We start from the raw sequence: 227757 nt of genomic DNA, 5'->3' as shown, positions 1-227757 counted from the left end.
TTTTGATAATTATAAAAACTGTAATTATTATTTTGTACAATACTGTTATTTCTGAATCCACTTTCAAAACTTGCATGTGTATCAGATTCTGCTTCTGGCTCTTTAATTTCAACGTTGGTTCAAAGATATACAGTGTAAGTTAAAGACATCATTAAATCAAATAAATTTATAATTTTGGTATTTTTTGTTTGTTCAACACATACTGTGTACTTGTCATGAAGCAAATAAAGTGAGCATTCAAACAATTCTCTATTGCTAAATTAGACTGTATGCCCTTTGTATATATTGACAGTCCAAAGCTTGAGGTTATTTGCTGTTTTGCCCTCCTGACCGTAGGTGAAACAACTGGAAGTTATCACACCAGCACGTACACGGCAACATCTCCCACTAATGTTGTGATCCTGTGCTAGTAGGAAGCAATCATGGCATTCATTTTTCTTTTATTTAATTCTATTTGTTGTTTTTTTTCAGTTTTGTTTTCTGACAGGCTTTTTATTTTGGTTGTATACCTCAAACTTTCTTGATAACCTTTAAGATGCAAGGATGTTATGCCCTGTATATACCTTGGTTAAGCAATTAAGTTTATATATTTTGGGTGGGGATTTTTTTAAAGAGAGAAATACGTAACTGCTAGACATCCACTGTTCAAATCCTTCTGTGAATGCAATGAGAAGCCCTTTAGGTGACCCATTTTTGTAACTAAAATGAGAAAATGGTTTAATGTGCTTTTTATAGTTCATTTAAATATTAAAACTGGATTTTAAACAACGGTGAAGTGAATGTCTCAATTGTTTGTGTAAAATGACTTTGGAGTAGATTACCTACTGTACATGTCAAATGCTTTAAATCAAAGATGTGTTAATTCAACTAAAGACTCTGGGCTGGTGCAATTCCATCTCTCTTGAAACCAATAAAGTACCATCTTACAATAATTTCTTTTCATTTTTAGTATATGAATGGAAACTTCAATAAAGTGTCTCCTTTTGTTTGTCCCAGGAGGGATTGAAAAAAAAAGAAGATCTGCTTATGTAAGTGTTCCAAAATTTGGTGGATGTGACACTGAGAAGGATTAGCTTGTGACTTGAAACACACACACACACACGCACACACAAACACAAAAACACATACATTCACTTTATCTCCAGTGGATTTTTTCATTCAGAGAGGGAAACATCAAGAGTTTTACAATACAGAGAGAATGTAAAGTCTCCCATAAGGACAATAGGGATTATAGCGCAGTAATCTTAGCATGCATGTCTTACAAAGCTGCATGTTATGGCAAATGTGAATTGTTTTTTGTCACAAAAACCTTTTATATCAAACCTGAATTACTTTTGTGTGGGTTGAGCTTTTGGGGGATTCTCCTTTCCGATCCTGAAATTACCTGTAAGCATTTTCATAGTTAAAAACTTCTCTGGATGAGAAGATTCCAATTCATATGAAATTTTAAATGCATGACAATTTTATGTGACTTTGTTGGATAAAGAGGGGTGTCGACTGCAACAAATCACAGGAGTGTTGGTGTGACTCACGGCTGGTTTTCACATAAGAAATCCATATTGTGGTTGCCTTACAAAAATTCAGTAGCATTTGCTCCAACGTAACAGTATCGAAATTGAATATTGAAAATGACACTTAAAGGAATACTTTGATATTTTGGGAAGTAGGCTTATTTGCTAGATAAGAAGATAGCAAAGGTAACACAATTTTCCAAAATCTGTGTGTCAGACTAGCTGGTATTCATGCTAAGCTAACCTGATAGGCTGCAGCAACTTCATATTATATATGACACAAACACAAGAGTTGCATCCACAGACATAAAAACAGATACTTCATTGGCTGCTGCTGTATGTTTCCACTATACGTCTGCACGTCCAGCATACTGATTGACAGTGTCTGGTAAACACTGGTAAACAACTTTAACTTGCTTCATTCTGAACCGATTTTCACAAAATTATTTTTTTTATAAACATGAGAAATCAAGCATGATACTAGTTACTTGTTGGATTAAAATTCAGTTACTGGGGGCAGATCTAATCACCTATGTGCCTAAACATAAGTCTTCTGAATAGCTACAACTTCCAGTGGGACCTCCAGGCTCCCATCTATGAACAGGCAACATCAAGTGTCAATTATTTAGAATTTGAGCTTTTGTTAATTTATCCAAAAATGTAGATTTCTATATCTATTAAATTGTTATAAAGCTGCCCAGTGGCTTGTTATTGTATTATTATTAAATCAAATCCTCAATAAAAAACACAAGACAATTTTTGTTCTCTTCACATAAGAGAAAAACATCCAGTCAGTATGTAGTGTATACATAAAATAATAATACAACACTGCATACAATGTATTGCATCAATGTTTGAGGTCAATGTTCAGATATATCTGAACAGTGCAGTTATATGTAAATAATTGAGGTCTAGTGCAACTAGTCTTGGACAAACTCAGTTCCTCTTCATCTCACACTTCTTGTTTCTCAAGCTGCCACTGTGCAATTGTAGCGTGTGAAGTTTGGCCATATGGTTCTGCCTTAAGTTGTGAAAGTTGCTGACAACTAAAGACGAAGTACGCAAAAGTGATGACTGTCAAAACTGTCCTGAGTTCCAATAATACACCAAGCATCAAGATTGAACACATCCTCTGAAGCTATGTCGGACCGGACCGTGTGGTTGACAAGAGAAATGCTGCATTGATGAGCCGATGATGAAATGTTTGTGGTTTGTGGGGAGCAGATCACCTTGACAGTACCTACAGATCGAATCATCCATTGCCCTACTAGGTCAATAGGTGGTCACTTTGAAAAAAAAAAACAGACACCAAACTGTTTCCACACACTTCCTATAAGAGCTTCTTCATCACCTGTCAAACAACAAATCCTCCTTCATACACCAGTGCACTCTCGGTCACACCCCCAAAGTGAGTTGACAATAACTGTGGTCCAGTATCACACTGCAGAAGTCTTAAATGGAGAGGGGGCAGAGTCAGAGTCATCAGCCGACACTACAGATGAAATGTCCACAGCAGACCCCAGAGAAACCCCACAGTGGACCATTAGACGTCAGAAAGCGTTTTTGAACCGAACTGAACTCAGATTGTTGTTCCACCCACCTGTGATTTGTACATGAAGTGACATTATAGATCTGTATTGTATCATATAATAAAAAACGTTCCCTTATCTCTCTTAATAGCATGGTATTATGTATCCAAAATGTTATTACTATCTGATGCCCTGGAATTGAACAGGAGCTCTAAATGGCCCTGGCTGGATGTGCAGACTGTGATTGGAGCAGCGCTGCAATCATCAAGGTTAAGGTGTCGATGATAATGATGGAGCCGGTCACGGGTAAGTACATTTAAAAAATTGAAAGTAAATCAAATTAAAATGGTTAAAATTGGCAGTCGTCATTACCTAAGCCTAATCGCTCCATTTCACTATGAGCGTGTAAACAGAACACATTCGACTGTCGCATGAGACAGCAGAAATGACATTTGCTGTCATTTGTCTATTAACTCTATATGAAACAGGACAATTAGGTTAGAATATTGTAATGTGAAAATGTGATTGTGATTATAACTATATATAGAAAACAGGATTTTGGGGGGAAAAAATATCCATGCTCACAACAATGTTTTGATACTGACCAAAAAATCGTGCTACAGCAAAAGTTTAACTAGAGACATTTTGATGAACTTCTTAAACACTTCAGCTTCATATGATACCCACACATACATCTGGTTTCAATCGCCTCAGATTTTTCTAGGGATGGAAAAAGATAAAAGGCAACAATAACAAGACCAGATGGGAACATCAAACAAACTGAGCGTCAAATTTTATTGAATATAGTACTGAACACTGCACAGCAAAAACTTTAAAGAGCAAGTAATATTAAACATATATATATACCTTAAGGCCAATGAGAGACAGGGGTCCAAATGTTAGTACAGTTATATAAATATTAAGGTTTTTTTAAATGAATACATTTGCTGATATTGCAAATGAAAAATCAGCAGCATATACCTAAAGCTTACTCAAGCTGTAAACACTTCTATTAAGCCCCTGTACCCTAATCCACTTGTATATATCATCTTTCAATGGACTACTTGCAGAAACTCTACAATGCTACTATAGGGCACATCATTAGTGACATTACACATATTATATTGACTCAGTAAATTATGATACAAGACAATATTAGGAACATCTAAAAGCAATGTTTACTTTAAATATCATGTTTAGTGGTAATTCCAGTTATGATAGAGATCATGTGTATGCTCATCTTTCCGATCAGTTCCCACCATATATGAACACTTTACCACAAAGAACATTATGATCTTATGATTTGAAAACACACTAAGATGTTCAGATGATCTGGAAAGGATGCAACAACTGAATCACACACACAATTTGCTCAGTTCTGTCAAAATCATCTGCTTTGAAATGACCGTTACAGGGACCTGTAGTATCATTAGGCTGAAAATCCTTCTGTCTGACAGCTATGGCTCAAACTGTCCTTAGTCCAGCATCTTTGACAAAAGCAAGACCATCTCACAATTACCCCCAGCATGTAAATATGGCTTAATAGATACAATAAGATACAATAAAGTTGCCATTTACTTGTAAAAAGTAATCCTGCAATGCATGTATTCCTCTGTCTGTAAAGCGAAATGCAGCACATGCCTCATGACTGTTGAGCCCTCCAACATGACGACCACACAAATCTTGAACATGGTATATACCTTTTTTATATCCGTGGCTCATTTATCTTTTTATCTAACTCTTGACCAAAAGAGAAGTAAGTAGATTTCTAAATATGTCAACCAATTGCTGAAGTTCTCATCTCCACCTCTTTATCTTTAACATTTAATTTAATTTATCCTAAACAGGTCCAAATGTCTAATTCTGATTCTAATACAACTGTGTGGACTATTTAAAGCAGCTCACTACGATCCTGCAAGTCTTCTTCTCGCCTTGAAATTTAAGGCAGAAACATAGGTGTAATTAATATTCCTTCAGCTTTTTCCTCCTTGTAACAAATGTAAGTGATGTCCTGTGTCACTTCAAAGGATTGACCACCGCTGAACCTTTATTTTCTCCTGGAAGAGTGTAAAAGAAATCCACATTATAACAACTGACAAGTCTATCCTGAACAGGAAAAAAAATGGACTTATTTTCTTTTTATCTTACTTTCTTTTGAGTGGGGGTCTTTGTAGAGAGGCGACCAAAGAGAATACTCATGTGGAACCGCACGTGCAAAGAAAACAATCAAGAAATGCTCCCCATGGCTTCAGGGGAAAATTCAGCTCCACACACTCATGTTACTTTCAACTTACTTTTGAATCCTTTAACAAATACAGTTTGTCTCGGAAGATTACTTGCATCCTTAATGGGTCTTTTTACATATTCAAGACACACAGACTATTTAAATGAAGCAATCAAACTTACTTGGGTTGTTATGAAAGATCATAGTAATAATCTTCTACATTATCATATAAATAAGTGTCAGTTTTGCTGTTCATGATCACTGAATGACAAAACACGATTGCGATGTAAAGTATATTCACTTTGTAAACACTTTGTGGTGGGTTGTTCACAAGGAAAACCCTCAGGCTCACAGGAAGTGATGTTTTGTGTTTGTGTTTTCGGTTTATTTATAGTATGAAGATGAAGACCTGACAATGAAAATTCATGCTAACAGAGAATCCACTGAAAAAGACACCAAAGCACTGTTTGATTGACAGATTTTTTCATGAGAAGGGTGATGCAGCAATGCCACAATGACGGCTTGTTGGCAACAAAAAGGAAGTGTGCTACTTGAAAGATACTCAATTAAACATCAAATGGCAAAACCTTAACTTCAAGTGTTTTTTTTAATCAATCAAGGTCCAATCACTCAAGGTTTTTTTTTTCTCTTCAACTGTAGATTTAATTCTTACATTTATTATCTCACATCCCTGATGTGCCTTAATAGCTGTCTTACAGATCAAAGTGACCAAGAGGGTTAGTCAAGATTTACCACTGTAGCACTTTTATGCACATTTTCATAGTTTTCAAGCTCTTGCACTGACTTTATTGAACACTGTTATACTGACTCTAACCAGTTTTTCTGGGTGAGTGTAAATTATGTATATAATTGCAAGGACATCTTTCCAAGGGCCCATTTCAGTTTTCAGGAACTCTCCAAGTTTCCCCAACACAGAGGAGAAAAACAACATAGGGGGCTGACCAAACTGCACCTGAGTTCTTCTGATCAGAGGACCCTGAGGATCACACAGGGACCTTGCAGCTGCAGTAAGCAATCCTCCATTTGGACCCACGAAGGAACAATCAAACACACCTTAAATCACTTTGAGCTACTGTAAGAGGTCTTTTCAGTCATGATTGTGATATGGTTCTCAGGATGGCCATCACTTTGTTACAGTATTCGATGAATTGCTATTCAATACAGACATCCATGGTCCCCAGAAGATGATTTTTACTAAATCCAACAGGGAAATATCTCAGTGTCCACTTAAGATAGACATCAAATCATGCATAGAAAATCATGATTCATGAGAGTATCCTACTGACTTTTCTTTTGTCATGATCTATATTAAGGAACAGGAAGTCACTGACCTCAATTCCAGGTGCTACTTGGACAGTGGGGACTATCCTCAGTGCAGCAAGTGCATGGTCCTTGTCTGTCCTTAGAGTACCGAGGTGCAGAGTCAGTTGGATTCTGCCACTGTTCTCAGCACACAGTTTCTCAAGGAGGACACGGTGGTGTTGTTGCTTCTCAAGGAAACCAAGAGTTCAGAGCTGAAGAAACAGCATGCTGGTCATGCTCCTACAGAAGCACTACAGAGGGATTGCTGAAGTCCATTTGGGAACTGACTGACACCTCAGGTTTACGCTTGATCAACCCTGAGAACATGAAAACGTGTGTGGGAGGTACAACTGAAGCAACTGACATGCATCTAAGATCCACCTGGTATTGAACTGTACACCAAACTCTTTTCAGGATCCAAAAAAAAAGGAGACAAGGTTCTGGATGTCTTCAGATGCTACAGAGGGTTGTCTTCTGTGAAAGTTTTCAACTCCACAAGGACACCTTTATCAGGTTCGTAGAAATTATATATTTTTAGCACAATTCATACTCTTTACAAGCCTGATACTGAGTTATAGTCATAACATCATTTTCTACTGTCTCAAGTTTCTCAGAGAAGATTAAACATGTAGGGAAATGAGTATTAAATTCAACTTAACTAACTACTTTAAATAATCTCAGACATCGTTTTGTTTTTTGTTTTCAAAGATGGAGTCATAATGCAAATAAAAATGTACATGCTTGAGGGTGGATCTAGATGGAAAATGAACCAACCCCTTAACACACTCAACACATATTTTTTTTCCCGCATTAATTATGACAGATGAGCATATTGCTGTTGAGTATTGCTGGCTGGCTGGGTCCCCAACATCACAGTGAACTTGGCATCATTCTGCCAGACCCGTAGGTCGAAGTTCAGGATGAGGAGTGTCTTCATGTCACGATAAGTGATCCAGCTGACATTCTCAGTGAGAGCCCACCTGAAGCCCCCCAGTGTGATAACGACCTGGACATTTCAGTTCTTTTCTCCATGGTGACTCACACTCACACACGTCTGTCACTGAAATTCTACAAGTTATTGATTTGCACATGCTATGAATGAGCTGTTTCATTGTTAATAGTCTCAATGTGTCTGTTTGTGTTGCATACTTATACACCAATACATTTTTAATAGTCTCAATTTGTCTGTGTTGCATATTAAATTTTGTACCGAGGTAATGTTATATTCCAAGGATATTTTTTCTCATGACTTTTTCCTCTCTCGCAAATTCCAGTAAACCAGTTTTGATGCAATTGGTGACTTTCACAGTCCTGTCAGTCTAGCCAAAAGTGTACTTAGGGAAGACAATTCCTCTAGTGGACCCAGCATGTCATCCCAGGTATTGTGACTGATGACTTATCATTCTGTGGCGCTGCGCTGCTTGCAACCCAGATTATGTACTACTTATTACAAATGGCACTTATGAATACTAGTATGTGGATGACTGTTTCACATGTCTAAGTTGTCTGTATGTAACATGCAGAATGATATATGCGAAATGGTGAGAATCAAGTATATTGTATCATATTTTTCAATAGTTTTTTGTTCATTTTTCAGGATAGGGTTAGGGTTGGGGTTAGGGTTAGGGTTATAGTTAGGGTTAGAGAGCTTCCAGGAAACAATGGCTCTGCACCTGGTCAACAAACAGCTGAAAGGTGAACTGACCTATTGTGGATTGACATGTTACGTAATTCGCATGTATTCATTTGAGTCATGTCGTTCCGTATGCCCTCACAACGTATTAGTAACAGATTCAGACAGGCGGACTGCTATAAATATTCAAATTGGGAAGTGGGTTATACTGTAGTTTATGATTCATACAATACCCCTCCAATCAAATTAGCAGACTGGAACTGTCTGTTGTATAATACTGATTACATTGTCTTTTTTTCTTCACAGGCTATTTATGATCCATGGCCAGGCTGCATAGAGATCTGATTCCAACAGAATTTCAGGCGTTTGAAGGAGTATCAGCATGGAAGAAATAGGTCATAACACTGCAAATGTAAAACCTTAACCACTTTACAATCCATTGTATAAACACCATCACAGTGTCTTCTTGGTGAGATGATATTTTGCCTACATATTTCTTTAACTTGAGAAATATACCACCCTTGTCTAAGTGACACTACCCTTCAGCCTTGTAACATCAGTACAATATATCACCCTCCCCAACAGCAGCAACATCATCATCAGATCAGTCATCAGTCTACTTGAGTTGTCACCGAGAACGGAGACAGCGAAAGGCCGCACTTGATTGTCTGGGGGCAGAGAACCCGATCAGTAATGAAACCTATAATATCATGACACAAAACAAGCAGTGAAAATATTGGATTAGACACCAATAGAATGGCACCATTGTAAAATTCAGAAAGAAGTTGAATTTATGAAGTGTTGAGATGAATCACATTTATAAAATTGATTTTAAAGTGTGTGAATGGCCTTGCCTCAGAACTAGTCAGTCAAATGATTTTAAAATATAATAGCAAAGCAGCCACTGCAAGGACAGCAATAAGTGGAGACTGCTAACCAGCAAAACATAAAACATCAGTCAGTCCTCTTTAACCATAGATTTGGAATAAAAACATTAAGTCATTTTAAAGCTTTCAATACTACGGTATTTAAAGGCTTTTTATTTTAAAATATAACAATGCCTACTTGTATCGTCCCTGTCAAATTAATTACCACATGAATAAAAATAACTGTCTATGCAGCTTGACTTTTAGATAGAGTTAATAATACAACAATTTCAGAGCTGTTAATTGTGCAGGTTTCAGTGCTTTTGATCATAAAATCACATAAATACTTAACAAGCTGCACTACTCTGGTTTTTGATACAATTGTGGCTTACTGTACTGACAGTCATTGCTGAAAAATCCTACTTTTACCATATCCTACCAAGTCTGGAGTGACTCAAACTATTTCTCTATGATGTTAATACCATTTCAGTATTTTAATGTCACCTTTTCAAGGGGTAATTTTGGCCATTTGCAATTAACGATAAAGAGAGGCTGAAAAAAAGCCTAAATGTCAGCAGCAAATACACAAAGCCTGTAGCGTTTAATGTTGGAGGTTGATGGCTTACTGAGTCACACCAGGAAAGCATATTGGAAAATTAATTAAATGTTTTGTATTACTCAATTACCATAATTCTGTTTTGATGTAGAATGAGAGTAATGTTCTTCATGATGTTCCACAAATAAATGCAATTTAGTTAAAAGGGCTTTAATTGAATATATTTTGAAGTCTGTGAAATGTCAGAAAAGTCACAATAGAGGGCTCTGATCAGCCAACAGCAGCAGACCAGCTGAGTGGAGGCTTTCAAGCTCAAATGCAAACTAAATTGTGTGGTGGCAGTCCAGACCCAAATGTATTGTGCTGCTGGCCAGAGCTTGTTTGAAAATGCCAGGACAAAGGTGGATTTTTGATTTAACACAATAGCTTTTAATATCTGTGGACCCCCTATGTTGCTTGAACTATAGCTGACAACAGTCCTTTACATTTTGTAATATATCTGGGCAATAATGTACAGTACTATATGCCTCTCGCTGTATTCAATCAATCAATCAATCTTTATTTGTATAGCGCCAAATCACAACAAAGTTATCTCAAGGCACTTTACACATAGAGCAGGTTCTAAACCGTACTCTTCAAGTTTTAATTTATAAAGAGACCCAACATTCCCACATGAGCAAGCATTTAGCGACAATGGCAAGAAAAAACTCCCTTTTAACAGGAAGAAACCTCAGGCAGAACCAGGCTCAAAGTGGGCGGCCATCTGCCTCGACCGGTTGGGGTAGAGGGGAGAGAGAGGAAGAATAGGAGAGAGAGAGAAGCACATAGAAAATAAACATTGAAGCTAGAAGGTCCGGGACTGGAATCTGTCATCCGGACGTCTACAGGCCCAGATTGCCTGTGAGATGAGAAAGCACAGACAACTCCGGGGAAGAAGTGTAGGTTACTGAATGCATTAATAGTACATGAATGTTATTGGATATAGATGGATGGATATAGAGAGAGAGAGAGGAGGAAAGAGGAGCTCAGTGCATCGTGGAGGTAGGAGTCCCCCGGCAGTCTAAGCCTATAGCAGCATAAACTAGGAGCTTGCTAACTATAAGCTCTATCAAAAAGGAAAGTTTTAAGCCTACTCTTAAAAGTAGAGAGGGTGTCTGCCCTCCGGACCGAATCTGGGAGATGGTTCCACAGGAGAGGAGCCTGATAACTGAAGGCTCTGCCTCCCATTCTACTTTTAGAGATACTAGGTACCACAAGTAGGCCTGCGTTCTGGGAGCGCAGTGTTCTGGTAGGTACATAAGGTACTATGAGCTCTTTAAGGTATGATGGAGCCTGACCAGTAAGAGCTTTAAAAGTGAGGAAAAGGATTTTAAATTCTATTCTTGATTTTATGGGAAGCCAATGCAGTGAAGCTAAAATAGGAGTAATGTGATCTCTCTTTCTAGTTTTTGTCAGAACGCGTGCAGCTGCATTCTGGACCAGTTGGAGAGTCTTTAGAGACTTGTTAGGGCAGCCTGATAATAATGAATTACAATAATCCAGCCTAGAAGTAACAAATGCATGGATTAGTTTTTCAGCATCATTTTGAGACAGAATATGTCTGATTTTTGAAATGTTACGCAGATGAAAATAGGCAGGTATTAAATTTCAAATCATCAATATACAGTATACACTTCAAAGATTGATTCCTCTTCACATATATACAGCAGGGATCATCTCTACATGACAGATGGGTTATCACCAGATGTACACTTCATTTTTACTATTCCTATATAACTCACCAACCCAAAGCAGTACATTAAGCATGCAGGCAAATTGCTCAGTCAGCATAAATAGGGATTGAGTGGCAATCACTTTAGAGCGTGATCCTGGCTCCCAGCTCCATGCAGTCCTTGGAGGGGAACCTGTGAAATCTGCTCAATTCACTGACTGGCTGGGAAAACACAAGGGAACGATCTCGGCTCCATCCACTCCGTCTCCATCACAACCACACTGTGAAAACTTTGTGTGCGGATGGAATATGCTCAAAGCTATTTTTGTGATTCAGTTAATTAGCAACCTCCTCATTCAGGTTCTGTCAAGGCCTCCTGTTCAGTCATGTACGAGAGCAGCTCTAATCAGGCAACTGAAGAGCAGAACTTGCAGTTATTTATACGCTTTTTCTAAAAAAGTAAATATAAAAAAATAAAACTTTGAAAAGATTCTGAACAAGTTTGGAAAGCAAGTTCGAAAACTCCTGCTAAGAGGGGACAAAAATGGGGAGCAGAAGTGAAAAGTATTGTTATTCATGTTGAAACTCTCATCACATTCTGGGGGCATCGGCAGCAAAACAGTGGATAAAAATCTGTCAAACACAAAGGTATTTGGGATTTTCAAGGATTTACGTGGATAAGCAATTTTGCAAAAACTATTTCTCCCTCTCCGTAAATCAGCTACCTGATATAAAACAGGCTCCTGTTTTTTAAATGGGAATGAAATCCTTGAAATACAAAGAAGCCTCAGCTAAACACAAATGATCCTCTGAAGAACGGTAAAATATAGACGTTTATGAAGTATACTCCCTACTGTCTGACTGTAAAGTCGAATAATTTGTTTCATTTAGGTTTATTTGGTGTTCTATGTAACTTTACCAAAATCTATCTTTACTTTCATTGGAGAATAAAAACAGGAGACACAATCATGGACAGTTTCTTTTCTAAATTACGATCCATTAATCCTGTTCATTTGATGTCATGTTCAGCAGTTCTTTTTCCTGTTTCATGTCCTATTCTGCGCTGTGCTGTGTGCATGTAATCATCCAGCTCTGAGACCATAGCAAATAAGTGAGGGATTAACTAAAACAAAGGATTTTATTTAACAGAGATTGATTAGGTTAACAAATGCAACAAAACATGTTGTGAGTGAGAAGATTGATACCTCTCTCACATTTGTCCATTAACTATGAAGCAACAGCCAGGATTCATTGGCTTGGCTTAGCAGAAAGGCTTAACGGAGGAGAGACAGCTTGCCTGGCTTTGTCCAGACTAAAAAAAAACAGTCACCTACCAATACCTCTCAAAAGCCAAAGTATAAAACTGACAGGTTTTAATTATATGCCTGTCTATTTCTTAGTTTCTGCTGACAAAACCTCTCGTAAAACCACAACTTGTCATTTCAGACTTGTAGATTGGATTAAACAAAGGTGAAATAATATGTTAATTTGGTAGCTTTAGAGCCCAAGATGTTTTGACTTTCAGACAGAGTCAAGCTAGCTGTAAAATGATTCCTTTAAGAAGAAAGCCAAAACCATACTATTACACTAACAGTATACAATAAAGGTTTCCTGACTGGTAATGATTGGTATCATCTCTACCTGAGGTACATCATTAAGTAGTAATATTAATATTCCTGTGTGTGTTTAATAATAATCAGGTGATAGATAGTGGCTGTCAGTATAGTGACATGTAACAGTTTCCTGAATCCATTGAGTAGAGTCCAGGCATCAGTCACTCCCAGAACATCCTTGGAGAAAACCTTGGACTGCTATTAATGATTCAGTGGACAAAATGACACTCCTGTGGTTGCCCTGAACCGTTACCTGGTGTATACATTCCCGTTCTGTGTTTGCCTTTCAAAATCCTCAAGTGGACTTTAAAGGCCACATTTAAAAGGGGAGATAAAGAAGCGGAGTGAGTGATCAGAGAGGCAAACGAAGTGATTGTGAGCGAGCCCTAAGGCACATGCCAAGGCTCCCCTCGTTAGAAAACCTGAGAGACTGTCAACAGCTGATCCACTGGGACCCATAAAAAAAAAGAAAGCTCACCCCAATGCAATCAAAGACATGCTCTCATTTAAATAAGTTCAGATGAACCCCCTCTGAGCACTTTCCCATCCTGTGCACGAGGTATCGTAGCAGCGCGTGGCAATGAATCCCGAACAGGACAATAGGCTCTCTGACCTCCCTACCAATAAATTCTAGTGCATCTCCCGAGAGGTAGTGAGCCAGCTCGCTCTTAAATAGCAGGTAAGGGACAAGCGTGAAGATTGTGTTTACTAGCCAAGGACAACGGAGGCAAACCTCATAGGGCGAGGAAGACAGCACAGGATATATTTTGGCAGCTCCTGTTAAAACATTTAACAAGTAGGCTTTTCAGAAGCCATTTCATTCCTTGAAGGTGTAAGGGTAGATCTCAGGAAAGTGAAAGTACAGGCAGAAGAAGGGGCAACACGTCTCTATCTTTATACTTAATAATATTGGAATTAAGCGAGGCAAATGTGACTATGAAGAATATCATACTATATGTATCTTTAATAATATAACCTTCAAATAATTATTTTAATAATAACTAAGAATTAAAAATATGCTTTGATTTAATTGGTACCTGGGTAGTGTAGCTGCATGTTATTGAGTGAAGGTTTTTAAGGACTTTGAAGCAGACCTTGCCTGTCTCAGTGTGAGTGGTTATACATTTGAGTCAGTCAATTATTAATTAAATGAAAACGCTGTGGTTAGTTGGTTCAGTAATTACCACTGTATGTGTGTGTTTTGCCTCGCCTCAAACACTAATATTCCATTTATTTTTTGTTGCTCTCCGAGTTTTGTTTCACGGTATTGGGTAAGATAAAGCCAGGATTTAATTAGGAAATATTTAATGAGCAGTGAAAGTTAATTCTTTGTGTTTTGGTGACAACAGTTATTCATACTTACCCGTACAAAAAAAAAACCCACTGTCTATAACCATGCTACTTAACATGTTATTCCCACATTCTCATACCGACATTATCTCTTTCAGCTGTTTACGGATAACTTCACATTTCAGCACAAGTGAGTTCTTTTATTTGCAGTTCTTATCATTAATTTCAGTTTTCACAACACACAATTACCTTGACTGGAAAAAAAAAACCATGAACATGACAAGAAAATTACATCCACTGTTTCCCCCTTAAAAGATCCTCTCTTGTCACAGTTAGGAGATGTTTCCCCCCCTCTGAGACAAGTTAAAAAGAATGTTCTATACAAGGTCACACCTATCGACCTGCCACTGATGGATTTGATATTTAGCCCACATCTCCTCTACAGCCTTATTCACATCACGGACATTTGAAGACCTGTCACACTCACAGGGTAAAAAAAAAAAATTCTGCCTCAAAGATTGGCATTTTCATTTGGAAATTAACTATACGGCACCAAAGTGCTGTCGTCGTTTTGGTGGTCTCACTTTATGTCCATACCCTTTTATTCTTCACTACATTTGAGAAATGATTCTGGCTTCTCATCAGTAGTTTCTTTTTTTTCTTTATGAAATTGTGTGGTGTTTCTGGGAGCATGTATAGTCTCAGCTTTCTTTAAGATGCATAGAATAGTGTAACCAAGCATCCTGTGTTCACCTAACTGTATAAATCTAATAAGGAAACAATAAATGGGATGATGGGTTCAAACAATTTAAACAATTGTGACAAAAATGGGGATTTATTTATCTCATAGAGGTATTGTGCCTATATTTAGTGGATCGTATCATGTTAGATAATCTGCAAATCTCCAATTCAAGATGAGACCAAGCTGATTTTAGCCTAGCTGATTGCACAACTGTGAATCACTGCAACCACAAGAGGTCCTTGAACATAGTCAGAAATGTGCACAAAAAATGTTATGCTGATGGATCCAGGACCAGTAGTATGTGAGATTAGCTCAACAAAGATACACACACACACACACACACACACACACACACACACACACACACACACACACACACACACACACACACACACAGACACACACACACACACACACACACCCAACAAAACATATGATGTCCTTCCAGATAATTAACTCTACTTTATTTCATTGCAACTTCACTTTGCAGTTTCAAAACTAGTCTAAATTCACTTGACTGGCATTCAACATCCATAGTTTTACACAAAAAATGTCAGTGCTGGCATCAGACTTAGTTAGAGGCAATTGTTGTGCACTTCTATTTGACCAGGCAATGGAATACTTATGTGAGCTAAATCCCTTATTTGAGCTGAAAATTGATTATGTCACACATCAATGGTCTAATCCTTTGAGTTGAAAAAGCCCTCCAAGGCAGCACAGTCTAGTCAGTATCCCCATGCTGCCTGGTTGTACATTAGGTCCTAATGTATATGCTGTTATATGCAGTCTACAGTTTCTATTGTGAGGGAGTTCAGGTGCCTGCATGCCATTGTCCCCTATGATTTAGCTGGTGATACTGTGATAGAAACAATTCCTCTATGCGGTTGTTTTTCTCATTTGAGTGCATAATTAAATGACATGATGTAATCTAATCTGTTATCCTCATTCAGCCTCACTCCCTCACATAACAAGTCATTTATCCAGAACACAGCACTTGTGTTTATGTGACAAGAGAAAACTCTGCTTTGAATTTAGAGGACATTAACATGCTGGAATATGGAATTGTTGTTCCTCCCCTCACGTTCCAGGAGTGTCTCCTCGCATTTTATATCCATTCAAACTTCAAAAGCAAGGACAGTAAGCCTCTTCACACAATGTGAATTTCATTTAACAGCCTCATCACCTCAGCACGTTGATTAAAGACTGTTGTAAAGAGCGGCAGAGCTCACTACTTCACACTGTAACAGTATTTATTGACATTAAATTCTAGTAAATGAAGACTGCAGACAGGAGTAGACAGTATTTCTGCATTCGAAATTGAAAAACTAGCGAGGCCATTTCTGAGACTGGAAAACACTCAGCGAGAGAGTTGAGCTGAAAGCCTCAGCCTTAGAGAGATAAATTGACTCTTATTGAGCATTTGACCATAAGCCACCCAGGCTGACATTTTAATGACATGTTTCAGGGGTAATTTTACATCTGTGTGACTTGGTCAAAAGGGGTGCACCCCCTATCTCCTCAAAGTGTTTGACAGAATGAGCTGACCCTTACCTGTAACACACACACACACACACATAATCAGAGAGTGTTAGAAACCACACAGACCAATCACATGAACCAATCACACAGACCAATCACACGCTTAGAAAACACACGGACCAATCAAACGCTTAGAAACCACACGGACCAATTACAGGCTTAGAAAACACACGGACCAATCACACGCTTAGAAACCACACAGACAAATCACACGCTTAGAAAACACACGGACCAATCAAACGCTTAGAAACCACACGGACCAATCACAGGCTTAGAAAACACACGGACCAATCACAGGCTTAGAAAACACACGGACCAATCACACGCTTAGAAACCACACGGACTAATCACACGCTTAGAAACCACACGGACCAATCACACGATTAGAAAACACACGGACCAATCACAGGCTTAGAAAACACACGGACCAATCACACGCTTAGAAAACACACGGACCAATCACACGATTAGAAAACAGACGGACCAATCACAGGCTTAGAAAACACATGGTCCAATCACACGCTTAGAAAACACACAGACCAATCAAACGCCTAGAAACCACACGGGCCAATTACAGGCTTAGAAAACACACGGACCAATCACACGCTTAGAAACCACACGGACTAATCACACGCTTAGAAACCACACAGACCAATCACACGATTAGAAAACACACGGACCAATCACAGGCTTAGAAAACACACGGACCAATCACACGCTTAGAAAACACACGGACCAATCACACGATTAGAAAACACACGGACCAATCACAGGCTTAGAAAACACACGGACCAATCACACGCTTAGAAAACACACGGACCAATCAAACGCTTAGAAACCACACGGACCAATTACAGGCTTAGAAAACACACGGACCAATCACAGGCTTAGAAAACACACGGACCAATCACACGCTTAAAAACCACACAGACTAATCACACGCTTAGAAACCACACAGACCAATCACACGATTAGAAAACACACGGACCAATCACAGGCTTAGAAAACACACGGACCAATCACACGCTTAGAAAACACACGGACCAATCACACGCTTAGAAACCACACAGACCAATCACACGAACCAATCACACAGACCAATCACACGCTTAGAAAACATCACACGAACCAATCACACAGACCAATCACACGCTTAGAAAACTGTGTCTGCCTTGAGATAATGAAGAGATGACAAGTACTGCAAGCTCTATCCTCCAATATTGAGTTTGCATTGTATGCATGCTGGAGCAGTATGAAAAGGAGGAGAGACATGGTGGGAAAACACAGGGAAGATGATGAGTCAGAGTACTAAACTGCAGTGAAGGGCAGGACAGCGGTAAGGGGAGGGGCGGGGAGGTGGAAGGGCCAGCGGACCCTGACTGCACAAACAAAACAAGATTCATTTCACTTCTCTGAGGCTTTTATTCAATTTTCCCTCTGCAGCATTATAGACATGCAATTGAGCGTTAGCTAAGACCCACTTTAGTCAAACTTTCTGTTCTTGCACAAAACATGAGCTGTTTCCAATAGTTACAGGGTCAGATTTACAGTTCAAAATTCATTCATAATTTTCAAAAACAACGGCTCCTTGATTTTAGACGCTGTTACACAAAAGCAGGCTTTTCATTTCTAGCTATGTTTCATTTTGCCAGCTGAACAGACCGCTTGAAAGCAGATTTTATTAGCTGTATCTACAGTTAAGCTAGCATTAGCTTCATGAGTTGGCTTAAAACACTGTCCCTGGCTGACTTTTAATGTGTTCTGCTGAGTCATTTTAGTCCTATAGTCCCATGCCAAAAGTAAGAAAACAGCAGTATTGCAGTGTAGAGCTAATTAGTCCTTAAGTATGATGACAAAGAATGTATTTTTTTCTATATTTAATGTTAGCTAACACTCTGATATAGCATCTATTGCTAGCTGTGACACTTAGGGAAATATTACACAGTGGATATGCTAGCTGTGAACTGAGTTTTTTTGTTTAATGTATGACAGCCTTCAAAGTAATGTAACGTTATGGATAGCCAGGCATGCTAACGTTTACAGAGCAGACAGACATACTGTTTAATCCATTACTTTCGTAGTTTGACAGAGTACGAAAAGAAACAATCCAAACTTGGAATATCGCTCTTACTACAGTCCCATGTACACTGGATCACATGTGGAGATATTCAAAGATTGAGAAGCCAGTTACTAAACTATGATTGGTGGTGCTAATCCTTTATATTTAAACTGTAATGTTTTAAAATTCCATTGTTTTCTTTATATTCCTTGTTAGAAAAAAACACACATAGATTTCATGAAAACATGGAAACAGCACATCTGCCTACTCAGAATAACACAAAGTTATACAATTCAGTTGTTGCTGCTGCTGCTTTGCGAGTTAAAGAGCATAAAGTTAAGAAATTAAAAAACATTTTCTTCAGTAAAAGCACTATACAGCACTGTCGGAGCAAATATTCAGCAAATTATCATATTTATCAGAGTAGAATACCCACTGGAGATGAGATTTTTGATTAAAATGAAGAGAAGTTGTTAATAACAATTTGATGTTCACCTTGTTGGCCTTACCAACAGATCTCCATATGAAGATGGAAATCATAAACCTGCCCTAAAACACCTACTTGAATTGTAATTGAGGCACCAAACCTTAAATAACCCTAGGTGTTCAACCAAGGATAATCAGTATATTCCTGGCGTCAGTTTGTGATTAGATGTTTTAATTTACTCCGTCGTTGTAGCCTCTTTCTACTTCAGTTTATTATTTCCTATGTTTTCCCAGAAGGACTTTCAACAATCCCCAGAAAATAGGTCTCAACTTGTTGCATCTAGCTTTTGATTAAAAATGTGGGTGGAGAGGGGTGGTGGTGGCAGCGACACAAGAAAATGAGGATTTCTATACGTATGAAATGGTGATTAACCTCAGTACCTTTACTGCATTCAGAAGTTCCTGAAGATGGTTGAGGTGACAGATTGCATGGTACATTACATTAAATGAAACCATTATATTGTACACTTGTGTTAGACTATATTAGACGATTTTGACTTCAATGATAGCAAGTTGCCTGCAATGTAATGTTAATATCCTCATTTACATGTTCAGTATCATAATGATACCCTGTTGTTCTTTCTATTTTGTACAAATGTCTAAAGAAGAAATCAAAGACAGAAAGGAATGAAGGAACAGAGGGAGAAAAGCACTCAAAATGCGAAACATATCTCTTACTGATGCTTTTTCAGACATACCTGAAGAAAAACACATTTTTAAAGTTTTTTTCATTTAAACGTTAAAAGTGCTGCCAGTGAGTCAGTTCGTTAGTCATGAGTGGGTGTCATTGAAGGCCAAAAGTAGCTTGAGTGCAAAAATGTTCACACTTTTTTTAAAAATCTGAAGTGTTGCTGAACCTTAGTATACTCGAGCATTCTTGATTTAGCATTTGGTTCAGCATGGCCAAGCTGACATTTCCCCAAGTCATCTCAGTCATGCAAGAAGGTAAGTAACAATAAGATAAGTGACCCGAAATGAAAACACACCAGGAAAGAAAGAGGATTGAAGTAAGACAACCCTCTTACATGTCTCACTACAAGCCTTTAGTCACCTTTGTCTCACATTATTTTGGAGGCTTAGTGGTGAAGTTGAATTGTATTGATATGTGAATCTAAGAGCACGGTGGTGGCAGAGAGATGATAGTGGATACCTCTAACTTGACAACATATAGTATCTGTGGCTGCAAATCCAGTAAAACAAAACAAGCAAACACAGAAATGCCGCACATTGCAAAAAAAACAAATGTATTACATCTCCCAGAAATGCACCTTATGCCCCAGGCTCTCATCTACGTCAGACCCCCACCCGACACGCTTATCCCCTTTTATGGGGATCATATTGATGAGGTCATCTCAGGTTGGCTGGCTGAGTATGCATCATGCAAATTTCCGTGTATGGACACTAGGATGAGAGGTTAAACCCACAGAGCCCTGTTTGAAGGCTCTGTTTGTCTTCATAAAACTTGAATTTGAATGTAGGTACAGTCTTATACAGCTAATATCCAAAAACAACAATGTCACCATAGCATGTGACAAAGCTGTAGTCATTAATTGATGGATAATTATTTAAGCAACTCTGATTCAATTGATCATCATACTGATTATATGTCATGTGATGTATATATTTTCAACAGCAATTTCTATGCATTCTATTGCTGCACAGATCTTAATTTCAAAGAAATCCAGAGGGGGGAATACTGAATTTCCTCCCAGACACATATTCAAATTCATTACAGTAGCTTAAAGCACAAAGGAGAAAGGCTTGTTTGGTCCTCAGTTAATTGCTCTAACCCTTTGGCTAAATTAGCATAATCTTGTAAGTGCCAGATGCAAAGGGTGGTTGCATTAAATTCCCTAGTCAGATCACAACTTGGCCAGTACTTTCTTAGTTATCAATTGTGACTAATAAGCAAAGGCATATTTCATTGTGCTGGATAATAAAGAGATCTATATTTGGTTCAAACAAAGGAGGAGTCATACTCCAGAGGCCACTCAACCTTCAGCATTCAAGAGGCAATTATATTAGAGCTAATTGGTGTACTGTACATTGTAATTAGAGGTGCACATTGGGATCAATGTGTTATTGTTGTTGAAAGTTCTTGAGCTTTATTTGAAGAATATTTCATATCCAACAGGGATCATAAATGATAACAATAGACTTGCTTCTCTAAAGTTGAGTCAGTGAAATCAGCAAGTTAGCTGATGAAAGTAAGGCTCTGGCAAAATATCCAATAAAGACAGACTAGATTATACCATGAAATGTTTTTTAAAATGCAGAGTCATTATCTTTTCAGTTTCACATAAAATGCGTTGAGGCGAAAGTCCCTCATTCATAGGATCATCCTCCATTTTTGAGTAGTCAATCAAATCAAAGGTAAGTGGGCAGAAAGATGGTACTCTCATCATGTAAGGGGTGATACATATTTAAAAAGTAGGACATTTCTCCTGATGAATTATTGATGATTGACAATCTGTTTTGTTCTATGGAAACCATTGACGTACATGTCTGAACAGTTGTGGCTCACTGTTAGTTCTCAAACTGACTTTCTCATCATCACATGACACATGTTCTGTGAGAAAGGACAAGGGTTTTTTATAATGAATTCCAGCAATGCAATATAAGACAAACATGCGTCACTATACATATACGTATATATATGCAATATATGATAGCTACAAATACAGATACATAGCACCTGTGGTCTTCCTTGTCCTTGTCCTCATCCTTCTCTTGTGCCTTTTTTCTCACCTGGCAGTCTTTCATAGAGGTCATTCAGGGATGAAATGAGTTGCTCAGTGTTTTATGGCCCAGTTGATGCATTTCTTTCTCTATTTTGTAGCAGAAGTAGCAAATTGCAGTCATTTACAGTAACTTTTTGTCATGTTAGGTTTTGAACATAGAGTAAATGTAACAGCTTTAAAATAGTGTGTAAGCTTGTGCAAAAATGGACTGTAAATACACTTTTTGTGCTGGTTGAGTCTTAATCAGAAAACAATTTGTGAAGTTTGAGAGATGTAGTCTTTGCAATTAAAGTAATTAATGACTGAAGTAATCATCGTGGCAATTAAAAGTTATCCACAGTTTAGTTCACATCGACTGCTGTTGTGCTGACTGAAGAGTTTCGAAAAGTGAAGTCACTATTTAGATCTGACAGCTGTAACAAAAAACAACAACTTTAAAATATGATTCGTAATTGGAAAGCTGTTTAATCAGTGAATAACGGCCTTTTTTAGAGTTCAATTCAAAGATCCAAGGGCTTTTTAGACCTACAAGTTCTGCAGAATGACAAAATAAAACCCTCACACTAAATGTGCTGTTTCTTCTCCTGTATTTTTTCCATGCCACCAAATACCACTTGATGTTGCTGAGCAACTAATGCCAGAAAAGAGAAAAGAGAAAAGGAGAGAATGGAAAAGGAATAACACAGCAGAGGGAATGACAGAGAAAGGACGGTACAGCGCTACAGCAATGAGATGAGCAAAAGGGGCTGAAAGGCAATTCTGGAACAAACTGCTAAAGAGACACAAAGGAGAACACGAGGAGAATCGAAGCAGAGTTACCTGCAATGGCATCATTTTAATATAAATTGGTTATTGGTGTGTCATGCTGTCAAATTTTGACATGAAAAGCATCCATATGTTTTTATAGGAGCTATGGACAGCAGTCAGTCAGTCTTTTATGTTAGAAGAAAAAAAGTGAGGCTCAAGAAACTGGAATATTTCAATTTAAATGAAATAGGACATACAGAACATGCATACAGTATCATAAACTATAGTGTGACGACCTCTGGCGTCATCTGGGGGTTTGATCTTGATATTAATCTGCATCTCTCATTGTTCTGCAGGTGTTTGTTAGTAAAACCTGGAATACCTGAGGGTCCGTGCTGCTTCCAGGTGATTTAAGTCTGGCTGCAGCAGGCAGCTCTTTCACTCTCTCACTTTCTTCTGACTGCTGGCGGCTGCTGCTGCTGCTGCTATTTGCAGCTATCTGCTCTCCCTTCCTGTTACCTGCTTTGGTTTGGTTTGGTTTAGTAATGTAAGATCAGATATACTTTTTTTATGTTGCCTTAGTTATTTGTGGTGCTTTCATGGACCCTTCAACACCAAAACAAACACACACACTCCCTCCACTCATGCAACACATACCCCTAACTGATCCACATCCCATCCATCCAAATAAATAGATTCATCATTTATTGTTCCAATCATTTATTGGTTGGTTAGTATTCATTTACTTACAGTGTGGAGATCATTCTGTGTCTGTGCATGTATGTGTGTGTGTGCGCGTGTGTGTGGTGTATGTCTAGTGTCAGTGGTGAGACGCTGTGCCTCTGTCATGGTGAGTGCCAGTATGATGTCTACGTGATGACTCCAGGTCTAATACGGGAGCCTGTGCTCCAGTTTCATGTAGACTTTCTTCTGAGGTTTGTGTTTTGTTCCATGATTGTGATGTGATGTGTTCGTCCATGGCATATTAGTTGGGCATGTGGAGGAAAATTGCTTCTTGCCCTTTTTGCCTGGAGTGTAGAAGTACTCCTTTACAAAACATCCATTCAACCAGGATATGTTGTCCCCTATTGGGATATTACCATGCTTCAACTCATAGCAGAGGGACTCTTGGGCCACCCAAGTGCAAACCTCAAATTCAACCATCTCGCAGTCCAAGTGCCCCTCTGGTGCTTTTCTGGTCACCTCAAATGCCCCCCTGGTTTTCACAAGTGCTGCTCTGATGCGACCTTTTGCTAAAAGCTTGTACTTCTTACTTCTTCATCTGAAGGGTTGCCATTAAGGGACTCATGTTTACTTTCTGCCATACCATCTCATGGAACATGTCTCTTCTACCAAAAAGGTCAACCTCACTGTTTGCGTGTATCCCTCTGTATGTGCGCATGTGTTTCTTGTATGTGAGAACAATATTCAGCCAATCAGAATTCAATCTAGGAACTATTATATCACACATGCACACCCCTCAAACCCAGATGGGGCTCTTTTTTATATTTTGGCTCATGCCCTCTAGAGACTCTGTTCTCACCAATGTTTTTAAGTGTGATTCTTTATTAGACACTTTTTCACTGTCAAAATATATTGCCAGGGTGTTTTTTTCTTCTTCTTTAAGTTGTCATGGACGTCTTCAGGCAGTCTGTCTGTGTCTCTCTGGCACGGAGAATACCCAGAAGGCCTGCTGCTTTCATATAGGCTGGGAAAGTTCTTTTTTTTCACCTGTGTGACTATGAGATTTAGTTGTTTATTATTATTTTTAGAGGGGGGATTTAGGCACACTGTGTACTGTATGAGGAAGGTATTGCACAGCGAGAACTGTTTGAAGTGAATAGATTATTGTAGGTATTTTCCAGGCTGTTTACAAAAGTATACGGCTTTGTCAGAAAAGGATCGTGTCTACGGGGTTTTGGCAGAGTTTGCTCCGTGTTTCCTGTTTGTAAAAGTGAGTTTGTATCTTAATAATGCTCGGATGAGAAGTGATCTTATTGTGGCGGGGCTTTGGTGGAATTTTGAGGTATTGATTTTTTTTTTTGTGGCTTTGTTGAGGATTTGGATCAGTGGATGAGTGTTGCTTATTGCTCTAGCTCTTTGTTGGTGGCTATCCAAGTGATGTCTTTCAGTTTCTCTGTTATCTTTGCTGTCTCATGTTTTGTAGTTGTCTGTGTTTTCTTTGAAATGTACAACTTTTTGAAAGAACAGGGCGCCTAATTGCCCCGAACAATACAGAAAGTCAAGTCAATTAGGTCAATCAAGCCAATTAAGCTTCTTACTCGCACAATCAAACTACACACGCCTTTGCACGAGGTACGTTGTCACAACCTTTGTGGTGTTATGTGTAATACTGTGTGAAGGACAATAAATAATATGACTTTGCAGCTTTGTTAAAATTTCAGATTAGAAAAAAAATCCTTCCAGTGTGTTTGGGAGGATTTTTCCAACATTTCCTGTAAACCTGCAACGAAACCTGCCTTAATGAGCACCTAAAAGATTTCACTGATGCTGCTTTTAGTCATGAGTATGACAGAGTCACAGGAGGCTCTAATGCTTCTGCAGCTCTGCCATAAAATAACAACAGATACATAGAATTTATTGTAGTGTCAGTCTGTGTTTTGTTTGTGAGCCATTATGTTGCTCTGCCTAAGCAGCTTTTCAGTAACTATGGCTTTGCTTTGGAGCATCTGCTGCGTGAAGGCGAGGTTAGACGCCTCACCTTGAACAACCTAAACATAGATGAATCCATTTTAAAAAAAACACAGTGAACACCAGTGTTTTTATATTTGCTCAGGTTGTCTGTGTGCTTCTTCAAAACCTCTGGATGCTTTACAGATACCATCTACCTGAGGATATATAGTATGTAAAGATGTTGTGACAGCTGTTGGATGTAAAGGTAAGAAAGGTAAGAAAGGCCAGATAAAGGTTATGTTGAAAACATATTTGGACTACTGATTTGAACTCTACAGCATTTACTTTTTAAATAAATAATAAAAAACCTCAAAATGTAGATATGAAACACATTTGGACTGTTTTCTGACTGTTTCTCATACTTGGCAAAACATACAAAATGAAGTGAGAACAATCCAAATCCTGCTTCCATTCAACTTTGTGTTTTCTTCTTAGTTATGGACTCAAAAGATGATACATTAAAGAGTCAATCCTTTGGACCAAAGAGAATACTGTGTAGTGTTGGCAAATGTTGTTTACCAAGACTGTGACTGACTACCTCATGACACATCCCTACTCCCCAGACTACTCATTAGATACCCTCTGAGCAAATTAATGCAGATGGACATGCACATGCCACATGTCACACGCACACTCACACTCACACACATATGCATATCCCTCAGTGATGCATTAACCTTTAACCACCAGCTCACTTCAGATCATCTGGTACACAGACACACGCAAACATTTCAAGACACAGAAACGGTTGTCGTATTATACACTGTTTGTTTATATAATTGATACACCAACATCTTGGCTCTGTCATTTTATATCTACAGTCTGTCTTTGATACTTCTGAAATAGGCTGATAGCTCTCAAGGGCATCCAAAAAGAGGTAGACGAGAAGAAAAGAGCAAAATGAATAGCTCTGTCCATTCAATGGCCTCTAATGGAGTGGTAAATAATGCAGATATGCTATATAGGCATACACTAACAACATTACACATGACAAACAGCAGAGCGTGCAGTTCACAAACATAATCTACTGAAAGAAGAAATAAGCCCATTGGTCTTCTTCACTAGAAGGTCTATTTAGTTTTAATTACTCCAACTAAACCGTTTGAACTAGCTCTATTAAAATACGCTGCATTAAGACTCCATTATACTGGTGTGAATAGTCATTGCATCACTCCCGGATTGTTTCTTTCCCCTAATTCTCTTTATGGATTGGATTTAATTCCTTTTATCATTTCACCCAAAAACTAGAGGTCACACTTATCTAATTAACATGCAAACAAGCCCATTCCCTTTTAAGTGTCAAAGTCTCCCCTTTAAACAAATGGCTTTGTACAGCTCATTGGTAAGCAGTGCTTAAAGTGGCGTATTGAATAGCAGATCCATACCCTGTTGCTTTAAACTATGACAGGATATTTTTTTCTGTCTGCTATGGAGGGAACACTGTGTTGCAGCCTGAACACAGCACACCAGGTGAAACAGCAGACTGCTCAAAATAACAGAAACACTGTGTGGAATCACAGCCATGCCTGAAAGTCACCTCATGTATTTATAAAAAGGTAGAATGTGAGGAGCCAAAAACAATGAAATCCTGCAAATGAAAGCATTCAGAAACAGTGTTTTACCCCCACTTCCCTCCTCCATCCACTGGTTGTTAAAGGGTACAAGTTGTGCATCTAATTATGGATTTTACTGGAAAAAGGTTCCCTGACTTATGTGGCTCTTACATTTCACAGACTAACAGATTATACTACGAGTAAGGCTGATTACCTCTTCAGTCTGCTATTCCCAGACCAGCTTCTGGTGTTTGCAAAACATGCATCCACTGGACAGCTAAATTGGACCATAGAACTTTTCAATGTTGGTCGGTCACCACTTGGGTCCAGACTGAATTATGACATCAATTATACAATAGATTGCCATGACATTTTGTATGGACATTCATGGTCCCCTGAGTGACCCCCGGTCCTCTCCTCTGGCGCCACCATGAGGTTGACATTTGCGTTTTTAGTGAGATGTCTCTATTGGTATGGATCACCATGAAATTTGGCACACACATTCATAACCACATCAGGATGAATTGTAACTTGGTGATCCCTTAAAGCAGTTGAAATCAATATTTTCATAATAACAATGTATCATAAGACAGATAGTAGTAATGAACCTACAGAGAATTATCCCTCCACTCTGCAGCTCCACACAGCTTTATGGAGCTTCATAATGAGTTTCAGCTCTATGTTGAGCTATCCAACCTGCAACTTTACTGTTCTGGTTCACTCTCATGGCGTCTTTTTCAGACCCAGCATGCAGCTGTTTTCAGATGGAAACACTCTAAAAAACCTGCTGCTCAGCACTAAACAGCCAACAGACATACTTAGCAACTGTCTCAGGAACACAGTGGAACATTTATCACCGAAGAGCCAACTATTTCCCTCAGGAGTTGGTAGAGATCAAAACCAGAGTGGTAAAAAAAAAAAGTGAATATTGGACTTACATTCATCAGGGGGACAGAAACACAACTCAATGAATGCTAATGTTGCTCCATTACCTCTGGATTTGTAAATGTGTATTTCATCCATTTTTCTTCATCTGTTATTATACATTTATTACTTTAGTGTATTTTGAGTGGTTCCTTGACTTTAAGCAAAGAGTCAACATTACCAGCAAGGAAAAAAAGCCAAACTATGTTGACCTTTTAACTGAGAATGCTTTGCCTTTTGAAGGATGTGTCACTGAAAATGAGAACGCAGACCTATAGGTTAACAGAAAGTGAGGAATGTTTAGCTGCTGTAATGAAAACACACAATATACAAGCAGATTCAGAGCTTTGAAAATAGATGGTACACAAGCTCTCAGACTGAATCTTCTGAACCGCTTGTTGTCTAGTCTGCTCAACAAAATCATAAATAAAGGAATGAGTCAGCTATCAGTAAATGGGGAAGGCGACTGAGGGTCAAAAGTCCATGAAAGCAAATGAAAACAAACTGAAGAGAAAATGCACACATGGAAAATAAGAGGAAGATACAGACTGTATGAGAGGGGAGACTCTTCTTAAGGACAACAGACGATACCCCCCTCTCCCCACCTCCCCTCCCAGAGCAAAATATCAGAAAGCAGATGGCCAGATTATCAAGACTTCAACTGAGTTCAGCTGCCTCTCATGACATTGTGCTGCTGCTTTTTTCCAGAGAAGGCATCGTCACACTAGCCTGCACCGGCATGTCATCTCCCCCACTGCTGCTCCACTGATGAATAGTTTCATGAATATCTCAGGTATCAGATATTCATGAAACTATATGAAGGTAGCCACAGATCAGTGCAGAACCCGCCCGTTGACCTTGTAAATGAAAAAAACCCTCTCAGCTCAAGCTCTGAGGGGTCGTAAAGAACCAGGCTCCCTCGATTTCTTCCTCTCACCTCCCTGAAGAAAAAAAGAAGCTTTATTCTTTTGATCAGTTATGGGTTTGTATTGTTGTGAAGCCCCCCCCCACCCATCTTATGACCATGAAGAATGAGGAAAATGGTTCCTGGATCGTGAGATGCGTAGCTAGAACATAGGAAGGAAACCTGCTCTGAATCTCAGTCAGCACAATCCCAACAGCATATTACCAAAAATATATATATACTGTTTTGCATTATTATTATAATTTATGTCTACTTATATGGAAAATAAATGTCAAACTGTCACAGGAAAGTCACTTCAGAGGCACACACATTATTCTTTTTTCATTGCAGTCTTGTGTGATAATAAGAGGAGTGGGCACTAAAGATCAAAGCCTTTTTTCATGCTTTTTTTACCTTTATGAGAAAAATTGACACAATCCAAAGGTGACTCGAAGGACACCAAAAACCTAATAACCTGATACATTCACTATCACTGCATTAGCAATAGATAGATAGATAGATAGATAGATAGATAGATAGATAGATAGATAGATAGATAGATAGATAGATAGATAGATAGATAGATAGCCACTGTAACCCATCAAGTGATGTCAGAGCCTTGGTGCGCCTCCCCTGCAGTCTCCTGGAACTGAAATATTTGAATATGTTCACCTCACTCAAAACTTTTCTCCTCGGCTCTGTCATCAGTCGGAGCAACGAGGAGTAGTGGGTGTGATGCCGGTGAGCGTGTGGTCGTTGTGCCTCCGTCGGAGCGCTCTCTCTGCCGTTTGACAGCAGTAAGAAGGTGAAAACTGGACAGGAGCAGCTACTTGTTAAAGGACTGTACCTTGGGGAAAAGTGGCAGCCCGGAGACTGTCAGCATGCGGGTCCTGTTGAGCGTCCTGTACCCGGTCCTTTCCCTCACCATCTTCGGATTATATCCATCCATGGTGAGTTTCGTTTTTACATATTATCTTCTACAAGGTTCCAGGGTGTTGTTTTGTATTAAGTGCTTCATGTTGCTGTGATTACACCCCAATATTAAATTAAACTCGAGGTCTTGGGGACATGCTCCGGTACGTGCCGCTCTCTTTAAAGAGGTTGTCTTGCCAAACTTCATTTAAAAGTCACACCATTTAATATTTCCTTACATTACAGCAGAAATATAACCCAAATCAAACAAGATTTAAGGACGTTTTAAAAACCTGCAGGAAGCTCCACATCGGTGCAGATTCAACGCACTTAAAACTGCATTTGTTATAATTACAGTGAATTTAAACTTTAAATAATCCGGATTCTTGCAGACCTCCACAGCGATGAACTGAAACGAGAATCAATTCCAATCATAAGCTACTTAGTAGATTGTGAATAACGAATTCAGTTTTATCGGAAATTGTTTCCCCCTCCTTATATCCAAGAAATCATTAAATTGCCACATGTTTAATGCAGATTTGTGTGCCACAATCATCGTAGAAATAAACAGAAAGTCCTGCTGCAGTTATGCAGTCAGCACAACAGCGAAAGCAGCATCTTACTTTCCTCTAACAGCATTATAATTGTCTGGAGCATAAGTGGCTTTGTGCTAAAACACAGTCATTTCCTTTGTGACTAATCACTTTTCTATTATTCGCCCATCTTGGTCACTTGTGGATCCTCTCTGGTTTGTAAACTAAATGGATTATAATGTAATTGTGAAAGCAAGCATTAGACGACATTATGCGTATTTAAGCACAGGCTATTGATTGTTTTTTGTCTATTAGATGATTATGCTTGAGACTCAAGAATGCTTCCATATAAGCTGGGTGAAAGCAGGAACGTGTCCCTGTAACATAACTTCTTCACCCTCCTTCAATGATTTTTTATATATGTTTAATACAGCAAATATCATTTAAGTTGTGTGCTGAGAGTTAAAACTGACAACTCCGTTTATGATGAATGGATAAATCAATGCTCAGGGCTCCAGGTCTTCTGGTGTTGAGGGTGTGGAGCTGTCCAGTCTGTGGTGCTGAAACTTCACCTCACCAGCTCTCTGGCTGTGCAGTAAACCACAGAGAAAAAACACAATATAGATCCATCCACTTTCAGCTTTCTAAATGTTTGCTGTGTTAATGGTTGAGATCCTTGTTTCATCATCATGCCAAAACAAAGTAATCAATTACTCAATAGATAGAAAATTGTCCATCAGCTCATCTTAATGTAATATATGAAGTCTACTCGGAGGTGCTGCTTTATTGTTTCATATGATTTCATTTTGTCTTTTTTGTTGCCACAGTTTTTGACAAGTGGGAATACAAGACTTCACTTTCCACTGAAAAACAAATTAATAATTACCCAACAATTCATCTCCGGTCTACAGGTTTTTGACTTTGTGTGTGTGTGTGTGTGTGTGTGTGTGTGTGTGTGTGTGTGTGTGTGTGTGTGTGTGTGTGTGTGTGTGTGTGTGTGTGTGTGTGCGTGTGCCCGCTCTCTGTCATTCTCTTCATATTTTACAAAGGTGTTTCTGCCATGTTACCTCTGAGAACTATTACTCAGTTCAGCTTCTATCTTTCATCTGCTTGCGATTAAATCAATGAATACTCTTCTGCCATTGAGGAATATGAGATAATGCCGGAACAGGAGCTGCATGCAAATTACTAACACTGCCGCAAAGGTCTTTCTGCTTCAGTGTTAAAAAAGACTATCCGAAAAGGCAAACCTTTTTATGGTATTACACTAAACTGGAAATGATTAAGCTGTCACTCACTGGCTGTCAGACCTTGTACACAAGGCTTTATTCACAGATGTGTTCATTCTAGCAAAGCGTAGCAGCCTCTAAACCTCTAGGCATTCAAGTTATGTTGTTATGTGTTCATGCTGCCTTTTTGTTTTTCTCCCGACAGATTCAGGTTAGCAACTTTAAAATAATTAATCTTGGGTGAACTGGTTAAAGCTGTGGCTAATGTTATGGATTTTCTCTCTTTTCTGATATGATCCTGTTTGGCAGTTATTACCTCTGCAGTGTACACAACCGATCCCTAAGGAGCCTTTGTGAGAAAATGAAATATTTGCATAGTGTAGTTTTCCCTTATGGTCCGTGCCAGCCGGGTAATTACACAGTGGCTGCTAACGGCACTGTGTTGCTCTCATCATGATCAAAATGATGAGTGGAATTTGTGTTTTATGATTACACATTATATCCTGCACCTGGAGGACATATCGATTGGAGGAGAAAGAGAGACTTAATAGACTTCAGGAGTCTGACGTCAGACTGGTGCCAGAATTCAATCGCCCACTTAAAATTCAATAGACAGTCGTCACAACTTATGGCTCTAATTTTGTCGAAAAATCAATTGTGAGATTTTTATAAAGTTATCTATTTAACAATCAGTTATTTATGTATGTATTTATATTTGTGCCAAATAGTGCCTTGTTATGGTTAAGATTACACATTGCAGTACTGCTCCCTGGGATCTGTAGTAATCTGGTCAGTGAAAGTAAAGAGATGCAGAATCTTGTGCTTTTTCTTCGAGTTCATTATAGACCTTAATTCTGCTTCATGTGTTTTGCACCCTGGTGTATAAACAAATGATGTGCATGGCTGCTCTGGACAAAACTAAAGCAACTGTGAATAATGTGAATGTTCATGAGGAGTCTCTCTTGGGGATTTAGTTACAACACCGGTGGGATGGAGCATTTGTGTAGGCACCTGCCCTCCGTGTTAGCCATTGTGAGTAGGTGGAAGGCAAGCATACACACGCCAACATGTGCTCACGCTCACACACAATCCCTAACCCACTTGTGATGTTAATCTCAATCTTGACAAGTTTTCAACCTCGGCTTTTGTTGAAATGCTTAAGGCCATACAATCAGACTTTGATCACTCTTTAACAATGTGAGCTGATACAGTATTCCTTCCCTATTGCAAAGGTCTGGGAAAATCCTGCTGAGAAAATGCTACATCCAACCAATTGATTTGACACCTTGTTGATCATTAATGATATGAAACATAGTGCGGAAAGGCATTCTTTGAAGTTATCTTGTATTACAGAGCTGAAGGGGTCTTCCGCCACGCTTGTCTCGCTTATTTTAAAATCCTTTTTCAGCTCACATTAGCATTTATGTGACTGATACGCTCAGGCTTGGTAGGGAAATTTGTCTGGCACAGATGCCATATTAAAAGATGAGAGCTTCTGTCGGCACACACCTACACATGCACACAACCATTTAGCGAAGGGGAAAAAAGGAAGAAAAAAAAAAACGCTGGAGGTTTCATATTTCACATCCCTGTTTCCACCACGGGCCAAATTAGAGATGACACCCTCTAACTATGTGTCAACATGAACAAAGCAAACACAACGCCACAAGACTGCCAGCACTGGCCATTAGTTGTGACGCTGCATGTTTAATGTGGGAAGCAGGGAGGGGGTTGTCAGAGCTTATGGACTGGATATAAAGAAAGCAGGTCCACTGATGATGGATGTGAATGGTTTCTACTAGCAGCAGGGTATATATAAAGTGATTTCTGCTCGGACATAGAGAGATGTTAGACTGTTTGAGCCTGTGTGAGGCTGTAATGAGTTTTCTGTCACTTTCTTTGAATGTGTGGTTTAGGATGTGTCTATTGTTAGCCTAGGTATGCTAGGTAGGCACACATTGGGGGAAAATGTCAGTTGAGCTTATGCTTGTCAAGCAAGTGAAGCCATCCTGTTGATTGGTAATAAGATATCTAAGTACTGGCAGTGACAGAGATAACCACACAGTCAACACTCAACCATTTTCTGTTCTTTCATTGCTCTACTTTGCCATTTTCTGGCTTCCAGTCCGTACAATTCATCCCGCAAAGTGATACTTCATGAGGTGCCATGTTTAATCTTAATAATGTGTAATTAAGGAATGCTTAACTTTGCTGTCTTTTTTTATATGTGATGATTATGACTCTTTTAAAGTGACTTTCCCTTGTTTTGAGCTTTTTTTCCTCTCCCTCGGGTGAATGAAGCTTAGTTAATAATAGTCTAAGCATAATTACAGGAGTTGAGACATGATGTTGAAACTACCGGGGGCATAGTTACGGCCCTCTCCCTCTGTTCTCCTTATGATTACTATAATTACAGCCCAAGCGGTCTCCATATCAGACACATATCACTGGATGAGAGCTGAAAGGCTAGACTTGAGAGGAATGGAAGACAGTTGTGGTCTCAATAAATTTATAATATAGTCAGTCAACCAGAGAAATGATTATGGGCCATGCTTGTTAATTTCTTACTAGCCAAGATAAAATGTAATATAACTTATTAAGTAGCTTTAAACAGAGAGGTGATTTGGATTGATGCTGAGTTTGATACATCTTACTCAAAACTTAAATTGAGTTTAAGAAAGGTATGCCATAAAACTTGTTTAACAGTGACTGGGAATGTCTATTTTGGTTTCTGTTTTAGTGTATTTTCATTTTTGGCCATGAAGAACTGACCAGTTGACAGTATATTAAGTCCCACTGCCCTGAGTTACTGTTGCTTTTCCTCTCAAGTTTTCTGTTTTTGTGTGCTTGTCGTGCAATGGAACCTTCTATCTGGATAAGATAGACACAAACAGGCATCTCATGCATAGCCGAAACTTGTCAATTTCGCTCAATGTAATAACAACAATGATTTATCATTTGTATTTAGTTTGTTATTTAAGCTAACCATAGCTGGCTTACTTTTAAATGTTTCCTGACTCATTTTAAAACAGTAATCTTGTAAAGTGGGTCTTAAATATGCCGTTGACAGCTACATAATGATATCATGCTAAAAGACTGACGTTAAATGAGGTTAATGTTCATGCTTAGCTCACTTCATTTGAATTTTAAAATAACAAGAGTTGTCTTTGGCAAATGTGACATTATCTCAGGTAATGTTGGCTGTGGCTGCCAGAGTGCTAACTTCCCCACATCAATATAGCATGAAAAACTGCTATTGTCTCCCTAAACTTAGAAATGGCTTCCATGCAGCAGGGAAATACTGCACAGTGGATGTCCAATGTAGTTATTATTCTTTTCCAAAGTCAAAGGTAACATAATCAGTTGTCTTGTTTTATGTGACCCACAGACAAACCTAAATATATTAATTTTAGCATTATGTAACAAATAACCTGAAATCATCACATTTGAGAAGCTAACGCTCATTTTTGGTAATTGTCCTTAAAAACATGGCTAAAATGACTATTATAATATTAAAATAGTATGGATAATCGACTAACTGTTACAACTCTAATCTGGTTAGTTAACAATGTGCAACTTGACTAACAATGTGCAACTTGACTGAGTAAGCTAGTTCGCCAGACATGCTAACAATTTTAGCTTAAGTTTGGGCAGATAAATGCACTGTTTAATACATTTCCGGATTTGGAGAGGCTAAAAAAAAAAACAGTATTACTTTTACTATGCACACCACTTGTGGATATGTAAAATATGGTCTTTTAAAGATTTCCAGTGCGGCTACTATACAATATCTGTAATAATTCACATGTACAACAGAAAATATGACCAGTTTCTTCAGCCTTAAGAAAACCTGCAGTCACAGAAAACTCAAAGTCCATAGACTAGTTAGCTAGCTAACTACTTAACATTTACCTTACACGCTCATATATCCTAGTTTTATCAGCATACATACTTTATTAGAAGCAAAGTTCAGACACATGCTCTAGAAGATGCTGAAATTAATTTTCAGAAACAGAAAATCACTAACTAAAGCAGAAGTGTATGAGTTAAGTTTAAGGAGTGTAATATTACATCAAAGAGTGTCCTGGAATGCACTGAACATACTAATGCAATGATATCTCAGAGTTCAAAGCAGTTTTCTGATTGTTTTTTCCCCAAGTGCATCCTAGAATTGAAATGATTCCCTATTGCCCTGCTGATATTAAACCAGTGTGGACACACGCATCCTTAAATTATGTATAATCTTATTTTCCGCAAATTTTCCTGCTTTTACATCAGAATGGAAGCTGAAGTGAAGAGCCTTTGCTGCAGATTTAACGTCCCAGCACACCGGCACATCTGTGGAACATAATTAGAAGGAGAACTTTCAAAGGTTGCTTTAAAGAGCAAGAAATAATCAGGTGAACTGCCTTTGTTGTAGCATTTTGTAAGATGTGGCCATGTCTGCGGAATCTGTGACATTAATATGGCAGGAATGTCCTTTTCTCACTGTTGGGAGTTTCTAATGCAATACTAATGAGCAGTCTCTTACTTTAAAAACACTTAACCTGAAAAGAAGACGTGTGCAAGTAGAGGACACAGATGTGATGTAGGTATCAATTAAGGAAGGTTCTTATCCTGGAAGATTGCAAAAAAAATCCCATGAAAGTAATGTTTAAACGGAACATCTTATAAAATACATCCAGTCTTTTCATCTTATGTTTGAAAATGTAGCTACATCGATTTATTCAAATTCTGGTGTGTGTACATTGTGGACACTTATGTATATTCTGACAAGGAATAGAAGTACAAAGATGCCCACATTGACTTTCCTTATTTCAACCTGACTTATTCAGCGTACCGAGAAATAACTTCACGTTGGCACACTGTCACAGCTGCTTAGTATTCTGCTTGCGTATGCATGTGCCATTCAGTGTGGCCTGGAGCTGTCCACTGGCTTTACTTCACTGATAATGTTTGATGACTGCTTCATTATCATCCTCCGTGGTACTCATGACTGACATGTCGTCTTGCTCAGTCAGAAGACTCATTGAAGCGAGCCCTAGAGAAGAAGCGTGAGGGTGTGAACCAGATAATGTTGCACCTCATTCAGAAACTGTCTAGGGCAGAATGTGCCGAGCTCCTGCAGAATTATCCATTCAATCTTCTCTTTGCTGGGGTCAGAAAAGGCAAAAAGGTGGCACGCCTCTAGGAAATTAATCTCCCTGTAAGCCTTTCAAAAAAGACAGCTTTTTCTTTCTCTTTTGCTGTGTCTTTTTTCCAGCCCCCCGCCCTTTTTTTGCCTCCATAGTATGCAGCATCTCTTTGTGAGTCTCTTACTGGAACCATTTTTGGTCTCACAATCATCGTTGCCAGGATTGCTGTTGCTGCCGTCTTCAGGAGTGTTACCATTTGTCACTGTTGTCTTAGATGTCCGCATCAGTCTGCTTACAAAGCTGGCTGCACATGCGAGTTCATCTTCCCCTGCCATTAGAGCTAAAATGTTAACTCGTTTATGCAGTATGATCATCAGTTACAGTACTGACATGCGCATTCCACTTCACTTGCCTCCAATACCCTGGTGGCTTTTTGTTTGGACAGGTTGATAGATGACTGGATAGATAGCATCTGTTTAGGTCTCTGTCTAGTGGCAGGCAGGACGGCAGCACTATTATGATATCAGATTCAGTTTTTTTGGCATCACTGGCACCTGGATTTGTATTTAAATTTATATAATACAATACAAAGCCAATTTTAACCTGTGCATAAAAGTTTGACACAAATCAAAGTAGACATGGGACTAACATGTTTTTATCCTGTGTGATAAAAGCTTTAAATAGCTAAATAGAGCAGAATCAACACTAAGCAAAGCTGAAAATCAGTTAAATTACTTAATTGCCAATTCAGATTTTTTTGCAATTTAACACACATATTTAACACTTAAAAATGAATGGAAAAGATGCAGATGCTGTATTTCATCACCCCGAATAAATAAATGTCAAATATGAGTAATGTTGGAGGGAATGTGGAGAAACCTATGCAAACTTCACTCACATATTCTGGTCATGTGAAATGTTAAATTCACACAGGGAACCGAAATATAATCTATTTTGAACATTTCTTCCAGATTTTGTTATGTTCGTCTTCTCAGGTGTGATAAATCCTGAAATAATTCCCCACAAGGACAAATATTTACTCTGAACACTTTGAGTAAGCTCTTTGAACGTAATAACAAAACAAAACAAAAACTGGAGGAAGAGGGGAAGCCCAAGCATAGATAAATGGAAATAATTAGTCGAGCAGATTAAAAATGCAGAGAAAATGACTTATAAACTCCGAGGTAATATCAAACGGTTGGAAACGAGATGAGATAAATGGATAGGCTTTGTAAAGTGAGAACATGGAGGAAATGGTTCCATGAATACAGATATTTATAGGTGGGTGGATGTATATTAATGTGATGATATGTTGTAGATACACATGCCTACACTGACACTTGTTAGGTATAAGCACATATAACACATTTGCCTGTCTTTTCAGATACATAGATGCTGTCTGGCCTCACTGTACTGACAATATTATTAATTGTATAACTTTATCTTTTTCTTCCTTTGGTTAATCATGATTATATTCTTGATGGTTAGTTCACCATTGCACATAATACAGCATGATTAGATTGGGGCTGTGAATATAGTATGGACAGTGAGCTTAAATAATGTCTCAATAAAGTCTTAAAAAGAAAAATTAGTGGCAAGTTGTAAATGCTCTGGTGAAATCTGAGAAATATGAATTTATTTCTATTCTGTCATCTTATGCAGTATCTCCATCCTCTTGAGATGTTGCCACTTGATACATTGCCAACTGAGACTGAACTTCATACACTCAATATGCCATATGTTACACTCCAGTTGCAGTATAGCAATGATGGCTGCGTACAATTAAACAATGTGTGTCCATTTGTTGCTTCTCTGCAGCTTCATCTGATGCTGTTGAGGGAACTGGTTACCTCTCCTGCTATTTACTGTATCCAGGCTCTTTTTCCCCCCTTTTTTTTCTATAATAGATCGATTTCTTCCACTGCCACTGACAATCTTTTAATTTTTTATCAGGAGCATCTCACCTGTGGTATCCTTCTGGGGAATTCCTAACACTGCCAGACTCATACTGCTGCAGGGTAGCAAATGGAATCAGTCATCGTGGGACTGGCAAAAGAAATTAGATCAAGAGACCGAGGCTATACACAGCGGGATGGAGATTAGTTTACGGTGCAGGCAGTCAGCTACAGTATATGGACTTGCTGTGAGTCTTGGCAGCGGTCACAACAGATTCACTTAGGCGCTGAACAGAATCATTCCTTTGCAAAAATCTGAAGAGTTCTGCATGAGAGGAGCAAAGTGCAGCAAAACATCTTTTCTCAAGTGCAAGTTAATGTAAAAAATAGTCTTAAGTGTAGTACAGCAAGAATATCATAAAGCAAGGAGAGGAGACAAGGGTCTTTTTGTAGGAGTAAAACAGCTCTACTAAATAATATGCATAAAAAAAGTAAAGCATGAAGCAACACAACCTTTAATATTCCTCTACTTCCAACACTGTTTGCAGAACCGTGATCATAAATTGCTCAGCGCCACGGGTGAGAGAGAAGGAAGTGATTCGGATCTGATGACAGCAGCTAGCTCTCCCCGACATTATTCACCGACTCAATCTTAACCATATTAACTTATCATTTTCACTCCATTATCAACCCCTAATTCTTTCCGTCATCCGCACAAAAAGAGGTTGATGAGGACGAAGTTAATGGTAAGTGTGTAGTAGCCAAGGTAAAATGCATGTTGATGACAGAATAACAAACAGAAAAGGGATTCAATTAGGTGTGTAATTGGCAGGATACCTGTCTGCTGTGAAGAGCATGAATCATATCTTCCACAGGGAGGAATTCATTATCATTATTGTTTACGCTTTGTAGGTACGCTGTTGACTTTACATGTTTTTACTGAGAGATCCATGATTAGAAAAGCCAATCTTTTTCTTGTACAGCATGCCAGCTGTGTGCAAACAAAGTTGTCCAGACAAAAATAAGAGAGACAACCGTGGTGACGGGCAATTTCCCATGGAAGTCAAACAAACAACAGGACGTAAAACAATATGTTTTTGACAAATGACAAGACAAAAATGTGTTTTTCTTCTCTGCGAGCTTAAGATGATGATGATTTGGGATATAACAACTAGTCCGCGGCCAATCGTGGTCCAACATGCACCTTACTCAAGTAGTGTGATATGAATACTTGTGTACGAGTTAAAGGATAAGTTCAAATTTCTTAAAATAGGAGTAAATAATCACTATAATCACCCCTCCTGTGTAAAGGATGAGGGGGGAAATCCACAGTCCTATGTAAAAATGCAATCCAAAATTCAGCTGAAGTCAATATGAGGCTTCATCAGTTTGAGTTAGACAAATCAAAGGGGGGTATTTTCTAAAGGTAAAGACTATTTCAGTAGAACATTTCCTCTTTGTGTTATCATCACTCCACCACATTTCAGCAAGGACACTCCAGAGAATCAGAAAGGAGTAAATCTTTTAATAAAAAAGACTAAGTTTGGAAGATACCCTCCTGACTGCTGAAGCCTCTTATTAGCCTCAGTTAAACTTTGGAATGTAGTACATATTTTTGCACAGAGCAAAAAAATGTGTCTCCCATCACATACACTGGAACTGCATTAGAGAGGAATGTCTCACAGCCAGTATTATTACAATGACCACTAACTGTTTTTTTCACCACTGTTTTAATAAAATGTGAACATGCCTATAAACTTTTGAAACGAAAATGATTTGCATATTGATTCAGGATTGTTTCCATCAGGGTGAAAGTGGAGAAGTAATTTTAATAATTTTGAAAAAGGTAATTGGACTTTTTGTGGATAAACCATATCAGACACAAATTATTATTCCTGTCGGAGTTGTTATATGTCGACAACTCCACACTTATAACACTGTCTGTGTATATCTGGAGTGGATCTTTAACTATTTTCTATAACTATTTTGTAAGTAAATATTTAGTTAATGTGACATCTTTAGCAAATATTTAGATCCACTTACAGAAGTCTAACATACATGGAAGAAAACACAACTCCACCAATGTCTCATAAGATGATATATCATAATTGACTTAAAGAGTGTATTGGTTCTGTCCTATTGGTTTTCCAGACAGTTTTACAAGTAAATTGAGCTAGCTAGCAGTTTTATGGGACTGGTCAATAAAGGCTACCTACAGGCATTTCATACATACAGGTTTTAAGAAGCACCTGATAAAAAATATCGGCCTCTTAGCTTTATTAGACTACCTCAATAACTTACAATGAACAAAACAGTGAATGTGTGACTGGCAAAATAATATTACAGGTAACTACATCATTGTCATGCATCAAACGGTGCATTTCATGACAGATTATGTTAATATACTTCCATTCCATGCCTGTCATCTAGATATTACTTGTGGGCCGGATGACAGATACAGTCGTAATATACAGTACTGTTAATGTCACTCTTGGCTTCACTGAAGCATTGAAACTTTGAAGTCTAATTCACAGTTTAATCAGGTTGCCTCATAAAAGTCTGGCATTAATAGGGAATAGAAGAGAGACTGACCTTGTGTGCAGCGATAAAAGTAATAAAGTAATGATCATTCATTATGAGAGGATACTGCGCTGTCTGATAATCTTTGAGTCAGTTATTTTAGATTTTTCAATAATAAAGGGTGAGTTTTAGATAACCCTGTTGGATGTTTTAGCTGGACACAATAACATGAACACTTGTATAATATGATCCCAATAATGTGATGAATCCAGCCTGTTAGAAGATTATAATTTTACATTGTCGTTGCTAATGGTAATAGAGGGGATGAGGAAATGTCTATGGTTATTCTGTAGGCCATAACATGTGATATTACTGCATCACACTGTGTGTAAGGTATTCTTATTGGTGTCTTTGCTTTTACAATATAGAGCAGAGAATAATGTCTAAGCATAAAACAGCTATTCAAATGAGTCCAACTTAACACAATTATAGAAGATGACGTTTGATATTTAAAGGTAAAAGAATAAGGAAGTGAGACTTAATTCATTGTTGAAGGAAGTCTTAATTGATATAATGTCAATAGTGTAATTAGATAACATTATATTTTACAGTTGATCATGATGTTGTATCCACCAGCTGTAAAGAGCAGGAAACAGAATGATTAAATCATAGAAAGTATTTAGGAACCTTACAAAAAGGCAGTATCATAAATATGGGAAACACAACAAGGTTAAATCAATATAATCAGTAACAGTAGCAGGTTATGTCATCTTTTGAAAATACAACATTCAACATTGAACCCCTACCTAAAAGTGGGAGTTGTGTGTTGAGTGAGAGCAGATGGGAAATGACTGCAAATCATCCAAACCTTATCCAGAATATATTGTCGATATGTAACAAGTGATTTTTATTTATTTAAATGTAGTAATGTCTTAATGCATTCAGCCGAATGTCTGTGTCTCAGTAAAATGTCTGAATGCTGATTTTGAGAAAGTAGAATTTTAATGAAGTTTAATCGTAATGCTGATTGTGCTAGTGCTATTTTTTATATTCATATCAAAGAATAAGACCTGAGGGGATTATATACAGTGTTTTGCTGATGTTTTCTTCTTACTACTGTAAACATATTGAGCACTGGCACAAAATATTGTCTGCTGGCTTTATTTCAAAAATATCGATGACTGCTGCATTCTACTTTTCAAAAAGCCATGAGTCAAACCCTAGCAAAGGGAGGCTCTGAGATTAAGAATAAAAACTATAGAGGACACATATGTATTGGCAAGTGGTTATACTGTATGTTTGTGTTAGTGTATATTGTTTGTGACCACTCATGCATTTGTGTGTGTGTGTGTGTGTGTGTGTGTGTGTGTGTGTGTGTGTGTGTGTGTGTGTGTGTGTGTGTGTGTGTGTGTGTGTGTGTGTGTGTGTGTGATGCCTGTGTAGAGAGCAACACTCTGCTGGGCGGCTGGGGAGAGCTCTGAGCTGCTGGATGCTGTTTTGTGAGGATGATTAATGGCTAGACTTTGGCGCGCAGCTCTGTGAAACCACTGTAGCCTTGGAGCCTGATTTTCTTCCATCTATCGTGGTGAGAGATAAAATAAAAACAACATTGAAAAATTTGTCTTCGACTCATCAACAACACATTTTCACGAGCAATGCGCAACCGTTATTAAACCGCACAAGGAAAAAAAACATGTTACTCCTCGAGTTCGATACAGTCGTAGCTTCTAATTAAATAAGCATCTCGGCCAGTGTTTGTGGAGAATTAGTTACACTCTTTTATGTTTGTGCTATTACAGCGTCACGTCTCAGACACAGAATGACACATCAAGCCAGTCCATTCACCCTCAGAGACAAATTGCTGGACTTGAGTAGCAATCATCATATCAGTCTCATTTACTGTAACATGGGTCCATCATTTTTAATCAATAAGCCAGCATCAGTGAGATTGGCTTTTCTGTCAATTACAGTACAACCCTATTTTTTTTTTTACTTTCTTTTTTTTTCTCCTCCACATCCTTCATTTTGTCTTCAGTACACGTTGGTGCCCTCCTTGTTTATCGCTCACCTCATCTTTTTTCACGTGCTGTCTTTGTGCTTCTCCGTGACAGCGTGTCTTGCTGGATGCCTACTCCTCTTCCCCTATCTCCCTAATTGACAGTCAAGTCCTCGTTCTTGTTCGTTGTCGGCATTGTCCTCTTTTCTTTATTTCTTTCTTTCTTTTTTTTTTTTTCAGTTACTGTTTACCTACATAACTATCTCTCTGTCTCGTCTCTTCTGTCTCTTCAAAACAAGAAGATAAAAAAAAACCCTTCCAAATTTACATCCTTTTCTTTTGATATGCAACTTGGATTATAGTGGATGACAAAGTTTATCAGTGGAGGACTTGGTGGAAAAGTACATAAATATTTATGTGAATACAAAAGCGTCTTCGGGCTTGTTTGTCTGTGTTGTTTGATTGAAGTGTCAGCTAAATCTCTCTATTGCTAGCGAGTGCATGGCCACAGGTCCTATGAATAATTGAGAAAAGTATTTGATGTTTCTCAAAGTTCATGTCTTCAGTTTTCAAAGTTCTATAACACTTATTTCTAAGTGTATTTTGTTGTGGCAGTGGAGAGTACTTGAATCAGACTGGCCCGTGTGCTATTTTTAGATAACCCCACTGTTCATACATAGTGCCATAGTAGTACTGTAGTAATGCAGCTTAAATAAAAGCTTTAACAATATAGTGCTGATAGAACCTTTAAAATGTTATTTCAATTGAAAGACTATATTGCCCTAAAATATGAATAACCATAACTTCAATTTTGAGTCCAACCCATGCTCCAAGCAGAGTGATGGAAAGCTGTGAGTTACAGTAATGAATGACTGAATATGATGTAAGCTACTGTCCAGATCATGATGTGTTTGTGTGATACCTAGTGTATGAGAAATTTCCTTTTAAAAGATGAACAACAACTCACATAACAGTTGTTTTACAAATGTGGAATGACACAAGTAAAATAACGGCATATACTTGAACTGTTTATATTATTCTTGTTTTTATTAAAAATGTCTGATAATGGCCTTGTTAATATGTAATTCAAACATATTGCCTTTTCTCTTAATAAGTCTTAATTAAAAAATATTACATTTGCATTTTTAATTTCATCAAATGTTTATCACAACAGTATGAACAGTGAACTTCATAAGACAATTTAACAGTATAACAGTTTTAGAAAATTGCACATTTCATCACCTGTATTAATAACATTTTTTTTTTAATTCATGTCACAGTTGTGGCAGATATAGTGCTCTAACCCCTCAGTACATGGTTTGGACTGGTGCAGTGAGAATAACACTGACTGCACCCACACTTGGTGAAAATGAGCTGAATATCTCCCCACACACAAGACATTCCTCATCCTTGTCCTGGGAAACTGTGGGTGCAGTGTTTTGATCAGAGAACAGCTTGCTGTAACACACACACTGTGATTGCATTGGTGGCGGGACCAAAGAATCAGCTGTTACTGACAGTTAAACCTGACTTGCTTCTATGCTGAAAAACTTTGACATGGCAGGATGTTTTAAAGCAATGATCATGAATACGACACATGAAACAATGAACACTTGTCATTCAAAAAATTGACTGCTTGAGTGACTTTACTTACTGTGGTTAGAAACAGCTATTTAAAAGTATGATGTATCCACATGATTTTTCAAGGTTCTGGTAAGCATTGTGTGCTGTATGTGCTGATGCAGTTAGACATATCAGACTTGTATAGGCTTGGAGAAAATCATCCTTTCATCCTGTGTTATTTTCATACTGGCTTACCCCTACCAGAGATATTGCCTTTTACAATGCTAAGTGCAGAGCCACCACCTGTTATAAATCTGTGGGCAGAAGAGCTGTAATCCTCTAGGCATTTTCAAGTGGTGGCAGCCACATACCTATAAATTATGTCTATAATCCAGACCCGAGAGAAGGTTTGACTGCTCTACCTTCTGCCTGAAAAAGTCTTCTTTCTGCGTAACTTAAGTTTCATCTTCAACATATAAAATGTATTTACAAGTGCTCGGAAAGAGAATTTGTGAACAACCCAAATGTTTGTAATACGGGGATTATCTCCGTAAAGTCTTGACTAATGTACTATTCTGGGGATGTGACTAATTGGTGTGTTCAGCCATAGTAAAAAACAGGGGATTTATCTGTGTTCAGTTTCAGATGGAAGTTTAAAAACATCAAAACAAGCAAGGCAAAAATTAAGGCATTTGCATAGTTTTAATACTCATTTTAGAATATCCATCACATATGCTACAGATCATTGCTGAAATATTACTAATGTAGGCACGAAAACAAAGTGGACCCAACACTGAACCTTGGGGTACTCCTTTGTCACATTTATTATTATCATCAAAGGTGAAATTCTTCAATTATTGTTTGGTACAAGTGAAAGTGTATAGCTACATGTCTGCTGCCATGTCATTGTTGCTACCTTTAGAATTACTTCAGCTTTCCAAACAGAACCAGTGTCACATTAATATGAAATCTATAATTTTACCACACATAATCTAAGTTGCATATCTGTCTAACCATAGTGTACTTGTGTTTGTACTTGCAGACTATCGGCCCAAAGGAGGGCTGGCAGGTGTACAGCTCAGCCCAGGATGCTGATGGGCGCTGTATCTGCACAGTAGTGGCACCAGAACAGAGCCTGTGCTCCAGAGATGCCAAGAGCAGACAGCTTCGCCAGCTACTAGAGAAGGTAAGCATATGTAAAGGGGAGTACCACCTCAGTGCTGTATTTATTCTATGCACACACACACACACACACACACACACACACACACACACACACACACACACACACACACACACACACACACACACACACACACACACACACACACACACTCTCTTCTGTAAAAGATGGGAATGATGAAGGAAAAAAAATCCTACAAGATTTATTGTTATTTTCAAAGAGTAATACTCCCAATACTCTAATAGATATTTTATCATCTGTATTTAACACATGTACACTGCTGCTATACTTTGCCACGTTTGTTCTTCTTTGATAATAACCAGCTACATATCCAGGCACACACAGTCGCAACAGGGAGTACTCATCAAAGTTCTTTTTAATTAAATGAAGTAAAAGGAAGGAAGGAAAGAAGGGAATGCATTATCTCTATACTTCTCATGCTTAACACTAAAAATGCTATAATATACTATTTCATACATGGGTCAATGACGTGCCTATGACATGTTCAGTCTAACTGCATTTGTTTCAGTTAGAAAAAGGTTTAAATTGATTTTAAAAAATACCATATATATGTAGTACCTTTCCTTTATATGAAATCACTTTAACTTTTCAAAAACCACAAGTTATTAGTAATTTTTCTGTTATTTAAAGTGACAAAACATCATGTGGTGCGACCAATAAAACCAATAACTGTATTAAATTCAGAGTAAAATATCACTTTTAATATTAATCACTGATACAGTATGCTTAACTGAATTGTATTTTTACATTTTTTCAATCATTTTTAAGCAACTTACAGGAAAAATAAGTCTTACATACATTTAAGAAGGCAACTGTGACATAATAGAACATAAATATGAGATTATTATTTACAAAAACTTAAAGGACATGCAAATAATTTGTTTCGAAACACTTAAATTCATTTATTTTAAGATAGATCACGGTCGCACCACATGACTTTTTTAAGGTCAGTTCTAATTCATCGAGATGGAAAAACACATAAAACACCTAATTTACTATTTTAATATGTATTTATGTGTACTCAACCTTTCTTAATGTTTGAATTACTGCAATAGATATTCCCATATTTATTATTTTTAAATAAATCCTTATACAGTACGTCATTGACCCACATACTATACTCTACTACTTACTTTATTCAGTGTTAGTCACCTTTCCTGTTTCCTGAATTTAACAACTATATAATGTTTCAATTATAAAAAGTTATAATCATAAGATGAATTAAAGTTGAAGATCTTTGCATGTTATAATTTATGTAAACAGTATAGATAGTATGGATAAAGCTCAGCAGATGCCTCACAAAAAAATATAGTGCTTTGTGGTTCTGTTTGAGGTGACCATTTATCATAGCTTGTTTCATTCTAGGTGCAGAACATGTCCCAGTCCATTGAGGTGCTGAACCTGCGAACTCAGAGGGATTTCCAATATGTCATGAAGATGGAGAACCAGATGAAAGGCCTGCGGACCAAATTCAGACAGATTGAGGATGACAGGAAATCCATCATGGCCAGAAACTTTCAGGTACTCTACAGGGCCGTTTAATCATAGTTCAGTTAAATCAAATGTGTCCAATCTATTCAGTTTTTATTTATTCATCATAATTGTTCTTGCAATTTTTACATTATATTTCAAGAGGGAGAGCCACAGGACACAGAAACTTGGTACCCACTTTGGACTAATATTTCATTTAGTTATTCTGCAGGGTACATTTTTTGGAAAAGTTAGAGAATAACTCACAAAGTACTGTGTCAGTAGTATTTCCTCAAGATCGTGATGAGAAACTGTAAAGCCTCTTTTGCTTAATGCTGAAATCAGAGAAAATACTATCTCCAGTCTTCTTTGACTTTTACACAGCCAGTAATCATGCACTGAATCCTTTTAGAACCAGAACTTCCGAGTCTTGTGCCATCACTGTGGGTAGTGGCATTTCTATTGTGCGTGTATTGTGAATATTCAGCTAATTTGTACAAGTTTGACAGTCACATCTAACTGGTTAACAGCTCACTTCACCTTTATATGGAGAACCTCTGGATAGGGCATGCCTGAGTATGTTGTCAAGCCAGGAGAACATGTAACCTACACTACAGTAATTCAGAGAGCGCTTACATCTTTGGTTGGTTCAGAGGCTGTTTTTGCTGCTGTAATTTCCCTGTGTGGATTGCATTGGACAGCTGTTATGGGAGTAGAAATATCTTTTGTGTAGCAAGTTGATTTGGAAAAATAACTGTATGGAGCAACCACTGGCATGGCAGGGACATCAGAAAAAAGCCATGTTTAATATAAAGGTTGAAATAACAAATCTTACTATCACATGAACACTGTACAATTGAAATACAGTAATAGATTCACATTTTGGGGGAACGGACCCTTTATTAGTTGATTTGATAAGTGTTTGATACATGGTCGATCCAGAAATGACTTGTCACAAGTTGAAGGAGTTCTAACATAAATGCATGGAGGGATGATGAATGGTTCATTAGTTCATGGTTGGCTAATGGTTCCATTAGGTGCTTCATACTGCACACACTCCATCAGTCAGCCTGTTTTCTCATGAAGAATAATACTAGTCATGTACTATATCATGAAACTGAATATGCTATCATACATGAGTATAATTACAAATTATCAGTGGTCCAGTTTCGCCAGTGCTTGAATGTATTCTTTTGATAGCAAATACTTGACATTTATATGACATTTACTAAGGCATGATGTTCTCCTCTGTCAAACAAATTGTAGTTTCGTCTGTTCCTTGCCATCATACCTGTCCACATTTTTCTACTTTTCTCTGTTTTTCCATTTCTGTTGCTGTCACTGTCTCTTCTGCAGGAGCTTAAGGACAAGATGGACGAGCTGAAGCCATTGATTCCCGTGCTAGAACAGTACAAGATGGATGCTGCGCTCATTTCCCACTTCAAGGAGGAGATCAGGAATCTGTCGGCAGTGCTGACAGGCATCCAGGAGGAACTCGGCGCCTATGATTATGATGAGCTCTATCAAAGAGTCCTGAGACTGGACAGCAGGCTCCGTAGCTGTATGGGCAAACTAAGTGAGTGGGGAAAAAATAGTGCTGGCAAAACAAATGCATTTGCATGACATATCATTGTCATAGCAACAGTATTTTTGTTCTCAAAGTATACCTCAAAGTTTATTTTCGGTTTCAGAGAAAAATAACCATAGAAGAAATGTAAATTGTTAATGCATAGCCTGATTTCCTTGTGTTATGAAGTGTCATAAACTAGTACATTCTGTGTTCATTCCAGGGCACCTACTGTAGATACAGCAGGGTACTTTTAGAAACTTACTTTCAATAGCTGGAAAACGGCTGCTCTTTCATTTGACATCTTATAGCAAAATGTGTTGAACCGCGGTGTGATTTCACCTTGATCTCATGCCAGTGATGAAAAGTAGCAACGTAGTTTCTGCTGTTTGGGATTGTTTTGGCGTTATGACTGCATTCTGCTTTTTCAAACAGAAAAATGTTCTCACATGTTCTAAAGAAGGCCACTGAAAGTGATGTAGTGTATTTGATTTCATTATATTTCATTATGGGCAAAGAAAGAAGCTGATTGTAGCCTTGATAGCTACAATCACAGCTTCAACTAAGCTGGAAGGCGCCTTTAAGGCTATCCATGATTCAACTGACCACTTAGAATGACATTTTTCTTTACAGAGGCTATGTAAGACCACAAATGGATGACATGATGATATTTTCAAGTATTATGAAGTACCATAAATGGGTAAAGTAGGTGGTAGATGTTGCGGCACACTTTTGTACAGCTTATACAAAATATTCTTTTGCTGTTACATTTTGCACCACACACTCTTTTTCTAATTGTGCATAAATCTCATCTGTTGTACCAAATACTAAGTTGAACATTTTTGATCAAACAGGAGTTCTGTATACATAAATAGCTTGATACATTTTTAGGTTTTTGAGTGCTTTAAAAGCAATAATATGTGCTTGAAAGCAGAGTTGCTTTTAACTACAAACAGCATTTGCACTATTATGCTTGAAGTTAAATAAAGCAGCTCGCTGACAGTGCTATCTTAGTAGGCTATGCACAGAGGGCACACTCTCTGGTGGCACAGGCATGAAATTGGCTTGAGAAATCTAGTTAGAGACAAAAACCACCACAGCACATCTTATCACTGCATTTCTGTATTAACAGCGTGTGGGAAATTAATGAAAATCACTGGACCTGTTACAATAAAGACATCTGGAACCCGGTTTGGCGCATGGATGACTGATCCTTTAGCATCAACCAGAAACAACAGGGTGAGTTATGAAGATGGGGAATTGCTTTCTGAGGGCTGTGTACTATATATGTGTTGTGTTTTCACAGTAGAACTAAAAACAGTACTGTTTTCTGTTTTTTTTTGAGTGGGTTTAGATTTTTAGCAAATTACAATGTGAAGTAGAGATGTTGATGGATTTCTCATTCTAAAAACTCCAGTTGCTTTTTTATAGAATCATATAATTAATTGTTTAAAGGTTAGATTAGATTATGTTTATTATTAATGGGTGACATGTTTATCAGGCTTCTCACTCTGTTTTCTCTGATGTAGGTTTGGTATATGGACAGTTATACCAACAGCAAGATTGTACGTGAGTTCAAGACAATGGATGACTTTGTGGCAGGAGTGGTTTCTCGAACCTATAACCTCCCATTCAAATGGGAGGGAACCAATCACATTGTCTACAATGGATCGCTTTACTACAACAAGTATCAGAGCAACATTATCGTCAAATACAGCTTCGAGACAGGCACCGTGTTGGCCCAGCGAGCTTTGGAGTTTGCCGGCTTCCACAACATGTACCCATACACATGGGGAGGGTACTCCGATATCGATATCATGGCTGACGAACTGGGAATGTGGGTCGTGTATGCAACCAATCAAAACGCTGGAAATGTCGTCATCTCCCAGATTGATCCTGACACCCTCCAGGTGCTGAAGACTTGGAACACCGAATACTCCAAAAGGAACGCAGGCGAATCATTCATAATCTGCGGGACGCTCTATATCACTAACTCTCACCTGTCAGGAGCGAAGGTTTACTATTCATACTCTACGAAGACGTCATCTTACGAGTACATAGACATTCCTTTCCACAACCAGTACTTTCATATCTCCATGCTTGACTACAACCCCAGAGAGCGAGCGCTGTATGCCTGGAATAACGGACACCAGGTAATATTCAATGTCACCCTCTTTCACGTCATAAAAACAGATGATGACTCTTAGACATCATATTACTTTTCCAACTACAACTACAGCACCATCATTTGTGATACAAGGACTTCCTAATTAACCATGTTTTGTTTTGTGAATAATGGACGATGGTATCTTTACTTGCCATTACTTGAACTTTTCTAATTTGTGGCTCTGGATTATTGGCTGAATTGAGCATGGACACCAATGACTTGATACTTTACTGGAAAACATGTTTGACATTTTTTACACTTTTCCATTGCTGCTGATCAGACGTGTATGCCTTATTTGCTGTGTGTTGGGTCAACCAGCCAAAGATTCTTGATAGCTTCTGCATGAATGTCTACATTTCGTCTGCAGTGAATTCCTATAATATAGCTGTGTTTTTGTTGCAAATCTGTTTTGCTTACAATGTTTGCATTTTTGTCTATTTAAAATCTACCTAAAAGTATTTAAAACCTTAAAGGCAACCTCTCCTGCATATTTGCCACCATGTAAAGCTAGTTGATTATAAAGTGTAGCCATTCTTTTAAAGATGGGCCTGTAAAATATTGTTGTTATGTATGTCTCTGTGGAAGAAGAACTTTGTATTTTTTTTATAAAAAAACAAACAAACAAACACAAAAAAACATGGGAGAATATCTGTACATTTTCATTAAAATTAAAATATTGTACATTTCATTAAAAATGTCTTTGGCTGATATAATTGACATCTGCCATGATCTGATGAAGAGCATTAGCTGTCTTGTTTGTTTTTTGCTTGACTGAAGTATGTACATAACATATGGCCCCTTTCTTTATATTTATTAAAACAAGAGCATAGATGAATGCTGATATCAGTAACTGATGATGGTGATGACGGTGTTGTATGTCTCAAAAAGGTAGGGATTTTCATGCACTCAACACGAAGCTTTCTGATGGCTTGAGAGTCATCCTTTGGCATTTCAATCAGCGTGAAGTGGCAATGAACTGCTAGGATGATTCACTGCATTCACTATAATTTCCTTCCCCTCAACATCGTGTCTCTATCTTCAATAACAAGGAGACTTTTGCTTTATGGCACCTGATGGTGAGTTCTGAATATGTCACAGCACGGTCTATCTTTTTTATGGGTAAACACGCAGTCACAAATTCAAGCACATATACTAGAACATGCCTGATGCTAAGTACATTTGCATGCAGGCTCATAAACAAACACTGACACGCTTGGAGGTGGAGTGTAAATCTGCTAATTTCATCATCCTCCATCAGCAATCACAGACAACTGCAGTATCAGTAACATGGCCTCATACAATGACCTTCAATTGAAATTAACCATAAAGTCGTATTTCCTACCGATAGAATTACATGAACTAAGAAGAGCAGTGATCAAGAACAAATGTCTAGAGACTAAAGGTAATTAAAAAAAATTACAATATAGCTCTCGAATTTGCTTTTCTTTCATTAGAACAATGTTTTTCATAACAATGTGACTGGATTTTTAATCAACCCCTGCTGTTTCCCCCCATTTATTGACTCCCAAACCAGGGATCAAGGCTACAAGTGTCTCTTAGTTAAAGGACACGCATCTCCATTGTATCCCCCAACTAAGCCACTACCACCAGTAACAACAATACAAAAAGAAAAAAGAAGAAACTTCCCATCAGCAGGTCTTTATTAAATCAAAAATGGCTCATGCAGAGAACTCGATTATCATTGATCTTCCCACTCTTCCTCCCTGTGCACAGCACGTTGCTTGTTGAATGGTTGGCTGGTTATTCTTAGAGATAGGAGCATTAGATCAAAGTCTGCATGTTTGACCACACGCATCTTTATCTGCGCTCAGCGGCTGTCACTGGATACACAGCGCAGGCTGGATGCGCTCCAGTGGTTACTATTATCAGACAGACAATATCAGAACAGGCTTGACTTGGCTTCAGGCTGTTGGACTCACCTGTGATGTGTTTTTGATTGGGCTCATTTGGATTCTTTTAGGGTCAGAAACTGAATGCATAAAGGAGCTGTGCCAAGCTGGAAACAGGCAAACACAATGGTGGAAATTGGTCAGCATTTGGATTTTAGTCAAATAAGTGATTTCAGAGTAAAAATCTAACCCAACAGTAAATAAATTGAAATGCCAGTAGATCTAATGCAAGCTGAAGAGACCTGGGCTCACCCTCAAAATCCCTGATTTTTCAATGGCCACATAAAGCACATTCTCAAAATCCAATAAGGATTGGTTGATGCACCTATTAAGGCAGCCTACTTAAGAGAAAAATTCTTTCTCTGTAGTGAAACATATCAAGAAATGGTAACATGGTGAAAAAATGGTGATAATTTATATGCATACTGTATAATAATGATGGCACAATAACACTCTGCTCTCATGTCATGATTCCAGCTGCCCTCCATTGAACTGGTAAACAGAGATGGCATACTCATTTGGGAGATATCAGACAGTAAAGTTGTACATAATAATATGCATGTATGCTAGTGTATTGTGGCCACTTTGAAATGCAATGATCACAGGGACCCATGTTTAGGGTTCACCTTAGATAACCTTTATAAAAATAGCTAAACATGAAGCTGGGTGTGACTATCTCCATTAAAATTCTCCTACATGTATTAAAGTATAGAGCATACAGAAGGTCTATAAAAACAATTCTCATTACAAATGCACATTACAAAGTCTATTTATTCATCTACAACATGCATGTAGCACATATGAAAACTAAATTTACATTAGGCTCACATTTGACATTCTCTATATAAATATTGATTTCCTTTTAATATACTACATTCCCTATACAATACATTCTCACCAGTAAAGGGCTTGTTTTATTATTCATGTTCTTCATGTGTTCTCTGTTGCTCTCTTCTAGTCGTGTGAAGGATTTGTGAAGTCCCAGTCGAACACATTCAGTGCCATTAAAAGAGCCTTGTGATGTATTTTAGCAGAGAGGATCAGTTGGGATTTTGCTGTGGTTCCTTTTCATTGATCCAGAGTTGGCTTTGCCGGGCTGCTGCACACTATTCCATTTCAGCTAAATTAATGGAAGTTCCCAAGAAAAGTAATTTTGTTCACATGCTGTAATGACTGGGTGATACCTGTCAATAATCCTACTGAGCTCATAACTGATTTCAAATTCACCTCATCCTGGATTAGACCTACGAACCCTGGTGCTTCGAAACTTCTCCCGTCAATTCCCTGTAAAACTTTTATCTTGGAGATCTCCCACTCAGATGCTTCATTTTTCTACATTTATTTAGTTTTCTGTGTCATCTGCCCAGATTTAATTGCTCAGGGCCCCATGACGTATGCCAATTCCCTCAGAAGCTGGGACTCGACAGCGACTGTGTGCTGCAGTTTTGTGAGACTGTAATTTCCTTCAAGTCAAGAAAAGCAGGCAGGAAACACCTGCCAAAACTAGTTTATGTTCATGTTTCGAAACGCAACTTCTATTTTGGCTGACACATCAACGAAGACTAAAGTTTCTTTGATAAATTCTAACTGTATTGTGAAATTCCCACCCTGCATCTCCCCAAAGCCCTGATGTAATATAGGTTTTATGAGATACATCCACAACCTCTTCAGCAAAGTGAGAGTTTAGATGCCATCGTTCAGTCCAAATAAAATGCAAATTTTTGTCTTGTGGATTGCTCTCCCTTCCTGTCACTAGATCTCTCACGCTCTTCCTCACTCTCTATTGTGTAACTTTCATTCGCTATGAAAATTACCCAACATGGGAGTAAGGACCTCACAGCATTGTTGGCTGCTGTAGTAGATAATTATCATATCACCCGAGTAAAAGTTGTGTCTCGCAATGTGACATGCCTTGACGTGCCTTGTGATGGAGTGGTATCATTATCCGTAGCTGGGAAAGAGCAAAGAGGTGGAAAACTGGAGAAATTATCATATTACATTGATTATTTCCCCTTAGCCATTAAGGTATGCCTGAAAGTGTTTTTCCACAGGATGCAGTACTGATTTTGTTTAATGATAGAAAGGCCAAAAAGGCTGATTTCAATTAAATACTTTTAAAAAATCTTTCACTTCTTGCATTTTTACAATGATAGCACTGCAGTGGTTATATAACTGTCACACTCTCCACATATATTAAGATTAACCATACATAAGGTAAATCTTGATAACTTTGAAGGATTACATCCTCCTTTACGAGTTAAAAAAAAAAATCTGCCATTCAGGATTCCCTGAAATGTGTCATTTTAACATGTCACTGGCAGTTTCAATACAACTTTGCAACCAAGAGCAATCCAATACAACCTCTCTGCCATAAATTCTACTTTTACAAAGTGCATTTTCAATTTGTGTTGATATAGTGAGAAGGATGTGATATAATGTTAAATAACAATGGTGATGTATTTTAATGGAGTGGACAAAATATTTGAAACACTATTCCATATAATGCAGTGGGATGACCACCTTTCTGACAATGTCAACAAAGACTGAAAATGTATAAGCTTTGTAAATGTTGAATTTATGGCAGAACTGTTGTGTTAGATTGAAAAGATTGGGTGTAGATATCAATACAGTCCATGTTTAGGGCAAATCTAAAACACACCACTCCCATAAAGGGTGCATGTAAATGTTACTAATTTACAAAAATGAATGTAATTATCCTAATTGACTTGAATTTAAAAAAAAAAAAATAGATTTCCAACAGAGAAAGGTAAAGCCAGACTTCTCATTTCTAGCCAGCAACCATCAAGTTTCCTGCCAACTGTTGCTGGCATGTTCAACTGTTGCTAGTTAGCCAATTAAGCTAACGTTAGTTTCATTCCATCAATGATTATCAAGAAGACATGGAAACAAGAAATAAATATTGCTCTTGTATTGCAGTTAAAGTAGAATTTAGTTAATCCTAGTATTATAAAATTATTAAGGATATATGTATGATTAGACTGTTATTTATTTTAACATAAATCTGATGCTCCAGCTCAAATATTTGTTCCTATTTTGGAACAGTATGAGCTTTTAATGTTCAAAGAGAAGGCCGTTTAGCATCAAAGTGTTATGCTGAAAGGTTTGTGAAAACACAACGCTTGGTGACAATGGCTGTGATTACTAGCAGGTATATTTCTCAAAGTCCAATGAAGAGCAAGAGAAGCATGCTAACGTTACGCTAAACTTTGACTGCATCCAGGACAGACTCTGTACAGTCATAATACTACCGTGGATGTGCTTGTCATAAACGGTTGTTTTATTTTGTTTTACATAACCTGAAACTCAACTGCTATAATCTTGTTAATCATGTGGTCCTTGCTTGCTGCTGTAGGTAGTAAGTTAATTAGGTGGACATGCTAACTAATGCAGCTTATCTTACCTATTGAGGAGATAAACACACAATTGAATTCTTAATTTTTGCTGTAGTGTACTGTGTTTTGCTTTTTTTTTTTTTTTTTTTTTCTTCTTTTTTTAAAAATATGGAGCAGTTGTCCTTGGCTTGGGGTGAGAGTTGTTTCAAATTTGGAATTATATTAATAAAACCGTTATGTAGCCTATGGTAGTATATAAATGAGATCTTACAACACATCAAAATATGATTTGGATAATTTAATGGGCTTAAACAATGTTAAACCAGAGGGTTGCTATCCTCAATACTCAAAAGTCCATCTTCAAAGTATAACAATTGCATTGAAGTACAACCAATTTGGATGAATGAAATGGCCTCACAACTACAAAACAAAATAAAAACCTATAAGTAGGAATTGCAAGAAAGTTTCACAGCAACAGAGATTCAGAGCATCACTGTAACCATAGTAACTCAGTCTCATTTCTACCTGTGTGGAGAAGAGAGGGAGAGACACTGTGCTGCTGCCAGAAGAGCTGCTAAATGAGATTACTCTGAGCCACATGCATGGAATAAATGACAATATAATAGATCTTTTCCCCTTGATGGTCTGAATAACTTGCTGCCTCACGTTGCTGCTGTTGTGCTTTGCTGCTCTGTCTTGTCTGCCCAATGCGCTGTCAGTGTCTTCGTTTGGCGCTGAGACGTTATCAGTTATGAATTTGTTTTCCACTACATGAGAAAAAAGATGTATGGCATGAGAGCATGTGAAAAGGGTCAAATGCGTTAGACCTGGCAGCCCTGCCTATGCACATCACTTTGGGATGTGCAGAAATCCAAATCTTGACAGGCCTAATTACAGTTGCAACTCTATGATTGGATAATCACTATTTGGGGCAATGGGTTTAACATGATCCCCAAAGTATATTACCCAGACTACTGACCCATGCTAAACCTCATCCTGTTCAGTATCTTTTTCAGTGATTCTGTGAATCTTTGTTCCATGCATTGTAATTCCTAATCTGTTAATATTTGGCAATATTTGTGAATAAGACATGAAGATATATAAATATGACCATGGCTGTGACACAGTCTTTTATCCACAAGTCCTTCGGGAGTGATGCATTGTGCCTAAAAGGGCACATGAATGTTTATGTTGGTCTTGAAAGTACAGCCATAAGGTCACAGGAGATGAATCCGTTGACTCTTATTTTATTATCCTTTGCTCTGAAGATTAATGAACAAGCTTGTTTTGAACCCACAATTAGCTCAATGTTTCGCTTTATAAAGTTTTAATATTTTTTCAGGCAAGAAAGCAACCATGTAGACTCCCATATGTGGTCAGTTTATCCAAATAACGCCTATTTGGAAAATTGCACCGATGTTGCTGGAGCAGCCAGCTGCTGCTGCATATGCTGGCTCGGGAGACATCAGCTGGGCATTATCAGCTGTTATAACAAGAACTACTGCACTGGGTTGCACCAGCTATGTGAAAGCTGGCATGAACTACTTGGCATCATAGCACATCATAGTAAGCTGGACCAATATTGAAATATCATATCAATAAATTAGGTCTCTACTGAATAACTGTGTTTCAATGGCATGCAATTAATGAAAAAAATGATGCTGTGTGGAAGAAAAACTGTTTTAAAATTAGTTAGTTCTGTGATATTTTATGATCATGCTGCCCCCTATTTGTTTGGCTCAAGTGGCACATTTTTACACATTATACCTTTAATGCCATTAATGTTTCAAACACATTTGCAGGGCTGCCAACTGTCATGCATTTAGAGTGAGACTTACACAACTGACACAGATTTCACAATCTTACAACACACATGCCTTTTTTCAGGCTAACTTTTGTCTTCTCCTCCTTGTGATTTTTAAGCAAAGGAACAGCTGTGTTGCAAGGTTAAGACAGCATATATTCTACTGAAGAACTGTGATTTCTCTGTCATGCTTTTTACATGTGAGCATGTGCAGGCATAAAAGACTGCAGACGGAGAAGGAAACAGCAGAGCATCTGAATGAAAGCGGGGATTATTACACGAAGAGATGCAGACTCGTATTTAAAATAATTCCATCTGAAGCTAACACAAAGCAGTCTGTAGAAGTATAAATAAGTTGGTTTCCAGGGCTGAACATTGAAATATTTGTTAATTCGGGCACATTCCCGTTGTTAGGAAAAGCTTTACTATGTCTCTCTGTGCTGTCAGTCTGCTCTGACACAAAAACACAAACAAAAAGTCAGAAAGCAGAATCTTCTCTCACTAATACATTTAGGAGAAGTCTGATTCTTGCTGCGTGTACACAATCATTCACAATAACCAGGTTACTACAGTTACTGTCAGGGTTTCCAGGTCTGTATGCCAAAAGCAGCCTAATACCAGAACTTACAATATGCCTCTACCAATCCATATACACTGCTATAGACTGAGTTGGGATTACAGCACATTGTGTGTGTGTGTGTGTGTTTGTATTTTTATTTATAGATATTATTCATGTAATTTGCATGCAAAATAGCTCTACCCAACCAACAGACAAAAAAATTCACCCTGCAGCAACACTTCATCGGTAGCCCAGCTCAGCCCAACTCAACCGTGGACCTGGCAACCCCAGTGAATGTAAACACACTGACTGTAAGCTAATGCTGAATTACACGTTTTAAGCTCGACCACATCTGGCTGTCATTTATTCTTTATTCAGATTGAGTGGCTGCAGTTTGTCAGAGATCAGCTAAACTTGGTCTGTATTAAGATGATCATTTATTCAGACTTTTATTTGGATAGACACGAGACACTAAAGTGGAGAGTGTTGGACAATGGGAGCAACTTGGTGAGGAGAATAGATATTTGTTATCCTGTGTTATGAAGAAAAATATGTGTAATTTATGGAGTTTATGTGAAAAATGCCACCCAATAAACACAGATAAGCACAAAGAAAAAAAGCCTTACGAAAAATGTGTTGAGTGGATCAATTTACCATTATTAATGCTCATTTTATTATGTACAACAATAAGTACTTGTAAAGCCCCCCCATGGGAACAAATGTTACTCCAAGCTGAGGTTGGCAAAAATTGGCAGCCCTGCATTTGGTTCTGGATGCCAAGTACAATTTAAAAAGCTCACTCAGTGCAAAAAAGCAGTTTGCTTTTCTCTGATTTTCCTTTTCTATTTTTCTTTTGTGCAGCCTTTAAAAACGTATTTAAAATAAAAATGAATGAAAGCAGTTACAGTTGCTTGAATGGTTGAATGTGGAGCTCTATTAAGAGGGCTCTGGTGATACACCGCTGAAGAAACCAAGCAACAAGGTGGGACATGTTTTTTACCTTTCATCATTTTTCCTCTCTCCGCTTTGAGAGGACAGAAGGTATCCAAGCGTAACCAAAACAAAAGTAATTGAAACTCATATCAGCACCAAGGTTCCATTTTCATTTTATGTTGCAAAGTCCAGGTCGTGTGCTGATTTCCATATAAATCATAGACAAACTTTGTTATTTTGCTTTTGTGGTAGGCCTACACTGAGGTTGTCACTGTTATTTGTATTTTCCGTGTAAGGATTGAACTGATACATGAGAAGTGATGGTGTGTGCTTGCACTGATGGGAAAAGGAAATTTGTCAGGAAAGCTTGAATTGACCTGTTGAAATAACTGTAATTAAGGCTTTCCTGTTGGACAGTTTGATCACTGACAGAGACACTATGTTGAATAGGGTTGTGAAAAGTACAGCTGTCTTATATTTTTTGTTATAATAACTATGGTGGTGTAAACAAATAACTGACTCGTTACCTGCAAAAAAATTATATTAATTGAAAAAGTCGAAGAAATATCATTTAACACAGAAATACATGTCAGATAACACAGAAGCAGGTCCATGCTGGGTAAATGCAGAAGAGCAAAGCCGACCGTTCTTGCACTGCCATTTCAATGTCACGATTGTCATTACGCAGGTGTCCAGTGAGTGCTGATGGCTTGTAATGTATTTCATTAAAGTTATAACTGCTGTGGAGCCGTCACTGACAGGGAAATCAGAGTTCACCTGATCTGAGAGCCTGTCCCTCAGCCCACATCAATAAACCCACAGATCAGACCAGCATGGGGAATGAGTGTGTTTACCTGGCTCCTTATCACAACCGCCTACGGAAAACAAGAGTTTCTGCTAGCCCGATGTGTGTAAACACCATAGGTATAACAACACACTGCAGCAAACAAAGACTTTTGTGCTGATTAGATGAGGCAGACAATAAACAGAAACAGTGCCATATTTGCTTTGCTTATGGACCAATGCTAGCAGCTATATGTAGACACTAATGGAAATGGCTTTTTAAACTAATTTTAATGGTATTTGTTGAAAATGTCATGACCACATCCAAACCCTAATCCTACAGTCATTTCTTCTATTTTTAAAATTGTTTTCTTCTGTTGTTAATATTTACAAAAATGGAAAGATGTTAACTTTGACACCCAATGATAGTCACATTTGCAGCAGTTGGTTTCCTAGAATACCCATTACTTGCAGTCCCCACAACATTTAATGCTTTACCTGCAAACATGAACAAATTAAAATATGAGTGGGGTGACATGAAAACTGCATTTACTTTAAATCTACAGTAACTGATTTTAATTACTCAGGGCCAGCAGAAACAGCACTGACACCATCTTCAAAAGTTTAGATCGCACACATTTTCTTTCTTTATAAATCCAACAGATATGGAGCAACATTAGTGTTATTTGGCCACCTGATGAATGTCAGTACAATATTCACTTCTCCTTTTTTGCTCTGCTTTGGTTTCCTCCAACTCCTGAAGGAAATATATCTGATATATCTGGCTTTAAAGCTTTCTCACCAAAAACAGCTGCTTGCTGCTTCTTGACATTTGGTGAAAGTGAACCAAAACAGTAAAGTTGCAGACGGTAAAACCAAACAGTGTGTTGAAAGATACGCTAAAGCACCTTAAAGCTGAGGGCCAGTTCAAAATGTAGTAATAAGGTACATTAAACATAATCATTTGATCCCATGCTATTGTAAAAATATGAAGTACTGCAGTTTTAAGATACAAGAGAGGCTGGTATTTTAAAATACAACCATCTAATGTAATAAAGAAAGGTTGAACCAGGAGGGTCTCCCGACCACAATAAATAACAGATTATTACCCATATTAAACTCTGATAAAGGTTATGGATCATTCTTTACCAGGAGGCGACATATCAAAACTTATGAGTGAAATCCAAACTCCCTCCTAATGTTTAACACTAGAGAACCATGACTCAAAGCTATGGTAAACAAGATATTTAACTGATTTTGAACAGGGTAAAAGTTCAATAATGCTAAAATAATAACTCTTTTGAGGTTGTTGTTGTTATCAGTTATGAAGCTCAGCTAATCTTTAGTCTCAGAAAATATCTGTACACGCTTTCATAATTCCCTCCTCGGGGCAGCTCCAGATATTTCCTCTTCATTGCATCACTTGTTCAATCGTTGTTCTTCAGTTTTTCCCTTTGGAATACAGGTAGACAAATATTAATCCCGCTGTCCGAAGAAATAACATAAATTCATAATGAATTATTGTCATTTGGTGTTGCCTGTCTAATGGACAAATCACTTCATGCATGTGTTGTTTTATTAGCTTTTGTGACCTCACCTGTTGTCACCCCCGCTCAGGTGATGAACGGCTTTCATATGAGGTTAGTGCCAAAGCAAGATATACTGCAGGTGATGCCAGAGCTGAAGGAAGGAAGGAAATTAATTAACAAAAACAGGCATGGACACAGACCCAAGTAAGCACGAACAGTAACCACAGTCCCTGGTGACAACAAAAAGACGTATCAAAGCTTCCTTTGTTTGCTTTTGTAGAACAATGAGTTTCATTTATGCCTATGTGGGACTTGTCTCGTTTGAAGAACAGCAAAGCTAACAGCTGCATAGTTTTACTGATTGCCTGCTTCATGTGCTGTTCTTTTCTCCTAAAGCATGATATTGTTAGTTTAACAGTATGAATCAAAGCAATTGGTACGAACTGAGGAGTGAATCGCTTAGTACACAAAGCCATCTGAGTGCCTTTGTGGAAAAAGTTAAGGGGAGGTTTGCTGAATCATTTAGGGCCCCCGGTTAAATACTTTTTTTTTTTTTTTAAAGACATCGCTTAATGAGATGTATCTAGGGATTCAACGGTCATGGTATTATTTTCCTACAATTCAATCCCGTAAAAAATGAGCGGCTGTCGTTACCAACATTGATTTATTCCCACAGGTGTGCATTAGTTTCAGAGCCAGTGCCTTTTCATGGCAAGCTGCCAGAGATTAACTACGGCACATCAGTATGCTTGGTAGAGACCTCCTCACAGGATTCTTCTTACTTTGCTGTCTCAGCTATGGCTCCGCTTTTGTTACATTCATTTCTATCAGATTTATAGAAGGGTAAGCCTGCAGTCAATGTCACTGTTACTTATTGTAGCTTAACTTTGTCTATCATAGAGTTGAAACTTCATCTGTAGAGCCACATCCAAAAAGGAATTACAGGTGGAACATGAGTGGTAAAGTATTGGAGGATTTACGTCTTTTTCTGTTATTCTACGTGTGGAGTTCTGTGTGTGTGTGTGTGTGTGTGTGTGTGTGTGCATGTGTGCGTTGCAGAGGTTAGTCACATTAAGACATTCACAGATTAATTCAGGTAAACTGCTATGCAGGGGCCGACTTCAACCCACATATCAAATCAGCACGTTATGAGTTGTGTGCCAGGGGACTTTTAAAATGCTGTTGCATAGTGTATCAAGAAAAATTCAATTATAACTGACTAATTGAAAGCAGTGCAAAGAATGATTGAAATATATTCATTTGTCAAAGAATGCACACACAAAGTAAAGAGGTTTGAAGAGAGTCTGTGGTTATTAGGTAAATTATTATTTTAACGGAAGCCAGCACAGAATTATGTCTCGGTGGAGTTGAGATGCTGTTGGTGGTAAAACATTTGAAAATTGCAAAGGGATTTATTTGTATTTTTTCAACCCTGGTTAGCCTGCGTATAGGTTTCAGTACAACAACTCAGCATTTAGAAGTATCTGCATACAGTAGCTCTCCTGAAGGACTTTAACTTCCCCTTCACCTTAATAGTTCCCAAGGTATGGTATAGCTGGAGATTGTATCCGAGCATTTAAATTAGAAAGTGACGGCTCGAAGGCTTTAATGTTGGCCTGTCTTCACTCTCACAGACAAGATGCTCTTTGGCAGTCGGGATATGCCGCAGCGTGATTGACACTCAAATCGTCTCCGCTGACGGTACTCGGGTTATTGGACCACCTTCAAGGGCGCGTAAAAACAACAGGGAATTGGGGCTGAAATTAATACCAGTGTTGAGGCAAGAAAAAAATAACTTAACATACAACATGGTAGCTCAGGAGAGGATTAAAAATAACAAATAGCTTAATAATTTATTACAGTTACGCTAATTAGAATTTCTCCTGGTACTCTGGAGAAATTAATCCTGTCTGAAAGAGTCTTCGAGTTTGGTTAATGTTTGTTGGATGTAGTAAATAAACTCTGTTTGAGGACTTCAAGAAAATTTTACTGTGTTATCATGTATTATACTCCATAAATGCACCATGACGATGAAAATATACTTGATTAAAAGTACAAGCTAGTTCAGACAGCCTGTTAACTTAGTCAGTTTTAACTCTAAAAGTCACTAATTCATTCATGAATATGATTTATTTTGTCCATTAAGGCTTTTATCTTACCTGAGGCTCATTCTGAGTGAATGTCCTTTGATTTTACAGTTCAGCCACTTTATAATTATTTTACATATTATCATGACAAGATGAAATACACACAACATGTATACCAAACTGTCACATTCCAATAACTGATGGAAACAGTCTAAATAAAAAGAATACATATGATGAAAACCTGAAGACAACTGAGAAAAAAGTAGGAAATAAAGTAGAGAGCAAGAAAAAGAGTTTTACTGTTGAGTTATTGAAAGAAAAGAAACTTTATGGAGCTTAGCTCATCAGAAAAGCCCTACAACTGTATTTGAAATAGCTGAGAGACATGAATTCTTCAGCAGTGAGACAGCAATGATCCTCTGTCTCCCTCTTAGAGGGATGGTGAGAAGGAGAGAAAGAGAGCAGTCTGGAAACTGGGACATTTAGTGTCTGCGGTTGCAAGTGTGAAATAATGAATTTAGACAGAATATTAATTGAGCGGATAGAATAGTTTTATTATTTTACACTGAATAGAAAACACACCTTACACACAAGATTTAGAGGATGGATCCATTACAAAATATTGCAAGTGTAAATGGAAGTGCTAAATACATTAAAGATTTAGATTGGGAATTTGGTAAAAGCCTAAAAACATCTATATCATCATATTTGTTACATAAACTGTATCAAAATTCTCATGTTTATGTGCTTATGCTTCCAATGTTTTAAAAAAAAAAAATGTGTCTATGCTATAAACTGAGCAATAGCCCACACTAGAGTAATTTAGCCATTGGATTACAAAGTATGGCAGTGCAGAAGAGCAGTGGATGAGTTCAGCAACCTTGTGGCTGCTCTTTATCACACCCGTAATAACTGAGAAGAGAGTAATTCCATTGATAATGAAATCTGACTCAATATATTCACCGCCCTACTTGTCATTCTGCACACACTCGGCTCAGTGTGTCACTTTTTAGAGTAAATTAATCATTCCAGCTGTTATTTACATCCGGTATGTCCACAGCTGTATCAGCCAAATTATCACTATAAATCTCTCTAATTCTGGAGTCTGTCCACTTTTTATATTTGATAGACGTGTGTGGATTTAACCTGATCAAAACTTTGAGTCTGGAGATGTTTTCGCTGTTGTTTCTTCACAGATAAAAAAGCCAACTGTATTGATACACGACTTTAAAAGACTTTAATGAGCCTATTCTTTCCATGAAATATCCCTGATGATTAAGCACACAACTAAACGAGCTTACCGAAACACTATAAATGCAAATTTGTGTGGCTGAAATGCAAATACTGTTCTATTTGCATGGAAAAAGCCATATCCTGAGTCATTTCTTCCTTAATTGGAAGGGAGTTCTCACATTGTTTCTCTTCTAATTGATAGGAACCAAAAGGTAGAACTGGTGAACACAAAAGGACATCTCACACCTTCTACGACTTATTGGTTTCACATGATTAAAGACTGTTGCTATACTGTTCCAGACCTGGACTTCCAGGTTTCATTTGCAGCTTCTGTGTTACTGAGTACACCTTATTCTTTTACATGCATTTGATAAATATTCAGCAGCAGATTTACATACATTCAATTTAAGCCTGCAATCTGTGTGTAATTAGCGCCAGATTTACAAAAGCAGCAGCCAATTTCTTCATCAGCGACTGGGACTGCCCTCTGGCCATGTTCTCTAGGAGCCTGGACCAAGAAAAATGACCCTATAGGTCATACATTCAGTCACAAAAAATGTCATGCAGTTCTAGTGGCCAGAATAATTATGATGCAGAGAAATTACGCCGTTTAGAAACAGGTGGGTTGTTCGGATATCTAGAAAGTTAGATGGCAAAAAGTGGACATAGCAGCAGGAGACTGCTGTTTGCTCCTTGTTTCAAATCGGGACTGTGGTTTTTGTGCCTAAACCTGACAAGACCTTAACCACAGCACTTGACACATCATTATTCTTTAACAGTGATTTGTAACAGTTTCGGAAAGCTACATATTACGCTCCAATGGGTCGTTCTGGAGGGCAGGTACAAACAACCTATGTGGTTGTTTAATTTGGAGGGCTTGTTGTTCTCTAATGAGGGAGAACTCAAAAGGTGCATATTAGCGCTGGGATTTGTCTGAGATTAGGAATGTCAGAAATGATAATGTAGTAAAGTTCTGTAGGGATACTGATTAGTGAAATAATGAGATTCCTAAACAAAACAAAAAGGCAACAGGAGCCAGGAAGCAAAAAACTAAATGAAAAGTAGATGGATACATGGATACTTTTCTCCATCAGTATTGGATATACAGAGTGACCTGATGGCATCCAGTGCTAATTCTTCAAAGCAGCGATATCCCACAGCGTTGTTGAAAGCTTTAAATTCCAGCCAAAATCTATCAATCACCTGAGAAGTTTGTTGACACTGCATTTCTCCACCAGCTCTATAAGCTGTCAGCGGTGTGTAAGGAAACAGTCTCCCCGTGTCCTCTGTCTACAACGAAAGAAAGCACTTGTCCGCAGTTTTAATTTCCATTTGAACAAGGTGAACAAAGTGCATATAAAGGCTATTTGATTTGTTCTTGTACATCTTACCCACTATCCCCGATAAATACCGATGATTAACATTCACTGCACGGCTGACGTGCAGTCTAGTGAATCCTCTTGAACCAGAACTCTATCAATTCAGTCTGCCAACACTTACCGTCAGCCAGAGCGTGGTGGTGGACAGCCGCTGTTATTAACATTCACACAGGTGTTCCCATGACACAGAACAATGACACATGGCACAGAAGTTCTGAGGGCAATATATTTCATTAAAAAACACACAGAATAACAGTCCAAACAAACCCCTAGTTGCACCAAATTATCTGCTGATGCCACCATCAAAAACCTGATGATGATGCCAGTGGAAGAAGTTGTCTGACTTTTAGCCAACTTCACCAAAAATGAGTACATCAAAGATGACATATTATGCACATTTCCAGGTCTATATTTTAATTGCGGGGCTCCACTGGTACATCTCTGGATGACTTAACAGTTCCAAAATCATCTTCTTTATCTCAAACTGACCTTTTATGCAGCCTTTTGGTTCAGCCTCTGTCTGACAGCTCCTTTCTTTTTAAGATGAACCCACTCTGTTCTGACTGGCCATCATCTGGAAGTTGTCCCAGACAAACGATAGAAGTCCAATTTAGCTTCTTTTCTCTGTTCTTTACCCAAAATATAAACCTTACAAGTATATCTCTACATGTATGAGCCAAAAAGCTACAGAACAACAGCCATTTATGGGCTATGCATGAATGATCTGAAGTCAGTTCGATGGGGAAGTAGAGGAAACTTTGCAAATGAAGCATTAAGTGCAGGTTGAACCCCCCTTGCTTTAGAATTGACCTCAAACTGTGTAACTTCGACAAAAACATCTAAGAATCACACAGAGAAAAATAGGAAATCTTTTAAATTTCCTATTTTTAATTGCTTATTTGATTGGAGTCATCTTTCTGCCAGTCATTTTAGCTCAAGTTTGGTCTCCACCAAAATCTGAGGGGAAAATCTGTCTATTTAAATGCTAAATGCACCACTGTGTTTACCAGCTAGTCGATACCTTGGTCTCTCTGATATTTGGAGCTTGGCGAGTAGCATTTAGTGAGTTTTTCTGACAACAGCTGTCTTCCATGGCTGAAAACAACACTATGAGAACTGTGACAGTGAACCAAAACAGTAAAGTTACAGGCCATAAAACTAAAAGATGCTATAAAGAGGAACTGCAGAGGTGGGTGTTAATTCTCTCTAGGTGAATTGTCCTCTTTTTTTTATTTAGGTAGTCATGTGCTCCATTGTTAATACAGAAATACTGATTAAAGCCATTTTAACCAAGAAAAGATTAAAGTTTCAATGGCACATGAAACATTTTGATCGGGTGAATCGAGGAAGCTAGAAGCCCTAATTAAAATCCCCTCATTGTAAGGGTATGTTTTGGTCTTATGATAGTCCTCTCATCTACATTCTGGCTTTCGCTTCACAAACCCCTTAAATATTGTCCCCCTTTGGTGCTGCATTCACTCTCTAGCCTGCGGTCTTCTGTCTGCTCCTCCCACATGCAGACCCAGGGAAACTTTTCCATTCATTTGTTATGTTCAAGGTCCAAACTATGACTACAAATTTGATTTAAGTGTGCCTTTTTACAAAACCACAAATACATAAAATGCATTCATGTCTGGTGTAAAAGCTTTGACCACCAGGGTCACTGCATTACAGCGGAGCAGCTGGGAAGTCTTCTCTACAATATGTAACTACAAACCTGACCTTTTTGTGTTGAGGATAGGGAAGAACAAATATTTCAGTGTCTGTACTTCATCTGTTTTTTTCCAGCATTATTAAAGTGTATCCACAGTGTGTCCAGTGACCCTGACACGCCCATTTCATGCAACAATCCTGCAGCTGGTGTACAGGAAAACATCCAATTTAAACGCTCTGTATTAAATTCTAACAAATGCATGTCTGTATATTATGTGGTGGTAGACAATAACCTGCTCTGAGGTGTATAACTCATTGCAGCATCGGGAAGGAGGGTAAAGTTGGAGTTGGAATAGTTTCAGAGACCTAATTTGCATTCATGTGTGCAACAGCAACAAGCCATGGTTTACCAAAGAGCTCAGGCAAGGGAGACACATTGAGGGAGCTCACAAGGCAGAAAAAAAGAGAGGAATACAGAACAGCAGGAGGGAAAAAATCAACTCAACGAGGAAATAAGAATATAAGGACATGTTGGACAGGCACTTCTCTTCCAGACTCAGGCCACAGGCTCTACCTGCAGGCCTCGCTTTGAGGAAGCAATTAGTCCAGTTTTGTCTGTATGATACCATTTCCACATCATGCATGGCTCATGGCTGTCTGTATTTTCTGGCATTAATATTACATTCACTCCTTCAATTAAACAGAGGAAAACTGTTTTGACTGTAAGTGCGTGCACACATATGATCGTGACGGGTTAAAAAGAGAGTAGGATGTATGAACTTGGATCTGAATGTAGGATGTCACAGCTAAATGGTACTTTGTTCCACATGCTCGGACACACAAAAATATTTAATAGTGCATTGCGCCACACATTAAAAAAAACAATGTCACAGATTGTTACTGTTTGTTTCTGTCTGCTAATGGGCTCATGTGCACACACGATGATGAGGCAAGGACAAAGTGGGAGTCATTATCACGTGTCCTTCTGCCTCCTGTCACATCACTGGAATTTGCAAGTATCAAAATTAAGTTATTACACATGGGATGTTCTCTCCTTTTTGACTTTTTGTCTTAAACATGTAGCTTGTGCTATTAAATATCACATGCTGATATATATTTTAGTCAAGTAAATGTCATTTTAGTCATCAGTTTAGTGCAGTCAAGTGCATAGCACAGGCCCAAAGTGTGTTCCAACTTGCTTTTGATCATTTTCTAGCCGCCAAGCGACAATTCAGCAGCCGTACCGATGAAAACTTAGACTGGATTTAGAGGACTACACTGAATAATCAGCAAGTATAGTAAGGCTATAAAACTATTGCACTCCATGCCACAGAGTTATGACTGTTACGTGAGGGAGGCAAACAGATGAGAGTGGATCTGCAGCAAGAGTGTCTCCCAGGAGGGAACTGATGCCCTTGTGTGGGTAGAGAGTGAACGTAAGACACTTTGAAAGAAATTATCCACAGAGGAGATAACACTTTTGGTTACTGTGTGACTTTGGTTCTAGAAGAAGGATTACAAATCATAGGAAACTTGGTGAGATTTGGCAAAGGCAGTTTGGCAATGTAGGAGATTCTGACATCTGTCTCCACAATCCCAGTGTGCATCATTGCACATCCTGACTGTTTTACATAAACAACATAGCCAAGATCGAAAAGAGAGCATATGCTGTGTATAATTGTCTGGGATTACCCTCATTATAGTAGATGGAATTTCAAGGACTGCTGGGTGTTTCTACTATTAGAAGAGATTTGAAGTGGCAAAATGATACCTATAGCACTGGGGGTGTATGGTATTCATTCATGCCTGTCCACACAAAGCTACCTCACTCCTGGACAGACACAATGGGCTATACTGCTGTGGCCCACACTTCTTTACTCTCACCTTTGTCCCCGTCTCATTTCCCCTCCCACTCTGCATTGGCACAGGACAACCCAATTGTGATGATGCTGGGTCAGAGGAAAGAAAGAGGCAGAGCTGAATAGAGATTCATTCGGCAGTACACTGGCAATACACAATACAGCTAGCTTTGCTTTAAAATAAACAACCTTTGACCACATTCTGTCAACATATCTGCTTCAAGACATCCACCGCCCCTTTTTTCTCTAGTCACTTTCCATGGACTTTCCAACTTTCCGACTGGCTGGACGCATTATGTCAGGATGCACACTGATGAGTCCATCTACAACTGAGGGGTGGGCCTGGAGGAATCGTGACAGACTTTGGCTTTAAGGAAAAATCCCCCCTCTGAGTCTCTCGCGCTGGTATAGATCACCACTCTGAGATCTTCAATGCATTCCAGGATTGGTTTTGTGATGAAGTGTTGTAATTTACTTCTCGGTGTAGTCTCATTTTTGCTCAACCGAACCTCGTCTACTCCCATTTCAGTTCCTGATTTTCTATATTCTCTAAAATCACTTTTTGGGTGTTCGTGATAGAGAGTGGTGCAGTAAAGGTTTTGTCTGTATGAAAGTGAGATTGAGGGGAGAAAAATGCCACGGCGCTGTAGCCCATTTGTTCAAATTACAAAAACAGCTGTCGACAAGTATTTTGCTTTTTTTTTTTACAGATAGCACTTCCACAAAGATGCAATCCATGACTGCACAGTTTATACATACACATCACGTTATGCATCAGGCTGCCGGGGCTTTAGATGAGCATGTTTTTTTTTACTATCCCCGAACCTTTCTGACAGAGGAAAAAATCAATAATCATCAGGAAATGTAATTAATTTAATTCCCAACTACCACCAACCCTTGCTGCCGCCTGTGTGTGGATGTAGTAGGGACTGAGGGAGTCGGCGGGGCTGGGTAACATCCTCTTGTAAGTTCAGTCCATCTGCAGCCCTCTTTCTCTGGGGTGCTGTAGTGTTTGTGCTCATGTCCTCACCTGCACCGTGGCATAAACACATGCTGCTTCTGCTTCATGTTGTCTGTCGAGCTCACACAGCAGTAACATCAAAACACCAAAAAGGTATTAATAAAAGTCCCGCTGGCAATGGTGCTGCCCCTAAATTTGAGGACGACTGGTTTATTGAATAATGTGGCTAAGCAAACCCTCACTACATATCTGTGATATCTACTGCTGGTACATTCTGACATTATTATTTGCCAGAGAATGTGGCTAAGCTAATGTTACTGCATATATGACACGAGTTAAAGGATATGGGATACTTTAGAAGTTGGTGATGTGGTTTTGAGAAAAGGGAGGTGGTTGAAACAGCTGATATTCCAGCTGATATTAAGTGGTTAAACAAATGTTTCAATTCAATCTACTATCAGGCTGCTTATTTATTGTATTAGTACTATACAAAGTGTAAAACATTACAGCAGTCAAATAAATATGTTAAAGCAGAATAAAAAAAGAACACTGGTGCCATAGATTGAGAACGCAGTGGTCATACAATGCAGTAAAATAGATTATTTAGGCAGTAGTGGTCCAGGCAGAAAAGCAGGGACTACTACCCCAAAAAAAAACAGCTGACCAGAGCCACAGATGATCCGGGCTTAACCCCAAACCTTGGTAAGCCTTAGAAACACCTCTGATGTTATCACCCTTTCATCCACATGAAAAAAATGCCATTTCTTTTTCTCTTTTCTTCAACATTCTGATGCACAATGAGCATACAAATATGAAAACAGCTATCAGGGGTAGGGGGAATGACATTTTTTCCATTAAAGTAGCAATTACCTAACAGTAGAGGACTCTGCATGGACCTGCACTTTGAGAGATGGCCTTTCTTGTGTTGAGATTATGTTATTAATTGCAAAACTTCAGTGCAAAAAGTGACTCCAAAAAGAAATATATATTTGATTCTGAAAGCCATAACCTTACTGTTTATGTTTTAGATACCTCAAACTCTTTGCTACTGTATTGCTCAAAGCCTGTTATCCTCAATGAGGTCAGAAAAGTTAGAAATCTATATACTTGTGGAGCTAATCTCGTTTTTAGGTGGGTTGGGATATTAAAATCTTTTATCTTTGATCTACACAAGTACTCTGACAAAATCTATTCATTTTAGGCGTCTCTTTTATGCACCATTTATCCTAAATCTGTCACAGCACCTCAATACCACATCCTTGACACAGTTTTCCTTACATTCCACTCCCTCTACTTTTAAGCAGCACATTTTGTCTGCATCCTACTCCATGTGAGACTTGTTTTTCTGCTCCACCAGGTGTTTCAGTGTTGTATAAGTGTCCTCCAATGTGTGGCACCAATTAAGTAGGTTGATTTGCTTTTGGGGCCATTGTGCTTGGTGAGTAGAAGTGTTCCTGACTGATGCGGAAATATGAGTGGGTTTATCAGCGCTTTGAACATTGTGATGCAAGTTTGATCGTTTAAGATCGGTGCATGAAATGCCTGCTGCAACCTCCATGATAATCACAGGCTTATAAAAATTCACAACCCACTGTAAAAAACAAGACAGAAGAGTGATATAGAGCAGGGGTAAACTTAATGTCACATCTAATAACTTTATAACAAATCATCTCAACACACATAAACTCTTTTCTCTGTGTGTATCTCACCGACAGCCGAGTCTCTCTGTGTGTCCGAATGCATGGATTTAATTGGCTGATTAGTGTCACGGAAAAAGGTTCACTATACACAGTGGTCTGTGACTTTCTAAGGGCCAATCCAATTTTACTGTAATAACTGAAGAAGCTAAAATAGAAACTCCTGGACAAAATTTAACAATCCTCAATATAAATAAACATGGATTGTTTTTACCCTTTTTACAAATGAACTTTCTGTTTTAAGGGAGTTTGAACCTTTTGTAGGTAACCTCTGATTGGCAGTGAGGGTGTGCCTCTGTTGAGGCTTGACTTTTTAAGTTAGGTCTTGGCTGAAGACCAATGTTGATGAGGTTCTCTCAGTCCAAGCACACTGAGAGTCCATACCACCATATCCTTATCACCTTTGGTTGATCACAATCTTTTCTACAGTAAATCATTTTTAAAAAGCACAGGCAGAACTTGCAACAAAATAGCATAAAATAGCTGCAACCTTTCCACCTGCCATTCTTTCCTTTGCTGCTATTCACACACCATTTATCTAGCAGCCCTGTGGATAGAAGCATTGCCCTGTAGCCTGAGGGTTCCCGGTGTAATCTTGCAACAATCAATGTGCATCGACAAACATGTGTCCTGAGCAAGTATCCCTGAGCAAGCAGCTGACCCACTACCTGATCTCACATTGTAAGTCGCCTTGGGGTTTGCAACAGTTTCAGTTGAGTTTTAACTTTACAGTCGTCCTGAGCTATATGACTGATAGTCCCTGTCTGCAACATTCAGTGATGTTCTAAAATATGAAATAGCGATACTGCCATGATTTTAAATTATGGATTACTTTTAAAGAATTAATTAGAGGAGATTCTTTTTTGCTTTTGATAGTCGAGAAAGAAAGGTGCAAAGCCGGACTCATACTGTGATATGCGCCGCAGGAAACTGAGCCACACCAGCATAGTACAGAACAAAGACTCCTGCACCACCTTACATCCAGCCTACACCAAACATACTTTTCATTGTATGCTTTGTACATTAACCAGGAAACCGCCTAATATTGACTTTAAGTTGCACAGTGAAAGAGTTTACCTGCAGGCAGAGGGAGCAGAGGTCTTAATTAACACAACTAAAGGGCCGTGACAGTAAACAAGTGAGCCCACACACACATTGCTCCAGGCCATTTATCAAGGAATTATATGTAAACACTGTATTATCTCTCTAGCTTACTCCTCTTTCACCCATCCCCTCAGTCTGGCTCCCTCTGCCTATCCATTAGTCTTCCGCTATCTGTTTTGTTAGCATGCACATGGCATTTAGGAAAGTATCGGAAATAAATATATAGTGTGGTGCGTATTTGTATTATTGACCTGCTGGAGTAAAGATCACATCACAATGCTGGTGGCTGAGCAATGAGTGGCAAGGAAGCATGTGGTCAGAAGCAAGGGACAGGGTTAAAACTAACAGTCAATAGAGGCAGCATGTGCGTTATCTGAAAGCGCCACCCGCCTCCCTTCAATGGGATTCCACTTCTCCCAGATCATTATGGAGCATGATGGGGAAGTAAGGCTTCGCTGCATAAGACCATCTATATGCTGTGGATTCAAATGACAGAGAGATTCTCAGGCGGCAGTGACATTTTTAAGGGTCAACCATAAAAGACGAGGAACATCTGAGATGGAGAAAAATCATTACTTTCCTGGTTTACGTCTGCTTATCATGCTCAGACAACGTAGGCTTGGTAAGAAAGAGAAACATATGCAGTGGGGGTGGCATGGGGGGTTATTTTCTTGTGTTTTCATGCACATCAGGTACTGAAGCTGGAACTCAAATATCATCTCATCATTCCCCAGCTAAAGTAAATTACACCCTTAAACTAAAACTCCTATGCTGCCAGAACAGGAAAATAAATCTGGTGCATGCTGATACATCTGACTGGAAGGAAACCAATCACACTAAAGACGCTGTGCTATTAGTAAATCAACTCAATATAATACTGACGAGATTATTGAAATGAAATGTTAGAAAAATTGTACCTCATGGAAATCAAAGTGTAGGACTGTTGGTCATAGAACAGGCAGCTTTAATATAAGTCACCTAAACATAACAGAGCATGTAGATTTTACACATAAACTCTCCCTACTGACTTCAAAGAGTCAGCCTCTTGTCTTCCAAGCTAATAAATCACCTATAACAAGCCTGGCCCATCCACACTATATACTTCCAAGCTAAAAGCATGAGAAAAATAAGAAAGAGCTTTTTTTCTGAGGCAGGCTTGGCTTTGCCTTTAGGCTACGCTTTGTCTTTGCCTCCTGCTTTCCCACATCTGACAATCCTCAGGGGTTGGTGTGCATAAAAAAGTGAATAACTGATTGAACTTATAGCGTACTGCTATGCTTACAGTCTCTCTGACAGACACTCACATACAACAGCTGGGTGAGAAACAGCGGGCTAGTTCTATTTGCGATAAAACATAAAAAAGGATACAGTTATAATGGCATGCCACTACAGAGTATTGTATCATTATGTATTCAGTCTGCTCCATTCCCTATCGGCAGCAACTCCAAGCAGAATGGCAGATTGGACGTGGCAGTATATGCAACCTATTTCTCACTTCACCTTTCTCATTAGCTGTCCATAGTACTGCAGGAGTTTTTGCTAAAAACACTGGGGAGAAGTGTTCATTTGTAGGTCCCATGTTAGCTGCTACTCTGCTTAGTGGCTCAGTTTGAAAATTCATTTGAAATGATAGTTCAACCATAGGTTCCTCTCACAGCTGTATAACAATCACTTTTGGGAAAGACATGGATCATTTAGCCCCAGGCTAGGTCACCTCCATGCTATATACATGAAGCTTTAATCCAACTTCACTGGGAGAACAGTAGCCTTCAGGTCACCTTTACTGTCAGAATCTCTTTATCGCTGGTATAATGTTGAGAGGGTTTTTGGTTTGATGAGACATCAAAGCACATGAAGTTTAAATAATTCAAGTATTTTCATAATCATGTTTAGAAGTTGGGAGTAGGTGCTAAAAATCTGTTGTGAAACATGAGCTGCTTTGGGCTCCGCAGAATGTTAGATGGGCGGTGAGTACATTTTTAATGACTCCCTCCAGTGCTGCCATTATCCAAAGCAAGAATCACAAACAGGCTTGTGTCAATTGTAGAATCTCTTAAGACTGTCTGTCTGTAAAAAATTGGACATTACAAATCATTTTGCTGATTAGAATTGGTTGATTTAATCATGTAGATTTTACATAACATGCTGGAAATTATATCATTGGATTTATTGTTTATACTTTACAATGTTCAAAGCAAAGAGGCATAAAAATAGAGGTGAGACAGATGATGCCTGATTACAGAATGATTTAATTATCCTATAGGATGACACGTGTGGTGTGTGAAAATGTAGAAGTTTTCAACCCATTATTCTAGTTTGGTCCCTGATGAAGGCGTAAGTAGAAACACTGGGCTTTGAATAATAGAGTAAATTGCTCACCTCACTGCTCTTACACGTGAACCAGTTGCTAATTTGTTAGCATTTCAATTTGTGAAAACAAATTAAGGGAGAATCTTTGTAATCCACATTCACAAGAGACAGTATTTCAAATAAATGGTCAAAATGGGAGCAGAATAGTCAAGCTCCAAAAACAACTCAATGGAGTCTCTCGTTAGACCCTCCCTTCTTCCAAAAGGCTCACTTCTTTCAAACCCCACACTTACACAGGCTTATAACTTTGGAAAAGTTGAAAGCTCTATTGTAAAATCACCACAGTTTCAAGGTTGGCACCCAAGATTAATGTCACCTGTTCAGGATTAACCTTTGACCTTTTGGATATAAAATGTCATTACTTTATCATAACCCCAACCCTAACCCATAATTAGTGCACAAGTATTTGAGGTATGGCCACAAAATTCTGACCACTTCATCCTTGAGTTAAAAATGACATTTGAGCCAAATGTGAAGAAATTCCCTCAAGGTGTTTCTGAGATATCACTTTTAAGAGAATGGAACAAACATACAAATGGACAGACAACAAGAAAACATGTCTCCATGCTGGTGACAGCCATGACCGACGACAGCCATGGCTGTCACCGGCATGGAGGCATAAAAAACCCTGACACGTGGACTCCATAGATGTGTCCCAATCCAGAGGCTGCATACTTCCAAGGAAGCAGTCTACAAAGGCAAGTCCTTTGTAGACTGCTCGGTTCGGCCTTTCGTGGTCTATAAAGGCATGTCCTTTGTAGACCACGAACCGAGCATACTTAGATAAGATAGTCTGGTCTACAAAGGAATTCCTATTTGCAACCCACCCATACCCTTGTGTCATGAAGCGCTGCTCCTATCACCTAGCAACCTCAGCTTCAGCTGACAATCGGAACAAAGCTAGTACGAATGTAGCAAGACATTTTAGTTTTTTGTTTGTTTGTTTTCTTTTACTGTTCATTAGAGGAAATAGAGATGCTTCACCGCTGATGCATGATATATCTCAGGCTGACGCGACCATGGACAGGTACATTAAGATAGGTTATGTTGTATGCTGTCTACTTATAGCCAACAGTAATGTTGACATTAGCTAGTTAACAACGGTTTATATGGTTGTCAGTTAATTTTGACAATTTTGATATTGGTCATTAATCCGTTAAAACAAGTTGAGTTGGATGGAAGAATGGATCTAAATTCTCCACACTGAATATTTAGCTATTGTTTATTTAATAGTTTTTCTTCTTCTTTTCCTAAACCCAATCCTCCTGTACTACAGGAATTCTATCATATATCAAAATCCTATGGACACACTATAGCCAGAGGTAAATTACCACAGAGCTGCACAGATCAGTTCATCATATCATTTTCTCCCTAGATATTGACCAACTGATCGTCTCAGAAATTGGGCTGCTAATCTCACTTTGCCAGGGGCTCCTCACATCACCGTAAAAGGATCAAATTTCCAAACGGGTTATTTGGGTAAACTGACCACATGTTGGGCATTCTGGGATACTTGGCTGTCCCTGACAATCCAGCTGTTGGATCCTCCAAATTCAGGAAAAGAAGGCTGCATTTCTCAACTGCATTTGAAAGACCTTTTGAAATGGGACAGCCTTGTTGCACCACTGTAATGCGTTTGGTCTTTAAATGCAACCTTTGAAGGATGCATCCCCTGAATTTGGACACTGCTCATACTCTATGTTAAAAAAAGAGAAAGCAGAGAGATTCATATAGTGCTGTTATCGCCTGATACTTAGACATGTTGACCAAGGTTAATAATACCTATCCATTGTGAGAAACAACTATGAGCACTTAACTCTGCTAACCCATTTCCTCGAGTATCAGAGGAGCCAGAGGGGAGACATTTTTCTTTTAAAGTCTTGTCTTTATTGTGCAGGGTTATTCTGAAGCTGTTGTTTTAGTCAATTGATTTACAACAGCCATGACAGCTGTGTCAATTACTCCATATTTGTCCACATTATGATTAAATGACCTTCCTAACCTCAGTCACAGTAGAACAAAAACTGACAGAAGCAATGCATTTTTCAACAGCTTAAGGATACCACGATCAGCTGTACTGTAGTAGAGCTCTTGGTAAATCATGTATTACCTTCAATGAAAGCCGCCCCTACACCAATCTGCAGGGTTTAATATTCATAACCATGACCAGAAGACGAGTGTCAAACGTTTTGACAATGTGTCAAGTTCAAGAACCTAGTATGAGGAACCCCTCATCCCATAGAGGTATCATTGTCCTTTCATCTGCTAAAAAAAGTCAGCAGTGTGTCTGTGCTGTGAGCATGCAGCCTCCTGAATAAACCATGGACGAGTCTGAGTGTGGACATTTTTTTTGTCATGGGTAATGTAGCAACACAGCTCCTAACACTACCGCTAGTGGAGGTAATGCAGTGAATTTATAATTAGTTAGTGACAATTATAATTATACTGGACCAGAATCAGAGGATACCAGAATCAGACAGGAGGTAGAAAAAGCTTTTTGCAATATTCCCTGACCACAAAAAAAGAGCTATGACCTGGTACCTTTGTATTTTTTGAAAACAAACAAATCTAAAATAAAAAGCAATAGATTCAGTATATACGGTTCAGTTTCAGTTCAGCAACAAATACATTTTTTTCACTTTCTTTGATTTTGACTTTTCTATCTGACTGGGTGCACCCTAACAGAGGTATTTTCAGAATCTTAATTCCCAATATTTGGATCTAACTTTAGGTAGCTAGTAGTATTAAAAACAATATCCAGTTAAGTATTATCACTTTACAGCTCACTTTAACCTCACACCAGTGATGGTTACAACTCAGTCCTTCCACAGTCTGTGTTGTTTTGAATGTCATCCAGATGTGCCGTTTGTCTTGTTTTATAGTAGCATTTCTGTGCGCACATTTTTGAAGATAAGTTGTTAATTGATCCCTTGTACATATTTGTGAAAAACCTACATTGTAACTCAAGCAAAGCCCATGATTTCTGGCTTAAAAAGATCAGTTATATTGCTAGATAATGCCACTTGTTTTTTGTGGTAAAATAGATTAAGAAATTTGACTCAATTTACACATTACATTACAAGTTTAAAGTCAGGATACCATTGTTACAGCAGTGGTAATGGGCCTACTATACACAATCCTAATCTAACTGGAGGAAAAACAACCACCACAGAGGGAGAATACAAATGAAGTATAGGAAGAAAAAAATGAGGCATTCACATCTTTACTTCGCCTTTAATATGAAAGGCTCAATAGAACCAGTGAAGAAAGGAAGACGGATTCAAAGACCTTCAATCATCCCAGAAGGACGAAATATAATAAAATAATTTTTTTTTAAAAAGATAAGAATCACAGGAAAGATAAATTAATAATTCCAGGTTGAAAGCATCTTCTCATGTTATTTTTATTTTTATTTTTAACATCAAAGCTGGTGTTAATAAATGCACTCAGTGTTAAAAATCAACCCTTAAGAATGTTTTCTTGATCAAAACATCTTCTGATTACATTTAATGGCTTCCACTCATTTTATGTGTACATCTGTTATATCTCAGCATAAAAAAAACAAAGTGGCTCGAGCCAAAAACAGTTTCAGCCAAACAAAATGTTCAGGACTCAGGAGTACAGATTGGGGGGGGGGGGCACATTTGATTGGCTGTTGAGCTCTAATAGTCGGAATCGTGGGTTCCAACTTAAAGACCACAGTTCAAACCAAAGTCTTCACCATGGTTCAAACGCTGCATTGAACACATTTGGATATTGAACTTTGGCTTTGACAGTGATACGTTTATATCCAAGAGTAAATATGAACTGCAGGCAAAGGGCTGAAAGAGCAGAGAAAAACATGGTTGAAATAGGGGTGTTATTACTGTCAAGCAATCTGCAGAGGTTGGAAGCTTCCCTGCTAATTTTAAGCTTGAAGTAAATGCAAAAAATTATAATCACAGTGGGGAAACATATGACTTAAGTGACTTTCAACAGCTTTTCATACACAGAGCTTGTAATTGCCATAGATAATATACTGGACATAACATAGCAGGGAAAGAAAGAGAATCAGGCGCAATGTCACCTCACAAGTAGTCTCGTGGATTAGTTTTGGATCAGCTCGGAGAAACTGAATGGTTAAGGGGTGGGGAAATCCAAGTGTGGGTATGCTGTCAGTCCCTGCTATCAGTATTCGCCCCACGGTCAACGGTCTAGTTCACTCTAAAGAAAAAAACTGAAATAAAAATAGTTATGTTAGTGTGCTATCACTTCACAGCATCACAAATCTAAAGAGAGTAACACTTAAGAGGAGTAGAGAAGAAAGGGAACAAAAAGGGGTTTCATTGTTTCTGGGTGCTTCTCAATTGCTTCTGCAATCCCTAAGGTTTTTAACCCATCCACTAGCCTGACAGAGCAGAAGTATTAAACTCAAAAAATACAGTCAGTGTTTCTTTTCAGAAGTCAACAGCCAAGCAAGATTCCCACCACTTACACAAATTCCACCTCGTCTTATACACACTATTGACTATTGTGATAATGGGACATGACATGTCTCCTTTTGTCCTGATTAGCTGGATGTTACAGGTATGTTTTTATTTCTACTATTGAGCTTTGGCCACTGAGATATCAGACTTTTGTTTGATTAGATTCAATTCATCAGACTTACCTGAGATACTGGAAAAATATCAAACTGGTAGACCCCGATACTGGAAATTTGTCGGTGACGACTCACTGGTTATTGAATTGCACCAAAAGTGCAAATAGAATGCTTTAAAATTAGGCTAGTGAAACAACAAGGAGAACACATCAACATTCATAACACAGTCCAATGAGAAAGGGAGACAGACACATCAGGATGACAAGGAGAATGACAGTTAAACAACAGAGAGGACGACATGCCATAACAACACAGTGGACTGGGAACGAGGCAGTCCAACAAGACAACAGAAGTACAGTTTAAAGTTGCATTGGGAAACAAATGTTTTGTCAGATGAGAAATCGACATTGTTTTATCACACGTTCAGTTGAGATAGTCAACGCACATGTTGATACAGTTTGGTAAAATGGAACCTCATATTTAGCAGCAGGTCCTGTTGCTACAGTGTCATCCAGTGCCTGACTAGTATCCTGCCTAGCCTGCCTATGATGCTATGGACTTGCGGTCTGGTTGCTTAAGGCAGTTAACTCTTTGTGACCTTGGTTACACTAGGGACTGCAGTGCTGAATCAATCCCCCCAGGCTTGGAACAGCCTCAGGCCGTTATATGGGGAGCTCTTGCTGATAACTGCACTCCAGCAACTTAAATCAGATGCCCAGATTAGCCTTTAAAATGGTGTGTAGGGCTAGTTTCAGCTAAACTGTACATAGGGAAGGGATAACAATTAGCATGCTAATGACTGCTGTCTGATCGTGCATCACTTTTTAAATACTCATGTTGGCATTCTCAAACCTCAGCTGAACTCATAAAGCTCTTCTGTCGGTCAGCTCCCCCAAGCATTTTCAAAGCTGTATTGCAGTGAGTATACTCCAAGCAAGATTTTTGGATTTTCCAAAGATATAATAGTGCCTTAATTGCATGTTGACGTTTTGGGAAAGTGTGATGAAATTCTAAGCAATCTTAAGAGCAGTCTTATGCATGTTCATAAATTGTGGTGGATAGTTCGTCTGCTGGCTTTTTTTTTTTTCAATCAAAAGTATTTTTGAAGTTTAATGAGGGCGCCAGGGAAACCATTTTAATGCAGCAATGGAGATCAAATGAGAAATAGGAGATAAGTTAAGAGCTCAACATCATACAGGGGCGGTTACAGAGATGCACAAGTTACAGGGACAACACTGCAACAAAAAGGTTTTATTACACAAGTGCCATTGCAGGGCAGAGCTAAAAGCATCTCAAAGGCTCCATACACAGAAATAACAACTTAACAGACTGTTAGTTTCTTTCAACCAAAATAAAACTTTTTCCCTTGAAAACACATAGCATCTGGGTGTGCAGGTGGTCGAGTGGTTAAGAGCACATGCCATATACGCAACGGACCCGGTTCGAGTCCAGGCCGGCGGACCTTTTCTGCATGTCACACCCATATATAAATATATATATATATATATATATATATATATATATATATATATATATATATATATATATATTTATATATATATATTATATATGTATATAAAATGGACGTAACATCCGTGACGTCACCCATTGGTTTGTGGACTGCTGCTTGGACGCGAATAGTATCGGATCTGAGCAGCGACATCTATAAAATTTCCAGTGCATGCCGGGTAAAAAAAAAACACGGATTCTACTTATATGGGCATCAGGAGGCGCATTAGGCGCCCTCCTGATGAACCAGGACCTGTCAATCACGACGTAGCCACGCCCTAATGCATACCCTGCTTTATCGTCAAATATAAAATCAGGGAGGCCAACATTTCACAAATGAACATCATACTGCATTGAAGAAGGCTTTAAACTAGCGATTGAGACCATAAACACATTTTGAAAACGTTTACTGAGGTTAGAAATCAAGTGAGAAGTTGGTGAATTCTCCATTGACTTGTATAGAGACGGAAGTCCTTTTGACAGCAAAACGGTCGCCCCCTGGTGGCCTTTTGATAGAATGCAGTTTTAAGTTACTTCCGCGTTGGCATCATTTCAGAGGACTGGAACTCCCCGCCTGGTCACACCCCCCTCACTCTGCCGTAATTTCCTGTCTCTACTGTCAAATAAAGGTGTCTATGCCAGAAAAAATCTTTTAAAAAAAAGAAAACACATAGCATCTCTTACTCCTAGTACTGTCATGGTATTTTAGTGAGACTCACAGAGAGCTCCTAATAGTGAAGCTGCAATGGTTGTTTCCCGTTTTCCTGTTTCTAGATATTTTTGTGCACTTTATCTGGCATGACAAAATGTTGCAGAGCAGCATTCAATTAATTAATATCAGTTTACAGTGTCCTTATGTGCACCAGTGGGATGAGTTCTCAAAAAGTGTCAGATCACAATTGCATCACCACATTTCTATAATTTAAAGATCCCCTCCAGACCTATATTAATGTTATGCTAATGTTACCAATATTATGCTTGGTATGAGCAGTAATGTGTGTCTGATAAGGTTTTTAAATGGCATCAAACTCTTTTCTCTCATTAAAAATCTGATCATCTATGAATATGCAAATATATTTGTTTTCAAAGGTTAACTGCTGGACAGATGTTTCCACTGTAAAATGTATTCTCAGTGTTTGTGCATTAGAGGCCTCAAGTTTCTACATCACACTTGTTTAAGTTTGATACTGGACCACTATTTGGTTTCAAACTAGTTGCGATGTCGCAAATCCTGCTCAAAGGCCCACCATTCAAAATGGGATTTTCAGTGAGTAGAGAGAAACTTTCCACTTTCAGCAGATCATCACAAATCATTCTGCACAGTGAAGCTCAACCATTCTTTTCTTCTTTTTTTTAATGTTTGAATTGGGTGGGATTCGATCCGGATGTTAAATCTGACGTCACGACGCATGACGAAAATTATATTTCCGGGTCCAAGGGCATCGATTGGTAAACAATAACTACAACAATGGCGGAACCTGTGAACCTTTTTACAATCACCTCTTATTTTAGCGACATGTCTGTGAGAGTGAAAAAGGGACTGAATTTGTACAATCCAAATAGAGTACAGAGTGTAGCTGTTCTTCCTGGTGGTTTAATTAAGGGCACTGTCAAGGCATCCATGAAAAAGAAGCCGTTGAGAATCAGGCAGTTAGGTTCATCTCCTGCAAATGCCCTATCGGCAAAGACAAGTGCCATCACATGGCTGCCTTGTTAATATGGGTGGAGAAAAATGTATCCCGCACCGATGTTGAGTGTCTCTGGAAGAAGGCGAAGGCACCGAAAACGGACAACATTGTCGCCAAGAGAGTGTCTGAGATGACACCATCCTCAACACGGGTGAGTATTTATTAAGTAAATGATCATGATTATTATATGATTGCATGGTTTAGATATTATTCTTAAGGCTATGCCATTGTATTATGTGAATATCAATTATGGGAATAAAACAGTGTTAACATGCTACTGCAGCAGGTGTACTGCAAAAACAATCATCAACATGGCATTGAAGACCATGAATATTTCTAAAGGGAGCATTCTGGGCACATGTCACAAAGTAGAAGCTTTTCCTGATTTGGCTGCGTGACCGAATGCTCCAACATTGAAACTGGCAGGATAGTGGCCATTAAGGTCAATAAACCCCACCCCGATGTTGTGCGACAAACAAGAGAGGAGATTGCCATTCTAAACAGCCTCCAATGTCTGGATCCAGACACCTGTAACATTGTGAGGTGGAATGGTTTTTTCTTCAATAGAGACTACGTTTGCCTCGATTTTGAGCTACTGGATCAAAGTTTACACAACTTTATGGTAGACAGACAACACAAGGGACTTTCCCTTCGAGAGATGAGTCCAGTGATTCATCAGCTAGCAACAGCCTTATCTCATCTGAGGTCCATGAGTATTATACACGCGGACCTCAAACCAGAAAATATAATGGTCGTGAACCGACAGCAGCGACCACTTAAAGTAAAAACAATTGACTTTGGACTCGCCCGTAACGTATCTGCCGCTAAGCCTGGTCTAATTTTGCAAACCATCTGGTACAGAGCACCAGAAATAATGCTACATATACCTTTCAACGAAGCCATCGACATGTGGTCTCTCGGACTCGTCGCTGTAGAGCTAGCTACAGGCCACCCGCTGTACCCTGGTAAAACGGACTATGAAATGCTAAATTTGATCATGCAGACCCAAGGACAGCCAGAAGACCGCATGCTAGATCGTGGATGGAGAACAGATTACTACTTCCACAAGCAGCCCAACAATCAACGCATGTGGGCATTCAAAACACCAGAAGAGTTCAGCTACGAGACAGGAATCTACCCCAGAGAAACCAGACGGTTCACGGTCAGTTCTCTCGATAACTTTGAGCAGATCATGGTTACAAACCTGGACCTCAGAGAGACCAGCATTTATTAGTGGACCTGATAAAGAGGATGCTCAATCTAGACCAAGATCTTCGCATTAAACCACAGGAAGTTCTGCAGCACCCTCTTTATAATTGCATTTATCAGAGCTTCAACCCACCCCACATCTCAGTTGACATGACAGACGTTGAGGATGAGGAGCCCACAGTCACTTGGCTGCCTTCCTCAATTCAGACTTCAGAACCAGGTAACTGTCACATCGCAGGGCAAGGATTGTAACTGCCTCCCCTGCTCAAGAACCTGCCGTGACAGAATATGAGCCTGCCAAAATGGAGAAGAACAACATGGAAGAATCTGACGTCCAGCCATATACAGATCCTGGGAATGACAGCTGGTTAAGAGCAGTTTGAAATCCGCTTCGTAACCATGTCTCTTAACAGGTGCCATTTTGGGGTCCTTATACACACACTGTAATATTACCGGTATGTTGAAGCACAGTACGTATTACTCCGTGAGGCTCCCAACTACATTAGCCGTAATGCTCCGCTAATCCATCAAGCGGTGTGGCTCCGTATCTTACCAAAGTCGTACTAAAACATTTTGACAGATTTTTGAGCGCTGTGTACCACATAAAATCTGTTCGAGGTCAGTAAGCACAACCAGAATTAATACATAAGGGCACCGGATTATATTTTTGAGAAAATATAATGATTTTAAGCGTGCCTTATAGCCCGAAAAATACGGTATTTATAATTCTAATGGCCTGTGGGAAGAAACTGTTGTTTTAATGGAGCAATATCTCTTGCCAGAAGGCAGAAAGTCCATTGACAAATATTGTGCTATTGTGGGTATTTACTGAATTAATACAAAAACCTTTATTAACTGAAGGAAATTCTATTTTTACCTGCAGCTAATCATGATGTTTTCCAGTCTGCAGGGACTGGATCTGAAGACCGCACAGTCAGTGGCACAGGACACCTGCGTCTAATGTGCAGTCCATAAGGACCTCCTCAACATGTTCATTTGACGTCATTCAAAACGTCAACAGACTCCAGGCACCATCAAGGACAGGTGTCCTGTTAGGGTCAGTCCTTAACCGACCAATTAGCATACATTAGCAGAATGCTAGTGCTTTATGGGCTAAACCATCTCCCTTATAAGAAAAACTAAAGGGCATTAGTATTTTTTCATTTCAATTCTGATATATAATCAATACTATATTTGAAAAAACTAAAATAAATGTGGGCCTTTTTTGTCTAGGAGTAGCTCTAAATAATTATTTTCTCCATTTAGCTCCATTCACTCAAGTTCATTGACTACCTTGCAAGTGCCCTCTAGGTGAATTAAGGCCAATTCCGGTACAATATTATTAATAGGAAGTGAACAGGCTCTCCGTAGAAGAGCTCTGGCACTACTTTCTGCTGACAATACCACAAGGCAGTATTCCGCTTTTTATTATTTTATTTTATGAGTTAGTTGATGTCCAAAAACTTGATTTGCTGGTCACTATTATATAGGGAGTAGTGAAAGAGTGGATAAGGGAGTGATCAGTTTCCAAAAAATAAATGTAATTTAAATAAACAAACGTTTACAGATCAAGTTACATATAAATATGAGGTTACTTTGACAACAAGTAAAGTTTTTGCCTGCATTTCATTTGAGAATATCAGCATCGACTCCCCAAGCTGCTGTTTTGAGGAATACTGCTGCCCACCCTCATATATCTCCCTTTTCAGGATGCTCCACAGGTGCTAAATAGGGTTGAGGTCAGGGGATGAGGTGGCCACACCGTAGTTTTTTATAGCTTTATACCCATAGCAACCAAGCAGTCAATGGTATTTTTTGCAGCATGGGATGGTGCTCTGTCCTGTTTAAAAACAATTTTCTTCCATAAGGCACGATTCTTCTTTTATACCATGGCAGGAAATGGTCGGTAAGGAACTCCATATATTTTGAGGAGGTCATTTAACACCCTGACGGACCCTAAAGGGACCTACTATTTCACTTCCCAATATTCCAGCCCAAACATCACCCTGCCAACTCCCTGCTGATATTGCAGACTTGTTGGAACAGGGTGGCCATTGACCATCTATACAGAACCCCATCAATCTGGACCTTCTATGTAGCACGGCATTCTATAGTGCCCTTTTAAGATCTTTCTTTCTCTTTATTTTGCATGAGAACTGAGACTTGCTTAATAATGAGGAACAACCTCTTTAAGTTTCTTTTTAATTAAAGTCACCTGGCAAACTAATTAACACACCTAATATTGATGTAGTTATCTAAAAAGATAAGACAAATTTAGAACAGAGTTTAGTTGACAATGGTAGAGTGAAAATAAGGCTTATGTGCTTTCATGTGTGCTGGCCAATGCAGTCTTCGTGAAATAGCCACGAAAATGTATCTATAGATTTGTGTAAATGGACACGAATTTTCCATTTTTTTCGTGACACACAGTACAACTTTCAAACTACTGTATTTCAAATGGCAGTATCTTCTGTGCCTACATAAAGTGGACTTTGCTGAATGAAGCAATGAATGTCTGGAGCTACGCGAATGACGCGACAGCCAATCAGCGGCGAGTATCTCCCGACGTCACATTCGTGACGGCGGGCACATACGTTTGCACACAAACGTTGAGGAGAAACTCATCGTGGCGGTTTGTGGGCACCCGGTCCTGTATGACACGGCAGCTGTATTTTACCAGGATCGGTATAAGAAGGAGGAGGCAATGGGCCAAAGTGGGAGCAGAGGTGGGACTCGCTGGTAAGTTCTGAGACTATACGTGGTACATGTAAAAACTGTTTCAATTTCAGTAGGCAATAGACCCATTTCTTTATGTATTGTTTCTGTTACATTTGTTTCCATTACATTTCAAATTATATGTACCCCTATTGTAGAATAATTTTGGATCATAAAATAATAATTTCTCTTTTATAGATCAATCCTTGAGTGACAGCGAGGGCACAGCTCCTGCTGCTGCTTCTCCTGCTGCCGCTGCTCCTGCCGCTCCTGCCAGTGGTATGTACTGTACAAAAGTTGAAATCAAAATAGAAGATTAACCTATACAAACTAAATCACTGAATGAATGTTGTGATTTTGATTTCATACAGGTGCATGGACAAGGAAGAGGAAGAGAGGGAAGGAGATGGATGTCGGGGAGAAAGAGAGGGAAAGTTTAATTCAGAGCCCGCTCATAAAGAGTCTTCAGAGGGCACCTGACACCACCACCACCACCTGCCTGGAGAGAAGAGGCACATTTCTTAAGCAGTCTGGCTCCTTCCCTCCATAGGCTGCCACCCCAGCAAAGGGAATATATCAAATTTCAAATTCATAAATTAATTTATGAAGCAACCCCATTTAATTTAAATTTGGAACATTTGGAAACTTTTGAGTACAAATATATTTTATTTTATTGACTTAATATTTCTCATGTCATTCTTTCACATATATTCTTTCAAGTGCAATGAGAGATTGAAGTGTAGACTGGCCAGTTTTCTAAATGAAGGTTAAAGTAAAGAAAAGAAAGTTTAATGGTATAATATCAGATATATTGCAGGATTATTGCTCAATGGTTGTATTTGGGTGGCTCTTAAAAGAGCCGTTTTTGGGGTGCTTGCGCATTAGATGTTCGGTTGCCACGGGACCACTCCCCCTGATGGCCTCTCTTGCAGATTTGTTTGCGCCAACTCTTCCCAGACCTGGCAGTGGCTCCACCTCACTCCCTGCGATGCTCCCCCTAACTCCAGGTGTCTGGGCTGTCGTCCGCAGGAAGTTGTGAAGAAGGCAGGTCGCCTTCACACACTTCTCTGCGACTTCCGGGTGCACCTCAAGGACACGGTGGTACATCCTCCATTGAGACGCAAGGATGCCAAAGGTATTTTCCACCACCAACCGGGCCCGGGACAGACGGTAATTGAAAATCCTCTTGTCTCTGGGGAGGATGTGTCCAGGGAATGGCCTCATGAGGTTTCTCCTGAGTGGAAAGGCCTCATCAGCAACAAAACAGTGAGGCTGAGGTCCTCGGTGCTCAGCTGCTGGTAGTGGCTGGTCAGCAGGCAAGTGGAGGGTTCCAGCGTGAAGTGCCTGTCCAAAGGCAGAGTTGGCCAGGATACCTCCATCGCTGGTTCTCCCGTAGCCCCCAACATCAATTACTCTGAAACAGTAATTGGCATCGACAACTGCCAAGAGAACAATTGAGAATGTTCCCTTGTAGTTGAAGAACTGTGATCCAGAGTTGGGGGGGGGGCCTTCAACACCACATGCTTCCCATCCAGAGCACCAAAGCAGAGAGGGAAATTCCACCTCTCCTGAAACTGCTCTGCGATGGACCTCCACTTCTCTGTGGTGGGCACGGCCATAAACTCCTCGACCAGGCAGTCCCAAATTGCAGTGACCACATCAGGAACAATTGCAGACACCGTTGAAATGCCCACACGAAAGCTGTTCGCGATGCTCCTGTAGGAGTCTCCTGTAGCCAGGAACCTGCAACATAGGATAGATGAAGGGTCAGGCTTAAGCTTTCTTGAAAACCTTAAAAAAAAACCAGCCTATAGCATTTCAATAAAAATAAAAATAACTCCAAACATTTATCCATTCTGCATTTAAACTTAAATTAGAAAATTGCAAGGTTTGTGGTAAAAATATGTCCATGTATGTTATGTTAAAAATTCTCTGCAATCACATTATGAAATAAGAACCATATTCAAATCTTAAAAAGGAAAAGTGTTGATATCTGGCAAGAAAGGTGAATAATATTTTTTCTCTCCCCTTTCTGATAACCATTGACTTACAAGTAAACAGACTACATACTTTTATTTGACTGAAGAAAAAAAAGTTTATAGCTTGATATGCACAATGTATGTTTCATTATCTGTACAGTCAGTTAAGTTAGCAGTATGAGGTTACCTATGCTATATATTTTTTACATATTCATTTTGCAGTAGGCTAATTAGTAGACGAATTTTGAAACCGCAACTCACCTCAGACAGATGGACAGGCGCTCCGCAGCTGGGATGGAGCGCCTGTAGTTGGTGTCCAGGCGGGAGATCCTGGCACCGACCCGAGCTAACAGGTCCTCGAACTGGGCTCCAGTCAGCCTGAGGTACCGCTGGAACCGGTTGTCATCCAGGCGGAGCTCCTGGAGGAGACGGTTAAATTCACCCAGCTCAGTGCGTCTCCGGAGGATGTCGTGAACCCAGACACGACGGCGGGTGGTTTTCCGGCGCTTCTGGATCTTGTAGAGCAGGTACAGTGCAGCAACAGTAGTTATTTCAGCCATGGTTGACGTGAAAAGAGAGCGGGTTGAGAAATGAGCGGGCAAACGTTTGCCCATGCGCCGTTTTTTCTTTCGTGCGACAAGCACGAATGAAGCGATGATCCAAAAAGCGATAGAAGCGTTTCAAGCGATTTTTTCCGCATCAGACGCTTTTGGTCTGAACGCCGCTTTAGTCGGGACAAGCAAAAAAAAAAAAAATCCATAACAACGCTTGTGGTATTTTTTATGTTGCCATGACAATGAAGGTTGCCTAACTTTAAGGACGTAACGTTAGTAACTTCATCATTTAAGTGATCATTTTAACCCAAACCATGATCTTGGTGGGTGGTGCAGACTCAAAAGATATTTCCAATTGAAGTACATTAGTTTGAAAGTGGTGTTGAGTGTCACGAAAAAAATTAAAAGTTTGTGTCCATGTACATGGATGAATAAATTACATTTCGTGATTCAGATGGGAGTGGTTTGAGTGATCAGATCACAATGAGCCTTGGAGGTTGTTTACTTTTGTATTTAGCACTGTGCACTTTTGATGTGATTACCTGAGATGCATGTTCATGCCGGGTGTAAACAGGGTGTAAAGGAATTTGGAGAGGTGATCACAGGTTAGGTTTTATATTAATGGATCAGATTGGTATTGATAATTAGCTAACAGATCAGTTTGTGTTGAACTTTGCAAGATTGGGTTAGGACTGTGCTGGACTCAAATAGCTACCTTACATGTTTAAAGTGACTCTTACCTTTCTTGCATTTCACACAGCACTTTGAAAAAACTTGAACAGCAACAACTCCCTTCCCCTCCACGAACGCGCACTAAAATAGTTTTCTGATATAATTTTCTTTTTCCCCGTGGGAGTGGCTGGAGGTGGAAGCCGTGGCCCTCTTTTGTCGGCCATTGTCAGTCACTACTGTCTGTTTACGGCTATCTCCGTGGATCATGGATGTATTATAATGCCGTGGATCCACAACAAGACTCTCTTCCGGGTGGAAGATTACGTAATGCCGAAGGGGAAAACAGGCAGGTTGCTCGGCCAATCATATCATTCGGACCGAATGATATGATTGGTCAGAGTTTTCACAGAATATTATGAGAATGGAATAATGATTAGTTTCTATGCCTGGTGGATCTCTCTAACATTTTAGAGTGCCATTACCTTATTTATCGCATTTTAACCTAAACAAAAAAAATTGTAAAAATGTAACAAAGGTAAGGGTAGCTTTAAACCTGGGTAGTGTACACACCCAAGCCTAAACACAACCCCAGCTGCATTTCATTCCTGGGGTCATCCTTATGTTCCCATAGCCCAATGTTCCCTCAAGGATTTTCTACCAAATTAGGTCTATGTTCCCTCAGGGCTACATTCTCATAGCACAGTTGGGAGAGAATGGGGAAGAGCGTTGTGATGTCACAGTGACCTTGACCTTTGACCACCAAAATATAACCAGTTCACCGTTCAGTCCCAGAGGACGTTGGTACCAAATTTGAAGCAATTCTGTCAAAAGTGTTTCTGAGATATCACGCTAATGAGAATGGGTGGGATGGTGTACAGTACATACTGTAGACAGCTGCAATTCTTTATTTTATTATTAAACTGAGGAAACAGGGCTGTGGGAACATAGACACGCTGACACAGTTGATAGATTTGCAATTTTCCAAGACTTGTGGCCTAGAAAAAATGCAGGAATATAGAGGTATGTCCTTAAAGTGTGATTTTATAGTCTTTTGCCGTGTTATTTTGACACGTATCACATGATCTTAACAGCAGTTTTAAATGTATTAGTATTTTGTGGTGATATTGTACACATACACACACACAGCCATATTGGGTGTACTGTATGGTTGGATGGTTGTGATGGATTACCTATCCAAAGCTAGTTGATTTTCTTTGGATACTGAAATTAACTGACACTAGTGGCAATCTCGTAGGTACAGATCAATCTTTAAACGTATGCATGCATGCGTTGGAAAATGGTTGACAGCAATGTAAAGTGTATGCACTTGGCAGTTAATGGGCCAAAACATGCAAAACCACTGATCCATTATTAGTGAAAACAACAACACCACAGTATCAGAGTTTGCTGATATTTCTATTAAACCTTTGATCAACAGTATTATTTGACTGAAATATAGAAAACATTCAGATGATCATTTTCTCACTTCGGTATATAATATAGCTCACCATGATGATGCCGTTCTAGAGGCTTTCACTTCCTGCAGCATTAGAAACATCCTTTTGGAAAATTTCAAATGGCACCGGATGCAAGTGAGACTGACAAACAGCCATTGGATATGCATTCCAGATTTCAACAAAGGGATTACAAAAATAAGCTCCTTCAGGGAGCTTATAGAGAGGCAGTATCACTTTACTGCAAAGACTTGCTCATAGGAACACAAGAGAGTCTAAACCCACATAAGCCCACTGTGTGAGACGGTGGTGTAAAATGGTTTAGAAAAATCAAAGACATGATCAAAAAAGAAATGGGTGACCGTACTATCTGACCTTAGTCCACGCGCTGCCCACATCCCCTTCTTTTCCTTCTGATGTGCTCCAGTGTCCAAGGATGAATTGGTGCAGACTTCTGCAAGCTAAAATGAACATGACTTGAAAACACTGTTTTGATGTACAGTGCTTACAATGTTACATTTTAAAAAGTATTTACCATGCAGTGTGTGTCCTTTTTTCTCACACTTTTCTCTTTGGACTCGAGATTGTCACATAATGATGGGGAGAACATATCAGAGAAAAAGAACTGCCCGGTTAATTTTGTGAAGTCCTTTCACTGAAAAGTTAATTATAGATTATATAACAAAAAAGGAAGATCATGTCAATTTGGTAGCTTCCTCCATTAAAAGGCTGCTGTTCATCAGCCAACTGTAAGAGTCAACTATAGCTCTATGATTGACTACTATAATATAGTGAGCCACAATCCTGGTGGATGGAATAGTTGTACAAATGGAGCATTTTCTAATATGCTACATCTATTGGCAGTAATTCTGGTGTAACAACGTTGTAATTAAGGTCCATTTAGGTTTAGACATTAAAAAAACCCACTCATGTAGGATTAGGGAAAGATCATGGTGTGGGTTAAAGATATTTCCTTAAAGTTATGCAACCTTATGGCAAAAGGACACACCTTAACAATCAAATTTATTGAGCGAAAAGAGCTCTCCTGCAGCTAGTTTCACTTTTTGCCATCTATCCATCAACCCAACCCTCAGCCTACTCCTAATATGGAAATTTGTCACATTAAATATAGATGTCATCTGGACTGTGTATTGTATACTGCGCATGACGGTGTAAATGTAACTATTGGCTGAAATGTTCAACATATACTGTTCACTCAAGTAAAGTACCAATGCAGCAATGTAAAAATACTCCATTACAAGTAAAAGTCCTGCATGAAATATCCTACTCCTAACAACAGTGGTTTGGTCCCCCTTTGACTGATATATAATTATATATGACATCATTAGATTATTAATACTGAAGCATCAGTGTGTAAGCAGCATGTTACTGTTGTAGCTGCTGGGGGTGGAGCTAGTTTCAACTACTACTACTTCATATACAGTCCAGTGGTTCCCAACCTAGGGGTCAGGCCCCTCCAAAGGGTCACAAGATAAATCCTAGTGGTCGTCAGATTATTAATGAAAAGAAGAATAAACAAAGTTCTGATATGCATACCTATTTTTAGCTTTTCTCTATTTTAAAGTGTTCTCAAAATATTAAATCAGTTGAACATGTATTGCAATGAAATCATGTGGGAAGAACAATTTGGTGGAGCTTTTAACAACTCATAGATGTCTGAAATGTGACCCTGACTACACAATGCTTTTTATAAAACATCAAAAGCCTGAAAGTCACTGTTTCAATGTTGTAAACAATGTGTTGTAATTTAAAAGCTTGATATATTATCCATTGTGTCAGATCTTCATCTGAAAAGTTACTAAAGCTGTAAAATAAATGTAGTTGAGTAGAAAGTACAATATTTTCCTTTCCAAGTTGTGCCTTATAGTACCTAGATGACAGTATAGTAAATTTATATAGCAAAGACCTGCGTTTATTTGCAGCAGACATATCATGGCTGAATGCATACCACCATTGTGGGGTCACAGAGGGAGCCATCTGTTCAGCCAGCCTTTAATTTTCCTCCCAATGTTTTAGCTGACACACACACACACACACACACACACACATAGCAGCTACAAACTATCACCATGTGGCACTATTTATGGTATTTTTGCTCACTTTGGAATTACAACACAAAACACACTAGGTTACTTGAAAAATAATAATTAATTAATTAATTAATGATACTAATAAAGAAAATCAGTGAGAGGTATTATGCAGATTTGAAGATGTGCCACTCGCTGTAGGACTACACAGCTGACTGGCAGCTACTTGGCAGGGGAGTAGCAATGGGACGTGCCATCTCACCTATCCTATTCACAGCTGCTTTTGAGGTCATTTTGATTGGCGTGAGGACAATGTCCAGAGGAGTGCGCAACAGTCCAGGGCAACAGTTTCCGCCCCTGTGTTGTTTCTTGGATGACGTCACAAGTCTGCTGCAGACAGCTGCATGCACAGCATGGCTCCTCAAGAGATTTTAATAACTGCTGTCCTGGGCCAGGACAAAATTAAAGCCTGCCAATTCCCACAGCCTCTGAATCCAGAAATGTAGCCAAGTAGACATAGCCTCTTTTTAAGTGTCAGGGCAGAGAATCCCAGTTCTCACAGAGCAACCAATCAGAAGCCTGGGCAATGAAGATCTCATAGACAAGCACATGGCTGTTCATCACAGAAATAACAAACAACTGTCGCAAAACTGAATGCCAAACCCAACAACTAAATACGGAAGTGGCTTGGACTTTTGGAATGTCGCTCCAATGTGTGGAAGGAGTGCGTTAGAGCTGCCACTTAAGAACAAGTGACCAACTGGTCAGAAAACGCTGGTACTAAGATACAGACAGAGAGAGCATGAAAGGCAGAAGACTGTTTGGACAATGCTCTGTCTAGATTAACGCACCAACAACTCATCGGAAGAGCCCAATGTACAACATCACTTGCAGGATGGCTCCCAGCTGAAGACCCTTGCAGCTGTTATTCAGGCACCGGGCAGAGGTGCAACAAGCAGAAATTCTTAACAGGTAATAACATCAACCTGTCACCAAACTGATAAATATTAGTATTATAGTTGTTTATACTGTTTATGTTTGTGAGTCAAGAATAAAACTTTATTTTCTTGCTAACCACTTTATTCTATGCTTTCTCTTTTCTTTCTCGCTAACATATCTTCGAGGCTTTGTTTCCACACACAAAACTAATTACTAGTTAACATCAAGCAGTAATGCTGAAAACTTCTCAAGTTGGAAATTCTCCAGTGAGAAAATGTTTCAGCGATATTTTTTTAATTTTATTTTCACCAAGTTCAGCATTCTCTATCTTTTTTCCTCCAATTGTCTCTTTGCTGTTTTTTAGTCTTCCACTTTAATCTCCTCTGGGCACAATTATCGATTTTTATCTCTAATTTGTCTTTTGTTTTTTTTTCTTGAAATACTTTGTCCTTGTTCTATCTTTTATCCTCTCACCGCCATTGTGTTTCTCCTCTAATGGAATTCTGAAGTTATCCATTAAGGTGCTCTTGTTTTTCAGGTTCTTATCTGATGTCTATGGCTGCCTCTTTCCCTTCATATGTGCTTCACTCTTCCAAATCTGCCTCCATGTGTGGCTTGTCATTTTCTTTCAGCTATCCGTTACCTTTCTTTTTGCTTGACGTAGCGCACAGGTTCTAGTCTCTGAACATCCTGTGGCAGTGGCTCTCACTCTCCTATGTCTGTCTTCGCTGTTCCACTTTCCTGCTCCTCTGATTCTGACCTTTAGCACACACTGCTGGATATTACCCTGAAGGTCATTTCTATTTCCTCATTTTGACTGAGGGTCTCTACTTGCAGTTTAAAACCATGATTTTCTACCAGGTGGCTTTTAGTTAACAAGGCAGTCAGAGGAGTGTAACATGTCATTGCCTGCCAACATGCACGGTAAGCCCATGTAGGTCAAGGTCTTGGATTCAATTTTTAACCTCAAACCCCGCAGAGAATTCTGAGGTATTGGCTGTACACCTCTGTTGTTAACGGTGACAGAAAAAAATGTAAATGATTTCTACATTTGGTTTCTGTTTTTCACTCAGTTTTTTGTTACATTTTATATAATGTTATTCAGCTTCTTGTCGATATCCTTGACATCTTCTCCATCCTCCTCCATACAGTAACACATCCCATTGTCATTACATAGCACATATGTATACAAGAATATATTCATGACCATGTTGGTTATTCAGAAAGTGAATTTCATAAATGTAATAGTTGCAGATGTGTTGATTTGTTCAAACTCCTGTTTAAGTTGATATAGGCAGCCACGAACCACTGATTTACTTTTAATAAATATCTAAAGTAAGTCATAGAACTGCTACATTTATAAATTCCTGTTAGAGTAGTTGTCTTATAAAGTCAGTTTTGATAACAGTGATACCAGAGATTCATGAACAAGCAAATTAAAAACAGTTTTCCTCATTTAAGTATTTAAATAAACTATGTATCCATTCTAGAGGTCACATTAGCACTCGTTTAGCAGTCAAAGTTGAGCTAATTAGTCGGTTAATTCATTTTGGTTCAATATGCTAATAGTTGAAAAGATTGATGCTGCTCTCACATTCGGATGCTAAATATGAAGGTATAGCCAAAAGCTGGTTTGTTTAAATTGCATTAAAATGTTAAAATATGAATTTAAAAGCTGATAAAGTTACAGCTACTGTAGGAGCCTGTTAGCTTAGCACAAAAGCTGGAAACAGGGGAAAACAGCTAACCTGACTCTGTCTAAAGGTAACAAAATCAGCCTACCAGCACCTCTAAAGCTCACTAATACAAGATATAATGTGTTAGTGTGCTGTATGGATATGCTGGTATGCTGATTATTTTTTACCATTGCAGCCAGACTAGCTGTTCCCAGTCTTTTTGCTAAGCTAAGCTAACCGACTACTGGCAGTAGCTTCATATTTCATACACAGACATGACCATCTCTGCCAAGTCTGAGACTTACGAGTGACAATTTTCACACACTCATGCCCACACATCTGTTTCTCACACAGTGATAAACAAATTTATAACCGGTGACGTCGCAGTGAAAACAGGACACTGACAGCGCACAGACGGAGAAGACAGAGCAGCACAGCGAAACAACAGCAGCAAGTTATTCAGACCATCAATACAGAAAGCAACAAATAAACACCAATCTATTATATTGTAATTTATTCTGTGCATGCTGCTCAGAGTAATCTCAGTCAGCGGCTCTTCTGGCAGCAGCACAGCATCCCTCCCTCTCTCGCCATGCGCACACAAGCAGGAGAGAGCGTGAGTTACTATGGTAACGGGGACGCTCTGAGTTTCTGATGCGGCTCGTTTCATTCATCCTGATTGTTTGTACTTTGATGCAATTGTTAGAATTTAAAGATGGCCTTGTGAGGATTGAGAATAGCAACCCCTCAGGTTTAACATTATTTAACCAGGCTTAATTATCCAAATGTCACAAATCTGCTGAAGTCAAAACTCCACAGCAAGACAGTGAATAAGCCTTTTTATTTAACCTTTAAATACCGTTCAGGGTCAAATTTGACCCGTTTTTACATTTAACAGCTGTGAAAACACCCTATACACATTTCCTCTAGGTGGAATTTTCCCAATGTGACCCTGAATATACAAAAATTTAGATAAAACGCATCATCTTTTAACATTTTTGTGGAGCTGATACACATTTTCGTGTATGAAAATGTCCAAATTTAACTTTTTAATACAAAATTTAAAAATCACCATTCAAACATGTTGCTGTATTCTTTATATTCTATAAAATGTTCTCCTAGGTCATAAAATAGTTACTTTGAATGTATTTTTTTCCATACAATGACTGATGGGAAAAATGTGAATTGGTGTAGAGACCGATTATGAGTCAGAATATGAACAGTACGTGAGGGTTAACTATTCCTTTCAAGTTAAGACAAGGTAAGACTCACTAAAGAGCTTTCATCACCCACCAAACCAAGAAACAAATCCATATGTGTGAAGCACAAGAGACTGACCCTTCGGTAGACCTGCATTATAGTGATGGAATAACTAAATCTTAACACATGGATCCCTGAGACTACATCTTATCTAATACAGGTCTGAGGTCTGATGTCTATCAATATGGGGGTCCTTGACACTAAAAAGGCTCAGAACCAATGCTATAAAGCAACAGTTGGTAGCTAAGACTGATCACACAAACCAAACCACATGATCTCCAAAAAATGCCAAAGAATAATAACGGCCTTTGTACAATATAAGAAGCAATATTTGAAGATGTCAGTGGTGGGGGGGGGGGGGGGGTTCAGCTGGTTGGGGAAAGGCTCTTCCACAGTTGGGGGGCTGCAATAAAACTTTTACAGTGGCTGCCACCATAACTGACTGCTTTACCATCTGTCTGGCCAATGAAGATGACATTACGAGAGTTAGACTAATGAAAACAATGATGTGTGAGGTTGCGGTGACACATCGTAATATGTTGACTGATTACTTGGCATCTCTTCCGCAGCAATGGTAATATCTTTTCCCTGTAGCATTGACAAGGCAACAAAAAGCAGCGATGGCACCCCCTCCTCATGAGAGCCTCGTATCGGCAGTTAATGTGGCGAAACATTTACTTCATCTTTGTTGCGATGAAGTCTTCAGTGTTGTTAACACCAGATATTATTGTGGCAGCCTCTTTTGTTTACACTCAGCAGACTTATAGATGAGGCCAGTGGATGATCATGTTTATATTAGAGTGTAACTTTTTTATTTTGTATGTATGATGGAGCAACTATTAAAAATGTAATCATAAAGAATGCATAGAGCGTGAGTAAGCAAACTCCACTTTTGAATAAGTTGTGCATTAAAAGTTAGGTTATTGATATCAAGAGTAACACTTGCGGTAGTGGTTGCAAAAACACATTCTTATAAATATTTGACATTTTTCCACTGAATCCATTGGTGTGATTATTAGATAAAGTCAGATTAGCTCAGATTCTTCATGTTTGTACTCCGCAAGATGCAGTAATTATGGGGGATTTTTTTACCACCTTTTGGCTAAATTTGAATTGATTTGCTCGGAATTAGATGGTTGGATCAGGCTACCTCAAACATGTTAATCAGTAATATGTTTTGCAGCCTGAGCAAAAATCAATCAATCTGACATTGTACTGTGGAGAATGACTAACCTGGCAGTCTGGAGTGTGCTATTGTCCCTGCAAATGGATTTTCATTAAGGTCATTTCACAGAATTCTCATTATTTCTTTTTAACAACCCATTAGTTTTCTCGGGATTAAAACGAAAGGTTGTTTTTTTGCCTTGAAAGGTACATTAGCGTAACCAGTTCTTTGTAGTATCCTCTCACTTCATTTTGTTCTTCGCTGATGAAGTGTGGGAGAAAAATTCTCAACAGCAGCATTTGTGTGCTATGAAGTGAAAAAATAAGAAGAGGGACAAAAAAAAAAAACGAACCAATCAATACTTGTCTGTGTGCTGTCTTTTAATAAGTACGCAGGCTCATTTGGTTCAGTAAACCCAAATAGCAGTCATACAATCATAGCATGGCAACCGCAGCTAGGCATTGGGAGGACTGCCAAGCTTTGGATTTTTTGCGTGCGACTGTAATCAAACAGTTTGGATCATGGTGTATTTCTTTTTCTTCCTTTTTCAAAACCAAAAAAATAAGAGCAAAGGTGTAAGATATGACTTAAACCAAGGGTGGAGTGGCTATCAGGACTACACAGAAGTTGCTTGGTGGCTTGCAAGTGTATCTCTACATAGGTTTTATGGAGCCTTAGTCAAGGGGTGAGTTTTAATCCTGCTCCACAGCTGGCTTTAACTCTTCTGTAAACAGCAAAAACATGATTTGCAGTTTGAGGATGGGCACGACACTTGATTAATTGCCTGAATGCTCTGCTGTCAAATGATCAGACATTGGCATGTCACACATGTCATGGCAGATATTTTAGTTGGCTGTTTGAGCAGTTCCACAGTGCTTTTTCCCGCATGGCTGCTGTCAAAAGATCTGTTATAAACTGTTGGGAGCCTGTGTTAATATTCTTGGAGTAGTATTTGACATGTTGTGGCTAAAACTGTAGTCTTGTCTTGAGACCGAGGTGTGCGTTTTGGGGACTTTTAACTTTTGCCTTTATTGTATAGTTGACAGTGAAGTGACAGTCAGAAAACGAGGCGACAGAGATGGGTATGAAATGCTACAAATGCCCTTGGCTGGGATCAAATCAGGGATGTTGCAGTTATGCGGCATGTGCAGTAACCATTTGGTTACGGGGGCACTCCGAGACTGAGCTTATACTGAGCTTATACTAAGCTTTATTAGACTGTGACTGGACAAAACCAACAGAGGGTTCCATGTTTATGTGTAGTGTAAGCAAGCTTATCATGACAATGTACTTACTTAAGAGCATGCATGCATTCTGCAAAGGTGAGGCTACATTAAAAATACCAATATGTGGATTGTTTAATTTGTTCAGTATTGTAGTTTTATCAGTGGCGTTTTGCAAAGTAACACATGGCTCATCTATCAAAATAAAGGCTTTTATTCTTGTGTAGGCTTATGTGTTCTTGAACTTATTCATTGCACTGAATTGAGAGTGTCTAATGAAAAGCCAAGGCATCATATCTTTTCCTCTATATTGTTAAACATTATTTTGTTCCTGTAATCCATTTCCCCATTGCAAATGATAGCCTACCTTTGGATATTGTTATAAATGATTTTGAATGCCACCTTCGTAAAGGATAAATAATCATCATCATCATCATCATCATAATGTATTGCATTTATATAGCACGTTTCATCACACAAAGCTTTTAACGTCTGGATGTGCAATCTACCAAAATATGTAACCCCCTCTATGATGCACAGATGATGCCTAACCATCAAGTGTTTTCTTTTGTAAATCAGATCATGCCTAATGCCCTTATTAAATATGGATACATTTCTTCTTTCCTAGTAAAGGTTATAGAGGGTCACGCTCTCTCAAACTGCTATATTTTCATAAAGATTTGTTTTATTGAAAGATGCACATTAACAGAGCAATTGCTACAATATGTAATATGCTACATGATACATGAACATTTCCATTTATGCATGAAAAAATAGATTTAAAAAAGGGAAAAGGAAAAAATGCACAAAAATATACAGATACACACAAATGTTCTTGGAGAAAAATTATACATCAGCTTATACCTGTACATAAAACAAATTATACACAATGTCGATAGTGATAATGACATAATATATTACTAATAGTAAACCTAAACTGCCATAGTGATAATGTATCAAAACAGTGACTATATAATAATACGGAAAAAAAAACATGACAAATTAACATGACAAAACATAAAATAAATAAAAACAAAAACAACTCTCTCAAGGCACATATGCACATAAGGAGCAAATGAACTGGACATACACAGGCATGGAAGCAGCAGAGATACAGCATCAAGCTCTCAAATTGTATTTTCAACCTGCCAAGAAACATCTCCCTCTATAGTGCTCAGATTTTGTCCATACAGTGGAACAAGCCGGACAAATTAAATCCTTTTCTGTTGGTGGGCCTTGAACACACATATGGTGCAACCACTGCAAACAAATGTCACACTGACTCAGGAAAACAAAGAATTTGGGTTTAAAATAAATTGTCTTCAGTAAGCTGCACATTTTCATTCTTGTGATATTGATGTTATCTTTTTAATATTTTTCACGTGGAGCTAAATTAATAGTAAAATGTTATCCTTGGTAAAATACAAGAATCCAACATAGCTCTACAAGATCATTCTTTGTATCTTTATAACAGAAATTTTATATTTATAAATCACAAGTCAAGTCAGTCTCATGCTCCTCTTCTCCATAGAAGTGACTTGTGTCTGTCAGGTCCTGTAGCTGGTGGGCCTACTGGTTGTGGTGATGATGATGGTGGAGCAACCACTCAAGCTTTCCATTACTTTTTAACAGCCTAGTGTAGCATTCTGGCTATGTTCTCTATAATAAGCTTCAGTTGGTTTATGTTAATTTGACAGAATATTGCTCCATTCTCATCCCCGAGTTCAGAGCTATTACTCTGGATTGCCGTGATAATAAACCATCCTAAAAAGCTGGTTTTCCAATTCCCCCTCCCCCTTCTCTGCTGGCTCATTGTGTCCTATCTCTAAACTTTGTCCTCGACTTTGAAATCTGATGTTTTGTCACTTAACTTTATTTCGTCCCTTGTTTTTTCTTGTCCCTTGACAAGATTGTCTTTGACAAGTTCCATTAGCTCCTGTTGTCGCTGAATCCTGTCCAAATCTTCTTGTCCTACTACGTCCTCCCCAGTGTCAAGCTTTGAACAAAAATACATTATTTACTATTAGAATTAAAACCTGAAGGTGATCATAAGGGAAAATGGTTTGAAGAAATGTACTTTATTAAATATACAGTAAAATAAGACTGTCAGAACCAAAATAAGTTGATATCTGAACTGAAACATAATAATAAAAAAAAGATATTTGTGAAAGTAATATTTAATATATCAACAACATGTAGACAATTTCTGCAAAGGACTGAAGTATTTGCAGCATTAATAAATTCTTTCCCCTGGTCAGTGAGACTCTTCTGGGGGATTCAAACTGATGGACGAATTTAATTATGCATTGTGTCACTTCCTTTGCCGCCTTTGACGTCAAAGTGTAATTTTGTGAAATAGTCAATCATCACACAAATGTATTCATGACCATTCTGGGTTTCCATCAGTTTCCCAGTTTCCTGATTAGATCCATCCCCACCAATTCAAATGGCTGAGAACCCTTATATGGTAAAAGATGTTTCCATTTAAAAAAAAAAATCTCATTAAGTTTCGAAACAATCTAAATATTCTGTGATATAAAAAGCATTCACAGCATCTTTTCTACAACTTTTGTTAAATCAAGCACATATTATCACCTGGTCACATCTAACCAATAGCAGGGTGACACACCACCATTGTCAGCCTATCATATTGCAGCTGTCTCTTTAAATAGGTTTTCTCCCTCTCTGCTTTAGTGCTTTCTTGATGCTGTTTCGTGCGACCCACCACCTCCCCATCACCACCCAGTCTTCAGATTCATCAGTGCATTACTTCATCAACCTCATCAGCCCAATCAGTCTCAGCAGAAGTCATCAGCCACCACCACCAGTGACTGGACTCAAGGGGGGGATCTATTTTGCTGCTGATCATGACTAAAGTCCTGATTGAAATGAGACAATTTTTTTTTTTAAACAGAAATCTTACCTTCAATGTCCTACAGAAGAGCTTTTCCTCAAAGAAGGAATTTCTCTCATTTCGTGAAATTTGCTGGATATTTGCTTGCACTTTCAATTTATACTGCTCATAATCCCTCAGATCCATTCTCTTCCGGTGTTCTAGTTATTAGCCAGATCAAATTAGCCAATTCCTCTGTAATGCTGACGGTACGTTTATTGACTCACAACCTTAACCCTAACCCCTGACCTCACCTAATGTGCATTATTGACGACAGAGTGGGGCACAGACAAGGACACTTATGGACCCCAAAATCTGGATTGTTGGAGGGGGATACGTATACTGGCAGACAATAATTTGGACTGCAAGAATGTGTATACCCCTATAACTTTTGCTAGGAAAGAGTAAAGTTCTCCATACTCACTAAGGTTTTTCTGTCGGTCAGGTAGATGTAACTGAGGTAAGTGTGTGTGTGTGTTAAAATGAGTGATCTTGACTTAACGGTGTCAAACGTATTTGAATGAACAAATTCCTTGCAAATTTTTAAATCAGTGTTTGGATCTAGCTTTTGAACAGTAACATTGAATGACTAAGTAATTGACTATGTGCTACATTGTAAAAATTGTCAAATTTTAGAAGGAAAAAGATAATATACCGTTAGTTTTTCCATAGACATTCCCAATTCAGCACAATTAATATAGTTCATTAACATAGGGAAGAAGAAGAATTTAGGTGAGCAAAGTGTTACTTTGCCAAACCTCATTGATAAAATACTAAATACTAAAATTAAATCATCCATATGTTGCTAATTTACATTTTTTTGCATAGGTGAAATCAAAGCATAGTGTTAACACAACATAGAAGATTAATAAAAAAGAACTTCTCAGCTTAACATGTCCTGTTAACTAGCTCAATGTCAATAGTTTAACAGTTAACCCACTATTATTTTAAGGCCAAAGAGTGTTTCATGCTATATTATTTTGCAAGGTTACATTGAAATAAGCCCTGCTCATGACTTGCAAATCCACTGTGTAGTACTGTAGTATTCACAGTACGTGTGGGAGCTCGTCCTGAGTGCTGCTATATCAGGCTGTAATTAGCGGCTCTGTTGGATTTGGAGGTCAACCCCAGCCAAACCTAATATTCAATCAGTATACTTTTAAGGCTGATTTATGTTTCTACGTTGGGTACGCCTTCCCCTGACGTGCACCTCCCCAGAAATGTAACTACGCGTCGAGGCAACGCAGACAAGCAAGGGCTGTGATTGGTTTGCTTGGTTTGAAAAAAATCTTCTAGTCAAGTAAATCTCATTACACTTAAAATAAGACTCATCATCAAAAAAGTCACTTGTTTTTAAACAACCTTCACTTGTTTCAAGCACATTTTCACTTGAAATAAGTAGTTCAATCTGCTGTGGAGCAAGTTTTTTTAAATACTTGTAATAGGAAAAAAATAAGAAGTGGCCACCTGGGAAGGGCACGCAGAACTTCGAAAGGTGCACGACGCCGTCGGGGCACCGGCGTAGTTACGGCGTGGAGGTTACGTAGAAGCATAAAAGCTAATGCTTAATTTGCTAGCAGGCTACATCAGATCAAATCTGCTTGTAATCATGTGATACAATCAACAGGGAGCGGAAATGAGAGGCCTGTGTTTGTCTACCTCTGTTTGAAATCAAAGACCTGTTGTTTCATAAATGATTATGAGTATGAAATCTGCCACCATCCACCACTGTAAACTGCCTGTGCAGAGTGTAAACGGCAAGCTTGAAAGCAATTCAATTGTTGGTACAAACATATGATGTCACGCGTGATGAGTGTAATGTGATGACCTCAACCTAATTTAAACAGCACAACCTAAATTATAGTGGAAACATTTTACCTCCGTATTCACATCTACCACTAATTCAGCCAAACAACATTGTTTCATCCTTGACTGTATACATACAAATAGTTACATATCACTGTCCTTGTTAAAAAAAAAAAAAAAACACTTAAAAAAAACCCAACATAACTATCGCCTTTTTTGGGGGGGTCATAAAACAAGGCATAGTGTTGATTAAGCATTATTCTTTATTGGTGGACTTTTACCATCCACTGTTTTTTATATTATTTACTTGTAATGTGTGTAATGATAGAGGGATTTAATTACTGTGTTGATTATCCGCCAGGAATAATTATTTCATCTATCAAAATCTGATCAAATTCAGAAACTCGCAGCAGAACTACAGACCGCTACTGTTTGCTTTATTGTAACTTCACATAAAGAACAGGTAGACAGAACCGTTTCCCTCATGAGGCATATATCCCCACATAAAAACCACACTCTGTGATTAAGAATTAAAGAGATCCCTGTTTTATCCAGTGACTGATCCTGCAGGGTACCTGTAATGCCAGTGCCAGGTCACTATCTCCCCCTACTGGAGAAATACTATTTACACTGAAGGACACAACCCAATAATGTGCAGTGGACCATTTTAGAGTAATATAGTTTCTATATTGTAGATTAGTTTATAGATTGCAATTTGCTGCAGGCACACTGCAAAGTGTGAAGAGGTTGAATTGTTGGACTATAAAATGAATTAATAAATTACTCTAAGCACACACTAGATTTAATTCAAAGCTACAGCTGGTTTATTTGTATTCCAGTCCATACCTCTGTAACCCTTGAAGCACTGGCATAAGAGGCTCACATGGTGATCAGGTGGGAGAACTGCTGCAAGGTTGTCCAACCTGTCTTTCTATGAAAGGAAATAGGCTGACTGCAATAAAGTGTATTGACTACTGATTGGTGATGATTTGTCAGTGATTCCTGAGAGAAAAATCTAAACTTGTAGGATAATATGCAATACAGTATTAAATGGATGTCTTCATGAGCCCTTGCGGAATAAATAAAAAAGCATGTGTGTGTATTTCCAAGTAGTCATATCATATATGTAAACATGAATGCACGCACGTCTCATACACAGTGTTTTCTTCATTTTTCTCCACAACACAGTGTCTCCATCACTTTAACTCCAAACTGCAGGGGTTCACAGCTGTGCACTTTGTATAGACAGGACCACAGGATCATATCTCTGCAGGGACCGAACACCATCACACCCCCTCACCCTGCAGTGTGCCCATTGCATTAGCTATAGCCTCCGGCCCCTTTCCATCGAATTTGCACATCTCAACACCAGACTGTGGGTTGCTCATTTATAAGCCCAACAACGACCACAAGTTTTTTAAAAAGCCCCCACATGACAACGAGCTGTCATCCTCAGAGGTTAGACAGTGATGCACACTGATGGAAAAGTCAATAATGACCCTCCAGACCTGCGGGCGACATTCTCTGGCTCTGATGTAGACTCAAACTTTTGATCATGAAAGGCAACTACCATTACTAAGCTTTAAAGTGCAAAGAAACATCATGACTGGGCTACACAAACTTTCCCCTGAAACTTTTTCCTCATACATATTAAATACCATGGAATTATTAAAGACCACTCATTCAATAGGCAAAACATGACCAAAAGCAGAGGGATGAGATCTCAGATACTTTTATTATAAAGGTGAATTCATTTATGTCTTGAAGGTAACCCAAAATGAACTAATTAATTTCTTAATTCAGTGGCTGAATCTATACAGTAGACTAGAATACAGTAGCAGATAATACTCATCGTTGACATCACTCAGAGGCACTGGCAACACTGACCAGTAGAGGACAGTCTCACCCCACATGGAGAAGGCCTGTGGGGACATTTCACAGTGGGGGAGTATCCAGTATGAAATGTATAATGGAACACATTCAGCTTTTAATAATAAATAAGTTGTAGTTTTGGAAAATAGTTGTTCACTGACATGTGGATTGCCTGCATGAATAAAAAAAGAAGCAGCATTTGTCATCACTTGTGTTATCAGTCACTTAAAAAAACGATTGCATACTGCAGTCATTAAACAGACTTTTACAAAGGTTGTGTATCTTTTTTTTCTGTGCATGTTTCAAACTAGTGCACAGATTCCAGTTAAGCAAAGAACACTCAGCACTCTTCTAGTGATCTTCCCATTAGATTTGAGTACTATGATACTTGCTAATCAGGCTAATCAATTTCCATATTCCTTGTCATGGATAGAAAAGTTGGTCATGGGGAAATTGGTGACCCCAAGTGAGGCAAAAGATCAACTGCATACCACTGCAAAGACTGAACCATAGTAAGTCAGAATCAACACTCCTGTGGCTGTTCAGGTGTAAGTCTCCTGTGTGAGTCAATATACAGTTTCTAATTACAGGGTATTTAAAGAACCAGTGTGTAAGATTTAGTGGTGAGATTGCAGACTGTAACCAACTGAATAACCCCCCCCCCCCCCCCCCTTTCCTCATCCAAGCATGTAGGAGGACCTATGGTGGCTGGGAAACTTTCACAAAATGCAAAAGGTCCTGTCTAGAGCAAGGATTTGGTTTGTCCATTCTGGGCTACTGTAGAAACACGGCAGTGCAACATGGGGTGCTCCATGGAAGAGTACCCGCTCCTTATGTAGATATAAAGTGCTCATTCTAAGGTAAGAAAAACACAATTATTAGTAGTATTAGTATTATTATTTAAACACGCATTAAAAAATTATTCATGCTTATTATATTCCAACATTTCTGTTAATTGATCCCCCTAAATCTTTAATAGTACAGTTCCTTTTACACTTGCTTAAAAGCAAAGTCTTCCACTTTATTGGATTAATAATGTTTTCATTATAGATACTCTCATTTCAATTAAGCATAACAACAAAATTAAGGATGTATAGTGCATAATATTACCCTAGAATACAGATAGCTAATCTCAAAGGCATTTTCCACTTATTAAAGCACTTCAGAGCTACATTTAACTAGTAGAAAGATATCTTTTAAACGCCTTTCAGTGTACCATTTATTCAGTGGCAGCTCGTGACTCAAAAAATTGGGGAGGACAGGAAAAAGTGTCATGTTATTTTACACTATTTAGCTACTCACCTCTATTTGCTGATGTTCAAGTGATGTTATGTTCTTATGTTTAAATGCAGATTTAAATCTAGAGGGGCAGGTGCTCGAAATTAAAAAGGGGTTCATGGAAAACACCAACATAATTTATAGCATAACCTGTTGAATTATAGCAACCCATTCAAACATGATATAATATGGAACCTCTGCATCATACTATATCATTATCTCCCCACCCAATGAAATTGAAGGGGCGAACAATTTTACATGTTGTTCAGTGCTGTACAGAAAGACTGAACTCTAAAAACATTCACAAACCTAAAAGTGAATTATCACATCAAAAAGTATTAATGTGTGTATCACATTCACAATTTACACATGCTTACCTATGTGCACAACATTCAAAAATAGCCTTCAAAGCTAGTTACTTTTAGTATTTAAAAAGTCTTAATTGACTTACTTTAAGCTTATTACTCAATATACGGCTCACCTTAAAACAAACAATGAAGAAATTCTCACAAGCAAGCAGCCAGACCTCCTTCACTCTCATTCACAAATCACACAACATCAACAGGTGACTGAACAACCACTCAATTAAAAACTGTATAAACTCCAAGTGAATCAGACTCGTAAAGCACATTATATCATCTCTCCGCTGCATTCTTGTTAAGGACATAAATTCACACAGAAGCCACAGAGAAACATTGAACCATTAGAAAAGAAATTAGAGGCCAATGAGACAGAGAGAGAAAGAAGCTGTATCTGACTCAGGTTATCTTCTTTCTTTCACGGAGATGAAGTACCCATGTGGTAACGTCCCACTGCATTTGTGGCTGTTGGTCATCTTGTTTGCTTGTTAACAGAACTTGGTGCTGATTAACCAGTCTGATATCATTAGCAACAATGACAAACAAGCTTACTCTTCAGTTGTTTCATTTAAATGATGTCGTTAGCTTTCAACCATATCACTTTTTGGCACTAGCAGATGAGTCAGTCAACTGCTCATATTCATTTCTATATAGTTAGACTAGTTAGTAAATTACAGACTGTTCAAATGCTTGCTGTCTAGCTTGGTTTATGTTTTCCTTAGGTCTGGTCCAGCTTTGTTTGTAAGAGCCCCCCCCCCCCCCCTTCACCACAAATTGAAAAATCCCCTCAGGTAGCAAAATGGCAGCATGAATACATGTCCAACTTGATTTTCATTGTCTGCATCCATTTTTTGAAGGGGACAAGTGGAGAAAACACAGCTGAGCAAGCATATGTGTGAGACTAGAGGTAAAAGCAGCCTAAAAAAGAAAACCTGGCTAGGCAGGCAAAGAAAACACAAAATACATCTTGGAGACATTTCTCAACAAGACTGTGCATGACAGGTGAAATAAAATGTTGTCTCCTACACTTAACTGCTTCAGACATTCACAACTCAGACAATTATTTGTGTTTACCCATATATAAGGTCTAAATGCATCTAATATGAAACCTTTTGACCATAGTGTGACTCAATAATAATGGCAGTGTAAACATAATATGTTTAGACACTAAAATGTTGTTTCATTGTAATGATCTTTAAAGATATTGTGGGTGACTTTGCAGTAAGTTTCAGATATGCATAAAGCTGGTGCAATTGTATAATGCAGCATAACAGGCTATAGTACACCAACTCCTCTTATTTCATTCAGTACAAGTGAAACACTGAAAAAGCAATTACTCCTTGATGTATAGATATTGCATCAAGCAGCAAGCTTAATAAGCAGCTTTCCTCATGGATACAAACCATTTACTGCTACAACATTCATTATAAAACCTGCTAAAAAACAGACTGACACAATCAATCGGTAAACAAAGTTAGCTTTCCAGGTAAAAAACATGAGCACAGCTATAAAGCCACACAGAAGGATATCGTTGGAAAGAATGTGAAGTGATGCATCCAGAGTTACATAAACCTCAGCAGGCTTTCTCCCATTGCTCTCAGATAAGTTTATAAGAAACCATAAAGTAGAAACTTGAAATATGTGGGTGTGCCAGAAAGCACTGGTTAATAGAAAATACATTTCATGAACTGCTGAGCACTGTGACTGAAGAACACTGTTATAGAGTTCAAGGCATCAACCCCATCATTGCTTTATTAAACTCTAATAGTCAGTTTAACATTACATTTAAAGAACACCTTCACCTGAACACCACTTACATTTTAAACAATTTCTCATATTCTTTTATAAACTACACACTTAAATGAACTGTCTTTAACCTTCATATTTATGGAATACAGTCTGACCCCAGTAGTTCAACCTCTACATGAGGGGGATATTTTGGTGCTCAGTCCACCCTTGGTGGGTTCATCTTCTGCTGACACAACTAAGCACCACAGCTGAAGGCAAAGGTGCTTCATGTTATAACACTTGCCTGGCATTTGCTTGAATACATTACTAGAATTTTTATAGGTTTCATGTTGTATGTTTCAGTTTTCAGTTTTTAGCATTTTTCACAAGAGAATTCAGTGTATAATAATAATAATGTATTTGATGTATTTTTGTATTTATTGGGGTTGCTTTCTTTGTTGTTCCTGTTATTTGTACAGCTCCTTGCAATGGCCCCGTTTCTCAAAAGCCTGTTTATCATCTTGTTCAGTTTATTATCCTTGATATCCGTCTATTCTTGTGTTGTTCAGCTGTCTCAATCTCAGGTGGGCATCTGCTTATTCGAGCCAAACCTTGCTCTGCCAAGTGATTTCTCCAAAGATACCTTGGCAGAAAGGAGATCCAGGGGAAAGCAGGAGGGAGACCATGTGCAGAGTTTCTGGAGTGCCTCTGGTGATACTGTGTCCCATCTCTGAGAGGAGAGAGATAGAGTGAGTGAGGGAGAGAGAGAGTGTGTATGTGTGTGTGTGTGTGTGAGAGAGAGAGAGAGACAGAGAGAGAGAGAGAGAGAGAGAGAGAGAGAGAGAGAGAGAGAGAGAGAGAGAAGGAGGCTGGGAAAAAATAAAGGGTCAGTCCAGGGTTTGTCCTCGAATGGAGAGGAACTACTTCTGCATGTATGTGAGGAATGAGTGTGTGTGTTGTGTTTGCTTAAATTGATGTTTAAGGTCATTTTTTTCAGCTTGTGCAGAGGACATATTAATAATAAGCCACCGCCATGAGCCGGACCACCTTCTTTGAGGTAAGTCGAAATGCACAGTATTAAGGTTAAGTGCCACAGAATGGATTAACTGAGACTTTTAATTTCCACTTTCTGATAGAGGTTTTTAATAAAATAAACTTTTTTAATAAGGCCTCATCTGAGCATGAGCCTCTCTTAGAGAACTATTTAGAAAAAGTAAAGTAGAATTTGGGAAGTCATGTTAATAATTTCTTCATTATTTTAATGATTTTGATTCTTCAAACTATCTTAAGAAACTTGGCAAATACTGTGACATCTGGCTCGGAGCCCCATTTAATGCAAAAAACCAGGATGACCTATTTGATTAGACGTGATAAACTACCACGTGTTGACACATCTCATCAGTCATTCTCATTGCAAGATACTTGAAGTGCTCAAGTGTCACTCTGACTTTAGAGTAACAATTTTGGTCAGCAGCCTTAAAGAGTTAGACAGACACAATCACGGTTTGCTGAAATCCAAAAATAGAGAAATTTAAAGTGTCTGGAGAGCATATGAAGTCCAAGTTTATGTGTCAGATTTAGAGTAAACAGGATCATGATTTTTCTCGCTTCTAGTCTTGTCTCACAGGGCCTGATGAGCACTATTGAAGGGGGTGGACAAGTAATTTGCTGTAAGTGCAGCAGGCCTATGAACTTGTGCTAATTTACAACATGCTCTGGGAAGTGTGCCATGTCCTCAGTAGCCTACAGTAGCTGTTACATAAAAGCTGTGAGACAAATTAGCAAATATTTAGATGGGTTCATGAAAAAGGTACATTTTCTAGCTTGAAGGGGAATTTGTGTTGCAAAGTCAAAGTCAAAGTGATTATTATATTTACAAGCGAGTGACAAACCTTAACTAAAAATAATGTACTTTAATTTAGTGTTAAAATTCATTCTGAGCAAACTCTTGATCTTGATAAAAAGAGATGTGTTTTTGTTGTTTTTTGGTGTAAAAATGTACAACTTTAAAGGAGTACATGTTTTGGGAAATACACTTCCTCACTCTCTTGCTGAGAGTTGATGAAAACAAGCATATTTGTGCGGTAAATAAGCTAACACTAGCACTTTTAGCTTAGTTTAGCATAAAAGCTGTTAACTGAGGGGAACGGCTAGCCTGGTGCTGTTGCAAGGTGGCTAAAATCCCCAGTCAACACATCTAAAGCTCACTAATCAACTAGTTGTGTCTTTATTTATTTTGTACAACAACTGAAGTGTAAAAAAAAAAAAAGCAGCTATGTGCCACCCTGTTTCTGGTGCTGTTGGCAGACTTTGTTACTTTCCGACGGAGCCAGGCTAGCCTCTGTTTTCGGTCTTTTTGCTCGGCTAAGCTAAATTAAGCTAATTGGCTGATGGCTATAGCCTCATATCGAACAGGCTTGAAAGTGGTATTGATCTTCTCATCTCTGTGAAAAAGTTTTCCCAAAAAGTCGAACCCTATTCCTTAAACCTCAGAACATGTTACACGTTTTTTGAACGGGCAAAAATATAGGCTAGTGAGGGCTTAGCACCCTTCTTTGCACTTGAAAAAGGTTTGATAAAATGATAAAATAGCCATAAGCTACTTTAGAGTCAAGGGAAGCTGATCGAGGGATTTTGAAGAGTATTCTGGGACCGATGCTTTGGAAAATTTAGGGCAGGCTGTCAACTGGCAGCATGCAAAGAGTCAGCTGAGTGCTTCATTGATTAGGCTACTTTCCTTGATTGAAAGAGAAATTCTGTCCACTGTGAAAGCAAGAGGAAAGATGGTAAACGCTGGGCAGCCATATGCAGCTAATAATATGCTCAGTGTTTGAAGTAATGGTCCTGTGGTTCAAGATCACCCATTACATTCATCAGCTTTCACATTAAGTGGAGCTATTATGGCTAAGAGACTTCTTCAGTTGTTATCCATTACAATATTTGGATTGATTGATATAGTGAAAATGACCAACCAGATAACCTTTCATGTCAAACTCAAGAGTTAAAAAAACACTGCATATACCACTGAAAATGATATTCATACCATGAAAAACCACCCCTCACACAGACACACACACAAACACACAGACAGACAGACACACACACACACAACACACCACAAGCACACACATGGCCTGTCTGACCTGTGTTGTCAGCAGTGCCCTGATATCCCACGTGGGGACAAAGGTGTCTGATTATCAGATTTACAAGGGCACGGCACAAACGAGCGCACACTGTTTTACTTCACACAGCCCTAATGACACCCTCGATGCTCTTCGTGAACATGCAAATGCAACAGCATGAGCTCCGAGAATGCAGTCGGGAAGGTTAGCAGATGGAAAGCAAAAACAAACCATCTCCCAGGATGCCTTTTACTGAGCTGTCAGCATGTCCTGTGCTCAGATCCTGTAATGCATGAGCACACAATGAAAAAACATTGACAAGATTAAATAGACTACTCATATTTTATACCAGGAACTGGGAAGTTGAAGTTTGAAGAAATGTAATTTTGCCTTCAGGAGAATGTCATTCAATACATTCATTTGACACAAAGAGGACAATTAACTGTTATTTATTTTAAATTACAATCTCTTCTGGAAAGTCTGGAAAGAAAGATTAAACGATTTACAAAACTTGTGTTTTTTGCAGTACAAACAGCAGATGGTATATGTGTTGAGTTTTCTCTCTCTCTCTCTCTCTCCTTCTCTCTCTCTCTCTCTCTCTCTCTCTCTCTCTCTCTCTCTCTCTCTCTCTCTCTCTCTCTCTCATTCTCATTCTCTCTTTCTCGACTGTGCACTCAGCAAATCTTTAGGTATCCATTAGCGGGTTATTACACTGTCCAGTGAGGGAACCAATTTAGCTAGGACAGCTCTGCTGAGCAGCACAGTTTCAGGGCAAATTGTGGACCGCCACCCACCATCCTCCTCGCATATGCTGTACATCACCACTGACATGGTCTAATTAAGATGAAAAAGACGTGTGCAAGAGACCAGCAGGACAACACGTTGGCTTTTTTCTCCCGGCCTCATTATTCAGATTGAGAGTAACCGTACTCGATCAGCATCAGCTGTGTTTCATTTTCATTGGTATATTTCTGGTTGGATCATAGAAAACTACATAATCATACTGCTGTGAAGATTGATTGAAGATTTGTTGGACAATGTTATCATGCAGCCATCAGTTTTCTTTCCAGTCATCTCATATTTTATTTAAAGGGGCTGCGATTTGATTTGATGTTTTTAAAATTGAGACCACGTTTCCTATGAGCCTCTTGCTTGCTCTTGCAACAGAGATAAGAACCAGAAAATATATATTTAAACACTATTAGAAAGTACATGCAGTTTCAAGTTTACAACCTTTGACATTCTTCCAGTTGAGTGATAATGGATTGGGACAACCTTTAAAACTTACTATAAGAGTGATGTGAGCTTTTACTGCCTGTGGTTTTGTTGCTGAAGAGGCATGCACAGTAGAGGCCGACATCAAATTTTTGGCTAATATATACATACTGTACTTATTGTGTTTTCTGCAGGTGGAGGTCCTTGATGCTAGGACCAGGGAGCAACTCTGTTTTTTAGATAAGGTGTGTACTTGCATATCTCAATGATCCCGAGGTTATAGCAACACTAGACTATTTGACACACAAAGCACTGTCAACATTTCCACTGTTTCATTCTTCCATTCAGGTGGACCCTTACTCTACTATAGGAGATATCAAGAGCCTTTTTCACAAATCATGTGAGTGTGCAATGGTTTAGTGTTATCTTTGATAGCAAAATCAAGATGTCTTGTATAATACTCTGGTGTACTTGAAGCTGCAGGTTCAATGAATTTAGTTCTAATAATATATTTTTGTACTATTGCAGATTTCCTGCAATCTAAAACTTAAAGTTATATGGTTCTCAGATAGAAATGATGATTAATACACTAATAAATGAATAATCCGACAGCACGTCATATTTCATCCCTTACTCACAGAGATGTGAAATGTTACCAAATGTTTCCCAAGCCTGAGGCCGTCAGCATCTATCAGAGCAGCAAAGCTCAACATTATTCCATTGTGATCAATTATTTTTAGGCCTGAGGCCAAAATGTGTTTGTGCAATGCTATCTCTGCCCAACCTTGTGCGCACGCGTGTGTGTGTGTGTGTGTGTTTGATCTACTCAGATCCTCACTGGTATCCAGCAAGGCAGGCACTGAAGCTCGATCCCAGTAAGTAATCATGTTGTGATTACTAACTTTATGTGTATGTGTTAGTGTTTAATAAACAACAGTAAAGCTGTGTAAGGAGATGCGGCTCTAAATTGCTGTGGATGGTAACTGTTTACTGTTCAAAATGTGAACTTCATTACCCACAAATACTTTGAAACAATATGTAAGGATTTATGGTAGTCCCAGTGGCCTGAGAAGTCTCAACTGCTTGAAGGAGGAGGACCTGCTTGTTTCATCAAAATTTTCTTCATTCAAAAAGCATTTTATACCACATTTTATATATTGTCAAGTTAAATAATAATGGGTCAACTCAGCTTGTGAGGAAGCACCTTACATCCAGCTCTTCATTCAGTCCATGCAGTGATAGTGTGTTAATGTATGTATCCAAACAGTTTCAAAAGCAGTAGATCTAGATTACCACATCACTTATTGCAATGTACTTTCTCAATGTTTTTGGAGCAAAAAAAAGAAAATGTTTTGCTACAGGAGAAGTTAGGAAGTTAGGTCCTGTCTCCAAATAGCACTTTTGTATACTAAGGCCACATGGGCATTTAAGGATGTAAACAACCCCACTGTTGGCACAAGTAATGCGTCTCTTTACATTAAAAGTCTTTCGTAAACAGCTGTGTGTGAACTCTTTAGTGCAGGTTGTGTTATTAGTGCCTGAATAACAAGATTTCGGGTTCATGGACTAAAAAAAAAATGTCTTGAAGATTTTTGTTCCTCTTGTATATGGCCCAGCTTAGTTCACCAGTGCAGCATTCAAAGAATCCACATTCATAATGTCAAGTACATCAATTAATAGACATGCATTTCCAGCAAAGCTTCTGGAATAACTGAAAAATGATGCAGATGCATTTAGAGTGCAGGGTTATTGTTTTCACCAAGCTAACATTAAAACCTGTTATATCTGCTTATATCTGATATATCTGATAGGCACTTTACTAAGCACATTACTTGATGCACCTGCAGCCTTGTGGCATTTGTGTCAGGTGAATGTGAGACACTTAATCTCCAAGGCTTCTCTTTGATCCACCGTAGGTTGGATTGAACCTCATTTTTATGTCTCTTTGGAAAAACGTTGCTGCCAAATGAATAAATGTAAATGAAAATGCATATTGCAAAACCTTGACGTGATAAACGGGGGAATGAAATAGGAGATTTTGAAATCAAATCACTGCCATTGCACAGTTTGACCTAGAATGTTAAACAACATTTACAATTACCTTCACTCTGGAGGTGAATGAAAGCCATGAACAGCCCACCACGTCTTTACAAAGCCACCATCACTGTGGAAACCATTGGCGTGCACCATTTTCCCATTCATTTTAGCCAAACTAGAAACTGCAAAGACCACTACACAGTATTTGTATTACAGCATATGATGTTGCAGGGCTTTTGTTTTGAATGGACTTTGTGTCTGATTACTTAAAAGCTTGGGGTAGATATTTGGTTAAAAGGTATCTGGGCCAGTTCCCCTTGAGGATATTCTAAAAATGTCATTTAATTAGTACAGTGTGTTATCTGTGGCTGTGACCCTGTGAGTTTTCAGGTAGAGAGAATATGTGCTAAAAATCCGACATGCATTAAAAAGCCAAACAGTTAATTTCAGGATTGATTTCAAGGTTTTACTCATTACTTTTAAAGTCTAAAGAAGATTGATAGTGCTTTTGCTCTCAGGGTCCCAAAATCCCAGAACAGCCTTGCTGTTGAAATTCATCTTCCAACCTCAATGACTTCTTTTCAATTACTATTTAAAACAGATTTTTATAAACTTGATTCTCTGCATTAACTTTAACTTTAAATTTGCAAATATGAATTATTCTTTTTTCCTATTTTTCAGAGGGGAAATCACTCAGAGACAATGACATCTTACAGAATCTACCTGTTGGGACCACCGCCACCATGTACTTTAGAGATCTTGGTCCACAGTTAGGTTGGACTATGGTAAGAAGAAGGGCACAATCAGAGACTACTGATACAATCATATATTCAAGGAGGCTGAAAAAATTGGGGATGTCTAGCTGCCTATATGCTATACATTGTTAATTCAACTTTTTTGTAGTGCTTTAAGAAAAAAAAACACGTTTTTCTGCTCCTTTGTTTACAGGTGTTTCTGGCGGAGTACATTGGGCCTCTTCTTACCTACCTCCTGTTTTATTTCCGGGTTCCGTACATATATTCACACAGATATGCCTTTACCTCCAGTCCCCATCCTGTTGTAACGTAAGTGGGAAAAATAAACCTCAACTACAGCACAGACTATGGGTTTAAACCTGCGTTCAGACTTGATGCAAGTTTACTGCCATGAATGAACCACGTTTAAAGGACCAGTGTGTAGAATTTAGTGGCATCTAGTGGTGAGGTTGCAGATAGCGACCAAATAAATACCCCTATTTATGAATATAATATTCCATTTCTGCCAAGACCATTTCATTAGATGCCACTAAATTGGACACACCAGACTTTCAAAGTCATAGTGAAGTGTGAATGTAAATCTGAAATCAGTAGTGATGTAGTCATTGGTTATATATTACAGTATAGCTGGGTCCGGCTGTAGGAGGACATTTAATGGTCATTCCCTTCCACCAAGAAACATCAAGTTAAAATGCTGTTTTAAAATTAAAACAGGAAAAGTATCATATTCACAGAAAATTACACTTTGCTTGCTGAATCCCGAAGTTGCTGCCGTGACCAATTTGGTATCACAAGAATCATTAAAATTTCATCTTTTCTAATCTCAAATTCAAACTGACAGTCATTTCTTTTTATGTATTTGTACTTGTGACCCCATCCCTGCTCTCGTCTCTGTCTCTCAGATTAGCCTGTGCCTGTCACACCTTCCACTATATGAAGAGGTTGATAGAGACTATCTTTGTGCATCGTTTCGCCCACGGGACCATGCCTCTCAGGACGATAGTCAGGGTGAGGCTACCCTTGAAAAGAAGAACTTCTTAATATATACACCTCTTTTTAAATGAGTGGCTTCTATTCACCTGTCCCATGCCAGCTGCTGTGGTTCTGATTTTAGCCCAAGAATTGGGGAAAGACTTCTAATACAAAATACTGTTTCCAGTACAGTGTCTAGTTGATGAGAAGTAGTTCAGAAATATACCTTATACAACATCTTTCTTTACATATCCTGCCCCTGTAATTACAGAATAATTTAAAATCCAGACGAATGTTCAGTTTATTATAACACCAGCTGTGCTATAACTGAACCTCCAGAGTTCACATCAACATGTTTTAATATTTTAACCACCAGATTTATTGTATGAAATGATATAAACAATTGTGTTTTGGGTCCTTTTATTTTCACATATTCATAGAGTTTTATTTATTGTGTCCTCTCTCAGAATTGTGCCTATTATTGGGGTTTCTCAGCTTGGTTGGCCTACTACATCAACCACCCTCTTTATACACCTCCATGTGAGTACATACACACACATGCACACACACACACAAGCTTTTTCTCTGTATTTCCTGTAACTTATGATGCTGGACTATGTCTCTTCACAGCTTATGGAGACCTGCAAGTGAACTATGCATTAGTCCTATTTATGGTACGTATGCTGATATTCATTTGGATGTGACATTAATTCAGTGTACATACAGTATTGCATATGACAGGGTGTGTTTCTGCTCCAGATGTGTGAGCTGGGTAATTTCTCCATTCACTTGACTCTGAATAATCTCAGAGGAGAAGGTGAGTTGAACATGGTACAACATAAATCTGCTTAAACATAGAAGTTGAAGAAGGAATATACCAAGTTTTGATTGAGACTGTCCATCATTCACTTGCTCCAAGTTGATCATTTAGTGCTCCATGATACCACTGTGATCCACACTGGAAGCATGGATGATATGAGTGTCTATATTGTCATCATCAAGAGAAGTACTAAATGTTTTATCACCTTAATGAACTACTTTTTCTTTCTGATCTCACCACTGTTCCTCAGGATACAGGAGCAGAAGGTTCCCCATGCCAACTAAGAACCCCTTCACATGGCTGTTTTTATTCGTATCCTGTCCAAACTACACGTATGAGGTAAAACAGGATATTTATACTAATGCATCATCGTAATAAATATCATCCATGCTTGTGTATTTACCTCTTTGTCGGCCTGTATATTTGACACACACTATAGGTTGGAGCTTGGGTGAGTTTTTCTATCATGACCCAGTGTCTGCCAGGTGTGTACGTTACCGTTTTGTCACGTAAATCCACTTAGTACACCAGTCATTTTCTATCAAAAACTGCATGGTCCAATGTTTGTATGTTTTGTCTTGCAGTGGCCTTCTACACACTATTGGTGTTCATTCAAATGACCATCTGGGCCAAAGGGAAGCACAGAACCTACAGCAGGGAGTTCAAAGACTACCCCAGCCTCCGGATGGCAATAATACCTCTGATTCTCTGACAGTGGTTGAGAGATGGACTATTGCAGCATACACGGGTGTCTATTTACCCCAGATGAGTGTTTTTCACTTAACAAAGAGGTTTCCAACACTATGCAAGTTTCTGTACTATCAATGAATGACCTGAAAGGGGGGGGGAAATGGAAGCAATAATTTCATGGCAATATACTGTAGCACTTAAAAAATGGTGAGAACATTTTAATAGCCTGTTCAGTTTCATCACTGGGTTTAAATTTCTTCCTTGGAATTTGATTTGACTTTGTGATCTACTATATTATTAATGAGATTATAAATCTTCATTGCTGCCACATTACATGGGTTATACATAATCATTGGATTTATTTGGAATTTTGGCTTCTTCAGGATGGCATGTCAGCATTTTAGCAACCCATATTCAAACCAGTCAGTAGAGGTCAATGCAAAATGGCTTATTAGGCTAAATGTTGTATTACTTCCTTTTGATGATGAATGCTCGCAGCACTAATTAGGTTTTTAGGTTAAGTGAACGTAAATAAACCATACCCATCACAGTTAAGTGCCTGTGGAAGCAAACCAACAGACTCAAAATGTCATGGCATCCGTTTAAGAGTGCAACATCACTTTTATGTAAGCTCTCAGGAGGAATGCTGATCAAAGCAGACATTTAATTATCTTAATACTAAGGTTCTCTGCTGTATGGCCTGGATGTTTTTCTTCAACAAAAAAAAAGAGAAAAGAACACTGTAGAAGTGTGATCTCTGACCTTTACTGTCTAATCTCAGGTTTTATTATTAAACTGTTAAAAACTGTTTTCTATCAAAGTGAATGTAAGTAATCTCAAGTCAGGCAGTATGTCTTAAGGAAAAAATGTGACTTTATTTGACATGATGCTCCTCTCAGAAACATCACTTTTATAACATTTTGTCATCAGGTGCCGGTGCAATACAGTACACACAGTTCAACAGAATCGCACATATGATAAAGCGCAAAGGACAAACAACATAAGTGGCAAAAAAAATATTACATGGTATGGAAGTGAATTTCATAGCAGCAAGAGGATTTTGTAACAATTATAAGCTGTATTGCACTGGCGGATTTTTTTTTTTTTTTTTTCTTTTAGCAGATTGCCATCATCCGGGTAAAAAAATGTGATGCTTCAATTACTGCTGCATCAATAAAGTGCTAACACTATGCTTCTCAGAGTGCTTATTTGTCATATATCTAAAAAAAGGCAAAAAAAAGAGAAACTTACTTGGCATCTGAAGCAGATACACTGGACCAATGCTTTCATCATCAATCTCCTATTACAAACTGATATTGTAATCTTTCAACATATCATCACTCAAAGTCATGGTCCTCGTCATGAATCTAAAGCTTGCAAGGCCTATAGGTGAGCAGAACATAGCAGGCACATACCATAAATGCTGCACCCTTTCCAGATTTAAAGCCCACTAACCCTGTTTACCAGAAAAGCAACGCTGAACATGTGCAGTATTGCCACATGTCAAATCATCAAACAGGACATCAGTAATGTATCATTTAAGGGGCTGCCTCGTTCACAGGCTGCATTTCAAGGCCTAATCTGACATGATGGATCAACAAGGGCTGCCCCATTCCAAAGGCTCCTCCACATCTGGATGACAAATGTAGACTTGTATCCCAAAATTGAGCATCTGGCCAGGCGCGGTTCTGACTGTAAGTTTTCAGCCCGCATTCTACAAACACGGCGGCCCCTGAAATGAAAACTGTCAACTGTCTCCCAGTTGAGGTCCTTCAGGAAAGTTCACTTCCCCAAACTCTTAATGGGTACAGCATCAATATATCGCTGCGCCCCGGCAGCTTTCGGATGTAACACAATATTGTCGTCCTCTCTTGACTGCTGCTTGGCAAAATTCACAAACACCTAAAGGGACACAGAAACATCAAGATGAACATAAAATGAAGACAGACTAGCAGAATTATTAGTCAAATAGTATTGCTGTGTTTTCCTATGCTCATTTACCTGGTCAAGAGTGGTCTGTGACACTGAGTAGTCCTCTATATTGAGCTTCTCTTTGTTAGCCAGGACCATCTGAAAGATCCTAGCCAGGGAGGAGGAGGAGATCTTGTACTGGAGGGTGTTGTAGTGTTTCTCCCTCTGAATGCAGCCAGGGAAGGTGCTCTCCATGAAAGCTTCAGCCAGGTTCAGATCTGGGGCACAACCGGGTTTAGCTGCCCTGATCTTCATGGTCACCACGTAGCCATCACCATATCTACATTCACACCAAAGTAAAATCCAAGGTTAGCATATTCATAGATAATGCTTTGCGCCAAGGACTTTTGGTGTAAAAGAAAAAAATATTGTAATTTCAGCAATACTGGATAAAGCAAAAAGACCAACTTGTATTTGAGATGCTGAATGGTTCCCAAACACTTAAAGGATCCATTAACCATAATGGCTAAGCGGGTGCACAGAGCCTCACATTCCTCCATACTGTGAAGAGAGAGATACATCATCTGAATTAGATCCTGTGCTGATAAATCTGCACAAATGCACAGACACATGCACATACACCTGATGGCTTACCTGTGTGAGGTGAGGACCACAGCTCGTCTGTCCTGAATAACACTCATGATGGAGTTCCAGAGGAAGCGTCTGGAGAGAGGGTCCATGCCCGTAGTCGGTTCATCCTGAAGAGTGATGACAAACACAGAAACATCTAGCATCTTGTCTACTAACCAGGCTTATTCAACTGTGATCCAAGCTCTAATCCAAACCCAGTACTGTTGATAGTGTTGGCCTTACCAGCAACACCAGAGCAGGGCAGCCTATCATGGCGATGGCTGTGGAGAGTTTCCTCTTGTTCCCCCCGCTGTAGGTCCCAGCACTTTGGCCTGCATACTCTGACAGACCCAACTTCTGGATGGCCCACTCTGCTACCTGTGCAAGAAGACGATAAACCCCTCATGTTACAATTAAGTCAAACTTCAGTAGCTGCAGATGAAGCTTCAAACTTGATACAAGAACAAAATTGTTTGTAGATCAAAAGGTTTGTACACCAGAAGCATGGAATAGGTCAAAGTTTCTACCTCCTACATGTATCATTTTTTATTATTTTACCGCCTACTATTGCCAGATCCAGTTTCTAATGACTGTATCTGTTTCCTGTCATGGCCAAAGCTCGGTCTCACCCTGCTGATCTCAGCCTCTGGGACTCCACGGAGGCGGGCGTATAGGTGTAGATGTTCTCTGCCTGTCAGCAGCTCATCTATAGCGTCAAACTGTGGGCAGTATCCCATGTTCTGGTGGACGTCTAGGATGTTGGTTAAAATGCTGCAAGGAGATAAAGTAAAAATGAATATCTATATATCTATATTATTAAAATATATATATATTATCTTTCAACCCTCAGATTTTATGTTACTTCCTATATGTATGACTTTATATTACAAACCTGTGACCAGCAACCGAGGCCTCTCCTGAGGTGACATCAATGTCCCCGGTCAACATCTTAAACGTGGTGGTCTTTCCTGCTCCATTAACACCCAGAAGACCAAAACACTGCCGAGGATCAAGAGGCAAATAAGATATATGAGCTACAAAATGATCAGAATGTTTCCTGTAAATCTGTACATGTTTGACTATACGAACCTCTCCAGGTGCTACTCCAATGCAGATTCGGTTCACTGCAGGGATTATCGTTCCTGTGTATGTCTGGCAAAAAAAAAGATGAGAACAAAATAAGAACAAAGTCAATTCACGATCAGCATTTTGATTATTATTAAAAAACAAACAAAGTGAATTATGAGCTGCAGTATCACATTTGAAATTCACATAATTTTGTGAAGAAAAATGACTCACCTTGGACAGGTCCCTTATGCATAAAATATCATTTGTTTTTCCATTTTTGCAGATTCGCTCTCTTTCCTCAGCTACATCCATATCCTCGTCCAAAATAGGAGGCTTTGGGCAATTTGATATCCTGCCAATGAAAAAACAGGCAATGAGCTAAACAGCAAATCATCTTTGAATCAGTCGATGTAGCAGTCACATCGTATTATCAGACATGTCACTTTTTTCTTGTACAAAATCCTTACTGGAACAAATCTGGCATCCTAATTCAAGCTCTAGCGCGCTTACCAGTGATCCATAAAGAAGCGATACTGGAAGAGAATGTTGAGGATGAAATAAACAAATCCCTCAACAGCCATGCAGAAGAGGTTCTTCCCAACAAAGTTCCAGTCATAGGGGTCTGGGCTGTAGTCCTCACCTGAGGAATAACAATGAGTCAATGAGGCTGGAAAACTTATGATTGTTGGCTGTGTTTCTGTGCCAGTGTTAAAGCTTTGGTCATTTTCCATATTTTGCCATTTTCTACCTCTGATAAATTCTTGCACACCACTATTGGAGAATTTGTTGTATAGCTTTTGGGGCACATGGGGTTTAAAGGTTATGTTACTAAAGGGCAACTTTGGGCCTTGATGGCAACAGTTAGGCATCAGGTTTCTAATGCAGGCGACGACACCACATTCATTCAGGGTGTTGAGACAGTGGCTGACAGTTGGAGGCTTTGGTCGCTACAAGTATTCGCTTGCTGGACTGCAAAGTGTATGAGCATGCGTGTGTTTAATGATTACCAAAGCGAGCGTAGATATCAGTCACAGCCTGGTTCATAGCCATGTCGATGAGGCCTCGACCCAGGCAGTAATGGGGGAAGATGAGCAGAATGGTCTTCAACAGCTGGTTAAACCTGTACAAAGCCTAGACAGAAATCCAATAAATTAGTGTGAGATTGAGGATGTGTGGAAGACGCATTAAAAGAAACAAGCCAATAGGTCTTACTGAGGTGCCCTCAAAAAGGTCCAGGATGAAGGTGATGGCGCTGCTGTTGATGCCAATGAAAAGGTTGATGCATGACAAAGATACGTAGGCTGTGCTGGGGATGCTGTATAAATATGACATGGGGTACATCATGGGAGTAACAGACCAGCTGAGAGAGAAAGAGAGAGACATAAAGAAATGCATCAGTAAAGCACAATGAGAGTCAGAATCTGATGACAGGCACAGACTTTGTAGAGGTGGCTGTCAATTAGGATTAAGTATTTAGCCTTTTTATTTAGTTTGATTGTAGATCTAGACTATCAATAATATCATCAATAAATCATTTCCACCTTAATTTGGACACAAAACACCACAAACAAACATTATGATTTCCAGGACGATTGGTGTCCATTTGTTTCTGTACTGCATTTTTCCTTTGTGTTTTATAAAATTTTCAAGATAGAATTAAATGACATCAATTAAACTTTGAAAAAGCATGGACTACAGCATTCTGAGGGGTTATAAATCAGAATATGAATCAAAATAGCACGTACCACAACAACAAAAATACAGGGTGCAAATAATGTGTGTACAGTATGTACAGAAGTTTGCATATGTACTGTGAAACGAGATATTGTGTAGAATACATTGACATTCCTGACACACGGGGACTTGGCTGGGTGTGTCATCAGCTGGTGTGAGCTATGCAGTAAACTTAACCCACAGGAGTGTAACGACAATCTGGTGATGACAGTAGTTCACATTTAGACTGACTAATGAGAAATATCTGCTACTGGAGGAATCTCTGCCCATGTGTCCTGTTAGACAGTAGTCAAAACTGAGCAATTTATCATTGTGGAATGAGAGTGAAAAGGAAAAAACTCTAAGAGTTTAAGTCCCATTTATCAAGTTGTACCCTGTTTTTAAAAAGCAGAAAGTTGGTGGGGAATCAATTCATTAATTTGGCTTTACGTTCCCTTTTGACAGAGAGGTAATGAGGAAGATTTGTTCTTGGTTAGTCAATATTTCACAAAAATGTTGACCCTGCAAAACAAATACTATGAAGTTAATAAGCTTCTAACAGATGCAAAAGGTGCAGCTTATATACTGACTTCTAATGAATGTAAAAGGTTTACTGGTGGACATAAATGTGAAAATACTGAATATTGGGACAAATGATCAACTTCTGGCTTTGTCATTTCAGAAGTGATAATAACCATTTTACAACAGTCCAGCTGTAGTAGTGCTATGGTGATTTTAGATATCTCATTTTCCCCACATTTTGTAATGCTGTTGAGAACAGACCACACAAATGCAGTTGAAATTTTAAAAAGGCAAAAACCTACCCGTAAAGCATAAGTAGAGCAATAAGTGGTTGGAGGTTGGTCGGTGAGGTGTAGCACTTCTTATCAAAAAACATGAAGATTTTCACCACCATCGCAGCACTGATGGAGTAATTCACCTGGAGAAAGAACACAGTCACATTAGATACCAGTGTCTACCAAACAATTTCATAATCAAAGGTTTTCTTTATCCTGGTTGTTCTCATGAGCATCATACAAACATTATCACTGACATTTGACAGGCATTCACATAGTATCAGAGGGGTCACTGTACCATGTCCCAGAGAAAGTTGGCCATCCAGTAAACCAGCGGACTGACACCACTGACAAACTGCAGATGTTTGGCCTGGGTGACCCTCTCTTGGATGAGATAGAGGACGAAGCTGGCTGGGACGAAGGACATGGCGAAGATGACACAGATGGCCACCACTGCATCCACTGAGGTGGTCAAGCTGAGGAAATGAGAGGAACATATTTAGATGCAATATCAGGAGTAAATGTTAAAATATCTAAAATGAATATTTCGGTGTTAGTCTTTGCTAGAGGTGTATTATAGAACAAATATGTGGCGTCACAAATCGATGCTCTCTACCAGTACAGGAGGATCTAAAGGGAGATTGTGTAGTGTAGTGTAAGAAGCACTTATAAATCCCAGTTCTGCCTCTTATAAAGTCCACCTTACTCTTTTATGAACACAAATAAGGTTTCAGACCTTGAGATGTAACAGGAAAAGCAGTATCTTGCTGTCTAGCCATTGTTCACTCACACAGTGACTTCAGACAGCTGCTCTTTGGTGAGGTTCAGAGGATGGTTGATGGCAGTGATTCCATACTCATCCAGGTTAGCTCCTTTGGGCAGGTTTGCACGGAGGATGGCGTTGTTGGCCACGTTCATGAAAGACACCATGGCATGCCAGCCTTTATTGTTGTACCACACCTGTGCAAAAAGAGTAAATGATATACTTTGACTATTTCCTAAAAAATTATATAAAAATTATTTTCCCCCCCTTGTACTTCTGGTATAGGTTTGGGAACAGATGGCAAACAATGTACATTCTTTTATCTGGTATTCATAATGAGTATTGGTTTTAAAATACGTCTTGGGACATGTAGACAGTGCTAAATACATCAAGATGCATTGTGATCCAATTACTCCAACCACTCGCTGAGGTGGTCTAGGACGTATTTGACCATATATGCTTCTAGTTTAACCCTCCAGTTGTCCTCGAGTCAAGGAAGGAAGGAAGGGAAGATGGAAGGAAGGAAGGAAGGAAGGAAGGAAGGAAGGAAGGAAGGAAGGAAGGAAGGAAGTATGGAAGGGAGGAAGAAAGAAGGAAAGGAGGGAGGAAGGAAGAAAGGGAAGGAAGAAAAGGAGGGAGGAAGGAAGGAAGGAAGGAAGGAAGGATGAAGGAAAGAAGGAAGAGAATAAGGTAGGAGGGAGGGAGTGAGGGAGGGAGGTAGGGAGGGAGGGAGGAAAGAAAGAAGGAACAAGGAAAGAAAGAAGGGAGGAAGGTAGGGGGGAGGAAAGAAAGAGAGAAGGAGGGAGGGAGGAAAGAAGGAAGGGAGGAAGGAAGGAGGGAAGAAAAGAAGGTATGAAGGAAGGAAAGAAAGGAAGGAAGGAAGGAAGGAGGGAGGGAGGAAAGAAAGAAAGAAGGAACAGTCAAAACAGATGGGGGCAATTTGACCCGGGAGGACGACAGGAAGGTTAAATGTTAATTCGTCCGATTCATCCCTGACAAGAATGTAATAACTGAATGTGAGGACCTTTGACCTTCTATCAGACATAACAGGCAGTCGGCACAAGTGTGGACAGCGATGTGTCTCGGCTGTCCACTTGTGTTCTCATCATCAAAACGCATTTTAAAACCAAGCGTAAACAGCCTCCTCGATCACAGTGGTGAAGGTTTCATTTGGTTGGTGAGCTTTTCTTGTACTTGCCTTGACATTGTTCTGCGTCTCCATGTACTTGAGGAATATCCCGATGTCCTTCAGCATTTGTTTGCTGTTTTCGCCCTGCAATCCAAAAAATCAAAAGACCCTTACAAAAGAAATCAGCAAAGAGCCATACACACACAAACCGAGATAAAAGAAGACACACATAAGCAATCGTTGACTTTTAAAGCCGTACCCCAGTAACGTTGAGCAGTTGTCCCAGCTGAGCAGCGACATCCTGGACGGTTTTTGGCTGCAGCTCTAAAACAGGAAGCTGTCCTCCCACTGATATACCTCCATACCTGAACACCACAGAGAAAACCCTGCTGACTTCTGCAAAGCTTTACATGTATTATGAAATGCATGTAATATTCCTCTTTTAATCTAAATGTAGTCTGACACTGAAGCAGTTGGATGCAAATGTGAAGTTACCTTTGTTCATTCACCCAATATTTGCTCTTCAGGCTGAAAAGAGATCACACAGAGAACATGAATTCATTCTCATATCAGAAGAAATTTGAATTTGAATGAGTTTTGTTATCTTTTCAACATTGCGGTATAGTTTTCATTTAGTACAAAGAATAAAATACCTGGTTCTAATGAGGCTTGGGTATGTTTTCACCAGGTAGTCAGAGATGTTTCTGCCTGTTAGATCCATGAGGACATCTCCTGTTGACTGGATCCTCTGATGCACAAATAACACACATTTTATTTTAGACACTGGACATATATGTGCTTTTGAGTTCAGAAGTAATTGTGAATTAATGCATGTACAATATATGTTAAAAGGGATCTAGTAGTGTAAGGAGGAATGTTTATTTGTGTGAGTACATACTGTCCTAACCACCCACCTGTGGAGGTGGCAGGCCTCCAGCTCCCTCAGGGCACTCAGGCAGCATGGTGAGCTTCTTGGCTGTGCTGCACTGACAGTCTGGAGACGGTCTAAGGGAGTTCCACTCTGGGCCTGCCAGTGCTTCTATCAGGGCGGGGTTAACCAGAGGCATCTCCCACTCTGTGGTGATGTTGTTACATGGGAAATCTCTACCAGTGGGAGAAAATGACCCATGTAGTCAAGTGTATCTGTGTCAGTTATAAGTCTGGGGGGGGGAAAACAGCAGCAAAACTGTGAAGGCTACTCACTCCAGCGGTTCATCCACCATGCAGCGAGTCCCAAAGCCAGGATTGTCCAGCAACACCTTACCGAAGTATCTCATCTGAGCATCCATTGGACGCTCATTACTGCCAAAATAATAAAAAACAAAATCACTGACATCAGAAACTTTCAAGTCATACATATTTTATTTAGAGACATTTAGAAATTCAATTAGAAAGTCTTGTGACCGCTAAAAGCAGTTAGATGATCTTGTATCCATTATGCTCACCTGAAGAATGTGTACTGTCTCCCATACATCCAGGGAGTGAGGGTCAGACTTGGGTACTCTCCAAAAGGTGGAACGATCAGAGTGAATGTCAGCACCACGAAAACAAAACTGGCTGGTAACACGATCTACCAGAGACAGAGACATAACTACCATTTAAAAACCACACAAAACATGCAGCACCCCAATGAGGATCTTCAGTCATCAACTCTGATTCAAACAGCCAAAAAATTAATATAAGAATATGACTGACACATCGACTAAAGCTGATCGTGATACTAAATTATTACCTGGGCGAAGAAGTCTTTGCAGGAGCGTGTGGCGTGATGCAGCCTCTTGATCAGCAGAGCAAAGAACTGTTTGAGGGTCAGACATAGGCCTTTGATCTGGTAGGATCCTTTGCCTGTACCTTCTGGGTCACAAGGGGTCTGGCCATTAGCTCCGTCTGTCTCTGGAAAACAGAGCTTACGTCAAACACAGTTCGACTTGTGCATGTAATGTCAGAGTTATATGAAAGAGGCCAGCCAGCAAGCAGCGCATTTTTAGCCTTCTGTTGACGTTCAGTCACACAAAAAAAGCTTTATGTGTTTACCAGCATTGCTCTACAAGCCTTCAAGCCTTTAGACATATGATGCAGCATTTTTTTGTATGTGTTGCTGATGATAGCTGCAGATCAAAATGTATACTCAAGCTGTTCACTAGGTAGAAAGCCCAAGCTGAAGCCCTTCGGCAAATCGCTGCTGTCAGGAAAAATCTCTTTTAAATGCTTTCTCTAACTTTTTTTTTTTTTTAATAATAAAAAAAAGAAAAGTTGAATAGGTTTAGTCTTAAAAGGCTAATGCAAGTCTTTCAGCATTCTTATGTTTTCTCCACAACAGCAGCAACTGTCCAGAGCTGTAAACCGAAAGCCAGCGTCACCTTTGGGTGCTTCCACATCAATCGCCACTCTGTTCAATCCACAGAAACTAGCTCGAGAAATCTTCTGCAATGATTTCTTGTCTGGGAGAGGTAGACAATGGGTTACAAAGGATAGAGTTCACATGACAAGGAGGAGATGGACAAAAGAGTGCTACAAAAGACACAAACTACACAACCGAGACACACCACAAATCAATAAGAAGAGGAAAAAGAAGGCGCCACCAAAAGTTTGTGCTGTTTTTCTTTTCTTTTACCTTGAATACATTTCCTGTTGGACCCATCCGCAGTGACTTTTAGGAAAATCTGAAAGACAAAAACACAATATGCTCTTTGTGAACAAAGCGAGGGAACGAAACCTAATCACTGTGAAGGTGAAAGTCAGGGAGTGAGTATGTGACAGATGGCCTCTATAAAACTCCTCTGCTTGTTTGTACTTGCTATCAAGTTACTGTATAGCAATGAAAATGAAAACATCATTTGCACTTCAATAACTAAGAATCTTCTTTACTCAGAGGGCAGTGTATGTCAGTTTGATCTATTGTCTCATTTTTTTCAAGATCAGGAACCTTAATGTATATTTGCAAATATAAATTACTTTTTAGACTTTCCTAATAAATCACAACTACATGTATTTATTCCTATTGCACCAAAAAGACAGGAAATACCAGCATCTTTCCACCCACCTCTTCCAGCGATGTGTCAGACACACCGAAGCTGCTGAGGCCGATGTCTACGAGGGTTTCCTCCAGCTCCCTGAAGAGACTAGCATAGGCCCTGGGCTGGAAGTCACGATTGGGCAGCAGGTAGGTCAGCTCTTGGCCAATCGCCTCGATCAGACGAGCCTGAGGCACGTGATGGTGGACAAGGGCTGTGATTCTTTCCATGTTACCTGGAGATTAGAAATATGGGTTGATTTTGCTTCATCATATTCCAGATAACGTTCAATTGTATCATTTATTTAGAGAATGACAATGTGTTTGGGATAACACACTGATCTCTACTATTAAATCTTACCATCCATCTGCCTGTCTGTGGGCTGGCTCTCCTCCTGACCCGCTTTAAACTTTGAACATTTTGAACATGTGCAGGAGCAATCTTCTGTGCAGTCACAGCTGGCCTGCAGGACAAATATTACCAAAAACCATCATTTATTTTAACATTTTGATATAATTTATCTCTCCTGCATGCATTTCGGTTTCCCTTCAGTCAAACAGAGGAAAGCATCATATTAGTCTGATGTTAAGTGCATTTCATTAAAAAATTGGTTGTGGTTGGTGGATTTGATGGAGTTAACTGTTAAAGATATTTGATTAGATTCTACCAAACAGTTAGTACATTTTGACAGTATTTTATCAAAATGTGTAATTTATTTCCAAAATTAATTTTTCATTAAAAGCGAAAGCACACAAACATGCAGTTCATCTCTGGTTTCATAAGTTCCCACCTTAGTGTCATGTTTCATCCGTCGCACTAGAGTGAGGTAGAAACCAGCGCCGAAACAGTTCTTGAGGAAGATGGGGGAACCGCAGCAGTAGAGGCGGCCCTGAGAGATGATAGCCACTCGGTCACTCAGCAGGTCGGCCTCGTCCATGTGGTGGGTGGACATAATCACAGTGCGCCCTGCAACAGAGGACAGAGTGGGACAGTGAGGAAGAGTGACAGACAGGAAGAAAATATGAACTATGAACTGTGATTTTTACATCATAATAATAATAATAATAAGCAGGTATAAGTGTAATAAATAATAATCAAATCCAACATTTAAAAGAAGTGCAGTAGTGTATCAGTGTGTGTATCAGCAGCAAATGGTTGCAGTGTTCTTGGATGAAAATAGTTAATAAGGGATTTAGCAATGTAGCTTGGTACTAGCCCATTAAGGGCTCTATAAGGAGTAGGACCTAATGTCAATTCTAAATGATACAGGAAGCCAGTGCAGAGCAGCTTAAACTGGATTAATGTGTTCTCTCCTCTTGGTTCTGTAATAGCAGCAGATTTTTGAAGACCTGAAAGTCTTTGTGGTTTTTGTTGTTGTTGTTTTTTTTGTCTTTTTTTAAAGAAAATATATAAAACATATCTAAAATACTGTTATGTGTAAAAAATAAGGCATAAAAAAATCAATTTTTAGTGTAGAATCGGAAGCAGTTGCTCTTTAAATATTAAGAAAACCAGACAGTCTGTTTCTGCATTCACAGCAGCTTGAATGCATTATGTTCCACAGTTTGCTGAGTATCAGCTTTACTAGAAGAACTACTGTATCAGACTTGCTGTCTTCAGTTGCATTAACGATGAAATGTTTTGTGCAGGGAGCAATTTGAATTATTTGTTGCCTGAATTGACAAAACAGTCAGGTCTGTTCATCATCTAACTTCTGCATATCATGTGCACAAACAACACTGCTTCTTTATTTATAATGATGTTAATCTAAGATCTATTCTAACTGTGTCATGGGAAAGGCTCAAGTAATAGAAAACAATTGTTTTACTTGATAATGAAACTTGGTTGGAGCATTGTGCATTCTTAGGTCTAATACATTGTAGTCCCACACATTTGGAGTGTATAAGAAATATATTTCTATGTTAAATGGTTGGTTAATGTGACAAATAATTAAGTAGAAATGAAAATAAAATGCAAATCAGGAAAGACAAATTTAATTTAAAATAGGGAGCAATTAATGAGTTTTTCATTACACATTTTAATGCATCATAAGTGCATTACTGTAAGTGCATAATGATTACAATTAGTAGAGTGTATTTTGGCTGTGATGCAGAACAATTACACAGAAATATGAAACTGTAATTTGACTGATGATAATGAAAATCATTAAACAGTCAAAAATGATCTGTGTACACAATGAGCTGATCGGCGTTTGTACCCCCTTTCTAACCAGCAGGGGTCAGTGTTACCTACCTGCACGGTATTTGAGCAGCAGGTCCCAAATGGAGCGTCTGGAGTAAGGGTCCACCCCTGAGGTGGGCTCATCCAGGATCACCACCTTAGCCCCACCAACAAAAGCCAACGCAACAGACAACTTCCTCTGCATTCCCCCTGGAGAAGAACACCATAAAGTTCTAATGATGCACATATTAGTAGGTGTGTGTGTATGTGTAGGTGTGTAGTTTGACAGTGAGCATTAACCTGAGAGATTCTGGGTCATTTCATCTCTCTTGTGGGGTAGACCCAGATCCTGCAGCATGTTCTCCACCTCCTCCTCGGCCTCTGCTATTGGTCGGCCTTTCAGCAGGGAGTAGAAGAGGATATGCTCCGCTACAGTCATACTGAGAGAGAACAAAAAAAGAGAGGAACGCAGTAACCCAATTAGACCTATAAAATGTACAAGCTTTACACATATTATCACGGTGAATATGTAATTGTGTAAAATCCTTTATACAGCCTCAAACACTACACTATGTTTTTGATCATAATATCTTTAATATGTGAAAGTTACACACTGCTGAAAAAGGATGTTGTGTTGAGGGCACATTCCCAGAGACAGTCGGATGGTGTCCATGTCTGTGCGGATGTCTTTGCCATAAATGGTAGCTGTGCCTGAGGTTGGGGGGAACATACCAGTCAAGATAGACCTGTGGGAGAGAGCCAGAGAAAGAAATAAGAGGAGTCAAATATGTTGTTCAGTTGGAGGGAATATGACTTTTTTTTCTCTTTTTCTTTTTTTTTACATGTTCAGCATTCATCATGTAGATGTGCAAGCGCATTTGCATGTGACAGTATCTGCGTGACATACATAGTGGTTGTCTTCCCAGCTCCATTGTGGCCCAGAAAGGCAGTAATCTGGCTCTCGTAGAAGCTGAGGCTGAGGCCATCCACGGCCGGGCTGGAGCTGCTTCCAAAAATCTTGACCAGGTCCTTGATACAGACACCCTCCACCAGGTCGTCTGGCTCTGCCTCAAAGAATGACTGCCCTGCAAAGTCAACACAATCACATACAGTATATGTTAGTATAATATTGCTCGTGTACTGTTTCTTCTGTGCATTTAATAGTATGGCAGAGATCGAAATATTTCTGTCAATGTTGAGTCATCCTTGCGATGTGTACGTACACAACTACTGGCTCATTCTGTACAAAGAAACAAAGGCATAATAAAATCCACCACAGAAAGCGTGAGATCAGGGGACTGGAATGTAAAGAAAACAGTTTCCATGAATTATTAACTAAGCATGGAAGTGAGAAGGTTAGTGTGTGTGTGTGTGTGTGTGTGTGTGTGTGTGTGTGTGTGTGTGTGTGTGTGTGTGTGTGTGTGTGTGTGTGTGTGTGTGTGTGTGTGTGTGTGTGTGTGTGTGTGCTTGTATATGCCAGCAAGTGCAAATACACACAAGGGCATTGAGTTCCCACACAATAAACCGGATTGGTAGAGAGGCAGAGAGAGAGTTAAGGGCAGGAGAGAAAGATACTTTCAATCCTGAATGGAGATCAACTGTTTGCTTGGAGACTTCAGCACAGGTCCAGATGTTCTTCAGACATCAGAAGCTGTTGCTGTAATTTGTGATGATTTAATGTGATGTACAACCTTTAAATCCTAATGAAAGACATCAGAATGTAACAATAAAAAAACAAACCATCGTTCTCCTCGTTCCCCAGCCTCTCGCGTTGATCCTGGTGTTCACACGTAGACGTCTCTTCCAGAGTCTTTGGTTTCTCCTGGTTTCCCTCCTCATTTTGGTTTTCCCCGCCATTTTTCTTCTGCTGCTCTCCTTGCTCTTTGTTTACCAGGTTATCAAAGCCTTTTTTATGCAACTCCTTGTTGTCTTTAGAGAAAAAGAAAAAAGAACTTACTATATAATACACCTCAGGCTAAGAGTGGTGTGTGATAAGTCACCAAATATCAAAGTTTCTTGCTATTTTAGAAACAGCAATCACATGTGTATGTTTTTGCACATTACATAAATGGTAAGTCTTAAGCTTACCAGAAGCTGGAGCCACAGTGTTGAGCCAATAACATGGCAGGAGGGGGAAATAAAAAGGTCGACTTATTCCATACTGTCCTGTGATGGAAAGAGGGGGGAAAAAATGTCATCAATTATCATTCAAAATCTATCTCACATACATGATCTGTAAATAATATGCCAGTTGTTCTTTATGCCATAAAGTTCTGAATAAAGTCATATTTTCTCTGTAACACACTGACCAGGGAAGACGTTGTCCAGGTACCAGGCCAGCACAGCGTAGAGTACAGTGTCCAGGGCCATCATGCAGATGGAAGTGAGAAAGGAGAACTCGTCCCCCTCCAGAGGACTGGTCTGGATGTTGTCCCACTGCAGACCCAGACCCTGCTCTTCATACCGTGACAGGTACTCCGTCCCAAAGCCAAACGCCACTTGGGACAGCAAACTCTGAGGGAGGAGAAGGCATGAGAGGTTTACTAATTTCACTAACTCTCTTTAAAATAAAATATATCTGCAGGTTTTTTTTGCTACTTATTCCTTTGTCTGTCTATGTTGTGTCTAAACTTGTATTCTTATATTTATTCTATATTGTTGGAGGGGGGAGATGTTGAGATGCGACACCCACTGCCAGGATCTTCATGTCTTTGGTGATGCGGTCCTGCCAGGTGAAGCAGAAGATGTGCGGGAGGTAAAGGGTGAAGTAAACGATGCCGCAGCAGGCTGCTGCCAGGTTGGCCTGGTTGAAGAAGACGCTGAGGAGGAAGCACTGCATGATGGTGGCCGTGGTGAAGGTGAGCAGAAAGAGGAAGAGGATGAAGGGGTTGCTGTAGTTCAATACCCTCCCTCCCTGCAGGCCGGAGATGGAGAGAAACATGCGGGGAAATGTTTACAAGTTCGGTGAATTTAATAAATACCAACAGCATAGAAATACCAAACAAAACATGCCCTCATACAAATGCTTCTTTTTTTAAAGGATTTGGAAGAGGGAAGTGAAAGAAAAACACTGATTTGATTGCTTTGGAGCAAGCTGCCATGGATACACTTAATAAATTCATGATTGATAATAAAACATAGGAAGTATATCATGTATCTAGATAGCTTACATACATTTTTACAATCAAATAGCACCAATCTACAGTAGAACTTAACAGATGTTGATAACTGTTTCCCAAAGCCCAAAGTGATGTTCTTCAAATGTCTTATTTTGTCCCAACCAACAATCCACAACCTAAAGATATTTAGTTAATTATCATAGAAGACCCAGAAGATATCAATATTTTTTATTTATACTTCATATCAAAGAGAAAAATGTGCTTAAAGTGACTCAAATGATGAATATATTATCAAATACAGCTGCTAATTTAACAGTACTTACCCAAACTTTTTTTTAAATTATTTGGGTCATTTCGGTATAAAAACGTTGTTTTACACAAAAGCTCCACTAGAGGTCACAACAGCCTGCCGTAATATGTGAGCTCAGCTGCTGGATGAATACATGACAAGGACCTCTGACTTCTACAGGGTACAATTGTTAATCATTGACAAGCCCATTCCTGCAAAGTTGACATTATTCCCATGATGTCATGGCATTCACAGTTATTTCATTAATGATTTACAAGCATGCAATCAGTGAGGCCACTATCATTAATTCAGTGTTTGAGGAACAAAATCTCACAATGCTTTGCAGTAAAGCTGGTGAAATGTTGATATTTATATCCAGAGGTAAACATGATTAGAAACATGAATGAAATGAAAAATTAATTATTAAGACTCATTAGGTGGATTAGATGTCTCTAGTAAAAAGTGTGATTGTAGTAATAAAATGAATAGTAAAAAATGTCACCTGCCTTAACCTAAATCTATGTATGTAAGCGTGAGACAAATTTCACATTCACATTTCAGTAAATGTTTCCTCACCATGATGATGACGGTGAGGAGAGCGGTGCTGGTGCCCATCATGAGGAAGCTGTCAATGAACCAGGTGGACCAGATGACATTGTTAGCGACCCCCATGGCCTTCAGGGACTCTTTAAGTCGGAGCTCCTTCTCTAGAACAATACTTTTGACGATCATGGACACAGAGTAGACCCAGGCCAGTACCATGAAGATGGGAAAACAGCGATTCAGTGTCAGCATGAAGCTGAGTAGAGAAGAGAGAAGCAGATGAGATGTTGAAGATAAAAAAGTAAGTCAGTTAGTGTAGTTGTCATACAAAAGGTGGTGTACAGTTAGGATTCTTTTATGTATGTAAAGTGTCATAGAAGTTATTAGAGTACGATTGAAAACTAAGAATTATCAAATCCTAATGAGATTAACGGAGAATAATTAAAATCCTCCCCTACATTTCTGGATCTCATCAGTTTATGGTTACTGATCACTGATCACAGCTGTGTCTGCCTATATGTGTGTGTTTCACTCACAGGTCATCCACATAACAAGGGTAGGGCATCTGCTGTAGGTAAACACCCAAAGGCCACTCCATTCCTGTGTGTGTCTTGATGATCCCATGTTCTATTATGTCCTGGAGGTACGCAAAGCCTCCCCAAACATAGCGGAGGTCATCCATAGGATCAGCTCTGGGGCCAGGGTCCCAATACCTGAGCAAAACACACATACTTAGTCTCTAAGTTCATCATCATTGCACTAAAACCCATCACTGTGCTGGTCTTTGATTCTAACCTGTCTTTGACCTTATTGGTGCGCTCCACTGCATCAATATCCATACGGATCTTGAACTTTACATGAGGCGGGACGTGGGTGGTCCAGGGAAACATATTTACGAAGACAAGACCAGCCCAGAGCTTGCTGTCCTCCAGCAGGTCCAGGGCCCGAAAAGTGACGCTGTCCTCGTTAGGCAGAGCTTCAAATTTATCCAGGACCACACACTGGAGGAGAGAGGGGGGACAACGCAGGGACTGCTCTTAGACCAGGGTAAGTCCTGAGTGTCAGAGCAGCATCATACAAACACCATTTTGCAGGTAGAGTATATTGGACTGCATCATTTAAGAGTTTGGTGATTAGCCTACTTGAATTTCACATATAGCATGGTATAATTGTTCTATAGAGGTAAATAATACAGAGATCTAATGTCCTGCAGTGTTCAAATAGGTTAATAGTTCTAACTGCTAATGTACTGCTAATTAATCCGATTTAAAAGAGAAGAAGACCGTGAAATGCCTTCTTTTTAATACTTTGGTCTGGCTGAACAATGAGTCCGTATACAGATGCCAGTGTTGGTGCGAGTCACTATGATCCACACTCTGCATCCACATTTCCAGTGACCCTTCACCAGTGGCTGTCTATTCCCCGCAAACTGTGTCTGATATAGCCATTCACTGTAGGCAAATGCAAATAGGGAGGGCCACAATCCAAAAGAACACAGTCCAAAACAACTATTTACCCCTGAGATCTCATGCACACATACCCTTCCCAATTTAAATTACACACACAAACACACAATTTGCTGGCAAACACAGACACGCATTCAAAAATACATGCATATATGCATTCCCAGGCACAAAGTACATTAAACATGCACAACAAGTTAGTCAGATTTCAAAGACCATCCCTTAATCTGCCAAAGCATTCACCTACTAATACTGCGCCCAATGTGTGGCGTGATACGCATGCATGCCACCAACATGCAGCCAAGCAGCCTTCAAGCCCACGGTCATTGTTGCTGCTTGATAAAGGATGGTGGACGGAGTGACAGCTGTATCTAATCGGCCTCAGTCGTTCCCACTCTCCCTGTCACACTCAAGTGCTGTAAGCTTCAACTAGGACAAAAACAAAGAGCACCAACCATCCACCGAGCTCTGCCCCCAGGTGCCCCTCGTGTCACCCCCTAGTGCGATAGGCCTCTCATCCCGATTAGCCTCCACAGCCAAAGGGGTGATTTGAACTTTGTTTCAAATGCATTGGCCCACTTAAATGTGGAGGGTCCTCACAAGAGAAGGTTCATGATGTTTTGGGGTTGTTTTTTTGTTTTATGTTTTTTACTCCCCACTCCATCAAGCAGTAAACAAAAGAGACTTGACAGCTAGTCTGTTGCTTTGGCTCTCGCCCACCTGGGTGGATTTCCACGTCTCTGGACAGGAGACAAATTAAAGGGCCCAAACACAGCTTATCTAAATGCTCACATCACGTCAAGGGCGTTATTGACCAGGACAACCAGAGTATTGAGATCAACATGTGACAGGACCTGCACACAATTGCATTATTTCATGAATAGGCTTGTCCTTTAACTTGACATTTCAGGTGAAGCAAAATGTGAAGACACAGCCTGCATTCTTAAAGTCAGAGTCCAACGAGAGAAAAGGTAAAAAAGATACCAAAAAAGACCCTGACACCTTTTTTTCATCTGGAAATGTGGAGCCCCCTTTTGACTAGTCAGTATAATTCTGCACGCTAATACACATCTAGTCAGTGGAATTTGAAAGGCAAATAAGTTTCACCTCCACCCGGGAGAAGGACGTGCTAAAAGGCGATACTTTAATGCTTCTAATCTACAGTACACTGGACAAACAAAACCTCGATGGCCACTCACGTCTCCATATTGGTTGAGCATCCGAATGACCCGGTCTGTGAGGTGGAAGATGTCTCGCCAGTCAAAGTTAGGCAGGTCAGCTGGACGGTCCTCTGGTGGGCCGTTGTAAAGGAAGTTGAGGATGTGTTCGGAGGAGAACGGCGCCTCCTCTAGACTCCTGTCAATGAAATCCATCACTGATGGATTGAAGATAGTATCCTGAAACAAAAAAGGAAATAGGGGAATATCCTTTATTTAGCCTGTTATTTTTTTGTGGGGTTTTTTCCCCATCAAGAGCAAGAGGGCGTTGCTGAGACACCAGTATACAAACAGTAAAACATCCACAACAAGTACACAAAGAAGAAAAAGGAAAGGAAATAGTTGCAGACAGTGAGATACATAAAAAGAGAAGGATAGATGGGAAAAGGAAAGACATGGGGCATATTTTGGTAAGATAATGTTCTTATATTCGAGCAGGAAACTTTGTGAACTTCTGAGACCTCAGCGGAAAAATGCCAGTAGGGAAAAGATCAGGTTGAAATAACAACAACATCGTTAATCACCTCATTCAGAACCAAAAAAAGGCTGGCATTGGATGTCAGCTGCATGCCAACAAGAAGGCAGGTAATCATCTTTATACTGATGACACTACACTGTTGTCCTACCCGGATCATCTTGATTTGGATTCCATCTTGGAAGAAAGCCCAGATCTGTGGAGCCACTTCCTCCCAGGCCTTCCCCATCATCCTCAGCCTCGCCAGCACCTCAAATGTAGTGTTTGCCTAAAGGAAAGATGGAAATGTGTGTGCGTGTGTGTCAAGATAAGAAGGACAGGAAATCATTCTCCAAAATAAACATGCACACACACACACAACTATCCTCACAAATTCCCACATCTGCACACATCTGCAAATACACACATTTTGCATACATGTGTAGAAGAAATTAGCATGTTGGGGAGAACATGGTGTCAACGCGTGCACATGTGTACACAACACTCAGAGAGTCAAATACACACAATGTCACAGTTCTCCTAATCTCCCGCTACATACCATTCCCACATTAAACTCCCTGCGAAAACAGGCTTTGCAAAGACAACACACACATTCTCACACAAAGAATTCCCGCGGGCCCTGTTCAGATAACCAGCAACTGTGCAACAAATGCACTGTGTGCCAAATCGTCAAATATTTACTGCACGCTTATCGTTAAAACCCTGGATGTGTGTGGGTACAGTGCTTTGTGTGGCGAATACCAAAGGCTGGCTATTTCAGTATTCAGTCATGTGCAGTGGGGGATGAAAGCGCTCAAGAGTACACCCAATTAAACGCCTTCCTCTTGTGTGTGTCTGATTTTGGGTGACAATGGGGACAATGGAGCCGGGGTGACAATGGAGGCCGTTGGTGACAACTGGCCGAATGCATTCAGCCTGCCCAGTGAATCCCAGTCAGGTTCCCACAAGTGAGCGCTTCCTCATTCCCCAGGGCAGTTTAAAACAGCAGGCAAAAGTAGGAGGAGGGTTGGCGGGAGGGGGGTCCTTAAGGTAATTTCTTCAGTGAGGGATCTCGTAAATGCCGATACTGCAGATATGTGATGTTCTGCATAGGGCTGAAACTAACAATATTTCCATTACTGATTAATCTGCTGATTATTTTCACAATTAGGCAATCAATTGTTTAGTCTATAAAATGATCTGAAATGTTAAAAATATAGAAAATTGTCATTTAAGAAAAGGAAAAACAGCAAATCTTCAAATTTGAGAAGCCGAAACCATCAAATATTGCTTGAAAAATGACTGAAACGATAAATTGATAATGAAAATAGTTGCTGATTAATTTCCTGATAACTGATTAATTGACTAATCTCTGCAGCTTCAGCTCTGTGCATAACTTAGCATATTCCTACATCTGCTGTAGTAAATCTAATCTTGCAATGAAACGAGACCTTGTACTTAAGCTCCACAAGTACTAACAACTAAACTTTATGAAACACTTAAGCTGCATGTTTGTCTCTATGTACGCTTTTGGTAAACACTTGAAGTGGTCTGCAAATAGTTTCAAGGCAACGCTTCCTGCTGAGCTAAACATGCGATGCCTGAATAAATATGACCTCATCTACAATATGTTTATAGACAAGGATCACTGCTGCAGTCATCAAGATGGGGAAGTCAATGAGTACAAGATGCATGCAGTCTTATAAATGAATGATATATGATTTAGCATAATTGATTTGTGGCAATGGTAGGGTCCAACTTCCAGAGTAAAATCCACTACTACACAATTTATGTAAGAGTAAGAGCAGTCATATAGTTACATAAGTTAAGATGTTGGATAGCAATATAAGAAGGGATTTGAATCGTTTCAGTTATCTTTGTTTTCACAGTGTTGTGCTTTTAATCTGGCCTGTGTAGACTTTAAGACTTCTATGTTGATCCAGTTTCTGTTGAGCCACTTAAAAGAGTAGTGAGAGCAGGATGCAGATTAGAACGTAACGTATAGCTGTGTGTGCAGCTTTACGTTACACAAGAGAGCAACAACATATATTTAAATGCATGTTGCTTCACGTGGAGTTTCTTATGAAATAAACCAGACAGAGTAGAGAACATGACAACAAGGAGCCCGTAGAGGCCATGTTACTGCTATTATAGTAAAGTAATGGATTAACCTCTTTGGTCATTACTTTCTTAGTGCAATTAAGATCCCAATCTGGGGGAAGAGGAAAACAAAGAGGGCATTAAAGGTCAAGGAAGAGGAAACAAGAGTGAGTGTCTGTCTTTGTGTGTGATCACACGTCTTTAAGGGCAGACTCTGGTGCTTACATAAGCCTGAAAAGGCCATGGCGCCAGTAGACTGTGTGGTAGTCACCGCAGCCGATCAGCTTGTGTTCTTCCATTGCAACCAAGCGATCCATGACTGCTGCCCCCCTGAAGGCCTTTGACCAACACGTATCTACATCTAGATACAAAGGCCTGGACATGACATGAGGAAAACTGATCCCCTTTTGAAGGAAAATGCATTGTTCCCTGTAGCGTGCCTGTCCACTCCAAAGAAAACCGGAGATGTGGATGTCATCGAGTAAAGCAATGTGGTAATCTGTGAAATCTTCTTTATTTGGATCTATTCTGTATGATCTCTGAGCATATATAGGTTCCACTGTTTTCTTTGTCATTTCAGTTTTCCTGCTATTTATTTATTTATTCCAAATAACCTACAAAACTGAAATGACTTTGCCTACCAAAATGATTCATCCAGCGTTACTCATGGAACTGATTTGAACTACCTTAAATGTATTAAACCAGAGATGTCTATTACATAAATGACCATGTGGCTGCAGGTTTTCATACCAACCAAGCAGGAGCACACCAGGTTTGACTTATTTAATCAACTGATCTCAGCCTTCAGATAGTTGATTGGTGGAATCCTGTGTTCCTGATTGATTGGAAAAAAAACCTACAGGCACACGGCCCTTTATGGATTAAATTATACAACTAAACAATGCATTGGATAAGTGCAATCACCAACTGATTAATGAGGCTTACATTTTGTATGATCTGTCTGACAGCAGGTGAGTCCGGGGAATAGAGGATCTTTCCCATCAGCATTGGTTTGACGGAGTTCCACACAATCCTGGTGGCAGGGTGGGACTCCAGTTCTCTCATCAGATCATTGCAGAAAGGAGCTGAAGGGCAAGGTTATATTTTATATACTGCATACACACTGTTGCAAAATGAGACAAGTAGAATACATACTCCAGACAACACTGTTAGTTTTCCTGTCAAAGAGGCATGCTAGAATCCTGCAACCAATTACAGGAGAATAACTGGAGCGTATTCCATATATTACAAAAACTGTATAAATTGTTTTCGTGATCATCCAGCATGTACCAAATCAAGTAAAGATTGAATGAAACATGTAGGAAATTTTTCATTAATAAACCGAACGAACTGCAATAATACAACCAGCTAATCGCCCTGAACTAATGAATTCAGAGAAAGGGGGGAAAAATTGCTTCTATTTGTCATGAGCCAAAAAGAATAAGCCAAAAAATTCTTGAGGGATAACCGCATGATGCAACTGGACACAAATGTGCCAAATGGTTCTTTTTGGCATTTGCACCAAATTTCTTGGGCTGCTCTATAATATCAGTTGCTGACTTTCTGAGTAATAGCTTTAGAAAAACTTCTCAGAAACATAATGTCAGTCAATACTTCATCATTTTTGTTTGTTATGCATGCCGTCCAAAACAGACTGCACCCTGTGTTACCTGATACGTTCTACTCACTGGTGCTGTTATCGTATGTGTAGTGGACCTGTGCCCTGCCGCTGCTGATGCCCAGGAAGGCTTTGTAGTTGTTGTCCTCGTACCAATTAAAGGAGGTGACTCTAGAGAAAGCTCCTTCAGTGTAGCCGCATACCAGGCTGGAGGCAGCGGCCATCACCTGTCTGAAGGACAGATTATCCTGGAAGAGGGGGGTCATGACCTGGAGGAGCTCCTTGGAACTATTCCTCTGGAACAACTGTGGGGCGGATAAGATAACACAAGTAAAACAAAGCTGAAGTGAAAACAGAAAGGATTCCAGCTTTTAGATGTATCATAACAGTAATTATTTTGGGTGTGTGTGTGTCTGTGACTGGCAGAGGGAATTCTTCCACTTGTGTAATCAGTAGACTACTGTATCAACAAAAATAAATCAGGTTGATTGATTAAAAAGTCAAAAATCCTCATTTTAATCAACAGCATCTCCCGAAACAAACAATTTACTGTATGATGGCCATAACAAAGAGATTCCAGTTTAGACCTACAAAAGAGGAATAGGAGTCTTTTTATTTCTAATCTGTTTGACAGTCTACCTACCTGTTGTCTCTGTCAAGTGAAAATAATGTGTCTGGGATATCTGATATGTTTAAGTGTTTGATTAATTGGGGGATTATTCCCTGTAATCCTTCGTGAGTATAAAAAAATCTCCTACTTCTTAAGCTAAATAAACCACGGATCTGAAAAATAACATTGAACACGGGGCTGTTTTTCTTAGCTTATAAGAAGCGGATGTTTTGGAAAGACTGCAATGCTCTGACACCTTAAAATATGTTAATATTTGTTTCTTCTAGCAAATCTTCATCCAGAGGGAACCTGTGATTTGATATCGAGGTGGGCCATGATTGAGTGGTTTTCTGTCTCGACTGTGTGTGGTATTGCCAGAGACAAGAGTCTCGCCAACAGGACGTGACATTGTCAGCCATTCTAAGGGTTCCATGGAAACATCCACAATAAACACGTACACCGAATGTTCACAATACAGGTGCACCACTAATGTTGACTGAACCAAGCAATAACACAGTTCAAGTGGAAATTATGGTTAAACTGAAATGAATGAGAATATGCGTATTTTATGTCAGTAAGAGAAAGACACACACATAACTAACAAATCATTTATCACCACTGATGTTTCACTTTTTCCATTAACCTTCACGTCTGGAGGCTTCACCTGCTCTTTCCGCCTCTGTGCTGTTTCCATCGGAACGGTCCCAAAATGATGATGTATCTGTTTTTGAGGCGAAAGGAGCCTGTTCTGGATTTAGCTTTCCTCATACGCACTAGATGATATCCCCCTACTGTCTGTGTTTACGTAAAAACTCAGGCGAGAGGAAGCAACTGTTTCCTGACATCTAAAAATAGCAGGCGGTGAACTTTTGAATGGAGCTGGACTGGAGCCGTGCCTCACCTCTCGCATTTTGTCCGAGGAGGAGGAGACGACCCGTACCCAGAAGTTAATGTCGATGCCTTCGGAGCGATTGTCCAGCACACTAGGAAGCTAGAGAGAAACACAAAGGCATTATTTAAATATGAATATTAAAACATATTTTTCTCCCTTAAGAGAAAACATAACTGCTGATTAGTCTCTCAAAATTAAAACCATATTTCCCATGAACCCAGTTTCTTCCTGACATAGAGGCTTTTAATGGCATCACTTAGTTTGTTTTGAATAGCAAGAAGGATAAGAACTGATCGTGTCTCATGATAACAGCCAATATGCAATCTGGCCAAGCAACATAATATCAAGTTAAAGTATCCAGATTGATTCTGATGATAAACAGCTGTTATAAACAGTGAGGGAATCAGGTGACATAAACACCTTTTAGTGCACCGCAGAGAAATATACCTATACAAATTGCCAATACAAATACGTGCTTCCCCCCACAGCAGGGCCTTATAACTGCTGAGCACTGCTTTCTCTTGAGGGTTTACTGGTTTGCTCGGAGATCTTCCAGCCAGCTCACAACACAATAGGCTAAAGGTTCAGGAAGCAGCACGAGGCCAAGACAGAGAACTGCCAGAGGAGACATCCTTCCTCTGACATTTCTGTCTATCTCAGTGTGTGTGTGTGTGTGTGTGTGAGTGTGTGTGTGTGTGTGTGTGTGTGTGTGTGTGTGTGTGTGTGTGTGTGTATGTGTGAGAGAGACGGAGAGAGTGTGTCAAGTCCAGTGGAGAAACTACAGAGCTCCCAATGATGTGTATAGACTAACTTTTTGCAGCACAGACAGACAGTAAGGCAGACACATGGCCCTGTCCCGTGTGATTGCGCCTGGATTGAAGATGAGGCAAAGAGCGGCCTTTGTCGCCTTCAGTCTCATTGTGGGCCGTGTTTACTCTCGGTGCCTTGTGATTACTGAAGAGAGGAGTGTCTCTTCGCTAAGCTAATTAGAGAAAGAGGGCAAGTCTGCCTGCTCAGCTAATGCGTACGACTGATTCTAAAGTTCTCTACTCCACTCCTACTCATACCTACTTGATGTTGACAGAGCTGCAGCCCACTCTTAATTTAGTCTCAGATAAATATGGTAAGGCCTCGCTCAAAGGCCTTCCAATGTCAATTCAGATTTTAGAAATCATTGTGTGTGTGTGTGTGTGTGTGTGTGTGTGTGTGTGTGTGTGTGTGTGTGTGTGTGTGTGTGTGTGTGTGTGTGTGTGTGTGTGTGTGTGTGTGTGTGTGTTTGGAGTTTAAAATGTAGCCTCTAGTTTGTGTGTTGTATTCAGATAAATCTGATTGTTATTTGTATTTCTAAGATGAGGAGAATATATTTAGTCTAAATTTAATCTAAAGTTGTGGAAAAAATAAATAAAATCAGTTTCCTTTTACACACCGGGAGTTATAGATTGTTTTTTCAGCCCCGATACACTGATTGTAAAGAAAGTTGATGGTTGCTTATTTACAATATATCAAATTAAACCCTTTCTCTACAGCATGTATTAGTCATGAATGCCAATAACAGTCACTGCAGGGTAATATAATTACTACCATTGTTCCACCCTTTGAAAAGAAGTGACAGTTGAAAAATATCTCAAGAATAAACAACTGTGTTTTAAATGAATAGGGAGTGATGTAATGTAAGTAAGTTTATTTACACAGACAATGAAGGCATATTACATTTCCCTGAAAAGTATTTGTTGCAACCTATGAGTCAGAGGTGTCATAAAACATACTAACAGCCGTTTATTTGTTGTTTCTGCTGACTTGTGCGATCTTGTCAAGTTTTGATCCACATGCGAATGAGCGCAAACTGCTAATGTGAAGAAAGACACGAGTTGAAACCAGGTGCTAAAAAACAGAAGGCACGAAATAAGAGGAACATCTGTGTGGTGCTGAGCGGAATCTGTGTGGTGATGCAATGATGAGTCTCACCTGGAGCCACTGCATCACTGTGTACGTCTTGAAAATGGCTTTTTGGTCTGTGTTTTGTACAGCCAAGGTAAAATAAATTGTTAAACTGTTGTAACATTTTAATTTATAGGAGTCGGCTTTATTTTCACGGATCAGTTATACAATTTGAAAAAAATCCCTTCATTAAATTAACATGCCAGCTGCATTAATGTCATTAATTAATGACACACACTGTGGCTAAAGGTTTCCAGTCACATGACATTACTTGATAACTATTTTACAAGTGCCACATCCTGCCAAACCCTTTATTGCTATATGTCATCTTAATCTCAGCTCATTCAGCCTGCAGTTGGCACAGCTGTGTCTGACTGAGCGCTTTAAGATCGATGCAACTAAATGAATAAACATGGCAACCTCCCAAATGGGACTCATCCAACCACAACTCTATAACTCTTCCAAATGCAAATGTGTGCATGTAACTCATTTATAATGATGGTTCTATAAGCGTTACGCTGTCAGGAGTCAAATGGGTGGAATTGTGGAGAAAGGGCCACCAATATAATTATGGCAGAATAGGGTTTTTTTTTAATGGTAAACCATTAGATGAGATCACAATCCATTTATACTATCATTCTTATCAATCTAAATTACAGGATGAACCAACACTGACCAGCCGGAGGAGCTTGAAAAAGTCGACATTGGCGTAGAATTTGTCCTCGATGATCTGCAGCCGCTGTGGGGTAAGGATGCAGATGGCGCTGCGAACAGCATAGAGTCCTCGGCGGCTGGGGAAAATGAGGAATCGCTCGAGAAGGTGCAGTTGGCAGGCGATGTCTTTTAAATGTAACTGTGGGACCCCAAAGGCAAACTGTAAAAACAAAAGTGGACAGGAGATGTACATACAGTTGGTTAGAGTGACTTCAAAACAGAATCTCAGGCTGAATCTAAATGGAGAACACTGCAACTCAAGCAATACACACTTCAAAATATACTTTATATTTTGTGTGTATCATGTACATTTGTAATACTCTAGCTATGGAAAGAAAGTACTGTGATGCATACAGCATTTTTTAAATCAAACGTCAAACAGCTGCTCATTAATTATATTTTTTATTGATTATTAAGTTTCATATCTGTCTGATTGTATTGTTTGTTTAAGGTTGTTTGGTCAAAGAGTGAGGAGTGTATTACTATTTTCTCCATTTGTGCAAATTAGCTGTTGAGCTAACCTTGGCACATTTACATTGATGTTGTTAAAATGTCAATGTTTATTAATGTGAATTCTCCCCTATAAATAGAGAAATAAAAAAATGTCACTGTCATAATGTATATTGTGCTTCTACTCTAACATCTGGCTTGTATATTATCATTTGATTTTTAAGTGGAAACTCCAAACAGCCCATAGATGAGATTGTATTTGTGCATAAGTAGACATGTCCAGCTTGAACGTCCTTGTGAACTCAAGTATAAAAAGTTGCTGCACCTGCCTGCTGGTTAGCCACACGGGAGCTAGCAATTATTCAGGGAATGTTTGAAACCACCGGACAAACAGGAGGGTTTCTGCGCGCTTAAAGCAATGCAGTGTGTCTGAATAAAGGGGAATGCATGCATGTATGTGTTTACCTGTGTGCAAATTACCAAAGGAAGATTTCCTCCAGGTGTTTTTCAGGCCAAATTAAACTTTTGACTGGTGCTGTATATCCATCATACTGCATGTTAGCTCCTTCAATGCCTAAATGTCAAAATGAATGTGGTATTGATTTGTTTATGTTAAAGTGATACAGAGTGTACCCACCTTTGTCCCATTCAACCCTTTTTGTGTGTTTATGCACCTGTGTGAGTGTCTGTGTACCTGTTCAGGCCTGATTTGGGCATTGACTAATTGATACACCACAGACTCTGGCAAAGGAACGTCTCTCAGCAGGTATGATGTCAGAGTTTCATCGTCTTTTAGGATAGTCTCCACCTTCACTCCTCGGCCTGCACAGAGAGAGAAAAGCAGTTCATGTGAGTGAAAAGTCACAGACTGATCCAGTTAGAGCAATAATAGACCACCCCGGTCACCAAAATTTCAATTTACCTGACCTCTTGTTTTCTGAGCTCGGCAAAAGCACACTCTACCATGCTTAATTATTTAGTTGTATAGCAATGTGTTGCAGAGGTTGATGAAAATGCAGTGCCTATCGGGATGTGATTTATTAAGTCAAGCACTGGATAAATTGGAAAAATACAGATTCTTAGTGGCACATATTTTCAACAAGTTGTGACATATCTACTGTATTAAGAGGACAGCATTGTAGAATGAAGACACTCCACCTCTGTACTATGTCATTATTTCCTGTGGCATGTCTGTGCTTGAATATTTTGCTTTGATAAGCAACATGATGGTGTGGCCTCACTCCAGGTTCAGCCCTAGATTAAACTGCCTTGGGAAGACATTCTCATGGCAGCATTAATGTCTTGGTAATGCACTATAGACAAAGTAGAACAAAAGTAAGGTAATAATAATCATGAAATAAACTAAGTATTATATTTATTTAAGTTTAATTTAAAATTAAAATTAAAATTATGTTTACAGAATGGAGTCATCTCAGTGTTTGGTTTTACAGCCAATATGTACATGTGCAAGCTAGGCATCCAACCTTATAATGCTAAATTATAAAATAGTTTAACATTTTGGGAAAAATGCTAATGAGAAGATTGATACCACTCTCCTAAACTGTAGTATGTCTGTCAAATTCAAGGTTACAGCCAGCTGCTAGTTAGCTTAGCTTCGCACAAAGCCTGAAAACTTTGGAAACAGCTAGCCTGGCAACTGCTCCTGGCTGAAACATAATGCAGCACGTAACCTTGGTAAAACATTCAGTTGTAATTTTTACACCATATTTTTCTACAAATTAAATGAACAAGATTAAACTTCCAGTCATTGAGTTAAGCTAAGCTAATTAGCTGTAGCCTCACATTTTACAGACAGACAGTCAGGAAAGTCCGGAAGAGCATTAGGACCACGGAGTAATATATTAATTCTAAATCTCTGAGAAAAAAAGTCAAAATTTCCGAGAAAAAAGTCAGAAATGTAGGCTACCAGGAAGAACCAGGTCATTCAGAGCTGGAGCTGACAGACTTCGTGTCCTGGCATAGTGCTGCTGAAATGGAGGATTTAATTAAATGTTACTTCGAGATTGGATTATCTAACAAAGAGATCCTTGCAGTCTTAGCACAGAATCACAGTATTGTGATTTCTATTCGGACCTTGAAGAGGCGGTGTCGTGAACTTGGACTGTGTAGGAGGCGAAATCAGTCGGACATAGACAATGTGATAGCCTTCGTGCAGGAGGAACTGCATGGGAATGGACAGATGCAGGGGTATCGTTGGCTACACCTACGAGCTATCCAGAGGGGGTTTGTGGTGTCTCAAAGGACTATAAGGCTGATACTCAGGGCACTTGATCCTCGTGGGGTGGAATTTTCTTGAAAAGTTTGACTTTTTTCTCGAAAATTTTGACTTTTTTTCTCAGAGATTTAGAATTAATATATTACTCCGTGGCCCTAATGCTCTTCCGTAGGAAAGTGGCATCACAAGCAAATTAGTATATTTCCATAGACTGTATATACGATGGACGTAACATCCATGACGTCACCCATTGGTTTGTGGACTGCTGCTTGGAAGCGAATAGTTTCGGATCTGGGCAGCGCCATCTTGAACATTTCCGGTGCATGCTGGGAAAAATAAAAACACGGATTCTACTTATATGGGCATCAGGAGGAGCATGAGGCGCCCTCCTGAACCTGTGAACCAATCAACCTATCAATCACAACGTAGCCACGCCCTAATACATACCCTGCTTTATCGTCAAATATAAAATCAGGGAGGCCAACATTTCACAAATGAACATCAATACTGCATTGAAGAAGGCTTTAAACTAGCGATTGAGACCATAAACACATTTTGAAAACGTTTACTGAGGTTAGAAATCAAGTGAGAAGTTGGTGAATTCTCCATTGACTTGTAGAGAGACGGAAGTCCTTTTGACACCAAAACGGTCGCTCCCTGGTGGCCTTTTGATAGAATGCAGTTTTAAGTTACTTCCGCGTTGGCATCATTTCAGAGGACCAGAACTCCCCGCCTGTATATTTCCCTAAATTTAGAATACGTTACTTTAAGGATATCCATCATGATGCTATCACTGGCCATCAGTCAACAAGCTATATTACTATGGGATATACACATGATGGACCCATGGACACAGATGCACGCACACAGTAATGGGACAAGAACACACATAGCTACAACTTGCTCATAATTAAGGATCCCTGGAGATGAAATACACCCACTCAGACACTTGCCATTTTCTGTTTCATATGACTAGTCATGAGGAGTACATTTCATCAATTACATAACTTGGTTCTCATCATGATTCAATTTTCCTTCCCGGGGCTCATGGGAACTTGAGCCGTGGTGGAATGTGGATCTGTATCTCTGTTAGCTCAGTTAGTCCATTTCCATATTTCTCCATGAGAGCAGCAGCATGAAGAGTGGCCAGACATAACCATCCACAGGCTGGAATGCACTTAGTTTCATCCCACTCCCATCACAAAGATTTATTTTGCCAGCAGGGTAGCACAGTGTGTATGCAGCTTATATGTGCATGTATACAGTAGGCCTATATGTTGATATGAATAGAGTATTGTTAGCATGGTGTCCCTTGAGAGATGGGACCAGTGGTTTTTGATCTCTCAGGGGGAATGTGAATTGCTTTCCCACCAAATAAACACGCATGGTAGAGAAACAAAAAGCAGCTTACGTTACGGGCCTTTCTTAAACCCATGTGATGTAATCCTGTTACATATACAGATATGCAGACCGGCTGATGGGAAAACATGTGTTGTATGAAGTAGTCTGTGAATTCACAACAAGATGAAGCCACTTTGTTGGATGCCTGGTTCGTTTACTTGCTGGTTGTGGTTTCAATTACTATTAAATCTGCAGCAAAAAGAAGACTCATCCTTCTCTCATGATCAACTCACGAAAACCTTATATGTTTCATGATATCTTTATAAAGTACAAGAGCAACAACTGTGACAGTACTGGGAAACAAAATCATATGCATGTTCGCAATAAGGACACATCATATAACTTCAGAGAGATAACCATTAGGCTACAGGTTTTAAACATGATTCCCAAATCATTAGATCAACCTGACTGATCTTGGTTGACAATGTTTTTGCAATATGTTGATGAAGGCACTGACCTGAAACCTGTTGAGGACGAGTCCGCAAGGTATCCATGAAGTTGCTCATGGAATTTAGTTCCCTCCAGAGGCGTTCAAGCTCTAAGAACTCCGGGTCACTAAAAAGAAGCTCCTGAGCATCCGAATAGAAGCGAGCCAATCTGAGGAGTTCAATAACAGATTACACACATTTAGTCTTGTTTTTTACTACAAACATATTCAGTGACATGAAGGCACAGATTAATATCATATACTGTATATTTACATGTGAATGCATGCACACACTAGGGTTTGGAACCAACAAACAGTACGTCACCATTAATCAAGAGTCAGTTAAACATATTCTTTTTGATTTCTTTGCATAATCCTGCCCTTTCATCTCAGAACAAATGTTTCCTAGGAATTCAACACCTCTAGCCTTAAAAATGAGCTCCCGCTATCAGCCCAGGGTGCTGCTCACATGGAGTTGTTGTAGTTGGACACCAAGCCGGGGGATTCGCCACGGGTGGGGTACTGGAAACATGGGTTGTTGGCATTACAGAAGATTCCCTGGATCCATGGCAAGACTCCTGTGGAGGGCATGGCCTTGTTGGGGAAGTGGCCTGAGGTAGAGGAGATGTTGTTGGCTTTCAGTGCTTAAACAGGTCATTAATCAACATTTATGAATAGGACGCCATGAACAACAGAGGATACTGTACTTCTGTCTCTGTGGATGGAACGGCTGGTGGTATTTTCTGATAAAGAGTTCTTTGCTTACATTCATGTTGACGGTAGAGTGGGTTCACTCTTCTTAGCCACACCAGTCCCATGAACAAAATAACAGGCCACATGATCTCCATGAAGAAACGCACCTGGTTGGAAAGTTTAAATACACAACAGGAACTTTCTAAATATGCATTTTATTCTAAATGGTGTTTGAATGCAGTGAATGACTTACATGTTTACCAGAGGTTAATGTATGTCTTTGGGGTATGAAACAGTGCAAAAAGTAAACTCCTCAGTATACAAGCTGGCGCGATAGTCAAATAATGCCACAGCGCTGTGTTCACACTACTGATTGTACTGTACTATACATTACAATTAATTTAACATTATACCGATTCAATAATGGAAAGTATGCTATAAGACATGATGTCTTAGTCCCATGATCAACCTTAACCGAACATGCTGTAGGTCAGTAATTTCTTAGTATCTGGCCCATCAAAGTCTGCAACTCTGCAAATCTCAGCTGCAATAATTACAGACACTTTAAAAATGATTCATTAACTTATTTTTGAAGTTACTTTTATTGATGTTGTGCAGATAGTAAAGCCCTCTAATGCTAATTTTTGGTTTTCAATATTTAGAGAAAATGACTTGACATAAATTGACAGTATGCCTTTTTAAAAAAGGAGATAATAACTGAGAAGAAAAACTGATTTTGCTATCATATAAGAAGCAATTACCACCAACCGAAACTCTCAAATTAAGGCAGCAGTGGAGTACTTCTTTGATGGAATATTTTACAATGCATTATGCAAATTTAAATGACAGTAAATTGCCTTTAAAGTAAAGACGGTGGTATCATAGGCATAGAATGACATTTTGGCAACCAGCACCCCTCACAGGGATAAATGTAGTGTGTAAATGATGGATGAGAGGATTTTACCCTCTGCCTCCTGCGGATGGTCCAGTTCTTCCACAGCAGGAGTCTGACCTGCGTTCCTGCCCCCATGGCTCCTCCTTTTCACCCCTCCAGGGGCTGGCACCAGCCTACAAGCCTGTATTCAACCAGTCCACAATACTCTTATGAACTACATAAAGCCACCGCATACTTTACAAAATCATTAATTAACTGTTGAAATAATTTGCTTTAAATTTAGCAGACGACCACCTGTGTGCATCACAGAGGCGGCCGTCCATTCATCCAGTGAGTGCTCCGGGTGAAGTCTTGCAATAGCTCTCTAATGGGGTTAATGAGCTCAAGACACTTCACATGATCAGCGTAACTATTATAGACCTTTCCACTATCTATAAACATGCTTTCAGTACTTTTCATGGTTATTTCTACCAGCAAAAAACTTGAATATGGTCCATTCCTTGTGCCTGTAGCAAAATTACCTTTACAACTACAGAACAATTTTAAGGCTACAACATGACTGATTATATATACTAAAGACTACATTTCAAAACATAGTTGTTGTCCGGTGTAGCATATCACTTACCTCAGTGGAAAAATTGCACTGAAGATCGATACCAAATGAATACAGCATAAGACCACATATTGTACCGAGAGCTCCTTGGGGTTGCAAACACAGCTAGTTTCCAGACCTTGTGAATAGTTAAGCAGATTGATTTAATCTCCTTTCTCAGTGCTCGGAGACCGCTAACCCCTCTCATCCATTTGTGGAGGCCTACATGACCTAACCACCTGGCCTCTGTTAGATATAATCCTACCACTGTTATAATCCTTCCTCTATTAAAGAATAAGTATGTACATTTTCATTAACAAGAGCTAAAGTTCTCTAAAACATTCACAGGCCATCACTGCCTGATAAAAGCCAAAATCAGATTACTGTGTTAAATGGATCAAGCTTTTTTTCCTAAACAAGAGGTGCACATTGCATAACTCCTAGAATCACTCTCCTCTGTTAAATTAAGTTGTTGCAGGTTTGAAACATTTGCAGGAAACAAGAAAACAGACCATCGTGGTTGGAAGTTGTCAGATATATTTTAATAAGTTACAAAAGGGTGTTCGTTTTCATGTACCTGTTTTTTTACATTGAACTTTTTAACATTCTGTCAACCGTGTAGATTACCATGAAAAACAGATACCATTTAAATAAATGATGCGCTTCCTATTACTTACAAAGAACCTGTAAGGTTTAGGTTATTAATAAAACTACTTCAGTTGTAAAAAGAAAAAAAAAACAGCTTTGGCTATCAAGAAATGTAAATGGTATATTAAAATAAGAAAGATAATGCCATGATTGAATCCAATGGCATCTCTAAAAGCTTTTCAGATCAGTGTAAGTTGACACCATACATGTTCAAAAGTATAAAAACAAGTGGATGTATACCCTTTGCAACTGGTGCTTCATAGCATTGCCGAATGCCAATACAGATACCCAGTACAGCATGTGACAGAAGTCATTACATTGCTTTATACACAAGTTATTAGCAAAATGATTAATTATAGCCTAAGTGTAACAGTTTAAAACATTCTGACTCACAGTAGGTAGAAACACAACTCAGAAAAGATTTGTGGAAGAGTATTGATGTCAGATAAGTGCACCAAACTTGTTTTTATTTCAGTGTTGTGGCTACATGCACTATTGTAACGATTCAAATATAGCTTTTTGGTATATAAACATACATAGATAGTAAGTCTGTAAGAACGCTATACAAAATATTCAAACAAAATGTAATTGCACAGTTTCAAAAAAGAATTATAAATATTCCGACCTGGTGTGTATTGAGCAAGTGATTGGTAAATGAAATATTGGTGAATCGTGTTAAAAAATATACAGTATTTCAAGTGCATCCTGTTTGTCTTTTGAGGACCAAAGATTCATTACTTCTCCACACAGTGCCCACAAATCATACATCTAGTCCTTTTCTTTACAGAGTCAATGCAGATGTTTCTTTTTCTTTCTCTAATAGAAAATATGGCACATTCGATCACTGTGTCTTTGATCCGTGAAGACATTATGGGCGTTAGAGGATCACACGAAATGAGCCTCTCTATGTTCTACCTCTTGGAGGCGTCTGGGCCTTAGTCTCTGGTACACTGGTTTGGCCCGGTTTGGGCCCAGTTCCTCAGGGCTAGGGCTGGGAGACTGAGACATTGCCGCCTGCTCGGCCTCAATGTCCTCCTCAAGAGGCTCGTCTACAGACACTTCTATCTCAAGACCCAACTCCTCATCCTCTTCCTCATCATCCTCTTCCTCCTCCTCCTCCTCTTCCTCCTCCTCTTCCTCCTCATCTTCTTCCTCAGCACTGTTGGTTAACACACAGTTCTGCAGCGCTTTGGTTTTGCTCCCTGATGGGGGCTTGTAGAAAGTTCCTGGGGGAGGCTGGAGAGTCCTGGGGGCCCTGAAAGCTGTTGTGACAGGGTTGTACTTTGTTACATTGTCCTCCCTTCTCAAATTCCTGCTGGGTCGCACTGCGACAGTATAAGGTCTGTTGGGGTAGATGGAACTTATAGAGCCCCCAGAAGTTCCAAGGAAGTTTGTTGATACCGGCAGAGAAGCTGATAAGTTGCTGGCATCCACTGCTGTTTCTGTGGACATACTGGACACAATTCTAACAGTCCTCGAAGTAACATCGTGGTGCTTGTACTGCTTGTCCCAAGTTCTGCGCAACGTCTGGGTGTCAATAAATGTACTCCGGTAATGTGTCCCTGCACGCAATTTTGTTTTCTCACTTTCGTCCACCTCTTCGATGGACTGGCTGCAACCACCTCCTTTCCTGTCATCTTCATCAATGCTGTTCCGGCTGTTATTCTCGTCCACTTGGCCTCGGTTTAGGATCTGCTCGGCTGGCATGCTAACCGGCCGCAAGAGTTTGCGAGGATGTCGAAGCTGCACCCTGGTGATGGTGATTTGTTGAGAGCGACAGAGCCCTCGCTCGCCAGGTTTCGGACCCTCAGTGACACTCGATGACAAAACCCCATTGAAGGCCTCTGAATCCGCATCGTCAGCTTCAGATAGAGAGAGGAACAATGTGTTAAACATAAACATATTGACAAGTGTTAATTAAGTTAAGTGTGTACTTATGAAACTGTTATTCTGAGACAATATCAAGCAGAAATGACTGTATTTCTGGATTATGAATAATAGCTTGTAAAAATACTGACCAGGTTCAAAGTCACTTCCATCAAGGCTTGGTGTAGTCTCCTGAACCTCCGCCAACAAATGGGAGGAGGGAATTATTGAGGAATGCCTCTTATACACCTTAGAGCTCTGCTGTAATGGTAGAATGGACAAGGAGAGAAAAAACAGCATCAATGTACCGTTTTATGTTCAACGAGAATCCCACAACTGTACAATATTAACTAAATCTATTTTTAGTATGAAAACAAGCAGCACACAAGAAGGAACCAAATTTGAAGTAATTTCCTGTTATGCTTTCGCCTTACCTCCTTAATGTCTCCCAGCGACTTGGAGTGCCTGCTCAGCTGCCGCTCCTTCTCCTGGGGGGTGAGGCGGTGGTGGCTATCAACCTCGCTGGGTGAGGTGCTGCCAAGGGGACTGAGTGGGGTGTCAAAGATCATCTCGTAGTGTCTGATGAGGAGCTCCACGATGAGTGCCTGATAGGGGTAATCCACCAGAGAGGAAAGGGATACTTCGGCATCTGCCTGTCTCGGCTTGATCAGTGTTGGGCCAAAGATGATACCCAAGTTGCTCGCTGTCATCTTATTCTCCTCTGATTGCTCTGTCACCCTAGGGAGGAAGGAAAAGGAGTGAAAAAATTAATACTAATATGATCACTTGTGATCTGTTTAAAGCCATAATTTCTCTACTGAATGCTTCATTGAGTTTCTGACTAAGAATAAGATTGACATCCCTACTTGCTGCTGTGAAAATGAATTACATACTGAGCAAAAGCAGTAGTGCCTACCGGTGCAGATGCTCTATGAGGAACTGCAGTGTTTTGTAATGAGCAAGTGGAAGCTGCCTCAGCAGGTCCTTGATCTTGAAGAGGGCCCGGTTGAGCTCCACACTGACTTGGGATGGGGTCACTAGGGTGGGATTGAGCCGAAAGGCCTCCAGTTCCTCAATGATGATGCTCTGGCTTTCCTTGGCCAAACCGATAAAGTCATTATAGTAGCGGAACAGGATGAGGGGCTCTGGAAGCTGCAAAGGAAAGTGTGGAGGGAAAAAAACGAGTAAGCAAAACAAATCAAACAAAGAAGCTAATAATAAACAGAGAACCAAAATACATAAGTAAATACACAAGTGGGACAGAATTAGAAAAGAGATAAGCAATTATGGGACAAGAGGTAGGATATATGTTCCAAAAATAAACAAGGACAAATACCACTGCTGTGGTTTTGTTCTGCAGAATACAATTTTAACCACATCATGTCCTTTTGCTGACTTTGTACAGATGTCTAAACACTGTAAGCTGTCTTGCTATGTTGTTAACAACAGCAGCCTACCTGTCTCAAGTAGAGTTTGAGTACGTTGCTGATGTCATGGGGGTAAAGCTCAGAAAGCTCCACCAGGTCCTTGCCATTCTCAAACGCTTGGCACAACTTCTCTACCCGAGACTTGGCGCCATTCACACGGTAGATCCCCTTCACAGCACAAAAACAAAATGCATTCAACACAGGAAAATTAGATGCATTTTCAGGATTGCTATGGTGAATGTGGGTAAGCACATGTAAGAATGTGGGTGTTTTATAGCAAATGCCTTATTTATTTCTATCAAACATCCATCTGGTAGAAGTAATTCAATTTTACTGGTTTAACAAGAATAAGTTTATGGTTAAAAAAGCTGCACGTCTTTTATATTTGACTGAAAATACCTTAATGTTGAGCGCTCTGTTCTCAATTTCGGATGTACACTTCCGTATGATGAAGGGGATGCTGTCCTGGCTGTTCTTAGCTGCCTGCGTGAAGTCGATGCCAAAGAGGTGCAGCTTCCCCTGGAGCTTCTTATGGCCACATTGGATGGCCAGGGTTTCCAGACACTTCTTATGGCAGGCTAACGAACACTGCACACATGACACATTTGGCATCTCAGTTATAAAGTTCAACATTTTTCAAAAGGATAAAGTCAGCACCATAATGTCACACAACCAATCAAAGCAATTTAAAAAATGCATAAACATAAAGTAACATAAATTTGCGCAATTGCAGCACAATAAGTGACCCTACAAATGCATGTTTATTTGGACGACCTAAGAGAAGAAAATAACCCATGACCCAATTTAAATCTCTAGTGAAGGCTGCATGTTTTTTAACAGCCCCAGTAACAAATGTAACACACATAAAGTTTTAATAGACTATTTAATAATGAAACCTAATTGATTCAAGGCTTTGAGATTATTAAGGGACCCATAGACACTCTGTTTCTACATCTCTCCTACTAAACCCATTCAAACCATTAAATCCAGCTGGTTCAGGCTTTTTACAGCTCGGGCACAAAAATATGCACTCACAAAAGAAGCTTTTTTGTTAACTACCCCTTGAATTGACACAAAAAAGCCAACAAATAAAGCTTCACCTCTTGTAGCCCCTTGAACCAGTTCCATGGAACGACTCCAGCACACTGCAGAGTCGCATTCTTGTGTCAGTTGCTTGTCAATGCGTCTAACAGCGTACATAACCAATTTATAAAAAAATGTTTCCATTAAACATTTTTTTATTGTCTTGTTCTGTGTATAGCGTCTAATAAATATGGAAAGAAACTGGATTTAAAATAAACAGAGGGGGCACATGGGTGATGGAGGGGACTCCTCAGAAGTTGAACAAAAGGTCCTCAGTTTCCACTGCCCACTCCCCCAGCTGAGACCAGTTGGTGGATTTGGTCTCTGAGGAGAGCTTGTGGCCAGTTTCAACTTTTCCCTTTATTCAAATATTTTGATGAGGGGAGAGGTGGTCTCTCGCTTTTGTTTTTGTTTGATTTCTGCTCACCATGAGTGATAAAGAGGCCATTGTGAAACTTTGGCAATGCTCATCTTGGAATTTGTAATACTCTAAATGCTGTGGGCACACTGCTTTTTACTGAAGCTCCAAATAGAAGGTCATGGTTGTGCTCCATTTTCATTCCATTAGATCTAAAATAAATGATTAAAAAAAAGAGAGAAAGAAAAGAAACCAAGGTTACCTCCTCGCACTCTGCTCCGTGAAACACCACCAGGCCATCACACTCTCGGCACTTTGAGGGCGCTCGAAGTTTTCTCAGCTTGTGGGTTTGAGCGGCCTTGGACATCTGCGTGTTTCTAAAGGGACCTGGAGAGCTGGCTGTCTCTATTACCATCTCATTTAAACCTGCACAGTGAAGGTAGAGTATGAATAAGAATGTATTCTCAATGAACTTCTTAGGAGAAATACGCAGAGTAAATAAATTGGCACTTTAAGAACTTGTCAGAACAGACAATATACAGTATAAACAGAGCAGGAGACACACATGGTTTCATAAAGCGTGGTGTAAAATATGCAACTCACCATTATCAGAAGGCGAGGGAGGCTCTCTGTCATCTAGGTCATCAGCAGACGACATGGTGCCAGTGGAGGGGGTTCTGGGTAATCTCCTCTTGAAGTCTCCTGAACAGTAAGGAAGCACACACCAGTAAGTCCACATCTCCACACTCACACCAAGCTTGTCAATTACTGAGCCCTGGTCTCAGAATTTAATGCACCTAATAAAAAAGGGGTGGTCCACTTCATGTTGCTGATACTTAAATTCACAGTGATTCACACCTACATTGAATGATCAATGATTTCTAATAGGCTCCATTTTTAATTTTCTGATGAGCCCGTTTAAAGAGGCTCATCAGGATCAGACTCTGGAGGGTGGGTGATGGGTTGGGTGTGGCGGCTGCAGGTATTTTCATACAATTGGAATTAACATGATCACCATTTTGATTTTTTGCTAATAATGCAATTACAACCTTCAATCCTCCATCAGCCAGAGACTGACACTGTTCAGTGCAAAATGTGACATGGGAGATGACACATTCTTATACTGAAACTTGTGCAAAATAGATTTCAGTCAGACAAGTAAATATTCAATAGTATGTGTACTGTATCCCTTTAGGCTGCAACAGATCCGTTTTCATTGTGATATTGTAATCAGTGAAAAAGGCACACATGCTGCAGTTTGAAGTGTCAAATTTAAAAGGTCACCTGACAATAAGAGCACATTGCGAAAAGGTCTTATGTTACAATAACTGACGCTCACAATTCCCCTCTGCAAACATTCAGAGGAGGCTTCCACTCCCTGATTTAGGACTTTTAATCACATCTATAGAGGAACACTGTGACACATAAGCTGTAACACAGCAACAGAGGAAACAAAGCAACAACCTCCACCAAAGCAACACATCTTACGTGTGTATGTTGTAAACTAACACAGCTGCATAACACTCAACAAAGAGGCACCACTGTCAGTGGTTGCTAAACGCCTTGATTCTCAGATAACATGGCAACAATGATGGATGAACATCAGGTTCAAAAATGTTTGGAGGCCCTGGGGGCACTTAAACACTGAGGAATGCACCTCCGGTCTATCATCTCTACAGGGTGGTTGCTTTATCAATGACATCAGACTGATACACCTGAAATTCAGAGCTAGGTGTGTAGCAAGCGGGGGGACCCAGGTTGGCCTGACTTTCTTGGCTAAACGGGAAAAGCTTTACAGGAAGTGAGCTTGTTTGTTATTTTACATGATAGCACACGTGTGACAACTTGCAAAGACTCATGTAGAAGTTGAACATTACAGTTGTCAGATAACTATCATCTTAATTAGTTATTAAGTTACAAACTTGAATACCCATTGATTATTTTAAAGTAGCCTATTACAACAACGTGTATTAAAAGCTTTTCTGAGTCAATAATCTGGACACTGGTATGACTTTTAATCAATGAACAAAAAACATTTTCCTATATGAAAAACCCTTGGAATATAAATTCAGGAGATACTTAACATACGTCTGTTTTTTCGTCATGTGTTATTCGCTGTAAATTATTTGTAAGAAAGCTAAATTTGAAAGCTCAACAAACTCTTGTCTCTACCTGGGCTTGCAGTGGGCGAGTCCATTGAGCGAGACTCGCTGCTCCCTCCAGCACTTTCAGAGTCGCTGCACATCCCTCCACCCTGGCTGGCTGAGGGCCAGGGACGAAACGGGCCCTGAATCCGAAGTGCTGGATATAAACAAATGACATCCGTAAAATATCAATGTTACTGAAACCTCTGTTTCCAATAGTAGTTTATTTAATCTCATAGGTTACTTAATGGCCCTTGAAATTAATCTCTGTGTTTAATGATCCTGTCATCTGACTACAGGCACTGCAGGGCTTTATGAGGATTTCCTATTTCATCTGTCAGTTGAATCTCTGAAACAACACACACACACACACACACACACACACACAACATCCAATCAACCGGCAAGAGTAAAATGGCCAATTCATACTCATTAACATTTGGTATTGTTGTCCTGTAGAGCTTACTACTGCCATGTAATCACATGACTGGGACTAGAAGTTTTGAGCCACTGTTGCACCTATTAGCCCAATGCTGCCTGAAAGGATCTGGGCTGATCCAAATGAATACATACAGTACCAGTCATGCTTCCTTATTCAAGTTATTCATTTGAATGAGGAAGCATTTACCTAATAACTAGTCAGAGTCAATATCGTGGTTGATTGTGTTTGATCACTTCCTTGACCAAAACATTTGAAAAGGTACTCGGTCAAAAATCAGCAGTTCAAATGAAAATCTTTGTACCTTGGATGTCAGTGCTACTGTTGGAGTGCCTTTCCGCAACCTTGGCATGTTGGGCATTGATGGGACTGTCCATGTCATCCGCACCTAGGAGGTCAGAGGTCACGGACGCCTGTGACAGATTACTGTGGGATGAGTGGCTGCCACTTAGTGAGCGCTTGTTGAGAGGCATTCTGTAGAGGAAAAGTATGGAAAATGTGAAAATAATGACATTTTTTGGTCCTGAAGTCAAAGAGGCTCTTGAAGTTTGAGTAATATGCATTTTTAAAAGGTTGAAACACAGATACCAAAGCTTTGGGAATACTGATGCCCAATATTTTGGACATTTTTTAAATATCTTTGAATCTGTAACACTTTAAAGATGGAAAGCATTTAAAAATCTTGTAGAATTGTATTATGAGCAGGTTACTAAATCCCAGTCCAACAGCAGTTAATTTCATTATGGCAGGATGAAGGAGTCTTTCAGAAATTACATTATTGATGGTGATGAGTAAAATCATACCATCAAAGTGTAGTGTGAAGCTGGATCCATATCAAATTTCAGACTATAATACAAAATATAATAATTGGGCAGTTTGATAAAACCTCAGAAAACTACACAAACACCATGAGTGAGCTTTGTTAAAATATTCTTTGTTGTCAGGGGATATACTAATCATAATATATTTTAGTCAAGTGAAGTTAATTTTGTTACACATTCTTCCATCCATAGACTATTGATTCAAATAAGGAAAAACTTTAAGTTTAAAAGCACAAATCCTCAATCTATCTTATTTTTCTCTGATTTATGCAATGATAAACTAAACAGAAACTGGCAGTTAAATGAGCAATAATACAGCCAGAATCATGTCTAACTTTCACACATTAAATTTAGGTGAATATCTGCAATTCCTACAGTACGCTGCAGTATTTGCATTTCCATCAGACCCTGAATAATCATGAAATCATGACATCAGCCCCACCTTACTATTAAAGTGAGCACTTATTCTGATGATTAAATGATTAAAACATTTTGATCTTGGCTTGCGAATGGCTGACAAACGAGCCATTAAAAAATAATGCTAAGTCCTCCTGAGTATCCTATTGTATCTCCCAATATACAATATGTAGGTTAGCGGCTATATTTAAACATACATGTGTCTATGTTACATTTCCTCTGTCCCAAGCTGGATTCTTTTGATCAGGGAGATCAGAGTTGGCGGGGTGGGGAGTAGAGGGAGAAAATTAACTGAGAACAAAGCACTCCCTTATATCCATGTCTGGGGTCCGGTCTGTGTGTGTGTGTGTGTGTGTGTGTGTGTGTGTGTGTGTGTGTGTGTGTGTGTGTGTGTGTGTGTGTGTGTGTGTGTGTGAGTGTGCGCGTGTGTGACCGCAAACCTGTGTCAACAAAATTCTCTCAAAAGGAAACTAACTTTTTTTTTTTAAACCGAAGCTTTGATTGAAAAAATTAAAAAAAAGAGGCTGGTACTAAAAATAAAATAATGTGCATTTAGTGTGAAAACTACTAAAGGTCACTTTTAAAAGAGGTTTAGTGAAATTGATGATAAGCCCCAGCTCGTCTCTCTTGTGACCGCAGTCTTTTCCGCAGGAAGCTCTGACCAACCCAATTGTTTTGCACTTACCAAAACAAGCTCTCTCACTCACACAACCACCCGACCTTTCACCAACACAGCACCACAGAGTATAATACTGCACTTACTTCACTTCATAGGATTTACAAACTATTGTTTATCCTTATTCAACATACATATTCCCACAGAATCCTATGAGCCAGATTTACATGTTGATATAGAAATCATCTAGACTGTAATCTTCCACTAGAATAGTCATTTCTTAACATTTAAATTGTGGCTGATAATGTCAAATGAATTAAACTACTCAGAAGCAATAGTAAACTAACTTTGCCTAGCACTGTGACCCCTTCCCAGAAATTCCCCAATGCAGCTGTCTTAGAAAAATAACTCATTTCCTTGATAAGATCTGAGAATGTAAACATAAACACTGATAACTAAGGAAGCTGACATAGTTAAATCTCGTATAGTTCCCTTAATGTTAAGCACTTTAGTGATATTCCAATAAGTTTCATGAGCTGTAGATTTACAGTAAGAAACAATCCGTGTGATATAGGTTGTGTTTGATTAACCTATGTCTATATTTTTCAGATTTTTCATAAAGATAAGGAAGTTCATAAATATTCTTTATCAAGTATCTGTTTTCTTTTGAGCTCTATTTGTGATTACGTAAAACACCCATGTTTTCAATTTTTTTGTCAGTAGTGAAAAAAAATCTGTGTGTCACTTGACTGTTAGTTTAATGGATGTCTTTAGTGATCACATGGTGGCAGTGTGTCGATGTCTCACCCTGTGTTTGGTGAGACAGCTGAATCAAACGAGTGGGACTCCAGGCGAGGTGCGTCTGTGGGTAAACTCCTGACAAAGTCGATGTATCGCTGGCCCGGATCGTAAAGCTTGGCATTTTCACACTGGCTCTGGTGGTTGACGGGGAGAGACACCACCTGGGCTTGCTGTAGCTGGAACCAATTGACTGTCACCTGAAACAAGGGGGAAAAAACAACATTATTCTGTTGCCCTGTCTCCACACATTTCCCCGTAAGATTACAGTGACAGTGCACTAACACTAACTTAGCAAGACACTGGAGGCTTTAGTTCAGCATGAGACAGGTGGGTCAATAGCTTTTAACTATATTCTGGTGCTACTGCATAAGGCTGTCCAAGATGTAGTACTTCATTTAATTTGGTCTGAGCTTTAAATAAAAATTTACAGCACAAAAAAACTGAACTTACAGCCTTGAGGGTGAGGTCACACTGGGAGACCATCTCTCGCAGCTGAGTGATGATCTCACTCTTGGTGTTGACCAGATCGACTCTCTTCTCCCCGACATCAATCTGACAAGCTTTGCAGTGCTCCCTGGCTTCCTCAGCCTGCCAACAGATGAAGATGACAGATGCATTCATCACACTTCTCAATCAATCAATTGCTTACCGATAAAAGAGGCTATTTGTCTTCCCTCAGTTTCCTATGTTGATTTATTTGTCGTTAAAAAATGAAAGCTGAGGGCTGATAGTGTAAGTTGCTTATAGCAGTTTTGTTTCTGAAAAAGAAGTTTAAAAAGTGACCCTATATGATGGATTAAGGGTCCATAGGAATCTATAATGTGCCACAATGTAAAGTGTCACAGGCCCAACAGAGAAGGTGCTGTACCTTCTGCAGGGCCTCCTCCTCCAGCCTGCGTCTTTTCTCTAGCTGTTTGACAGCCGCTGCTCCCCCTCCTCCTCCAATCTGCTCCTCCTCCAGGCGGCTGGTGGACACTTTGGCCTTTTCATACTCCTCCTGCCGCTGAGCCTGCAGCAGCCGAGCCTTCTTCAGAGCACTGTCTGCCTCATGCTGGAAATAAACACATATTATTTTCACACACAGGCAGACAGATGTAAATTTTACGCCACACATACTGTACACACGGGCAAATATGTGCAAACTGTATAAAAACACGACAAAATGATTTTCTGTATACTAGGATTTATAGGGCACCTTCTGAACTTTCAAGGGCTTTTTGTGGAGTAAGCACCCATTATTGTCTGACACAGATGTTAGTAAAACACCTCTACTCATTGTATGCATTTGTGTGTGTTTCTCTATGGCGGTCAACTCACCATTTTCTTTTGTTCTCTCTGCCACTGTTCCTTGACCTCTTTTCGTAGTTTGTCCAGCTCATTCTTTCTAGCTAGGAGAGGCTGGAAAAAAAAAACACACACACACAGTCAGTAAGTCGTTATCTATGTACCATTATCAAAACAAAACAAAATTTAGAAAAGAAACACTTGGTTTGTGAGATTACCTGTATAAATTTGTTGCTTTGGAGTACTGCTGCAGTGTGAAGTACCAGCTGGCTGTATTCAATGTCATTTTTGAAAGCAGTCATGTAGATCTCTCGGAAAGGCATGAATTCCTTGAATGAGGAGGTGAAAGTCTTAATGTCAACCCTCAATAGCGAGGATGTGTCAGCAAAATTATGATGACAAATCAAATTAGTTGCAACTGTGTGCACAAAATCTAGTCACCTGTTGACTTGCAAGCGTCTTGGCAGATTCTGCCATCTTGGCGTAACTCTTTGCACACTCGATATCTGCAAATGGAACACACATACAATTCACAACAAGAGTTCATTAAGTGATCTATAGCTCAACAGGCCTGAACATTTTCATATTTGGGTTCAAATATTTGCAGGTTGTTAAAGAACCTTTCATTTTGCATTAACGGTTACATCTTTCTTAAATACAAGGCTTAAAAATAACTGTTTAAGCATTTTCTGTGTAAATTATACACAGTGTTAAACCATGAGACAAATCTATAAAATGTAATCAGTAAATGAAGTATTAACCATAGTGGATGTGTTATACAAACAGGATGTCTATTTGCCTGATAACACATATACTGTACAACTTGACTGAGTGCTTTGTGTCACTGTGTTGACTGGCTGAATGAATAAGTATTAGACTGAAACCATTCATTAACCAGAATTCTGAACAAAAGTTCTCACACTGCAGACTCAACCTTGAGCCTGGATAAGACTTTATTGTTATAAGTCCGGCTCAGGTGACCGAATAAAACTCTCAGGAAATTGGCCCCAATTATTTACCACATTTGTGCCCTCAATAGGACCTAATATGTAGAATATAGCCGTCAAAGACTTAAGATTTAAACTACTTTCAGCCACCATGTGCTGCCTTGAGCTATATTTAAGACCAAATGAACCAAAAAAGCTGAAAAAATATTTCCCAATGAACAGAACTATCTGAGACTATAAAGGGAATATGAATATGATTTTATTTTTTGTCCAGAGGGTTTGTCCTTGATATGTCTGAAAGTGGGCCTTTGAGCAGGTATAATGTAATAAAAAGTAAGTAAAACTGAAAACTGCCAGTTTGATTTCATGGGGTCATTTTATATTAAAACTTATATGCTTAGAAGTAGCAGGTATCAGTCAATATCACATCATTATCATCATCATCATTGTTTTAATATGTCATGCCAAAGAAAACCTTTACAATAAGACAAACTTTACAGTAGTATTTACGATGTTGATTTTAAGACCCACAACTTGTATGACATGTGCATGAAAACCTGTCATAAAACTTCCCTGAGAAGACTACCCAGTCTTAAATATGACTTAAGTAGTTAAGTGCTTAAGTTAAGTACATGGTCCATGATGCCAACATATGACAGCACGTGACAGGTGCTACTTAACTGCTGCCTCCCAACATGTCAGAAATACTCCACACCACAGCTCCCAACTCTGCCCTAACTCACCCATACTGAGACGCTTCTCCACCCATGCCAGCAGCTCTTTGGTGTACTTGGACCAGGCCTTGGCATAGAGCAGCGCAGACTCCACCCCACTGTCCTGCCGCTGTAGTGTCCTGTCCACCTCTTCCACTCGAACCGGCGGAGATGGCCCTATGATAATCACAGGAATCCGACAAGGGAGGTCGTAAAAGATTGGTTTAACCATAACCGCCATGACATCCAAAACACCTCTCACCACTGCTGAACATGCTACAAATAAAACATCTGTGATTGTGAGTCAGCATGAAAAGCCCACACTGACCTTGGTTGAGTGTGATATTGGCTAATACCATTTGAAGATAATTAATGCTGACATGACTGCTGCATGGATTAATAAGTGTTCATCAAGACTTGAGAGCTAGTAGTGCTATTACCCAAGATAACCCCACAGACACTGCTCTGACCCAACACAAACAAGCCTCATAACCTAGAGCAATAAAGCAGCAACAGTAGCTAAAGCTTGTTTCCAACAAATTTGCCAGGATTAGTTTCTCCCCACACTCTGATAGAGCAGCACCAGAGCACAGTAGCTGTGTGTTATGGAGATCTGTCTTACCTGGCGGATCATCTTTCTCGGGACCGGATCCTCCAGATTCCACTGAGAGGTTCTCAAAAGACTGAAAAACAGACAGATGAAAAAAAAAAAAAAATCAACAATGGGGAGGATGAATTTCCTACTCAAGGCACGGTACGCTCTGCTGACATGCTTCAAACAAGCCTTATCAGAACCCCGACTTCCTCTAGAGAGCATTTATAAAACCAGAGGCCGTGTCAGGAAAGTGCGTCAACCTGCAAAGCACTTACTTAACCCCTCTGAACTGATCAAGGTAATTTTTCATATCTTTTGCTTGACATTTCAGGGGCAGTAGGCCACATCCTGCTGTTCATGGTAAAGTGAAATACAGTGTAAAACATCTAATACCTCATTTGTGCTGAATAAATTAGACCATTTATTTGTGGTGGATGGATAGAGCAATAGAATATAAATACTGCACTTGTCTTACCCTGCTTCTTTTAGTTAGGGGGAGCCCCAACACTGATCCATTCTCTACATCTCCCATAAGGAAGTCAGACACTCTGAAGGAAAACGGAAACAGAAAACAGCAAACTGGGTTGAGAAAGAGTGACATTTATCAGAGAGAGAGAGAGATAGAGAGAGTTCAGGGGTTTATTAAAAATAACTCAGTTAACTCTAGTGATCATACTTACACATTGCCAAAGGTGAACGCCAATGTGTCAATAGCAGTGTAGATCTCTCCGAAAAGCTTCTGTTTGTTCTCTTCGTTCACCTCCTTGAAGTTCACCCCTGTCAAAATGGTTATGGAGGAGGGTTGAGTCAAGTTTTTGTAAAAAAAAATCCCTGCATACTTAAGATATCCTGTACTGGCACCACTTATCCTACTGTGTTTAAGTCACGAATCACGCTGTATGATTCATCATCCTCTACATGGAGTATGGCGTCACTGAAAATCTCTTTTGAGTCATTCAGTATCCCATGAGTAATCCCATGAGAGCTTGGGAACTTTTCATTTAATATCAAACAAGATTCAACTAGTTTACATGTGTAGATATTATAAAATCGAAACATCAGGGTAGTGAAGTCCCTCAGGGCCATCCAAAAACAACTTTTTACCTTAAATCAGAAAAGATAAGCAAGCGGTGTATATATTTGGCTGTAATCTGGAAAGGCAGTAGTTTCCTGCTGTAAGTCTAAACACAGTGATGATTGAGGACAGAATAGGGGAAAAACACCAGTGTAAATACGGCTGTAATCAGTCTTGACAATAAACTTCCTGTCCTGACTGAGCAGAGAGAAAATAAACTAGGAAAGAGATGCTCAGAAAATAAGACCAAACACCAAGCAATAAATCAGTGATGTCACAGACCATTCTGCTGCCTCCATGATTTCCTGAGTCTTTCCTTTCCATTTGAACAATGCGATTTCTAGAGTTCAAAGACTCAAGCTAAGAAGACATATTAATTAGAAAACCCACTTTCTCCACCTGTTTTCTTTTCTTCGAGTTTATCCAATGAAATTTATGGATGAACCGTGAGCAGGAAACAGCCCAAAATATTTGTTGAATTAATCTTTTCTGAAATCTGTAAAGAAGACTCAAACAAAATCCACACTTACAATTTTGGCTCTTTTACTCTTAACCAAAGTCAGTCCCTTGAAAGTTTAAAAGCAACCATCTACCAATGGCTACCAAATACTGAAATGCTTCCTACGTAGTTACTGAATCCAGGTTTTTAGGAAGGAGTTCTCCAAATGGGAGAACTACCAATTACCTACCTCAAAACAACCTTTTCTTCAGCAATGCTCCTGTCCAATAGAATGACTGGTAACCACTACTTTGATGGGTGATTGAGATACGATTTTTCAGTCCAGACAACTTAAACTTGCAACCGCACAAGTTATTTCCTTGGAGGGTCCAGTAATATGTTCTTCTATCCAACAAAAGAAGTAATGAAAAAGAAATAAATCCAGCGCAAAATGTATTCTCCCCGACTCAGGCAGTGGAAATTTGATGGTTCTGTCACAACAGTGAAAGAAAATGGGATTTTGATGTGGCCCAATATCCAGGGGGCCTCGGGAGCCTCTGTCAGCCCAGACCAGCTAGCTACCACCATTCAAAGCACGCCACTCTCTTTTGCTGTTACATCTCCTCCTCTTCTGTCCAACCCCTACCCCCAACAGGACATCCTGAGGCTTGCTGGAATACAATGCCAGTGCTCGCTCAGGCCCCAACCAGTGGTCCAAACGTGGAAGTTACATCATCGGGAAAAAATGGTATTGTTTCACTGGAAAAGCACAACACTTTCGAAACCCTCATCAGCTGCAAAGTCCTACGCAGAATTCAGGGATGGGAGGAACTTTTCTTCCAATAAAAACTAATACAAAGGCATAGCAAGGCATGCGAGTGGATATTAAGCTTATCACTTATGGTAGATCTTCCATCTACCAAGTGACAAAACGCTATGAGCAACTATTTCATTTAAACACTTATACGTGGATGATGAAGCAAAGATACAATACAAACTCCAGTGGAAAATATCATAAAAATTGACTCATTTATACAATCATACAGTACAGTTTTAATCTTTTTTCTAACAGGAAAATTCATAATAAAAATAACCTCCTGGTCAAATGACAGAGCTCCATAAATAGTAGCACAAGAAGAATTGAAATCTTAACGATGTGTAACCTCAACAACTGTTTTGGTCATGAAAAATATTGGTACAAGGGTACAGCTGATATCACCATGTCACTGTGAGGGGGGCAACAAGTGAGCAATTCTGGCCACCTAGTGGCAGAAAAGACGTCATAGCATGCTACCCTGCACATACTTATCAAAGGCCACAATACATACTAAACCTCTTATATTACTATTGATCATAGGCAACACTTGTGTCCTTAAATCAGTCACTATTAATAGTAGATTCTTAAGATTTGTTTTCATATATTAATGTAGTTGCATTAATAGCCTGAATTAAAAAGGTGTCTATGGAACAACTATTAAGTCGTCAAATATAATGCTTCATTATTAAAAACGTCTCTGTCTGTCTGTCTCTCTTGTGCATCAACATGTTTGAATACAACACAAGTAGTCAAGTAACCACATGAAAGACAGAACTTGCATGCACCTAATAATTGTTTATGGCACACACATGCATGCACACATCCAAGTGTGTGTAGACTCATTCCAAATATTTCAGTGAAGGTAAGCTACATTCATATGCAGAGCCTTTTCAGGCTTCGTACGATCCACCATGTCACCATTCCTTATCAAGCGAATGCTTTTCAAAAAGCTATGGCCCCTCTTTGCAATGCAAATTGAAACGAGGTATACTCAGGGGATTCTTGTGTGGTGGCCAAGTTAAGAATTGACCTGCATGCCAGATCATAATCTCAGAGAATGGGAGATTGAATAGGATTCCTCAGTCTAGTTCCCTCTGGACTGGCAGACAAAGCACAAAGGACACCCTGCTTCTCCCTGCCTCTTGAATCAGGTATCTGACTCCCAAATATTATTTTCTTACTCTCTGTATGGGGTTTAAAACACACGCTGTTGCATTCTAATCACATGAATGACTTCTGAAGAGCTGCATTGCTTTGAAGCTGTAAGAAAACTCCTCAGAAACATTCCCCAGGAAGTTCTTTCAACTGTTTTTAAGACTTGGAAAGACAGTGTGAGAGAAAGGACATAGTAGTAGTGAGCATCCAGGAGAGAAAACTGTCAAGGAAGAAAGGGGGGATTAGATAAGCAGAGACAGAAAACAGACCAAGGGAAGAGTGGAGGAGTGGCTGGGTTTTTACAGGAAAGCTGACTTATATGTTGGTCATCACAACCCACCTTTGACCGTGGCGATGACGGTTCCAGCTGTACTGAGAATGTCTACTGAGTTGAGGCTCTGGTGTTTGTTGATGATGGCTTTCAGGACACGCAGCAGCTCTCCGAGGCGCTCGTGAACCGCATGATGGAGGCAGTCCTGGTGCTCTGCAAAATTAAAAAGACACTTTTATTATAGCAATTACTATAATGTATACTAAACTTCAATCATGATGCTTTGATTCCTTGATTTTGTGGTCGCTTGCTTAGTTTAATTGCAATACAAACAACAAATAACAAATAACTTTTAGACAAGGCAATTAAACTATTTTATAACTTATTGGCTTTAATCATAATGGTGTATTGGAATTTTCGACAATTTCTCTTACCCCCAGTCGACCATTCAACTTTACAGCATTGGTAAAGGCTTTCAAAATGTCATCAAACATCCCTTAAACCAAGTGTCTACTGGATAGGAAAATACTGTCTTCAGTGTTTTCAAGTGTATACTAATAAATACTGTATTTCACCCTTCATTTTCACTATCAGGCACTGGGATCTCATTCATAGCTTTCACATTATCCATTCACCTTGTTAACCTTTGACCAATAAGATAAGAGGTCTGTCATTCCAGTGTGCCTCTGCCACAATGATGACAAGTCAAAATGCAAACTAGCCATGTTGCTCTAAAAATGACACGTTTTCAATTTGCTATCACGTGGTATGAATTGGGTCTGCAGTCTGAAAAAATCCTTTGATTATGTAACTTGCTGCATTTCCAGACTGAGACTTGTTAACGATTTATCATGTGCAGTAAATCCTGAGAAGATTAAACCTAGAACCCAGCTATTTAAAAATCCCCCAGCTTCAAAATTAATGGTGCAACCTCATTGGTAACAGGATTACTACATGACATTCCAGTTTTGTCAGTCTAAAGGGTGACCATGGCAGTCATGTCAGAATACTGCCATTGATTCACAGCAGTTCTGGTCCACACTGAAGCAGTCAATGGTCTGTCTAGGAAACTGGAAAACTGTAAAGCAGGGGATGACAGAAAGTTTGCACACGACTTAGCAAACCTACACAGGGAAATAAAATGGTGCTAACCTGAAAGCCAAGTGCATAAACAAACATGACCCAATGTGCTCTTTCAGCAATTAGCTGTTAGCTAGTCAGTTAACCAAAGAAAACCTGGTATCTCAGGTATGTGGTCCTGTGTATGAGATGTGACTTTACTAACAGTGAGTCACCACCATATACAAGAGTAAAAAGGACCGCTGCTATTCAGTAACCTTAATTATGTGCTCTTGGCATGGTTGAGGAGTGAGGTCATGAATGAGAAAATGAAAATAAGTGCATGAATTAAGTTTAAGGCGTTTTTACTACCTATTGGGAACTTACTGAGCACTACAGGGTAGAATGACGGAGCTTTGACTCAGCTAGAGTGGGTGGCTTTCACAAAAATGACTGATACAAGGGAGAAATGGGGAGGAAAAGACACACACACACACACACACACACACACACACACACACACACACACACACACACACACACACACACACACACACACACACACACACACACACACACACACACACACACACACACACACACACACAATTGGCATTGTAACCAAAACATGCTGCGGTCCCAGGCTGCAATTACACTAAATAACAAAGGAGATGGTGTGACAGGTTGTTTGCTTGTCATGTTTTCAATGTGATCATCTTGCTCACACGTATAAATGGCTTTATTTTTCTCCTTACAACTTCCCAGTAAAAAAACAAAAAAACAACAAAAAAACAAAACAAAACAAATACACACACACCCAAACACACACAGAATGGATAGGGGCCGTCAAAGCCACATTTTGTGCTGACGATCACCCCTGGATTACCCCTTCATGGAGAGGGGGATCAGAAAGACTTTAGCTGTCTCCCATTTTTTCTTTTATTCGTTAGCCCTCTTTTTTGGAGTGGGACAAATAGTGCCGCCAGCGAGGCTATTAATGGTGGGTCTGTGTGGCCGCCATGACAATGCTAGCTGAGGCCTGACCCGGAAATCCAGCCAACTGACCAGTAGGTGACAAGTTCACATGGACTAACAGGTCACAACATCACAACAAAAACCAAACAACCAGTAAAAAGCATTGAAAATGAGACAAAGAAGACAAAACATGCTATAGAGGAACACAATTGTGTTCTCTGTATGTTTCAACCTTTATTATAGGAGTCTGACAGCCCCTGTTTTACCCTGAATAAATGAGATATGACAGTCACAATGTGACAATTGGACTTTGTCACTTTACTGATAACTGCAATGCAGCCAATCAGCATGCTCAACAAATGGCCACTGAACATAAACCCAAAGACTGGGATTGGGATTGGGATGGGATTGGAAAATAGCACTGCAAGGTGGTCAAGAGGAGATTTCAAGTGAACAAGTACTTCCAAAATATCCAATAGGACATGAGCAAATGAACTAGGTAAACAGATTGTTCAAAAACACAAAATGAGCTACTTACACTGTTGCCAATATTATTACATAACACAAGCAGAAATCCCGGACTGTTCCACGACAACATTAACAACTCCATGCCAACATGCCCTGTTGCTTCTAGCTTCTCCACAGGACCTGGAGAGTCCTATCCTTCTCCATAGCAACCGTTTTCATCCATCTTCATCAGATGTCACACACAGCTCCTTACAGCGCATAAAACCTGGTGGTTTTTTGATGACAACAGCCTCTTCTCCTTTTGTTTTAGCTGCCCAACTCCCCACAAGGCAGGAAAAGAGCCAGTGGTGTGCTTCTGGCACAACCACACATCTAACTGAGACTTAATACTCCCACACAATCAATATACATGGATGTGCAGAGAAGTTCACTTGCTTTGTTAGTAGACTGGATTATTATTATTTTTTTATTACTATGAATAAAAGAGAAAAAATGGCAACATTATGGTGGTATGACATATTACAGTACTCTTGTATTCGGTTTCTTTCACAAACCTTTGAATAGTGTGTTTTTCTGGCTCTATATAGCAGAAAAATTGAATGGAGGTCTGCTTTGAAAAAGAAAAGCATTTTATGTACATTATTTTGAAGTTAATACAATAAATTAATAATAAATGAATATATTAAATAAATATGAATTAATAAACATTAGAAAAAATCTCTATTAAAATGTTAGTTTTTTTAAAACAATTTCCATTTTTTCAGTTTTTGCCTACAGTCAAACAGAAATGTCTTCCCAAAGACCTTATCTCTCACAACCCTATATGGGGACCCCAACCCGCAATAATTTGATAAGGGTCACAGTTCACAACGAGCTGCTTCAACCCTTAAGCCCTTAATTGGTCCTGGTCAGTTTAGATCCCATTTATGGACATTATCCTTTGAATGACAAAATACACACAATGGCCTAAATCATCCCCACACAGGCTATACACCTCATTCATCGACCGGGTAACTGAATCCTGAGTCCTAGAGGCATCAAGCTTGGGCAAGCTAAAGGTTTATTATAGACTACCCTAAACCATGAATGCCCACGAGACAGAGGGTCTTCCTTTGCAAAGCTCCATGGGCTTCAATCTTCAATGGCGGTTGTGTGGCCTATTGGACCATCCTAAATGGAGGCTAATTAGCAAGACATTATGGTTGCGTCCACCAGCCCAGCAGGACACAGAATAATGTACAGAGACTGATTATTTAACCCCACAACTGCCATTCTGGGCGAGACAAGAGAGGAAGACTCGTTCCCACCGGGGAGGGCCTACCAAAGGAACATCGGACTGGTGCATTTTGTTTCAGTGTTGTCATTTTTTAAGATGAGAAGAAAAGTCTAGAGAGGAAAATTCGGTAGAAAAAAGTTGCAAGGACAGATGTTTCAACTTGCAAATATTTGCTCAAGGAAAAAGACAAACAAGCTGCTGGGAAGATCATTGTGTTTTCCCCAGGGAAGACCACAAAGTTTGAGTGCCGAAAACTCACTATTGTCCCTGGGGCCACTAGCAAACAGTGGGACAGGTCGCCTCATGGGCCTGCCACATGAAGCATTTATGGAACAATAAATCACAACGGCAGCTTTTCACTTTTCACGGGAGAGAAGGATTGGAGTATGTGTGTGTGTCTTTGTCCATGTGTGATGGTTAAGGGTGGGAGGATTGTAGGGAGTGATAGGGGAGGAGTTTTGGTGGGTATGGGAGGAAGGAGAAAAAAAGAGGAAGGGGGTTGTGTGTTATTTGGGGTAGTACTCTCCCTTGGGATTTGTCCCAAATTTACCCCTGCACCCCACATCTCTGCTTTAGCGGGGGTTATGAGAGAAGGAGAGAGTGAGAGACATTCCTGGGCATAATAAGCCCTGGTGAATGAAGGCTACAGGGGGATCAGACTCTGATCCTGATGAGAAGGAGGCCGCGGATCAGGAGCTGCTCACAGGCTGCCAGCAACACATTGCCAGGTTTTTACTTCATTAGCGTCATGGAAACCCAACATTCCAGCCTCTTGTTTGGGAGTGGGGACGGGAGTTGCGGGAGCGAGGGGTGGAGGGGGATCCATAATGAAAACATTGTCGGATCATTCACCATTGAGATGACACCTCAATACCCAAACAATCTGCCTCTCATGTCACGGACTAACAAATATAAAAACATAAGCCTAGGGGCTCCTAATTGTCAATATTTTGCCCGAAGGACCCGATATAGAAAGATCATCACTACTGTTGATTTATTATTGAATTTCTTCCTCTGTAAGCTGTATGTTCTGGGGGCAAATCATGGTGGGCATGAAACCTGCAGTCATAATATTTTCTTGCTTGGACCGTACTCCTTAATTTGTGACATTCCCCTACACCCCCTTACACTCAGATCACTATTTTATTTTTTAGAAATAATGTCCATGGTACCCCACCCCAACAAGCGCCTAACCAAATCTAATGTTCACCTGCAGGGTTGATGCCATGGTCAAATTTGGCTATTAATGTACCTGTAAACTTCCAGTTACAGGTGTGTTATGGATGGTTACAGGTCCTGTAACCTTCCATAACACACAGCAAAGTAGTGTTGCATTCACTGATGTCATCCAATACATGTTCAAACAGATTCAATGAGAGCTTGTTCCATTCTTTCTTGTAATACGTGCAATACCCAAAAGTTGTGCAAGGCAAATGTTATCAGGGACACGTCAGGAATGTACAGACACATATTTAACATTTATAAGTTCACTGGGTTTTTTTTGCATTAAGTTTGATAGTTGTGACACTCAAATAAACCTGACAGGCAGATGGAAATTGAGATAAGAACACAATTAAGAAGGTGGGAGGTCTTTGTGGAGTCAATATATTTGAAATGCAAAGGGCAATTTATGTGAAAAAATTGGTGATACTTAATTTCTGTCATGCCAAGCCATTAATGCAAAAAAAAAAAAAAAAAAAGATTCTGATGCTTTTTCTTGACGTGTAGCATAGGGGAACTCTCACTTTTGGGACTTAGCATCAATGGCATGACTTTTTGAATCACAAAACTTCCACTAGGGCTTGACACAATATGACTTGGCAACATTCCTTTCGCTGTGACCCTAGCTATGCTCAGTCATGCATCGCAAATCATGGGAGCAATGTATTATTTATGCTTCACAACATTTGAGAGAACGGAGGGGTGCTTATTGCCACAAAGCAAGTGTGAAATCACTAAACATGTCACAACTGGGTCTGCAGAGGTCCGATCAAATGGAAGCAGCTCATGGTAAAGGGGGCTAAATAGGATGTTGGACAGGCTAGCCATGACTAATGTCAATCAAAACCTCTAAAAGTGTCCTATTGAGTCAGACCACAGCTGGACATTCCAGCTACTCACCCACTAAATAACCAACTAGGACTCTGTTGTGACGGTTGTTTCAAAGAAATTGTGCATTCATCAAAAGGCTATGGTATAGCTAGGTTTCAAGGGGATCCTTTGAAACTCACCCGGTTTTCAAAAGATAAAGCAACCAAATGTGGGCCTTATAATCAATCACTTTGTGACTCAATAACCTCGGATTTGTTCAAATGGATTCTTCTTTAATTGGCTGGGGTGAAGTGCCACATTCTTTCACAATTCCCTCTCACCAGTGTCATATCTTCAAAGGGGTATTCATGCCAAAAGCTAAAAATGCCCTATAATTTCAATCCAAATTTGAACTATTTGCTTGAATATAAGGGGGTCTTGCAAAATGAGTCCACTTAACCTTTAACACTTGGGCAGGGTCACTGCAATGGGTGGCCCATACATCTCTGATATCCCCCTCCCTGACATACTTCCTGTGGCCAGTGGCCCTGGTCCACCTCTGTCGACAGACCACCAGCGGCCCACTCTACGGATTAGCAGATTACATGCAGCTGGTAAAAGGCAGGGGAACTTTGCCTTCGTGGACTTCTATGCTTATACTGAGACATTCCCTGTTGCTTCACCTTTGAAGCTCTTTTTCTCATGACTGCATGCACAAAGAGCTGGCGTTTAAAAAAGAGCCCTAGGCTAGACACACAGCACCTTCCACCTAAGTGGGGGGCTTTTATGTTCCCACTCTGCAGGCTACTGCCTTTGTCAAGCTTGTTAGCTGTTAGCTCATGATAGCAAAAGAGAATGAAAAATTATTCTCAATGAAGGCTGAAGATAGGAAATGCCAGACATTAGTCTTGACTAATAGAACACAAGATATAACCACATATCTTGTGTTCTATTAGTCCAGCACTCCAGTAATAAAGATCCAATGAGATATTGACAATTGTCCTAAACTGTCCAAGGGTGAACTGGCAAAATGTTCCAAGATCTCATTCCAGTCAACAGACATGTTTACCCTTGGATATTTCTCTTTTTAGTTCTTAGCATATAAATGAGATACCCAGTGTGGAGTGAAGAATTTGTTTTTGCCCTTCTTTCATTTCTCTTTGGAGCTGTCTATCACAGTGAGGAAAGAGACCTTTCTCTCTAGATATCCCCCCACATCACCACCGCCTACTGTTGATGCAAAGCTCTGAAGGCTGGCATTCCAACTATGCTTTCTTTAAGAGAAACTGCAAATCCCCCTACCGTGCAATCTCTAGCTGGCAGCCAAGCTGGTCAGGCATTAGCCTGAAGAGACTACAGTTGCTTCCCAAACTGTGTAGACTACTGTAGGCAAAGGAGCATCAGCAGGAGAGGGGGGGGGGGGGTATCTGTCCAACAAGTGCAAAGATGGGCCCCTTTAGTACACCTGTCAAGAACTAGGAGGTGAGGGGCTAAGTTTGGGGGGCAAACTCAGTATGGAGAACAAGAGGACACTGTTTAGCTTTACTTGCATCCTAATCCTAAGAGAATGGGCTTTGTGCAGGAAGCTTGCAAAACACAGTAACTCTCATCACTGTTAAGGCTTTTAATAAAGTAAACTGTACTAAAATCATTTTTCTAATACCAAGCGCCTGTTAACTTGCATTATTTTATGCAACTTTTTCAAAATTGTAATTATTTATATAACTATTATTAATGGTAATAAAGGGCATTTTGAACAAATATATCTATTATTTGAAGAATATGTTCAATTTGGGAGTTAAAGAAAAACATCTCAAGAGTTAAAGATAAACAAGGGCCCTCTGTGAGCACAAAGCACTGTTTTGTTTCCTACCATGGTTACAATTAACAGCTTGAGCAGACACAGGCTTTGCAAGGGGATGAAGGTATTTTGGGCTGTGGAGGCAATACAGATCTCCACCTGCCTTCTTGTCAAAGGTACAACATATTTTAAGCCAAGGGGCCTCATGCATGACTGGGCCCCAACTCTATTCATTGCTAGTTATGAAATATGTAGATTTAGAGACTTCAGTCCCAGTAATAGGTGCGATGAAAAGACAGCATTTTTTCTCAGAAGGCATTGTCAGTTTGAAGAAGCAGATAGAAGAGATGCAGATATTGTTGCTTGTGCGCTGTTTGCTGTGGCAAGTTCAATCACACCTCAATAGGTCCACTTTCTTCCTTTGCCCTTGTACACCCCAATGGGACCTAATTTGAGTCACACAAGACAGGACAGAGCCCAATTGATCCTGGCTATGCTTCACGCTCAGTCTGTTTACCTCCACATCAAACAGGTCCTCAGTTCTTTTCACTGAGCACAGCAACTGAGCTCCTAGATGTACTGAATGTTGCACACAAAGACAAAGGCTGGTTATCCTTCTCTCTCCCATCAGTTTCATTGAACTGTACACAGCATGGGGCTGACCCAGTCACATGCGAGCATGCCCTAAGGTTGACTATAGCAGAAAAACAAGGCCAATTATGTTGGATATAGCCCCTTCTACTCAGCAAATTACAAAAACGAATGATGCAGACAAAAAACCAATAGTTAGAGAATTAGTGAGGATTTAAAACCTGTTTGCCAAAGTCTCAATCAAGAACAGCTAATAGGGAGGCTGGGATATCTGCACCATACCATGAGTAACAACCATCAGAGTATGTGCTGCGAGAAGTGACAAGGTTTGTTTTCAGCATGACAAGAACAGAATGGTCAAAGCCATTACTTAGCTTGATGACGTGTTGGAACTGAAATAAGCACCTCTCACCTGCAACACCTAACCAGTTCACCGTGGCTGATTCTTCTTCTTCACAAATCCTCACGAAGTCGACACACCATATTTGAACAAGTTACAGTGGATTTATCACTCATGAGATACGCTCTCATTCACTAGATATGCTTTTGCATGACAAAAGTCAAAGTTGGGGCAAGAGATCAGTTTAGTCCATGTTCCCCGATAGGGATTTGCAAAAAAAAAACAATAATGGGTTTGGCTTTGTTTTCAGAGCCATGCATTATTTATCATCTAATTGATGTCCATAAAAACCTGTATCTACTTCTATGATTTTGTTAAATTTATGATTCACATATTTCACAATAGCTAATTTATTTGTGGTGTTGTCACACGTGACAATTTTATGAGCTTTTGATGACACATTATTAATTACAAAACATAGTCAAAAGCAATTAAAGAGATTGCAAATCAAATGACTGCATTTATAGATTAATTAGTTGCATCATACATGCTGTTTATAAGTGTGGGATGTCAAATGAATGCTGCCATGCCTAATTCTAGATTACTTTAATCCAACGCAGGGATAGAAGCCACAGATTCAGGGGTTACTTAAGCTTAATCAGAGGATAAACCTGCCTTTATTTCAAAGCTTTAATCCAAGAAGAATGAGGGGAGGTCTTCTGTTCACACAAGCAAATGGGCGTTGGTTTAATGTGCCATCTCTGTTCTGAGTAATATGTAATATGTCAAAACAACTCTTTTGACTTAACAGAGAGAAGGCTCCATATACCGAGTTCCTACGGTACAGTCCTTCATCTGAGCCCACGACCCTCGGCTGCTCATGTGTAGTGTGGGAATCCTGGAGCTTTATCGAAGTGTGTGGCAGACATTGACAGACTCCTGGAACAAAGCTGCCCCTGCAAAAACTGCGCCCATAACCATAAATCTTTTCCAGAGGGTAGGAAGGAGAGAGACACACAGAGAGGTCGCTCCCTTGGGCTCCAACTTGAAAACAACTTACAAATCTTCAAGTGCAGTCGGGCACTTAAACTTGATAAGTTAGCAGGGCTTCGCCACCTGTATACAGCGTGCCATCGTTGCATGCATTGTGCATTGGAAGATAAATGTTCAGCCCATGGTGCTCTGTACGTCATTCCATGTCGTGTTTTCTAAGGCCGGGGGGAATAAATGGACATACCATATGTCACAAAACTCTGCACTTAAATCCCGTGGGGGGGGGGTAAGAATCCAAAGATCTAACTCTAGCACTGCATGAACTGATGCTAATGCTAAAACAATAGCTGTGCTTTTCGACAAGGATCACCCAAATCAATTAAGGTAATGTAATAAATCCTGCTAGGCAGCTTAAGTAGCAAGATAAGTGTACAGTGTGATTAAATCAAGAACTGTGGAAAATTTAATTTAGGGTGTCCCAAAAGCATGAATGTAACTTGATCTTCAAGAGAGACGACTTTGAAGTAATGAAGGCTTGTTGTCTTTTGCTTAGGATAATTTACAGTGGCTTTAAATAAGGACAAAGTAAGAGACCCATAAAAGGACCTTTTTGGAGCAAGAAGAAGCTTGTACAAGCTTTCAAGCTGATCCCAGACCCAGTGGGAAAGGCTGTCTAAACAGAGCGTAGTTACAGCCATTAAGAAAGTCTGGAATGGTTAGTGAAAAGCCCAAGTAGGGCTAATTTTAGGCTGGTATTTCACAAGGGGTGATTTAGAATACAAAATCACTAAAATAGCATTTAGGCTTTCTCTGAGGACCCAGAGCAGAGTGACTTTCCCACAAAGCTTCAGCATCATGGCAGAATACTTACAAGGCTTCCACAAAACAAAAAAGAGAGAGAAAAAGGCGTCTTTACAGTGCGTTTTAACTAAATGCACAAACATGTGGCAAAAAGAGTTCAAATGCAATGCAAACATTCTATTAATATTTTTGGCACACTGCCACAATATTGTTACTCACCAAGCAGTCAGGTGCATTGCTGTTTATTATTGTACTCAACACCATTTTTAGTAGGTTCCTGTTAATCATTACAACGCAGAACCACACACTCACAGTTAAAAGAGAGCCTCGAAAAACCCATAATGATTAACCGAGGACACTTAATGACTCAGTGATGACTCACAAAAAACATACAGCTGACATAAGAAGGGAAGACATATGAGTCATACATCAATGCTGACCAATTAAAATGGACCAATGATGATAGAGTGTGACGAAACCTTGCTTTGATGTATTCTAAATACAAAGCGATGCCTCCTAGAACAGATGAGTGAGTGGCAATATTTGAAAGCTGGTGAGGTTTCATTGGCAGGATGTCCCAGAGACACTTTGTCAGCGAGCTGTAATGGACCTGAAGCTTGACGATGATGTGCTACACTGAAAATTAACACTGAACAGACACAAAAGACTTTACTCAAATAACCTAATAACCAAATACGTGATTTACAACAAATGAACGTCACACTTTGTCAGTCTGTTTCGTCACTGCTGATTTAGAGAACATAAAGCAACGAGTGGGTGTTTGCTCTGTAAGAACATACAGTACGTGAGACAGACAGGGAAAGTAGGAGTGGTGGCAGGGGGGTTAAACCAGTGTTGCTATGTATGCAGATTTGACTTAACTTTAAGAAATCTAAAAGACAGGTGTCATTTGGAGTTGTTGTCTTTTTTAGTCAACAATGAAAAATACTCAGGCAGCTATAAGTGTGTGGACACTCTACTTTTTCCAGGTGGCATATTGATGCAAAGGCATATTGCACATAGACTGTCAGGTGCTGAATAAAGGCTGCCCGATTTGACACATGGACAGGTAGGCTGCTACAGGTGTACTGAAAAGGGAACAAGCTATTAACCAGAAAAACCCAACAAGAATTCTCACCTCTGACCTAAAAGACTAAAAGAACAGTCTTCTTTAATTCCAATACAGCCTGATCCAGACACTTAAAATTTTGATAACAGTTCAGATTACACTGAGGGGAAAGTACACTGAGTGAATGCTCACTGGTGCAGTTTTTATTCTTAAGCAGCTGACACGCAAAATGGGCTATCATTCTGCTCGACAGAGCCAGGACATGAAAACACTGATGACACACCTGTCCTTGTCAGACAATCAGCCACAAGAATGCATCCTCAAAAAAACAGACCAAGTGATCTTCTGCAGAGCTTTCTGAAAAACAATCAGCGGATTCAAAACTAGCTTGGCGTCTGTTGTTTTCTCAATGAAGACACGCTAGAACCAAATGTTTGTTACGCTAATCGTATGATGGAGAGCTTCAGAGGCCCTATTCACCATCAAACACAAAGGCCACGGAGACCACCTCCACAGCTCATATGGTCTCCAAACGTCCTCTGTGACCCCATTGAGGACCAACCTCAAAATAATAATCCCCTCCAATTACTGACATGTCCTTCACAAGTGGGCACTGGACAAGGTCGTGACCTTAAAAAAAGGAAAGTAAATATGTGTCACACGATGGAGCCAACAGGTCCTCAATGCTGACCTGACAACAATGGAGGCACGTAAACAATTTCTTCTCAGGCACTAGTAAAAAACAAGTTCAGCCATGCGTGCGTCATTGACTGCACCCACAGCTGAACAGCAAGCACGCAATAATTACCATTTAAGGCTGATGTACATCGCTAGAAAAATAAAAAAACATTCTTAATGGAACTGGCTAAAGAAACTCCCTCTGGGATTAATCCCACAGGCCACAGCTATTTTTGACTTGGGAAAGTATCATTTCTGCAGAAGCTGCCAGTTAGCAGCAGCATGCTAGTCTGGGGATGCCTCCTGGAACAATGGGTGTCAGACTCACATCGTTGACTGTGAATGCAGGCACTGTTGCAGAGGCTACAGGGCCCTAAAGCTGAATATCACTCTGCGTGGTAAAAAAGGGTTCCCTTCGGTTTCAGTGAGTGGCCAGGGTAATGAGAGGTTTGAACTATTGTGATGCACTGCAGAGACAATATGGCCATAAATTAGAGGGGGATTTAAATCACATCCAATCACAGCACAAGTCAGCGACTCCCAACAATCTGTTAGCACGCTCTGCTACAGCCCTGGAGCGCTAAACCTCAACAATGACACTTTGGACGACGATTGCGAACCATCCTGACGTGACCAGCTAAACAAAAGATGACTTCCTTGATTCCTGTGTCGAAAGAATGACACATGGTCAAATTTAATAGCCTTTCCTTCTTCTAATGATCAGTGGGATAACCAGTCAGAGGCCCATAGTTATAAGACACCTTTTCAGACAAGGTGATTAAACATGCCCTTTTTTTTGCTGGAGTTTGTAATGACTGTGAGGCACAATGGTCTCTTTGCTACTTTCCTCAATAGTAAACAGGTCTGTTTTCTACATCAGCAAACAACCCAGTTTCCCAAAGCTGCCTTTTCCTGTATTTAGCTCAAATAAACTCTCTGATGGGAATACCCTGCTTGACAATCACGTGTTGGCATCTCACAGACTGAATTTGCATAATTGAGCCTGCACTTACTGGAACTGATAATTGTGTGCAACTACATTAGCGCCACAATTCAGTCACAGTCACTGAGTTCTATTCTTTGGCAATTGCTTTTTTAAAAAAGGTCCATTTAAAGTTTGATGTTCGAGAGGTACTACTCACAGTCTGTGCAATTATGTTTTATTAGAGGACCCAGATTATAAACCACTTTCTTAATGACTAGCAGGAAGCACCCAATGTCTAGAATGACAGCTATGCACCCTTGTTACATACCAAAAAACCTGGGTGTTGATCACCATTAATCTGCTATTAACCCAAACCAAAACGACATAGCATGTGATGATTTACTGCTTTGATCTGTAGCATGCTGGCCGGTCACTGAAAAGTCTCTCAAGCTTGAAAAGTGCCTGATGCGAGTCCTGCTCTCTGTCCAGCTGGGTCAAGCACCTTTACTGACCTCTCCAGACGAACAAAAAAAAAGAAGAAAAAAAGGCTGGGATTCCCTTTTCCAGAATTTGGGTGTCATGGTATGCCACTAATGGCGGGGATAAAGGCATGGCTGCCTCACCTCATATTTTCTAGCCCTTCCTTAACATATCTGGGGATTAACAAATCTGGGTTTGATCCAAAAGTCAACGTCGAACATACCAATGAAAGAATGTTATTACCACCCACACAAATATACACATTTACACACATACAGACAGCAGTAGGTCTCAACCCTGTCTCTACATTTCCTTACGGTTTGAAAACAGGTCATTTCATCACTGATGAAGGAAAGCCTCTTAATTAATGGCTCAGTGAGTGTTTTACTGTGTCCAAAAAGCGTGGGCGTCAAAAGATCCCACTGGAATGCTGCTGTTGTTTAATGTGGCCACAGTGTACTTGGAAAGAGAAAGTGCAACAAAATATAAAAAAGAAGATTATCACAGATCTGAATACTTTCTTTTGACCATTTTCTGCTAATTTCTTACTGTAATCATTTGTTTGACTGTTGCATTGTGTGATTTTGTGTTTTTTTACTTTACAGAACAAAGCACAGAGGGCAAAAACCAATGTAAGAGACAGATAAGGCCGGTTGACCGACCGCTCAGCCAAGGCCAGAGGTGGGACAAAACAGGTAGATAGGCCTGCGACTGTGTACATTGTGGTGAAAGCAACAGTGTGTACACAAGAGTTGACTGGCAGCTACATTCCGTTATAAATCCCTTTGGCTGCGCTGACACTATTACGCTGTTTTTTTCTCGCTACACTGCTACACTTTAAAAGGGAAGAACATGTCCTGTCAATGAGCCAAAATACAATAATCCCAGTGCAGATGAATCACCGTTTAACTGCATTGCTGTGTTCGTGTCATTACAAGCAACAGAAACACGATAACATCTCATTACTATTGGGCGGAAGCTTCCGCACTGTTGTAACTTATTGAAAAGCACCTATCCATCAACAGTGGACGAATGTTGAGGTAACAAATCATTGACAGGTTACCCCAAAAGACACTTCTGAAAAAAAGCAGCAGATATTGCTCAAGTTATTCGCATTGTGAATATAATATGATTCATTAGGGATTGTAATAGCATGTCTCTTTATGTGGGTGGGTTAACAACGGAAATTCTCATTATCAGTACCTCAAAAAAGTCTTGTTTGGTTTTAAAGGGTATGTTATGCTGTCTACTTATTGTCCTCAGTTCAAAAAAGACACTAAAACAGCTAAAAGCTACAAATAAACACTAATGTCCAAACTGTCTTTAATGACAGTGTTTCTCTCTGAACATACCTTTGGAGTTGAAAACTTCTTTGAGTTGCAGAAGCACATCAGCAAACTTGCGCACATCGCTGACCAGCTGCATGATGTAGTTGGGATCTGAGGCGGGGATATCAGGGCTGTCGGAGCTCACCGATCCACTTTTGGAGGCTCTGCCGGGCACCCAGGGGCCCAAGCCAGCAGGGCCCGCTAAACCCAAACCAGAGCCAGAGCCAGAGAGTCTGGAGATACCTAGAGAGAGTTTGGTTCCACTTCCACTGGTGCTGCTGCTGCCACTGCCACTACCGCCACCGCCACCACCACCACCACCTCCTGATCCTCCACCAGTACTCTGCCGCAGCATGGCAGCAAGCATGCTTTCACAGTCCAGTGGCCCTTAGGCCTGGTGCCTGTTGTCCTGTGGTTCAGTTCGGTTCTCAGACCCAACACTGTGCTTCAACAGGGATGAAGAACACTGCAGAGGAGAAGGAAGACAAACAATACTGAATGCAATAACACAACATGCCTGACTGTTTCACAGATGGGATTCAGCAAGACATAAACTCCAGCAACAAGTCTAACTGGACTTCTCTTCATCCCGCTTTGATTCAGAACACTGTAGTGCATCGCTGCCATTTGTTTACACACATCTTAGACATGAGATGCTGTATTTTCTCTGAATTTGACGATAAAGCATCTGCAAGGAGTTTGAATGGCTTTATCGTCCGAAGATGTCTGTAGCTGGACAGCTCCTCAACAACTGCTGTTCTGAACAAGGTGTGGGGTGATTTCATCAGGCTGGTGCTGTAGTGCTGAATAAGACTCAGTACTCTTGATCTTAATACAGTCATAACCCAAAGTACAAACCACAACATAAATCTGAGATAAAACAGTTGAACACCAAACAGAGTGGAAACCTGAACCAGTTACACCACAGTATGTATGTTCAGCTGTGAATTAAGTGCAACACCTCACATGAAAACAAGACATTAAGCTTTGTCATAAATAAATAGATGAAATAACAGATTTTACACCTATAAATATTCCTCTCTCTGTTTCTTACACGTTTGTTGTTACTACATGTACATGTTCTGCACTTTCATAATTTAATTTTAAACACTTCAACAGGTAGTAAAAAACAACACGACACGTTTTTTGCTTATCACTACATAATATACGACGAGTTGAACCTTTTTAAAGACCCTGGGACCGTTCAACTCGACCGGTAAATTTAGCATCGATAAATCTACCAAGTAACACTTTTTTTTTTTTATAAAACTGACTTTTTAAAACGATAACAAAACGAAAAAACTCTTAAACTTCTCAACTTTAAATATCAGACATGCTTCGTACATTTAGGCTAATAGCCTATGTGGCGAAATGTTGTGTTTAAAAAGATTTTAGTACTTTATTTCCAGAGTAGGAGTTTGTGAGTAAACAAAGCGGCGTTTTTACACTACATGAGTTAGCTTGGATTTTAATGATAAACAGAGACCGTCACTTATAACTATTATACCGACTATAACTGTCTTCAACATGCCGGGAAACATGATTTATTCACATCCAACTGATTTGAGCTATTCTCAAGCAAAGGTTCCAAGTTATCAGACAAAAATACACACCAGCCGCTGAATCCTGAAACATTGCTGCCGAAGGAAATCCTGATTCGGACAAAAAATGACCGACAGCCAGTCTTAAGAGAGACAAATTAATCCACAAACGCTGCGGTGTCCTTATCTTTCTGAGTCCCGAAACCCCTCACTGAGTCCGGCGCAGCTCCGCCGTGTTGAACCGCCTCCTCTTTCCATGTGATGTTGGCTGTAACTTGTGATTGGTGTGTGTGTGTGTGTGTGTGTGTGTGTGTGTGTGTGTGTGTGTGTGTGTGTGTGTGTGTGTGTGTGTGTGTGTGTGTGTGTGTGTGTATGTGCGTTACCTTATTGGGACTTTTTTGGTATAAACACCAACCTTGTGGGGACCATTGGTAGCTTATAGGGACCAAAGCCAAAGGTAGGGTTGGGTTATCATCACCAATGAATGAGGACAATACAACGTCTTAAAAATCTCTCTCTCTCTCTCTCTCTCTCTCTCTCTCTCTCTCTCTCTCTCTCTCTCTCTCTCTCTCTCTCTCTCTCTCTCTCTCTCTCTCTCTCTCTCTCTCTCTCTCTCTCCCTCTCTCTCTCTCAGGGACACACAACATGATTTAAGACCAGTTGATGGGGGACGCCCTGTACAACTGGGGACATAAGCTATGTCTATATTAAAAACTGGCTATGGATAGATTTAGGTTTAGGTTTATGCAAGCCGTGGTTATAGTTAGGGTAGGGTGAATCCCTTGGAAATGAATATAAGTCTATTTAAATACCACACAGATAACTTAATGTATTATGTGTGTTTTGTGAGTGTGTTGGTAATTTTGTGAGTCCTTTAACAACAAAGTGTGTGAGTGTGACCCTTTGGTCACACCTGTCAACATAAATCCCCAAGATAGTAATTGGTAATATGTTAGCTGACTATGACCAATCAAGATTAGTTGTACCTAAAAAAAAAAAAAAAATTACAATCCTCATATTCTCATATCATCCTATGTTATTTTATATATTCTAAAAAAAAAAACAGTCATGATTTAAAAACTGTGTCAAAATGCATAATCCTGTTTTTAAATAAAGCATGTCATAAAAATAAAAAACCCAGAGCATTTTCTGTGTATGCTAAACAAAACAGCTTATTCTGAACGTATATCTCTTCACTTTTAATATTATTCTGACAAGTTTGACTTTATCTGACTAGCCTGAAATCTGTGAAATATCTTGAATACCACATAGTTAAAAGATAACGGATTGATAAAGGTTCAATAAATAACATAAAGGAGCCTGATTAGAACTTTATCGTGCACAAAAAGCACACAGACACGTTGCACTATACTGCTGCAGAGGCAGCAGACAGTTTATTGCGTTAGCCTGGGTTGTAAATCCCTACAGTTTATATAGAGAGGCCTACATGAATAGCAAGTCTGTTGTGCAGCCACATTCAGTTTGCACTGCTCTGCAACCTGCATATTTTTTTCTTAGAGCAGGAAACTTTTGGCCATGGGTACATTCCCCCTGAGAAAAACACAGCACTCTCAATGTTTTGTTTGGTCTGTCTGGGAGCTGCCTTTGACCAGACACAGTCACCTCCTGATGGTCAATGATTTATAATGTCATCAAAGGAGTCAATACCCAGACAATAAGTAGGTATCAAAATGTAACAATACTGAAATTCTGTTTTAAATAATAAATACGAAATACACTATTATTTTTGTTTTTTATTTTATAATTGTTCACTGTTTAGATCTATGTATACATACAGGAAAACCTCTCAGTTCTAACAGGAATGGAAATTAACTGTATGAGGGTACCTTTCACTTTTATAATGCAGCACTTGGATGAGTAATATTGTTTTGCCCGCATAGGATTTTCCACAGAGACAAAGCATCAGGAGCTATATCCTAATGTATAAGGGTAGCTTCACCACAACAAATCAAAACACCAGATTGGTGTTTTCTCAAATCTTTCAAATTGATTAAGAATACTTTGCCTGTAATATCTGGTCTGTTTGTAAAGTATGCTTATATTTTCAATTATGATTTGTTTAAGATACAAAAAATATTGATTATAACTCAAACTATTGAAAAAAAACTTGTGAATATATACCTTCATACCCTCCAGAAATGGTTGGGATATTGAGGCTTTTCAATCACTGAAAATGGATTTGGGACAGGTAACGCAGTGCACGTGGCTGACATCTGCTGGTGAATTTGTGCAATGTGCAGTCAAATGAGGTTGATGCCGCATCTGTGAATCTCATTATCATACAATAAATGAGCTAGGCCCATTATAATTTAATGATGAAAATAGAAACACATAGAGGATACAGATGTTTTTTACTTTGGTCATTATAGGGTTTAAGGATAGAAGATTGTGAACCACTCAAAAACAATACTTACAAGCTCATTCCAACACAGTAACCTGACAGCACTGATATGAATAAATACTTTACAAAACATGACATTCATTTTTGTGGGTAAAGTACAAAACAACACCCAATCTAAGTTTAGTGAGGATTAAATACTACAAGGAGGGTTAGATCCCTGCATTACACAGGAGACAAAAGTGATCAAAGTTGTTGGGAGTTAGAGACTGCATATCATTCAGGATCTTCTCTGACTGTCTGATTTCATGTCAGGATACATGTACTTTAAACTATATGCTCTATATCTGCATTATGTGTAAGTAAGATTATAGGATAAATTACATGTGCTATGGAGATTTTATATAAATATATATACACATAACATAGCCATCAAGTAACTAACTGAAATTAAACAAAAAAAGACAACCACCAAAGTTATTGTTAAACAGTTACATTTAAGTGGTTATGAATTAATTAAGTTGACTGGTTTTTAATGTTGGTTATTCCTTCAGTATAGGTCATCATCAGAAGTGGAGCAGCAGAGACACAAATTGACTCTGAGCACTTCAGAGTTCAGACATGTGACTAACCAGGTTGCAGACACTTTGTGGGTGAGTAATAAGATACCTCAGCCAGGATCCCTGGTGTCGATGCAATACAGCCTCCTGTTGTGTCTGGTGAGGAACACTGCAGGCTGATCTGTGGCTCAGCAATCTCTGTGGTCTTGGTATTCATTGTCGAACAGGAGTCGACACTGGAGGACAGCCAAAGTCAGCAAATCACCTGAAGTTCACACTCAGTCGCAGCTACTCACGTTACATCTGAACACGCAACTTACCTGCTGTCCGTTAGCTGGTTAGCACAGAAAAAAGAATGCTGCAGCATCTCAGCAGGTTTGATGCACTCATGTGCATCTAGTTGCAGCATCTTCTTCACCAGCTCTGTCAGGTTTTGCAGCTCCTTTTGCTCTTCCATGTCTCCTGACATCAGCTGAGCAGCCACTTGCTTGATGTCATCCAAAGAGCTAAACATGAAGAATCTGGTCTCCTCATAGTGGTAGCCTGTCTGAGCAGCAATCTCCTCAGGACACTACAAAGAGACTGCATTCAAGTTAGGAGATAGAGACAGATTTATAGACAGAGAAACATATAGATCAGTAGATGTGGTGGAGTGATGGTACCTTAAATCTCCAGTGTTGCTCACTGGTTTTGTGGAAGAAACTTGTGCGTCTTGTGCAAGGAAAACAACAGAATAATGTTAGTATATATGTGTTAAAACTAAAATCAGTTTTTAACCTTCTTAACAATAGTTTTTCCTGTGAAACGTCACTGAGAATGTTGGCTTTTTTCCATCCACCATCTGAGAGCTGCCTTTTCCTGTTGGCCATTAGAGATACAATGTCAGAACATTTACAGGTATATGACAAGTTTTCTCCTGTTGCACTTAGCAGTACCACAGAGTCTGGCCACAGGGCTTAGACCCAGCAGCAGATGTGCGGCAGGCAATACCGAAATCTATTAGTTTTACATTCAATGGCTGCTGATGTTGGTCCACTATCATAATATTTTCTGTCTTTATATCAGCATGTATGACTCCAACTGTTTCCAGATGAGGTCATGCTCTGGTTAACCACACACATAAATACACATTCTTGTAAGGACAGAGTCCACTTTGATCCATAAGAATTAATTTGCCGTTAAAATTTAAGTTTAATAAAAATTTGGTTAAAAAAGTTTATGTGTTGAATAATTCTTCATCAGTACAATGGCATGAGAACAACAAAGATGGAATTCCAACCTGGTGAACAACTGGCCGTAACTCCTTCATGGGAAAAAGTTACACCTTTGTTCTAAGAAGTCAAACAAACTCTGGTCCAAAAGTTCAAATTCTAAACAAATGTGCCTTTAATGGATGCAAGAGCCACTTCCATTTTATGATATTACATTTATCTGGATCTAACGTCTGAAGGCTCTTCAGGATAGCCAGCTGTGGGAGTTTGATTTTTACTGTTCACACTGAAAACAGGTCCAATTTTAGTGATGCAGAGCTGTACCTCTTCCTGGGCCTGATGAAAGCAAGCAACATAGCCAAAGCCACCTTCAGCAAGAATTGTCTGGATCCTGGGAGTGGAGCCCAGCAGGGTGTCTGTGAATATCCAAAAGTCATCAGTGGGAAACAAAGGTAGCAGAGAGTATGAGCATTTGAAGACAACAAAAGTCACAACCCCATTTGATGTGTTATTTTTCTGCCTGTTTGTGCATCCCTGTACATAACAAAGGCCTTGAGAACGTATAGTGTCTATATAAAAGTATATAAATAGTAGAAAAGTATATTGGTATATAAACAGTTTGAATGAATTTAAAAATAAAACTTTTCAGGCATGTTTCTGTATAATTTCCCACTTGTACATGTAAATGTTGGTAAATTTAAGATTAATAATACGTTTGAATACAGGGGGGTCAAAGTTATTTCAGGTCAAGGGCCACATACAGCCCAATTTGATCTCAAGATGGCGGGAACAGTAAAACCATTGCATAACAACTTCTAAATAAATAAAAAAAACCTCTTGAATGTTTCCCTTTTTTACAGTAAAGAAGTACAAGTACATTCTTAAACCATCACATTTAATGATCCACCCATTTACTGTACATTTCAACAGATGATGAACACCCTGAAGTCCAACATTATATCTCAATTTTTTGATATTCAGTGTGCAGTTTACACTGTGTGGGAAACATTCAAGAAGTTTTTTTTAAATGTAGAAATTGTTATGCAATAGTTATACTGGTCTGGCCCTCTTGAGATCAAATTGGGCTGTACGTGGCCCTTGGCCTGAAATAACTTTGACACCCCTGTTCTATTGTAACTTCTATCTCAGTGAGCAAAATTAACAACCCAGATACAGTTACAGGGGTGTAAAAGTGAATAAAATGATAACAGTTACAATTATATGTGTACACTCCTGTTAACATTTAACAGCTAACATAAAAACATTCACATCTAAAACTGAAAATACAGGTTGTAGTTACACACTGTGAACACTGGAAGGCAGTGTTACCTAATGATTAAATGCTCTCACCTCAGAGTAATTGTCACAAGGACCAGGACCATGGATGTACTATAAGAAGTTTAAATGATTAATTATCAAATTATTGTGTTGTATGATGTGACAATGCTGTGGTTAAGGTCTGGATAGGCTTAGGCACAAAAACTCTTGGTTCGTGTACAGAAATAACATGGTTTGGATTAAAATGATCAATTCTGTGAGAGTTTTGCAAATCTAGGGTTACCATCTAGACACTGAGTCTATCTGGGCTGAGGGATGAGTATTTTGCATGATTGGAGTGGGGAGCTGGTAATGCATCTGTGAAAATATCTGTGAGATTGGACCTGTTAAACCTTGTGGCCTGTTGGAACTGTCAGGTAATTGGAAAATCTATGTGTAGATCTGGAGTTACTTAAGATTAAGAATAGTAATAAGACTATACTATATAAAAGTACTATACTATAAAAGATTATATAATACTAGATTTATATGGACAGAAACTATAGATAAATATAGATGATAGATTGATCAAAGGATGTAACAGGGTCTGCAGCTGCTATGCCCATTTACCAAGTGGAAATTAACAAAAGAACATCAGATCAGTCTACTTGCCATGCTGATGGCATTATAGTGTATTTAACAGGTTAGCTGCAGCAAAATATTCATATTTATTGATTCTGTGTTGGCCCTGCAAGCATGAAGACAGGTTCAGCCAGTGTTCAGCAGGACCTGCTTAATGATATCTTTTTTATTGCCTCAAGAATAGTTAGGCATGGGTAAATTGTTCCTTTCATGTGTATTCATAGGAACAAAATGGAAAGAGCAAGTAACAATAAGCAGGCTGAGAGGCGGGCACAGTAACCGTAACAGTACACTTTATAGCACACGCAAACTTCCAACAGATCTTTGAGATCAATGCAATGAAGCTGAGACAGTTGAGCATTTCCCTATAACACGAAATGTACACATGAAGGGTATGAAATTATGATACAACTGTGGAAAATAATAGGATAAAAGTATACTTGAATGTGGAGGCAAGAAATGAGTGTATTACCACTTTAAAATGTATGAACACAGAGGGAGAATGAAACCTGTAGCCTATCAGCAGGAAAAACAGATTCTCAAAAAGAGAAGAAAAGGAAACCTGAAGGTGGCAGTAAGGCAACATCATGGATGTCATCTGTAAACGTAAAAACTAATAGAAGAAGTGTGAGCCATGCAAATATTTTTTTCCTAGGACGGTAGACTACCCTACCTCCGATTGGTTTATCCTGATGTTCTTGCTCTAATTCTAACCAATCCCGCTCCTGATGCCTACACCTAACCAACCCAACCAAGGAAGGCAGCGAGTATTAGCCAATCAGAAATAGAGTAGGGTGGGATATGACTTCACCATCCTAGGAACAAAAATATCTTGAAGGATGACTTGACGGCATTGGTTAGTTGAGATTGAATGATTGAGCGCAAGTGTGCAGGGAGGAAGTTCAGAGCAGCTTTCCCCTGGCTGTGTATGTTGTTGTTAGAGAAAGTAACGCTTGTGATGCTAATGTTACTTTAGGGTCACTGCTGCAGGTATGTCTTCTTCCGGAGGAATTCAAGGGCTTCTTCTGAAACTTCACGAATTTCTCTCAGATGAAGACAGTCGAGCTGCAGCTCTGAAATGTCATGATATAGTCGGTGACTTGGCACAGGAATGCATGCTGACACCGACTGAGAATGAACTCGGTAAGACAAAGCAGTATATCAAAAACTCTGACGGGAGTGCACCGACGTCGCGCCAAAGTCCATTCACAAATCTGCCACTTTAATGTTAATACAGCTGCTGTTGTTTACGAGCGTTAAACACCTTGTAGGATAAGCTGCTCTTTGAATGGTTATAAGCCACTTATCAATTCGTCCTGCAGAAATTAGACAGATAACATACCTACCTTTGTTTAAATCGTATCATGCCAGCGTCTTCCGCCAAAACTCAGCATGGTGGGCGGTAACTAATGACAGGGAGACAACAATAAAAACAACACGTGACTGTCCACCATTCAATTAAAAGCCTCTGTTATTAACCTTAATCCTACTGACTGGGGTCCCTGCAGACCTCAGAGGTTTACTTTTTGTCAGATCTCACAAGTGTTTTATTCTATCGTGCCAATTATTTATAACTAAGTCACTCCTAATGACTTCATATCATTGTTTTGTGTTTTAATTAGTGCTTTTTATAATTATTAATGTATTGTTGGGGCCCGGGGAGAAGCCAGTCAAAAGCACATAATTCTACAGCTTTAATAGGTGGAACTATTTATTGAGTTCCCTGATCTAGGTCTGATCATTTTCTGTTTAGTAATTAGTAATGCATGAAAGTGTTGTTGCTATCATGATATAATGTTCAGTAATGGAGGCTTTGAAAATGCACAGATGTAATAGTTCTTACCTGAAATTCAGTGGTGTTCTTATAGTGCAGACTTGTGATGCACATCGTGTACGAAATACTCAATAACAAATATTAACATGTCCACTTTGCATCTTCATCTCAAAGCTTTACAGACATCCTTATTGTTCTCAAAAGACTATGGACTGCTAATTTTCCTTAGAAAGTCTCTCTCATCAGATGACGTAAGTATTAAACAACATCACGTAAACATGAATGTGGCAAACTGAAAAGTTGTTATGTTGACGGAAATACTCTCCTGTATATATTTTCCAGCTTCGTGACACCCGAGTTGAGATCTTGGGGTTTCTGGAGAAGTTTTTGGACAAAGTTTCTCCAAAACTCAAAGGTTGGGAGAAAACTTACGCCATTGACATAAGAGTAAGTTCTCCATGTATGTGTTTTCTTATACTCAGTAAAGACCTGACAGACGTTGATTGTTTGTAGAGACTCCAGGCATGAAGAAGTATCACCGTGACAGCAGTAAAAAGCAAAGAACAGATTATAACACCTAATGATGCTACAGGTATTCAAAGTAATGTTATTGAGTGTCTGACTGAAATTGAAATGGACATTAAAGTAGCGTCTGTGTCTAAATTAGTCGGATTCAATGGCTGTCCACATCATTTATTACAATTAGAGTGGACAAATTCATGATGATGTTTCTTCTTTCCATTCTCTTTGCAGGACACATGCATGGCCGTGTATTCAAAGGATAAAATAGCCAAATGTAGGACTCAGGTGCTGGACCTTCTTATTAAGGTTGGTTTCTGCTGGGATATGGTGTTTTTTCTTAAACATGAGTCTGCTGTGCAAGGCGACAAGCATGAATTACTGATTCCTATGATAATGTAAGAGTCTGTTTGATATGTATGAATATGGATTTTTATGATATATCAGGATTACAAATATTTGATGTATGACTGTTGCTCATGCTGGTTATCCATTATCCTTATGAAATGTTCTCAATAGGTTCTCCAAACAACAAAGGCTTCCACTGTGGTGGCAGACTTCAAAATCTGTGACATATTCAACAGATTTTACGGAGAGCTTTGTCAGAAGAGCAAACTTCCGGATTCAGGTAAGTGTTCCTTTAATGCCGTGAATCAGGGTTCGTAAGGAGAATTATTTTATTCAGGCAATAAAAAATAACAGAAGAATTTTGGGGGGTTTTTGTGTTACTTTTGCAACAGTCCTTGGCAAAATCTATGAGCTGCTGGGAGTGCTCGCAGAGGTCCACCCCAGCGAGATGGTCAACAACTCAGACAAACTCTACAAAGCCTACCTAGGGGAGCTAAAAGAACAGGTATGTTTTACACATGATTTAGTGCTGACGTAGGAAAAATTAAGACAAAATTATGATCTATTGTGTGTGATGCAGGTTTCTGATTGCGTCATTCATTCACTTAAGGCAGATATTTTTGATGGAAGAAATCACATTTGCTTTCATGTGACTGTTTTCATTCAGTCTTATTGGTGACATTTGCAGTTTGACAGTTTAATAGCAGCGATACAGTGTTTGTGTGGAGAGAACATGCGCTCCAACTTCTTAACTAATGAGCTGGTTGTAACACAGCAACAAAGTTTATTTACATACATATGGTGGGGGAAAAATGCTATAATTGTAATAATCATTCTGAGTTTAATGGTAGATAACATTTTGGGATGCACTTTCTGAAATTGTTGCGATCAGTTTCTTCTTGCAGTAGAAAAAACACACCATCTTTCGGATGTTTAGGGATTTAAAATGCAAGTCAAATTTATTTAACGTCAATATGCATCTTTTGACATATTCACAGGTTTTCTGTCTTTGAAAATTGAAGGGCAGTTTTTGATTTCCTCAATCTGATATGTTCAGAGATGTTGGTGCTCTGTTACTATCATGTGATCGCCGTAATAGATTTTACAGTTGTGTTCTTTAATGTTTTTATTTTAGATGACCTCTTCAACAAAGGAGCCGAAACTTTTTGTAGTTGCCGGATGTTTGAGAGGAATCACTGCTCTGATGGTCAACTTCACTAAAACTATGGAAGAAGGTGGGAGCTTGTGTGTGTCATCTGACTGTATTTTTGTAACATCTGTTTATTCCATTTATTAAGCCTTTTACAACAACAAAAATCAATTGTGTTTCTGAGGGTGTATAACTAGTGTGTGTTTCTGAAATGCAGACCCAGTGACATCCAAGGACATTTTTCAGTATGCCCTGAAGGCAATAAGTCCGCAGGTAAATCGAATTTCACTGTGTAACTGTATATGTGTGACAAATACCTTTTATTTAAAATCCAGGTGGAAACTGATATTAAAAAAAACATACTTGAAAGTGCATAAGTTCTCTTAATATTGTAGAAGCCGAACAATAAATCTTATGTAATTTTTTCTGTGTAATATATTGCCTGAAATTGCTTATTTTTCCATTTTCTTGTAGATGGAAATGAGTCGCTATGCTGTCACATATGGTGAGGCTTCCTGTTTTTAACAGCAGAATGAATTAGAAACTTCCTAAAGACTAATATCTCTTTGACTCTGTTTCTCGAACAGCTGGGCTCAGATTATTGGGCAGACATGCATCCCAGTTCAGCAGCTGCCTTATGGACCACTACAGAGCTTTGTTTGATGTCATGTCTAAGCTGTGTGGACACATCAATGGCGAGATGAAGAAGACAAGTTACTACGCACTCGAGTCCTTCCTCAAACAGGTAAACACTCTGCAGAAGACACAAATACATAAGAGATGCAGACAACCAGACGGACGGGTTAGCTCTGTTAATAACAAACTTCCTTTGATACACTCCTCTTTATTTTTGGATCAACTCCAGGCTGTTTGTCATAATGCCTAATGCCACTGATGTATTTTTATGATCATTTTCAGGTTGCAATGCTTGTGGCGGAAAATGTTGAGGAGCACAAAAACAAGCTGAAGTTCTTCATGCAGAAGTTTTGCAGCATCATTAAGACTATGGACTCAACATACAAGGAGCTATCCATCGCCATACGAGGATATGGATTCTTTGCAGCTGTATGTTTATTGCCTTGTTTGCTTTCTTGGTTTTAAAATCCAAAAGCTACAAGCATTTAAAAACCATTTATGCACGTGCACAAATATTAAGTCATATTTGGTTTCCTTTGTCAATCTATTGGTCAATCTTGAATGTAATCTTTCAATTTTTTCTTTTCATGTACAATTTAGATGTTTTAATCTATTATCTCTTCATGCAAAATGTTTTTTTTCCTCTGTAGCCATGCAAGAAAGTTTGCCCACAGGACGTGGACTTGATGTACACAGAGCTGATTCAGCGGTGTAAACAGATGTACCTGACTGAGTCTGATAGTGAGGACGACAGCTTCTACCAGCTGCCCAGCTTCCTTGACTCTATAGCCAGTGTCTTGATTCACCTGGACAAGGTAACCGTTAGTTACAGTTGTTTATTCACTTTGTAAAACTGTAAAATATTAAAACCATGAATCAACCTGAGAAACTTGAGACTGATTCCTCTTGTGTCACCCTAATACCTTTTCATATCGTAACCTCTGCTTTGTATCCATGATTGCAGATTCCAGAGGTGTATACTCCACTGCTTGAGCGTCTCCTCGTGGTACAGATCGACACCTTTCCTCAGTACAGTGAGAGAGTGCAGAGCGCTTGTTGCAGGTCCATCCTTAAGGTGCTGGTAGCAATTGCCTCTAAAGGACCTGTACTGTGGAGTTTCATCAGCTCTGTGGGTACGTTGGTCTTTAGGATGATTCCAAATGGTCAAGATACTTTACGCCACTTCTTTTTTTTCATCTGAAATGAAATGGTGTCCAAGAAAATAGCAAACTTGAATTTAGTGGTCAAGAAGGTGATCTCTCTATGCAGGCCTCAGCTAAAACATCCACTTCTGCTTCTTTTTTCAGTGCACCAGGGATTGATTCGTGTCTGTTCAAAACCCCTCATGCTCTCAGAGGTCAGATGGACGTATTTATAATGGGATTCACAAACATGTAAAGCCTTTTTTTTATTGTGCTGATAGAATAAAGGGAACTCACACTAACATTTGTTTTTTTTCTCAGGACAAAAATGATCCAGAGGCCTCCCAAATTCGTGTTGGAAAGTGGAAAATTCCTTCTAGTCAGAACTACCTCGCTCTCTACAAAAGCTTGCTAGACTGTGATCAGCTGAAGGTACAGTTATGTTTTAGTAAAAATGTGTAGTATTAAACTCATAATAATTCAATAATCTAATATTCAGAATACCACCAGTATGTCTAAATTCAGCTGTTATAAGATTTGTAATTGCCAGTCCATTATTTCATGAGAGACTGTTTGTGGGTAGAACATCTGATATGTGAAACCCTTTAAATTATTACATTTGCGTCCTCCTCCACAGGATTCAGGATTTTTGGACGGAGCTTTTGAGAGCCAGAACGCCTCGCTCGTGTCTTTGAGTCGTCTCCTTTACGACGAGCTGGTGAAATCGATTCTCCGTATTGTGGAAAAACTGGACTTGTCTGTGCAGAAAATCACTCCAGGAGAGGAGGTGAGGTGTCACTCTCAGGTCGCGCTTCTGTACACTATCTGACATGTTTGTGAACAAGACATATTGATATTATTTCAGTCATTATGATCATGCCATAAACACCTATCCTTACTTTTTTGACAGTGAGTAAAAATTCTTTTGGATGGTGTGAAAATGTTAAAGTTTTACCGGCATCAGACGAAACACACTTCACTCTGTTGCACTCTGATTCATGACACCTTCCTCCTTGTCTGTCAGGCTCCGGAGGACGTGGCCCATGTCCTGCCTTCCTCTGACCCCACAGCCCATCTTTTGCCTAATAAGATCAAAGACTTCACAGCCTTTATCAATCTGGTTGACTTCTGCAGGTAATGGATATTCCTCCCAGATGACAGAATATGAACAAAGCTGTGTAAGATGCTTCACATACAGTATATGACACTGTTTGTCCTTCTAGTGATGAGCTGGTTTAGTAAGTCAAATCTCAAGTTTGGCAGGTTGACACTTAATTTACTGCCATCAACATCACAGCATTTCAATGGTCTTGAAAAGAAATTCAACTTGCAGACTTCTGAATTGTCATAGTGTATCTTATTTAAAGCAGTGTCATAGGTGAACACTGTTTCTCTATTTTTCTTCCTCTGCAGTGAGTTGTTGCTGACTAAACACGTGGAGTATTTTCAGTCTTGGATATACCCCCTAAGCCATGAACTTATCCTCCACTCTATAAGAAATCCACTTGTCAGTGGCTTTTACAAGCTGCTCTCTGTCACCATGAAAATTGCCAAAAGAATCAAGTACTACCAGGTAATATATCCACTAGTACAAAGCATTGTTTTTCTCTGTCATCCACTTGTTTGTCTGTTTTTTTTTTTTGCATTCCTCACATTGAATATATTACAGAAATGATAAAAATCTGTTTTTCAACAGGGAGTTGGCCTGAGAAGTTCCGCTCTCCCTCAGAGTGACACAGTGAAAAGTGCTTGTTTTGCCCTGTTCTCAAAGTTTGGAAAAGAGGTATCTTCTCCTTACAATATTTCCTGGGAATGTCATTAACTTGAATACTGAGAAAAATGAACAAAACTGATGTGAGTGACATGTGCTTTCCCACTAGGTGTGTGTGAGAATGAAGCAGTACAAAGATGAGCTGCTGGCCTCCTGCCTGACATTTGTCCTCTCGCTGCACCACAACATAGTAGCTCTGGACATCAAGGCGTACTGTCCTGCTCTCGAGGTGGGTTTCTTCCATTTGTGGCCCAGATGAAAATAGTCTAATGCAAAACGTTATATGCAGATGTACTATAGTTGGTTTAGTGCAGTGGTTCCCAACAAAGGTTACTTTTACTTTAAGGGGATGCTTGTGCAGTTGCCAGTGGTTAAGTGGAAGGATTGTGCAGAATCTCAAATTATTACAGTCAACATATTGAGTCAGCTATAACATCTGAACACCATGTTGTGACTAGGAGTGTGTGAAATATATTAAGAGCAAAGAAGCAAATACAAACAGTTAACCAAAAGAATGGATAAACATTTTAAATAGCTAAAATTAATGGTTAAATGGTTGGAATAGTTAGCTAAAAACAATGGTTAAATGGTTGAAATAGTTAGCTAAAAACAATGGATAAATGGTTGAAATAGTTAGCTTAAAGTAATGGAAAACTGTCAAAATAGCTCAAATTAATGGATGAATGGTTAAAATGGATAAAAAGTAATGGATAAACAGTTGAAATAGCTAAAAGTAAAATAGTTAGCTAAAAACAATGGCTCAACAGTTGAAACTAGCTATAACTAAAAGTAATGGATAAATACAAACTTAACTAAACCAGCCTTTAATACTGACTGTTAATTGTATGAAAAAAATATATTGTATGTCCACAGTTATATCCACTTGTATATCATTAATAGTTCCATAACTATTAATGGAACTAGTTGGACTAATGGAACTATTAATAGTTGGGAACCACTGATTTAGTTTGACATTTTAAGCCATTTGTGTGTTTTTGTGTGAATTGGGCGTTTAGGCGGCTCTGAAGTTAGGTCTGAGCCACGTTCCTTTGGCCAACGCAGCTCTCGACGCTCTCGAGGACTGGTCCTCCAACATCCCTGTTGAGACTATGCAGCCCTGCTACAAGAACATCCTTCCTCTTCTGGATGGATACCTGAAAACCACCACCAATGACAGTAAGCCTGGAATGGTGTCAGTTAACATTAAATTATGAATAGGTTTGGTTTAGTTAACAGAGATATCATAGCATTAACAGAAAGTCTAATTCAGTTGTTTTTGACTCTAGACAAAGACGAGAGCAGCTGGGAGGTGATGTCTTCCATATCTTCAAGAAATGACAGAGGATACAGCCGAGTGATGACGAGGCTCTTGAAGCAATCCAAGCAGCTTGTGATGGTAATGAATGGGTTACTGAGAAAGTTTATTACTGCTTTGATAATTTATCAATAATGTATTGTGCCTCTTTTGTTTTTTATTCTTTTGCCGTAACAGGCCTACTTGAGGGGATTTTGTGTTGTTTTCTACTCTTACATACAGCTCTAATCATCTGACATTAAAAGATGATACTGGCATTATTTTATATTTTTCTTACTGTCACCAAATCTCAAGAAAAGACCAAAACCAACAATACATTAGTCACATTGGTCATTTTATGGGACTTGTGACAATATGAAAAAAAAAAAAGTATTTCTATTAAGCCTTACCCTGTAGTAAAGTATTATGTACCACTTATAGTGACTCCATTAAAGGTAGTGGAATCAGAGAAAAACACAAGTTATTTTACAATCACAATTTAGTTACTGTAATCAAGATCAATGCACTGTACACTGCATTATATGGAGCGGGGATAGTTTTACTCGTTAGCACACTAAAGTACTTTATCTGAATGCAGGAAGATGCTCCTCTTGTCATGGTGAGGCTCAGGGTGGTGAAGTTGCTCGGACACCTGGGAGGAAAGCTGAACAGAAACCTTGTAACAAGTGAGGATTCACACAGACCAACCAACCTGTCATCTCGTTCTGTTTCACACATTTGTTTTACACATTTTGGCAAATTTGATCCCAACAAAACGTAGAAAAGTTAGCTGTTTTTGTTGATCATGAGCGTCTGTTTTGTCCTTTAGTGGTCTCATCAGAGGACATGATGAAGACATTTGTTGCCTGGGACTCTGAGAAAAGGCTCAGCTTTGCAGTACCATTCAGCGATATGAAGCCAGTCGTCTACCTCGACCCATTCCTGCCTCGCATCAGTCAGCTGGCTCTGTCCACAAGTGACAGACAAACCAAAGTACGTCCCCTAACATCACAGAATTTCCTTCATCAGTTCACAAAGTTGATTTGAAATTGTGTTGCTAATTCATAAAAAAACAAATAACTATAATAATTCACTGATGCAGATAGCAGCTTGTGAGCTGCTCCACAGCTCGGTGGTCTACATGATTGGGAAGAGCGCTCAGATGGTGGAGGGGGAGAACAGTTTACCGCCTATGTACAAGCTGCACAAGAGGCTGTTTCCTGTGCTGTTGCGTCTGGCTTGTGATGTCGATCAGGTATGTGCACACCCACAAGATTGTCACTCCAGATATGGCGAGCACCAAGCATGAAACATACTTAAATATCATTGGATTTGGAAGGAGGAAATCAGGGAATATTTGTTGTTTTACAGTTTTAGAAGTTAGTTTAAGACTTTAGAAGGATGTAGTTTCTTTTCCTGTAGGATAATTCCTTACCTCTTGACAAATTATAGACAAACTAAGAGGAAAGAATATTTATTTGCCCATGGTTAATCTTTAGAAGTGCTTATGTGGAAGGTGTGTGATGAATTTGAATTTCTTTGACAGGTAACCAGACAGCTCTTTGAACCGCTGGTTATGCAGCTGATTCACTGGTTCACAAACAACAAGAAATTTGAGAGCCAAGACACAGTAGCTGTTCTCGAGGCCATTCTGGTAAGTATTCATATTATATGACGCTTTAGCCCAAGTGAAACTATGCACATAAATTAGTGTAAACCTCACACAGGACAACGCCAGGCAAGCTCAGCCAGACTGTAATGGAGATCACTGATCCTCGTCTTATATGTGTTTTTCCTCTTCAGGACGGCGTGGTGGATCCCATGGACAGCACTCTCCGAGACTTCTGCGGCCGCTGCATCGAAGAGTTTGTGAAATGGTCAATCAAACAAACTACGCCGAAGCAGCAAGAGAAGAGCCCTACTAACATGAAGTCATTGTTCAAGCGCATCTACAGCTTGGCTCTCCACCCCAATGGGTTCAAAAGACTTGGTGCTGCTTTAGCATTCAATAGTATCTACAGACTATTCAGGTGTCTTATTTTTGCTCCTTTTCTGCAGACCCAAACTTTTGATCTTTAGGGTTCGTCTAGTTTGGTTTACGATGTCTTCTTATCTTTGCAGGGAGGAAAATTCCTTGGTGGAACAGTTTGTCTTTGAAGTGCTCGTCATATTTGTAGAAAGTCTGGCTCTTGCACACTCAGATGAGCGATCGATGGGTAATTGTTCCTCCATCTCAATGATTCTGCTTATACCAGTATTTATTCAGTTCATTTTAATGTAAAATTTAATTTACATCCTCAGGTTCATTGCAGCAGTGTCGCAGTTCCATTGATCATCTGAAAAGAATCATCAAATACAAGGCCCCTACTCTCAATCAGCACAATGCCAAGAGACGCATCCCACGGTCGGTACTTTGTCTAAATGAATCTAAGACCTTCTAATTCACTTGTATAAATAAATATATACATTTTCATTCTCATTTTTTCCTTCTTTCTCTTCTATCAGGGGATTTCCACCTGATACAAAACTATGTCTGTCAGACGTGGTTTTGTGGCTTTTAGAACAATGTGGCCGACCTCAAACTGAGTGTCGCCACAAATGCATGGAACTCTTCTACGAGTTTATTCCTCTCCTCCCAGGTGGGTACTCATACTAAGTGCTTTTCTTATTTTTACATCAATAATGTAGAAATTGCCAAAAGCTATTAACTTGACTTCTGCTACTCTGAAATGACTTTTGTTATACATTTGAATTAACTCCTTGATATGTTTGACTGAACTTAGAAAAAAAGTCTCCAGCTCAGTGGTTGGAGGGCGTGCTGACGGTTCATGGCATGGATTACCTGATCTCACGGTTTGAGGGTGGAGGTCTCCTCTCCCAGACCACTCTCAAGGATCTGATGGGCTCTTTTAGTGTTAGAGCCACCCTACAATGGATGGACCTACTGCTGGCTGCCCTGGACTGCTACAATACTTTCATTAACTTACACATAATCAAGCCTCATCACATGCTTAGTAAGTTGGAGTTAGCCCTTTTCCTATATGTAACATGAAAGCTACTCTGGCATTGTGTTGGCTCTGCAGTGATCTCAGTAAATACATTTTTTCCTTTATTTTTCAGGCTCCAAAGACAAGTCAAGCTTTCTGAAAGCCACAAGTTTCTTTTTGACCGAGCTGGCGACTCAAGAACTGGCAGCAGCAGAGAGCTGTTTTCCTCTTGGTGAGAAGACCTCTCACTTCAGCCCAAGAGAGGTGGAGCAGTACAACTACAACAAGTGCACCATCATTGTCCGACTGCTGGAGTTTGCCACCATGATTCTTGTCAAAGGAGACCAGGAGTATTGGAAGGTATCACTGAATTACAAGGAAACACTCAGTCATTTATCTTTCATTGAATAGGTTTTTTTTCTCACTATTTCCTTACTTTATTCACAGCTTCTGGAACAAGATATCTTCAGCTTGGTCTTTTTTGAGCTCACAGCGATGGTGGTGTGTGAGCCCTCCTGTGTAGGTTTCAACATGGCAGATGTGGAGGTAATGAAGAACCTACCAGAAGTGTGTGTTCCTTTGCTCAAGGCCCTGCTCGCCTCGCCTTACTGCTCTCGTCTCGAAAGCAGCTTGCGGACAAGAATTTCACGCAAAAGGTTAGCTGATCATTTTTGAGTAATTTCCTTTTGAACAGAATGAATGAAGAATGAAGGGTTACAACTCTAGAAAGACATCAGCTTCAGGTCAGTCTTAGCCTCTACAACCAATCATCCATTCCTCCCATCTGCACGATGTAAAGTGTCCTGTGCTCTTGAGAAAAAAACGAAAATAGAAAACATGCATTGAGCTAACAGACCTGAATAGAATGCTGCCCAAGAGGATAATCATAAATATAGTCATGAAATGCCAAAAACTAGATAGCAGATCAGTTGTAACAAATCAACATGAGGCATTACTTCTGCTTCTGTTCTCGGCCATAGTGATTAAGCATGTGATTTTCATTATGAACACCACTTGACTGTTTTATTCATTCATTTATTTATTACTGTAATGACCCCTCTAGTGTAGAGGAGCTGTGTGCTGTGGACCTCTACCATTCTGGCACCATGAGCCGCCACGACCAGATGGAAATGGTTCTGTCCTCCTGTAAGCAGATCCACAAAGCCGGCTTCCTCAGCTCCATTCTGCAGAGCCAGGTATTTGGTCTGGGTTAGATTACAACATTAACTCATAGTTAGTCTAATACACTGGAAAAATATAGTGTGCATTATGGACTGATAATGTTTATTGGTGTATTGGATGTTTTCTTTAAAGTGCTTAATAGTATTTATTGCATATTCTCCTGTAGTTACCACAATTTCTTTTGTGTTTTTGTCTTTCTTGTCTTGATAAAGGATGCAGCTTACACCACATCCCTTGGGTCCCGACTTCTAATGACAGTGTATAAGGGTATAGCACCTGGTGAGGACAGGAAGGCACTTCCATCCTTGGACATAAATACCAAGAGGCTAGCAGATGACCTGCTTCAGCTCGCCTTTTCTCTCAGTCAACAGGTCAGTGCTACCTTCCTTTAGATTAAGCATGACACAGTCAGATGAAATTGAAAATACGTTAATACATCACTCTGTAAAAACATACAATACAGAATTAAACATGTATATAGTACAATTTGTTTCACCACATGTTGCTTCCTGATGTACGCTGTTGTTTTCTCTGCAGAGTGAGCAGCTGGTGGACTTGTTGTTGAACACCATCATGCTTTCTGTACCAATATCTGGAAGTCACAGCAATAAATTCCTGAGCTTCTCACATGGCGAGTACTTCTACAGCCTCTTCCAAGTGACCATCAACACTGAGCTGCTTAGAAGTCTGGACACCACAGTGCCACGCCTCATGAAAGCCTCGTCTCTTAACCCCAGCATGGTAGCTGCTTCTGTCATCTGCTCTCACTCCTCTCTCTCTCACATTTATAAATTCATTTGAGAACATGTTTTTGTACAACATTTGTTATAAAGTGAAGATGCTCTCAGGCCTGATGTGAGCCTACACACTGGGTTTCGATGTCTTAAGTAAACTGTCAATAGGAAAATTTGTGTGAAATGGAGATTTGTTTTTTTTTTCACTGTTGAATGGTTCATCAGGTGAGTGTGTTGCTGAATGGCATGATGGACCACAGCTTCAGAGAGCGCTCTGTGAGGAAGACTCAGGGTCAACAGCTGGTTAAAGAAGTGCTAAGAAGATGGGACAGTCTGCAGTCGTGGTGGGAAGGACAGTCTTGCACTCCGGAGAGCAAAACTGCCACTCTCCTGTTGCTCTCCAAGCTTCTGCAGGTATTTAAGTTCAAGCGACTGCTGCATGCCACCTAGCAAAATGAGGTGTTTGTGTCATTGGGGGAAAAAATGCAATTCAGTGCTTACCTTTCAGTTTATCTAATATGATCTAAAATGATGGACGTTTTCCCACTCTTATCAGATCGACTCCTCTGTCTGCTCCGATATCACCCACGAAGCCTTCAGACAGGTGTTTTCCACTTTCACCATGCTACTGGTCGACATGAATCTGCCACTGAATCTCAAGGTAACGGCACAGTCAGCGTAGTGGATTAATTCACACGACCGCACAATCTTTACTTTTCCTGTTTGAGCTGCTTATTGAAGTGACTGGTTCTTCTCACCCGTGTAGAGTCAGGCACTGTTGGTGTTGCCCTTCTTCACCACTCTCCCAGAGGAGCCACTGGCGGAGCTTCAGACAGCCCTCGACACCCTGGTAGCCTCCCACTTCCCCATGCAGTCAGATGAGTTTGCTAAGGGCTCCCTTCACCGCAACAACTATATGGACTGTATCCGAAAGGTAAAGTCAGTGTCACAGTTTTGACATGCAGATAGGTTCTGCTGCAGTTTGGATGAAGTGTACGCTGTGATTAGGGGAATACGTGTTTTTGCCTTTTAGTCAAAATTTATTGTCCCCAACTGGGATAATTGAAATTTCTTGTGTGGCAAGTGGATGTTTTAATCCAAACATCAAATAGGTATTCTAATGCTAGCATATCACATAGGTTTATCTAGCAATAAGTGCTTGAGACGTTGAGATTTTGGACAATAACAACAAACGTTTCTGTCTTTTAGTTACTGGATGCTCTAGAGCTTTCTCAAAGCCCACTTCTGCTCAAGCTGCTGGTGGGGATTCTGTGTCGAGACAGGAAACACATCATGGAGGAGCAATTTCAAACCTGCTTCCAAAGAATTGCCAAGCGGTAAGTAAAGCCTTCACAACCATGTGCAGGAGAAAAATACCTCACCCTCAAAGTTTCTTTATTTCATACTTGAGTTTAGTTTTAGCTGTTTAGAATGGAGGGGTTACACATTTATGAAGAACAGTTGTAGATACATGTGTACTTTAGAAAATGATACTACATTAGAATATTAATTTCACATAGATTAATAGAAACAAACCTCATGTTCATTACACTCTTAAATGAGCTGACATACATCATGAATGTATTGTCTCAGTGTTTAACCCAAGCATGTAGCGGCCAGTTTTGTTACTTTTAACTGTGTATTATAAACAGTAAATAGTGTAATTTACTGTATTGGAATATAATTGTGTAACTGGAGCTGCAGGAAGAGAAATAATCAGTTAAACTGTAATTTAACATAAGTTGAAATGCAAATACTAATATTTTACTAATTGCATTTATCATGTCCTCTGTGTCTGTTTGTCAATGTCTGATTAGGTCCAGCAATGAGCGGCAGCTACAGCTGCTGTGTGCAGTGTATAGAGAGATCCAGCAGGGCGACGTACCCATGAGCTCCATGCTGCAGGCCATAATGGAGAGAGTTCTGCTGACTCTCGCCTCTCACTGTGGCACCATGGCCCTGATTGACTTCTTCGTGGCAAATGTCTCAGACATAATAGCTCTGCTGCTCAGTCGCTTCACTAAGGTTTGCTTCCTGGATTATACCTTGTTCTCATTAGTTTGGTATATTTAGCTTTTAGTCAGACATTTGTCTATAACATATCATTTTTTTGTACACCAAAAACCAGTGTTATTTACAACAGAGATGATCACTGGAAATGTATTTATCAATTTCAGTCTAGTGATTCATCCTTCGAGATCCAGTTGCAGAAGAAGAATGGCTGCTACAAGCTGATGGAGCTCCTGTATTCTCGGCTTCCCAAAGAAGAGGTTTATTCTAAGGAATCCCGCATCAACCAGGCCTACTGTGGTTCAGACAGAACAGAGGGGAATGAGCTATCCAAGACGTTGATCAAGTAGGACTCCTCAACACTTATTCTCTATTTTCCCCTGAATGAATTGTGTATATTAACCTTATTTATGTTCTATTTATCATTTCAATTAGGTCATGTTTTGAAGCATTCACTGAGATTATGGCTGGTGAGACTCAGCTCCTTGAACTCAGGAGACATTATCACTGTGCTGCGTACAACTGTGCCATCGCTGTCATCAGCTGCAGCTTCAACGAACCCAAATTCTACCAAGGCTTCCTCTTCAGTGAGAAACCAGAGAAGGTACAGAGTGGCTTGTATAAATACATCTAACTCACTCCTGTGCATCAGTCATTGTCGTACAATGCAGGAAAATTAATGACACAGCTTTCTTGACTTCTTTAATGGCTTTCATGTTGTCTTTGAGTTTTTTCAGTAACTGGAAAACCTAAAAAGACTTCACTGACTGTTTCTTTCTTTGTGTAGAATCAGTTCATTCTGGAAAATATCATCGATGTCACAAGGACCTACAATTTTCCGATTGAAATTGAGGTATGATTTTTTTACTTGAGAGTATAATTTCAGTTTTAGTTGTGGTTTATTCATTATTTTCCATCAATGTAGGTCCCGCTTGAGAGAAAGAAGAAATACATCATGATCCGAAAAGAAATGAACGAGGAGAATGGAGGTATTTGTCTGAGGCACTCTGTCCCTAGTCCAAATTGTACCGTGTTGATGTCTACTTGTGACATTTGTGTTGTTGTTTTTCCGTAGAAGCACCGATGTACCTGTCCTCTCAGTCATACATGGCTGACAGCAGTCTGAGCGAAGAGATGAGTCAGTTTGATTTCTCCACCGGAGTCCAGAGTTTTTCCTTCAGCTCCCAAAACCCTGAAGGACAAAGACGCACCATAGCAAAAAGGGTTAGTCGTGTGATCTCTTCCTACTGTAGAAAGCTGCACTGAGCTTCCTGACTAATGATTTGCATTTTTAAAAATAGATTATAATCTGTTTTTAATGAGTTTGTTGGTATGTTTGGACGTATAGGAGACAGAGGAGACAAACCCTTCTCAGGATGCAATGGTGGATCTAGAAATGGATGAGCTAAATCAGCATGAATGCATGACAACCATGACTGCTCTTATTGGACACATGCAAAGGAGCAACATAACCCCCAAAATTGAGCAGGTCAGTCTTACTGAGGAACAGCAAAGCAAAAACAGTTTTGACTATCCTTTCTATCTATTTGGTTATTTTATATTTCCTTTATGTTTTATATATGTGACACTTCAAAAATAAGCCCGTACATGCATAGCCTATCATAAAATATGTTTACATCAAATAAATTAAAGTGACTTTCTTATGTAATATTTATCATATTATCATCAATAAATATATTTTTTAATGAAACAGGGAAATGTGCCCAGTGAACTTCCTCCATGGATGAAATTTCTACATGGAAAACTGTCGAATCCAGCCACACCTCTGAATATTAGACTCTTCATCTCAAAGCTCATCATCAACACAGAGGAGGTAAACGTCTGTCTATACAAATGTACTCAAACACTGTCTTTGAAAATAAGTAAATGTGACGATACTCTATCTTTGTGCATGTGAGACTTCATACTGTCTTGCTCTCATGTTTCCTTTTTGTTTGTGGATTTAATCTTTGTCGTTGCATCTTTCCAGGTTTTTCGGCCTTATGCCAAACACTGGCTGGGCCCGCTCCTGCAGCTCGTCGTCTCTGGAAACAACGGAGGGGAGGGGATTCATTTCATGGTGGTGGATATTGTGGTCACTGTGCTCTCTTGGACAAGCCTGGCCAGTCCAAAGGTCGCTAATGCTCACATTTCAATATAAATGTCAATAAAAATCATTATCACGTCACATTTTATCTCATAACCTGTGCATACATCAACATTTGTAATATGTTTATTGTAAAAAAAAAAAAAATTCCAATATATGGCACAAAATCAGCTAATTCATTGAATTTTGGATGGGAATTGCGGCCAGTTTCAGGTGTGCAAGAATATCATTAAGTTAAAAAAAATTACATTCAAATTTAAACTGATGTTAAAACACTGTGGGAGTATCTCCAGATATTTTTTTGCCTTAGCTATTGTTGTAAAATGACTATAGTGAGCACTAGTTGACTATCATTGATAGCAGTATTTTTTGTCTCAGGGTAACACCAGAGATGAAGTGCTCGCCAACCGGCTGTTGGAGTTCCTGATGAGGCACAGCTTCCACTCCAAGAGAGCTGTTTTCCGCCACAACCTGGAGATCATTCGCACTCTGGTGGAGTGCTGGAAAGACTGTCTGCATGTGCCTTACAGGTATCACCTGCACACTGTACACTGAACATTAGATATATGTGCCACAAGCTGTAGTTCAGTAGAATTGCAGGTCTGTGTTGTCTTGAGGACTGTTCAGCAGCACAAGTGCAGGTCTTTACACCTTCAAGTTTAAATGCTCTACCTGGAGGAGAAATGCCCTGTGGAAATAGGCTTTAGTTGTAATTATGGCTATGCTTGAAGCGGACATCTACAAAACTTTCTTTGGTTAACTTTTCCCTCCTTCCTTTTTTCTAGTCCCAACTGCACACAAAGTTAACACATGGATTTGTCTATTGTATTTCTTAGCTGATGTCTTCACTTAAGATTAGATTTTTTTGTCTTGCTTTTAAGACTTTCTTTCCATCCAGTGTAAAATATATAATATTTAGATTAAACCCAGACATGAGCAGAATTAAGTTGTTCTCATGTCTGTCATATAAGTTACAAAAAACATGAAGAATGTGAAGCCAGGCCTGTGTTTTATTTAATTTTCTTGTTTTCTGAGGTTTTTATTGTGTTGTTTTTTTCCCCCCTTGTAGCCTGATATACGAGCGGTTTTGCGGCACCGACTCAAACAGCAAAGACAATTCTGTTGGACTTCAGCTGCTGGGAATCATTCTGGCCAACAACCTCCCTGCTTACGATGCCTCATGTGGAATTGAATATGACAGGTAAAATGTATAGTTTAACTGTGTCACCTGACAGCTTTATTGCTTGAAACCACAATTTCATTTGTTAAAATAAATGTTATATTTGATGTAGGAAGCTGCATTTATGGTTTCTTTTTAAAAGTGTGTACATGTGTGCTAGAGCTCACATACTGACATCTTGCCAAGTATCTTCTAATCATTCAAATCATATGTACATGGTGTGTATTTTCAGGTACATCCAGTCTCTCACCAACAACGTTTCCTTTGTGAGGTATAAAGACGTCTACTCAGCCGCTGCTGAGATCATCGGCCTCATCCTGAAGAGCATGACTGAAATGGACAACGTATGAGACTTATCCCAGTTTGGTTGTATTATGTTTTTGTCTGTAGGGAGATTAAAGCAGCGGAAAAATTTGCACATTGAAAATAATATTAGAATTAAGTTGACATTTAGGTAAAGTCAGTTGATTTATGTCGTCATCTTTATCATAAGAGTGTCACCCATAACGCTTTTTTATTTTTATTTCTTGTCTCAGCGTCATCAAGAACTTCTCACTCTTGCTGCAACTAAGATAACAAACCTGAAGAAAAAAGACATGGATGATAAATTCATCATTTGCGTGAACAAAGTGTCAAAACACTTTCCTCCATTTATTGACGGGTGAGTTTACACTTGTGCTTTATTTATATTATTTTCCCCTGTAATGTAAGTAATTGTTGTCAGTAGGATGAATTCCCTCAGTCCTGACCCTGATAATGAACATATTTTTAAACCTGTCTAAATGTCTGAGTCTACCTGAATAACTGCAACTTTACTTTAAATGTTCCAGGTTTGTCAATCACTTGTTCTACCTCCTGCCAAAGCTTCACGGCCTGTTAAAGACTCATTGTTTGGAATGCGTGCTGAGCCGAGCGGATGTCATCCCCGACATCTTTCTGCAACTTCAGACTAAAGGCTTCATGCAGATGATGAGTCACAGGTAAGTCCTAACGCTTCTCTTCTCCATCAGTCATTCCCACATCAATTACTCTACTTTAATTACCCCAAACAAATGAAACAATCACTGAAAGACTGACAAAACCCTCCAGCCTATAGTATAGTGATACAAGATATTATAAGAGATTTGACATTGAGGGCTTTTTTGTGCACTCAGGGATGAAGTGAGACAGAGACTGTGTCTGGATATCATCCACAAGATTATTGTCCGCCTGAGTCCAGCTGAGCTTCAGGAGCTGCTGGGAGCCGTGATAGCTTTTGTCTCCCATCCTTCACCAGCGTGCAGAGAGAGGATGTACGACATCCTCATGTGGATCCAGGACAACTACAGGTATGTTCCATGCAGCAAATGGTGTGAAAGGTGTTGAAAATGGATCACAATTACATTTATATAGTTTTTAAGGGTCACGAGCCGACATTATTCATGTACTATGGCAGGTTTACTGTTGCTTGCAGTCGACTGATTCTTCTCTGTTGTGAACTTATCTGCTACACTGTTATTTTCTCCAGTGATGAAGAAAGCATGAAAGACAGCACCTCCCTGGAGGTTTTTAATGCAGCTAAAGAAACACTACTTCAGGGACTGTCTGAAGAAAACCAAGGCCTGCAGTAAGCACCAACTGTTCCTCCCTCCTCCTGTTTTTACACATTTAACTTCTTTTTCTTATTAATTAATAGAAGTTACATGAGCATGGTAGTTTGTGGTTCACGCTCACTTACAGCATTTCTCTGTCTAGAAAATGAGGAAGTTCATTTAAATGTAAAAATGATCAATAATGTTGTGTAATGTGTTTTATTATATTTTATTTTAGCGCCTGAGCATATTTTCCTTATTTCACACTTTGTCTTCCTTTTTTATGATGCTTTCTCATGTTGTGCAGTGTATTCCCAACAATTCATCTGTTTTAACTGACAAAACCGTCTCTTTCTATTATGATTTCAGGCTTTATGTTCGTAACTTCTGGAGTCAGGAGACTCGCCTTCCAACCGCGACCCTCGAGCGAATGTTAACGGTGCTGCGTTCACTGTATTCCTGTCAAATAGAAAGGTGTTTCTTAAGCTTGGCTACCAACCTGCTGCTGGAAATGACCAGCCAGAGTCCTGACTTCAAACGGGACATGTTTGAGTATCCACTGTCAGAGTGCACCTTCCAGGTCTGTGCCACTTTTTTAATAATTGTTTCAAAGATTTAAAGTTGAAGGTTTTTGTCGGTGTGTGTCATGTTAATTGTTGATCATTATTTCTCCACTCTATAGGACTATGTGATTGATTCCAACTGGCGCTTCAGGAGTACAGTGATGACGCCGATGTTTGTGGAAACCCAAAGCTCTCAAGGCCCGGAGAGTGTGGCGGCGTCCCAGTCTGGAACCATGAAGGGGAAGCTGAGAGCCACTCAGACTTCACTACAGTTCACCCAAACCCAAGCAGCAGGTATAATAATAAAGATGGAAGCAGCATATTACAGTAAAGTGGTATAAATCAAATGATACCATATTTTCCACATAGTAAATGTATTCCTATTGAAATGTAATGTTAGTATAACTATTTTAATCTAATTTTACTTCCACTGGCCAAACTCTATGGGGAAAAAAGTAATTTTTTGTATTGTAATAATAGCTGAGACTGTATATTTTCCCAGGTCGACGCACATCATATAACTGGATGACCGGCAGCAGTGTGGACACACTAGCTGAGTACACACCCGGCTCCGAATCTCTGTCTTCACTGATGGTGTTCGATAAGAAAGCAGAGAGGCAAGCGACGGCGAGGAGACCGGTAGGAGAAGGTTTTGGTCTGAGGCGCCTCACAGCATCAACAGATGAGGTGGACAGTCGCACTAGAGGTTAGTCTCTGAGACAGACAAAAAAACGCCCTCCTACTCCACACATTATCTTGAATCTGGCCAGTTTTTTACTGTAAAAGTCACATTTTGTTCTATCAAGACATTACACTTGTGTTAATGTGAGTATCTATTGTGTCTTTATATCAACAGCAGAAAATGAGCAACGTAATAACATCCTGAGACTGAGACGCAGGTTTCTCAAGGACCAGGAGAAAGTCAGCTTTGGTTTTGCACGAAAAGAAGTCCAAAAACAAAGGCAGATGAAGGTATAAAACATGCAGGGATTCAACCAGCGGTCCTACAAACTAATATGCTGATGATATTTTTATGCTTAAATGCTGGATGGCAGCACAGACCTTTGGAGATGAATTGAGTTTACTGATACTAACTCCCTCAGTGATTCCTTTTGGTGTCCAACAGGAGCAAAAAGCTGATCAAAGGCTGCGAAAGGAGGCTCAGGTGACTCTGTATCGTAACTACAGAGTGGGAGACTTTCCAGACATCCAAATCCCATACAGTAACCTCATCACCCCCCTTCAAGCACTAGCACAGGTAAACACTGCCACTTCACGTTGTAAATATCTAATATCCAGAAAACAAAAGCTTTGATTGCACTTAATGGATTTTTCTATGCATGTCCTCCCTCTAGAGAGACCCGATTTTAGCCAAGCAGCTGTTCAGCTCCCTGTTCGCTGGTATTCTCCAAGAAATGACAAAACACGGACAAAAAGGAGAGAGCGCCAGGGTTAAAGAGGAGCTGCGGTGCAACATGAATACATTCCTGAGCAAGACTACACTCTGCTTTCCACCGTTTATAGCATGTGTGCAGGTAGGTTACATACATGATACGTTAATATTCCAGTTGGCATGCTCTGAAGTGTACTCTGTTTCATGGGTTGACGATACTCTGTTCTTTATTCTGTGCATACACTCACAGAGCACTTTATTAGGAACACCTGTGCAATTTGATTTAATCGAACACAACAGCTCAGCCATAAATTCTACTTTTACAAAGTTTTATTTGTATAAAGCACATTTCAACAGCAAGGCAATTCAAAGTGCTTTCCATAAAACTTAAAATGTATCAAGACAAGATATAAAAGCAACACGTGGCAAAATAAAAGACTTTTTAACTTGATTAAAAGTGTTAAATTAGAAATTAAATTAAGCTAAAATAGAATAAGAGAGATAAAACATGAGAATAAAGAGTTACAGATATTAACCCTAAAATTGTGATTTAACAAAAAGCAGTCACAAACAGAAAAATCTCCAGCTGTAAATCAAAAGAACTGATATTTAGAGCAGACCTGCCGTCTTCTGAGAGTTTGTTTCAGATATGTGGAGCATAAATCTAATACTCTGCTGCTGCTGTGTTAAGGACATGTGTTACCAGAATAAGGAGCTGCTGCAGATCGATCCCTCAGCCATCAGCAACACTTGCCTCATGAGTCTCCAACAGCCGTCGGGCATCCTGCTGCTGGAAGAGGGCTTACTGCATGCTGCAGGCGGCGTCCAGGATGAACCTCCTGCCAAACGCTCACGAGGACGCAAAGAAATCCCCCCGGACACCAAAAAATGGATCCACCTTGCAAGGTATTAAAAGGTTGTTTCCCTTCATAGTGGTTCTATCTATTCTGTGTAGCTGAATGTTGGGACTGAGTAATATCAGGCAAGTTTAGAGTTTAGAGTTGATCAGCTTTGTCTATTTTATATTTAGTATATCAAAAGTGAGTGTGCTCTTTGTGTTTCTGCTCTTCAGGCTTTACAGATCTTTAGAGGATTATGACGTCGTTCGCGGCATCTTCGGTGGTAAAGTTGGGACCAAGTCGATCACCTGTGCCGCTCTGCAATCTGAAGCCAGCACTGACTTTGCTGAAGCTGTGAAGCTGTACAATGAGGTAGGCACGTTATTTTCTCCAGTGACAGTAGAAGCTGATGGTTGAATCTTATTATACATGTCAGTACATTTATTGTAAATGTACAACATCAGAATGCATGTCATTGCACATTGATTGGTAGAGTTTTACCAGATTATAAACAGTGTGTATAGCACTATAGTGTAAAAGCACATACTGACTTCCACACTGACAGGCTCTGAACACTGAGGTTTGGAGTGATGGTGAGCCAACTGACTCTGAGAAGGATTTCTGGGAAATAGCTGCTATGGAGGCCTACGGTCATCTGAGTGAGTGGAAGTCTCTTCAGTACTGTTCCACTGTGTACATCGATGAAAAGTCCCCACCTGACCTCGAAAAGATGTGGTTAGAACCTCTTTACCAGGTAATTAAACTGACATTTTACAATATATCCTAGTCATAATAAATAAATAAACTTTATGTATAGATCTATTTATAAAATCCATGTTCCAAAGTGCGTCACAAGGCAGCAAAATACACAAATCATAAAATAACTCTTGTTGAACATGTAGTGATTTCTTGAAATGCACAAAATGAAGTGAAATATTCAGATATTTGAAATGGCGTATGTACTGTAGATGCATGCACATCAGTTTTAAAGCACTTCTCATGTGAGTCTTTTGCCTTTGCTCCAGGACATGTACCTGCAGCACATGATCCGCAGCATGTTGAAGCAGCTGCAGCTGGGTGAGAGGGATCAAACTCTCCTCAGCTTCGTCGACAAAGCCATGAGGGTGGAGGAGCGCAAAAAGCTGCTGGAAAGTCATTACAGCCAAGAGCTCAGCTTGCTGTACATCCTGCAGGAGGACTACGACCGCGCCAAGTACTACACCCACTACGCCATGCAGCTGTTCATGCAGGTCTGTAGTCACACCTTTTTCCATCTATCACCTGCAGTATTTAAGATCGGCAATATCATAATAACTTGAAAGGGAATTATACTGATGTTTGGAGTAAACTAAATCTCTTTGCCTCATGCAGAATTACTCCAGTGTGGATACGCTGCTGACTCAAAGTCGCCTGACCATCCTGCAGTCAGTTCAGGCCTTGACTGAAATCCAGGACTTCCTGTTGTTCATTAAAGGAGAGGGTGAGTGAAGATACTGTCTACTTTTTGAAAGGTTAAAGGATGTAAATTATAAATTATCCATGCTAGTTGTTAGCAGCTCCACCAAAAAGACATTTCCCCTTTGAATGTCTCACATGGTTTAATTTCAATAAATGTTATATATATGAATGAATTAATAATTCACCAAAAATCAAAGATCAGAGAAAGAGTCAATCAACTGAAAACCAATATGTGAATCAGAACTCATATTTTTCTTTAATCATCTAACTGTACCAGACAGACTAGCTAAATGTATATGAAGTAGTTCAAACTGGTTCCATCTCTTAAATTAGTGTTTGAAAGGTTGATATAAATGATGTATATTTTTAGCTAAAACAAAAAGATAGATTGGCCCGGACAGATGTTAAATAATGTGAACATTTTGAACACTTCTGCCAATTATGAACTTATTGTCCCTACAGACATTGTACCACTATACATATATATTTCACTGCAAATTGCTTTTGATCTTTTTAAATAAAGCAAAATCTTTGTCACCTTCTCAAAATTACCTCATTTCATTGTGTGTTTTCCTTAGTTTCTATGACGTCCCTGAAGCGGCTCATCAGATTATGGACTGAGCGGTATCCTGATGCTAAAGTAGATCCAGTAAACGTGTGGGATGATATCATTACAACTCGGTAAGAGAAAAAGGAGATTTTTTGGCATTACACTTACAAATCTGTTAAATTATCAGATAACAAAATATGACACAGCTTCAAATTTGATTTATTGGTTTCAGATGTTTCTTCCTGGACAAGATCAGGGAAAAGCTTAGAGGCAACGCTCCCAGTGACAGTATGGAGGTGGACGGTGCAGAGGATCCAGCAGGTGACATCGACGCATTAGTAAATGACTGCAAGTTCAACATGAAGCTGCACATGGCTGATAGCGCACGGAAGCAGGTGAAGAAACTTAGCTGAAGTAACTTCTTTTTTTTGTTGTGCTGTCACATGATAACCACCAACTAACCTCAGACCACCGATGTTGTTTTCAGAACAACTTTTCTGTTGCCACCAAGCTGCTGAAGGAACTTCACAAAGACGCCAAAACAAACAGAGGCTGGCTCCGGCGCTGGGTCCACAGCTTTAGCTGCTACAACCATAAACGCAGCCAGACTCAGGGTCCTGTGGAGCAAATCAATGTTATGCTGAAGACTATTCCACTTCTGGGTAAGTAGGGGGGGGGAGTTTCACGTTACTTGAAAGGCGCACCCTTACTTGAAAAGCAGTTTGACTTTTTATTCCCAGGAATGTAAAAATTTACAATAATTGAAATCAACCTTTCAAACTATGAAAAGGATGATTCTGACATCACTAAAGTTTTTCCACTTTTTAAGCTTGTTAAAGGTAGTGAGAGCAAATTTAAATGAGTTGGATTAGTTTTATAGCTTCAGATAATTTTCTATCAAGTTTAAGAAACCACATGTATTTTGAATATTAGCCAATAAATATGCTTTACCCAAGAATTTCAATCAGTGGCTGCAGTTATGAGCGTACATCACCCTGTACAACATTGGTGAAAAGTCACAAAGTGGTCAAATCCAATGATTGATATCTGTGACAACGCATTTGACAAACTGACAAATACCAGCCTGTATTCCTTTATTTCATTGTCAGAGATCAGCTGATACAACAGAGATGTTTGCCTCACAAAAGAGGTGCTTGTCTACAGAAATCATGAGCAAATAAACGTTAACCATTAAGAGCATGCTAACCCAAAATGGGACTGAGCAAACATTTCAACTTTCATTTGTACCTACACATCCACATTTGGAACCACGGTTTGGTGTATTTAAATAAATGTAGTGATAACAAATTAAGAAGTAGAACTTTGTGACTGTGACTTCAGCATGTTAAGATTTTACATTTCAGCTCTTTTTGTTCTTCAGATGATCTTCAGGCTGACTGTGAGAGTGCCACAGCTAAAGTATTCAGATACCAAAAGATACTCCAGGGTACATCTTTCAACATCCTGGCCACAGCTGTAGGCAGAAGCCCCTCGGTCCTGGGAACTATAGGAGCTGAGAAAGCAGAGAGAGTTGTAAAGCTGTCCGGTGCTGCTTGGCCCACTCAAAATGAAAAGGTACCCACTTATATTATCTTCAAATTCATTCAATTAAATGTGTGTACAGTCTGAGTAAGTCACTAAAATCTGTTTACCCTGTAGGAAGTGGAAGTGGGGCTGCAGTTACAAGCGTTGAAGTTACTGTGTGATGCTACCAGGAAGGCTGATGAGGAGATTCAGTCTTACACTCAGGAATGTGTGGAAACCAGCAGCATCATAGACACGTACATGGCTTTAGCTAACTTCTGTGACAAGCGATTACGAGAGGAGGAGCAGAATGACACTGGTGAGTAATGACAGCAGTTAAATCAGTGAATTAGAGTTCAGTGTGTTCCCTCAGACAGTCATTTCCACTGTTTGTGTTTTGTGTTTTTTAACAGACAACCAATTCCCTGACCTGCTGGCACTACCCATTCATGTGGTGGGGACCATGTTGAAAGCACTGAAGATGAACTCGGAGGAAGCTCGCCTCAAGTTCCCACGTCTGCTACAGATCATTGAGTTGTACCCCTCTGAGACGCTGGACCTCATGACCAGAGAGGTTGGTGTTAAAATCAGGAATGTAGTGGAGGGCAACAACACACACAAGCTTATTTTAAACGTTTTTCCTGATAAACAGTGACACGCTCTCGTATCTCTGTGTGTGCAGATGACCTCAGTTCCCTGCTGGATGCTGATTGGTTGGATCAGTCAAATGGTCGCCCTTTTGGACAAGCCAGAAGCCGTGGCAGTGCAGCACTGCATCGGGCAGATAGCAGAGTGCTACCCTCAAGCGCTGGTTTACGCTCTAATGATCAGCAGCGAGAGTTACCAGTTTGAGGACTCGGCTACAGGACACCAGCAGCGGGAATTTGTCAGCAGGTAAACTGCCTAATGTTTGTGTCTGGAGAGGAAAAACATTTACAATCATTTCAGCTGGATTCCCTTTGCTTTTCAAAAATTAAAAGTTTTTATAATTCAAAATATGAACAGGCTCAGGAGCATGCTGGATAAGGGAGGAGCTGTGAAGAAGTTTGTGGATGCTCTGCAGCAGCTTACAAATCCTGAGATGATTTTCAGGGTAATGATGAGTGCAAGTTCAACCACAAACTAATCTGCTACTTTCTTCATTTTTGGCCCCTTATTGATTATTATCATTTGTCCACACAGGATTGGTGGGATTATGTGAAAAATGAATTGGAAAAACCAAACTTTGACAAGAAGCGGATGGGCAACTTGTATGAAGAGATGCACTCTTCACTCGTGGATCGTAACACAGACGGTCACGGAATGTTTCGCAAGAGATTTATCCAGGTTTGTGCTTTGCTTTCATTTTTTATCTGGTAGAGATCAGATATTACTGTACAATATATGCAATTACAAAAATGCACTTTTTATTCTTTTACTCTAAATGGGAAAAGTGCAGTTTTTATTTCTAATGTTTTTACTGAAGTTTGACTTTCTGAATATCTACGCTTACAGTGATTATTGCTGCTCGTTTCTAAGCTTAAACTGCAACCCTTACATGTCAGAGGAAAATGAAGGAGTTGAATAATAAAATTATGTAGTGAGAGATAAGTAATATATATGTGGGGAAATGAAATTATTTTATATAATAATTGTTTCTTTCCCCTGCCAGCTGTTTTGATAAAGGAGGTATAGTTATAGATAGTTATATATTTGTTTTTACACTCCATTTTAATTAGTCAGCCAACAATGTTATTTAGTGATGTATTTAGCTTTTTTTTAACTTGTTTTGTCAGTTTTGGGGCTGCACACCACATATGACAACAACAGAAGAATTTTTAATAGACTAGCTTAAAGGTTTTTTGTGTTTTGGTATAGTAGTCGTAAAAAATGATCAGACTGTATTTTTGAAGACTCACAACAAACACACAGAGCCTTTCAGAGTAAAGGCGCCGCCCCTAAGCAAAAAACAAACATGCTCTATTATTTTGCCATCCATTGAACAGAAATTTGCTAAAGATGTGGAAAATCTGCTGGGCCCTAAAGGCAACAAGCTGCTGGACAATAAGAAAAATAAAGGATTTATGGGTAAGGTGGAGGAGCTGGCAGCATCCATGCGTGGATTCCAGAAGGAACCAGGGAACCTGAAGGAATACTCGCCCTGGCTGAGCGGATTTAAACCAGACCCATTAGGCAATGAGCTGGAGATCCCAGGTCAGTGTTGATATCTGAGTAATCTGAACTGTTTATTGGTATTAACATGTGTTCCACTTCTTTAAGAAAGTCGTATCTATTTAATGTGGGTTTTTTCAGTTATTTTTAGTCATTACATTATATTTAAAGGTATGTCTGAAAATGAAATAATTGATTGTGATTATATCTGTTGTGCTATGTTCACTGATGAAGCTGTTCCCTTCCCCTCTCATTGTAGGACAGTATGATGGCAGATGTAAACCTTTGCCAGAGTATCATGCAAAGATAACTGGCTTTGACGAAAGGGTGCGCCTTTTATATATTTCATAAAATACTTCAGTTAAAATGTTCTAATGGCACTCAGTGTACGTTGGCTGGCCGGTCAATCAGTGTGAATTCATGCCCTTGCAGGTAAAGGTGATGTCCTCTATCCGCCGTCCCAAACGTCTGATCATCCGTGGGGACGACGAGCGGGACCACCCTTTCCTGGTGAAGGGTGGGGAGGACCTCCGCCAGGACCAACGCATCGAGCAGCTCTTTGCCGTCATGAACATTTTGCTGAGTCATGACACCGCCTGCACACACAGAGACTTGCAGCTCCGCACATATCAAGTCATTCCCATAACCACCAGGTACTGGGCTTTTATCTATTCTTAAATGACACCTGAAGCAAACACTGAATTTTCAATCAGTTTGCCAGAGTCTTCACATCTCACTGCCTTTTCAGAATTGGTCTGATTGAATGGATGGAGAACACCTGTACTCTGAAGGAGTTTCTGACAAGCACAATGACTGATGACGAGCAGCAGAGGGCAGGGAGGTACAGTACAATATATATAGTTCACTTTATTAACTGTTAACTGTTCACTTTTAGTCCAGTGAAGTTGAAATGTCATCATCAGTGCTACAAAAAAAGCTTTCTATATACTTTTCTTTATTAATTATTAGGAATTGTAAATGAGAATTGTGAATGTGTTTTTTTTATTATTATTATTAAATACTTTTTCAAATGCTAATGTTCACTATTTGGAGTATTGTGTGTTTTGCAACAGTGAAAATACAGTTTTGTTTTTGCTGTGTAACTAAATGATTTCTTCTTTTTAAGGTGTGTTGAAGTCTACAATAAATGGCTTTCCAGCTTTTCAAATTCCAAGGCATCAGCTATCACATCATACACTGATGCTTACAAGTAAGTCTTTTGTTCATAAATCACTGGATCCAGCTAATTAAGATGACTGAGTAACTCACTGTTCACTTCACTTATAATCTGAAATCATAGCCTCTTAACAGCAGCCATGTCCATGTTTTATTGAATGTGAGATATCAGACAGCTGTGAACTACATCATGTTTGTTCTTTGCCAGGAAAGCGAAACGCGACAATACCGTCAAAAAGTTTTTGGAGGTGATGCAGCATGTGCCCAGTGATCTCCTCAAGTAAGTTTCATCTCTGTATCACACAACTGCTCATGACGGTTAACACTTGCAGCTAATTTTTTTTTTCTTGTTTTTTTTCTCCCAATTTGTAGGAGAGCTTTTCTGAAGATGTGCAACAGCCCCGAGGCCTTTCTCTCCTTGCGCTCTCACTTCACCAGCTCCCACGCTTTACTGTGCGTGAGCCATTGGATTTTAGGTATCGGGGATCGCCACCTCTCCAACTTCATGATCAACATGGAAACAGGAGGAATGATTGGCATTGATTTTGGTCATGCATTTGGTTCAGCCACACAGGTAAGGTTATGTTAGTGTCACAAACTAGTAGAAGAGTGTGAAGCAGGGATTTGTGGTAAAACACACACCCCTGTTTTAATAATTCCCTCTCCCTGCAATCTTTTACTTCCTCCCAGTTCCTCCCGGTGCCTGAGCTCATGCCTTTCCGGCTGACCCGACAGTTTGTGAATCTTATGCAACCCTTGAGAGAGTCGGGTTTGATCCAGAGCGTCATGGTCCACTCCCTCCGAGCTTACAGGGCAGAGCCAGACCTTTTGCTGAACACCATGGATGTGTTTGTCAAGGAGCCCTCGCTGGACTGGAAGGTAATTTGGGAAAAGCAGATTAGGGGAAAAATGCTGGTTGCAGTTTCCCAGAATCAATGGTGACATCTTCAAATGTATAGCACATTTGATATTGCTGTTTTTAACTTTTCAAACTGCAATACAAATGGAGTTTATCATTTTGCACAGAACTTTGAGCTGAAGCAACTGAAGAAAGGAGGCACCTGGACCAAGAACGTAAACACCAAAGAAATCAACTGGTATCCCTTACAGAAGGTGAACTTTGCCAGACGAAAACTCGAAGGAGCAAATCCAGCAGCTATAATCAGGTAAATAATACTAGCTTTGACACAGTGTTCAGTTTGTGTTGCAGCTCTGTCATAGTCTGAGGTGTCTGAGGTGTAGGTGCTCACTTTTGAGCTTTCATGATGCTATTATTTTTGTTATGAAAGCTTTAATTGAGCAGTATTTTTTCTAATCAAAAATATTGTAACTGGTCTTTGAAAAGACAGCATTTGAACCCCTGAATCCTGCGTGTGTGTGATTTAGATGTTTGCTTTATTTTATCAGCGAGGAGCTGAAGCTGGGCTTTGAGAAGGTGGAAGCCTTCTCTGGGATGCAGTCTGTGGTTTTGGGCATCGCGGAGCACAACATCCGTGCCAGGCTTCCACCTGCAGGCTTGTCGGTGGAGAAGCAGGTGGACTGTCTGCTTGACCAGGCCACAGATCCTAACATACTCGGCAGGGTTTGGGTCGGCTGGGAACCTTGGTTCTGATTCTTTGAATTTGTGGGACATTTCTGAATAATCCTTCACAATAATGGGGAAGAAGTTTTATCACAAGTGAAAATGCATTTTGTTTTCAGTGTTCAAATAATTCATTCATTGCGTTCATCATGTTATCTCATACTGAAGACCAGAAACCTAAAGTTACGATATTGAAATCTGGAAAAAAGGTTGAAATTTGAAAATTGTAACAGTGTAAATGGAAACAGTATGAGCAACAACATAATTTGGACTTTTTCTTGCACTTCTACTCAATTTGAAAGATATGTTTACAGCCATTTATTAATGTTTTGTTACTTCAATTTAAAATAAAAAAATATGTCAGTTGTTAAGTTGTGCTTGAATGTGCTGGTTAAAATCCTGTCATCCATCAAGTGCTATCCGCCCCCCCCCCCAAAAAAAAAAAAAAAATGACGCTCAACATTTTTGAATTCTATACAAGATTATTCTGGACAACAGATAATGACATCAACACAGGTCACACAGAGGGTTAATCACAGGGTAACACTGTCACATCAGTTAAAGCAGTCAACATATATACTGAATAATATTTTAGAACTGAATTGTCTAATTGCTTCATGAATTGTTTTTAACTTTACATTAACATTTAACTTTATACGTGTCCTGAGATGGTGAGCATGTTCATCCTTTA

The 227757-nt window shown here is 39.5% G+C and overlaps 5 protein-coding genes across 7 annotated transcripts; 3 read left to right on the top strand and 2 right to left on the bottom strand.

Moving 5' to 3' along the window:
• Nucleotides 1-29526: 29526 nt before the first annotated feature.
• Nucleotides 29527-50876, top strand: olfm3a (olfactomedin 3a). Of its 2 annotated transcripts, XM_062441601.1 has the most exons (6): nucleotides 29527-29595; nucleotides 45471-45614; nucleotides 46998-47153; nucleotides 48459-48678; nucleotides 49802-49908; nucleotides 50199-50876. In XM_062441601.1, exons 1-6 carry the CDS (start codon nucleotides 29527-29529, stop codon nucleotides 50874-50876), a joined length of 1374 nt encoding a protein of 457 aa, XP_062297585.1. The 2 variants fall into 2 exon arrangements, with proteins under 2 accessions (XP_062297585.1, XP_062297586.1); XM_062441602.1 differs by lacking the exon at nucleotides 29527-29595 and having other exon boundaries at nucleotides 45489-45647.
• A 60813-nt stretch (nucleotides 50877-111689) lies between these two features.
• On the top strand, nucleotides 111690-120289 carry tecrl2a (trans-2,3-enoyl-CoA reductase-like 2a). The gene is made up of 13 exons (XM_062441089.1): nucleotides 111690-111713; nucleotides 115188-115238; nucleotides 115342-115393; nucleotides 115824-115868; nucleotides 117712-117815; nucleotides 117979-118094; nucleotides 118688-118793; nucleotides 119225-119297; nucleotides 119388-119431; nucleotides 119517-119574; nucleotides 119828-119916; nucleotides 120017-120062; nucleotides 120162-120289. Exons 1-13 carry the CDS (start codon nucleotides 111690-111692, stop codon nucleotides 120287-120289), a joined length of 936 nt encoding a protein of 311 aa, XP_062297073.1.
• Nucleotides 120290-120440: 151 nt separating this feature from the next.
• On the bottom strand, nucleotides 120441-154667 carry abca4a (ATP-binding cassette, sub-family A (ABC1), member 4a). The gene is made up of 50 exons (XM_062441088.1): nucleotides 154602-154667; nucleotides 153711-153804; nucleotides 153414-153555; nucleotides 152975-153114; nucleotides 149575-149702; nucleotides 148393-148590; nucleotides 145788-145877; nucleotides 144347-144581; nucleotides 143604-143743; nucleotides 140731-140847; nucleotides 140087-140284; nucleotides 138220-138425; nucleotides 137961-138137; nucleotides 137458-137680; nucleotides 136166-136387; nucleotides 135783-135987; nucleotides 135533-135639; nucleotides 135214-135394; nucleotides 134381-134558; nucleotides 134088-134219; nucleotides 133774-133913; nucleotides 133546-133683; nucleotides 132083-132258; nucleotides 131653-131755; nucleotides 131322-131527; nucleotides 130893-130941; nucleotides 130639-130719; nucleotides 130011-130171; nucleotides 129724-129848; nucleotides 129482-129580; nucleotides 129193-129382; nucleotides 128932-129026; nucleotides 128774-128806; nucleotides 128538-128643; nucleotides 128348-128422; nucleotides 127177-127346; nucleotides 126685-126862; nucleotides 126414-126529; nucleotides 125089-125236; nucleotides 124884-125007; nucleotides 124387-124516; nucleotides 124108-124228; nucleotides 123898-123960; nucleotides 123701-123807; nucleotides 123438-123579; nucleotides 123052-123186; nucleotides 122833-122936; nucleotides 122647-122739; nucleotides 122269-122518; nucleotides 120441-122169 (listed from the first exon to the last, which is right to left on the bottom strand). The coding sequence occupies exons 1-50, from the start codon at nucleotides 154665-154667 to the stop codon at nucleotides 122050-122052; spliced, it is 6957 nt and encodes a 2318-aa protein (XP_062297072.1). The 3' UTR covers nucleotides 120441-122049.
• A 977-nt stretch (nucleotides 154668-155644) lies between these two features.
• Nucleotides 155645-189641, bottom strand: arhgap29a (Rho GTPase activating protein 29a). 2 transcript variants are annotated; one of them, XM_062441159.1, is made up of 23 exons: nucleotides 189469-189641; nucleotides 187880-188321; nucleotides 173110-173253; nucleotides 169964-170060; nucleotides 169759-169831; nucleotides 169311-169371; nucleotides 168719-168865; nucleotides 167470-167534; nucleotides 167247-167357; nucleotides 167062-167142; nucleotides 166613-166795; nucleotides 166195-166332; nucleotides 165751-165941; nucleotides 163394-163563; nucleotides 162679-162807; nucleotides 161110-161208; nucleotides 160769-160932; nucleotides 159465-159653; nucleotides 159096-159233; nucleotides 158555-158790; nucleotides 158073-158376; nucleotides 157791-157896; nucleotides 155645-157634 (listed from the first exon to the last, which is right to left on the bottom strand). In XM_062441159.1, exons 2-23 carry the CDS (start codon nucleotides 188220-188222, stop codon nucleotides 156658-156660), a joined length of 4146 nt encoding a protein of 1381 aa, XP_062297143.1. In that variant the 5' UTR covers nucleotides 188223-188321; nucleotides 189469-189641; the 3' UTR covers nucleotides 155645-156657. The 2 variants fall into 2 exon arrangements, with proteins under 2 accessions (XP_062297143.1, XP_062297142.1); XM_062441158.1 differs by having other exon boundaries at nucleotides 157791-157899; nucleotides 189469-189640.
• A 6690-nt stretch (nucleotides 189642-196331) lies between these two features.
• Nucleotides 196332-227376, top strand: prkdc (protein kinase, DNA-activated, catalytic subunit). Its single transcript, XM_062441799.1, has 86 exons — nucleotides 196332-196568; nucleotides 197374-197450; nucleotides 197542-197646; nucleotides 197953-198027; nucleotides 198238-198346; nucleotides 198459-198571; nucleotides 199202-199301; nucleotides 199434-199489; nucleotides 199691-199721; nucleotides 199804-199961; nucleotides 200135-200281; nucleotides 200503-200667; nucleotides 200817-200985; nucleotides 201160-201209; nucleotides 201316-201426; nucleotides 201632-201781; nucleotides 202019-202128; nucleotides 202408-202567; nucleotides 202691-202777; nucleotides 202875-202994; nucleotides 203782-203941; nucleotides 204052-204161; nucleotides 204658-204745; nucleotides 204889-205052; nucleotides 205162-205314; nucleotides 205606-205713; nucleotides 205863-206089; nucleotides 206181-206275; nucleotides 206361-206463; nucleotides 206565-206698; nucleotides 206843-207073; nucleotides 207180-207406; nucleotides 207494-207702; nucleotides 208110-208242; nucleotides 208441-208599; nucleotides 208766-208969; nucleotides 209188-209376; nucleotides 209519-209623; nucleotides 209729-209896; nucleotides 210172-210299; nucleotides 210780-210987; nucleotides 211140-211318; nucleotides 211408-211576; nucleotides 211760-211825; nucleotides 211898-211961; nucleotides 212048-212196; nucleotides 212321-212461; nucleotides 212687-212806; nucleotides 212963-213106; nucleotides 213458-213609; nucleotides 214149-214280; nucleotides 214492-214603; nucleotides 214796-214920; nucleotides 215090-215239; nucleotides 215414-215587; nucleotides 215767-215865; nucleotides 216200-216410; nucleotides 216513-216687; nucleotides 216896-217099; nucleotides 217250-217365; nucleotides 217520-217651; nucleotides 217749-217928; nucleotides 218478-218692; nucleotides 218859-218997; nucleotides 219191-219379; nucleotides 219651-219875; nucleotides 219997-220105; nucleotides 220662-220764; nucleotides 220866-221028; nucleotides 221121-221295; nucleotides 222015-222208; nucleotides 222293-222476; nucleotides 222571-222731; nucleotides 222840-223051; nucleotides 223163-223250; nucleotides 223340-223483; nucleotides 224143-224350; nucleotides 224568-224635; nucleotides 224741-224961; nucleotides 225057-225149; nucleotides 225435-225518; nucleotides 225693-225764; nucleotides 225857-226058; nucleotides 226175-226363; nucleotides 226511-226650; nucleotides 226892-227376. The coding sequence occupies exons 1-86, from the start codon at nucleotides 196418-196420 to the stop codon at nucleotides 227094-227096; spliced, it is 12324 nt and encodes a 4107-aa protein (XP_062297783.1). The 5' UTR covers nucleotides 196332-196417; the 3' UTR covers nucleotides 227097-227376.
• Nucleotides 227377-227757: the final 381 nt, after the last annotated feature.

Source organism: Scomber scombrus, chromosome 20 (assembly GCF_963691925.1).
Source record: "Scomber scombrus chromosome 20, fScoSco1.1, whole genome shotgun sequence".
NCBI lineage: Eukaryota > Metazoa > Chordata > Actinopteri > Scombriformes > Scombridae > Scomber > Scomber scombrus.
The sequence above is the reverse complement of the archived record's forward strand: the minus strand, read 5'-3'. Positions and strand labels throughout refer to the sequence as shown.

Bases quoted from the DNA above. Each gene is read 5' to 3' on its own strand.
- arhgap29a (XM_062441158.1), bottom strand. From the start codon at position 188,222: ATGCTTGCTGCCATGCTGCGGCAGAGTACTGGTGGAGGATCAGGAGGT. The intron at 166,796-167,061 runs GTGAGTTGACCG...GTTTATTTCCAG, and splicing joins AGAGAGAACAAAAGAAAATG to CATGAGGCAGACAGTGCTCT. The intron at 160,933-161,109 runs GTGAGTTGCATA...TTCACTGTGCAG, and splicing joins TCCCTCGCCTTCTGATAATG to GTTTAAATGAGATGGTAATA.
- tecrl2a (XM_062441089.1), top strand. From the start codon at position 111,690: ATGAGCCGGACCACCTTCTTTGAG. The intron at 111,714-115,187 runs GTAAGTCGAAAT...TGTTTTCTGCAG, and splicing joins GCCGGACCACCTTCTTTGAG to GTGGAGGTCCTTGATGCTAG. The intron at 115,869-117,711 runs GTAAGTAATCAT...CCTATTTTTCAG, and splicing joins GGCACTGAAGCTCGATCCCA to AGGGGAAATCACTCAGAGAC.
- abca4a (XM_062441088.1), bottom strand. From the start codon at position 154,667: ATGGGGGCAGGAACGCAGGTCAGACTCCTGCTGTGGAAGAACTGGACC. The intron at 137,681-137,960 runs GTGAGTGAAACA...TTCTCTACTCAG, and splicing joins CCTTGTTATGTGGATGACCT to CTTCATGCTGACACTGAATC. The intron at 130,720-130,892 runs GTAAAAGAAAAG...TACCTCTCCCAG, and splicing joins CAACAGGAAATGTATTCAAG to ACAAGAAATCATTGCAGAAG.
- olfm3a (XM_062441601.1), top strand. From the start codon at position 29,527: ATGCGGGTCCTGTTGAGCGTCCTGTACCCGGTCCTTTCCCTCACCATC. The intron at 29,596-45,470 runs GTGAGTTTCGTT...TTGTACTTGCAG, and splicing joins TCGGATTATATCCATCCATG to ACTATCGGCCCAAAGGAGGG. The intron at 47,154-48,458 runs GTACTCTACAGG...TCTCTTCTGCAG, and splicing joins TCATGGCCAGAAACTTTCAG to GAGCTTAAGGACAAGATGGA.
- prkdc (XM_062441799.1), top strand. From the start codon at position 196,418: ATGTCTTCTTCCGGAGGAATTCAAGGGCTTCTTCTGAAACTTCACGAA. The intron at 212,197-212,320 runs GTTAGTCGTGTG...TTGGACGTATAG, and splicing joins GACGCACCATAGCAAAAAGG to GAGACAGAGGAGACAAACCC. The intron at 222,209-222,292 runs GTACCCACTTAT...TTTACCCTGTAG, and splicing joins GGCCCACTCAAAATGAAAAG to GAAGTGGAAGTGGGGCTGCA.